Here is a 205211-nt window from a genome sequence, read left to right as displayed (position 1 = left end):
TAAAGCTCATTATATTATCTTTTAATGCCATCTAAATGAAACGAATCACAACTGTTTACCTACAATTAAAGGTGATGCGTTAACTGGTCTGCTTACGTCTGCGTTCTACTGGGGCAGTGGTGCAGTATTTAGAAAACAATGCAGACAGGACGTATAAGCTGGGAGGTGCTCTTCACCTCTCTGTGGGACCATTGTTTTGCAATCGGAGCTCCGTTGCAATTTTAATGATGCGTGCTTAGTCACCAGAGACACTCCTTTAAACTTTCCAGCTGAGAAAGCACCTCAATTATGAATTACGTGCAGTTTTTCTGAATTTAGCTGCATTGAGACAATTTTTACTTTCACACCTCGCTAACAAAACAACTATGTGGGACAAAACATTTCCATAGGAGTACACGCTGCAAACAGATACACTGAACCGACTCAAAACAGTACCTTGACGAGAGCGAGAGCGAGAGAGAGTATAAAGAGCGAGAGTTCTATCGAGTATAAACAAAGAGTATAAACAATGGAAAATATCCACTGAAAGCCTTGCCTGAAATAGCGCTGAGAGAAAATGGAAACACTCACAGTACTAACTCATGTAAACGTTGGATGCAGCTTAGTAGCACACAAGTGTTTATTTCATGCACGGCACATGATGACACAACCCGGAACTGAAAACAGGCTGCTGGATGTTTAACCTGATGCTAAAAACTGGATTGTATTTTGTGTAAAAACAGGATGTGCTGTGTTTTTTTTTTTTTTTTTACCCGTGTCTTTCTTCTGTTTCTGCTTCTTTAACTGGTCTCTTGCAGTCAGGTTCTCCTTCTGCTTGTTCCCGGCCCTATGAAGAAAAACTGGATTAGTGTAACCGCAGATTGAGTGTCATTATATCTGCGAGGAGCCACCCACAATTAGTGACTACAGAGGGAACTGAAAACCACAAAAGCATTGTTTATATGGTCAGGAAGCTTGAACGAATATGTCAACCAGATTCCTCTTGAGAAGTCCCAATTTATATGACTTCTGCAATGGCTGTGGAGTCGGAAATATGGCACCCACACAGAGCAACACAAGTAACAATACCTGCCAATCTACAAGCTACATAACTGATAAAATAAAAGTGACTTGTGCTTCAGAGACTGTGTGAAAATCATTTTTCCTGTCTGCTCACTAGACGATAAAGGGACTTTAAAGCACAGCGCTGATGAAGCTGTTGATTCATTCTTTGATAGCAGTGCTAGCTGCTGTTCATTTGAATAACTATGTTAATGTTTCTATTGTTACAGCTAGGTAAAGTGGGCATGTACTTCGGACAATATAGATAATCTAGAACTAGCCGTTAAATACCGTTAAATGCCGTTAACGATTAAATGCCAAGAGGCATTTAATCGTTGCCGTGGTGACGCGTTCTCTTAGTGGTTAGATTAATGTTTATGGAATGGAGTCTCAAGTTTCAGCATTGGAGGAAGTATGGAGTTATTTGAACTGTAGCATGAACTGTGTCACTGGTGAAGTGGTGGCTCAGTGGTTATGGTGTTGGGCTACAAATGATGATGTTGATGAAGGCTGGGCGTTCAAATCTTAGAACACAGAGCTGTCACTGCAAAGCCCATAACCTTCAACTATCCATCTGTATGGAAAAGATAATGGTAAGTCGCTCGGGAAAACGCAGCTGCCAAACGCTGTAAATGTGCCATTTTTGTCCAATGACGTAGGTGGGTTTAAATTATCAAACAATTACTAACGATAAGAGTGGTCAGAAAAGCCTGTTCAGAATTGGGCGATTTTGCAATCACAGAAACTGAAGCCAAATCGAGCTTGCAATTTTTAAAAATTACTGCAGATTTTCCTCGGATTTGACTCAAGACACGTCCTGTGATGTTATCACGTCCCACATTCAGCCTGAGTACAGCTATCAGAGGAAGTAATGTAATACAGTAATATGTCTCTTCACTGGTAGGAGTTTAAAAGACTTATTCTGTGAGGAAAAAAGTCGCCGTAAAATCAACTATTTTTGGCCAGAACAATCACAAAAAACTCGTTTCTGTTAAATAGACAACAGATTTGATTGAGCTACAACAGGAAAAGTACATCAGATTCTGAGAAGATAATTGTTTAAAAATGGCATAAATCCCAGACACTTTGAGATGGTCTGGAGGAACTAATCAGCCTAAAATCAGACCAATTATCCTTTAGTGATTATTTTGAGCCACTGTGCATGAACAAGATTACAAGAGGGAGGGAAAAAAGCTCTTATAATCTATTGATTTCAAGTCAATTCACAAATACTGAGTGTACTTTAGAGTAGCTAGTATTCAAGTTAACCTTTTTTGCCCAAAATCTGTCGCACACTGTGTTTATTAAAGCATATGTGATGTGCTGTAGTAGACACAGGGGGTATCACTTACTGTACGTACTGCAGAATGATCCTTGATAGTCTTAAAACTGAGTAAAAGCCAATGCCACTGTGTAACCGAATGAAATGTGACCAGTATAATGATGCCAGACTCATTGAACTGGGAGCTTAAATTTGAGCTTAAAAACTAGCTGCTCCAGATTGGGATAACTAGAGTTATTTTAGCAGAACAGTCACCTGTTAGTCAGTGGATTATGTAGTCCCATTCCAATAAAAACACAAATGTGGTTAACAAATCTGTCATACAGTGATTACTCAATAAGATTACAGATGCAATGTCTGCTAAGCATGTGCATTTCAAACAGGTTCATTCGGTTGCAGAATCACACGTGCTGACTGACTTGACTAGAACAGCCGGACGGAGCTGTCTGAGATAATTGCGGAGTGTTTGTATTGCCAGGAAAGGGCAGAGATATCAAGACTCAAAGAGATTACTGCGTCAATGGCTGGTTAATGAGAAAGGCAGGAGGAAGAACTTCAGAATTTGCACATTGTTACAAGAAGAGGAGGTGGTAGCTCAAGTTTTTACGGCTCTGGGTTGTTGATCAGAAGGTCAGGGTTCAAGCACCGCCAAACTTCAGGTAAATGTTCACATCGACCATCAGGAAGGGGAACAAATGTGATGTCAATGCTTTAACTGTGACATGAGTTTACCTCAGGATGGTGCAATAGAGGAATAAAAACATCCATTGAGCAACGGATCTGCAGACAGATATGCCGTGAGGATGAGAGAGATCAACAGAGAATGGCCAGACTGCATTGAGCTGACTGACTCTGTGTAAACTGTGATGAGCAGAATACACAACATGAAATAATGATGGCCTGATGATGATGCATGACACAATCATGTCTACATGGAGCAGAACCTCCAAGCAACATCTTGTGGAATCCATGCCACAAAGAATCGAAGATGTTTTGAAAACAAATCACCCCTACCCAGTATTAGTATAATATTCCTAATATTGTATAATATAATAAAAAGTGCTCAGTGTGTACATTAATATTTTATATACATATTAATATAACATTAGTTTATTAATTCTATTAATAATGCAACCCCAGATGCATGTAGAAAGCTATGCAGACTATCACAGACCACGAACCTACAATACAATCTCTCCCTGACTGTATTGTAAAGGAAGTAAACAATTTACTTCATGAGAAGACTATCCCACAAAATCTTGACCAGTTTTTACCGCTGCATCGTTGTGAACAGCCTTACAAACTCCATCATAGTGTGATATGGCAACTACACAACGTGTGAAAAAAAATCACTGCATAGGGTGGCAAAAACCACCAAGCGCATCATTGGCACCCAACTATTCACCTCAGTAGATGTCTGCACAGAGCACACAAAATCATTAATGACTTCTTCCACAGTAGTCACAAACTGTTCAACCTCCTTCCATCCAGGAAGAGACACAGTACCATCAGTACCAGAGCCAGCTGGGTCAAAACAGGTTTTACCCCAAGACCATAAACCTACTGAAGTCTACACTACACTACTAGAACCCTGAACCATAAACCTACTGAAATATACACTACACCACTAGAACCCTGAACCATAAACCTAATGAAATATAAACTACACCACTAGAACCCTGAACCATAACCCTACTGAAATATAAACTACACCACTAGAACCCTGAACCATAACCCTACTGAAATATAAACTACACCACTAGAACCCTGAACCATAACCCTACTGAAATATAAACTACACCACTAGAACCCTGAACCATAAACCTACTGAAATATAAACTACACCACTAGAACCCTGAACCATAAACCTACTGAAGTCTACACTACACCACTAGGACCCTGAACCATAAACCTACTGAAATCTACACTACACCACTAGAACCCTGATGTCTCACTAATACTTCACTGTCTGTAATCACCTTGCAATTCTGCTCCACACCGTACACTCTGTTACATCTTCTATACATAACTATAATTGTATATAACTGTAAATGTATTGCTTACCCTAGTTTACTTCCATATATGTATACTATCTATACATATATGTATATTTTGTACATAAAATACAGGCATACTATAGTTGTATATATCTTTTTTACACATATTATACTATATATATATACACAACTACAACATATTCTTATGCACATCTTACCTGCCATATCTTTATTTAGTTGTTGCACAAATAATTACATATTTATCCGCACTTGCTCCTTTGCACATTTTCTACTGTTTGCACTTCTGTTCGATTCTAAACAGCATTTTGTTTCCATTTACATTCTATGCAACGACGATAACGTTTTAATCTATAGATCTACTGTATGTTCAGTAGTTTGTTGTATTCTATTGTATACTCCATGTGGTAGCTACTTTCCCCTGAAAAGAGTTGGCAGCACTCATTTAAATCATTTTTCAATTAAATAAATCTGTTCCTGCAATTTATTGTGAATGTAATATAAAGTTTGAGAACTTGAGAGCTAGTTTAGCTGCGTGCTAACTAGCTAGCAAACTGACAAGCTAAACACAAGCGTCTCCTTTTACTTCTCCTTCCTCACAAAACACAAACAGCCTCCTTGTGAATTTCACCTAAAAACGTATGAGTAATTATACAATCTGTTTATTGGACTAATTAGCTAATAGCAAGCTAGTACCAATAACCGCGTTTGTTTGCTAGTTAGCTACTCAGCTAGCATTGAGTAAACTAAAGCACCTTACTGAACACAATAATAAAATTCGTTCGTGTGGAACTTTATAAATAGGGTTTGTTTGTTTGTTTGTTTGTTTTTCATGAACTCACTTGTAACTGTCGCTCTCTGAGGGCTTTTAACTTTTCTTTCCTTTTCAGAGCTTGAGCTTGTAAGGCGCTCACAGCCTGGTGCTCCATGGTGATAATTATTTCTATCTGACATCGACTACTTGTCCTACCACAGGCGTCGAGCAGAGAACAGAGATCATCGATTTTTCAGAGGATTTGTACCGTCAACGTGCATTGAGCAGCATGTAAACTTGGAAGACACTAATAAAGTATAACTGCAGCGTGAAAACTATAGACCTGTTACTTCTTGGATCACTGATCACATACATAACACAGCAGAAGCACGCTAAACTCTATTTACTGGTTTGTCCATATAACTTCTATAAAAGTTTTGCTTAATAAATAATAAATTCTATTAAGAGTAAAAATGCCAGCTAAAGTGGTGTTGAAGATTCACTCAGGGTCATAGATACAGAATGTAGGCCATTGTCATGGCAGTACAGCTGCCTCTAGGTCCATTTTCTTCTGATGAGGAAGCAGCAGTTTAAATAGAACATGAATCTGATTATTATCTGTTATTGAGACAATTATTATTAAAATTACTAACAGATATCATTGACAGTTTTGTTCTCTCTGACATTGGTAAGGGATCAGATGTGTTTGAACAGTAGAAATCTATTATCTACTATTATTATCCCTTAGCTGGTAAAATAAAGTATACAAGAGAATTGCTGTTTTATTTTGGTGAATTTCTGCAAGTGGCAAATAAACAGATCTGTGTATGTGTTAAACATGTCCAGGTCACATCAGTGATTTTTTTTGTCTGTCGATTTTTATTTGCATTTTGTTTGCATGGACCAAAAAAGATTTTGAAAGCTGAATGAAATTTGCATTCAAAATTTTCTGCAAGCATAAAAATGTTCAGTGCGAAATGTGGCCTATACATAATAATGCAGAAGCTTTTCAGAAGTGTGTTACTGTAAAATATGTCCCAGAGTGACAGCAGAGTAATAATAATATACACTTACTGTCCACTTTATTAGGTACACCTTACTAGTACCGGTGTGGTCTTCTGCTGCTGTAGCCCATCCGCCTCAAGGTTTGACGTATTGTGCGTTCAGAGATGCTCTTCTGCATACCTCGGTTGTAACGAGTGGTTATTTGAGTTACTGTTGCCTTTCTATCAGCTCGAACCAGTCTGGCCATTCTCCGCTGACCTCGGGCATCAACAAGGCATTTGCGCCCACAGAACTGCCGCTCACTGGATATTTTCTCTTTTTCGGACCGTTCTCTGTAAACCCTAGAGATGGTTGTGCGTGAAAATCCCAGTAGATCAGCAGTTTCTGAAATACTCAGACCAGCCCGTCTGACACCAACAACCATGCCACGTTCAAAGTCACTTGAATCACATTTCTTCCCCATTCTGACGCTCGGTTTGAACTGCAGCAGATCATCTTGACCATGTCTACATGCCTAAATGCATTGAGTTGCTGCCATGTGATTGGCTGATTAGAAATTTGCGTTAACGAGCAGTTGGACAGGTGTACCTATTAAAGTGGCCGGTGAGTGTAATATACACTCAAGGTTTAGTTGTTACAATGCCTTGTAATAACTATGTTATAATTTAATTTGAATTAATAACACCTACAGTAATCTCTCCTTAGAGGATATGTTCTTAGCAGATTTCTGAGGTACCACCGCTTCCTGAGAGTTGAGAGCATGAAAGTCCATGATAATTAGACTAGAACTTTCTGTGCTTGAAAACAAATCATTATATTTGAACAAGTCTTGAAAGCGATTCAGTCAGACAAAACCAGAAACAAATAATTCAGTGTCTCAAAACCGGGTCCTGTAGTGCACTTGGGGTGAACATGTACATGCTTTTACCTGCACTTCCACTTTCTCATTGACTCCTGGAGAGAATGAGTTTGGCAAAGGTTTTACAGCAAAAACATTTTTATATGAGTATATATACAGATCTAGCCCCTAAGTCTAAAGAAAAAATGTTTGTTACCTGCCTTGTTCCTCGAGCCCCAGGGATACACACCAGGTTTCGAATGGGTGGACGAATGGATGCATTTTATGTATATACTGTATGTTACATCCAGCCGTAAGAACAGTTCCCCCAAGCCATTCACCTTTTGAACAATATACACAAAAAAGTGTGTGTGTGTGTGTGTGTGTATGTATGTGTGTGTGTGTATACAGATATATATGATTATACTGTATATGTATAGAATGTGCTTTATTGTCAAGTATGCTCACATTTTTTCACAAACAATCCTCCAGCAAGGATTTTTTACAGTGCTGGAGAAAGACACAGACAAAGAAAGACACAGAACATTAATATAAATAATATACCATTTAATATAAACAGGAAATGAAAATAAATAAAAATAAATGGGCCTGTACATGTACAAGCCACGCAAACTTAACAAACAGGTATGAATTTTGTGTGTATTTTGTGTGTATATACAGTATACTATATATTGTTCTACAGGTGTTCTATTGTTCTTGGGGGAACCGATCCTGCGGCTGGATGTCCAGGTGCTTTTTGCTCTGTTGCCCCGGTCAGCAAATGGGTGGGCAGTGTGTGTGTGTGTGTGTGTGTGTATGTGTGTGGTCCAGAGTGATTCCACCTACAGTTGTGTGCATGGGGGGCACCAATAATCCTCTCAGCAGTTGTAGTTTGCTTGTTTCAGATACTGAATGCTTTGATAGAAGTACACAAGCCAGACTCAATGGCAGCTCTCAGAGTTCAGCTCTGTGTATGCATCTTCTGTGGCAGGTTGAACTTTCTCTACTGAGCCTTCCTCTATACACCTCAGGGATGTTTAAGAAGAGCTTTGGGGTTATTTTTTTTTTTTTTTGTAGCAGATGAATATGCACTATGTTATTAGTCTCGTCAATGCGGTTTTGCAGCATATACAGACTGGTATTAACACTTACGCAGGATAAGGTGTGGTGTACACTAATAAGTGTGTGCAAAAAGTGCTTTATGTCCTATTTATAACAATGGGTTTTATATAACCCAATAACGTAAAACAATATGAAATAGTCCATTTTTTTGGTTACTATAGGGAGCAGATTATTGAAAACAGTCAACGAGGCGAATTAAAAGAGCTCGATTCATATAAACCGATTCGTTTGAAAGAATCGAAGCACTGAAGTGAATCGTTAAGTCTATCACTAGCGCTCTCTGCTGTCACGGTTAAAATGGTTTAGATTCTGGAGGCGTGTGTGTGTGTATGTAGTGTGTGTGTAGTGTGTGTGTAGTGTGTGTTGGGCGGAAAGTCAACCTTGTCTTTTAGTTTAGTTTGTAAGGATTCCTCGGACAGAGATGGCTGTGCTCTTTTTCTCGTGTTGTTTGTTGACAGCTCGCGTTATGTGTGTGTTATTATTCTAACACCAAGTCATGCGGGATTTAAAGCAGTAAGTTTGGGACAGCTGGCCGAGCAGGTAGCCTCCTGCTGAGGAGTCGGGCGGGCATGCGATTCTTCACCGGGTGGATCAGCTGTACGACTCGCTTTGTAAAAACTTCAATGGTTTAATTTCGTCCTGAGAGCCGAAGCAGCAGGAGAATGGCTTCGCCTGAGCTCTGGATGTTGTATACCAAGGTGAGTTAGACTTGCAGAGCCACAACACGGCACCTGTTGTCGGCTTGGTGTTGGTTTGCCTTAAAAACAACCGCGATATTGAGCGTACAGCGCACTTACATATTCACAACAACTACAACAACAACAACAATTCTCCTTTAGTAGTATTATAGAAATGCTACCTAGCTGGAGTCTGAATTTCTTTTTTTTTTTCCCATAACCTTTCCTGTGCTTGTCACGGGCAAAACAACAGTACATTCAGGAAGTGTTCCGAACTCTGTTAAGTGTCAAAACGGACAGCATTGGAGTCTAAATATACAAAATAAGTAAACAAACATTACCATGATGGACGTTTAATAATGTCGTAAACAGCCATATTTGAGTATTTACAGCAGTTTTGAGCTATTAGCAGTAGCAGGACCTGCTGTTACCTGGGCGACAGGTGGGCTGTGGTCAGCAGATCTACTTCCTTATTTCATACTAACTTCATCTGTCAGGCTTTAAAGATCACTTTAAAGTAAAATAAAAGAAGAATAAATAGAAGTATGTCATAGGAAAATGATAAACTTTAATTTAATAACCAGATCAGTGCATTAGCGGTGTCTATAAGTTAGGTGCCTATTCATTTACAGCACGTATAAACTGTATTATTCTGATTAATTGACTCTATAACGTGTATAAACGTGTTCGCAGGGTTTTGCATTTACACACCATTTCTTTGATTTCTATTTTTTTATTTACTTTTTTTAATTACTGAGGTTAGTTGACAATTTGGTGCGATATGCTGTGTGAGAAAAAACCCTTTCGTTGACTGCTTTTAATATATATATATATATATATATATATATATATATATATATATATATATATATATATATATATATATATATATTTTAAATGACAGCTTGTTCATAGCTCTTGAGGAACCCAGCTGAAGGAATAAGGAGTCGATTCTAAATAAATAACGTGCTGATTGGCTGCTTCCTCTGTGACACGCCCTCTAGTGGTTCATGTGTACAGACTACAAAAGACCCGCGTTTTATTTCCCAAATGAAAAAAAAATAACGTTGTAGTATATGCTTTTGTAATAATGATTTAGTTAATCGAGTTATTTTAGATGTGTTTTTCTGTGGGTCTTGTGTGTTTCTGTGTGTTTCTGTGTGTGTGTGTGTGTGTGCGCGTTTCTGTGTGTGTGTGTGTGTGAGCAGTCAGTGTGAGTCACAGCGTTATGAATGGTTGCGATGGAAACGGTGAGAGCAGGTGCAGGATGCTAGCTAGCATTCACGCGCTAGCGTTATGTATAATAATTTATTAAAAATAATGTGTGTCATATTGATATATATGCCTATTTTAAACAATCTCGGTCAAATGCTTGTTTGACAGAAATGCACAGGAAAGGTTATGGGGGAAAAAAAAGAAATTCAGACTCCAGCTAGGTAGCATTTCTATAATACTACTAAAGGAGAATTGTTGTTGTTGTTGTTGTTGTTTGTTAATGCTAAGAAATGATGCTAATGATGCTAACGTCTCTCATGAGTAAGTGTAGATATGCACAGTGTCAGCACAACTCACCCGTTAGGAACATATTTCGTACACAGTCGTTTCCCCGGCCTAATCTTTTTCTGATAATCTGATTCAGATAAACTTTCAAACCTTGCTAAATTCTTATCATTCTTTTCATATCATTAACTAAGAAAAAGATTGTATCATTCTTGCTTTTTTTGAAAGATGGGCTTTTTCTTTAGCCTCGGAAGAGCACATAACCTTTTTCTCATTTATTTATTTTTCTTTCATCTTTCTATCATCCTTATCATGGCAAAGGTCTCGACACCATGGCAGGTTTTTAGCTAGCTTTTCCCCCTGACTTATTTTAAAGAGCAATTGATATGATTATGTCGCTTTGTAGAAGCCAACATTCTGTTTTCCTATTTAAGCTTAGACAAAAATTTATAAAGAGTAACTCCTCCTAGGGCTTTCGAGCCACATGTACCAAATTCGGATATGTTGTAGACGCTGGTCTGTAGTTTGTTGCTACAAATGTTGACTCCCATTATAAATTTTAGAGGTTTAAAACTCGGCAAGCTTTAGAACTATCTACACCAAACTCGGCCAGCTCCTTTATTGTGATACTCTGAACAAAGTTTTAAATTGGTGTATCGACTGGCCTTTCGGTTGTGCCGCAGCCCCGCCACAAAATATGCAAAATCAAAAAACTTTTTACAACATGGACATGTGACATATCAAAACACTCAGAACAATGAAGGGAACTTCCTCACGGGAATTCTGATGACGTCACGTGAAAATATATCAAAACACAGCCCAATGTGGGGAACTTCCTCAAGAGTATTCGGATGATGTGACATGTTCGTCTCCACTTGCCTCCAAATGTTTTGGCACCCTAGCTTTCTGTCTACTTGCCTCCAAACGTAACACTGATCCTTATGTCCACTCACCTCTAAAAAAACACCGGCCTTTGCGAATACTTGCTTTGTCAAAGCCAACATCAAAGTTTGTCGTGACAAACTTTACAAATCTAGTTGATATTACTCTGTATTTGTGGGTTTGGGGCAATACAGAGGTGTATTGCTACTTCAGAGCTCAGGAGCATTCCAAAGACAAGGCTATGCTACACTAAATTGCCTCAAGGCAGTTATCAGTGCATGCATAATGGTCTAGTGAATTCTCCTGCCTTCTTCTGGGTGTTCTCTGGATCCACCCTGACCAGGACAAAGCTATTACTGAAGATGAATGAATTAATGTGTGCGTATGTGTGTGTGTGTGTGTGTGTGTGTGTGTGTGAGACATAAAATATGTTAAAATTATGTGCTGTATTGGTTTAATAAAATTTTAGATAAGATAAGATCAAGCCTGGTAACAAATCTGATTTAATGCAATTTATTCACATCCTGTTTGAAAACGAAGTACAGCACAGTCGGCTGTATCATGCCAATAATGCATCAAACCATTCCACCTGTTTGTTGTTTTTTATTTCTCTGAATGCATGCTTGACTGTACAGTGCATGCCTAAGCCTTTGAATGTTAGAGCTCAACGCTCTCTTTGTTTATATCGGGTGGCTGGTATTTTGTGTTCGAAAATTCTTACTATATAAAGGTCATGGCTTTAAAAACCTGCCTGACAAACAAGTGTCCTTCTTCTGCATTACAACCGTAGTCTGTCAAACAAGCATTTGACCGAGATTGTTTAAAATAGGTATATATATCAATATGACACACATTATTTTTAATAAATTATTATACAGTGCTGGACCTTTAGTAACACTTATCTAGTATTACTGTATCACTCTCAGCTGAATGAGCCCTAAGGCAAAAACAAAGCTCTAAGGCACAAACAAAGCCCTAAGGCACAAACAGTGATGACATTAGCATTTTCAAACCCTTAATAACTACTATTTGTCTCACAGTCTGTGAGAAAGCACATGCCTAGCTTAGGGTGTTATTAAGAGCATTATTGTCATCTTAAGTTGAGTTCATTCAAACAACTAGACCACTATATATCAAACAGAAAAAAACTCTACAGTAAATAGTGTACTCCATAACTATCTAATTAGCATTAGTATGCAGTGTACAGGGTTAAGCACAGCAGGCATCATCAGAGGTGATACCACACATAGACTGAGCTTTTTCTGTGCCAGGCTTTCTTTAACATGTCACAGCAAGAGAGATGTCTCTATGTCAGACCACTTCCTTCTGCCTGTGCTGCACTGAGGATTTCAGTGATGTGATAAAAACCATTTCCTGTTATGACTGCTATCATCGGTAACCTGTTTCTGTGTGATCATCGAATGCATGACAGAAAATGTTTGTGAATTCAGGGCTGGCTCAATCTAGGGAGGGCCTTTTTACATGATAAAGCCTTTTTTGTGCAGATTGATGCTTGCTACTTGGGTAATCATTTCCGTCACTCAGGGACGTAGCTAGTACACATAGACGGCAGCTGATTTCATGACATTTTAGCATGTGCAAAACAGATTTGCTACTTAATGACGCCCAAACAAGTTTCTGTATTAGTAAATTTGTGCAGCATTGCTTACTTCGCCAAAATGATGTGGTAAAATTATGTACCTCTGTGACCTTTGTGATTACACTCAAGTTTTTCTCACAAGGCAGCTCAGTTAAAGATCTTTTGTCATGCACCAGAAGGTCAGGTTCTAATGTTTAGTGACACCTTTGAGCTCGGCACTTGATTATATCTGTCACTCCAAGTATACTAGGAATTCAGGTTATTCAGATTAAACCTGTGTGTTCATTATGTGTCATTAAGGTAGCTTTCTTTCATACTAGATATATTCATTAAGGACCAATCCTAAATGTATTGTAAGTGAAAACATTTTTGTGTAAACGTTTGTTTAGTCTCATATCTCCTATGGACATTTACAATGCATTATTATGATTTACACTGAGTATTTGCAAATCCGATCAGAAGGTGAACGTTCATTTTCCACAACAGCATCTCAGAGCATCTCATTTGTGATGTTATGACAGAATTGTAACGCTGCCTGCCACTGGTTAATTTCCGATTTCTTTCCCTTAGAGTAAAAATTAAAGTTCCATTCAGCAGAAATGTTTGTTGGTTTGTGGGTTGTTTAGCAGCTGGTTGCTCACTAGCATTCATTACTGGAGGTTTAGTCAGTGCATGAAATAAGCTGGAGATAAATGGAGTTGAGTGGAGATAAATGATGCACCAAGTCAGTGGAGTTCACAGCTGAATCCATTTGCAGTGTTTTATGTAACACTAAATCACAGAGCAAACAATCAAAGTCAATAGACAATAAACAAAGTTGTGAAAAATGTGAAATTTGGCACAGACGACCAGAAATGGCATAAAACCTATCCACGATTACCATCACCAAGGTATAACCCTGTGTGAACAAGGGTGTTGAGGAATCGTTTGAGAAGGCCCTCAGGCATGATAATGTGCGGTTTGGAATTTGGGGGATCACCGGGTTTGCTGGGGTGACGAACAGCACCAGCTCCTCATCATGAAAGGGACCGAATTGGAGGGTAAGTTGGGTCCTTTGGTGAGTGATGTAGCCGTTCCTTATGGGCTGTATTTCAACAGTCGTGATCTTTAAGGGGCAGTGCAGGGTACAGTGGGAGATGTAGTCCCTTGATGGTGCATTAAATTCAGGGCTCACTTACTGTATTTACAGTATTTGGCAGACACCTTTATCCAGAGCAACTTACATTTTAGCTAATTTTTACACAGGGGGTCAGGGGCCCAGCAGTGGCAGCTTGGTGGACTTGGGATGCGAGCTCTCAACCTTCTAATCAGTAGACCAACACCTTAACCACTAGGATACCACATGCCCCCATATCATTCCATCCACTTTGTGCAGCTAAGGTTCGGAACCTTGGCAACATATTCCATGGCTGAGTAGAGGTCTTGGCATAAATGCAGTAGTTGTACTGAGACATCCCTCCCTCCTGCCAGATGCTCAAACACATTGCGGAACAACTAGGAGAAGTAGGTGAACAAACTCCACACCTGAGGTGGGTTATTCCAGAGGGCCACGGCTCAATCCAGGGCTTTGCCAGTAAGAAGGGGCATAATGAAGGCACAGTTCATTGTCTTGCGTGAAGAAAATATCATACTGCCTTAGAAATTTAAAACATTTGTCTGCAGCTCCAAACATTCCAGGTAACGCCATGTGGAGTGGTTTGGTCCCAGGGCAGACTTGCACCATCTGAGCGAGTTGGGCGTTTGCGACCTGTAGGGCCGTGTTCTCGTTTTGGTAAGCTGCCAAAACCTCACCATGGTGAGCGACTATAGCCTGTAGCTGATAAACCTCCACAGTATTCAACAAATGAATTCATTTGCAGGGTTTTATTAAACACCAATACACACAGGAAACAATACAATTGACAGGAAATAAACAGAGAGGGAGGGTGAAGGCTTAAATGAGCTTAGCTTCCTCTGTGACACTTGAATCTGTCTAAGATATCTTTTTGAACTGCTGTTCATGTTACATCAAGGGTCAGCATAAGACACTCTGAGGATAGTGCTAACAGCATGAGCACACGTGAGCCAATATACTCTCCCCTGAGTGTGTCATTTCGTTAGTGCCTCCCTCAGGCAGCATGGCCAATTTTGTAACTGGAGCATCATTGGGTGGTAGGGCAGACACTTGGGTAGTGCAGTTTGTTTGTTTCCATTCATCCATCTATCCATTTTCTTTACTGCTGATGTTACACAGCCTCATGGGGAGCCTGGAGTTTATCCCAGAGCACTCATGGACCATCCTGGACAGGGTGCCAACCAATAACAAGGCACCATCACACACACACATACATACATACATACATACATACATACATACATACATATATTCACACACTCTGAACACAATGAAGAACCTTTCAAACATACTTTATTGTTGTTGTTGTTGTTGTTGTTTTAACAATCCCAACAGGAAATATTATTTTACAAAAGTGCCCTTAAGGCTCTGTTTCAACATGCAAATGACTTTTCCTATTGCCTCTTCCTTGTACATCTGTTCAAATTATAGTTTAAATATGCACCTCGGGGCCTTAAGGCCAAACATAGCTGTTTCTAAATCATGCACATCGTCTTCTTTTTGAATGAATCCATTTATAACAACACAGTCTGCAAATCGTCATGAGGAATACCGTGTTGAGGAATTTCAGCCGCTCTTGAGATTTTGCTTCTGGCTCATGTAATGCTTCTTTGATTAAAAGTTTTAGAGAAAGCATTCTAGCACATTCTGAAGCCTGAGAATTAAAGTGCTGGATGATTACTTGTAAAAGGCTCCTGGGTCTTGTTAATATGCTTTTATGTCTTTATGGGTAATCGTTTTTGACAAGCTGTGGTCCATCAACCACATTTGTGCTAATAATGACACACACACACCCACACACACAAACACACTTTTAAGTTGTCACATTTTTTAGACATCCTTTACTGCAGAACATGTGGCCATATAGTACCCCTATTACCCGGAGGGCACATGAGCTAGACTCCCATCTTCGTACCTTTTGATGCACCTGGATAACGTGAGCTCGACTTGTGTCTGAGTGCTTCTGGTTGTGCAAGATTTCCTCTTGGCTATTGGTTCACAGGTCTAGACCTGCTCGGGAAAGTGTTCAGTAACATAATATTTATCTTCTTGCAAATCATTCAGAAGCAGAAATCTACTTTATAGTAGCACTTATCTGTCTTCTGAGATATATTTAGAGAAGTGGCTCAAACGGTTAAGGCTGTGGGTTGTTGGTTGGGGATTTAAGCCACAGCACGTCCATGCTGCCACTGTTGGGAACCTTGAGCAATGCTTTTAACCCTCTTTGCTCCAAGGGTCCTATATCATGGCTCATCTTGTGCTCTGACCCCAACTTCCATCTGAATTTCACTGTGCTATATTCCGTCTAATATTGCAACAATATTTTATCGCCTGTGTTCATTGCACACAATAGCTCAAGGTGAAAGACTAAAGGGTATCTATTAAACGGCAGGGAATTCCACCTGGGACATTTCCACCAAGAACGACTGTTAAATGTCTCTCAGAGGGACAGGTTCAGGCCTGCTGCTGCAGATCAGCTCCAGTACTTTCCACCACCCTCTTGAGACTATGATTTAGCTATATTTAGCTCTCTTCAACTCATTTAGTATCACTGCTCTTTGCCTTCCTTAGCAAGGCTAAACCGGGGGTTTATAGTGCAGTGCTACAATCTGTGATCTCTGCTTCATCTGTGTTTCTCTAAGCGTGGGAGATTGATGAACTTTGATGCACTAAATACAAGACATATTTAGATCTCAAACCACAAAATGGATTTATTTTTTATATTCATCTAATTATGTCCTATTTTCCCCAAAGCCTACATTAATATCTGTGACCTAAATGAATAGAATCTTTTTCCCTCATAGCGGTAAACTACTGTTTATGTAGTTTTAGTTCATACATATCAAATTTCATCATTTACTGGTTTATCATTGCTGGTAAATTAGGGGTTTGTTTATTGTATTTATGGGACGTTATTTTAGCAAAAAGATCTAAGCTTTGGCAGTGGAGCCTGCAGCTGAGGAAGCTGCTTTAATTAGTCCAGACAATTAGCTGTGTGAAGGATAATCTAGTTAATGGCACAGCAACTCCCTGTTTTGAAAAGTCCTAAGAAGCAAATCGAAGCTGTATGGATGCACTATCCAATGCGCACACACACACACACACACACACACACACACACACACTTGAATTGCAGTACTTGTTTAGAAGCGATCACTAGCCCCATTCCTGGACATGTCCCGGCTAAGCCCTTGAGTTACTTGTTACTTGCTAAGTTACTTGACTTGAGCTTGACTTGAGCTAAGCCGTTCAAGCTGATGGATCATCCGGAGCAGATGTATTGGATTGGACTTGAAACTGATTCACGTTGGAACCTAGAATTCCTGTCACAGGGTTAGTGGTCATTTTTAAATAAAATGATTTGTTTACAGGAAGCATGTAGATCAGAGTATCATCCTCGGCATATGGGTTGAAAGATATCCGATACCTTTTGTACACGTTTCTGGCCATGAGCAACATAATCTGCAAGGTTGCACTCTGATTGGCTGTTTGCATGTTTCTGTTACAGCAGGAAGATTAACCATTCAATTCTGTGACACAGTAAACCCTTTGGAGAAAGATTTGTCACTGGACTGAACAAAACCTTCTCTTTAAATGTGGGTAAAGAATCTGAAGCAGTTGCTGGTGAGTGTTTAAGGACAGGCTACAGGAAAAGGTCTCTGTTTGGTCATAATGTAGGTGGTTTTTTAAGATGTGAACAAAAGGTTCTAGATGTTATAACGATGCTGGAAGTCCAGCTGGTGTGTATTAGTCAGTACCCTGGTTATAATTCAGTATATCCTGTACACAAGTTCAGCCATTTAGTAAGGTCTCTGGCTCACTACACATTGGGACACTAGGGCTGTCACTTTTAAATCGATATTCAAACATTCGTTCGAACTTGACCTGAAAAATTCATATTCAAACTGTAATTTGCCCATACGAAGATTAATGCTTAGAGTAAACGCTTTAAACTTTTTCATTTTGTTGTTTAGTCTCTGATCCAGCAGTGTGCAACATACAGGTTTTGAATGCCTTCTTGGCCCATCAGTAAATTAAGCTAATGATATTAAAATACAAGAGAACAGCAGGAAGTAGAGCTGATTTAAGCGGACAGTTATGACCCCAAATCATTTAAAAAGCAGGGTGTGGAAGGATGTTAAACGTTAGGACGTAGATGACAAAGTTATGGTTAAAGATAAGGCGGTTTAAACAACTGTCTTGGACCTCACAGCTGTCCTCACCTACTGAGGCACAGACGAGCGGAGCGGCACCAAGCATACAACTTCGTATGCCGCGCATGATCCCGATCAGGTTGGTTGATCGGTGGATCGCTATTCTTTTTGTAGTTCAGATGTAGGCTATTCTTCCTACTGTCTGTGAGTTCATATGTTTAATTCAAGCCATTTTTATCATCATCATCTTCTATCGCTTATCCGAACTACCTCGGGTCACGGGGAGAACATGCAAACTCCACACACACAAGGCGGAGGCGGGAATCGAACCCCGACCCTGGAGGTGTGAGGCAAATGTGCTAACCACTAAGCCACCGTGCCCCCACCCATTTTTATCATAGAGGTGGAAATAATCTAGCAGACATTGGGACTTTTACTGAATAAAATGTGAGCATTTCACAGCTTTTAAAACAACATTTAATTGTAAGCCTACACGTGTGATGTTGCAGTAGCCTTTTTTGGGCTGGGGATATTTGAAAATATCCAAACAAATTGCGTGACGTTGGAAATTCATTCAAACTTTTTTCCAAAAATTGAGAGCCCTGTGAGACACTGATGATTTTCTAACTTCCTAATTTCCTCATCAGTCACTGTAAAAACTCAAACGTATCAATTTTTTTAGTTTTTAACATGTTATGGGAATTTGTCAGCTTAATCACATGCATTTCTGTCATGAAAATTCACTACACCTGCAAGCTGCTTAAATTTCTAGACAAAACTGTCTGACTTTATCTGCCATTTTTTCAACTTGAAAGGCTTTCCGGTCAGTGAACATAGTGACCATCGATGCTCCCTGGTTTTTGCTGGGCATTGTGGGAGCGAACATTCCAGTGCACTAGAAGGATTTCACAAGTGATCAGTTAACTGACTAGTGAAGTAGGGAGCTGATTGAGATGCAGCCCACTTTAATTCCAAAGCTCACTCACTCACTCACTCACTCACTCACTCATTTTCTACCGCTTATCCGAACTACCTCGGGTAACGGGGAGCCTGTGGCTTCATCGGGCAGCAAGGCAGGATACACCCTGGACGGAGTGCCAACCCATCGCAGGGCACACACAGACTCTCATTCACTCACACACTATGGACAATTTTCCAGAGATGCCAATCAACCTACCATGCATGTCTTTGGACCGGGGGAGGAAACCGGAGTACCCGGAGGAAACCCCCGAGGCACAGGGAGAACATGCAAACTCCACACAATCAAACCCCCAACCCTGGAGGTGTGAGGCGAACGTGCTAACCACTAAGCCACCGTGCCCCCTAATTCCAAAGCTAATAAATATTTTTATACTAACTTGCCCTGACCTTTAGCTTTAAACTTTTGTCATACAAAATTGAACCATTCCAGGGAAAAAACATCTCACACTGAAAGTCAACAGTGTCCAGACTCATTATATGTCAGATTTGTGGTGATAAAATAATTCATTTGTTTATCCTGATTGAAAATGTCTGATAAGTTGATTTCCATTCCGGAAGTACTGGTAAAAAATTGTATTATTTAAAAATGCTTCATTCTATTGGAATCTACAAAGTTCCACAAATCCATGTGAAATACAACACACACACACACACACACACACACACACACACACACATACAAACACAATGTTTACGATAACCTTTAATCTCTCACATACATGTGCTGTTAATAAGGATTGAAATGACTCTTTCGTGTCTGCTCGTGCTGCCTGTTTGCTAATAGAAAACTGAGCGGTGAACCTCAAAGAAACTGAGGTCTTTGTGTCTGCTTAGCTGTTGCTGGAGTCAGAGTCGCTCAGAATGTCAAACACTAAGAGGACAGCTGCTTATTCAGCCATATTTCCACCCAGGCTGAATTCCCACTCTGCTTTTACACAGTGAAACATATCATAGCATTCGGAGCCGTTCGGATGGGAATTTTGAACTGTCGTGAGCTCGAGTCAGGCGTGCGCTTGTGAGTTCCCCTATCAGCAGGTGCCTGTAGACATATATTGACGCTGCCTTTAGAATGGAAGGTACCGTTATTTCTTCTGGGTTTCACTTCTGATATGTGAATATGACATTTTCATTTCCTAATTCGTTTGGAGAAAATTTGGAACATTTCATGTTGTTTATGGATTGATAAGGATTGTGTTGTGGAACTGACCTGTTCTGCTTTGCGAAAGGTTCAGACAATTGTAGTATTAAAATTAGTTAGGGCTACCCCTAGTGACCCAGATTACTTGCCATATCAGTGTGTGTGGTGTACTTTTGTCTAGATGGCAGCATTTAAACCAGCTGACTCGGCTGTATATAGTTGCTAAAGTGGAAAATTCATTAAGGTTCTCATTAGCGCCTTATAAGACCACGGACCTGCACGGTTGGCCTTCGTCCCCGATCCGGTGCCTCTTCCCTCATGGGGTTAATCCTAAAAAGCCACACATACATGTGTTCTCACTGAGCAGCTTTCCTCTTGTGGATGTAATTATGGTGTAGGAAGAGCTACTAGACACCAGTCACAGCATGTCCATTTACACTTCTTAGTTATTTCCACCTTTCACTTACAGAGCTCCGGGATCTGTCTCTTTCCCTTAAGACACTTATTGATACCTGTGGAAAGGAGAAGAGCCAGGAAAGCACATTTAACTGCTCCTGTGTCTGACTGGAAGGTCGGGCCTTTTGTAACAAGCCTTTCTGAAAATCAACCACCATACAGTCATAGCGTTTACCTTGTGATTCTGTAAATGAGCTGCGCTTCGTTGTGTTTCTTGCTGTTTACTGCCTTGCACAACTATATAATAATTAACTGAAGGAGAAACATGCAAGCTGCTGGAAGTCCACCAATGAGAATTAAGACAGTGACAGAAACGGAAGCAGTGATGAGAGGAAATGTGCTTCACTTAAAGTGACTTGGCATTTCCTGGTTGCTTAAATGAAGCAGAGAATCAAGGCTGAAAGTCAAAGAGAGAGAGAGAGAGAGAGAGAGAGAAGGAGAGACGGAGAGCGCTCCTGAGAGAGAGAGAGAGAGCGAGAGAGAGAGAAGGAGTGTGAGTTTGTACAAGGTAGAACAAAATTATGTGCCGGATGACATGAGTAAGAGTAAATGTTCCTTAGAGTCATAGCCGTGGTGCCTCTGAAGAGACCGGGGTTCCAGTGCCCCCCTTCAGCTTCCCTCGACTGCCATGCGACATGGACTGGCCCTCAACAGAACGCCAACTGGTAATCATCAGCCTTCTGTTTTTCCTAGGGATGCAAAATAGCTACACGCGAGTGTTTTTTAACATAGTGCATCGTAGGTCTTGTCTTGTTTTTTATTTTTCTTTCAAAAGAACTTGAGGCGCTTTGTGTATCTTGAGCGTATGACTCGTTTGTGCTGAGGTTGATTACGTGCCAACTTCCTCTGTACACTGAACAAGCTGTATTACTGTATCACAGCGTCTAGCGAGCATCTTTCTCATGGTGTTCTTGCTCTATGACTCAGTTCCATACCTCGGTGGAAGATGCCGTGTAGGCTGTTGACATCTGGCCCTCCAGACATGATGATGTCTTACCATCTTATTGTTCTAGAGAGGAATGATGCTGATGGCTTGTTGTTTAACAAAAGCAAGAATAAGTGACAGGATGGTGACATCTGTACTATAATCTGGAAAGCTGCAGGATGTCGTGAAATACCGCAATCAGTAATGAGTTTGATTACAGAGAGTATTTTAGAGTGAGATGATTAATTTTGTACTCCGTGTAATTCATCGTTTTTATGTTTCATTTCAATGCCGAAAGTGATGACATGGAAAAATGAGATGCTGGAGTTTTATGAGGTTTATATAGGAACAACATGTCAGCATTGTTAGATGGTCCAGTTAAGTTGTGGTGTTTAATGTTGCACTAATCTGACTTTAAAATTAGGCCTGAAATTGAGGAACTCACTGATCGCGCTCGTTTAGTTAATGGCAAAAAGAATAACGATGAACTCTATAATTCATCACTTCATATCTTCATCCCATCCAATGAAATGTTTAAACTTCCCTCTTTGGTGTTTTTGCACATGTTCGGGACTTGCGACGGTGTAAATTCTTGACGACCGTTGTTCTCAACCATTTAAGACAAATCAGTCAATCTAGGTTCTCACGTTGCACAGAACCAGTCGACATGTGGTTTGTGTCTTGCAATACTCTCCCAGTGACATCACACCAAAGCACCCACTGCAACATCCTGTTTCACCAGCAAGAGCTCTAGCAAACTTGGGAGATAACGTACAGTATAAAACACCACACACACTGTGGGTTCACAACGTACTACACAAACATCCATGAAGGACGGAGGACGTGTTTTTGAATCTTAATCCACATTTTTTTTTAGTTATTTTTCTTTTTATTACTAGAGTTGCCCAAAGTATTGAGTGTTTAGTTGCAGTTTTAACCCTGTACTTTCAGGGTTCCCCAGGGGTTATTTAGATTCCTCGCATCTAGAAAAAGATTTACTTGAAACCTCTCTGAAAAGACTTCTCTTTGTTGTAGCATTCTGAGCATATACAGAAAAAAAAAAAACTGTTTTCTTGTCTGTTTTCCTGTCTTTCTTTTTGTGAGTGTGTGTTTCAGTTTGGGCAGAAGCATGTGTGTTGTTCACTCCTGCAACCTTACGCTTGTGAAGCTCGGGTGGGGGTAGTGGGGGGAGGGTGTTGGTCTTTAGTGGGAGACCAAGAAACCGCAGGCCATAAATAATCGAGGGCAAGACATAGTACAGGTGGACACATTAAGCTAATCAACCAGTGAAACAAACCAAAAAAAAAAAAGGTATGACGCTTAAAAACAAATCGATGCAGCAGTGTTTCTTGTACTCGATACTGTCCCTCACTCTGACACTGACAATTTTTGGTTTTCTAGCAGCCTAATTTTACTTGATGTCTTACACATTAGTGTATAAAACATTAGTGTAGAGTTATACAAAGAACCCAGTAGGGAAAACTGCATTGCAAACAAATGACTGATATCATGACTGATGACATACAGATGAAGATGGTTTTCCCCCCATAACCTAATCTCATGCTTCTAGAAGCTATTCAAGTATAAACTCAGAAAGCAATATCATTCGACTGACGATGAAGTATTTTCTTGATCATTTTAGCTTGCATTGATCATTAGTCTCGATGATATTATATTGATTTGTGTCAATTATTCTTTCCTCTCTTTTGCAGAAAGATGTTAGCTACCTGCAGCAGTGTCTGGAAGCTTTTGTGGCATCCTTTGAGAAGATCATCGATGTCCAGTCTCTGGAGCCACGCCGGTGAGACTGTCACACACCGACTTACCACTAACTAACTACTGAAATCGGTTAAGCGCTGTCTGCTAAAGCATCAGGAAAATTTTCCCCTGAAATGTGTCACACTTATCAAAAGTTGTACAAAGACAACATTCATTTGAACTGAGTCTTTAATAACTCGGTAAATAAATTATAAGGTTTATCAAGAAACTTTGGAACCATGGAACTGGTATCAGTCATGAATCCTTGGTGTTTACATTAAAACGTCTTCCACCGACGGCTTTAAAAAATCAAGTAACTCCTGATGTTTTTTAAATGTTTGCTCAAAAACCTTAAAGGATTCTGTATAACTCAAATCACTGAATTACAGAATATCTTGCTATTGAACGGTGCAATAGAAAAACGGTTGTTCTTTCATCCAAAGATTACACAGTCATCTATATTCAGGAAGCCAAGAGATCAAAATTGCCCATGCACTGTTTCCTCTGTCGTTGTACTCTGTCGTTGTGCATTCGTTGTACTCCGTACCGTCCCTCACACGGAGAACGGGGAATTTGCCACAATTGCTTGTTTTCATGCAGATTGTTTTTCCTGATGTAGGAAATTTCGTGTTAATAAAGTGTTAAGAGATCAAATTTGCTCATGCTCTCTTCTCCTCTTTCATTCAAAGTGACACTAGCCAATCACTAGCATCAGAGAGATTATGTACAGTATGTAAAAGAGGGCAGGTAGCGCTTTCTTAACATGTATTCTCTGCCATGTAATGCAGCATGAGCAGCAGATTGAAAAGATGCTGGCTGGATGGATTCGTGCACACATTAACCTGCATTCTCGCCGAGGTGCTCACTGTCACATGATGCGTGCGGAGAGCTGTGAAGTGGTGGCTGTGAATTGGCAGATGATTGACCAGATTGAGCATATTATGGGGAGAAATGGGGAAAGAAACAATACCATTCCATATCATACTAGTTAGTGAGTCCAGTCTGTAAGAGCGTTACAGTATATAAGAGTAGATTACACCAACACCAACTTACTGCTATGGCTTCTAATTCTAATTCACTTAGAGTTACTGATTAACACCAGTGTCCTCAGGCCCAGTATTCTGTATCTCCATTTCTTCAAACCCTTCATCATGTCTTTAATGTTGTATTTTGGCACATACAGTAACTCCTGTTCATATACCTGCAGTCTGGAGGAGTGGAACGCCGAGGTGCCCGTGGTGCCGCGAGATTTTCTCGTGTTCCTCGGAACGCAGCTATGGCACAGCGTCCTGCACCTATCCGGTCAGGAGCAGAACAACAGCACACCTCACCCTCTGCTCCTCATCAAGTTCTTCATCATCATCTGCAGGCAAGGACTCACTAATTCTCAGTGTACCGCTTTATGTTTTTTCTGCTAGAGGTTTGTACATTGCTAGTGCACCTTTTCTGTATCTGCTCCTGAATAACACAGGAACTAGTTCGTGTTCGTGCAAATTCACATAAAATACTGATGCTTATGTTAGGCTGAGAAATGGAACAGGAGTCTGACACAATGCGGAATGGTGGTGAAGGTGAAATAAATCAACTTGCTTGTTAGATTATTGTTGTTAAAGTTTATTCTCTGGTGAGTTATCTTCTGCTTTGTTCCCTCGAACTGGTTCGACAGGCGCAGTGTCAACAATGGGTGGGAACAGTGTATTTGTGTTTGAACTAACTGAATGAACTTGCAGGAACATGGAGAATATTGATCCGGACAAGACCCCCGGCTTTGTGCTTGAAACCATCAAGCTGTTAAACTACTGTCTGAATCAGGTAGACTCATGATTTCCCAGCACTATGCTTCAACATATATATTAGATTGTAGTATTCAAGATTAAAGTATTAAAATTGATATATGCCTGTATGTCATCTGCGTTTAGCTTCGTCTGTTTGACTAAAGGAATCAGTATTCGCTTATTTTAATACATAAACATGGTCATATTTATTTATTTACTTACTTACTTACTTACTTACTGTTGTTACCAAGGTAGAAAAATGAGTTCAGCCTTCCACTGCACACTAAGGACACTCGAGCCATTTACAAAACTCATGTAAATCTGTGTTTAAAAGGCATGGAATGAGGGTGTGGTATGTTTGGGTGTGTTCCAGATAAAGAAGAAGCCTGAGGAGCAAAGCAATCTGCAGTCAGTGGTACAGCACTGCCTGCTGCTCTGTGAAAACCTCTTTGACCCTTATCAGACATGGAGGAGACGGCAGGCAGGGTGAGCGTGTGTGTGGTGTGTGTGTGTGTGTGTGTGTGAGAAAGGGGCGGGATATTAACCCACATCAAGAATGCCAATAATAAAAATACACAAAACACAAACCATGCACACACACATATACACAGACTATATGGACCATCGTCCATCTCGCAAAACTCTGTTTCTATGTTTTTGTCCAACTCAGCATACATGAACATAACATTGGTGTGTGGTTAAGTGTGTAAATAATGTACTTGTGTGTGTGTTTAGAGAGGAGGTCAGCATGCTGGAGAGGAGCAAATATAAATTCTCCCCTCTCAGCCTGCCAGAGGAGCTACCTGCATTCTTTCATGGTACACCACATGCTCAACATTTTCACACACACACACAAACAAAAATAATACTGTATATATATCATTTGATCTAATGATATCAATGTACACACCAGACGTAGATGTTTTCAGAATTTCTGTCATTCTTGATACTGAAAGACATCATTTTGGCACAAAAAAAATGTATATTTTATCGAGCTTCCCCCATTCATCCTTTTCGATGAACACATGTAGAACCTACGTACACGTATTATGTAAAGTAATTGTGTTTTCACTGGGAGGAATTTAAAAGAAGAATCCCGAATTCTTCCAATTCAAGTAGCTTTCTGCAAAATAATATCTCTACAGGTTTGAAAAAAGTTGCTGTAAACACTGTGTACAATATTGTGTACAAACAAACAAGCATACAAACATAGTCTACAAAGAAACTCCATGTAAGCCTGAAGGGACCGATATGAGCAAACATTACCTCCTACAGCCGCAGAAGCACTTTTGCATGTCTGACGTTTCTCTAGAAATTTTGTATACTCTGCTTTTACTTTTACTATCCTTGAATGTTGTATGCATATTCAGTCCTGGCTTTGCGTGCAGACTGCCTGCAGGAGAGCGAGCGAATTCCTGATCCTCTGCTGCTCAGACTGGTGCATTTACATGGCGCCATCACCAGCGGCTGCAAAGTAAGCCTCAGTATAAACACCTCCTGTACCAGACTGCTTGATGTTGCCCAACATTTCACTGACAACGTGTGTTTGTGTGTGTGTGTGTGTGTGTATAGAAGAATGGCCTGCTCTCCATCACACCCCATGCTGTGGAGGATCTCATGTCTGTGCTGCGCTCCTGGTGCCTCCGTCCTGCCCAAGATGAGCGTAAAGACCCACAAGTGTTGCGCCTGACGCTGCGCTGCCTGACCGCTATGATCCACCTGCTGCACTGCAGCAGCCCGGCTGAAAGGCAGGTGGAGATTAAGACCGTGCTCAGCAGCTATTTCCAGCTGCTCAACTGGAACAGACCACCAGTGAGTGAGCAGGAAGACGGCCTCGCCTGGGAGGAGAGCATCATCACCCTGCAAACACACATGCTCAGTAAGGCGAAGCCTCTCATGTCCGAGCTTATCGAGCGATGATGTATTACAGCAGCACTGCAGGGCTTTTTCAGTGTCTGATTACGGTATCGGACTAGTATTATGTTCATTTCACTGTAGTATCTGATTATCCAAAATCTTCAAACCATGACAAAAGAACACATATCTAGCGATACTTTAGACTTCTTTAGATTTCAAGACTGACTTGAGTTTATAATGACAATTCAGCTGTTTACTTTGTCTATTCAGGGCTGCTCCACCCTGCAGACTCACTTCCGTACTGCCCTGAAAAAAAAAAATCAGATAATAATTCACTGATCCCCGTTTCTTGTAATTTAGGGTCATTTTCTGTAGAGAATTGTAGAGAAATAGAGAAGTGAATTTAAACAGATGTTCCTTTGTCCGCCTTTCAATCTGATCACTTCTCCAATGACACTTCACACTGTTTCCTCTTTATTACTGTACGCTGTAGTGTGAACACAGATCATAGCAAAGATCTCTTGTAATTTCTAAAACCAGTGTTGAGTGCAAAATTCTCTGATGGTGATGGTGTTTGTGGTCCCTTTTTGTACATGTGAACCGTCTTACAGCATGATGCTGCCACCACCATGCTTCACCATTGGTATGGTGTTTTTGGGGGGATAAGTTTGTTAGAGGTTTTTATGAAGTATCGTTTACCACAATACATTTTGCCATGTGGTTTAGGGTGAATTTATGTGTGCTGGGATTTATTTATTTTTGTCACAATACCCCCTAAGCCCATCCATGTGAAGAATATGTGCATGAAATGAACAGCACAGAATCCAGATGTTCCTGCATTGTCTTTAATGTTACTGAATGTCTCTCTGCATCCTCGCTGATAAATTTTCTTTTAGTCTTTAAATCTTTTCTGTTTGTTTTTCAGTTGAATTCTGTTGGTCGCTATACCTCATTAATGGTGGGAAAAAAAAGACCGGACTTTTTAAATTCGCTGTAAAATGTAGACAACTAAAAATCAACACTGAAAGATTTCTGTCTCACCCTAGCATCAGGGCAGGATTTGTGTTTCAGAGATACGGCTTGGAAGCGAACCCTGAAGAGAAAGGCTGTATTTGGTTACAGTTTGAGTTTCAAAACAGAGCGCTTTAGCAAACGTGCACCAAAACTGTGCACTTGAGTTTTAATACTAGTTCATATTAGTGCATGGCTGTGAATGTTCTTTCTAACAGTGCCCTCTCGTGTAGACGCCATCCCGGAGATCCTGCAGTGTCCCGACCGACCCGTGCTGCAGGCCATTTTTCTGAACAATAACTGCTTCGAGCACATACTCCGGCTCATCCAGAACAGCAAGGTCAGTGTACGCACTACAACGCGCTCACGATGTGCTCGACAAAATATTGTGCTGTGGGCAAAACTCAGGGATCACATGTTCAGGGCCAGGCTAGAAATACACAACTGGGAAATATTAAATATTATGTCTTCACCAAGTTGCTAATACTTTAGGTAGCATTTTTACTGTCTGTCTCGCTGTCTGTCTGTCTGTCTGTCTACACTTGAGTGCCACTAAGACAAAAATACAGACAATTTTATACCAAGAGCTTTAGGTGAGATTTCATATAAGATCATGAAGAAAGAGTTAATAGGAAAGACAATTTAAAGGCTATGCCTCCCTCCCTCACTTTCTTAACATGTTATAAATATCCTCATTATAACCCTCGTGCTCACATTTGTATTTTATAACTAACGCCAAGCTCTTATATATCCTCTGAACTGATTTTTGGATCATCTCCACATTTGCATTGAGTCATATTTAACTGTCAGTCAACAAACACAGCATCAATTTAACTTGCACAATATATACAGATAGATTAAATGTATAATAGGGTTGCGCATTAGAAGAGAAACAGACAGGGAGAAAGGGATCAAGAGAGAAGGTTGCAATTTCTTTTAAGGATTTCGACAGTATCGTTTTGAAACTTGGATAGTCATGTGGTAATGTTCTAAACTCAGGATTAGGAAGAGTTTCTTTTTTTTTTTATCTGTTATGTGCATCTCTGTCGCTATTCGTGTGTTTTTTTTTGTTTTTTTTTTAAAAACAGTGGCTACTGCTGAACATGTTTCTGACGTCTGTGTTTATTATGTGTTTTTCATATTTGTGTGTGTGTCTGTGTTTGTCTCTGTGTGTGTGTGTGTGCTTGTGTGCGCACACTGCAGCTCTATCAAAGCAGCAGGGGTAATACAGAGTATGAGGCACAGTGTGACCTCACCATGCGTTTGCTCACAGAAGCTAAAGTGGAGCAGGTACTTTCCCCAGAGGGCCCGTCCACAGGAAACTCACCCTCCTTATTATACACACACACGCACACACACACCCAAGCATACAGTTGGCTCACACTTTTTTCCTTATCAACAAATATCTTTGTGCATGCGGTCCTGTTGCACACTCAAACCTGCAAACATGCACACAGGAAAAACAAGAAATGGAGTCTTGTTTTTTCGTCCTTTGTTTATCTATGAAGGGAGAGTTTACTGTTGACGATCGTTTGTGCTCGGGTGCATGGGTTTACTTTTGGTGTGAACGTGCTTGTGTACGTGTTAACTAGATATTTCGGTGTGTATATTTGCCTGCAAAGAGTTATGGGTTTGTTGCATGTGCTTTCTTTTGTAACTTAGTTTGTGTGTAGAGACGGGGTATGTGATGGCTGATTGGTGGTGGAAATACAGAAATGTTGACTCGTCGTTTGTGTGTGTGTGTGTGTGTGTGTGTGTGTGTGTGTGTGTGTGTGAGTGCTTGTTTGCATGTGTGGGGGTTGGCACATACATTTATCTGGGGCAGTGGTGGCTCAATGGTTAATGCTCTGGTTTGTGAATCAGGGTTCAAGCCCCAGCACTGCCATACTGCCACTGTTGGGCCCTTGAGCACGGCCCTTAACCCTCACTGTTCCAAGGTCAATGTATCATGTCTGACCCCAACCTTCAAGGTTGGAATATGTGAAGAAAGAATCTCACTGTGCTGTAATGTATATGTGACAAATGAAAGGCTGCTATTTAGCTCTAAATGGGGAACAATGTATGATGTTTTTGCCTCATTTATCAAACTGGATATTAAAAAGAGCATGTGAACAAGGGCTCTGGTTCATTACGAACATTTTTAGATCTCACGTGAACCTTAACTGATCGGCTTTGAATCATTAATGAAGGCCAGGCAGGTTTATTTATCTAACATGTTTTATAAACAGAGGCAAAGCAAAGTTTTTCACAAAGCTAAACACAGAACGAATGATAAGGAGGAAATAAAGTAACAAAATTAGTAACTAACGTTTTACTTACTCAGGATAAAAAGTCATTGAGATTAAATCTATTTTACAAGCTCGACCAACTGGACAAGACGAGGCCTTTATTTTGTCACATATATTACAATGAAAATCTTTTGGAAGTTGGGCTCAGACATAATGCAGCTCTCCTGGAGCAAAGAGGATTAAGGGCCTTGTTCAAGCAGCAGCATGGCAGTGCTTGGGCTCGAACCCCAATCCCCCAATCAACAACTCAGAGCGTTAATCGCGTGAGCCACCACTCTCACAGGAAGTGTGTAAATAAGACAAACAAGTCGTCTGTACAACAGGAGGAAGATTATCCCAACTGCTGCATTACTGGAGGCAGTCTTTTACCTTTCAGGAGTCATTTTATTGTTTTATTGTTTTCAGCTCTGTTTCTGCTTTGCATTTTTTGGTGTTTGTGGGCATCACTAAATGTAAAGCTAAGGCAAGCTATGAATGTATTTTAAGAAAATTGTGTTGAGTAAATTGACTGGAATTTTTAGTACTGATTGGCCTGCAAAAATTTTAATACTGCTAATAATCTGGGAAATTGGGCCCACAGTGAAAACTAGAATTTCTTTTAACCAAATAGCAGAAATCCCCTGTGTTTATATGTACACTAGATTTCCAAAAGATCAGATGCATATACACGCAGGTGTAGCTGTGTTCATTGGCCATTTTATGACGACGTTGTTCCTCTGTTGCTGTGCATTTCATACGAATATCGCATAAGTGTATCCGTCAGCGGAAAGATTACACCACAGGACCTTTTCTGAGTGGTGACATGACCTGGTAGTGATATGGTGAGGTGTATGAGTGTAACAGTCACATCAGACTTGCTGGGCTACAGTCAGTAATTCATTGTAATCAGGAAGGTGTATGTAATAAACTGGGAGCTCGGCTCATGTGTGTGTGCTTGTAGGTCTGGGAAAAAGGTTCTGACTGCATTACAGTGCATGCCATTGGAGTCCTTACTGCCATCATGAGCAACTCGCCATCTGCCAAGGTATGTGTGCTGTTAGTCTTCCCCATGCACACACACACACACACACACACACACACACACACACACACACACACACACACACACACACAAAGTGACTTTATCCATACATCAGTTCCACCTTTCTTTTCTGCCTTTGTAGTTTTGTAACTCTTGTAGTCATTTAGCTCTCTGACCTTTTTCATCATTATTAAAGTGCTGATATTTGAAAGGCTTTGAAAGCTCGGTAAACAAACAGAGGAGAAATAGCTGTAGATTATCTTACGCACATTGTTTAAATGAACGATATGAAACCAAAGTATGGCGCCAGGATTTTCTTAATGGTTTAATATGGTTTCATTTCTGTCAGCAGTTTTATGTTTATGCTTTTGTAAAACCACAGTGTTCTTGTATTTTGTGTTATGAAGTTCTAATTAGGTTACGAGAGTGTTTTTTTTTGTCTGCTTTCCTCTGCAGGAGGTCTTTAAGGAGCGCATAGGATATTCACAGCTCTTTGATGTTTTAAAAAGTCAAGGGCAGCCGACCAAACGGCTCCTCCAGGAGCTCATGAACATGGTACTTGAACTCATTCACTGTTCAGCTGAAATTTTGAATGTGACCTTGATATGATTATGAACTGAATATATCTCACATGTCTACTTTTGTTTCCACCTTTTAAATCTTTTTTCGTTTCTCTACTCATGCTGTCTCTTTCTCACTCTCTCTTTCCTTCTCACATGCCCTCTATCCTGTCATATCTCCCTGCACGTCTGCAGGCTGTAGAAGGCGAGCACTGCCAGGCTGTCCCGCTGGGAATCAGTAACGAGCAGCCCCTGCTCCTGCTTCTGCAGTGGCTTCCTGAGCTAGGCTCTCGCTCTCTGCAGCTGCTGGTGTGTGAATGGCTGTTGGCCGTGTGCCGCGGTTCTTTGGCGTGCCGCTCTGTGGCCGTGGAAGCCGGTTTGGTTGACGCCGTTCTGGATGTGCTGAAACAGGGGTCAGAGCGGCTTGAGCGCCAATGCGCAGACGCTCTACTGGGCCTGGTGCAGGAGCTTGGCTCACTCTCACTGCGCCCTCATCACCTGAAGAGCCTCTTGAGCCTCTTGTGCACAAAGTCAGGTTCAACACCTCATCCTTACTGCACTCGCACCATACGGGCACTTGCTGCAATGGCTGCCCACACCCACACGGGCAGCAGCGCTCTGCAATACTTTGACCTCACACCGCCCATGGCTGGTATCATGGTGCCCACTATAAACCGCTGGCCGGGTAACAGCTTTGCCTTTCACGCCTGGCTGTGCCTCAACAACAACTTCCCTCCTCCAGTGCAGCAACACCACTCTGAATCGCATGCCACCATCCCTGAAAATACGCTCCGCATGACCAAGGGCCCTCGCCGCAAACAGCTCTACAGGTGGATTTGTTTTTCTACCCAAATACATTACATGTGTTATTATAGCGCATTTCTTTATGCACAGTGAATTATAACATATCACAGTGAATTATAACATATCAATGTTCATGGTTACTAATCTAAATAAAAGACTATCTGTATCCTTGTTGAGTACCTATGGCACAGGAATTTATAAAGAAATGTCTTGTCTGTATATGTAATGTGAGTCATAAAACACTTAATGCAATGTTTAATTGATTCTCCTAGCTTCTTCACGGCAAGTGGAACAGGGTTCGAGGCTTTCTTCACCATGGAGGGAGTGCTGGTGGTGGCTGTGTGCACCAAGAAGGAGTACATGGCTGTTTCACTGCCAGAGATGCCCCTCAACGATGGTGCCTGGGTGAGTGAAGTCGACGCTACGTACCCCACACCCACACAAATATGCATGGCTAGTGCATGTAAGGTGTAAAATTTCTAAAATATTCTGTCTTTTTTTTTTCTGCAGCACTCTTTAGCGATAGTGCACATTTCAGGTCGAAGACCTTTCGGACAGAACCTTGTCACGATCTATGTGGACGGAAACTTGTGTAAGACAGCACAGCTGCGCTTCCCGACACTCAGTGAGGTAAGGAGGACAAAATAAGGTGCAGAATCCTAAAAACACACTGACTTGGGATGGCCTCAACCGTTTGTTTTAGACATGTAATTTACTAGGACTAACATACTCACACTATATATAAATAAAATGAACTGTCTTATGATGCAATATGTGAATCTAAATTACTATCTCCACATTCCAGCCTTTTACATCCTGTTGTATTGGTTCAGCGGGTCACCGCACCACCACTACTACCACCTCGCCGACTCTGACTCCCCCGGTACACTCATCTGAGCTGGCGTTCTCTATGTCTGCCGGTCCTCCGGCTCTCACCCGCTCTCAGTCTTTCCCAGCTTCGTTTGCTGCAGGAGGGGGAGGGCGCTGGGGTTCAGTAAGGGATGTCCCTGTCTACACCATTCCTGCAGGACTACAGGATACAGAGTGGGGCTCACCCTCATCACTGGATGGCCTGCTGGGCACCGCCTTCATATGTCACGAAGCTCTGCAGCCTGCACAGACACGCACACTCTATATGGCTGGTGAGAGTCTCACACACACACACACACAAACGTCCACATATGTGAACAATAGCAATATAATAAAGAGCATACAAGACTTGTAAAGAAATGACGTGACACACCCACATATGCACATGTTGACATTCTCACACACAAGCAACACTGTTTGCTAAACAAAATTAGGCAGAAAATGAAGAAATAATTGCACCACCACAGCATGTTATCAATTAAATTTAAACCGTACGAATGTCAAAATGGTGCATCGCTTGTGTATATGATACTTTAGTGAGCTCTGCTCTGATTTTCTGACTGCAGGTCCCAATAGTGTGCCCTTGTTTAAGGCGGATGGAGAAATCTCAGAGCTCTGCAGTAAACTCCTGCTGTACTATACACCTCAGGTAGGAACAGCCTCATCTCTTCGGTACTGACCTTGTTACTAACAAATTGAGATTGTGACACAGTGTATTCACGGTTTGTGCATGCATACAGCACCTGTTATTATTTTACATCTGAACATAATATGAAGTTCAACAACCATTCGCACTGTGACGTGGTCTATTTTCCTAGAACAGTGCATCTATGTTTTATTTCTCTTATTGCCAATTGGCCAATAATTGCACATTTCTTTTCATTTAAATATGCTGTTTAGAAACACATTGTTATATTTGATATATAAGACATGTTATACACCTAAGACATGTTTAAATTCTCTCACCAGGGTTGTTTTTGTTTCTCTTGAAGTCAATAAGACACAAAAGCACATCATGTCATGTTACTTAAAAGCAAGAACGTGCAAAGTCCTCTGTCCTAAGAACATACTGAATGTCACAAGGCTTTGACATCAGAGACGTCAACACGTCTTCAACGTCTTTTTAAAGAAGCCATTTGAATGATTAGTCAGGAAATGAGCTGTTTGTATAAAAACTGATAACATGTGCACTTTAAGTCTTGTGCTGCGTATAGAACGTTAATCATCATGTGACCAGTCAAATAAAAAATATTCTGCAGCACTCTGAAAAGTGAAGTATTTTAAAAGTGTGTTCTGTTTTGTGTTTTGTGTTTTGCAGGCCTTCAAAAACCAGATCTGTCTGGATCTTTCTCCCAACCATATGTATGATGGCAGACTAACCGGACACAGGGTCGTCAACTGGGACATCAAGGTTCAAACGCTTTACTGTTCACATGGCAGCATTTAGGAGTCTGCATAGTGATTTGTCAGCTTAAAGCAAAACACCGTACAAGAGAGCGTGCATCATGTATTTTAGTATTTTCTAACCCTGCCCCTGGTTGTGTTTGTGTAGGATGTGCTGAACTGCGTGGGTGGAATGGGCGCATTGTTGCCCCTGCTTGAGCAGGTCTGTGTGCTGGAGCAGGGTGAGGCTGCTGGGCAGGAGACCTCTGACTTACTGGGACCAGATCTGACCTCTTCCAGGGGTCCGGCAGGCATGCTGCTCCCTCTGGGAAAATCCTGTGGTTAGTAATAGTGCAGAATTAAAGTGGATCAAAAAAGAAATAAAATAAATTGGAATAGTTAAGACAGTGTTCAGCTTCTTCAAGAGTGCAATTGGCTAAGAGTTAGCGTCTTTAGAAACACTTAAATCGTTTCACGGACACACTGAAGAATCACTAAACAGTGTTCAGATCTCTAACAGTTCATTTACACAGTGAGCCACGATGACAAACAGACAAATAGACTATCTCTGCACATTCAGTAGTACTTTCTCAACGCATGGTATTCATCCATGTGATGTTTTTATGAGCTTTCAATGGAAATGATATACAGTTCCTGCTCTGATCTAACAATAGATTTTTTTTCTCTCTCCTTCACTCCTTCAGAGGGCCGTTTGGAAAGGAACAGCGTTGCCGCATTCCTCCTTATGGTTAGAAACATGCTGCGCAATCACCCAGTCAATCAAGAGGGTCTTCTCCAGTGCCATGGTCCACCTATTATAGGAGCCATGCTAAGCAAGGTAGCAAACGCTCCCACTACAATACCTCAGGAAATATTATCCCTGCACATATAGGCATTTTCTCCTTAGTGTATAACATGCATGGTTATTTATACTACAGCACTGTTGAATTCTCGATTCTGATCCCGAATAGTAAGTGTTCATTAATTTTCTGTAACAGCATGGCTTCAACAGCTGACAGTAGTGTTGTACAGAGATTCGTATAGCAGACGCTGCATATGTAATTTTAACCTAGTAATTGGCTGAAGTTTGTTCAAGGTGATAACAGGCAGTAACAAGCAAGGCATCTTAGACAGAGGACAAACACACATCTGTTTGACATTCGACATTTCGACATCATTTGGCAGATGCCCTTATCCAGAGCGACTTACATTATCTCATTTTTGTACAACTGAGCAATAGAGAGTTAAGGGCCTTGCTCAGGGGCTCAACAGTGGCAGCTCGGTGGGCCTGGGATCGAACTCCCAACATTCCGATTGGTAGCCCAACACCTTAACCACTAGGCTACCACATGCCCCATGTATGGAGAACAAGGTATTTCTAGGACTGCACACGTCACTACGTGTGCATTTGTATGCACACCCTGTGACAGATGTTGTAGATCAGGTGGTATTGAGAAGAGGTCTGTGGCTTTAAATACGACTCCTATACTGTATGTTCATTGATGTCTAAAAAGCTTGCTTCAGCCAACACGTCACTATGCCACAACAAACAGGTTTCATATTCTGCCAGACTCACACATTACTGTTCACTTTGTTTCTGTCTCACTTTCACTGTCTCTCTGTGTCAGGTACCCAGCACGATGATGGATATGAGTGTGTTGATGGCATGCCAGCTGCTGCTGGAGCAGGTCTCCAGTGAGGGCAACACCACTCTGCTGTCTCAGCTCTACCAGCATCTCCTGTTTGATTTCCGCATCTGGGGGCACAGTCACTTTGCAGTCTGCCTCGGTAAATGCAGATGTTACGGGCCAGTTCCACTAATGACTGTGTTCTGAGAAAATCTGATCATAACACAATACACAAAAAAGCTCCTAAATAGTCATATTGATATTTTTGTATTGTTTTATGTCAATTAGTTTCGATCTGCAGGTAAAACCTCAAAAGAGCTGATTTAGTTAAAGTGTTAAGCAGAAGGTCATGAGCTATAAAGTGTTGCTGTGTGTGCGTGTGTGTCTAGGTCACGTGCAGTATTTGTCCTCTATCTTGAAGGAGGGCAAACAGAGAACACGCAGGAAGTATGGGGTTCAGTACATCCTGGACTCCATTCGCTCACACTACAGGTAATATCAGCAAAATACAATAAAGCACTGCTATAAAAGATAGACTGTAAAAGAGGACTCACAGAGTGTGTGTGTGTGTAGTGTGGAGAAGGATGGCAGTGCTCTGTCAGATGAGAGGAAGACAGTACAGACATCACTTTTTGAGCTACTGAAAGATTTCCTGCTGAAGTCTTCCACTACGAAGGAATTGCACAGTATTCTGGCGTACACTGAAGTAGTGCAGGACCAGCAGCAGGTAACACACTCACTCTGACTCTGACTCTGACTCGGTCACTGTTTTCGCACTGTTCTCTTCTATTTTATTCACAATAAGTCTATTCTATATTGTGCTGTTTTACTGTGTTCTTTTCCATTTGATTTAATTCTTTCATTTTCTGTTGTCCTGACCTATTCAATTCTATGCTAAGAATATGGCATAGCTAATATATTCTATATAGAGCGAATATAACTGCACTCATTCATATACAGTACGATCACATTCAGTTATATTCTATTCTGCTCGACCGCATTGTATCCTCTTGTGTTCGGTTCTGTTCGAATCTACTGTATTCTGTTCTAATCTGTTATATTCTGTACATTTTACACATTTCTGTTTTTTTCCAGTCTAGTCTATTCTGTTCTGTTCGGTTCCATTATATTCACTTGGAATGTGTTTTGCTCTGTTCTGTTATGTGTTCTGTTCTGTTCCGTTTTATAAATTTCTATTAAATTTCTGTTTTGCTTTTTTCTGTTTTGTTTGGTTTTCTATTCTACTCCATTCTGTTCAATTCTATTCGGGTATGTTCTGTTCAGTTCTGTCTATCTTGTTTTTTTTGTGTTAACAGCCATGACACTCATGTCATGTCATATTTATTTATATATATATATATATATATATATATATATATATATATATATATATATATATATATATATATATATATATGACATGAGTCTATGCATCTATGGAAAATTAATATATATATATATATATATATATATATATATATATATATATATATATATATATATATATATATATTTATTAATTTTCCATAGATGCATAGATAGAGTTTATTTATTTATGACATTTATATCACACGTTTCTGTCTATCTCTCTCTTTCTCCCTCACAGTCTTAACCACTTCCGTTTTCGTTAGCCACAAAAAAAATGTTTGTTTAATTATAAAAGTGCTTGCTCTCTATCTCTCTCCCATTTCCTCTCTCTCTCTCTCTCTCTCTCTCTCTCTCTCTCTCTCTCTCTCTCTCTCTGGCTGTGTACAGGCGATCATGCTGTTGGATGTTTTGTATACTGTGCTAAGGAGCAGTCCTCAGGCTCTGTCTGTGCTGCCGGACTGGGGGGTGGAGCAGCTCTACTGTCTGCTGCTGAAGCCCAGCTTTAATGATGATGCACGTGAACGAGTGTTCAGGGTGAGCACATCCATCGCTTTTCCTTTTTGTTTATCCAGTGTGTGTATATTCAAAACTGCATACTGATTCTCCATGCTGCTCTGAAGATCATGTACAAAGTACTGAAGAGCGAGCGAGTCCCAGAGCGTAACAAACAGCGTGTCAAGCTGCGAGAACCCACATATCTGGGACTGATCTGCTTCCTGGAGGACGTCCCAGTCACGATGACAATCATCCGCTGCCTGTACGAGCAGGTGCTGGCTACAGGTAAACAGCTGGTGAGAAGTAGGACAACGAAAGGTACAACATGGTTATGAACTTCTGGTTCAAATGTAGGTCTGTGTGTGTGTGTGTATGTGCTGCAGATCCCTCACCCAGCTTCAGAGACCTTTTGGCAGTTGTGTACCTGTCTCATCGAGCTGATCTCTCTGTTCGACTGGATATATGTCGCAAGGTAAGTTGCTACAAAGAAGAAATAAGAAAGACATGAAACTTGCAGAGGTTTCAGTCCAAAGGGCAAAATTGGAATCTTATTTGTGGTTATGGATTACGAGAAATCACAAAATCATTGATTGGTTGTTTTATCTGAACATTTTAAAGGAATACTACATCATGTTGTCAACATTATCATCCCTTATCTGTAGTATCCGGGTAATTACCATGGATCCTGTAGTTTGGCATGTTTCTCTGTTCTGAAAAAAGAATGTTTAATCAAAACAAGCCCTGGTCAGGAAACTGAACATAGAGGTATCACTTCCCAGCGATGGTGTAACTCTCATAGCCACAAGCACTCCAGTCTGTTTTGTATTGAGATCATGTGATTTGCCTTTGTTTTGGTTCTAGCCCTCTCTCATCCCTAGTCCGGTCATTGGTATGTTTCCCAATTGTATCCAGGTATTCACTTTCAAGCTTGTAATCAGTTTGGCCTATTAGACCTAGTTGTTTCTATCTGATGTTCAAAGTATTATCATTCATTTCCCCATGAGCCTTGTAGTTGAAGTTCTGTGTTCCTGTTTGCCAGGTTTTCACCCTTGCTCATTTTCATTATTTATTTGCCAATGCATTTTCCGTGTTTAAGGTAGTCTGCTTGTTCTCTGAGAACAGAAGCGTTGTACAGAATCATGATAACTACAGTACGTGATTTTTTCATGAATGTTGAAAATTGAGATGAAATTGTGCCAAAGCATCAGAATTCATGTCCATGGTCATTTTTAAATACACAAATGCATTAACTAGAGATTTGTTTCTAAAGTGCTGTAGAATTCTTTAAAAAAAAATGAATGGTGTATGAATATAGTTTAGGTTTAGAGATATTGGTGATAACAGTATAACCTGATGTTTTTCCCTCCACCTGTAACCACTTGCAGCTTTTCTACTTGATCTACTCCAACGACGACTACGTTAAACAGCTGGCCCGTCAGCCTGGCTGGCAGGACGTTCTCACTAAACTCTATGTCAAAGAGTCCTATGAGTCTCGTACTACTAGTGTATCCAGTCCTCACCCCTCCCTGGAGCCTATACCCACCAGACCCCTTCTCCGAAGGGATGACAGCGTGGACGGCCCTCGCTCTGACATCTTCATCCCTTACAGCTCCCAGCGTGAGGAGGCAGAAGAAGACGAGGACGATGAAGAGGAAGAAGCATCTCGGGATATTACAGAGACTTTTATGGGATTGTCTCTATCTCCACCTGTTGGAGGTCAACTGAAAAGCTTCAGTGACTCGATGAACTTCAAGTCTTTTGACTCAGTGGAACAGGGAAGCCGCTCGTCATCGCTGTCCAACACAGTGGACGTGCCATCCACACAGCTGCTGGAGGAAGTGGATGAGGGGCTCTATCAGCCTATGTCACCCTTAGGTACCTCTCCTGATCTGGAGCTGGGAGGGCAAAGAGGACCTCAGACTCCAGACACTCCGTCTTCTATAGAATATAATAAGCCCTTTCTTGGGCTCAGAGCACGCAAGAGTTCCAGCTTGTCTAATGTGTTGGATGACACCATCTACTCCACTGAGCCTCCAACCGCTGACACCATCTCCAACAACTCCAACCCACAGGTACAGCACCGACAGCCATAAGTGATATAAACGTGTTTGTTTCGCTTATGTTATTAAGCTGCCACATTTTACCTTAATCATTTTTCAGACAACAGAAACATAGGACCGGGTAAACATACTGGAGTTTACTTTGTACTTAAACACTCAACACTTCTTTTCTCTTTTTTGGCTCTCTATCTCTCTTCAGCAGGCCCCAGAGGAGGAGTTGTGCAACTTGCTGACTAACATTGTGTTCCAAGTTCTGTGGACTGGCACAGATGGTACAGAGGATGCGGTGTGGCGAGAGAGAGGGCAGGTTTTCTCAGCCCTCACCAAACTGGGCTCTTCCTGGCAGCTTGTACGCCACCCGGATGATATCAAGCGCAAGTGAGAAACATGAATTTCACCTCTGTCGAATTACTGGCATACCACTGGGGTGTGTCCTATGTGTGATGTGTGAAATCCTATGAAATGTTTTGACATAACAATCACAGAGTAGCTCAAAACTCTGACTGATAAGAAACATCTGTTGCAACTAGTCATACACAACATGTTACAGCTGGAAGGTAGGATAAAGCAGTTAGGCTTCCAGGTCAAACATAATGAATGTCCAGGCTTTGTCCTGACACGTTGTAATGTTTATTTATATTAAAAATGTTTATTTTATATGTATATGTTTGTGTGTGTGTGTGTGTGTGTGTGTGTGTGTGTACACATCATTGGTCTGAATAAATGCATGTCGTTTTTGGCATAATTTATTTATTTTCACTTATAATGTGCACAATACTGTGCTTGCTTATAGGGTTAAGTTAGTCGATATGTTAACATAATGATACGAAAAAATCTACATGTTTATAATGTTGTGTATTCTTACATTATAGTAGATATAAAAATCATACTCTCTCTCTCTCTCTCTCTCTCTCTCTCTCTTTCTCTCTCTCTTTCTCTCTTTTGTTTTTTTCTTCTTGTGAATTTAATAATACAAAAATGCACGTCACGATGTTGAGAAACAAAGCACAAATTACATTCTCTTGACAGAAAACTTTATCTCTTTAAATCTGTTTATGCATTACATCTGCCGTAGAAGCCCACGTAAGATGTTACTATAGAAACGAGAGTGCTGTGGTTTAAAAAGAAAAAAAAAATGACATAAGACTGTGTTCTTTGCTTCCATGGATATCGATTCATTTAATTCTACTGTATATTGACTCTATGTTTGTGTTTCAGTCTTTTGGAGATGATGCTGGAGTCATCTCTTTCAGACCTGCGGGACTCAATGGGCTTGTCTTTGCCTCATATTCCCTCCTTGCTTCGCCTCCTCAGACTGCTACAGGATTTCCTGTTTGCAGAAGGCACTGACAATCAAACTCTGTGGAGTGAAAAGGTACAGGATACGAGTATAAGCGTCCCACTGTTTTCCGCCTGTCATACTTACATACATGATAAAACATTTTAATAGCAATCATAGAAATTTGTCTCTGTCAGAAAGTGAAATCTGTTTTTATGCCAATTTTGAAACTTCAACTAAATTGATCCGATCAGAAACATAATGTGAGTACAGTATATTATAGCTGCACTATTTTATCATGCACCTATACACACATCCTGTATATCCACACACCCATACATCGTTTGAGTAGTGTGTCTTCTCTGGTCTGTAAGCATTGTTGTGTGTGTGTGTGTGTGTGTGTGTGTGTGTGTGTGTGTGTGTGTGTGTGTGTGTGTGTGTGTGTGTGTGTGTGTGTGTGTGTGTGTGTGTGTGTGTGTGTGTGTGTGTGTGTGTGTGTGTGTGTGTGTGTGTGTTTTCAGATCTTTGAAGGAGTGGTGAATCTGCTCGACAGGCTGCAGGCATGGCACACCACTTCTTCAACAGCCGGCGCTACAGAGCTCAAACGGATGGCCCAGATTGGCTTGTGGATCATTACAGGATACATACAGCAGCAGAACACACAGGTACACGCACAGGTACTCAATTTATAAACTCAATTTGTAAAGTAAGAACTTATGTGAAGAACTATCATCAGGAAACAGCAGCTATTTCCTGTTATTATAAGCAATCTTTTATCAGTCTTACAGTTGCTTTAAATTCATGGCAGTATTATAGCTTATTTAATTTGTGGATGGTGATATTTAATTTACTATTTAGTATTCACATTATTTCTGTTCTATCTCTAAAAAACTGTCTTAAGGATTTAGTTCAATGAATTTGTTTCAGAGCAGTCTGTTTTTCTTCCGTCAAAATATTTGGAACAGGTCAAAAAAATAGGAACAACTATTTAAACAGAGAAAAAAATCCCAATCAGTAGGAAATATTTCCATTCACAAGAGCTAAGCAAATGCAACGTGAAGAAAAAAGAAGAAAGAAAGCTCAAAAATTAAAATAACAGCCACAGCTACACAGGTCTAGTAACATCACAGACCAAAGGAAAAGCATGCCAAAGGTGAAGGTGTTCAGTTTCAGGGGTTGAGGTCAGAACAGCATTCGAGTTCTTCTAACCTTTCCAGATCGCATCTTCTTTGACTTGGCCTTGTGCTGGAACAGGTTTGAGACCTTTTAGGTCCAGTAAAGAGGAATTGTAATGCTATACCATGTTGTACAGTTGTGTGATTCTACAACAGTTTGGGGAAGAAGTGCATACAGGAAGGACGGTCAGGTGTCCATCCTTAAGCATCTATATATATTAAATCCTTACACTACATTTGTACAGTCCTATCAGGACAAAAAGTATGTGTGGTCATGAAGTAGCATATTGCACATTAAGTACAAAAATTATGAACATAATATGGAATGTAATACACATACAGTACAAAGGATGTTCAGAGGCAGAGTCTGATATGATCAGTGAAAATGAGATGCATTGTACATAAGCGAGGGCAATTCATGAATGTTTATTCTGCATCTGCACTGGTTGTTTACACAGGTGTGTGAGATGGCGTGTGTGAAGCTACACAGTCTGCTACAGACGGTGTTGTGTCTCTCATGGGAGGAGGTGTGTTTCCTGTTGGGTCGTCTGGGAGCCACTCTGTGGCCTGCAGAAGGCATGTCTCTGACTCTTGGTACAGCAGGCATGGAGGCAGTGCTGAGGCCTCTGGTGCCTGTGGTCCGCACACTTCTGGACCAGCACGCTGACCCCACAAAGCTGCAGCAGCTTCTGCCCAGTCTTCCCCCTACCAATGGTAGTGCCACCTTCGCCCAGGACCTGCTGTCCTACTGCAACACAGTCGAGTGGCAGCTCTTCTACTGCAATCATGTGAGTAAAAAGACTGAAACGACCTTACAGTCTCAGTAATGCGTTAAAGCACAGCGTGACATCCAGAATGACAATTACATTCAGCAACGTATTACAGCGGGTAGAATCTAAAAATAATAAATGCTGTTTTTCTGGATAAAAAGCTATCCAACCAGGACAGAATAAAACATGACAGTGCATGCTGTTCAACATCGGGGTGGTGTTATGCCCTTACTACCTCAAAGTTGATTATTTTCCAGTATTGGCATGACTCAAAGTATTTCATTCCCTTTACGCCACAGCAATATGAATTTAATTGTAATACTTATTAATGAACTTATTAATGAGTTTATCGTTACATTTTTGGTATGAAGTGGAAGTGTACACAAGACACGCTAGTGCTGTATACAGATTTTCTCTCTTAAAGATGGATATATTGCAGCTGGCCGAGCACGTGTTACCGAGAAGCCGTCCGTCCTGAACAGTTTCCTGTGGAATTAATATTTCCTTAAAGAAAACTTCACAATATGAACTACTGTAAAAAAATTTTTTGCCCTGCCATGTGCTGTCAATAATACGTTACTATAAAAATGAGAATGTTTAAAATATGATTTGAAGTACATTCAGAAAAATGACTCAACTGTTAATTCATTCGATTCAGAGTTCAACACCACTATGGCATAATTATGTGTATATTATCAGGACTGTACTACAACTCTATGGATCAAATGGGCGATTTAACTGGGCAAATAATGCACACAGCAGCACTGCATTTCTTTTAAGACGAGGATTCTGATCCTGTCTGCGATATGAGTCCATATTTAGACCAGTTTGAGATGAAAGCAGTCTGCATTGCCAAAGCAAGGCAGATAGGAAGGTGTGATTTATTTGCGGCATCTCCCAGCTGCAAAATAAATCTTGGGTGTAGATTAAACAGATGTCTACCTCGCTGGCTCTGGAGAGACTTCATGGAGCAGAATATGACAAGACAGTCATTAATCTGCTCGGGTTGTATATACAAATCACAGACTACATTATCATTCCATGCCTGAATGTGTGTGTGTATGTGTGGCACAGATATATCTATGCATGTGCAGGTTATGTTCAGCTCTTTGTATCTGTGTATGTACACAATGTATGTCCATATTTCTAGACATTTCAATGAACTGTAAGCTAATCTGTGTTTTTTCTTCTTCTTTCCATTTCCAGGTCAGACCCACCATGCAGCAGTATGAGCTGGACACTTTTGGGAAAAGTCACGACTTACTGTCCAATTTTTGGAACTCCTGTTTTGATGATCTGATGAGCACCGCTGAAAAGAAGCACAGGGAAAAAGCAGATTGCAAGGCCAAGTTTCAGGTTTCTGTCTAGTCTTGATGATGTGCTTTGTGTTAATGAAGGAAACAGATTTGACTACCATTCTGTTTTAACTCCTGCTTATCACTGGTAATTGTGTGTGTGTGTGTGTGTGTGTGTGTGTGTGTGTGTGTGTGTGTGTGGGTTTTCAGGAGTTGATTGTAGATCCATACCTGAAGCGTGTACGCATTGAAAACAGTCGCTACATGAGCGGACAGAAGCTAAATAACAGCCAGCAGGAGGTGGTGTGGAAGCATTGGAAATCCCTGTGCAGGCTGCTCACCAGTGAAAGAAGAGCATGGGCAAACAGGTGTGTGTGCACGAGTAAATCCAGGGTCCTGCAAGAATTTTACATCAATTCTTACTGTTCCTGCTGTGTTTGTAGATTCATAGGATCATGAAGAGCTGATTCTGTATCACTAACAGATAAACATACAGTATAAAGACAGTACAGTAGAATTATAGAATAATAATTATAATGAAGCATAAATTGTAAATAAATCTAAATGCTATACTTTTGTACCAAATGCCTGGAATTCATTCCACTAAAAGGTAGCGTTTTTTTAATTGTTGTGTGTTTATATTTTAGGGGTCAACCAGAAGTGAAGTGGAAGCTGTCTAGTGCAGAGACGTACTCCAAGATGCGTTTAAAGCTTGTGCCCAACTACAACTTTGACTCTCACAGCGAGGCCAGTGCTCTCCGGGATAACATGGGTGTGTATCACAGTTTTTAATACACATGTATATGCACAACCACACGCAACATCCACTTCAATTACAGATGGCTTTAAATGACTGAATTTCAGTTGTATGAACTGGGATACAAACATTGTCACGGTACCAGAGAACGTAGTCAACCAGACTCGTACGCAGGATAAATGTGATCATTGGTTTATTACACAAAGTCATGAGAGAATACAAGGGTACTTAAACAAAACATATGACAAACCAAAACACTTGCACTTGGAAACTTAATAGCTAGAACAAAGACGTGATCATAATTACACATTACGTATAAACAAAACCCGAACCTGACATTACACAACGACAGGCATTGTGAGCACGTTATGAACAATGATTTTTTTTTTTTAGTTTTAGAGATAAACTCTGTTTGCTGACCTGATGTGGAACAGTTGTGATGTGACGTCTGAGTTATTTGTGTGCATTCTCTATTGTTTGTAGGAGCTGAGAGCCCTCGCAGTTCTGCCGAGCCCCTCCCACTGGCTGTAGCTAAGGAAGCTAAAGTGAGTGACATGGAAGACGACCAACTGGAGGAAGAGGACCTTGTCTTTATGGACAGCCAGTAAGCAGCTCCACTTACACACAACACCCACAACAACAAAATAATGCATATAAATAATAATAGTAATGGTAATAATAATAATGCTACATAAAGCCCAGGCATGTGCTTAGTGTCAGAGTGTTACACAGCAGCTCTGTGTGTGTGTGTGTGTGTGTGTGTGTGTGTGTGTGTGTGTGTGTGTGTGTGTGTGTGTGTGTGTGTGTGTGTGTGTGTGTGTGTGTGTGTGTGTGTGTGTGTGTGTGTGTGTGTGTGTGTGTGTGTGTGTGTGTGTGTGTGTGTGTCAGGGCGGAGGAAGTGGAAGAAGAGAGCCAAAAGGAGAAGCTTGTGCTTTCTGAGGACTGTGAGCTCATCACTATAGAGGCTGTGGTAATGGGTCGCCTCGAGGTTACAACACACCACATCTATTTCTACGATGCCAGCAGTGAGAAGGAGGAGACAGAGGAAGGTACGGACAAGACGGAAAAATCAGAATCACAATGTGGAATGTTTTTTGCTGGAAATAAAGTGTACACAGAACATTGCAGTGAGGTAAAGGTAAAAGACATACACAGGAAAAGTAGATGTGTGTGTGTGTGTGTATACACACACCCACACACAGAAGGCATATACATGTACATGTACATACATGTACAAGAGATTTTTACAGTATATTTAAACATGTAAATATAGATTTATTTCTATATAATTCTAATACATTTATATTATATTTAACTTTAACAGATGCCCAGCAATGTAACCTTTCTTACACTCGTTATTAAGGCTGTGTGTGTTGAGACAGCTATTAGCACACCGCTAGTTTGTTGTCAGAGCGAATATCATGCTAGCTAATGTTTAAGAAATTAGGTGAAACAACCTCTAATATACCATCAGTAACTAAAATTAGCATGTGATTTGAGAGAGACTTTTTTTTTTTCGTCCTTTATACCTAAATGAACTTTTCTACTAAGTCTTCTGCTGGAGTGAAGAACTTTTATTTGCGAAAACAAATTGTCTTCGAAACGTAGTGGAGACGTCAGGATAGGTTTTTCTTACTGAACAATTTGTATTGATGAGATATACAATCAGGATACATGGAATGGTTGAATGGATCAGATACAAGACACAAACGCTTCAATACACAGAATGTATATGTCAGAGTTTTAATGTTGGGTTAAATGTGTGTTGTTGCAGGGATAGGCTTCGATTTCAAGCGGACACTGAGTCAGCTGAGAGAGGTCCATCTGAGACGCTATAACCTGCGCCGCTCTGCCCTCGAGCTATTCTTTATCGACCAGGCTCACTACTTCATCAACTTCAAGAAGAAGGTGAGCTCAGTGTATGAGTCGTCGTTAGGTTGATGTTACACCTGCTGTACGACGGACACTCCTGAAGGATTTGTGTACGCTGTTCTAAGCATGTGTTTGTACGGATGCTTTTTTCTGACTACAGGTACGGAACAAAGTCTACTCCAGGATTCTCGGGCTCAGGCCACCTAATCTGTTTTACTTTGGGTCCCGCTCTCCTCAGGAACTCCTCAAAGCCTCCAATCTCACTCAGGTGTTATTCTATGCTTTATTTGACGCATTCTCTCTTCATCTGTTATAGAGTAATGACATACTCTGTTTTTAAGAATTTGAACAATTATTTTTCCTTCATTTTCTGATGCTTTTCTTGTCTCGATTTTGTACAGATATTTATATTGTTTGTGTGTCTGTCCTGCAGAAATGGGTGTGCAGAGAGATCTCAAACTTTGAGTATCTCATGCAGCTCAACACCATTGCTGGTCGCACCTACAACGATCTGTCGCAGTACCCTGTGGTAAAACTGCACTACTTTTACTTTCTCATACGGCTTTCACTGTCTAACTGCTCTTTCTATGAATTTGCTTTACTTTATGAGGACCTGCTGTGTGTGTGTGTATGTGTGCATGTATGTTTTGTGTGTGTGTGCGCATCTCTGTGTGTATCTGTGTATGTGTATTTGTGTTGTGTGGGTGTGTGTCTTTGTGTGTTGTGTGTCTTTTGTGTGTGTGTGTGCATCTGTGTGTATTTGTGTGTGTGTGTGTGCGATTCTCTCTGTGTGTATGTATGCGTCTGTGTGTGTTTGTGTATGTCCATTTTTGTGTGCGTGTGCTGTCTGGGTGTATATCTGCGTATTTGAGTGTGTGTTTGTGTGCATATCTGTGTGTGTGTGTGTGTGTGCGCGTGTCTGTGTGTGTGTATTTGTGTGTCTGTTTCTGTATGTATGTGTGTTTGTTTGTCTGCATCTGTGTGTGTTGTGTATGTATGTGTGTGTTTGTGTATGTGCATATTTGTGTGTGTGTGTTGTGTATGCATGTGTCCGTGTGTGTTGTGTATGTATGTGTTTGTGTGTGTTTGTGTATGTGCATATTTGTGTGTGTGTGTTGTGTATGTATGTGTCCGTGTGTGTTCATGTGTATGTGCATATTTGTGTGTGTTGTGTATGTATGTGTCCTTGTGTGTTTGTGTATGTGCATATTTGTGTGTGTGTTGTGTTGTGTACTGTATGTATGTGTCCGTGTATGTTTGTGTATGTGCATATTTGTGTGTGTTGTGTTGTGTACTGTATGTATGTGTCCGTGTATGTTTGTGTATGTGCATATTTGTGTGTGTTGTGTATGTATGTGTCCGTGTGTGTTTGTGTATGTGCATATTTGTGTGTGTGTTGTGTATGTATGTGTCCGTGTGTGTTTGTGTATGTGCATATTTGTGTGTGTGTTGTGTATGTATGTGTCCGTGTGTGTTTGTGTATGTGCATATTTGTGTGTGTGTTGTGTATGTATGTGTCCGTGTGTGTTTGTGTATGTGCATATTTGTGTGTGTGTTGTGTATGTATGTGTCCATGTGTGTTCATGTGTATGTGCATATTTGAGTGTATATGTGTTTGTGTGTGCGCGTAGCTGTGTTTGTGTTTGTGCATATTTGTGTGTGTGTTTGTTCATATGTGTGTGTCTGTTTCAGTTCCCCTGGGTGCTGTGTGACTACACATCCAGTGTACTGGATCTAGAAGACCCGGCTGTGTTCAGAGATTTGTCTAAGCCCATCGGAGTGGTGAACCCTCGCCATGCTCAGGATGTCAGAGAGAAGTGAGCTACTTTATCCTTAGTGTATATCATCTACACCTGACCTTCAAATCCAGGCCACTCGAGTCACAGTGACATTTGGCTCGGCTCGAGTACAAAATCAAACAAAAATGTATACTGATTTGTTCAGCAAGGAGTAACCTTTAAAGTTCAGTAACACTAAAGCCGTGTTATTCTTAAACTACTGTACTATGTCTTATTCTGTATTTATAGTGACACCAACAGAAGGGAGTTCATCCGAATGTAATGTTTAATGTGTGTGTGTGTGTGTGTGTGTGTGTGTGTGTGTGTGTGTGTGTGTGTGTGTGTGTGTGTGTGTGTGTGTGTGTGTGTGTGTGTGTGTGTGTGTGTGTGTGTGTGTGTGCAGGTACGAGAGCTTTGAAGACCCTACAGGCACTGTTGATAAGTTCCACTACGGCACACACTACTCCAACGCGGCGGGCGTCATGCACTACATGATCCGCATGGAGCCTTTCACCAGACTGCACATCCAGCTGCAGAGCGGCAAGTAGGGTCACACTTCACACCGATCACACACTTAACACACGACCGAGACAGATAGTGTCGATGATGGTGTCATTATTATTATTTATTTTTATTTGTTTTCCTAATATGATCTACAGTATTTTATTGTTCTTGTTTGTTCTGGTCATTGAAGCGATCTTTGCAGCATTAGTGTATTAAAGTCCTTAATGATGTTGCATCATCAGCTCCACAGATATAAAGATTTTATACGTGGCACGATGAAAGGTGTGTAAACAAATTGCTGGTCAAATTCAATTTTAGTTTGGAAGCTGTGATTAAAGAGCAGAGAGAGTGTGTCACTGTGCTTGAGCAGTAGATGGCAGTATTACACATGAAGCAAGCTGTGAAGCTGTGTTCTCTCCTACATTATCCAAGGCTGAGTATATTTCATTTTGCTAAATTAGCAGTTTTGTGTGTGTGTGTGTGTGTGTGTGTGCAGGTTTGACTGCGCAGACAGACAGTTCCACTCAGTAGCAGCAGCATGGCAGGCTCGTATGGAGAGCCCCGCTGATGTAAAAGAGCTCATCCCTGAGTTCTTCTACTTTCCAGAATTTCTGCAGAACATGAACGGTAGATATCCGACAGATCATCTCTCTTTATTCTATAATGTATTTTGTATGGACAGCTCACCCCTTGTACATATCTCCTTATATCATATGGCATTTTTTTTATATATATTTATTATCATGTGGTTTGGCCACAAATCTGCATCAGGTTGCTTTTTCATATGGTATTGTTCCTAATGCTCATGCAGAACCCGTTGTGTTGAGGTCATCTTATCCTGTGTGTCTTTCTCATGGCATAATTACACACAGGACATTAGAAAGGATTCTCTTTATGTGGTTCTTCTTGGTTTTACACCAACCAATAACATGCCAGTAGGTGGAGTGGCTTTGCTGAGTTGCCTTAGGATCCACCGTGTTCCTGGTCAGAATAAAGTACTTACTGAAGATAGAAATTGCGTAAATAACACCAGAAATGTGTCAGCCAGGGTCCTTATTAAGCCTGAGACACAATGAGTTTCTTTAAACAACAGAGAGCAGCCCAAATTGTCAGTGCTTTAATGTTTAATGTTTATTTATTTATTATTAAGTCAAGTAGTGTATAAATGAGTATAAGGAATGAACACACTGGATAGAATGTCATTTGGATTTTTGGTTTTCCTTGCTATAGAGCACTTTGAGCTGCTCTAGGATTGTTTTAACCCATATTTTATTTTACAGGGTTCAATCTGGGCTGTTTACAGGTAAATCAGGAGTCTGTGAATAATGTAGTACTGCCACGCTGGGCCTCTTCCAGAGAAGATTTCATCAGAAAACATCGCCAGGCGCTGGTAATTTGCACGTGCAGACATATATATTTATATATATATACACACACACACACATGCACATACACACACATGCACCTGCACAGGCAGTTCATCAGCATGGGCGCACACATATCGTCGCTGTCGGGCGGAATCCTCGTATCTCCAAAACCGTTATTTTTCAGGAAATTAAAAAAACGCCGTATCTGCAGTGCACAGGGTTTAGTCCGCGTTGCAGTGGATTGTCTTGCGCTAAATTCCTGTCCTCAGACGAGCACCAGAACTAGCGGGGGTCAAGATTTTTTTTCTTTGAGCCCAGTGTTTTGAAGACATTTACCTCAGAAGACGTGTTGATTCGTTGCGACTCTTCTTGAGAATAAATATGCCGCAAATCTCTCCCGCGGAGTGAGGAAGAGGTGGACAGTTGAAGTGTCCAATGGAATTATGAGATTTGCGCTCAAGCTATTTTCAAGACTTTAGATTGGTTAATAACTTGTAAAAATAACAGACCCACGTGGGGACTGACCAATAGCATCGATATATGGAAAAATATGAAATTGACCAAATTTGGACATATGAGGTTTCCGCCCGACAGCGACGATATACAAATAGAAAACACAGATTTTTGGTCTTAAGTAGCATTCACACATGTTTAATGCATATTTGCACACACACACACACACACACACACACACACACACACACACACACAAACATATACAGATACATCGTTCATTGTGGTTGTGTTTACAGGAGAGTGAATATGTTTCTGCTCACCTGCATGAGTGGATTGATCTGATATTTGGCTATAAACAGCGAGGGCCAGAAGCTGTGGAGGCACTCAATGTCTTCTACTACTGCACATATGAAGGTAAGACGCTTATGGCAGATTTTGGATTTCCACATCAGCCAGAACAAAAACAAAAATGAAGCTGTTTGACATTATACAAATGAGAAAATGAGGTAGGTGACAATGAGCTACAGGGTGCAGCTAGGTAAAAGGTCATGCCCTGGCAATAATAAGCAAGTTACACAAGACGCAAGCTGAAGACAACCTGAGAAACAAGCCAAACCTGCTACACCAATATATACATGCTGTTTATGGGACAGACACAGAAATACAGTAAAGATGGTTGTTATTGTTTATTGCTTTTCAGGTGCTGTGGATCTGGATGCCATTGCCAATGAGACAGAACGCAAGGCTCTGGAGGGAATCATCAGTAACTTTGGGCAAACACCTTGTCAGCTACTCAAGGTCAATCCTCATAACATATCAACCACTGTATCAGCTCTTGTGCAGCTCTATGAAACATGCATAGAAAATAGAGATGTGTTTTGAGACTTCAGTCGCTATGTTTCAAAATACAGTAGATTACAGAATATCATTTAACTGCTGTGAATGGTTGTGCTTCAGGAACCCCATCCTCCCCGCATGTTAGCACAGAGCGCGTCCAGACGGCAGGCACGTATCAACTCTCTGCCTCCCAACCTCTTCGAGCACCTTGACAAACTGAGACCATTCCTCGAGGTCAGACTCGCTTTTAGTGGAGACACTGGAAACACTGGTTTTTCTTATTAGAGAAATTCAAACAAGTTTGTGTGTCAATATCTTTGTGTGTGTGTGTGTGTGTGTGTGTGTGTGTGTGTGTGTGCAGGTGGTGAATGATGGTGTGCCTCTAGTGCAGGCTATTGTGCCCAGAAATCAGACTCGTTCCTTTATCATCCCGGGGTCTGACGTGCTGGTAAGACATGAGCATTTTCTTACACATATGTGCACACACACATATACACACACACACACACACACACACACACACAGACACACACACAGATACACAGATCCATGTCTGGATCCTTTTTAGACTAAGCCTAGATCTCATTACCAGTAGTTAATTGTATAATAATAATAAACACAATGAAAATGTGTTTTATAAGAACCAATGTTTTAGTTTTATTTAGACCTGTCAATCACATCTTTGCTTTGTATATAATTGCCATGTTTATGTTTTCTGTCCTGTTTCTTTGGTAAACCAGGTGACTGTGAGTGCTAAAGGACAGATAGGAACACACAGCTGGCTGCCCTATGACAAGAGCATCGCCAATTATTTCACCTTTACTAAAGACCTCACTATGAGCAATCCGAAGTAAGCACACACATGCACACATGAACATGACACATGAACATGATCCAGTGATCTAATAATTAATATACTGTACTATACTATCCAGACTAAAACACACATGAAACTTTCTTCATTAGTGCACTGGTTTCAAAATTATTGGCACCCCACTAATCCTCACTCGAAAAGAGAAATGCACAGAGTCTCCTTCTGAAATATATCTAAAGCCAAACATATGTGGATACCTGACATCCCATTCCAGATTGAATCCTCCTTAGCTCTTATAATAAGCTCTACTCTTATGGAAAAGCTTTCCATAGATTTTTGGAACATGGTTGTGGAGATTTACCAATACAGCCACTAGAGCATAGTGAGGTCAGACAGTGATGTTGGGTGAGGAGGCAGGGTCGGTTTTCCAACTCATCCCTGAGGTGTTTAGTGAGGTTGAGGTCAAGGCTCTGTGCGGTGAGGCAGAGGTCATGGCTCTGTAAAGTTCTTACACTTGTTGCTGTGTGGACAGGGGTCTATGTATAACTCTTAGTTCCACACTGTATAACTCTTAGTTCCATACTGTTGTCTGTAAAGTGTTTCTTGTATGAACAGAGGATGACGATTTTCATTTTAATTCAAGTTTAATATGAACACAGTTTTTTTCCCCTCTGGAACTGTTTGTCATTCTGTTATAGCTAGTTATTGATAACATTGTCTTGAAGGGTGCCAATACTTATGGAATTGTTTCAGTAATGTGCCAGAAGCATTTTTAAGTTTCCGGCAAGTTTTTAAGTTTTAAGTTTTAAACTTAATGTGTGTGTGTGTGTGTGTGTACATTTAGAACACAGCGGTTCCTGAGTGGCCCCTTCTCCCCAGGAGTGGACATGGGGTCCCAGGTGCTGGTGGTGTCCAGTGACGCTCGCCTGCTGTTCAGCGGGGGACACTGGGACTGCAGCCTCCGTGTCACTACACTGGCCAAGGGCAAACTGGTGGGCAGGATCTGCTGTCACATAGGTGAGACGTGAAAACAAAACCAGACATTCAGAGACACACAATCAGTCATAAACACCCAGACATCCAGAGGGAAGAAGCGCCATGTTATGATGTGATGCGTGATGCAAAATAGTCTTATAGCTGAATGGCAAAGTGAATGACTCGCTGAACAAACGTGATAAAAAATAACAAGATTTGTACTTTAAATAATTCCCTTTCAGAAACTATATGCTAATTATTATTTATACAACTAAATTGAATCCCAAATACAAATTGTCATTTGTTAAAACTGGTCTTGGTTACAGTGTAACCGTATAATAATAATAATAATAATAATAATAATAATAATAATAATAATAATAATAATAATAATGCATGATCTCTAAATCTCAAGCACTTATTCTCTTGATGTGACTTTTAGATGTGGTGACATGTCTGGCTTTAGACCTGTGTGGTATCTACCTCATCTCAGGCTCTCGTGACACCACCTGCATGGTGTGGCAGGTTCTCCAGCAGGTCTGATCAACATTTAAAAATAAATTACTTCATTCATGTTAGCAATCTGAATTGTAGAATGTAGAACTTTTAGGACTGCAGCAGGTTTTCCCAAGAAGATCAAGACATGTCTGAGCTAATATTCTGTAGTTATTTCTCACAATTATAGTAATGAACAAGCAAAGTCCAGCTCAAATTAATTAAATTAGCATTAGTGTAGAGAATTTTTCATCCCTCTCTCTCTCTCTCTCTTGTGTAGGGTGGTTTCTCCAGTGGTCTGTCTCCACGACCAGTCCAGGTGCTGTGTGGTCATGATGCAGAGGTCACATGTGTCTCCATTAGCACAGAGCTAGACATGGCTATCTCAGGATCAAAAGTTAGTCAGACTTAAAGCTAGTCAAGATATTGCCTTCTCCACACTGACACAAAGTACAGATTTTGTTTTACTTTCTGCTTCTCTCTCTCAGGATGGGACGGTGATCATGCACAGCGTTCGGAGAGGTCAGTATCTACGCACACTGCGTCCTCCCTGTGAGAGCTGCCTTTCTGTCCGGGTGAACCAGCTGCAGGTGGGAATGGAGGGACATGTAGTGGTACAGACCATGCTGGAGGGCTGCTCCGCTGGGAAGGCAAGTCATATATGTCATATATATATATACAGGGAGTGCAGAATTATTAGGGAAGTTGTATTTTTGAGGATTAATTTTATTATTGAACAACAACCATGTTCTCAATGAACCCAAAAAACTCATTAATAGCAAAGCTGAATATTTTTGGAAGTAGTTTTTAGTTTGTTTGTAGTTTTAGCTATTTTAGGAGGATATCTGTGTGTGCAGGTGACTATTACTGTGCATAATTATTAGGCAACTTAACAAAAAACAAATATATACCCATTTCAATTATTTATTTTCACCAGTGAAACCAATATTACATCTCAACATTCACTAATATACATTTCTGACATTCAAAAACAAAACAAAAACAAATCAGTGACCAATATAGCCACCTTTCTTTGCAAGGACACTCAAAAGCCTGCCATCCATGGATTCTGTCAGTGTTTTGATCTGTTCACCGTCAACATTGCGTGCAGCAGCAACCACAGCCTCCCAGACACTCTTCAGAGAGGTGTACTGTTTTCCCTCCTTGTAAATCTCACATTTGATGATGGACCACAGGTTCTCTATGGGGTTCAGATCAGGTGAACAAGGAGGCCATGTCATTAGTTTTTCTTCTTTTAGACCCTTTCTTGCCAGCCACGCTGTGGAGTACTTGGACGCGTGTGATGGAGCATTGTCCTGCATGAAAATCATGTTTTTCTTGAAGGATGCAGACTTCTTCCTGTACCACTGCTTGAAGAAGGTGTCTTCCAGAAACTGGCAGTAGGACTGGGAGTTGAGCTTGACCCCATCCTCAACCCGAAAAGGCCCCACAAGCTCATCTTTGATGATACCAGCCCAAACCAGTACTCCACCTCCACCTTGCTGGCGTCTCAGTCGGACTGGAGCTCTCTGCCCTTTACCGATCCAGCCACGAGCCCATCCATCTGGCCCATCAAGACTCACTCTCATTTCATCAGTCCATAAAACCTTAGAAAAATCAGTCTTCAGATATTTCTTGGCCCAGTCTTGACGTTTCAGCTTGTGTGTCTTGTTCAGTGGTGGTCGTTTTCAGCCTTTCTTACCTTGGCCATGTCTCTGAGTATTGCACACCTTGTGCTTTTGGGCACTCCAGTGATGTTGCAGCTCTGAAATATGGCAAAACTGGTGGCAAGTGGCATCTTGGCAGCTGCACGCTTGACTTTTCTCAGTTCATGGGCAGTTATTTTGCGCCTTGGTTTTTCCACACGCTTCTTGCGACCCTGTTGACTATTTTGAATGAAACGCTTGATTGTTCGATGATCACGCTTCAGAAGCTTGGCAATTTTAAGAGTGCTGCATCCCTCTGCAAGATATCTCACTATTTTTGACTTTTCGGAGCCTGTCAAGTCCTTCTTTTGACCCATTTTGCCAAAGGAAAGGAAGTTGCCTAATAATTATGCACACCTGATATAGGGTGTAGATGTCATTAGACCACACCCCTTCTCATTACAGAGATGCACATCACCTAATATGCTTAATTGGTTGTAGGCTTTCGAGCCTATACAGCTTGGAGTAAGACAACATGCATAAAGAGGATGATGTGGTCAAAATACTCATTTGCCTAATAATTCTGCACTCCCTGTATATATATATATATATTTCTAAACGGCTTCATTGTTTATACGAACCCGATGTACGAGTTTGTATATTTATTTATGTACTTGTGTAATATAATTGTGTTGAAGGAGAAGTATGCGCTGCATGTGTACTCCGTGAACGGCACGCTGTTGGCGTCCGCCGTGTTGGAGGAGGCCGTGTCAGCGCTCTATTTGGTTTCTGACTACCTCATACTGGGCACACTACAGGGCAACCTGCACATTAAAGAACTGTTCAGGTAATCATCATCCATTAGTCTCTGCCTCTATCCTGGTTTTACTAGAAGCTTTGTGTGATCGTTCAATTGGGTGTGTACTGTTAGAAAAAAAAGATTCCATCATCCTTATCTGGTCTTCAGTTTGTCCCTCTGGGGAAACCTTTATTGGAGTCCATAAAAAAGTCTTGAGGACACTAGGCAAAATGCTTTGGTTTGGTTTGGCATTCTTGTTCAATTTAACACATCATTTCATTACAAATGATATCCTCAGCAATAACTTGAGTGGAAAAATAGAATCTTTCCAAGAATTTTGGAGTTTCTTGGTATTTAGTATGTAATGTGCACTCGAGCTGACTTAGACTCCACATGTTTGTGCCAAACATTATGATCTGTTTTAGATCAAATACATCAGCATGTCACTTCAGTGGAAGAGTCTTACTTTTGTAAAAATCTGTATCCGTATTCATGAAAATTCTTAGTGCAAAGACTTGCTCCTATAGTGACATAATTCTAAGAAAATCTTTAGAAATGTGGGCGTTTCACCTTAAAATTAAAGAGAAGATCCTAGTAAAGATAAAACCATTAAAAGAGCTCTTAAGGTCAAAAAGTCTTGAGGAGTCGTGAGGAGGAGTTTTAAGATTATCTTTAGTAGAGGTGAAGAGGGAGAAGAAATGTATTGCATAAAATATTTATACAATATTTATAGTGAGTTAATAAAATGCTACAGATGAGATCGTGTAAGGATTATTTTTGTGACCAATCATATTAGAGATAACATCTCCCATTCTGCCACTATGGCATTTAGAGATACGCTAACATCTCCGAATCAGAGCCAAAATGCCAAAAGTGTCAGAAATTATAGAATTTGGTGCTATAACGTTTCTGTGCTGTGTCACAATTAAATGGAATACATTTCCATTTATTACATTTTTAACATACAGATGTTAGCGCATCTCTAATATGATCAGTCACATACGTAATCCTTACACGATGTAGCTTCAAATATCTTAACATAGTGACAAAGTCAAGGCTTATAATAGACCAGATTTTAAAAGCACTTCAATTTATTTATTTTTTAACTGGACAACCAATCACAGTCTTTAAAGGAATGTGTCGTACCTAGTAACAGGTTAAGCCCCGCCTCCTGTACACGATAAAAGTTGTTGCTCTGAGATCGGTCCTGAATCACTCGTAAGATAAGATTCCTAGTTAGGAATGAGATCATTCATAGAATCTTTATAAATACGGGTTCAGAGTTTTCTGTAAAAATGAATTAACATGGTCATTATTACAGATTGCACAACATCTTGATTTATGAATATAGTTTCTTGTTTCTATGCATGATTTTTTTTTTTTTTTTTTACTTTTTTTTTTTAATTTCCAGTTGAAAATCTTAGATTCCATCTCATTGTACTTTTGTACCCCACTATATGTATAACTATATGTATTATTAATGAATATTCTGTGTGTATATGTTGCAGCTTAGCGGAGGCTGCTAAGCCCTTGGCACTGATGCTTCCCATTCGCAGTATATCAGTCACCAAGGAGAGCAGTCACATTCTGGTGGGACTGGAGGACGGCAAACTCATCGTTGTGGGAGCTGGAAAACCAGAGGAGGTAACAGAGTGCACTTTAGGGTTGAAGATGGTGTAATATGTAAAATTGATAGAATTGTAAGAATAATTCATAAACACTTTTAACAAAGGCATCATCCACTAAATGTACACTCACTGAGCACTGTATTAGGAACACCTACACACCTACACGTTCACACCGTTATCTAATCAGCCAATCATGCCTCAGCAGTGCACTGCATAAAATCACGCAGATACGGACCAACAGCTACAGATAATATTCATCTCCACCATATCAGAATGAGGAAAACGTGTGAATCTCAGTGACTTTGAATGCGCTATGATTGCTGGGGACAGACAAGCTTGTTTGGGTTTTTCTGTAACTGTTGTTCTATTGGGAAACATCAGGTGAACAACAGTTCTGCAGATGGAAACATTTTGTTGATGAGAGAGATTAATGGAGAATGGCAAGACTGCTTTGAGCTGACAGAAAGACTTGAGGTTGATGAGCTACAACAGCAGAAGATCATGTCAGGTTCCACTTCTGTCAGCCAAGAACAGAAAGCTGAAGACTCAACGAAACAAACTGACAGTTATAGCCTGGTCTGATGAATTTTGGTTTCTGCTGTGGCACATAGATGGTAGGGTCAGAAATCGGCATCAACACCGTAACTCCATGGACCCAATCTGCCTTGTGTCAACAGTCCAGGCTGGTGGAGGTGGTGTAATGGTGTGGGGAATGTTTCTTGGCACAATATGGGCTGTTAATACCAATCAATTGTCTATTATTCAATAGACTATTTGAGTATTGTAACTGATTATGTACATCACTTCACAAATCTACAATTTACCATCTTCTAACAGCTATTTCCAGCATGATAATGGACCATGTCACAAAGCAAAAGTCTCTAAAATTGCTTTTATGAACATGACAATGAGTTCAGTGACCTTCAGTCACCTTCCCAGTCACCAGATCGGAATCCAGTAGGTCACTTTTGGGATCCGGCAGAACTAGAGATACACAGCATCTGAAAATCTGCAGGAATTGCGTGATGTGGTCATAGCAACACCGCACAAAATCTCAAAATAATCTTTCCAACATCTTGTGGAAAACAAACCAGTTCAAATCAAATTTGTTTGTATAGCACTTTTAACAATGGACATTATTGTCTCAAAGCAGCTTTACAGAACATAAGAAACATAATACAAAACCTTTAACATTATACAAAGAATATTATACAAAAATCCAAGATTAATATTAGATAGATTTAAATGCGTTTGTATTTATCATTAATGAACAAGCCTGAAGTGACTGAGGTGACCGTGGTGAGAAAATGAAGAAACCTTGAGAGGAACCAGACTCAAAAGGGAACCTCATCCTCATTTGGGTGACACTGGAGGGTGTGATTATAAATATACAGTCTGACAATTGTGTTTTGATGAGGAGGTTGTTGTCCTCAAACACCACGTGTAGTTGTTATTTCCTCTTGTCCGGATACTTCATGAAGCAGAGTCCAACTGGAGCCGGTACACCTTTAGATGGAAATAGCATAATTTCATGAAGGCTTGTTTTGAGAGCAAAGTAAACCCTACACAGTATTAGTATAGTGTTCCTAATAAAGTGCTCAGTGAGTGTAAGCTCATACTTAATAATTAATATGTTAATACATTTTTAATAAACAATCATTTGTGTGTATATGTATGTTTGTGATTTGTAGAAATAAAATTGACATTGCGTTTGTGTTCCTCCAGTTGCGCTCAGGTCCCTTGACTCGACGGCTTTGGGGATTAACACGCAGAATCTCTCAGGTGTCTGCAGGAGAGACTGAGTACAACCCTACAGAGCATGCTGGGAAATGATCATCATACACACTCCATATGCCTTCAATAGGCCTATTCAAACACACACCTCTGAGATGCTGAGTCTGAACACAGGTTGACTTACTTGGGGCTGCTGCTCTGGTTTTATGGAATAAAGCAGAGTCGTCCAAAGCTGCACTTTTTTTTTAAAGGGAAAGGAACATTTCTATTTCTTTGTTTTGGATTGTATTTTAAGTAGAAATCATTCCAAAGATTGCGAGTCGGAGAGAAGCTTACGCTCACACGAACTGGGATCTCAGAGCCAGGAGGAATTCTGAAATAACACACACCATCTACTTTGAGCATGAAGCTGATGGCACACAGACCTCTTTCGTGCTGCTGGACAAGGCTGGAGTGTGTCAGCGGTAACGTTCACTCCGGGTCTGCAGTGCTGTGGCTGTGTAAAACTTTACAAACTACCCACACACTTACATAACAACAAAGATCTTGTAACTGTGTGTGTGTGTGTTCGGGCTTGAGAGAGAAGAAGAGAAAGCGAGAGCTTTCTTTTGTGTGTGTGTGTGTATCCTGTGCTTATAAGCTGTTGCTTAAAGCAGTAATCAGTGCACAGGTTCTGTTTAGTCTTTTTCACATTTGTTTGATATTCTTAATGTACTATCGAGTTTTAAAAACGTGTGCCTTAAAAATTCTGTTTGGTGTTTATATTGTACAACACTGTTACACAATTCTATATTTGTAATCACACTGTTCATGTTCCAGTCATGATGCTTGTGCACTGGTTCCAGTTTGTTTTTTGTTTTGTTTTTTTTTAATTTTCATTTATCTTAGAAGAAGTGCCTTTCTGATTCCTGTGTTAAAAGCTTGCTGTGGAAGTGTATATGTTCTTTACTTCTCATCAGTCAGATATTCTAGCCCTTTTTCTCCTCTCTGCATTCTTGCCCCGATCTTTCTTAAGCTGTGAAGTGCCTCAGTGACTCAAATCATTAGAAGCAAACAAGTCTTAGCAAAACACATCTCTGCTTTTACACTGGTCATGGATGTAAGTCTTGGTGTTGCGCAGTATGCCAGCCTTTTTGAGTCCACACTGGTATGTTTTTCTCTTCTTTTTTTTTTTTTTTTTTGGTATAACACTGAATCCTTTGAAGAGTGTTGGGTGTCTGTGGAACACATGGGAATGCAGCCACGCTGAGCTCGAGCTGCAGGATCGCCCAGCACACGTCCTCTTTACCAGCCAGCTTTCTCTGCTTGCTTCTTCTACTGCCGCACACGTCAAACACTGGCAAGCGATAAACTTTTAATTGAATTTAAGCACTCGCAAACGCTGTTTTGTTCGATTGTACCGCACCTTAGCGCTCCAACACACGTGCACACACTTTTTTTCTCCTACTACAATTTGCTCGTCAGACTGAAGTCATGTCGTCTAGTCTTATGTGTAGTGAATGATGCTGTGCAGAGTGAATGAGTCTTTTCATGTCCGCACCACTGCCTGTTCATGCCTTGCACGTTGAGTAAACACATTGGGAATAAACGTCACAAGGAGATGCCCTGCGGTGGGCTCTGGCACGCACACTGCTGGGAGATTTGTCTTTACAATAATCATATAGCTGTGCACATGGCTGGCTGGTGACTTTGCAGTCTGTTTCTCTAAATTTGTTTCTGATCTTTTTCCAGCGTGAAATTGAAATACATTGTGTTTATCTCAATTGTCCTTTTGCCTCATTTGGAATATCAGGTATTCTAGGAGGATGAGGAAGATCACAGTGATGAATAAAACCACCAGTGATATATCATTTTTTTAATTTTTAAGACAATGATAAACAGTAAAAGAAGGAATAACTCCTGGGATTAGGGTTAGTGATTATTACATGGTTTCTACTCCTTCTGGACTTTTCCATACCCTCACTTTCAGAACCTTTGTTTCAGATTATGAATGATCAGTTCAGTCCTTCTTTTATAGTTATGATAAATAGTTTAACGTACAGCGCAATAACAGTTAAAGAAGTTTTGCTTGTTTGTGTATCAGACTAAGCTGCCTGGTACAAGAGCACTGCATATAGACATCGTACGTGACTTTATACATGACTATTTTTATTGCATTTGGGAGACACTTTAATCCAGAGCGACTTACAGTCATGCTTTTGAAGCATTGATACTACTGGTTCAATAGGAATAAGGGTTAGGATGTAATATAGCAAGACGTGCACAGATTTTTTTCTAAAAGTATTGTAGGAAGATGTTCACAACAAGCGGAAAATCTACAATTGGTATTGCGTTAATAACCGACTGATCACAATAAGCTCCAGACTAACCCTAAGCCCAGGAGTTACTGCAATACAGTCACAACATCTGTATAATACAAAATAATTCAGTTAACAAGTCCACCTAAGCAGCTTTCTTACATTCTTACCTTATTGTTGTTCTGTTTTCACTTAACAAGCGTTTAGTATAAATGTGTGGCTTATTTAATGGCAAGTAAATCAAAAATTCAGCTTGCACTATTCTCTCTAATGACTGCGTTTAATTATATCAGCTCTATTTGACCAACTCTAGTGTGCACGGTAGTTAACGTAGAGTCAGAAGATGGTAAGTATCAATAGGCTTGCGCTCTATTGTGCTAAAAAAAAAAAAGCACACAAACTGTATTTTAGAATTATTTTTAAGGAGACGTTCCAGAATGTCAAAAAATTTTGTTTAATCAATTATTTGATTGATTTGAATTGTAATTCAAGACTGTGATCAGACCCAGGATATCTCCAGATAAAGCAATTACTTAAGATGAAGATAAATAAATAAGCCACATAGCCTGTCATCATTAAGGAGAAATGATTATATCATTATATCTTATTTATAATAAGATCACAATATTGCATTAAAATGCCAAATCATTAGCAACATGAAATGACAGACATACACATTTACACACATAGTAAATAAAAAGTTTGAAAAATTTACAGCAATAAAAGAAAAAAAATGTGTCTCTCTCTTTAAAATGCCTCACTCCGCACCTCCCTCCTCTTGTCCTAACGTGTCAACCCAATCAGGGTTGAAAAGGTCACAGTTACCCTACATTTATCTGGCCGAGGAATCCTTTGATGCGTTCGTGGGCCGAACATCCTGTAGCTCTATCCATAAACACCCTAAGGGGGACAATAGAGCTGGGGGGGTTGGAGGGAGACAGCCTGTGGCCTTGCCAGCCAGAGCACGCTAAAAGAGAGAGAGACCGAATGAGAGAGGTACGAGTGGAGGGGGAAGTGGGGAGGAGGGGATGTTGGTTATGGTCGCTATTCTGTCTCTGATCTACCAGGCTGACAATGGGAGGAGGGCTCGACACCTCGCTCTCCATAAAAGCAGGTATCTCCTTCCCAGTCCTGAGGCAGGGGGAAGGAGGAAGAGAAATGGAAAGCCCCTGACAATTACTTGTTGTCTGAGTGCTTACTGTTAGAACCACAAGCACTTGTGAACAACCGCAAATCCTCTCCTCCACTCCCAGATTCACTGCTGACCACCTATTCGTTACCCGCTGGAAAGCGACAGGATGAGCTGCTGCTCTTTTTTTAAATTACAGCTTTCTTTTCAGGGTCTTGTAACTTCTCACCCCGTGTGACAAGGATTATGGGATTGGACTTGCAAAGTAAATGCCATCAAGTGCTGAATTCACTGACGGTATAATACATCAGATCTGTTTATGTGATGCTTTGAAATGTGGACATCTGGATATTTAAAATAGGGACATTTCTGCCTACATAAGCACAACGGAAATAAGAAATATTTTTCTTATTCCCCTTTTTATTGGGGACCTGTTTTGTTGTGTCCACGCACAGAGTGGTGTTTAATGACAAATCTTCAAAGTAAATGGTGATATCAACCCCATTTCTGTTCTCTGATATAAGAATCTAAAATATCTTTATCTTCAACTTCTGAAGTTCTGTGTACGAGGTAAAAAACATCTCACACTGAAACCCAACACTCATAAAAAGGGTTAAAGTTATTGAAAAGGATACAGTATGTACATGCTTTACTCAATCAGCTACATTTAATATGTTTATCAGATCAAATCTACCTGCCGATATCTACTACTACTAATCTACTGCCCTAACGTGATGAATTGTAAAACTGTATTGTCAGCATGTCCACTGAGTCTACATATATTTCCTCATAGACAAAATTACAATCAGTTTAACCTTTCAATTCATACACTTAAAATTATTCTAGAATATATCAGGAAGCCTTTCTGTCTTTCAAATTTTTTTTGTTACCACATCACACAAGAAAGCTTTGTACTGCTCGTCATTTTCAGTTGGTTGAAAGATAATGAGGTGGACAACACGAAGCAAACAGCAAGACCACTGTGAGAAAGCAAACACACACCAACAGCTGCGTTTAAACTGAAAAGCAGACAATTCCACTAAAATGAGTGTCAATACAACAATGTGCAAGCCAGTTGTTCTTGTGGCCCTGATGAAGAAGCAGACTAGGTTTTTTTGTTGAAATAAAGCAGCGCAGATTTCATTTGATTTGATTTGCTGACATGGAAAATATATGGTAAAGCTCAAGACAAATAATTGCTGGAAAAAAAATGATTTCAACACACACATAACAGGTTTATGCTGATTTTAAGAAATAAAAACGTCTTGAAAAATTACAAACTGAACAGTTTAAAAATAATAATATATCATACACAATAAAGATATTTAAAGAGTAAAACTCAATAAAATTTTTCAAATCATAATTTGCCTTTTTATTTAAAGCTGTATATTTTTTCTTTTCTCAGTTTGCTAAGGAATTGGATGTTATTTTGTTCCAGGCTCAAAACTTGATTATCTCTGCAGATAGACACCCAGACATCCTTGATAAAGTCTTTTAACACATTACCTCTTATGGATCGTTACATCAAATACAAAAATGATTTGGCATTCTTATAATGTATGCATAAAATAGTTATTTTTGTATGTATTCCCATTTATTTCAGTGCTTGAAGTATAGCATATTTGTCGACGGATATTTTTTGTGAACACATATTTACATGTACACACTGTGAAGACATTTCTGAAAAAGTTCTATTTGAGTTAGAAAGCCATTTATATTTTGTGGATGTGTAAATCCCCATGTATCAGACTGGTGCTGAGGTTTATGCTGCACAGCCTGATGTATCAGCTGTGTTTTACTAAACTGAGGCTTTAAACAGCTAGTGGATGCTGAGACACATATCTGTTTTATTCTCTTTCCTTTTTCTCAGTAGTCACATACTTCTCTTTTTGTGTCTCTTTGAAGCTCTCATCTCATTGTATTTTGGGGCTGTATCCATTTGTTGCCCTCTGAAGTATCCAGACTTCATGTGGTGCATCCCTGTGGATTTACGACCGCTGCCACTGACCGCTTGTTTATCTAAAAGACCTTCGATCCTTCTGATTGAAAAAAAAAAAGACAGGACTATCTGTCTCAAGTGAAGAAGAGCACAGGTAGAGACAGTACAGGTCCATACACTACCTCGAATAGGATAATGTGGATTAGAATAGGCAGAAACCTTGTGATGAAATGGCAACTCATCCAGGGTGTATTCCTATCTCATTCCCATGAACAGTGTTTCTAAGGATACGCTCTTGATCCACTAAAGCGTCCTATATGGAAAAGAAAAATCACAAATGTCTTCATGATTGACACGTGATCATAATGTTCATGTGATCGTGTGAATAATATATGAAAATCATGTGAAAGTAAATTTCTACATGTTATGTACCGAACTCAAGTAAACACATGCGACATCATGTGAACAATATGGGACAATTTGTGAATAATAAATTAATTATTCTTTGAAGAGAATCTGAAACATTCACCAGAAAACACTTATAGTATGTGCGCTTATATAAAAAGCTATATGATAATGAATGAAGAACTAAAAAGATCATGTGTGAAAAGTCCACTATATGTGAAAGGTGTGCAAAACATCTGAGGTCTAAAATCCATGTGTAAATTTGACACTTGAATCAGATGATTCACATCATCATCATCATCATCATCAGAAGAAGAAGAAAAAAGCATATATTCTCATATATACATTACAGCAAAAAATCTATAGAGGTAAAATTGTTTTATTTACTTTTATTCTCAATTATCAAGCCAAAGGCAACGGTGGCAAGGAAAAACTTTAGAGGAACCAGACTCCAAAAAGGAATCCATTCTCCTCTGGTGACACCGAAGAAGAAGAAGAAGAAGAAGAAGAAGAAGAAGAAGAAGAAGAAGAAGAAGAAGAAGAAGAAGAACTACAACAACAGCAAGTTCAATGGTGTCATTTCCCACTCCAAGGGCTGATGACAGAATGACACACTAACAACAATCCATCCATCCATCCATCCATCCATCCATCCATCCATCCCGGGATGCCTCTCTCTCTAACCCTGTGTCACCTTCATCGGTCTGTCTCCCCGTCTACCGTCTGTCCAATCAGGAGAGGGGAGAGAAGTGACGTCACGGCGCCGTTCAGAATCGGCTCATAAGCGGCTCGCGCGCAGATTTCAGTGTTGTGATGGAAGTGCGCGTGGAGCGGAGTTTGTCCGAATCTAAACTTCAACAGGAAACTGGAAGCTGGAATTATTCCTTATTTATGCGGCCATGTTTATAGGGGACAGTTTATAACAACAAAAACAAACAGCCTAGATAGTTTGCCTTGTGTTTGTAGCTCGGTAGTTTAACGCGCGCGCGGAGAGCTGACTGAATACACACACACACACACACACACACCGGCAGCAGTGAGAGATGAAGCTTGTGGTTGTGGTTCTCGCTCTTTGTCTCCACATCACAGCCCTGAAGGTGAGATACAGCAGCATTGTGAGCTTTAATAACTCATCACAAGGAACAACGGCTTTAATTCTGCTTATAACCATGTGTTCTGTTATAAACTAACTAATGTCTGTCAACTGTCACACTCAGGGATCTCTAAAGGTAAAACTCTACGGGTTCTTTATACGAAAAGGGGGTTTAAATGCGTAAAGAACAGTAATGAGCTCTTTATCCTGTTGTATTACCATATTATTATTGTGTAAATCATGACTAGAATTGTGTAACTAATAATAATAATAATAATAATAATAATAATAATGATGATGATGCTTACACTGGCAAGTAGGGGTGTGAGTGTGTGTCTGTGTGTGAATGTGTCTGTGTGTGAATGTGTCTGTGTGTGTGTGTGTCTGTGTGTGTGTGTGAGTGCATCTGTGTGTGTGTGTCTGTGTGTGAATGTGTCTATGAGTGTGTGTGAGTGTGTCTGTGAGTGTGTGTGTGTGTGTGTGTGTGTGAGTGCATCTGTGAGAGTGTGTGTGTCTGTGTGTGTGTGTTTAGATTGTAGTCTGTACACATACATCTGTAACATTATAATACATTATTGTAAAATATATTAAATGTTGTTAAATTTGAATTTAATCAAATCATTTGTATGTCACGTAAAACAAGATGAGCAAATGACAGGCTACAGATTCAACACTTTCTTTTTAAAACTATGTAAATGAAAAGAATACATGCCCAGAAATACTACATTAGGGTGTAGAACTAATGCCTTTTCTTTGTCCTGAGTTCAAAATGTGCTATTTAACTTTTTTCTTTGTTCTATTTTCACATCTAATCTCTCCTAAAACTCTGATATCCGTTACAGATTGTGCCATAATAACAGTTCATAAGAATTCCTAATGCAGGCTCTTTCTGGCTTTAAGTTTTCCTTGGACAAGCCAGATGTCCCGGCGCTTGTCTTAAACTAATCGTTCTTTATTCTTTGTTTCAAAACATGGCATCCTGCAGACCTTTAGAAAAAGAAAAAAAAAAGAAAAACTATGATCTAATCAGGTTGTTATGCTGTCTGTCTTCAAATGAGGACTCTGTTCTTGTCCTCGTGCTAGCTTTTGCTTTGGGTATAAATTCAGTGCATGGAAAGAGTGTGCAGAGATGAGGACAGTGCCACATCTGTCCCTCAAGTCAGCTCTTAGTGAAAAGGCAACCACAGCTTAAGTATTGCTGAGGCTGTGTGTATGCAGAGTGTAGTAATTATCCTCATTTTCTCCTGGTCTGTGGATGGTGAGGGGGGAGATTGCAGTTCAGTAATTTGACTTTCCGTTTTGCTGCATGGCTTTGGTATGTGTGTGTGTGTGTGTGTGTGTTTGGGAGACACCCCATCCCCCTTCCCCTCTTAATAACTAAAAACCCCCCTTTCTCAAACAGGTTCCTTTGATACGAATGCTCCAGGTTTCTAGGTCTGTAAATTAGCTTGAAGTTTTATAGGAGAGAGAGAGAGAGAGAGAGAGAGAGAGAGAGAGAGAGAGAACGAAAGAGAGAGAGAGAGAGAAAGAAAGAGAGAGAGCGAGAGAGAAAGAAAGAGAGAGAGAAAGAAAGAGAGAGAGAGAAAGAAAGAAAGAAAGAGAGAGCGAGAGAAAGAGAGAGCGAGAGAGCGAAAGAGCTTGATTAATATGTAATGTTTAATGTCTCCCTATTAAATGGATGAAACGGGAAATGTGTCTTTCCAGCTTCATCTTTGCAGCAAATTCCAGAAGTACATTTGGAAAAGTTCAGGTTAGACTTGTCTGAAATTCTGTAAATCTTTATTTGATTTTTTTTATTGCTTTATTTTATATGAACAACAAGAAAGGATTTTGTATAAAATGATATACAGCTAAAATAGTTGATTGTTTGATATGCCAATATCATTGTATTTGTTATTGAAGCTCTTGCGGTTTTTGTTACATTTCTTTGTTACGTGATTTGTTAGTTGTAAAAATGGCAGACTTCCCCACCCACTTCCTGCTGCCGATCTGCAGTCCGGCTGCAGTCGATGGTTTGTGACAGACACCTGTGTGTAAAGCTGTGACTATGAAGTCATTTTTCTGTGTGTGTGTTTTTCATATGTTCAACTTTCAAGTCTATTGTTAATCCTTTACACACTTCAAATGCGCCCATACATCAAGTCCAGTCAGCAGCGTGTGTGTGTGAGTGTGTGTGTGAGTGAGTGAGTGACCAGGACAGCCGTGAAGCAGAGCTCTCTTTGAAGGTCTTTGGTGGTCCTTGGCTGGCAAACTGGTGGAAACAGAAACCTCTTAATCTAGTGCTGAACAACTGTGCCTTCTCTAGGGGACATATCCGCAGTCCCTCAGAGCAAAAGGATAAAATCTTTGCTGATAGACCTCAGGATCAAAGGCACAAGCCTGTTTCATGCTAACGGCCTTCTTTTGTATGCGTCGTCTCCACCTCGCGAGTCCACTCACAGAGCCTGTGGTTATTCCACTGCTGTTTGATTTAAGTTGCAGTGTTTAGAGACTGCTAGCGCCAGCATAGTTTATAGAGTAGGCAACATTTAATACCATATTAGGAAATTAAAAGGGGAAATGTCTTTAATTCCCTAATATGGCATTTCAGTGAGACCTAAGACAGCTTATGGTGCTTTATTTAATGTTATGTTCATGTTAAGGAGTATTTGGCAGGTGAGAAGTAGGAAGATATAAGAGTTTTACTTTTTAACTCACAAACACAGCTATGGGATTTATTCTGAAGTCTAAAGTCTATATTCTGAAATCTAAATCCTTTTATTATAGCTCTCATTCCCTCAATGAAGTTTAATCAGCTCTGCATCTTTTCTAACCGTAATGCCGGATTATTAAAGCCTACCATGATGACTATGGAATGTGGAGACAAAGCTGCAGACTGGAACAAGTTTTAGCCTGTGGCTATAGCTTTGTGTGTGTGTGTGCATGTGTGTGTGTCTCTGTGTGTGCGTGAGTGTGTGTGTGCGCTCCTGTGTGTGTGTGTGTGCATGTGTGTGTGTGCGCTCCTGTGTGTGTGTGCATGTGCGCGCCTATGTGTGTGTGTGTATGTGTGTGTGTGTGTGTTTGTTCACATTCGACAGGTCAGCACACGCTGCCCAGAGATCAGAGAGAGAGAGAGAGAGACATCAGAGAGGTTGTTGAGGTTTTGCTTTACCCCCGCTTTGCAGGAGGTTAGTTGTTAGACATCTGTTTGCTCTTGTCAGCTCCCTGGAGGGGAAAAGGCCAGTCTGCCTTAAACCTAGCACACGTTTCAAAAAGCACAGTGTTGACCTTTACTCACACATCTGCAGAGCTGAAACGTGGACACACCAAAGGTCTATACACACATTTGCATGCTAGACCTGCCTTTTCTGTCCACACGCTGTCCTCGGGACTGCAACTGTCTCTCCTTCTCTCAGAGCACATGTGAGGACAGCTGCAGTGTTTCTGCTTCATACCCAGGGACTCATCCTCCTCGCCTTGCTTTTTCCTGTGATTGTGAGTGGGTGGATCTCTTGGGGTCTCTTTTGTCCCATTTGCATTCACACCCATGTGTGTAATGTTCCAGAGTTTCAGCACAGCCTTACCCTCCTCCCTCCCTTCCTTCCTTCCTCTCTCTCTCGCTCTCTCTGGTGTTTTAATGTCTTCTTTCCATTGTGTGTGACTGGGTTTGATTAAAGCCAGTCACAGCTGTTAGACAGTAAGACACGCTGCAGACTTACCAAGGGTTTCAGGACCACTCACGCCGGTCACTACAGCCAGATCCTACACTTAGGCAGGATCAGATACAGAACATTTATATTTACAGCTCTTCACTTGGCACACGCTTTTTAACCAAAGCAGTTTATAAGCCAAAAAGGTGAGCACTTGAAGGCTGGAGGCTTTTTAATTGCCTGAGTACTAACACAGCTCTCACCTTTGTTCAATACCACATACACTTTATCCTGATGTCCTGAAAATGTAGCGTATCATTTCTATAGATGCATCATTTCTAGTGTAACAGATGAGTGTGAAGTCCACAGAAAGAGTTTCTGGTGTAAATGAAAAGCCTCACACCAAAAGGTTATCTGATCCCCGGTGTTGTTCTCATCTGTATTCAGGAGAGGTTATTGATCCTCTCATTTGCATTGCAAACAACTGATTGTTCTCAAACACAACCCCCTTAACTCACTGCACTGCTTGATGCGCCTGTGCCAGAGAACAACCGAATAACATTTAGATTAGACGCTTTCCAAAAGGGCTGTGGATTTGTTTCTATGTCATAAAAATGAATTTTGTTTTACAGTAGTGCTGTTATTAGTGCCGGTCTCCACTGATATCTCCTGTAGTACCAGAAACCTCTAATTTGTCATTCAGCAGTGTGTGTCTGTGCTTCTGTTTGTGCAGGTGGAGGCAGGCGAGGTGTGTCCTAGCGGGAAGTTTACATCCTCGGGTGAGTGCTGTAGTATGTGTCCTGCAGGCACAGGCGTGGCGTCCAGTTGTGCACAAGAAGACACCAAATGCCAGCCATGCCAAGAGGGTGAGTGTTCATACAGCTCTGAAATCGTGTGTGTGCATGTGTGGGGGCTAAAGCCTAGATATCCATTGACATTTAAATAGAAGTGTTCGCTCTCTGATGTATTTGTGTGATTTTTATCATATAATCCACTATAGTGAGCTTTAACAACACTCATTTTTATGGAGTTATTTATTTTGACATTTAGTTGGATTTTCAAATGTTTGCCAGTCCATCCATCCATCCATCCATCCATTTTTTTCCTTGATACATATAAATTGAAAGTTTTCTGACATGCCTACTACATCTAAACACTACATGCTGTGTGAATATGTAAGCATTTGTTTGGAACCGTCTCAGCATATTAGTCTCGCATGTGTGACGTTCTCGTTCTTGAAACCTCATCGATTCTCCCATATCACAGGTGTGACGTTCTCCGGCTCCGAGGGACTGTCCAGGTGCCAGCCATGTTCGCAGTGCCCTTTAGGTGTCCCCCAGCTGGAACGCTGCACCCTCACCCAAGACACCCGCTGTGACTGCGGCCCGGGCTTCTTCCTGTTGAAGAAGAGGAACGAAACCAACTCTCTCTGTGCCGCATGTGCCATGTGTCGTCCAGGAGAGGGCATGTTGAGGGTGTGTGGCCCTTCAGAAAACACTGTGTGTCAGCCTTGTGGTCCAGGCACCTTCTCAGAGGATAAAAGCTACAACAAATCCTGCATGCCATGCTCCTGGTGCAAAGAGAGTGAGGTGGAGATCAGGCCGTGCCATCCCAAATCAGACACGCTCTGCATGGGTGGGTACATGATCCTAAATTTTTAGCTTTAACTTTAATGTTTGCATTGTTTTAATATAATAGTGCAATAATGCATACAGAGAAAGCTGTGTTTGGATTGTAGTTTGAGTAACACCAAGTACACAACAGACCGTCACTGGAATTCAAAATGTGAAACGAAATGACAAAGAAAAACGCAGCAAATCCTAAAGAACAATCTGACATTACTGTCAGAGACATTACTGAGAGTACTGTCAAGTAATGAGAGGCTGAGAGGATGGAAATACAGGGAAGAAGAAGAAGGAGGATGAGAAGGAGAAGAAGAAGGAGGAGGAGGAGAACTCGTCTTTATAGCACAGTTATAATGAGGAAATAAACAAACCTAAAACCTCAGGTGAAGTCCAGACAGGCAGAGGCCAGTAGATTATCAATTAAAAGTCTTGGTATCATCAGGACAGAAGTGTGAATGAGTGTATAATTCATGATGAGCTGGATGAAAGAAAGTCCTTATAAACTATGGCTGTGAGTGCAGTGTGACCAGGAACAGGTGTGTGTGGTCAACAGGACTATTAAATAGGAAGTGTGTGTGTGTTTGTTCTGTTTAGTGAAGTCTGGTGCAGGCAGTGGTGCATGTTAGGTATTAGAGTTCACTGAAACTGTACCGCTTAGAAACCTGATTAAACACGAACGGTTTTGCACTAAAATCTCAATCAATAAACAGTTAATAACTTCAACAAACTAGGTTTGATGTTAAAACGAGAATGACTTTCCTGGTGGCATAACCCTTTTGACCATGTAGTACAGGGTTCTTCTCAAGGTTTCTTCCTCATAGCATCTCAGGAAGGTTTTCCTCAAAACCATCACATTCTGAATTGATATATTTCTGTAACGCTGTAATGCCCGGTGTAAAAAGCTCTATACAAATGAAACCAGATATTATTTGAAGAAAATCTGGATAGTTAACCAACCCAGAAGAGAGTTAACATCTGTGTGGTCCAGCTGTGTGCGCTTAGCTTTACAGAATAACCACTTCTTCCATTTGTTGTAAGGTCTTCTTTAATTCGGCTCACAACAGAGCCGTGTTTATTTTCTTTGACCCCGTTGGTTGCTTTTGGTCGACTAAACAAAATTCCCATTTGCATATGGAGTCGGTTATAGAGGCCGAGCCAAGTTGCAAATGACGGTTACAACTCACACGCTACTAAATATAAAGCAACAAACACAGAGCAGTTCATAGTTTAATGGTTTTGACCAGAAGCGAACTTTTCTACCTGAATACACTACGATTGCAGATTTATTTGTGTCTGTTCCGATTGCTCTTGTGTTAATGTTCCGTACTGTGTGTGTATTAGCTGTGTAACGAACATGTGGCTAACATTAGCACCTCTGAGAGAGAAACATTTACCATTCGAGCAGAGCATCGCGAACCATTTTGCATGTTCCCTTTACATCAGCATTGAAAGCTGTAGTAAGGTACTAAAGCATGGAGTGGATCAGAAACAACCTTTCTACTAGGGTTAAGAAAAGTACCTTCATCATTATGTTTACCTACGTGAAGGTTCTGAAAATAGCTTGAAATTGTGAATCAGTGAATCAAACTGAATCAAAAGTGTGAAATCTTTCCTTCTTCTCTTTCTCTCTCGCGGCATAACATGAGATAACTCACCTAATCAGGGAAGGGCAACAGTGTTTTATCAGTGTGTGTGTGTAATATTCATTTAGATGGAGGGGATTTCCGCTATGGCAGATCTGTGAAGGCTTGCTGAGTGAGATTTGTTTTGCTCTGTATATTCCTTACGCTTCGTCTTACAACCTGGTACTCCAGTCTCGCCTGGCACGCAGGCGGTCTCTAGCCATGTGTTGCAAAAGATTCCTGTCTTGTGTGTGTGTGTGTAACAAGTGTGTCAGCTTTCTCCTCTTAATGTGGCTGTTGGAATTCTTTATAGCTTCCCTCTCTGTCTGAGACCAGATGTTGTTCCCGTCACTATTAATAAACATGTTATTAAGCTTTTAAAGCAGAGGAATACAGTGATGATTTTTTGTGGGAAGAGGGAAAGAGGGAAAAGCAACACGTCACGTCATTCTCACAAATCTATAAACAAGCCCTGAACACATTTATTTGCTATGATTTGGATCCGATTAGAAGAATGGACAGTGTACAGATGTCAAATACCCTGTGTGGAAACTGGAAATATCTTCTGAAATTTTGTGCCAGCAGATCGAAAACTGCACATCTTTTCGAACAACGGCTCTGAGGGGCCGTGGGAGTTCCCACGTCGATTCGACGAGGAGAAGAAGAATAGAGAGGTGACAGGATCTGAAGCTCCAGACCTTAGCTCTGAGCACCATCAGGGAGGAAACAACATCTTGATCTACATGTCTGTGCTGGCAGCCGTGGTGCTGGGACTCCTGATTTACGTCGCCTACAAGTGGTGAGCAGCCTGATGATGAGCTTTTACCATAATGCACAAACAATACCAAAGTATTAACCTGAAAGACGTGGGTCATTGCGGGCATGATCGGATATGTATAGTGCCTCTCAGTGGCTGTTCATTTATTCCGTTTGGTCTGAACCCAAATGGCTGATCACTTAAGTGTGTAATAAGCTAATAAAGGTGTCTGTGTGTATTAGCTGGAAATCGTTCCAGCAGAAGGCAGCACTAGGGAAAGCACGAGCTGCAGAGCTGAACAACGTGGTTGAGGGAGAGAAGCTACACAGCGACAGCGGCGTGTTCCTCGACTCTCACAGCCTGCAGGAGAGCCAACTGAACAAAGGTAAGCACCGCAGATTCACATCACTCCCTCACTTCCGTGTACACTACACTGTTACCTTTGACACGTCCAGGCAGGATGGCCAAATGTTTTGACCAATTTTATCTTATTCGTAGGCATTAAGCAAGAGAGCAAGCAGGACTCGCGCTACATTAACCTGCCCCCTCACAGGCAGGAGGAGGTGGAGAAGCTCCTGGCTGAGGGTGGAAGTCGGAACTGGAGGCAACTGGCCACCGTGCTGGGTTACGAGCAGGAGCGTGTGGACGTGTTTGGCCGTGGCGAGGATCCCATCCACACGCTGCTCACTGACTGGGCACAACAGGACAGCGCAACACTCGAGCTGCTGTCCACCGCGCTGAGCAACATCGAGCGCCATGATGTAGCCAAAGCACTCAGCTCCCCTGATCAGGGTATTACCATGGTCTGAATTCAGTTCATTTTATTGGCCTGAAGGACAATGAACCCTAATGAGGAAAAGAGCACAGCACTCGTTTCTGCATTACAGGGAAACTTTACACTCCAAAACATAAAGGCAAAGAGGCGTATCCTGCTTGTTTTGTATTGATATAAGTGCCCTTTTGCTCGATTTTGCAGCGCTTTCCACCAAGAACGGACACTCTGCTCGTCTTCCTTTCAAGACTGTTTCGGTATTTATGTGAAGAGGACAGACTTCCTTTTTCGGAGTGTTGACAAACCAGAACGAAACATAATACTGGCTTTGTAATAAGAAAAAAACCCCTAGCCCTTTGTTCTTCATACCACATTCTAGTAAATGTTGTCATTCTGAGTGGTGCACATGGCTTTGGTTACTGCCTGCTGGTTGCATTAAAATGCAGTGTTTCTGTGCAGTTTTCCACACTCACTCCTGCTGGAGGAAGAACGTTTTCTTTTCAAATGCGTTCTCATTCCTCCAGAAAAAAAAAGGTAGTCTTACTAATGCAAACATTCACTGACTCATTGAACCTGAGCACAGCCTTCCAACATGTGACTCACATGCTGTAAATGAAAAAGGAAGACATGAGTGATTTATGGGCAAACTACATGTTGTATTCTTAACAAATAATCATAAAGCACTGTTTCCTTCTGTGTGTACACCATTGAGCAAATAATACAACTAGAAACGTAGCAGCGATAGGAAGCAGCACCATGTGTCTTTTGTTTGTCCCGTCAATCATGACATTTCTTTTTTCTGTCTCTTTTAATAAAAATGAATAATAACCTGTGTGAGCAAAGAATGGGAGCATTTTAATGATATAACCTTTGTAATGACTCAGTTAAAGTCTTATTAACTGTTCAAGCATGAAGAATCAAGCATGATGGGGCTTGCTATGGAAGGAAAATAATATACGACGAGGCAGGGTGACGAGGCAGGGTGACGTGGCCTGAAACAAAGCAGAGTAGCTGTTTCAGTCCTGAAGGGTTTTACTTTCCTCAAACGGCACCTCCAGGGTTATTGGTTCGATTCCTGCATCTGCTCACTGTGTGTGGTTTGCACGAGTACTGCAGGTACTCCAGTTTCCTCCCCAGTATAAATACGCGTGTTGAAGGCTGACGGCAAGCTGTAAATTGTCTGTACTGTGTGCATGTCTTGACACCCTGTCCAGTGTGTCTCCTGTGTCCATTGGGATGGACACCAGAGTCCCCACAACCCTGTATAGTATAAATAAGTACAGAAAATGCCTGGATGGACAGAAACAGCACGAGTGGTATGCAAAAAACAAAACACGACTTACCGACAGTTATAATATTTCATTTATTACCAAACAACTTTGCATTTTAAAACTACTTCTGTTTACATAGTAGTACTGATTGTCAGCAAGACAAGATCCTGGTATAATTTATGTTCCAGCAGCTATAAACAGTTGTTCCCCATAAAGCTACCAAGACCAAAAAAAAAAAAAAAACACAAAAAACACTTGGCCTTTAAAAATAGCTCCTTCATTAATGTTCAATCCATGTGTTTGTACAGAAGACACTGAAATGAATATTTAATATTACATCATCTCTAATCCCAGTGGATCTGAAATTTGTTTGCATTCTTTTCCTAAATAACTAAAGATTTCACTATGACATATGACGTGCTGATCTACACTGGATACAAAAGGTCTGCACGCTCCTGCTGGTTTGTGCGATAGAAAAATAACCTGAAAACAAAACATTTTAGGGCAAAAGAAACAAAATGTTGTTTTTTTTTAAATAATTAATTAATTATAAATAATTATCTAGTTAGCTAGTATAATTAGCTAGTTACACAAGCTGATCAATGATGTTGAGGTTCTCTTTGGGTGTGACAAGATTGGACAGGATTAGGAACGAGTACATCAGAGGGACAGCCCATGTTGGACGTTTGGGGGACAAAGTTAGGGAGGCGAGATTAAGATGGTTTGGACATGTTCAGAGGAGGGAGAGTGAGTATATTGGTAGGAGAATGTTGGACATGGAGCTGCCAGGCAGGAGGCAAAGAGGAAGGCCAAAGAGGAGGTATATGGATGTAATTAATGAGGATTCGAAGCTAGTGGGTGCAAGTGTTGAGGATGCAGAAGATAGGGTTAGGTGGAGAGAGATGATTCGCTGTGGCGACCCCTGAAGGGAAAAGCCGAAAGAAGAAGAAGACACAGGCTGATCAATCCAATCGCATTCAAACTCATGGCCATAAATTATTATACATCTTTAAATAAATCAAATAAATAAACCATAAATAAAAAATGTCAGATGTTTATGTAGGAAACTGAAACCATGGTCCTCAGTGAGCTTCCAAAGCATGTAAAGGATCTCACTGTGGAACCACCAAAATGTCAGAAGTGACATAACACAGCGAAGACCATCATGAAGAAGTGGAGAAAATGGGGTCCCAGGCTGACATTACCAAAAGAACAGGACATCTTCAAAACAGATAATAGAAAAATGTATTCATCAGGGAAACTGCCAAGAGACATACAGCAACATTAAAGAAGCTTCCAGAATATCCAGCAAGTATTTGTTGCTCTCTGCATGTGACAGTCATTTATAGTCTAAGCCAGGGGTCGTCAACCCGCGGCTCCGGAGCCGCAAGTGGCTCTTTCGTCCCTCTGCTGCGGCTCCCTGTAGATTTGGAAAATAAATATTTAATTTAAATTTATTTTATTTTAGTCAGTTAGTTTTTAAATTAAAATGTAATTCTAAATTCTAAGATTATGATGCTCTTGTAACATTAAAATAAACTGGGTTTAATTTTTTTGTCGCTCAAAATATGCGTCATAACTGCCGACTTGCGAAATCAGACACATTTTTGGTTTGGTGCAGCAAGTTAAAATTTTGATGTCATGAATAAGAAGAGGACTCATTTAGACATTGAACATTTTATTTGAAAGTAACCTTCAACCCAGCGTCTTTTTTGTTAAGGTTAGTTCAAACTGTTCAAAATATTTTTGTTTGACGGCAGAAATAATATTTCGTTTACTCGGTAGCAGTTCATTGATTTCATAAACGCAACACACTACAGTTTTTTCTATACTTTCCATAAAGGTAAAAAACGATATATGCAGTGTTATCTTCATGTTAGATGTCAAAGGGGTTTTGTGGCTCCCTGTGTTTTTTTTTTCTGTGGGAAACGGGTCCAAATGGCTCTGAGTGTTTAAGGTTGCCGACCCCTGGTCTAAGCTAAGGGGAGAAGGAAGACCTCTCGTGAAAAAATAAAGTCACCCCAAACCATGTAGCAAAATGTCTTATAGTCTAACGAGTCTAAGATAGAAATTCATCTTATCTCACCATTCCCACTGTGAAGCATGGTGGTGGCAGCAGCATGATACAAGTCGGCTTCTCTCCAGCGGACAGCGAGGCTCTAGTCAAGATCCAAAGCACCAGTTAACAATGGTTCAGAAGCTTTTCACAGCTTCAGAAGAAGAAGATAAAAGTTTTAGAACAGTCCAGTCAGAGACCTGATCTAAATCCTATCGAAAACCTGTGGAATGAATTGACGGCTGTTCAGCGGAGATCCCCTGCTTTTAATTTTTTGCAAGGAAGAGTGGAGTTAAAATCAATTTGCCCAAATAAAGACGTGCTAAGAAGGCAGAGTCAAACACACAGAGTTCTGTATTAAAAGCAATATGTGCTTTAGTATTAAGTATTAGCTAAGGAGGTGCACATACTTATGCAACCGGGTTTAGATTTTTATTTTCTTTTTACATACAAATAGATCACAATAAACGGTTACTTACCAATGCTTCAATTCACATAATACAAAAAAAAAAGCTTTTCTTGTTGTGAATCAGTGATCCGTTAGCTCTGGGCAAACTCACCACCTACGCAACAAAATGAGTCATAAATAATTACAGCAGCAGTCACGCATGCATGCAAAGGAATTATTCTCTAGTCCAAAGAGCGCTATATGATTTCTGTTATTGTTTTTCTATGCATATGCTACACCAGTGTTGACCAGGTTCGGTACACACAACCATGTGTGAGCAGAAGATGAAAACCTGCCGTCTAAAGATTAGAAGAGCGTGAGTGCTGTAGGCCCAGCTGGTGCTTAGGAGCTGGTACTTTTATGCAGCATTTTAGCTCCTAGCACCTTTTCTCCTTAAATCTGTTAATGATTTCTTAGGCTGCTCTGTTAAGCAGGATGTGAGAATCGCCTAAGCTCTGGGCGCCTTTGCATGCCTCCGCATTCTCCAGATGGAGCTGCTTAACTGCGGTCTGGAGCAGAGCTGCTGGAATTCCTGGCACTGGAGGAGAAGAAGAAATGAAGAGGGAAATAGAGAGAAAGAGAGAGAGAGAGAGAGAGAGAGAGAGAGAGAGAGAGAGAGGGAGGGGGGGTTTGCTCGCTGCTAAGAAGGCACAGAAGTCTGAGCTATATTCATCCCAGTCTTATAGAGTCTCTAATGAAAACAGTGAATCACTTTGATTCTGCCGAAACTGGAGCCAGACATCTGCTGTGTTCCTGCACAGTGATGTCGCTTGCTCCATGGTGCTGCTTTAGGAAGCAAGAAAACAGCAAAGGCTTCAAAAGTGCTCAGATGTTTTTCGCCACGATGGTACGGCTCTAAACGTTCGTATTAAACCTAAACATCATGCAGCTATGACGTGACACACGAAGCATGTTCACAGCAACTGTAGGAACAACAGCAAGAGACCCAAGACAAGAACGCGTGACTTATTTTTACAAAACAGTTTATTTTAAAATGTTCTTTACACTCAGTATGACAATGTGCTTGCACAGTACTTACAGTGGAGTGGGACTCCATTTTATACATAAAAAATGTCTTTCAGTAAAGAAAGAAAGAAATAAAAAGGGAGAGGGGAAAATAAAAGACAAAAACAACAAAAAACACACACCACCCACACACCCCTTTAAACCCAACACAGAGCTGTGGGAAAGAATCCTGGTTGCTATGGGAACACTAGAGCTTCTAGCTGCTGGCTGGACTGAGGACTGACCTTATTTGTTAGTTTTTTATTCACATATTTACACAATAATCCACAATCTCCACAGTCCGTTACAACGTCTCTGCTTATTTAAAAGGATTTCAAAAAACTATTTTTCAATATATTCACATATAAACCAATATAATACATGATTTCAGAGTGGGGAGGAGAGATTAATGCGACTTAATGCAAAGACAGGAGATTTCATGGTGCAGTAAAAGAGTCCGGATGATCTTGATTGCGAGAGAGAAAGTTACTACACGCCTGGAAGGCTTCACATTTACCTGTCTGAAGCTTAGTAAAAGAGCAAAAGTTAATGAGAATTTATGTAAAACAGCAAGAAACTGGTTGATAAAAAAAAAAAAAAAAAATGCTACATGCCACAGCTTTTTACTCACTGAGAAGAGTAAAAGTGGCCAAGAGTGACAGAGAGAATGGATGCATTAACAAACGTCCTTCACACTTCAATTCTTTAAAAGTTATTAAAAATGCAGCTGAACGGAATGTCCCAAGATCCTCAGGTGTGCTGCAGGAACCGGGCAGTAGAGCCAGGCTTTTACGCTCTGAGTGAAGATGAGTGCAAAATCTGATAGCACGAGACCGCACTTGATACCCGAAAAAACGAAACAAAGAATTCACAAACTCCAGCAGTCCGTCGCACCCTGACCTACTCGTCTTTCTTGTCATTTGGTAGTCTCGAATTAACAGCTGGTAAAAGAAAAGCCTGTCTCCTTCAATAAGGACTGCCAGTAGAAGCCACCACTGACTGAGACAATTCTAATACGAACTAGGGCAACTGGCAAGACATGCAAGCAGATAACAAGGGAAATGGAACAAACTCCCATGTTCTCATTAGCCATGAGCTGCTGAGGGTCCTGTGAACGGACATGAAGCAAATAACATAGTGCAGAGAGGTCATTGCTGAAAAGGCTAAAAGCATGTGATGACTTGGGTTGAAGGGAAGGGGGAAAGTCTGTAGCACCCTATTTGTGCGTTTTCTGCACGTTTCTCTGCTTGCTGGCTACGAGAATTTCCGGATGATTATCCTTATTTCCGTGCAAGCGCAGGACTTCCAGAGCAGCAGTAAGGACATGGTCAGAGAGTCTATATAAAAACAGATAGACTAAGAGGCCCCAGAGATTCGCTGGGTGATTTGCTGCTCGATACCTACGACACTGAGAGGAAGGAAGCTACTCCAACTCAGTGTCCTCTTTGGGCCGGTAAACAGGTCCGAACTTCTGCATGTATTTCTTAATGTATTCCTTGGTCTTGTGTTTAACGTTCTCGTTACACTCCAGGTCCTCTGGGTTTTTGCAGGATTTGAGCTCCTTGTTCATCACTCCATGAGTCAACTTGGGGGGAAGGAAGAGCAAAGAAAAAATCAATCAATCAAAACACACACACACACACAAGCTTAAGTTGGTATCAACAGATGGCCATAACCTAACGTTCATCAGGCACCGCCAGACAATAGTGGCACTTCACTCTGTAATGTTTATCGTGTAACCCTCCTTTATAAATAGCAGAAACTGCTTTCAAATTCAAATGATATTAATAAACTATTCATTTTACTCTTCATTACACTGATACTCTATTACAGAGTTAAGAATGCTAAAATTGTTAAGAACAGCTACCATTTCTATTATTTCATAGAAAAAAACCCCCAAAAAATAGTCCTTACCTTCCTGGCAAGATGTTTGAAATCTTCGGTGTTACTAATGCGCCCCAGTTTGCAGTCAGGCTTTCGGTACGGATTAAGGCATTGGACAATAAATTGTGACATCTGGGTATAACAAGGAAAGAAGCAAGCAGCAAGGTAAGAAAAACAGCAGCTAGCATCGCACTAGTGTAAGCTCGAGTGAGTAGTATACCTCTTTGCGGAAGACCTCTTTGCTTTTCTTTGCAAGCTCGCTGGAGGTGTCTGCCTCGGCTGTCTTGGTGGAGAACTGTAAACAAATCGAGGTGTTATATTTTATGATGCGTCAGATTTTTTTTTTCCATGGCAAAGACTAGAAACCAGATGGGATTTGTTTGTGTTTAAAAAAAAAAAGTTTCAAACAGCTAAAACAAAGATTTTCTGGGCAGCAGATCCAAAACAATAAGCAAAGCCAGAAGGAACAAACAACTTTAATTTTCACTGCACAGCATTCTGTAAAGGACAGGAATATGGTAGATGTGGCAGTAGAAGCCCCCCTGTGGCCTTCAGATGCAATTCCTAAAGGATTATAAATGCTAACAAAGATGTACAGTGCAAAGTAAAACCAGTTTTTTAAGCTTGAGGCAATGTAGAGCAGTTAAAACACATATGTACTTTGGCTTAATAAAAAGGGGGCTGTCTCTCTCGGGACAAGTCCCAGATGCTGCCCATTACAGTGTGCAACATCTTCAATTTACCAGAGGACCCATGCAAACCTCAAACCCCAAAGAGAACGGCAGAACGGTTTATAGTCCTGTTTTGGACCTTCACAAATTCTAAAGTACTTTCCTGAAGATTCTAAGAGTAGATAAGTGGTGAAAAAGAACACTATCTGCTTATTACCTTTGAGGGGTTTTCATCGTATGTTGGTGTCCCCAGGTCCATCTCAGCCTCATGCTCCACAGTGGCCTCTTCCCCGACACCATCCCAGCTCGGGGGATCCCACTGGGTTTGCCTAAATCCCACAGTCACATACATTAAACATCACACAGATGATGTGAGTCATGAATATGCAAAGTCAGTGAACACAAAGGTTATTTCAGCAAGCTATTCAAAAGATCAGGATTACTGTGTGGATCGCTGGAAATCTCTCAGCACCTCACAATTCAAGCTGATTTAGATTCAGGATGCACATAATGCTCAATGTAATCAGAATAAGGTGAATTTTTTAAAATGTCGAAAAATAAAAAAAATCACACAACACAAGATGTCTTGTCCATTAGAGTGTTGAATACAATCATGATATTATTTTCCCTCATCCAGCATCACCTGGAGCACCACTGCTACATAAACGATGCTAAGACAGCTTGGTGCATAAAGTGTCCACCATTCCGCATTTCTATATTCTTGATTTCATTTATTAGAGTTTTGTTTGGAGCAGTTCAGTACACTCCATTTTGTACAGAACTGTGATTTAACTGTGAAGCATAACTGTGATTTAAGACACGTTTTGTCTTGTTTTTAGTCAATAACCTCAGTAACGCAAACGAAACTCATTAATTCACTTGCAACTGCTCCAAACAAAACTCTAATAAATGAAATCAAGAATATTCAAGAAAATATTATGTGAACTTTTCTTCCTGTCTCTGTGCAGAGATTTAAATGAGCAAAATCTTAAGAACTAGTGGTTGAATGTTTATAGACGTTATAAAAATGATCATTGTAACCTGCAAATAAACAGAAAAGATTTTTGGAAGTCTAAATAGCTTTTTCTTCTTTAGTTAGTTAGTCCTACGTTTTTCTTGAATAGTTTTTTTTTTTTAGTACAAGGAATAAACTCAGAGGTGAAGGACCTGTTCTACTTACAGTTCATTTAAATTTACAGCATTTGGCAGACACCCATATCCAGGGTCGACTTACGTTATTTAATTTTTATACAACTGAGCAATTGCGGGTTAAGGGCCTTGCTCAGGGGCCCCAACAGTGGCAGCTTAGTGGACCTGGGATCGACTGACAACCTTCTGGCCTTCTAAACACTAGGCTTCTAAACCTTCTAAACACTAGGCTACCACATGCCACACAAGTGCTTTTACATAAAATACATAAATAACCTAAATCACCTTTAGGGTTTATAATGTTTCATTCTAAATGGGCAACTCTAAAATACTCATTTGAATTCATGAATTCATTTCAGATGCATATATGAGGCACTGGGCATACAAGTGTACTACTCATAACTCATGAAAACTGTGCAACAGTGTTCCTGTGCAAAGTCAGGTTAAATATGTGGAACATTTTATTTAATGTAGAAACATTACTCTCAATACAAAACACAAATAAAATACAAGACTCAGACTCAGCAAAGGAATTTTATAACCTGGTGACTATATGGTAGTAGTAGATTTTCCCCTCAGGATCCCGTGCAACCTTCCAGCTGGGAGGGAGGACAATGGTTTTAGGTTTGGGAGGTGAAGGAGGAGGCAGGTCCATGATGTTGTTGGATACAATCATTTCCTGCAGATAAGGGATTTAGAAGGGGTGTTTGACGATTAGACTGATCAACTGAAACAATGAATTTTAAATCCCTCTTAACAATGACCTAGTAGTATCATTTAGACCTAACGTATTCCTAAAACAAAGCTAGCAACAAAAAAAAATTATGTGATTTCTAGCTAGAATTCTCTAAAAGCAGCGTAATGTTCTAGATGCTAGTAACTTTTGTTTCTGTGTGCCTCCACAAATATGCAGCCAGAGGACCAACAGCCCCCTCTTGTGGTGTCCTGATTGACCTTCATTACCTACCGGCTGTACAGGTTGAGAGGTGACTATGGTGGTAACTGTGCCACCTTGCTGGACAACCACTCCCTGCTGGTGACCAGCATAGACCTGCTGCCCATGCAAGTAGCCAGTGGCTGGCTCAGTATATGCCTGCATTAGCACACAGAGACAAGACAATAGGCATTTTACTTGAGCACTGCAGTACAAGAAGGGGCCAGAAGCCTTAATTTTGCTAGGGCAATTTCTAGTTTGAATTAATACGGTGTGTATTAGTTGTTTCAAGCCTCTTACCTGAATGACAGGAGTGCTGGTCTGTGAGTAACCTGCAGGAATGCTGTAAATTGTCTGGCATGGCTGGCCTTGGTAATAAATCGCAGTCTGTGGCTGGGCTGGGTTCGAGTACTGCTGAGTAGGCTGCACAGTCACTGCCTGTTGTGTAGTGGGATCCCAAAGTGTTGCATATCCTTGTTGGCCCTGCACTTGGGTGCCGGCTGTCTGTGTAGGAACTGACAGGACAGTGATGCCGGGGTCCTGAGCTGGCGTGGGTGGCTGGACAAACTGCTGTGGCTGGGCAGAAGATGCCAGCTCCAGTGTAGCAGGCACGTGTGTCAGACCTGTAGCTGAGCTGGCCTGTGTGGTGTTGGGGGACTGAGCTGCCAGAGTCAGGTCAGTAATGAGCGACTGAGTAGTCTGATCAAAAGCTGTAGTCACACACATAGGGTCAATTGGCGGTGTAGGTAATAGCACCTTGCCCGCATTGGGATTAGTTGGGTCCACATATGTCTGAATAGGGTAACCAGGTGGATAATTCATGAAACTTGGGCTTGAGGGATACACAAGAGTACTGAATGCTAATCTCTGTAGCTGTTGCTGCTGCTGTTGCTGCTGCTGTTTCTGGGCTTCTCGCTGAGCCACCTCCTGTTCAAAGAGCTTCCGTCGTTCCTCTGTGGAAAGCTTGGTACGAGCCTCCTTGGTTCGAGATTTCTTACTACTGCTAGCTGAATCATAGCTAAAGAAAAAGCCACAAAAAAGTCAGATGGTAAAATTAAAGAAAAAGATAGTGTAAAGACTTATGCCCCTTTTCCACCAAAAAGAACCGGGTGCTGGTTCGGAGCTAGTGCTGGTGCAAAGTTGGTTCCACTGGCGAACCTTCTAAGAACCGGTTGCCTTTCCACCGGCGGTCACGTTTCCCAGCAACTTTAGCGCGGCAGCGGCAAACACAAATAAATCAACAATGGCGGATGTTGCTTTACTGTTAATGCTCATGGCTTTGCGGACCTACATTGGCATCCAAACGCGGCGAATCCAACGTGTACGTGCAGCTCCATGTAATTTGTATAAATGGAGGTTGCACTCGAGAAACTAAATAACATTATTTTATCATTAACAGAAAAAAGTTAGCCTTAGCATGTAGCTTCCTACTATCATGTGTGCTGATAATTGAGCATATTGCGGTAAAGTAAATATCGTCGCTGTCGGGCGGAAACCTCGTATGTCCAAATTTGGTCAATTTCATATTTTTTCACATATCGATGCTATTGGTCAGTCCCCACGTGTGTCTGTTATTTTTACAAGTTATTAACCAATCTAAAGTCTTGAAAATAGCTTGAGCGCAAATCTCATAATTCCATTGGACACTTCAACTGTCCACCTCTTCCTCACTCCGCGGGAGAGCTTCGCGGCATATTTCTCCTCAAGAAGAATCGCAACGAATCAACACGTCTTCTGAGGTAAATGTCTTCAAAACACTGGGCTCAAAGAAAAACAATCTTGACCCCCGCTAGTTCTGGTGCTCGTCTGAGGACAGGAATTTAGCGCAAGACAATCCACTGCAACGCGGACTAAACCCTGTGCACTGCAGATAAAGTACGGCTTTTTTTTAATGTTCTGAAAAATAACGGTTTTGGAGATATGAGGATTCCGCCTGACAGCGACGATATGTATTAAACATTAGTATACTTAAGGTACATTATCAAATATGCTAACAGTAGCCCCACCCACAGCCCCTGACGTAAGCGGTTCTTAAGTCCAGACCAGAAACTTTTTGGTGCTACTTAAGAACCACTTTTCCTGGTTCAGAGCCGGTGCTTTGGGTGTCGAAAAAGAAAGAACTGATTTTAAATTAGGCTCTGGCTCTGAACCAGCACTCAAGCTGCCTCAGTGGAAAACGTGCATTAGTGTCGCAGTGTATTGCATGTCTCACCGGTCTTCATTTCTGCGGCTGCTCCTTTCGTAGGGGGATTGGTATGGTGGAGAGGCAGAACCTCGTCTACGCCGCCTTTCTGCACTACGTAGCAAATACCGGTCAGAGTCTTTTTCTCTGTCCCAGTCCCGCTCTCGGTCCCAGTCCCGCTCTCTTTCCCTCTCCCGCTCTCTCTCACGACTGCTTGACGGGGTGCGGGTTGTCAACAGCGCGTCTCTGTCCCGACTACGGTCTGTTTTTACAAAATTAAGAGCAATTTGCATGTTACATTACAAACACCTGTAACAATGATTTTAAACAGAGATACAACAAAGTTCAGTACATAACGACTATATAATAAGGTCAGATAAGCAGACATACCACTTGATTCTTTCTCTACCTGACTCTTCTTTGGGATCCTGTACACCTCCTGATTGACAAAATTACATAAAAAAACCATGCATCTGTTTACAATTCTCTTCTTAACACCCTAAAATACTAAGAATAACCTAGATAGCAATTTAGAATGTAACTGCTGGTTTTTTTCAATCTTGCCTTCAGGTCTTTCCAGCTGTCAAGTAGGCGGGCAGCCATCTCACTGATGTCAGCAGCTCCAATCTGAGGCTCTTGGCTTCGCTCACTTTCCACATCTGACACAGCCTCCTCCTCATCCTGGGAAGGTGTGCCCACTGCTGTGCCCTCTGTTGCCACTATTCCCGGCGGCAGCACCTCTGCTGTGCAAACAGCTGAAACTGAAGGACTGGTATCTACAGTAACTTCCGCTGTCGTTTTCTCAGCAGCACTGGCACCAGAACTAGGTGCAATGTTGTCCAAGTTGAGGGGTGAGGCTTCTGGGTTAACTGTAGACTCAGAAAGGGTGGTTTCCATACTATCTGAAGGTATGCTGACATCAAGGGATTCTGTAGGTACACTGCTGATGGTGGAAGGAGCCAAATTGTTTGTGACTGAAAGCTCAGCACTCTCGTTCTCTGAAGACGACTCAGAGCTGGGAGTGCTCTCATCTGGGGGGTGCAAGGAGGGGCTAGCATCTACTTCATCGTGGACACTGGAAGCACTGGGATCATGAGGTAGATCTATGACTGGTGCCTGCACTTGACTTTCTGCAGGATCAGATTCACAGTTCTCCTCCATGTGAACAGGAAGGTTCTCATCTGTCTTGCTGGTTGTTTCCTCCTCAATTTCCTGCACTTCTGTTTTAACCTCCTCAGCAACCTCTTCCTTTATCTCTAGTTTTGCCTGGCTACTCTCCACAGCATCTGAAGCTTCCAGTTTCACTAACAGCTCTGGGGTCACAGCCATTTCCTCACCGGTCTCACTTTTTTCTGCCTTGTCCGATGTGACCTCTAATGAGGGCTCTTCCTCCACCTCCTCCTCTTCTTCGTCTTCTTCCTCTTTACCATCGGAGACCTTGCTGCCATCTGAGAGAGCGCTATCGAGGCTGTTCTCACTTATGATTTTCAATCTGCGGTATACAGCACGTTTTGGTGTGTCTCCATCAAGCTCTGGTGCCAGTTTAACAGGGGGGCCATCGGGGGTGTTGAGAGGTGTGTGGGCTCGGGAGGTGCTCTCACTGGAGTAACCATCCTGTTCTGTAGGCTGGCCAAGTGGATGGCTTTGGGCCCAGCGCTGGATGTATTGTAGAACACGGCTCTCTTCCAGCATGTTCTTAGTAGAAATGGGCAGCACTACCAATGCCTTCATTATCTGTGCAGATCATGACGATACAATAGGAAGGTTTCAGGCATTTTCAAGAGGGGGAAAAAAGGTAAACGCTTGTGCTGCTATACTGTATACCAGATAACAAAATGTAATAGTATATTTTATTTTGCTTTATTATTAAAATTATGAGACAAACCCGTGCATAAAATCTGCATATATTGTTTATTACAACAAATAAATATCAAAATCAGACACCCCCAATATAATTGGTGAACCTTTTTTGCTGTCAAGGATTGGTTTATTACTTGTGCTATTCCCAGGATGTTCTCCAGAGACATTATGAGTGTTTACAAAACAGCAAATTACAGAAAAATGTAGGAAATGCCCACCTCTTCTGCTGCTTAGCCATATTAGGTGACAATAAAGCTGAAGAGGAATGATACTAGCATAATCTAGGTGGTAAAGTGTATCGTCTTCTACATTGCTGTATTACTCCTGTTCAACTAAGACTAACAAAAATACCACCCCTTACAAAGTACTTCAATATTCTGTGAAGACCAAAACCATCAAGAATATCCATTTGGAGCTTAGTGGCTAAATGTTTTGTGTGTGTGTGTGTGTGTGTCATGCACATTTACCTCCATTTGCAGTTTGAGGTTATTACCAGAGTTGCTTTTGGCTTCTGAGAGATCGACCATGAATATCCACAACAATGAGAGACCGTGATGATCCAAAAACTGCTTGAGGCATGAAGAATTTGTAGTATTCTACACATATAAAACACAGCAAGTGAGAAAAATAAAATGAAGCAACATCATTGTCCTGAAGATAAAATAACAAATGTATTACTAGTTCATGTTTTAATGTGGCACCTACCTGGATCAGTTTAACACAAGTGAGTCTCTGCTCCATAGTTTCCACACGCACCATGAGTCTGCAGAGAGAAACTACTTGTTTCTCATCACTTAGACCTTCCCCATTCTCTAGCAGAGCCTCCAGCTCCTCGTCCACCTGTAATATGGAGATAAAAACATACAACATGAGTACTAAGGGCCAACACAATAACAAAGCTAATGTAAGCAGTTGTTACTGATATTGAAGCTGCTTTTATGGCAATGACGTCCTTGCTGGACCATACAACTAAAAGGTTTATCATAAATATAATGTCTCATATCATTTGATATTGATAATTATTGATCAATGATATTAACCTTTTTAAACAGCGACAAGTAACAAAAGTTTCAATTTAACCACTGTAATTTAAAAACATAATAAATAAAAATAAATAAAATAAATAATTTTAGCTTAACAGTCAAAAACATCAAAAAAATTAAACAAATATCTCATTTTAAATGAAGATTTAATAAATCGTCTCTGTTTGGGCGGAAACCTCGTATGTCCAAATTTTGTCAATTTCATATTTTTTCACATATCGATGCTATTGGTCAGTCCCCACGTGGGTCTGTTATTTTTACAAGTTATTAACCAATCTAAAGTCTTGAAAATAGCTTGAGCGCAAATCTCATAACTCCATTGGACACTTCAACTGTGCACCTCTTCCTCACTCCGCGGGAGAGATTCGCGGCATATTTATTCTCAAGAAGAGTCGCAACGAATCAACACGTCTTCTGAGGTAAATGTCTTCAAAACACTGGGCTCAAAGAAAAAAAATCTTGACCCCCGCTAGTTCTGGTGCTCGTCTGAGGACAGGAATTTAGTGCAAGACAATCCACTGTAACGCGGACTAAACCCTGTGCACTGCAGATAAGGTACGGCGTTTTTTTAATTTCCTGAAAAATAACGGTTTTGGAGATACGAGGATTCCGCCCGACAGCGACGATATGGAAAATAAACTTATACTTAATACTTAACAAATAAAATGTTACAAAATCTGTGCACTTTAATGTAGAACAATCAACACTTGCTTGTTTTCATTCAGACCCTAGGACATCAGTGCATAAGTCAAGTTTCAAGCATAAAGTCCTCTGTATGGTCCTCAGTAAAATATGCTGTTTCCAAGCATTTACTCTTCAGTTTCCATTCGCTGCCAGTGAAATGCACACATCTGTACGGCTCACACGTGCGACTTTACCAGATGTCTGTGCTTGTTGCGAAATACGAGACGGTGGGCAGCTTTGTTTCCACTGCTTTTCAACACTCTGAATAAAGTTCGGTAATTGCGGTCTTGGTAATTAAAAAAAAAAAAAAGAAAAAAAACAACAAAAAATAATTTGGACCAATATTTATGGACAGAAAGAGCCACTTGAAATCTCAGAACAATTAACAAGTTCCAGGTACACATCTGAACCAAATCAGCCTGTCTTCCTCTTAATAACACCATCTTTAATAGATCAGTGTGGCAATTATCCAGAGAAAGGAGCATGTCTGATTTGATTGCGTGTTATACAATAATGGTCAATAGGCTTGCAGCCATGATGATCCGTTTAACCTTTGTTGCTTCCATTAAATAGGCTGTACATCGTCAGGGCCAAAGCCACTTACTGTAGTCAGTGCACTGACAGCTTCTTTCTTCCGAGATCGTTCCCTTTGCTTCTTTCCAACTGCAGCCCGTACACTGACACGGTTCTCTCCACCCAGGAAGCCACGACAACTCGGTGCTCCACAGTAGCACTTCTGTGCCTCTTTCCTGGAAGATAAAACATTTCGATTTTTTTTAAAAAGATAAAATGTTATGCCTATTTTCCTTCAGAGATAAAAGCAACAAACTGAAACCTGAACTGAATGTATAGCTTTACATTGCAGTTGCACGACGAAAATAAATGCAGCAAACTTACCCATATCTTTGGAACTGGTAATCAAAAGTGAGCTCTGTCCCAGCCTTTACAGTTTTGGTGGTAAAGAAGCCAACTCTGAGCTGACCGTTCACAGTCCACTGTAGGAGAAAACAATATGATTTAAAAAATACAAAATGTTCTTGTTTGAATAATAAGAACTTAAAAAGACCATGAAAATTCACCCTAATGGCACATGTACAAATAAAAACCCACTAAGAATGAATTATTAATTAATTACATTTTTAAACCATTTTAAGCCTGCTGGTCAGCATGCTAGCACAGCACTAACCTTCTGAGTTTCGCAGTTGGGCTCACAGCTGTGGTTCATAAACCTTGAGCAGTTGCCTTTCAGCGTGGCATCAATGATCTGTAAATGACATGAACGATAAAATGCTTTCAAATTGAAAGTAACCCAATTTTAAAAAAATGCATGCGTTTATGATAGCACATGTCTGTTTTATAGCACATGTCTGTTTGAACAAAGGGCACAAATTCACCTCGTTATTCTTCAAAGCCATGAAGTAGTAGTGGATGTTCTTGCTGCGAGCATACTCTTTTACACGTGATTTGAACTCTCTGTGATCCAGAACCTCACCGCAATACTCCAACACGAACGTGTTCCTGGATTAAATCAGCATAAAAGTTTTTTTTTATTGAGACACGGCGTATCCTTTATGATGTATTGGTCTCATTTGTGCTTGGTACGTACGGCGGTAAGTCTTTGGCAGCTCTCAAACCCCAACCTTTGCTTTCAGTGAGAATTACTTCAAAATCGGCATGCTGCTTCATCTGAAATCGCCGATTTGAGCAATATACGCCGTTTAAGCACCGTGACGAGCTTATGAGAAAGAGAAACAATACCTGTCGATGAACCTTTTTTTTTTTAAACAATTATTACTTTTAGTAATAAACTCTCAAAGCTAAACCAACATGTATAATGCTTAAGCAAAACTTTACAAAGTGTGACCTCATACCATTCAATCATCAGCAGGCGATTCAAACAATCTTCTCCACAAGCCATAACACCTCGTGCTCGCTCCTCTCTTGAAAGGACAGCACACTCGCACTGCATTCGCTTGATATCTCGATGAGACTTGTTCTTCTTGCTGTTTTTTTTTTTTAAATAGATTGGATTGTTGTCAGTTACTTAGAATTTTTCAGTGGAATCATTTTCAGAAGACATTCGTTATTTTACAGATATTTATAAAAAAAATACCTATTAACCTAGTAACAATTAAACAAATAAATATTCTAGGCAATATTCCAAGCTAGCTACATAAGTATGTATGTATAAAAGATCCTTGGTTTCTACTGAACTTGGATGCATTTAACAAACAATGTAAATCATAATAATGCCCACAGATGCCACGATCTGAAATTTTCTCTAATGCAATACACATGATTTTAGATTTACATAAAACCTTTCATAATTCTAGATTCATTTCATATTAGTTTCTGATATTTCACTGCATATGCAAATGCATTAAACATTGCTGTACTTAATATTCTATACTAAATATTATACACTAGCCTTCAGGACACAAAAGAAAAAAAAAATAAAGTTGAGATTTATTCCAGAAGAGATACTGACCGTTCTGTCAGGTAGAGATTTTCCTCAATAAGATCAAAATAAGGAGGCATCTTTTTTTGCTTTGATTTTTCCTTCCAGACAACAGGATCCATAAATTCTTTCAGACTAAGCAGTGGTCTTTGTATTTCTTCTTGCTGTGAGGATACCTTGGTTTCTTTTGTGACCTTGCAGCTCTCGCGCTCCTCTAAACATTCTCGCTTACAGGCGAGACCTGCCTCTGCCTCGTTGTCTGATTCTGACTCAAGTTCTGGCCGTCTTTTCTTGGGTGGGCCCCGGCCTCTGTGAGGCTTTAGGTTGCCTTCCCTTGGAGGCCTGGAGATGATCTGACTCTCCGCAATGGCCGTTACAAAGCCGCAATTGCTGGTTATCTCATTTGTTTGGACAAATGCAGAAGATGCTGGAGGTTTTCTAGATTGTAAAACAACACTACCAAGTCCAAATGATTTTCCTTCATAAAACTCCTCAAGGTCATTAGTTAAAGAGTCAGGGTGAATCTGGCACACTGACTCATGACAAAGAGAAGGCACAAGCATATTGACTGGCATGTTTTTATCAGAGATATTTGCCTGGGTCCAGTAACCACTATCTTGCCTGGTAAATGCACTTCCTAGCTGGCAGTGCTGTTGAGTAGTGTGACTGCTGTCTGGCTGCTGAAATGTGCTGCTGGGCTGCTCTGTTTGGTTGATGTCACAATCCAGGTTCAAACCATTCTGGGGCCGGAGACTGTCCGTGCAACTAAAGTCTCCAAATTGTTCTCTTTCTCCCTTTCTACCATGCCAGCTGTCTGGATTATCAAGACACTGGTGACAACCTGATTCAGCCTCTCTCGGAGTATAGGTAGGTACTAGATCAGTTGGGACACAAGTCTTTGGTCTTTCTTTGACAGTGCAGGTCCGGTCTATGTGAGCCAGTGTAGTGGTTGCCTCAGATTGGCTAGTGCTGTCAACCAAGTTGCTCTGGGACTGGTAGGGTGTTTGAAAAGAAGGCATGCCTTTATTCTCAGTGACTGAAAAGACGTTGTGTTTGAGTCCGTCACCTGAACATTCTACAGATTTTATTAGAGTGTTGAGACTATTAGGAATTTCACTGTTAATGCTTATATTAAACTCATTTGCCTGATAGGTTAGCTGTCCGGAGAGAGCTGATAGGCTAGCTGGTGGTGTTGGGTGGTCAGTTGTCTCAAGGGTAATAGTAGAATTCTTTGGCACAACCACCACAGAGTGCAGCCGCTTCAGCGAGACCTGTCCGTCATCTGAATCAGAGTCAGATTCGTCAGTTTCACTTTCCTCACTGTGGCTTTTATCATCACAGTTGAACGACACAGACTCTTGTGTCAAAGGCTTATATGGGTCATTGTTGTACGCTTTGTCAGAATTGGCGTATTTCTGAACAAAATGAATAACATCTGCACTGCAATTAGCTTTCAGAGGAACTTGATTTGCCAGAGACCTGCCCGCTATTTGATCAAAAACTTCAATGGTTTGTTGTATATCAGCAACAAAAGGTTGATCAGGATCATGCTTAATTCCTTTCTCCAAATCTGTTGTGGCCTTGCCTGTCTGTTCATCTAGCTCAGATTTTAGTGACCGCATCATAAATTCCTCTTTCTTTGAGCACATTTCTTCATGGCTAGTATGATTGTTATATTCTATTTTTTTAACTGAAATGACCTTTTTCACAGAGGAGGTCTCATTGTTTACCATCTTTTGGGGGGTCTGAGCTTCTGAAGTGTCTTCACCAACAATATCCCACCGTGACTTTTTAACATGGGCAGACTTGTGTTTAATTTCCGCAGCATTTGTCGGTTCAGGCTTGATGTATAACTGCTCGATAACTTTTGGAGAGGTTTCGGCACTCATGGTAAGTCTATTGTCTTCCTTACTGAGAAACATCTGGGAAACAAATTTAGTGTTAGGTTTCAAGCATTCTCCAGGTGGTAATTCTTTCACAGAAAGAGTGTCTGCCAATGAACCTATTAAATCCTGACTAGGGGTGTAGCCTGGATAAAGTGGCTCATTCAAGCTAGAAGAATCATTAGTTTTGTAAAAGGTACCAACATTTGCCACTTTAGTCTGTGCCTCTTTCAAAGATTGGACTTCTTTTTGGATGTCTGTCGGTCTTCCAAGTTGATCATCCGCTAAAGAAATGTCCTCAAGAGTAAGGTGACGTTTACTAATATTTATTTCACTGACAGCTGGACACTTTTCTGTACCATCGGAATCTTTGATTACACCTTGAAATTCGACATGACTTTGTAAATTGTCCATTAGGGTAATATGCTGCGTTTGTTCGGGAGAACTGTTTGTTAATTTAGACCGACTGATTTCTTCATATTGGGAACACAAATGCACATTGTTGAATTCTCCCTGAGACATGGTTTTGTCAGAATCCAAGTGTGGAAGTTCAGCATTAATATTTACTTTTGCTACTAATTGTCCATCTGTTCCAATACTACTTGACTTTGACTCTGAATTATTTGTTTTTTTAACAGATGACCTAGTAGAGTGGTCTGAGCCATGAAATTGACTTTTGGTTTTGTGCTCATCATCAGAGTCCGAGCTCCCACTGGTTTTTTGGACCTTTTTTTCCGACCGTGACATGTCATTTGAGTTAGATGTTTTACCATGGACCTCCGATTTTGAATGGGAACTGGACTTTTTATGACTGGCTTCAGTCTCAGGAGAACTTCTTTTACTAGGTTCAGAGCCACTAGTTCTCCCAGATCTTTCTGTTCTTGAATATTGTGTTCTTTTGTCCAGTTCTGACAAATGAGAAGATTTTGGGTCAGATTTTGAGTCCCTGTAGGACTTTGAATGACAGGATGTCTTCAAATCTCTTTGTGAGCTAGAGTATGTGGAGGATCGACTTGAATCGCTTCCTCGAGTCCTGGGCTTCCTGAGATCATCTTCGGAGTCAGAGCTGTCCCGGGATCTGCCCTCACCTCGGGAGCGAGACCTCCTTCGTTCACGAGAACTTCTGTGGGATCTCCTTTCAGAATCATGGTAATGTGACCTATCTGACCTCGACGGTCTTTCATTTCTTGATCTCTCAGACCTGGAATAGGAAGAACTTGTTCGAGAACTCCGGGATCTAGATCGTGACCGACTCTTGGTTCTCCTTCGGTCAGAGCGTGAAGTTCTTGAGGATGTGTGTCTGGAATCTCTTTCTGATTTGCATCGACTAGACCCTTTTTCATCCTTCTCATCTCTCTTATCAGATCTGGATTTGTCTGAGACTTCACTTTTGGAGGTTGAGAACTTCTTAACAACAGTACTTTGACTATCACACTTAGCCACACTCTTGGAGTCAGTAGACTTTTGGCTAGACGATGTCCGAACAGACCCACCATCAAAGTCACTACTTGGCAAAATATTGTCTGACTGATGGACATTTTTGCTATGTTCAGGCTCAGAATTACTATCCTTACACTCTGTCCCAATATGGGAGGAATCAGTTGGTCCCTTAAGGTGAGTGTCTAATTCCTCCTTAGTGCTTTCCTCTCTGATATCGTTTTCAGAACAGTCAGTGACAGAGTTGATTTGAAACAGAGCAACAGAGGGTTCACCTTCAATCCTTGCTGAAGATCTAACTAAAACTTCGTTCTCCAAGGTGGTATCGTTTAAAACAGCACTGACAATGGGATGATCTTCAACAACAGACACGCTTAGAAACTGTTTCTTGAAATGCACTATGTCATGTTTCAATTTGGAGGGGAGGGGTAAAAGGGGCTGTGCTGCCTGGCATTCGGCCACGACTGTGGCTACAACAGAGGGATCAGTTTGCTCATTCTTGCTTTCAGCACTCTGTCCTGTCAGGTCTGCAGAGGGTAAATTTGTAGACTGCACTACAGGTGAAATCTCAGTTGCCGCTTTCTCTGGACTTGGTGGGACAAGGAACACTTTCTGACGTGGTTTCTTAGTCTGGGTGAAGCTGAAGGAGACCTTCTGTCGACCCTGTTCCTCAAGGTTCACTTTAGTCTTTGTTCCTTTAGGCAGGAGATGGTTTGTTAAAACAACTCTAGGGGCAAGGCCTTTAAATATGACTTGCTTTGAGGTGTTTTCAACCTTAATCTGGGGATGAACAAAAAAGGGCACAATATATATTCCGCAATTAGTACAACATTTGAACTTCATATTTACCAACCAAATGGTAAGAGAAAGGTTTACAATAGAATGAACAGTAATCAGAATGATTTTGAAGTAAGGAAACTTGCATACCGAACCATCAAGTGTCTTTTCCCTGAAGTTCAGCAGCAGCAACAAGCAAAGGAAAGAGGAAAATTTGTATTAATATTTTGGAATGAAGAAAATAAGACTAAAACTGGTTTGACATTATGTAAAATGGTTTACACTTAACACTAGTAGAACAATGATCAGTGTTTCCACACACAGGTTATACATGATACATGTATATTCAGAGTGAAAATATAAGATTAAATTAGGGCTGGGCGATAAAACGATAACAATATGTATCGCGAAAGACACGTGATCGATATCAATAAAAAATGTGTTCGATATTTTTTATCCTTTGTCGGAAGAAAACAGATGTTGCGACGCAACTTTGGTTGCATTAACAAAGGCACTCACTCTCTGGTAACCTAGCAACGTAGGGAGTGACACGCTAACCATGTATCAGTATCAAGTTTGGTTGCGACATATCGTTGTCCCGTGCTGGTCTGCTGGATTCCTCTTCAGTAACCGGACTGATAAGCAGAAAATGAGCCGCAGCGAGCGAGGAAATTGTAAATAGAAGAGGAAATGTCACCTTTTTAGACTTACGTTTACATTTGAATTATTTGAGTTTTCCATTGTTGTTGTCAACATTGTTGACATTTCTGTCTTGATAACTGAGGGGATTATGATCAGAGGAAGGTGAAGTTTAAAATAAAAATGTTTAAATGTAATATTTTTCTCCTGGTCCTTATAAAATATCAGTAATTATCGATATCGACCAATATGAAACACTGACATCGTGATACAGTTTTCAGCCATATCGCCCAGCCCTAGATTAAAGATCTTATTAATCCATTTATTGAAATAAACAACTTGTTTTCAATATGGCAGATTAATTGCTTGTTGTAATTAGTTCTTGTTGTAAAGAAACCGTGAAGCATTCATAGTCAGCTCTTACTTTCCACACACTTTGGCGGTAGCAGAGCAGACCATGATGTTTAGCCATTATCAAAACAATCAAGAATCTCTCGAAATAATGTTGCATATCAAACAGAAAACTGTTATGTTATACTGAACTAGCTACAAAACATAAGCATAGCAGCTGCTGCTGATTTTCTCCTGCTAGTTTATTGAGAACACACATCCTGTTCCATCATGCAATCACTTGGAATAGTTCGCTTTATTGCAGTCTTAAGGTTCATTTTCAAACAGAAGAATATTGTAGATAGATGAAAGTCAGTGTAATTAAGATCAGGTTGTGTTTGTGATGATACATGGCAACACCTGGCAGGTTTTTAAGCTGCACTTTACTAAGCTGCCAAGCACGATTCATTTCTCTTGTTAATTTCTCTTGCTAAATTACAGACAACAGAATTTATTTATTTTTCTTACAAATGCACAACATGCATGGATACACAGGGATATGAAACAGTACAGTCCAACTCTTCTAACAGCATGTCAGGTGATAAAAAGAGATCTATCCAAGACCATTTGGAACATTTGTAGGAGACTGTGGCGATGCAGAACCATCTCCTACCCAGGGATTTGCAGATTCACTCATTTCATTAGTTGACATTAATGCACCTAACTAGCTTATCATATTTAAATTATTAGTTGGTTGCTAGGCAGCCAAAATATCAGACACAGCGGGGCTTTCATTTGCCCCATAGGCTAGCTAATTTATTCTTTCCCCCCACCTGTAAACATATATATTTTTAAAATATAATAAGAACTGAACCATTCCCTACGAACCCTGTATCCCATGTGGGAAACGCTGATACATTTCCTTGTACAGTGGTTTGGTTAATACACACAAATGTAACTTTCAACCTGAAAACAAGAATATCGTTTCTCATTAGGAACTAAATAAGGATCTGATCCAAAAACTAGGTTACGTGATCCTCAGAGAATAATTTCTTTCTGTGACCTTCATAATACAATTCACAATGACAGACGCAAACAGTATGTGAGAGCGAGTTTTCAGTGCATCCTTTATAATCAATCACTTATAAGCTGTTTATGCTTAATAAATGCTTAAACAACTGTCTTTGTACTGCAATCATCTCAAAAATATTTTGTAAAGTCAGTTGTGTTAGTGATTTTACTTTATAAAAAATACACAATTTAATCATCCAAAATTTGTAGCGTATAAAAGAGAGGAATTATATATATATATATATATATATAAAAATCCTTTAACAGGTGGTCTAATTTCCACATGACTGACATTATGATGCTGCTCTCACCTCAAAAAAAAAAACCCACCAACAACAAAAAACCCAAACAAGCAAGAGAAAGAATTCTCTCTTTTTTTGTAGGTCTTCTTAATACTTTTGGAACCAACAAAAAAAAGCCCCATCTTGAAATCACATTTTCACATCATCCAAAAACAAAGTTCTGTTTTGGTCATGCTATAATAAATATAGTAAACTAACATTAAATATATAGAATGCGAGGGCACTATGTGAGCCAGGAGCTTGTAAGATTTTGCTAAGTGTGCTTCCAGTAAGTGTCTCTTAAGAGTGGAGTGCTCAGAACACCTACACAATTCATTCCAGATATACATGTCAATTGGCTCATCTCCCATTGTATTTGGAAGAAAAAGAACGCTTTTCTGGAGTATTTTTGAGTGAGACATAAAATGCTAAATGGTTGGCAGGGCTGGAAAATTTGAAATAATCTGCAATAAACATCACTGGATTTTATGACCATGAAATATGACCTGTGTGCTAACACAAGCCTAGCACAGACTAATGTTGGTAAGAAAGACAAATCAGTTGGCATAAAAGTAGTATCCAGAAATACATGATGTGAAGTCAATTTTGATCACACTGAATTCTCAAAAGTGTGGGCCAAATGCAATTGGATGCAATCTGAACTCTTATTTAAAATCACCTTTGAGGGCTAGTTTTACAAATGAAATCCTTGTTGTAAGCTTTTTGTGCACGTGCATGTGTAAGCATATAAGCATATATGCATATAAACACACACCTGAAAAAAAATAAGCACACTTGCATTCAGATAAAAAAATTGTTTTCATTTGTAAGTGTAACCAGCTGATGTTCACAGCTCCAAAACACCACTGATGAATTACTGTGATGGTTGTGCAGGAAGGTACAGAAAGTAGCACTGACACTAGGATTGCAGCATGACCCAAACTAGAACCGGAGCTAAACTGAATCGGAGCAGAGAAATGATTAACAGAAAATATATAATATTATATGCACATGCACAGTTCAGATAAATTCTTTATCGTCACCCTTTGTTGTCATCTTCAAAACAATAAATCAAGAATGAATTCTTTGAGGGAGACAACGAAAGCAGTCTGCCTTTGAAGGTGCGCATAGAGGAAAATAAATCAAAGGTGATGCGAGAAGGGTAACGCTGCCACATGCAAGTCTTTTAAGCTTTGAAATTTCTTTGATTATGAAAACAGCTGACAACTCAAAACAAAGCGAGCCAAGAGTAGTAAATAATTTAGCTCTGCATTATTTAATTGTCCAGGCCTCTAAAATACATCACTGATAAAGGACTAGTTCATGTATGGACCTGGATTATAATTTCACTCCAGCCTGGCTAGACACACTAACTTTAGACAAAACAGTGATCATGATATCCTGGTCATCGCTGTCCTATTATTATGAGCTAAAATGGGGAAACGTACTAGGAGTGTTTCCGCATAACAATATATATTCAAATATATAACAAAATGGAAACGTTAAATCCAGTCAGAAGCAACATGTAACTCTAACCTTCCTCATAGTTGCTTAGTGACAGGTGCAAAGCTTACCTGAGTTCAGGATTCAGCAGTGCATCCATTTTGAGGCAGGCCGAGCGAGGAGCACCTTGATGGAAGCTCCCTCACTTGGATAAGAGCAGCTCAGAGAAGCACGCTCTCTGATGTAATGCAACACCTAAAGATGAGCAACAACACAGACGTGAATCATTACTTCCGCACACCTTTTCAATCCTGCTCTTTTGTACCATTTCTCGCTTCATTTTCTAACTTGATGCTGATTTGTTTGGATTGAACCTCAATGTTTACAAAATCTTACTTTTGCACAGGGAACGATACCTGTTAATGCAAACACACTGTGTTGGTGTAATTAGGCTATGGCAAGAGCAAACTTGTTTGTGTGGTGTGTTATATACCCAGATCAAGAAAAGAACTTTGATACTTAATGGGAAAAAAAAAAGAGCTGTTAGTGTTAATGTGAAGATGTACAACAGTTGATGCCAAAGGAAAAGCTCACACTGCATAAACATGCAAATATCCTGTAAGACTTTGGAAAAACAACAACCCAGAAGTAAACAGGTCTCAGGAGAATGGTACAGGGTCTGAGCTACACTTGATAAAACGTACAGAAAATACATTTTTTGAGAAATCTTTCTGAATGAAGTGTAAACAAGTGTAAACATGAGGTTATTATACCTGTCCTTGGTCACAGAAGATACCTTTTGTTTCAGAGAGGAAAAAGCCTTAAAATGTGCAGAAAACGATAGCAGAGCTTCAATATTGTGCTTGCTCGATCGATGCTATAATTAAATAAAATAAACAAACACAAAACAAAACCCAGGTCGTATAGTGAATGGATACTGAAACTGATGCACAGCAACATATCCATGTTTTAATCTCTACTGAGTATAAAGACATCCAACGCATAAACATAATCCCAAGTGGACAAATAATAATGTAGATTTAGCTCACGTTAACCTTTTATCTATTCTCGGTTGTTGGAAACAGGACAATCGTGTACAAGGGCGTAAAAATGTGCTGGGGTTTAAAACAAGGCAGTATACGAGAATTACCCCAATAAACGAAAAAACACAGGAAGGAGATGTGGGGGTTGTAAAATATACACCGCGGATCTGAGGCCTAACATCTAGGCCTTTCTATCCGTCCGTGTTAGCGACAAATAGATTGTAATGTCTGATATGATTTTGACGTTTTGTCTCTCCGTTTTTCTGTGTGTTTGAAGTGATTTGAACGAGGTTTAGCTCACGTACTTTATTTAGTTTAGTTAAGCAAATATGGTGCCATTAACCAGTTATGTATGAGGTTAACGAATGCTAAAAAACAAAAAAAAAAAACAAAGTCGGCTAGTTCAACAATACTGATGGCTAAATGTATGTTTTATTTACGTGTATCTAGTCATTATTTAGTCCCCTTTATGTAGAGAACAGTGTCGTGTCCATAGCATGTCGGATTATTGTGATTTCTGCTCTTAGTAAGATAGCAGGCGTGGTAAACCAGTCGGATAACGAGAACTAGTTAGCTCGCTGGCTGACTAGCATTGTAGCTAGCAAGGGAACATTCTGTAGATGTTTGTGTTCAGACTATAAGTTAATTCAATTGTTAGAAGGGAATGTAAACACCGAGAAAATACTCACTTTGGACTCTGGCCTAGTTCAGGTAAATCCCCCATCGTCGACACCAAGAGTGGTAATCTCTTTCGGGTGTTTAATAAACATCCACCATCAAACGTCAAATCCACACGGGATAGCCGACTAGCCTTCACCGAGCGCTCGCCAGCTAGCTGCTAACTGCTAACTGTCCTCAAAAGCAAGTCGTCCTACGTATAAAGTGGACGCGTTTAGGGTCAAGTCAGTTTTGAATTAATAGCAGACGCGAGTTAATCCGATAGAGTCCATGAATAAAGACGGGGTTTGCCTTTGGTGCACTTTCTTAGCACGACAGAGCATGTCGTGAAAAGCAACCTCCTTTTTGCTTCATGGTCTAGTGAAGACGGCCAGAGCAAAGCTCACACTATCCTGATTCGATACAATGCGCCGGTTACGACTCCACCTCTTCAGCTGCATTCAGCGCGAAGACGACACCGATAAGCACACTTCAGTGGAGCTCCTTATTAAGACCGCTTATAACCGGCCACAGCAGGCCAGGCAGATACTACTACATGATAGTGTTTGAATCGTGGACTGTTCGTGCGTTTGTTACACGGGATAAAAAAAGAAACTCAGACTCTGTTAGCTCCCAGAGCTAACATCGCTTAAATTAGCCTTGGGACTCTATTATTATTATTCTCATCATTGTTATTATATCACTGTTGTTGTTGTTTTGTTATAAGTATAAAGCATGTCTGCTGTAGTGCTGCAAGTTGGGCAATGTGGAAATCAGCTCGGTCTAGACTGGTGGAAGCTTATAAATAAAAAGTCAAACCATCACAAGAAAAGGTAACCAACTTACTTTTAACCCAAACAAACATCATGCAAATTCACGTCCTGTTATTATTCATTTAAGACAATTTGTTTACTTTTGTTTTTTTTTTAGATGTCCATTCAGCTCCAGAAATGGTGAACTAGCAGCAGTGTGTGTTGACACTGAGCCCAAAGTCCTCAGAAAAGCTTATGAGTTTGTCAAAAATAGGTAAGTCTTATTCCCAAAGTCTGAAATATTTTCTTTTTTTGTTATGAGAGAAATGTTAAGTTTAGTTCTGTCATCCAGGCAAATCCTTCCATCTAACATTATTGAAGGGAAAGGAGGACGTGGAGGAAATTGGGCATATGGTCAGTCCAGAGTTATTCTCAATGCACTTTGTATATCTCATGGTACAATTATTTATTTTTTTAATATACATTATATAGGCACAAATTATACTTACGTTTTGCATAGAAACGATGCTTCGTGGTGTTCCAAAGAAATAAAACACGCAGATATTTAAAAGCGTGCCGGTTATTTGAAGTTACACTTGAAGTTTTCACGTCAATAGTTTAACAGTCCAAAAACTCCTATTTCAGTATTTATGGGTGATAAAGATAATAAAAGCTTCACTTTTACAAATCCATATTTTTGAGGATGATAACTATAAACTAGTATAGCAAATGTATTAGATTAGTCAAATGCCCATGTTAATAAGAGGCATATGTATTTTCATTACTGCATGGGGAATTATGTTATAGCATTTTTTGCTGTGTTTCTGAAAAACCAAGTAACCCGAGCTGTTATTTTGAATCCATAAAACAGGTTACCATGGAGGCAGATTTGAGGGTGACAACGGCTTACTGAAGCAAACAATGGAGGCATTGCGTCAAGAGGCAGAAAGACAAGATTACTATGGTGGAACTGTTCTCCTGCACAGTCTGACTGGAGGCACAGGGTCTGGTGAGAAGTATGGCCCAGCAGACAATATTTAATTTCTTCATCAAAAACAGTGAACTCACTCTTTGGTATGAAAATGACATTTATTAAAAAAGAGAAGACAAATAAAATCCTGTATATCTTTATTTCCACCCTTATGGGCGAGCAGGTCTCGGTTCACGGCTGTGTGAGGAAATTCGTGAGGAGTTTCCTGTGCGTCACATCTTGACTGTGTCTGTGGTCCCTCATCACAGTGGGGAGAGCCCGCTCCAGCACTACAACACTTTACTGAGTCTAGCAGCATTACACAGGTTCAAATGTTCATTTTTTAGAGCAGCTTTTATATAAAAGAAAAAATAATACAGTTTTTTCTTTGACTACATTCTCCCCAACTCACAGGTCGGCTGACGGCATACTTCTTTTTCATAACGATCATGTACTAAGTCGTGCCAGATTTCAACAGAAATCACATGCAGGGTTTGGAACTGTCTCCTGTGGTTTTCCACAAAGCACACTCTCAGTAATGAATACACACATAATCTCATGCATGGCTGGACTCCTGATGCCAGTGAAAACTCTTACTACATGCAGGTAAATTTGATTCTGTTCAAAATTTGCCTGTTGAGCATGACTTGAGTATCAAATTTATTATAAAATTACATTTTAATCATGCCTTATGTAGGCCAAAGAGCTGATGAGTCAATTGTTTTAATTCAGTATGTTTTCTTAAGACCTCATATGGTCACAAGTATGTCACATCACACCCATGTGAAGGCCGTCCCCACATTTTGAAGCTCACAATTCTATAGAATGTCTCTGTTTGCTGTAGCATTACAATTTCTCTACCCTGGAACTAAGAGGTCCAATTTTGAAGCTCACAATTCTATAGAATGTCTCTGTTTGCTGTAGCATTACAATTTCTCTACCCTGGAACTAAGAGGCACTTTGTGCACATTGTCCTTGTGCACAAAGTGAGCTCCATGAAGACTTTGTGAGCTTTGCCAAGTTTGGACCTTTATAGGCCTGCACAGAACCCTGACCTCTGCCCCTCTGAACGCCTTTGGGATGGCCTGGAACAGACATCCTCAGCTAACATCACTGGCTGACCTCACTAAAGCCTTTAGTAAATAAATGAGCACAAATCACCACAGCTCGGACATTTAGTGGAAAACCTTCCCAAATGAGTGGAGATTATTGTAACAAAGGTGGTTTTCAATCTGGGATGGGATGTTCAACAGGCACATGTGGGTGTGATGGTAATATGTCCACAAACTGTTGGTCATATAATGAAATTATTGATTTCCATAAAGTGGCCAGAGTTTGGGAATAGAGCCATGGGAACTGGTGAGGTCTGTATGCCCTATTCCTACAGCGAAGCTACTCTACACCACTCAGGCTTCTGCTAGGTAAGTTGTGTCTATCTTGATTATTTTGATTTTTGTTTATGTATTAAGATGTTTTAATAATGTGTATTGGCAAGTTTGTACATTGCTAATAACTTCTTATAATTCTCTCTAGTGAGATGTCACAATGGGACACTTTAGCGAGTGAAACAGTTCAGAATCTACCTCAGCTTTCACCTGATGGAAAACTTGTATCCTTAAATACGCATTCTGCAAGCAGGGATAATTTATGTTTGTTGATGTTTGGTTAAAGAGTTTAGATTCAAGTAATGTGAGATAATGCTAAAACAGGCATTTAAAGCCTTCACGACAATCTGATGGTCTTTAAATATTGCATACAGACCATAAAAATTTGATAGTCCAAATTATTTTATGCTGTGACCCATCCTAACTTAATCTTTTTGCAATTTGCAAATGAAGCAATAATGCAAGGTTTGTAACAGAAATCGAAAAAAAATATATTCCTTCCATATATTTAAAGCTTCAGGATGTAGATTTAGGAATATTATCCTCTTGTAATCACTGAAAACTACTTTGCAGAAGAGTGCCAATATTTTAGATAGAATTCAAGGCTGTGTCCCAAACTGCACAGTAAAGATTATACCTAAATAGTATAATAGTGACAGACTTTTTAGTATCCATGGTATGCAGTTTGGGATGTGGCCAAAGTGTGTTTCTACAGGAGTGTTATGAGAATAAATTAATTTTATAGTCACATCAGGACACAACAACTCAACACAAGCTTGTCATGAAGCTGTATTTATTCAGTTCTTTATGTAAATGCCTGAGCTGACAGCAGTGACTAGCATCAACAATATTGTGATATAAATGCTAACGTTGCTGTTGAAAGAAATGAAATGTTTTTATGTTTGTGTGTTCGATATTCCTTATTGCTGAGTACAGTATTCTAGTCGTGCTGTGCTGGCAGTTGCACGTGGAAACCACGACAACTCGTTTATTGTTTCAAAAGCCCTGCAGAAGTTGAGACAAGCTCATAGGTGTGTCCCATGGAATCCTTTTCCTGTTGACCACTGGACTGGTGAGCTTTGTTTCCCCACATCATTTGTTCAGTTTTGCATGAAGGACCCGCATCACTGATTTGCTGATGCTGTTGTGTTCATGCAAGTATATGAAAGGGTACATAGCCATATACTTTTTTTCAACTTCTTTTGACTCTTTTCCAGATCCCCGAAATGAGGCTAATGTCTGCTTGTCTGCCCGCATGCTCACTGTATGTTCCAACCACAGCAGTGTCACAAGATTATTAGGCCATGTAGCTCAACGTGCAACAGAGATGTTGAAAGCAAGGGCCTATCTACACTGGTACGAACGTTATGGCATAGAGACAGAAGAATTTCAGAGGGCATTAAATACACTTTCCGATCTCACTGAGAATTATGAGACTCAGTGAGGCTTAATGCACTAATGGAATTTGTCATGGATGTTGGTTAAATGCTAGGTTTGTGCTTAGGTGTTAAGAGTGTCTTTGAGTGTCCTCTTTGGTGTTAAGAGGTCTTTGAAGAGAAAGCAAGCAAGTTTACAGGTTTAAAAATATAATTAGCCGTGTCTGCTGGTGAAAACATTTATATAATATATCTTAAATATTTTGTTATTCAAGGTCAGATTTTTTTTATTGTTGAAACTATATACAACACTTAAAAATGATGTTTTCTCTCATTTCCTTTTCTTTCATCATGAGCTTTAGGTATACAGTCAAAACAGATCTGTTCCATTACACCCATTACATAAGTCAGACAACCTGAGTTCATTGAAACACTTTATCGTTTACAAGCCTTGTAGCACTCTGAATAGAAAAAAACTCTGTTGACGAGTACCAGAATGTCTCTAGGATTTTTTTTAAAAAGAGACTAAGGATGGAAAAACAAACATAGCAGGTCTTATGCAGAGTGTCGCCAACCACCACCCTACACACACACATCACCACTGCCCCAACTTCCCAGACAGTGCATTAGCTTGGTATAACGACACAGAATGTTGTTATTCCATTTACACCACAAAGATTTGCCAACGATTGCAATGTTTGGTTCATTACAGAAGGACACACTGCACATTTTAATGTTTTATAGTTGTGAAACAGCTGAGCTCAGTACCTTCATTGCAATTTACTCGTAACAGTGGCCATAAACAATGACCCAAAATCCACACTCTCGATTTGTCATAAAATTTAAACAAAAATTATTTGTCATAACAGTAAAACTTCCTATTTCATAAATTGAGGCTATAAATTGTTTAGAGTCTAAACTTTAGACATATGTTGGTATATTAAACCTTGTCAAAATTTATAATTCCTTAGTTTGCATTTTTGAATTTAGCTATGTTTTATGCTTAATTTTCGGTATTGTTCTTTTGACAACAAACACAGTTTATGATTTTTGGATGTTTTTCACATGTAGAATTGTGTTTTTGTGTTTAGTGTTTTTAGCATGATCTTTTCCCAAACTCCATTTTTAGTGATGCAGCATGTAATGGACAATATACATTTCGGTACAGGTTCCTTATTGCATGAATGCTGAGCTACATTGGTTTCTTTGCTTTCACAGTTTTAAAACAAAGGTTTTTGTAACTGATTTTATTGTTTTGTTCATGATATGTTTTTTTTAATCCCATAGGGGATACAAATCTTGACAAAGACTTGAGTGATCAAGTCAAGTCAAGAAGCTTTTATTGTCATTTCAGCCATATAACTGTTGCAGTACACAGTGAAATGAGACAACGTTTCTCCAGGATCATGATGCTACATAAAACAAAGCCAGAGCTAAGGACTTAGTTAGTCCTAGCCACATAAAGTGCATCTGTGCAACCTGGTGCAAACAGTGTGAGACAAGACAGCGTAAGACAGACAAGACAGTGCAGGACAAAAGAGAGTGCAAACAAAAAATTACAAGACAATACACAAAAGAACAGAAACAGTGCTGGGTGCTGATGGCAGGTGAGGAGGCCTTGGGTGTAGTCAGAGTTCCAGTTCATCCCACAGGTGTTCAGTAGGGATGCCATCAGGACTCTGTGTGGCCAACGCCACCACTTCTTCTACACCAACCTTGTAAAACTAGGTCTTAACGGTTCTCACTTTGTGCACGGAGCATTGCCATGCCCAGACATGCTTGGGACCCTTGAAGGGAAATTGTATGTGTATGGGTATGATGGATACTTTTGGCCATATAGTGTATAACAGAACAGTGAGATAAATATGTACAGATCCAGCGACGAATATGGACATTATTATATTACTGACATTTGTCTCATCAAAGACCGGTGTAATGTTAGGTCCGAAATCGAGTTTAAGAGTATTTAAGATCTACAGCACTACAGTTAAGATGGAAAGTCAGCCGACTCTAAAAAAAAAAACAAAACTCTTGAAATAATAAAAATGAAATAAACTTATAAATAAAATAAATGTAGACTAAAATAAACAACAGTACAGTAAACAATACGGTAAACACAAATGTAGTATCTGTTTATAGACATTTAATAGTGGTAGAACATGCATATTAGTATCTCCATAGACTTAAATCATTTCTGCAGGTAATCTGGGTCTCTGTTTTTAATTCATTATTGTATTTTAAATCCCCTAAGCCAGGGGTCGTCAACCCGCGGCTCCGGAGCCGCAAGTGGCTCTTTCGTCCCTCTGCTGCGGCTCCCTGTAGATTTGGAAAATAAAAATGTAATTTAAATTTATTTTATATTAGTCAGTTTAAAAAAAAATTTAATTCTAAGATTATGACGCTCTTGTAACATTAAAATAAACCGTGTTTAATTTTTTTGTCGCTCAAAATATGCGTCATAACTGCCGACTTGCGAAATCCGACACAGAAGCAGACCCATTTTTGGTTTGGTGCAGCGGGCAAGTTAAAATTTTGATGTCATGAATAAGAAGAGGACTCATTTAGACATTGAACATTTTATTTGAAAGTAACCTTCAACCCAGCGTCTTTTTTGTTAAGGTTAGTTCAAACTGTTCAAAATATTTTTGTTTGACGGCAGAAATAATATTTCGTTTACTCGGTAGCAGTTCATTGATTTCATAAACGCAACACACTACAGTTTTTTTCTATACTTTCCATAAAGGTAAAAAACGATATATGCAGTGTTATCTTCATGTTAGATGTCAAAGGGGTTTTGTGGCTCCCTGTGTTTTTTTTTTCTGTGGGAAACGGGTCCAAATGGCTCTGAGTGTTTAAGGTTGCCGACCCCTGGTCTAAAGCTTTGTTTAATTTCCCACAGCCTGTGTTGTTCCCCTCAGTGCTGTAGATGGCGCTGTGTGGAACAGTTCCTTCTCTTGTAACTAGCGTAGAGCAAGAAGACTCTCCTTCGGCTAGCTCGCTATTAGCAAGATACGCTGCTAATAACGTTGTCTTGTTAAGAAGAAAGCATATTGCCGTCCTGCTTATACAAGCACTACAGCGATTTATAAGCTAAATCAGGTGCCGGTTCGTGGCAGCTTGTGTAAGTGATTCGGTAAAGAGCGTCCGATTTGCGTCTTGCTTTGTATGTGCGTCATTATGGCAGCCATACTTAGCATTGTTCTTATAGCAACCGTTACCATGCTAACTACGACTTAGACGTTAAAATAAGATACTGGACAATTCTGTCAGTCTGTTTTGTGGTTTTCCTGTTGCGTTGTCATATATGTTTGGGTTGTAAATAAGTTTAAGTAATCCACCGTGTCCTGTAACGGTACTGTGTTAGCTGTTGTTTGGCTAAATGGCTAGTTTGGTAGTAGTGTTTTCTTTGTCAGCTGAAATAATATGGCTGATGCTTCATATGTGTTTTTATCGATGTTTTTTTAATGTTGTTTGTGTGAGAACCAACAGTACATTTTGGAAGCTGGTTTAGTTGCGTTGGTTTTTGTTGTAATGTTTTCCTTCCCAGTTGGTCAAGTAACCTGAGGTGACTTTTTTAATATATGTGGAGGTTGTTGGGCTTGACTTAGGCTTTCAAGACAGTATTTTGAATATTTCACTTCTATATGTCTCATTTCTCAAGGTCCCTAACAGCTTGGGAGTTTGTATGGGTTTCCTTTGGGTTCTCTGGTTTCCTCCTACCACCTGAAAACATGCTAGTACGTGGAATGGCTATAGTAATTTGCCTCTGTGTGTGTGTGTGTGTGTGTGTGTGTGTGTGTGTACGTACGTACATGGTTCCTTGGAAAAATCCCATCTAGGGTGTATTCCTGCCTCGTAGCCAATATTCCTGGGATAGGCCCTGGATTCACCTGAACCCTGACCAGGATAAAGTGGTCACTGAAGATAGATGAGTCTTTCTTTCATTTACTGAAAAACTGGTTGACGTGTGCCAATCCCTGTGTGTACCTCATAAGGACATGTCCGATTTGAGTTCTTGGATGTTAAGGAATGTTTGCACCAGATAATATCTCAGGCCTTGGGATAACATGCTTATTTGAAATGGTTTGTGAAAATTGGAATTAAGTTGTTTTGAACTCAAAGGTAAGTGATGTGTTAAATGGCGCAGGGAAAAAAATTGGTATCAAGATGGTATTCTTCAAAGGGGAATTGAATGAAGAAGTACTTTGAAGAAAAGTATGTGATCTTGGAAGACATGTCGGACATGGAACTGAATTTGTTTTTGTTGTAGCGGTAGACACTATTGTTGAGTGATATGTCATTCGAGTGGACGATACAAAAGGATCTGATTAGTGTGGTTGTAATTTATCAAATCTGAGTTTTTTTTGGGTTTTTTCCGCATTGAGAGAGCTGGGGAAATTGTGAGGAATGAATGTTGAATTGCTCAGGATGCACGTTTAAGTTTTTCTTCTTGAGAACCGGAGTGGCGTTATGGTGGCGGATAAGACAAGGGATTAAGTAAGCTTGTTACCCAAAGCAAGAAATAAGTTGTTAAGTAACATGCAGTTGGAGTCATAATTTATTCTGTGTGCACATATGATAATCGCTCTTTGGTCCACAATTAAGCATTGGTTTTTGGAATTATGGAAGACCTTGAATACTGTGTCATGGTGGACCATGGCCAAGATGGAGATAACAGTATCATGTGTACTTTTGTCTGCAGGTGCTGTTGTGTGTGCCATCATGGCGGTGGTCATCCGCTTACGGGGACTTAGAATCACAGCTGGTTCTGACGACATTCGCAATTTCTTCACTGGCCTTAGAATACCCAATGGTGGGGTTCATATAATTGGCGGAGAACTTGAGGAAGCGTTCATAATTTTTGCATCCGACGAAGATGCGAGACGAGCGATGACTCGCTCAGGAGGATGCATTAAGGGCTCTCCAGTCACCTTGCTTTTGAGTAGCAGGTCAGAGATGCAGAAGGTTCTTGAGGATAGCACGAGGCAATCCGAAGCAGATAATAGAAGGAATTACAAGGAGGTTGTCAAAAGACCAGCTGAAGGAAGATCAACGTCATTGCATGAAGATGTGAACGTAGATATGCGAAGAGGAGATAATCAAAACATGGGAAACAGACCACCTCTAGCTTCTCCTAATGACACTCGAACTCTGAAGAGAGATGGAGACAGCCTCTATTTGTACTTGTCTGGAATGCCATTCTCAGCAACGAAGGAGGATGTCCGGGTCTTTTTTGAAGGTATACAAATCGATGACCTAATTTTTATGCGAAACAGGTATGGAATGTTTAATGGATGTGGTTTGGTCAAATTTAGAACCAGAGAGGATGCCAGTGAAGGTCTGAAAAGGGATCGAAAATACATTGGGCCACGTTACATCAGAGTAATGCCAGCCTCAGAACATCAGTGGATCAGATCTGGGGGCTCGGTTGTATCTGTTGGTGCAAGTCGGAGATCTCGAACAAGATCTCGCTCTCCAGTTCGCCATCGTTCTCATTCTCCTTCCAACGAAGAGTTTGGGGTGTTGTATGAAAACCTCCCATATTCAGTTGGAAAACGGGATATAAAAGCCTTACTCCATCCTCTGTCGTTGACCGATGACCAGATCAGTATTTTTGTTGATAGAAATAATAATAGGAGCAAATTGGCTATTGTGGTGTTCCAGAATCTAAAGGACTATTGTTCTGGCCTGGCTCACCACAAGGAAACCTTTCTGCACAGTGTTGTTTATGTGTCTCCCATCTCTAAAGAAAAGATTGCCACCATGCGAGAATCTACTGATAACCCAAGAGAAGAACAGCGCAGATCCAGCAGATCATCTGAACCAACACAGAGCGTTTATGACTCGGAGAAAAGGTGCATATATGTTCGCAACTTGCCTTTCGATGTCCGGAAAGTAGAGATCATGGACTTCTTTCATGGATTTCAGCTTTCAGACGACAGGCTTATCCTGCTCCATGATGACAGAGGAACTGGGCTTGGTGAGGCTTTAATCATTTTTCAAACAGAAAAGGAGGCAGTTATGGCACAGTCTTTAAATGGGCAACGATTTCTTGGATCAGAGGTCATGCTAAAGTGCATCACCTGGGCTCAGATGCAAGAATTTGGTATTGACAGCAGCCGCATGCCTGAGAGGAACTTTCAAAGAGAGACGCCAAGATACGACAGTGAGCCAAATTTCCTTAATGACCGAATTCATCAAGAAAATTGTGACATTATGCCTGATCCTAACTACGGTCTTGGAAAGAGTAGTGTTCCATTGGAGCATTTTGAAAACCCGGCCGCTTATGGAGGGGAGGCATGTGGTCCAGACAATCATCAGTATGGACCACCAAAACAACAATTTAATCAGCCGACATGCGTCAGGTTGCTCAACCTACCCTCTAAGATAAGGGTTGATGAAATTTATGACTTCTGCTATGGGTACAGAGTAATTCCAGGGTCGGTCTTGTTGCAGTATAATAGGAGTGGAGCACCTACAGGCACTGCAACTGTTGTGTTTGAAAACCACAGTGAGGCTCTCACTGCTGTCCAGGAATTAAACGGAAGACCCATTGGTACAAGGAAAATTAACATTATGCTAGTGTAGAATGAGACATTGGGCATTTCTTAAGTAAGCTGTTTATAATGATTTGTCCTTTTTTTTTCTTTCTTCCCTTTTTTGTTTATAATATTGCTAAATATTAAACTTTTTCTTGCCTTTAGGTAGTAATACAACAAAGATTACATGGAATTAAATGACCTTTTATTCTTTAACTTAAGTTATGCTAGTATATTGTATTAGCATTTTACAGTTAGGTGTGATTTATTAACCTTTTCTTTCCAGAATCGTTTGTTCATTTGTTCATAAATGAATGTTTATTTGTGTTGATTTATGAACCACTCTATTTTTCATTTAAGGTGGATGCCTACTTTTTATGACATGCACCTAACACGTGTATACTGTATAGTTATTTAAAATCATATAACAGCATTTCCTGGTGTGAGAGGTTGTGTTCATTATGTACAAAATGGTCCCAGACATCAGTGTGAGAAATACAGTCAAAAAAAAATGGATAAATATTATGCAAAGTTCAATGAAAAACAAAATGGAAACATTACAATGTTCTTATCAATGTTGGTTGAAATTTGTTGATGCTACTGATCAAGGCGTAAACTGTGTCTATGCCCATAAAAAGAGGACCAGCTTGCTATTCTGCTCAAAAAGGGGTAATCTGGATTGTCCACAACTATATCTCAAATTTACTCTCATTAGCCCCTACAATTGGAACACTTGTAACCCTGCTCATTCATGATCAATACAGGTTCTCAGTTTAAAGTGATTGGTTAGTGTAGAGCAGTGGCGTCCAATCTTGTGCACAAAGGGCCGGTGTGGGTGCAGGTTTTCATTCCAACCAAGCAGAAGTGGTGTGGCTTCTTCTTGGTTGGAATGAAAGCCTGCACCCACACCAGCCCTTTACGGATAAGATTGGACACCGCTGGTGTAGAGGGACAGATTATTATACGTTAGCTTTATTTAGCATTTCTATTCATTCTCACACAGGAGTAAAGGATATTTATGATTTCCAGTCTGGATGAGGTTAAAGCAGACCCACAGCTGCCTTCTCCTGATCTTATCCCTAGGGTACATGGAGATGCCGTGACCCTTTGCCTGTACATGACCAGCAACTTCATCTCTCATGTCCACAGAAAAGACAGCCACTTTTTTAAAATCTTTTTTTTTTTTTTTTGGTTAATATTTTGGTTAATATGTATTAATGTGAGCCAAAAAATTAAGCATTGAACATATACTGTACATGTGGTGCACTGAATCTTTTTTATTTTTTTTTTTTTATAGGCTTTGTTTGTTATGGTTAATACAAACCCACTCGTGTTTCTTTTTACTGAAATAAAAAAGTACAGTGGAATTAATTTCATATTACTGCAACTCAGTATTAAAACGCATCAAGTGTTATAATAAAGCAAATAAATTGTCTGGATAAAATTGTGAGTTCTGGTGTTCTGGTCTGGATATGTTACGTCTTAATACGTTTCCAGACATTGTTCCATATCTAGTGCTTGTTGTTTTGATGAATTAAAAGTTAAACATCATTTAGAGTTTCTGTTGTTTACAAATGAATGGGTGACTAGTAAGATGGGTAACAAATGGAGATGTGAAGGAAACAAATGTGATAACAAGGATACCTTTCTCGCTCTTTTTTTAATAGCCTGGTTTCTTTTATTTCTCTCTTTAAACCCCAGCTGTAATGTGTTCTGTATAAGACCATGCCAGGTAAATAGGCTGGCTATCTGACTAGGATATTCACCAAAATGGCGGCTCATTCACTGGAGGCAGGTACTTATTTCAGTACAGCGTAACAGATATTGCGTCATCAGGTAGGCGTGGCCTATTTGATAATCTAACCCTAACCATAGATGGAAACACGCCCACTTTACGGCATTCACTAAATTCCGGGTTTCGTTACCACGACGTAAAGTGGGCGTTTCTGGAGGTCTTGGAAAAACGCCCTCTTTCAAAAAAAAAAGAGGTCACCGATCATGCGCAGAATGATGGATAACGAAAGAGAAATAAAAGCAAAGCTACGATGGATAATGGAGGACAAAACAGTCATACAGGTAGATTTTATATTTTGTATCTATTATGCTTTATCATCTTACAGTTAAGCTATTTTAGGCAGTTAAGCGAAAACAAATAAACTTTTTTTTTTTTTTGTATAGCCTATGCATCTTTCCACAGTTAAGTTATACTGAATGAATATAAATAAAAAGATCATGGAGACCAAAGTAATGAACCTTTTTATACTTTTAACACTTTATTAATATATTTTGTTTCTATCAGGCTGGCTCCCAACAAATTTCAAAATATGTTCATCTTCGGAAGAGTACATCACAGGAATAGTTTCTTCAGAAGAAGAACTGAAACATCTACTGGAAAGTCACAAGCGTGCATCAGGCACTTCTTACACAATTTGGTAATTTAAACTGCATGTTTTTCCCCTTTATGAGAAATATTTTTGTAACGTTACTCGTTTCTGTATTATGGAAATACCTTATGAACATTATTTGCCATGATCAGTGTTGTGCTAGTTACTAAGAAAAAGTAACTAGTTACAGTTACTAGTTACTTCCTTCAAAAAGTAACTCAATTACTTTGTTGATTACTTACACCAAAAAGTAACCTTTTTTTTAAAGAACCGTTCTTTAATGTTCCCATAAATGGACAGGACCTTCGAACCAGAAAGACACAGCTTACATTTGACTAAAAGGTTTTTGTCTTTCTGCTCAACTAAAGTGAAATAATGAGCATATTTTCACTTTGTGAAACTCGTCTTGTTCTCGCTTTGACTCGCCATTACTGCCGCACATACCTGAATAAACAGAAACACGCCCACAGTGCGGCGTCTTCGTGTTTACAGGTTGGCATCCACCAATCCTACAATGCGTCGCTGCTGTAAACAGGTTAGGCTGTAGGCTACACTTCAGCTAAAATAATTAATTAAAAAAAAGTAACGGACAAACACACCATATGGTAACGGTAACAGAGTTAATTTATTTAAAAAGTAATGCGTTAGAGTATTAGTTACTGTCAAAAGTAACTGCGTTACAGTAACGTGTTACTAGTAACGAGTTCCAACACTGGCCATGATATAAGGAGTCATGGGCGTAAATCCCGGGGGGGACGGAGGGGATTTGGAATATATGTATGTTTACCTAAATAATTGTGTAAGTAGAAAAAAAAAACAAACGCAAAAAATGCATTTAGAAACAGTTGAGTTCCCCCTCCCCTTCCTCACAGTAGTTTGACCCCCCCTCCCCTTCCTCACAGTGGTTTGACCCCCCCTCCCCTTCCTCACAGTGGTTTGACCCCCCCCTCCCCTTCCTCACAGTGGTTTGACCCCCCCCTCCCCTTCCTCACAGTGGTTTGACCCCCCCTCCCCTTCCTCACAGTGGTTTGACCCACTGCCTGCTTTCCCAGTTCATCTCACCTCTCAGACAGGTGTGTGGCTGCGGCTCAATTAATGTTGAACTCCATTAAGTAGGGTATTTTATTCACTTTAAATAAAGCGATTCTCTTTAATGTAGTTGATGCGATTAAAATATGACTTATCTAGTTAACGTTAGCTTGTTTACAATAGCTTGTTGCATAATGCACTGCAACTAACACGCCAAAGCCGTTTCCCATGCATTGTTTTATTTGGGACGACTTGGTATAATGTTAACTTAACATTAACGGCCACAATTAGCATATTGTTTAGCTGTGCATTTAGTAAATGAGCACTGTGCTACATCCGAACTGACCCCACTGTACTTTTTTGTATAATCAATTTCTATTCTGTTATTAAGTGTCTTAATTAATTTTAAATAAAATTTTAAACCTTTTTGTAATTCCTTGTTTTTATTGTTGTGATTATTTTTTTATGATAGTTTTTACCATTGACTGTATTATTTGTGTCCCCTTCAAAAATTGCTCATGAGAATTTTTATATTTATTGTCCCCCCTACTGTTAAATGAAATTTACGCCCATGTAAGGAATGTATCTTGTTTCAGATATATTCACTACGGAAAACACATTACAACAAATATAGTATAATTCTGTGTATAGAGAAATATGTAGTGTAATAGGTAGCAGACTTTACAATAAGGTCTCATTTAATAACAGTTAAAGCATTAACATGGCCTGTTAAAGCCTGTGCCATAATGTTCTGTTTTTCTTTCATTTTTAATTTTAATTGTATTTTTCCTTGTAACAGGTCTGATGACAGTCACAAAAAACAGAAAGTGACACCACGATGTCTATGGAAAGTAGAAGACTATTCAGAACATGTACCACTCTCTGTGAAAAGAAGGGTGATCTATGCTTGTCAACACGGAAAGAACTACAAGAAGACAACCACAACAGATGATTTGGTATGTATCTCTACACATTTTGTTCACCACACTAGTTATGAATTCCATGTGGAGGGTGATTAAATGACAGAAATCTCATTTTTGGGTGAACTACTGTAACCCTTTAATGCCAAAAATGTTTAAAGGTACACTATGTAATTTTTGCCACTCTGTTGGGTTAGTGGAAGAACATTGCAGCTGGAGCTACTCCACAGCAATTGGTGTCTCACTTGGTCCTAAATAGTATAATATGAATAAGTAAACACTTAAAAGGTTACAGGTGTACGCGACTGATTCCTGACAAAAACACACAAAAAAAAGACAAAAACATGGTTTGGAAGATGTGTTTATGGTGTACTCAACCAGATATACAGTGTGCCTTTAAAATGTAAGAAATTCATATATTTGCACAGTTTATATTTGTGTTACATAAACATATACATACAGTTATATTACATAACTAATTTGTACCATTTTGAGCATAAAACATTCAATCTTTTTGTTTAATGCAAGGAAGCAGGGTTTCTGCAGTTTCAACAAATTTATATACAGTGCCCTTCAAGTATTGGAACGGTAAAGACAAAATTGTTGTCACCTATGGTGTCAAGACATATATTAATATAAGAAGTACAGAATGTCACATTTTATTATTGACTGTTTCAACACAAAATGCTTTACCAACTAAGTAGTGAAGCACTTTTCATCAGAATTTCATCCCTCTGCCTAATGTGAGCATAAGTATTGGGACGGTTTAAGTAAATGTAAAAGCTAATATTTAATTGTAAATCCCTTGCAAGCAATCACATGAGCGAGTCTGTGACCTGTAGACATCACCAGACTCTTGGTTTCACAATTTTCCAGGCCTTTAATACAGCCATTTTTAACAGTTGCTTGTTTTGGGTGATTTTACTGACAGTCATTATTTTAGTGGGGGTTTTTTTCATTTATCTGTCATCAAGTGCTGTTGATCTTCTCAGCTGACCTGTTGTTGGTTGCTGAAGCTTGCCAGTGGTTTCTATCTTTTTCAGGACATTCTAAGTCAATCTCCAGATTTAAATCCTATTGAACAATCATTTCACCAGTTGACGAGGAGACTTAACACAGAAACTCCCCAAACAAGCGGAGTTGAAAATGGCTGTATTAAAGGCCTGGCAAAGCATTACAAAGTGTGAAACCAAGAGTCTGGTGATGCCTATGGGACACAGACTCACTCCTGTAATTGATTGCAAGGGATTCACAATTAAATATTAGCTTTTACACTTACTTTGTTAAACTGTTCCAATACTTATGCTCACATTAGGCAGGGGTTGACACATTGCTGTTCTTAGTTGGTAAAGCATTTTGTGTCGAAACAGTCAATAATAAAATTTAGCATAAATATTTTAATCATATTTATAAATGTCTTGACACCACAGCTAACAGCACGTTTGCCTTTATTGTTCCAATACTTATGGAGGGCTGTGTATGCTATATGAAATTGTTTGTTCACTCAAAAATAAATGTTAGTGTCTGGCCCAAAAAATATTTAATTTAAGTTTTCTTTTCTTTTTTTTTTTTGTAGCATACAGAACATGAATACACAAGAAGAAAAAGGCTCCATATTCAAAACAGCAAGAAAGTGGATTGCCCAGCAAAACTTTATGTCCGATATGTAGAAAGGTAAGTATTTCATTAGCATGGCTTTATATACAGTTTACATAATATGTAGACAGTAATACATTTTTAAAAGTGATTGATATACAAAAAAAGTTTGAAATAATAAGCAATTTATCTTTTTTACATATTTACTTAATATTTACTAATCTTTTGAATACAAATAGCTGCACAACTTAATGTAGCTTTAAAACAGTGGGAACAGTGGGTCTCATTCACTAATAATTGTGTAACTTACATCTTAACTTACATAGGAACAGTTTCTTCCCTCAGGCAATCCATCTGATGAACACTTGACATACACAGAACAAACTCTATCCTTACATTATTTACACATACTTATTTATATTTCAATTTGCACATTTATATTTCAATTTGCACATTTTTGCACATTTCCACTGTACATACAACTGTCTTTATTATATATGTGTTCATTTCTTATCATTGCCAATCTGTTTACACTGTGGAGCTCCTGTACTAGAACAAATTCAAACAAACAAAAAACATACTTGGCAATAAAGACCATTCTGATTCTTAACATGTTTATAAGGCCATCAAGAGTATTCAATTAATTTGTATTACTTCCTACATTTTCCAGTAAATTTAGAATACATTTTAGAATCAAAGTTATTGATGAAACATGATTTTTTCATGAAAATGTTTATACACAGATTTCATGCACAAATTTGTGCGTTGCTTAGTGAATGAAACCCAATGGTTCTTAACTGTTTTTGCTTAGTGCCCCAGTTTGACATCAAGTGCTGAATAATCAACTAAGCTACAGATTTGTACAGTGTTTCATGTTTTTCATGACCCTATATAAACAGACTCAATTGAGAACCACTGATTTAAAGTTTATATGATTTGTTTCTTTTTGTGTAAAATCAATTTAATTAGTAAAGAATTGCTTATTTCTTGTGTTGTCTTATAAAAGGGTGGTTCAACATATTGAAAAATTATTGAATGGGTATCATTAAACAATGTTGTTTTTCACAGATATGATCAGTTTGCTGTGGCTAAAAGAAGTTCTAGAACTGAAAAACAAGTGGCAATTAAGGGTGTTCTGGAGTCATTAAAAGAAAACACCTCTGTCACTTCAGAAATTATCCATGTCAAAATACCTTTGGCAGGAGCACACAAAAACCACAAAACTTCACAAAACTGTCATTTCTCAAATAACATCCATTACAATGTCGCTTTAACACAAGATTCCCAGCGTAATGAAATCGGCAATCAAGAAGACCTCTGCTTTGATGGTTTTGATAGTCCTGTACCATCCACAGGGAAGCAGAAACACAGTAGTGTGTCACGGTCACCAGGTGTCGCAGTCGATCAGTGGCATTTACGTGAACAGCTCAAGACTTTGCATGACATTTCATATATTTGCACTGATAAAGAAGCTATCAAGAATGCATCCAGAGTTATTCATGGCCTTTGTGAGACCCTGAAATCCAGTTTACACGAGGAAGATGGCCTGGTTCTCCAGCAGCAAGAGCCTCCAAGAAAAACCTTAGAGCTTTACCAAGTCACTTGAAGAAAGTCAAACACAAAACATCCAGGAAACATAAAACAGTGGCAATTGAAAATAAAGGTATGTTTGACTTTTTTGATCATATACAATGTTTGTTAAAGAGTTATTTTTAAGGAATACAGTATCAAACTAAAAATGTCATTTGTTACATAATACATATTTAATGTGTATGTGTTGATCAGTGTTTATGTGAATAAAAATCTAACAGCTGAATGGCAATGACTGGTGTTTTTGTCTGTAAATATGCAGTCTTCCTTTCTCAAGGAAAGCCACTCACATTCAGACAGGTACAAGGGCGCTCCTGTTCACACATTTAATCCTCAAACATTTTATTATGCTCCTGATTCATCTCTCTTTCTCTGTAGTGCGACCTTCCACTCTTCAGAAAAGTGATGGTTTGGGAGATCAGAAGATCCTGTAAGCCCTGAAGCAACAACTCCTTCAAACATCATCAAACGTTCTTTTTGTGTAAATAAAAAAATTACTATGAAATTATTAATAATTACAAGGGTTTTCTTTACAAGCAGTGGGCTGTGGAAAAGTACGGAGATGAATGAAATCTGAGGTTAAACTGTAGATTTGTCTTGTGTGATAGAACCCTTGATAGAATTGATGTGAAGTCAGTAAGCTTACTGAAGTGAAATGAGCATAACATAACTGAATAGTATATTGTGAACATGGAACAATCAGGACAGGTATCTGAAATTTTAACAGTGTTAATGTAATTTGACACGAAACACCTGAGATCAGGACAGGTATCTGAAGTTATGACAGAATTAATTCAGGCTAATTTTAATATTAATGTAATTTGACATGAAACACCTGAGATCAGGTATTTTAGGTTATAAGTATGAATGTCACGAAACACTCGCGATTGACGAAAGGTTATCTTAAGTTGTAACAGTATGAATATAATTTAAAAAACACACACTATCTCGGACAAGCAACTTATTCCAATTTGCGCATGATCGTTGACCTCTGCAGATTATCAATATCTGAGAATATCTGTTACACTGTTCTGAAATCCCTGGAAATAAAGTGCATCCCTTCACAGGACACTGCCTCGTGACGTCACACAGTGATGGGGAATCATTTGGAATCACTTTGGGGAGTCATTTGGAATCAACTGATTAGACCCTCCTCCCCCCTGAGGCTATACCCTACATAGCACAATTGTACCTATGTAGTGTGTTTAGATAACAGCAGGAACACCAGGAACACCCTTCATAGTGCAATGTAAAGTCGAATACAGAGAGGTATCGGCTGATCCCAGATGCTGAGTCAGGAACAGCGCACTACTGCAATAAATAGGGTGACAAAAGTGCTGTCCCTCATTGTGTCGCCCTATGTGAAGATACTATGTAGTAGGGTAGTGTGTAGTAGGGTAGTGTGTAGTAGTATGTACTATACAGTAGTATGTAGTAGGGTAGTATGTACTATGTAGCAGTATGTAGTATGTAGCAGTATGTAGTAGGGTAGTACGGTAGTGTGTAGTATATACTATGTAGTAGGGTAGTATGTAGTATGTAGCAGTATGTAGTGGGTAGTGTGTAGTATGTACTATGTAGTAGGGTAGTATGTAGTATGTAGTAGAGACCGTTTAACAGAGAACACTGATTCTGGCGTTGGAGAAATACATCACGTAAGACAGCAATGACAGGTTAATTATTGTAACTTTTTAAAGTGGTCCTTTGCACTACAGGTGAAATCACGGTAAGGTTTCAGTGTTATCTGTTGTAAAGCTTTATAAACACTGAAGCTTCAGCGCTAGCATGTCGGCTTTATGATCACGACACCGGCTGCTAACACAGTTTGATCTGTTGAGCGGTTTAAAGTTGGCCACAAATTCATTTCGTCTGTTTGCTGTGTTGTAACTTATATGGCAAAATACCAGGAGTGATGTTTATTCCTTCCATGAGTTAAATAGTATAAGAATAGCATTGATTTGTGTGTTTATTTCTGAAATGGCCATTGTGAGGGGAAAGAGGTCAACTTTAGCTAACATATAGATGTTAAAACGATTTAAATACTTTCTGTGATAAATATAGATATGTTTAAATATATTTAATCCAGTCCAAGTTCACTAATCTGTCCTATCTTATGAGTTTAACAGGTGGTCAGACCACTAAATCGTGGTTATTTGATTAAACATATTATAATAACTATAAAAGACAGCAGATTTGTGCACATTTTATCTATCCTTCACTATAGCAAAGATTCGCACCATAGTTTTATTCTGAGCAGGTTATCAAGTCTCAAATTTTAAACCCAACTGCATCTAAAAAATGGCACAAAAGACCTGAAACTAGCCCTAGGGATTTTTCTTCCTTTTCTCTTAGGAAACATGATCAGATTTGTGTGTAAAGCTTTTTGATTTACAGTAATCAACATTATGGCTTTCGTCGTCTGGTACAGCCATCACCTGCTGCACAATAACCCTTTATCCTTTCCAGTGGTGGCTTAAGTGGCTTGTTGATCAGAAGGTTGGGGTTCAAGCCCCAGCACTGCCAAGCTGCCACTGTTGGGCAATTAAGCAAGGCCATTAACCCTCCCTGCTCCAGGGGCTGTTGTATCATAGCTGCCCCTGCGCTCTGACCCCAACCTTTTCAGTCGGATTATCTGCAGAAAAGAATTTCACTGTGCTGTAATGTATGTAGTGATGAAAAGGCTTTGTGATTCATTCATTCATTCATTCAAATCTCAGAACTACAACAGAACTGGTTCAGTACATTATACACTACAAGGCTTAAAGCATGAGGACACCTTGATCATCACACTCATGTGCTTGTTGTCCCAACAGCTGTTATAATAACCTTCAATCTTCAATTGTGTTTCAGTTTTTCATGTACACAATTTGGGGCACTGGTAAGGACCCTGGCTAATTACACATTACACATTGTGTACATGATAAAAGGCCAGCTACTGGCATCGATCACCAACAAGGCAGGACTGATATTGTAGACATTATTTTTTATGCCGTACATTTTCAAAAATCATTTTTTGTCTTGTCAGGGTAATCTTACTGATAACTTTGATTACACTGGAGAACCAGTAGTAGGAACACTACAATTTTTTATTACTTATGACAATGAAGGAAACTTTTATCATTTCAGACTAATGGCATGCAAACCTTTGCATTATGCTGGACTTGTGCATGCTTTACATCAAAAGGGGTTATTTCTTCAATACACCAGCAATAAAATATGTGTGTATACTTCTGTTTTATGTTAATGTGTTAATAAAGTTAATAGTATTGATTAATGACTACACTCAAAGTGGTTTATTTAGTCAGGAAGTTTCTAAATCTTCACTATGACTTGTATGAAGAGAATATTTTATTTCATCAGAATAATGGAGGTTTCCACAAGGAGGATGCGTAATTTGGAGCCAGCAAGGCCACTGCGCAGACTAAATAGTCATCAAGGTAAAAACAGTCTGTCTGGATCAAACTAATGCTTTTTAAATACTTGATTCGCTGCCTAATCTAAGCAGATCTGTTGCAGTAAACACCTCTGTATGCCTTTATTGTAATTGATGCGCCCTTTATGTGTGTAGTGGTTACACAAGTAGTGGCTGAGCCTCTGGAGAACCCAAGAGAAAGACCAGTAAGTTTTTTTTTTGTTGTTGTTGTTAATGCTCATGAAGTTATAGGGTGTCACTTACATTGTCACCATCTTTTAATTTTTATCTCATACCACTGGTACCCTTTTTCTAACACCACAGTACCTGTTGTTCATGTTAAAGGTAAACACGATAAGAGTGGAGCATTTTAATGAAACTCTCAAGCTGAACAGCCAAAGAAAAGCACCTGAGAAACCAGGTAGGAATCATTCAGGTATTCAGTCATTGATACGTTATTAAAATAAACACAACAGGGTGTGACCCAAAGTGTTTAAATCCTCTTATACCACAATGGCCACAGTTTTTTATCGTTACATTGTCTCACTTGTTCTCGATAGAGAGAATATCATACAACAGAAACCTCTTGATCAAGTTGGCAAATGCACCAATGGCAAAGAAAAAGCCGGACTTTCTGCCAGATCACCCAGTAGTTTTGGACAAGGCGGTAGGTCGCTCTTTATATTAATGGTGGAATGAATTGTCATTATTTGGTTGTGTAATTGTGTGTTTGTTTTGTATGGATTGTAACTACTTTTGTGTAAATATAAGTATTGTGTAAATTCTTTTTTACTCATTCGTAGAGGGAACCAGACACATACCTGCAATTTGGAAACAACTGCGCTAAGGTGGTTATTATACATTAGCTTTAGTTCGCATTTCTGTTCATTCTCACACAGGAGTAAAGGATATTTATGATTTCCAGTCTGGATGATATTAAAGCAGACCCACAGCTGCCTTCTCCTGATCTTATCCCTAGAGTACATGGAGATGCCGTGACCCTTTGCCTGTACATGACCAGCAACTTCATCTCTCATGTCCACAGAAAAGATATAATTAATTAGTTAATATGTATTAATGTGAGCCAAAAGAATAAGTATTGGACATATACTGTACATGTGTTGCACTGAATTACTCTTGTTTTTTGTTGTTTTTTCTTGTTTTTTGTTTTTTATAGGCTTTGTTTGTTATGGTTAATACAAACCCACTTGTGTTTCTTTTTACTGAAATAAAAAAGTACAATGGAATTCATTTCATATTATTGCAACTCAGTATTAAAACGCATCAAGTGTTAAAATAAAGCAAATAAATTGTCTGGATAAAATTGTGAGTTCTGGTGTTCTGGTCTGGATATGTTATGTCTTAATACGTTTCCAGACATTGTTCCATATCTAGTGCTTGTTGTTTTGATGAATTAAAAGTTAAACATCATTTAGAGTTTCTGTTGTTTACAAATGAGTAGTAAGATGGGTAACTGGAGATGTGAAGGAAACAAATGTGATAACAAGGGTACCTTTCTCGCTCTTTTTTAATAGCCTGGTTTCTTTTATTTCTCTCTTTAAACCCCAGCTGTAATGTGTTTTGTATAAGACCATGCCAGGTAAATAGGCTGGCTATCTGACTAGGATATTCACCAAAATGGTGGCTCATTCACAGGACACTGCCTCGTGACGTCACACAGTGATGGGGAATCATTTGGAATCACTATGGGGAGTCATTTGGAATCAACTGATACCCCCCTCCCCCCGAGGCTATACCCTAAATAGCACAATTACAATAACAGTAAAAAGCTTGAGTTGATACTTCAACTTGTACAGAAGTATTTTTAAACCATAGTATCTATACTTCTACCTGAGTAATGAATGTGAATACTTTTGACACCACTGTTTGCATGGACACAACACACTGAAATTGTGTCCTCAGAACACAAATCTCTGTTTATGTACTGAGCCTGTACTAAGGTCCTTGTTTTGCTGTTCCAGTACAAAACTTGAATTAGTTCTTGAATATTCCACAGAGGAATATGCAAACAGAATTGAATGAGCACCAGCGAAATACATATCGTAACATTAGGACTGGAGAACACGAGAATTTACCCTGAGCAACACACACACATGCCTGTTCCTAATAATTTGGCCTGTTCCTAATAATTTGGCCTGTTCCTAATATTCTGGCCTGTTCCTAATAAATTGGCCTGTTCCTAATATTCTGGCCTGTTCTTAATAATTTGGCCTGTTCCTAATAATTTGGCCTGTTCCTAATATTCTGGCCTGTTCTTAATAATTTGGCCTGTTCCTAATATTCTGGCCTGTTCCTAATAATTTGGCCTGTTCCTAATAATTTGGCCTGTTCCTAATATTCTGGCCTGTTCCTAATAATTTGGCCTGGCCAGAATATTAGGAACAGGCCAAAATATTAGGAACAGGCCAATTTAGAGATTTTTGGTAATTTATAACTGAAGCAAGTAATAAAACACAAACATTTAATGAAAAGCTGCAACTGCTTCTCATGCATCACCTTTAACAGTGAAATGAACTGAACAAAAGACAATAACACTTAATATCACATATGACAGATGTTAATTTTCAAGATTAACATTTTTTATTCAAAATCACTCCCACCCAATAGGAATAACACAGGCATGTATATCAGTGGTTCAAACCTCCTTCAAAAAAATCTGTCATCAACCCGGTGCCTAAGAACAATAAACTCTCTTGTCTGAATGACTATCGTCCAGTTGCCCTCACATCAATAGTCATGAAGGTCTTCGAGGGACTGGTTAAAAACGTCATCTGCTCCTCCATCCCGGATACTTTGGACCCTCTTCAGTTTGCCTATCGCCCCAACAGATCCACTGATGATGCCATCTCTCACATCCTGCACTCTTCTCTCACACACATTGACAGCAATAATAGGAACTATGTAAGGCTGCTGTTTATCGACTATAGTTCAGCTTTCAATACTATAGTCCCCATCAGGCTGGCTTCTAACTCATGGACCTCGGCCTGAATTCTTCACTCTGCAACTGGATTCTTGATTTCCTCACCGGCAGACCTCAAGTGGTGAAAGTAGGCCAGTATACCTCCAACTCCATCACCCTGAATGTAGGAGCCCCACAAGGCTGTGTCCTGAGTCCCCTGCTCTACTCTCTCTACACACATGACTGCGTATCTTCCCATTGCTCCACATCTATTATCAAATTTGCTGATGATACTGTGGTTCTGAGCCTCATTCACAACAATAATGAGATCACATACTAGGAAGAGGTAGAGAAACTAACATCATAGTGCCAGGACAATTGTCTCTCTCTGAATGTGAGCAAAACTAAAGAGCTGATTGTTGACCTTTGGAAGAGACAGCAGCAGCCCTATATTATACTCCTCTTATGATCCGTGGACCCCTGTGGAGAGGGTGAGCAGCTTCAAGTACCTCGGTGTAAACATCTCTGAGGACCTGACTTGGACTACCCACATTCAAACACAGGTTAATAAAGCCAGGCAAAGACTGTACCATCTGCGACAGCTGAGAAAATTCAGGGTCTCACCTGCAATCCTAAAAACTTTCTATTCAGGGGCCATAGAAAGTGTATTGACTCAGTGTATCTCAGTGTGGTATGGGAACAGCTCCAGTCAAGACTGCAAAGCCCTGCAGAGAGGTGTGCACTTAGCTGAGCGCATCACAGGGTCTGCTCTCCCTTCTCTGCAGGACACCTACCTCAAACGCTGCAAAAACAGAGCTGTTAAAATCATCAAGGACTCAATCCTCCCCAGTAACCATCTTTTCACTTTGCTGCCATCAGGTAAGCACTTCCGTAGCCTGATGGCAAAAACTGGGAGACTTAGGAGGAGTTTCTTCCCCAGGCCATCAGGCTCCTAAACTCAAAACCAGCCTCTTAACATCTTCATGTCTCCACTTAATATTCACTTATCAGTAAGATATATTCATCATTCACTACCTCACATTGACATACTGTAAGTGTCAACCTGTTTGCACGTTTGCCTTTTGTACATCCCTGTGTATCTTAATATTTAAGACTACAGTATAATACACATATGCACATTGCCTTTTGTGCATCCCTGTGTATCTCAATATTTATGACTACAGTTTACTTTCATGCACACTATTTTTCATTCTATATTTAATTACACAGTATACATCTTTTATATTTTATTCTTATATTTTTATTGTTTACTTTTATTTCACTCTGTGTTGTATTTTTTTAATCTGTGTTGTATTTTTTTTTAATAATTGCACTGTCCATGGAGCGGACTTGATTCACATTTCACTGCTAGTTATATACGCTCTATATAATTGTGTATGTGACAAATACAAATCTTGAATCTTGAATCTAACATAGTAATATCACTTTCAAAGATTAGGATGAAGGGGTCTTACAGTAAAGGGAATAGTATTCAGGCACATTTGTTTTTGTCATTCAGTATACACCCATTCCATATCATCATTTCAGGTTTACACACAGAATCTTTTAAGTCTTTTAAAATTACATAAATATCTATTCACAATGCCATGTTTAGCAAAATTAAATTAACAGGAAATAATTCATACACAGGGGCATGGTGGCTTAGTGGTTAGCACGTTCGCCTCACACCTCCAGGGTTGGGGGTTTGATTTCCGCCTCTGCCTTGTGTGTGTGGAGTTTGCATGTTCTCTCCGTGCCTCGGGGGTTTCCTCCGTGTACTCCGGTTTCCTCCCCCGGTCCAAAGACATGCATGGTAGGTTGATTGGCATCTCTAGAAAATTGTCCGTAGTGTGTGATTGCGTGAGTGAATGAGAGTGTGTGTGTGTGCCCTGTGATGGGTTGGCACTCCGTCCAGGGTGTATCCTGCTTTGATGCCCGATGACGCCTGAGATAGGCACAGGCTCCCCGTGACCCGAGGTAGTTCGGATAAGCAGTAGAAAATGAGTGAGTGAGTGAGTGAGTTATTCATACACAGTCATATACAGATATAAAACATGTTCCTGTGCATGTTGTCACTGGTGTAATTATAATAGACATTTACACTGGTTGGGAAGAATTCATGTAATAATTAGTATGATGGTCAGGCCTTCTGCCTGAGATGCGAATGGATTGGGCATGTAGCTCGACATTGTAGGGCACGGCATGATTCAAAATTCCACCCTTATTGGACGTCAAGTCCTGCAGCACAGGGTAATACGGAGCCCTATAATTGTATCAGTGTAACACAGGTCAGAATTGAGCTGATGAAGAAAAAAACAGGGCTCTCAAGTTTTGAAGAAAGGCAAGAGTGACATTTCCACCCCCCCAGCAACCACACCGACAAAAACACAAAACAAAACTGTTTCACCAGGATCACTGACCACATTTTAACCAAATACAAAGTATTTGTTCAATTTCCATTTATTAAAGGTAGGGTCTCCGATATTTGAGAAATGCTTCAGAAAACTGCGTTGGGCCACCAAACAAAACAAAAATCAAAACAAACGTGTAGCCAAAGAGCAGTAAGAGGCGGGTCTTGTCAATATGAGCGGAGAGAGTGTTCAGTGCGCATGTGTGACATTAGCAGAAAGCGGTCTATTAACTTTACTAACACAGTAACATAAAATATGTGTGTATACTTCTGTTTAATGTTACTGTGTTAATAAAGTTTATAGTATTGATTAATGACCACACTCAAAGTGGTTTATTTAGTTTATAAATCTTCACAACTGTTATGAAGAGAATATTTTATTTATGTTCCATATCTAGTGCTTGTTGTTTTGATGAATTAAAAGTTAAACATCATTTAGAGTTTCTGTTGTTTACAAATGAATGAGTGACTAGTAAGATGGGCAACTGGAGATGTGAAGGAAACAAATGTGATAAAATTTTCTTTCTTTGTCTCTTTTTTAATAGCCTGGTTTCTTTTATTTCTCTCTTTAAACCCCAGCTGTAATGTGTTTTGTATAAGACCATTCCAGGTAAATAGGCTGTCTATCTGACTACATGGGCGTAAATTTCATTTAACAGTAGGGGGGACAATAAATATAAAATTTCTCATGAGCAATTTTTGAAGGGGACACAAATAATACAGTCAAATTGTACTATTATATTATCATATTGTAGTATTACTGTAGCACATTTCATACACAATAGTAATTCAAAGTGATAGAAAGAAAGTAAAACTATCATAAAAAAAAATCACAACAATAAAAACTAGGAATTAAAAAAAGGTTAAAAAATTTATTTAAAATTAATTAAGACACTTAATAACAGAATAGAAATTGATTATACAAAAAAGTACAGTGGGGTCAGTTCGGATGTAGCACAGTGCTCATTTACTAAATGCACAGCTAAACAATATGCTAATTGTGGCCGTTAATGTTAAGTTAACATTATACCAAGTCGTCCCAAATAAAACAATGCATGGGAAACGGCTTTGGCGTGTTAGTTGCAGTGCATTATGCAACAAGCTATTGTAAACAAGCTAACGTTAACTAGATAAGTCATATTTTAATCGCATCAACTACATTAAAGAGAATCGCTTTATTTAAAGTGAATAAAATACCCTACTTAATGGAGTTCAACATTAATTGAGCCGCAGCCACACACCTGTCTGAGAGGTGAGATGAACTGGGAAAGCAGGCAGTGGGTCAAACCACTGTGAGGAAGGGGAGGGGGGGGTCAAACCACTGTGAGGAAGGGGAGGGGGGGTCAAACCACTGTGAGGAAGGGGAGGGGGGGTCAAACCACTGTGAGGAAGGGGAGGGGGGGTCAAACCACTGTGAGGAAGGGGAGGGGGGGTCAAACCACTGTGAGGAAGGGGAGGGGGGGTCAAACCACTGTGAGGAAGGGGAGGGGGGGTCAAACCACTGTGAGGAAGGGGAGGGGGGGTCAAACCACTGTGAGGAAGGGGAGGGGGGGTCAAACCACTGTGAGGAAGGGGAGGGGGAACTCAACTGTTTCTAAATGCATTTTTTGCGTTTGTTTTTATTTTCTACTTACACAATTATTTAGGTAAACATACGTATATTGTTCACAATAGAGAGTGCGATATTTTTTAAATAAATTTTTTTTGGGGGGGGGCAATCCTCGGATGGGGGGGACAACCCTCGGATGTCCCCTCCGTCCCCCCCCGGGATTTACGCCCATGTCTGACTAGGATACTCACCAAAATGGCGGCTCATTCAAAGGACACTGCCTCGTGACGCCACACAGTGATGGGGAATCATTTGGAATAACTATGGGGAGTCATTTGGAATCAACTGCCCCACCCCACCCCACCCCACCCCCGCTGAGTCAGGAACAGCGCACTACTGCAATAAATAGGGTGACAAAAGTGCTGCCCCTCATTGTGTCGCCCTATGTAGAGATCCTAGGTAGTAAGTAGTAGGGTCGTATGTAGCAGTATGTAGTATGTACTATGTAGTACCCTGTACTATGTAGTAGGGTAGTACGGTAGTATGTACTACGTAGTAGGGTAGTCTATACTATGTAGTAGGTTAGTATGTAGTATGTAGTAGTATGTAGTAGGGTAGTGTGTAGTATGTACTATGTAGTAGGGTAGTATGTAGTATGCAGTAGAGACCGTTTAACAGAGAACACTGATTCTGGCGTTGGAGAAATACATCACGTAAGACAGCAATGACAGGTTAATTATTGTAACTTTTTAAAGTGGTCCTTTGCACTACAGGTGAAATCACGGTAAGGTTTCAGTGTTATCTGTTGTAAAGCTTTATAAACACTGAAGCTTCAGCGCTAGCATGTCGGCTTTATGATCACGACACCGGCTGCTAACACAGTTTGATCTGTTGAGCGGTTTAAAGTTGGCCACAAATTCATTTCGTCTGTTTGCTGTGTTGTAACTTATATGGCAAAATACCAGGAGTGATGTTTATTCCTTCCATGAGTTAAATAGTATAAGAATAGCATTGATTTGTGTGTTTATTTCTGAAATGGCCATTGTGAGGGGAAAGAGGTCAACTTTAGCTAACATATAGATGTTAAAACGATTTAAATACTTTCTGTGATAAATATAGATATGTTTAAATATATTTAATCCAGTCCAAGTTCACTAATCTGTCCTATCTTATGAGTTTAACAGGTGGTCAGACCACTAAATCGTGGTTATTTGATTAAACATATTATAATAACTATAAACGACAGCAGATTTGTGCACATTTTATCTATCCTTCACTATAGCAAAGATTCGCACCATAGTTTTATTCTGAGCAGGTTATCAAGTCTCAAATTTTAAACCCAACCTTCAATCTTCAATTGTGTATCAGTTTATCATGTACACAATTTGGGGCACTGGTAAGGACCCTGGCTAATTACACATTACACATTGTGTACATGATAAAAGGCCAGCTACTGGCATCGATCACCAACAAGGCAGGACTGATATTGTAGACATTATTTTTTATGCCGTACATTTTCAAAAATCATTTTTTGTCTTGTCAGGGTAATCTTACTGATAACTTTGATTACACTGGAGAACCAGTAGTGAACCACTGGAGAAACTTTTGCAAAAAATTCCTGGTAGCTTTTATAATTTCAGACTAATGGCATGCAAACATTTGCATTATGCTGGACCTGTGCATGCTTTACATCAAAAGGGGTTATTTCTTCAATACACCAGCAATAAAATGTGTGTATACTTCTGTTTAATGTTAATGTGTTAATAAAGTTAGTAGTATTGATTAATGACTACACTCAAAGTGGTTTATTTAGTCAGGAAGTTTCTAAATCTTCGCTATGACTTGTATGAAGAGAATATTTTATTTCATCAGAATAATGGAGGTTTCCACAAGGAGGATGCGTAATTTGGAGCCAGCAAGGCCACTGCGCAGACTAAATAGTCATCAAGGTAAAAACAGTCTGTCTGGATCAAACTAATGCTTTTTAAATACTTGATTCGCTGCCTAATCTAAGCAGATCTGTTGCAGTAAACACCTCTGTATGCCTTTATTGTAATTGATGCGCCCTTTATGTGTGTAGTGGTTACACAAGTAGTGGCTGAGCCTCTGGAGAACCCAAGAGAAAGACCAGTAAGTTTTTTTTGTTGTTGTTGTTGTTAATGCTCATGAAGTTATAGGGTGTCAGTTACATTGTCACCATCTTTTAATTTTTATCTCATACCACTGGTACCCCTTTTTCTAACACCACAGTACCTGTTGTTCATGTTAAAGGTAAACACGATAAGAGTGGAGCATTTTAATGAAACTCTCAAGCTGAACAGCCAAAGAAATGCACCTGAGAAACCAGGTAGGAATCATTCAGGTATTCAGTCATTGTTACGTTATTAAAATAAACACAACAGGGTGTGACCCAAAGTGTTTAAATCCTCTTATACCACAATGGCCACAGTTTTTTATCGTTACATTGTCTCACTTGTTCTCGATAGAGAGAATATCATACAGCAGAAACTTCTTGATCAAGCTGGCAAATGCACCAATGGCAAAGAAAAAGCCGGACTTTCTGCCAGATCACCCAGTAGTTTTGGACAAGGTGGTAGGTCGCTCTTTATATTAATGGTGGAATGTAATGTCAAATTGTGTGGTTGTTTTGTATGGATTGTAACTACTTTTGTGTATGTCATTTTACTCATTCGTAGAGGGAACCAGACACACACCAGCTAGTTGGAAACAACTGCGCTAAGGTGGACATGTACTGTAAGTATGTTAATGTGAATGCACTGGGAGCATCAATCCCAAATATCTCTGTGGTCTCTGGTTCAATTCTCAGCTCAGGTTACTTTCTATATGGATTTTCACATTCCTCTGGGTTCTCTGGTTTTCCCCAACCTCCAAAAAAAAACATGTATGTATGTATGTACGGTATATGTGCATGGAGCCCTGTGGTGGACTGGTCTCCCATTTAGGCTGTATGTATGCCTTGTGCCTGGTGTCTACCATGACTCTGATGAGGATAAAATGTTTATTGAATGTTAATGAATGAATCACAGTCACAAATATCACAATGACATGTATGCACAGTATAATTAATGCAGTGAGCCACGTACTCTGTACCCATGCACGTGTGTCTGTGAAGTCTGTAAGGCCACAAAAATGTTAGGCTATAAACTTAGTATCATATGTTAAAGGAGCATCAGAAAATTGGCAAATGGTATATAAATTTGAAATTAGGTAAAACAGACATGTCTAAATTAGCTTTTGAAAAAAAAAGTTTTTTTTTTTTTTTTTTTTAAACTTTACCATTTTGCCAAAATCTTTATCAATAATTGCATTGCTGATCCTGGTTCACTAGGTCATGGTGTAAGAACACCATCACTCTAAAAACTTGGAAAGAGAATATAGCAAGATGTACACCAGAAGTATCAGAATGTGCGATTTTAAGTACTTCATTAAGATGTAGGTCTTTAATCATGGTTTCAAGACTGACAGTGACTCCGATTTTCAGACGTCTAGGGGAAATTCATTTAATAAAGTGAGTTCGACCTTTAACCTTCACCACAGATCTGAGGCCCTGACAGCCACCTTTAGTCTACAGGTGGAACTCTGGAACCTCTAGCAGACCTGGACTAGATGTGCGGGGGGATCTAGCATGTAACACTTTAGCAGTTATTAAACAAATTCTAAAGGTAGCAGTGTAAGGATGCTAAGATTGGATGTGTGCTTCATTGGCTTCAGAAGCTTGACTTTTGCTTGACAAGCCTCTGTCAGAAAAAGATGGTCCTGATCTAGTTTTTGAGAATTTTCTGAGTTGGAAAAAAACAAGACTGAACCTGAACTTCTTCACAAGCTGTGAACAACTCCGACCCGAATTCAAACCTGCTCCTAGGTTACTAGAGCCAGGTCTAACATTTGATATGTGACCTCTAAGGTAAGCATATGGGAAGTTTGAGAATTTTTTGCCAACCTGTTAACAGTTCTGGAGTAACAAAGAAGTCTGGTCTGAAGCTGCTGGCCTGTATCCTGTCTGCATGGTTTTATCCTCAGCAGCAGATAATGCAAACTCCAAACAGAACTTGATCACACAGATCCTGAGAGCAGAAGGGGTCATCTCATTAGTAGCATGTGTAGTGCGACAGAGAGAGGGAGAAGGAACACAGAGAGAGAGAATTATATAAAACAAATTATAAGGTATGCTCTTGTCATGTCATAGGACTGGAGCACTGTAGTAAACTTATCTTTGCAGTGTGAGTGTTCGAGTACTTGTAAAAAACGCCCAAGTTCAGCTCCTCGTTTGCAGTCATTCCATGCATCATAAACAAGTGTCCCTCTTCACCACTCAAATATTGGTACCGAAAGCAAATAATAATGAACAACAGATGAGCATAGTACTCAATATTTTTTAAACCTGACTGCACAAACGTGAAGTGTGTAGTTAAGAGTTTACAGCAGACTTCTTTATTTACGTGGTGCTCTAGACAGCTGACCTGCATGCATTTGACAGCTGATGTCAAGTGACATTTGAGAGTGACCAGGATGGATAAGATGGTTTACAGCAATGTCTCTCTCTCTCTCTCTCTCACAACCCAGATTTATTCTTGAATTGAATGTTGCCTCTGGCTTTATTTACCTAAATCTGTGTCTGTCTGTGTGTCTGTGTGTCTGTGTGTCTGTGTGTGTGTGTGTGTGTGTACATAATTCTAATGCTTTTGTGCTAAAGCAACTTTGTGACAATACCTGAACTCGAGATTTGTACAAATAGAATCCATCCATCCATTCTCTACAACCTCTTATCCTACTGGGCCACAGGGAACCCGGAGCCTATCCCAGGAGACTCCAGGCACAAGGCAGGGTGTGAGGCATACGTGTTTGTACCCCAAGCTTAGTCCTCAACGGCTATGTCAATGTAAAATTCAGGAATAAAAAGTTTATTCATTCATTCATTCATCTTCTACCGCTTATCCGAACTACCTCGGGTCACGGGGAGCCTGTGCCTATCTCAGGCGTCATCGGGCATCAAGGCAGGATACACCCTGGACAGAGTGCCAACCCATCGCAGGGCACACACACACTCTCATTCACTCACGCAATCACACACTAGGGACAATTTTCCAGAGATGCCAATCAACCTACCATGCATGTCTTTTGACCGGGGGAGGAAACCGGAGTACCCGGAGGAAACCCCTGAGGCACGGGGAGAACATGCAAACTCCACACACACAAGGTGGAGGCGGGAATCGAACCCCGACCCTGGAGGTGTGAGGCGAACGTGTTAAGCACTAAGCCACCGTGCCCCCCTAAAAAGGTTATTATTGTATATATCAGATAGTTGGATTGCATTTATAAATTTAATTTTACAGTTAAATAGATTCCTGGTTTCAGAAGGTTTGACTCCCTGGTATATATGGATGATATTTATTTATGATTTTTTTTCTCCTCTGTCTTCTGCTGGAATTATCACTAGACTGTTTGTAAAACTAGAGAAAGTAAGCTGATGTTTATGTGTCTTTTCTCTAGGTCACCTGAATAATGATTCCTTTCGGTGTTGGAGTTTCAACTGATTCTTCTCTACTGTTCCATCTTTAACGTGTAATAATGACAAATTAAGAAGCGATGACAATGTCTGTAGAAGGTTACCGTACTGTATGTCATTGTCTTTGTGGAAATGGTTCAGGTTCATAGCCTTCACAGGGCTTTTGGATAAGTTTCCATTTTGGCCTCTGACGTTATTTATTTTGTCATTTAGACCACATCCTGCAGTTTCTTATTTTAGTGTGTGCTTTGTAATTCTTACTAACATTCAGATGACCTTGTGTGACGTGTGTGTGTGTGTGTGTTTTAACTGGAACACTAACAGAGCATTGAGGAATGTAGTATAGAGTTGTACTGAGGAGACTGTATGCCTGAGGTCCTTTAATATGCAAAGTTTACACGATTCCATAAATCCAGATTAAATTAAACATCCTGCACATAATTATTTGCCCAAATAGACCATGCTGCTTGTTTGTGTGCCTAACTGTAAATAAGGGAAATAATGGGTTTGAGTTTTGTACTAGCATTTTGCACTGTTGTTTTGAATATGGTACTTTTCAGTTACCAAACTCAATGCATGCAGTTTTTTTTTTTTTTTTTTACTTTTTGTTTAAAATTGATCTAAAAGGAATATTTGTACATATTTGTATTTTTATTTTGTAAGTGTCTGTCTTTTTGGTGAAAGTTTGAAGTTCATAACTACTGTAGTCTTGACAAATACAAATCTTATGCTTACACAAATCGTATTGTTGTAAAATTATTCCATTTTGATCTGCTAGGAAGAGTAATATGGATGAAATGTCAGTTTTAAGTCCATGATTGTATTGTGTCTGATTAAATTAAGAACAAGAGCATTATTCCAGATCAGGGAACCTTTTCACACTGAATCAGCTGTCTATCATGGTTATAACCTATGTATTGCTTGTGTGGTGTGTTTTTTTTTTTTTGGTATGGCTAATATGACTTTTCTAATGATGCTTATTTTCTTTTCTAAATGCTTTTAGGGGAAGAAAATCTAGGACGTTTTTCTGGTTAATACACTGTATGGCCAAACTTTTGTCGAAACCTGATCATCATATCCATACTGTATGTGTTTGTTCCTCAAGATGTTGTCACAATGTTTGAAATTCACAGTTTTCTACAATGTCTTATGGTTTAATATTAGTATTAAGATTTCTTTTCACTGGAACTAAGAGGCCCAAACTTGTTCCACAAAGAAAGCTGGAAGAAAAGTTGAATTCCGTTCCATTTTATTTTTATAGTCATGGTCAGAAAAGTCTGTTGAGGTCTAACTGGAGGGCACTCATGTTTAAAATGAATTCAAGAAAATATTCATGCAATTAGCTCCTCCGTGTTCTTGCCTTTGTGTGTCTCGAGGCTTAAAACAGCCCAGAAAGATAAACATCAAATTACATTAACATAAGTAACATAAAGTTAACAAATCAAAAATAAAAGTTTTTTTTTCGCTTGCACTTAAATGAGCACAAATTCTCACATCCACACTCCAAATTGAAGCCTTTCCAGAAGGGTGGATGTTATTATAACAGCATATTGTGACTAAATCTGGATTGAGATGTTCATCTGATGCACGTGAGTGTGATGGTCAGGTGTCTACAAACCTTTAGTCGAATACTGTACTGTATATATGGATAACTAACATTTTTAAATGCTTTTATTTACAGTCTGATGGATATATTTATTTTTATTTATGTTATTGTTTGGGTTTTATGAAGTTCTTATTATAGAAGTATTTTATGTATGAGTATTTTATAAGTGTGTGCATATATAAGTATTGGATGAGTGTGTGTGCATATATAAGTATTGTATGAGGGTGTGTGTGTGTCTGTGTGTGTGTGTGTGTGTGTGTGTGTGTATATATATATATAATATCTATACACACACACACACACACGTACACGTATGTGTATATATATGTATGTATGTATATATGTGTGTATGTGTATATATATATATATATATATATATATATATATATATATATATATATATATATATATATATATATATAAAGTATTGTATGAGGGTGTGTGCGTGTATATGAGTATTATATAAGCATGTTCATTTGTTCATGTGCGTATGTGTTGTATGTAGCTGTAATGTCACCAGTTAGCCGGTGTTTGTTCCAGTGGCGCAAAGCGCACAGCACTTCGTCACTGCCCCGATGTCACGTACTGCACTGCTAGAGCCGAATGTTCTAGAGATCAATTCTAATCTATTCTAATCGATTCTATACTAATCTCAATCTGTTCTCGATCCGAATCATGACCGTGTTCCATATACAACACGTCTGCGTAAAATATAAACCACTTGCTCTCTGCGTCTTATTGTACTACAATAACAGTGAGTGGGGAGTTGTTTAGAATCCAGTCACAATATATAGCTGCAATATCGGATAAAACCGAAAGAAAGCCCGTACTGTGTCCTTTATTTGACCTGTTTCGAAACAGGACATATATTACAGAGGAAAAGAGCATCATTTGGAGGAGAAATCACGTCCTGTCTGAGTCAAGGAATCCAGTCATCAGTTTCAGAAAAGGTAAAAAAAAGAAAGAAAAGTGCTTTAATTATGTGTGAGATGATATTTATTCCTCTATTCATTTGTGTTCAATACCATGTATTTCAGTAAAGACAAAGAAAAGGGAGAATATAGAGGGTGGGATATAAAGTTCAATGCTCAATGCTCGTGACCTCAGTGTTGATTGTGTTGAGATCTTGTGTTTCTGCTCCACATCTCTGTCTCCTGATGTTTTAGAGGAACGAGAAGAAAATGCTTTCAGGTTACAGCGAGGAGAGAAAAGGAGAGCAGTGTGAAAGGTAGGCAATGTCGTCAAGTATCTATCTGTTATTTAATGATTAAAAAAGATCCTTAAGTCAAAGTTACCATTTGGAAATGTAAAGCTGTTTAAGTTGGAATTCTTAATAAAGATTTTTATTAATAATAAAATAAAAATTTGATTAAAAAAACAAAACAAAAAAACAACAATGATGTAGTGAAATTAGAAAATTTTTAAATAATAATAATAAATAAATAAATAATTAAAAATTAGACAATCATGTATAATAATCATTTTTATTTATTAAAGATCATAGGAATGATTTAGTGAAATTCATATTCGTGTTCAGATGATTTCAGGAGATGATCACAAACTCACCCAAAAGGCTATAAATGCTATGATAGCTTTAGGGTTGCAATTTGACAAAACAAGTATTTAGAAAGAAATTATTTAGAATTACATTATCTGGTGTTACCCAGGAAAGGATGGATTTCCTTTTGAATCTGGTTCCTCTTCAGAGTTTTCCTCATTAATTGCTTCATTTTTACGTATTAAAGAGAGCAATGCAGAAGCTATCTAGTCCTTTAGTCTGTATGGCTCTCTCACCTCCTCATCTGCACACAGAACAGGTTCCATCTTTCACGCTAATACGGCTGTTAACACCGCTGCCCTCATCATCTACTAAATCGCTATCAAGCCCAATCTGTCTCTGCAATATCTGGAAGAATTAACTATGAGTGCATTTGCAGTCTCCACTAGTCTTATTCTCACTTATATGACATTGAACAGTACTGGAAAGTGGTGACTGAGTAATTAAGCCCTTGCAATGAATGAAACCTGATCATCACCATTTTTTCACATTAACAAGCCGGAAATTCATCGCAGAATCATGAAGGAAACAGATATTTCAATATAAACATATTTCTCGTGTTTCAGGATTGATTTTTCCTTTAAGGCATCGTTACATTTATGTATTCTTTAATAGGTCCATATGTGTGAACAATCCTTATTTGGATTCTATGAAAGAAGACATACTGTACCATCTCAACCTGGATACAGCCAATCATGACCTTCCAAAGCAGTTTGGGGATGTTAAAGTAAGTTAATAAATGATCATATTGTATTGCACTGTGCTATATTATTGCTTAATTGTCCAGGATGTGCTGTTTTTTTTTTTTTGTTTCCTGTAACTGAAATGACGGTGGATTCTTGCATCACAGACAAATTGCATTTTCTGTTCTTGTAGTTTGTATGTGTCGGGGGAAGTCCGTGTAGGATGAAGTCCTTCATCGAGTACGTTGCTAAAGAGCTGGGTCTAGAAGATCCAAAAGGAGAGTACCCAAACATCTGTGAGGGAACAGATCGCTATGCAATGTATAAAGTTGGACCAGTGCTGTCTGTTAGTGTAAGTCTTTAAATGTCAAAGAAGAAAGACCCAAGAGATCTGATTGCTACTCGCAGAGTTGTTTTAACACCATAGTGTGTTTTAATATCAACATAATCTGAATTGTTCTGCATTGTAAAGATAAATATCTCTGTGTTGTAGCATGGCATGGGCATTCCCTCGATGTCCATAATGTTACACGAGCTTATCAAACTCCTCTATCATGCCCACTGCACTGATGTCACTATCATACGCATCGGGACCTCGGGTGGAATAGGTACACTTTTATAACACACTATCTCTCTTAATAAACAGACAGCAGACTTTCTAACAACAGACTGATTATTACCAGCATCTGTTATACTGTGATGCTGTATGTTGCATTTAGAATTACATTACTATTAGATTTATGCATGAACATTAGTATCAGTAGAGCTGATGTACCGTATTTTATATAGTTAAAGGAAGAAGCAGAGCTTTACAACAAGGATGAGTGAAGGAATACATTTAGAATCTGTCCTTCTTGATTTATTTGTCTGCAGGTCTGCAGCCAGGCACAGTTGTGATCACCAAACAGGCAGTGGATGCCAGGTTCATGCCCCGCTTCGAGCAGGTGGTCCTGGGGAAGACAGTGGTGAGGAGCACGGAGCTGGACTTTGAGCTTGCAATGGAGCTGCTGGAGTGTGGGAAAGAGCTGGGAGAGTTTGAGACTGTCATTGGGGATACCATGTGCACTCTGGACTTCTATGAAGGTATTGTTGTGAGTCTTAAATAGGGTTGTGAGTGATTAAATAGGGCTTTTTGAACTGCACCCACCTGCAGTTATTGCTCTAAACCCTGCTCTCAATCAGGCACTTTTACAGTGTTAACTCACACTGTGGTGCAAAACAATGTGGTGTTTGAATGTTACGACTAGATACTTAGCAACTGACATCCAATCAGAAATTGAACAGCTTGTGCCTATCGCCTACTTTATACAGTCACAGAAACTCCCTGTTAAATAAATAATAGCTGCAGTGTGTGTGAGAGAAAAAGAAAAAAATCATTGTCAAATGGTGACAGAAGAAATGTCAGTTCGAACAAGTTTTATTTTTATAGTCATGGTCAGAAAAAGTCTGTTGAGGACTAACTTGAGTGCAAAATCAGTAATATGTGATTCTCTTCATGTTTAAACAGAATTCAAGAAAATATACATGTTTAGCTTCTCTGTTTTCTTGCTTTTGTGTGTCTCAGGAGGCTTAAAACAGCCCAGAAGGATTAACATCAAATTACATTAACATAAGTTACATAAAGTGAACAAAAATTTTAACAAATCAAAAATAAGAGTCAATCCAGTAAATGAGTTAACCCAGCGTTTATGAATGTACAGTGTGAAACGTCACATGAATATGAATATATGAATACTCAGGATTAATTGTTAACCCTGAGTGAAGTATTATCAGTTTTCCATTAACCTGGAGTTTATCAGAATCAGAATCAGAATGAGCTTTATTGCCAAGCATGCTTACGCATACAAGGAATTAGTTTTAGTGTCATAAGCTTCCAGTACACAGAGACGACGACAACACACAGACAATAAAAACAAGACGAGAATAAAAATAAATAAAAAAAATACACATATGTAAATACAAATAGACAAAAAAAAACATGAAATAAATAAATAAATTGTATGTACAGTTGTGCTATAGATGATAGAATGGAACAGAATAGAATGAGATACAGGGATGTACTAAGATGGAGGTGGTAACAAATAAATGTAAGATTATTGTACATTGTTATTACATAATGGGGGACATTTAACTGTTCACGAGGTAGAATACCTGGGGGAAGAATCTGTTCTTGTGAATGGTTGTGCTGGTATTTGGGGCTCTGTAGCAACAGCCAGATGGTAAACGTTCAAAAAGAGGATGATTTGTTTATGATCGACCCAGAGTGATTTTCTGAGCCATTTTCCTTATTCTGGATATGTGCAGTTCTTGAAGGGTGGGTAGGGGAACACCAATAATCCTTTCAGCGGTCTGAACCGTTCTCTGTAGTCTTCTGATGTCTGATTTTGTAGCTGAGCCAAACCAGACAGACAGACTGACCCAAGCTTGACTATTTAAAGTTTGAAAATCTCTGTTATGTTCATTTAAACAGTTGTGGTTTGTCTGTCTTTCTCACTGAATTGCTGGTGTTGATCCAGGTCAAGCTCGTTTGGACGGCGCTTTCTGTTCATACTCTGAAGAGGATAAACAGCACTACCTTTCCGAGGCGTACGCAGCAGGAGTCTGCAACATCGAGATGGAATCTTCTGTTTTTGCTGCCATGTGCAAACTCAGTGGTATACAAGGTAGAACAAATTTACTTTAAATCCCATCAAATGAAAACAGTCATATGTGGCATATTTTTGCAATTCAGTATGAAGGTACTGTAGAGGGAATCACTTAGATTTAGATAATAGAGATTTTAAATTTTGATTAAAAAAAGTGGGAAAAGAGAAATGAGAAAACATTGAAGTATAAAGAAATGAATGTAAAATCATTTCAATTCAGGGACAGTAAACATTTTCTGAGGTTCCAGATGCAGCTTTTTAAACAATAAAAAGCTTTTGCCTTCAACACGCTCACACGTTTTATCAGAGGTTTAAAATGTGGGTTACAGGACATTAGGAAAGTCTGTTTGACTGTTCATTTGAACTGAATGGGTTTAATTCAAAACCTAGAAATTATATTATGAGTTTGTCACTGGAAAGTCAGACCTGAATCTTAATATATAAGATTTCAACATTGCATATGTGTAAACATTTCTCTTTCTGACTCGTTTCCCAGCGGCTGTGGTGTGTGTGACCCTTTTGGACCGGCAGAAAGGAGACCAGCTGACCAGCTCTCATGACGTCCTGCTCGATTACCAACAAAGACCCCAGACCCTTGTTGTCCATCACATCAAAAAGAAGCTTAATATCCTCAATAGAAGTTAACTTTTCTCCCTCTCTCTTTTTTTAATATACATTCATATCATTAGAATGTAAAAAAAAAAAGACAAAGACAAAGTTTTTGGGGATATCTTACTCTGGCTATATCTATAGTATTTTATATACTTTATTATATACAGACTTGCTTTTGCTAGTAGTTATACCCGAACATTATATAAGAGAACACTTATATTTAAAGATTTTATGACACTTTCTATGTGCTTGATGTTGTTATTTGAAATAACTCATAGAATAAAACCCAAAGCTAATATATAAAGATTAAAGCAAATTGTTTGTGTCCCAGTTTGAAGATTCCACAGCACTTACATCACTCCACATACCGCGAACACATTCCGCATGCCTGGCCCCACACGTCCATACCAACCCTCTTTATTTCTTTTCAGTGTGCTGAATCCAGCTATTGTGATTGTAAAGTGCACATGGCTGCATATTTTCTCTCATGTATGATGCTTGGGTTTGTTGTAGGGCTGCAACAAATGATTATTTTGATAATTGATTAATCTAACGATTATTGGAACGATTAATCGACTAATCGTCGATTATTGTTAATGTCATTGACGACTAATCAGTAAGTTTTGAACGATTATTCAGCTTTTTCAATTAGTTAAAACATTGAGTTATACATATTCTAACTATAGTATAAAAAAAGAAAATCACTTCAGCTTTTGAAATGGTTGTTTTAATGAACTTTGATACTTCGGGTATCTTTTAATTAAAAGATTTTTTTTTTACACAAATGAATCAGCTGCATTACAGACAATATATATATATATATATGTCTGAATGTAAACATCTCTTGGCAGCAGTATTAAGAGCTTCATTTGTAAAACAAGTGTTCAGTTTAATGAAAAGCAGTATGTAACAGTGTCCTTTCTGTACTGGCCTTTTTTGGATTTTCAAATAAGTGAATTAAAATGATCTCTGGAAAAAAATTGTCCCTAGTGTGTGATTGCGTGAGTGAATGAGAGTGTGTGTGTGTGTGTGTGTGTGTGTGTGTGTGCCCTGCGATGGGTTGGCACTCCGTCCAGGGTGTATCCTGCCTTGATGCCCGATGACGCCTGAGATAGGCACAGGCTCCCCGTGACCCGAGGTAGTTCGGATAAGCTGTAGAAGATGAATGATGAGAGTGAATTAAAATGAAGAAAGCTCAGCGTATCAACATGTTCACGTGACAAGCTTGCTCTTTTTTGTGAGCAAATGTTTCCCGCAGCAGAGAAGATCCGTTCTGATGGAGTGGATGTGGCAGGAATGCAAAGAAAAGATCCCACACCTTGCTTTGTTCGCATTCACTTGCACTCCGTCATAATTTGCGCTTCTTTTAAAAGTTCTCTTCTACCGCATTTGTTAGGGCTGCATTGCACTCTAGCGCTACAGCGCCGTAGCGGTCAAATCGCGATATTGCAGGCCCTTACATTAGGAGAGAACAAACGTACACGTGAGAACAAACGACTACTCGACAACAAAGATATTTGTCGACAATTTTTTATTGTCGACGTTGTCGACAATGTCGACTAATCGTTTCAGCCCTAGTTTGTCTTGGTCACTACATTACGAGTGGCACATGCTGAGATTTTTACTAGGTCTACTGGCGGCCCCTGGTGGATCTGATTGAAAGCTAGAGAAGAAAACAACTCTGTGTCATACTGAAAACAGATCACACTCTGAGCTGCTCTGAAATTATTCTCGTCACTGATTCACAGCCTCAGGTGTCAATAGACGGAATCTTTCATGATCGTGATCAAGTTCTGTATTATTAGTTCAGATGAAGGGCATCTCTGGTTACTGTGTGTGTGTGTGTGTGTGTGATGCCAACACATCAATAGGTTTTTCAGTTTCATCCTACTGTCCTATTAAGTAGGAATGAGTGTGTGTGCACATGGTGTGCAGAAAAAGGACTGGCATCCCAACCTGAGGTGTGGTCTCTCGGCTTGTCCCCGGTGTTCCGAGGTTACATTTACTTACATTTACAGCATTTAGTCCCAACCTTTTGATCAGCAGTCCAACACCTTAAGCATGAAGATAGAGCCACTTTTACCCTAAGCAACATAAAGCCATAGCAGAAAATGAATGGAATATCTACACAGGTTCTCAATCTTGGTCCTGGAGCGCTCTTGTGTCTTCCCTGCTCCCAACACACCTGATTAAATTGATACAACTGATCATATAACAACTCCTTCCTGAAGTAGAGATGTTCGAGCTAGAAAAACACTAAAATGTCCAGAACAGTGGACAAACAGACAAAAAGGAAAACATCTTTTTTCTTTGTGATGAACACAAACTTTTAATAATACATCAAAACTTCATATGATACACAAAAAATCCTGCAGTCTTCAGGATCCTTGCCTTATTGAAGGACCTCGGTGCCTCAAACATTTCTTTATCTCTGTTATGAGAGTGTTTTTTTTTTTAACCTAAATCTGAAGACACATTCAAATACACTCCATATTTTAGAGAATCCCTGCTTGGACACACCCAGAGATGGTGTTAGCTTTGATAATTAACTGATTCTGTCAGTGGTGTGTTTGAGGAGAGGGAAAAATATGACCAAAAACTTCAAATTAAGTTCTGAATTGTGAAGACCGAAGTGCAGAATTTGCATTTAACAATTCTTTGTGTCTCTAGAATGTTTCACTCTTTTTTCTGTTATTCATATCCCCTTGAGCAGCTCCATTTGCTTCCTCTTGTCCTTTGCCCTGTTGATAGCCATCCTGAACAGACGGCAGTACAGCTCCACTGCAGCCGGAGTGTCATCGTTGCCTGGCACTGGATATGTGATAAGGCTTGGGTCACAGTCTGAGTCGATGATACCCACTGTAGGAATGTTGACCTTGGCGGCATCGCGTACACCAGTGTGTGTCTGAAAGACGCTGTTTTGTGTACAGAGGAATATGATAAGGTCGGGAAGACGCACTCCGGTGGCATTGGTAAGCACACCTCCCTGCCAGTAGCGTGCGTGAGCGTATTCGCCACATCGTTGCGCTGTAGATTCGGTCAGGTGTGTGAACTGGCGCCGGCGGCTTATGAAGAGCACAATGCCGCCACGGTAAGCCACGTGTGCCGTGAAGTTCAGAGCCTGCTGTAGGTGCGATGCCGTCTGCTCCAAGTCAATGATGTCCATGTCCAAGCGAGTACCAAACAGATAGGGCTCCATCAATCTTTAGACAGAGACAAAAGAGCAATTCAATTCAATACAGGACACAGAGAGATAGAAAGAGTATGGAAGGGGCTGTCTGAGTGTAAAGAACAAATATGTACAGAATCTTAATTGGACTGATAAATGACCACTAATAATAATCAAAATAATTTTGCTCTACCTGTGCCTGCAGCCTTTCTTGTGGCCAAGGTGGACTCGGGCCTCAAACAGGTCCTTTATAGTAAAAAGCTCAGACACGCTAAAGAAATCCGGCTGGGTCAGAGGAAAGTTCATGATCTTATCGTTCGCATCTGGGAGAAAAGACCATAAATAAGGGTAAGTATATAAATTAGTCCCTACAAGATTCCATGGATTTTTTTGTGACTTGAGACCAAATCTGCTTGATTTTACTGCCGCTGATTGTTTCAATATTTCCAAATGCAACTTGCACAAAGAGCTTTTGGTGCTTTTTTTTTTTTTTTGAAAAGTGCAAGTAAAGGTTTTACACAAATTTGAATTTTGTATACTATATTTATATCAGAGCTCTAAGTATCAGTTGATACTAAATATTTACTTGATAATAATAATATCTTCTCTGTGCCACTGTGCCACAAGCCAGTGTGATTTAAGACAGTGGGATTAAGTTTGTCCATGGCAACATTTGTGTCATGGCATTCAAAATTTCACACATTCACAGAATAGACAAGAACTGTTGATCACATCAGAATAAATTCAAAAACAGATTCTGATCCCATATCTCAGGTCGACACATGCTTCATACTGAATCGACTCAGGAGTGTTCAAAGTTTGCTCCCAAACCCAAAATGTGTCATTATGACCTTATTACAAATAATGACTTTCACAGAAATCATTGCATGAAATTTAATTAATAATGAAATGTAACTAATTTATTAATGAATTAACCAAGCATGCCTAATTAACCACAGAGACATTTCTGCCTTTTCTGATTAACTTGTTATAAAAGCAGCAGATTTTTAAATGCATTTATGCTACACAGGTTACTGACAAGGGCCTGTATGACTCTAAAAGGGTAATAAAGAAGATTTTAATAAGCGATGTTACTGAACACGGATGTATAATGCAGACCCATATTAATGTGTCCAACTCTAGGTGAAGCATATAACTGCAATAATGTAAATGACAGTAGAAAGTAACTTGTCTCGTAGCTAAACGGTTAAGAAGCACAGCCTGTTTATTTATTAATAAAGAAAACTGTTGCCAAATTTCTGTGGTACAATTGGGATAAAACACTTTAGGACATGCAGTTTGAGGTAATAATGTGTCACTCCACCACAATGCTGAATCACCACACACTGTATTCCTCACTGCTCACATTTCATAGTCACTGTATTGATCAGAAATGATGTAAATACACGTGCAAATGTTTTGGCTTGAGCTCCATACCAGTGTCCTCGTTGTGAGAAGCAGGTGTGGGTCTGGCAGCAGTGGTGAATGTGTGGCTGTTGGAGGAAAACAAGGCTCCCACCAGCCGAGCACTCCTTACACCATGGATTACTAATGACACAAAACCAACAAGGAAGCAAAAGAAGATAAGTAACAGTTACAGAAATAAATCAAACAAGCTAAAATACATTGTGAGCAACAGCAGAATCCGTCAATTAAAATACCGGAAGTTATTACTTATAATACCGGGAGTTATAATTAATGATAAATAATGTCAGTATTACAGACACATTATATGCAAATTATATACAAAAATGAAATAAAATAAAAATAAACAGTGCTTCTTATGAATAACATATTTAAAAATTTCCATATTTCCTTATTTATTCTTGTGTAGGTCTGCTGAGCCTTATTGATTATCTTTTTTCTTTTTTGCTCTTTGCACACACTGTCTAATCATTTCCGTCGTTTTGCACATACTATACAATATTTCAGTCGTTTTTCACATACTGTACAATATTTCCGTCGTTTTGCACATACTATACAATATTTCAGTCGTTTTTCACATACTGTACAATATTTCCGTCGTTTTGCACATACTATACAATATTTCAGTCGTTTTGCACATACTATACAATATTTCAGTCGTTTTGCACATACTATACAATATTTCAGTCGTTTTGCACATACTATACAATATTTCAGTCGTTTGCTGTTTTTGCACAAATCCTATACATTATCTCAGGGACCTGCTTCTAAGAAACTGTGTTCATTCTAGTATTACTGCACGCAATATTGTCTGAACATACAGTATTTACACTGGTCGGCGCTGTTTCTGTTTATTGTCTTTTTTGTATTGTCTTGTAACTTTTCGTCTGCACTGTCTTGTCCTGCACTGACTTGTCTGTCTTGTCCTGCACTGACTTGTCTGTCTTGTCCTGCACTGTCTTGTCCTGCACTGTTTGCACCAGGTTGCACAGATGCACTTTATGTATCTAGGACTAATTTACTAAGTCCTTAGCCTGGTCTTTATTCTATGTAGCATCATGATCCTGGAGAAACGTTGTCTCATATCACTGTGTACTGTAACAGCTATATATGGTTGAAATTGCCATAAAAGCTTCTTGACTTGACTTATAAGCACTTAGCACACCTTAGCATTTAGCACACTTTAGCATTTAGCACACTTTAGCATTTAGCACACTTTAGCCGCTAGCCGGTCATTAGCTAGGAGACTTTACTCTATATGAATAGAACAAAACAAAGTGTTTTTTACATTCTAAAACAAATATCCATACATGTACTTATAACACTCGATCACTGGCTCGTATTTCTTTTAAGAAACATATTTCATTTAACAGTTCACCTTTGGTTAGTATCCCAGCGGCCATGTTTACGAGTTCCTTCTGTAGCTCCTCCCACTGAAGGTCAGACGAAATGGTTTCTGGGTAATGAAGTCATAATTAAAAAAAGGACTACAACATACACTGTTATAGGCTAAATCTGATTGATGAGATTGCTTTCAACATGTTATACTAATTAAAAGTCTCCATAGAGAAATATTTACCCGAGTCAGAAAGGCTAAATGTACACTAATCATATATGCTATATTATTTTTGTCCTTTTAATCGTTTTATTATTAGGTTTAGTTTATGTGGAGTGACATCTATGCCATCCCATGTGAATGAGTTGTTACTGTAAAAACAGTAGTATAGGAAAGGAGTGTTTAAAACTCAACTGTTGTGAAGTATTATTTTATCCTGGTCTTTTTCCTGGCACAAGGTTGGACAAGTTCATCCTGGATGGGACGTCAGACCATCACTCAGGACCATGCATACAGACATGCACACACTCACACCTAGGCATAAATTAGCACAACCTGTTTACTGACTGTTATGTTATTGGACAGTGAAAACCCAGACAGACCCTTGAAAACACAGCATGATTTTCCCTGAACCCACCACACTGCCTTGGTACCTAAGGATTAATAATATTTGTACACATATTTAGAATGTAAACAGACAACTCTAATGCAAAATAAAAGATAGATAAAAAAAAAATACACATAGAACATATTAGAAATAATATAGAATAGAACAGATAGAAGATTAAGCTAAAACGGAATAAAATAACTCAAAATAGAACAGGATTAAATCTAAACAAAAGAGAATAGGACAACAAAAAATAGCAGAAAATAGAAATAGAGCAGAATAGAACTATTCAATATAATAGAGAAAAAATAAAGCAAAACCGTATAAAATAAACAGAAGAGAATAAAACAGAAAAACAACAGACTAGAACAGACCACAATTTGAATAGAACCTAATAGATTAGAATGAAGCAGAAAAGAATACAACATAAAACAGAAAAAGAGATGTGACTAGAATAAAATAGTAGAATTGATTAGAATAAAATAGAATACGGGGGTACGGTGGCTTAGTGGTTAGCACGTTCGCCTCACACCTCCAGGGTTGGGGGTTCGATTCCCGCCTCTGCCTTGTGTGTGTGGAGTTTGCATGTTCTCCCTGTGCCTCGGGGGTTTCCTCCGGGTACTCCGGTTTCCTCCCCCGGCCCAAAGACATGCATGGTAGGTTGATTGGCATCTCTGGAAAAATTGTCCCTAGTGTGTGATTGCGTGAGTTAATGAGTGCCCTGCGATGGGTTGGCACTCTGTCCAGAGTGTATCCTGCCTTTATGCCCAATGACGCCTGAGATAGGGACAGGCTCCCCGTGACCCGAGGTAGTTCGGATAAGCGGTAGAAGATGAATGAATGAATGAATGAATGAAAATAGAATACAGCGAAAAAGAATGGAACAGAACAGAATAGAATAAAACGATGGAGAGAGATTAGAATTGACCATTAGAATAATAAAAAAATAAGTCCAGAATTGAATGGAAATAGAATTAAAATAAATCGATTAAAATAGATTAAAATAAAACTGAATGGATCCGAGTAGAATAGAGCAGAATAAAAATCTAAATAAAACAGATAGAATCAAGTAGATCAGAAGATAGTGGAATAAAATAGAACATCATGGAACATCACATAACCTAACAGTACAAAATTTCTGTTATGCTATTTCTGCAGTATTTGGTGGAGTGTGTGAATTTCACAATTTGTCTGCAGTGCATTGTGCAGACTGTAGAAATAGTGTGAGAGAGCAGTGCATACAGGTTGTGCTGTTGAAGGCAGCTGTAGCTCTGATCATGCAATCCTTTACTGTTGCATGCTTCACAATATCCATGACACAGCAGTATAGAGCCTCTATTCCTGAAGTTATTATGATCATCTCTGCTATAATTCCAGTGGCACGTGGTTACTGGTTACTGGCAAACTGAAGATGCTGATCATGATATATGGATGACTCATACGGATGTGAGCAGCCACATTAAACATTTTGTAATTTCGTCCATCTAATGCAGGTGTTGCATTTAAGTCTTTAGTAAAAAAATAAAAAAGAAAAGGCCCAAATGTTTTGGTGCATGTCATGTATGAGATGTGTTTTTTTTTATGTCTGTGAAACTCTTTTTAGAAAATATGCATTGGAGTGTGTGTCAGGAATAATCTTCTATCTAATTCTGTTGTATTTTCAAGAATATAAAATACCTGATAGGTAGCACAGTGTAGGAATGGAATGACATCCAAATTTATGGTGTATTTCCACATCAATCCCAGAGTTTTTGGGATTGGCTCCAGATCCACCCCATCCCTAACCAGCATAAGCAGGTAGTGAAAGTGAGTTAGAGTAAATAAGGGTAGCTGTGGATGTAGATGCACAGTAAGTACACAACTCCAGTGGTCCCTGGCCAGGGTCCTGATTGACACTTTGTAGAGTTTCACCTATTCTGATAGCATTTCTGTGGGTTTACATTCTCTGGTTTCCTCTCACCGTATTAATAATAACAGCATGAATCTGTCAATCATATCTGAAAGGGCTGTCCGATTAAACCAGTAGAATAATTTATGAACTCCTGCTTGGTTGGAATGAAAACCCTTTAAGGCTGAACTAGATGAACCCCATGAACTAGACTATATAGTCCTGAGTGTGTGAATGTGTGTATGTGTAGTGGTTTGTTGATAGACTGGCGTCCTATTCAGGGCGTGACATCCCCCCCAAAACCCCCACCTTCCTACCCCAACACACACATATTGTGTCTTTTGGCTAGATTTTAGATCCACTGCGACCACAGACCAAGATAATACCGTTATACTAAAGATGTGAATGAATGAATAATTGAAAGAATTATTTAATGAATGACCGAAGAAGGTGTTTATCATTGTTAGAAGCAAACTGATCTAAAATCCCCTCTTATTCAATATTATTATAGCTTATAATAATATAGCTATAAATAATATAGCTATTATTAAAACAAAAACAAACGAGTGTTCCTAAAAGTTGTAATCCGTGCTGATTTACATTCATCGTTGGCAACAGCAGGAAAGAAACATCTGTAAGATCATTTCTGTGAGCTGTGTGCGCTATTCTCTTAAACGCCTGCCCTTTTTTACGTAAAGTGGCGATGGCCAATCTGCTCTCGTGTGGAGATGCTGATCACTGAACCGCTCCCAGTGCTTATTAGTGCTCCCTGTCTGCCGGATCGCATTGTGCTCTGCTGAATCAGTGCCTTAAGCATCGCTCCTTAACGCCACCGGCACAAACCGCAACCGCCTGAACACTTCACCCGACAATGGACAAACTCGCTGTCGGTAAGTCTTGCTTTTTCTACATGACATCTTCATTATACTTCTGTTTTTATGCTGATTGATAGTAGGGATGTCTGATCCCAGCAGACGGACTGGCTATTCACAGAAACCCTGAAAAATTAATACCAAACTAGCCTAAAATATATACAACAACATGGATTTAGATTTAGAACATATTTAATACAGCCTTGTTCATTCTGTTGTCTAAGCCAGGGTACCTTGATTTAAGAGCCTAGCTGTTTTCTATTCGCAAACAACGCTAAGCTAGAAAAATGAATTGGAAATAGGATTATATATAAGCTTAAATAAACGTATTAAGTGTAAAACGAACAGATATTAGTATATACGTTTATATATATATACATGCATTTTATGCGTTTCTTTGGGTAGAATGGCGCACCTGCTTCAGCTCAGTCTCCTCTCCAGCATAATGCAGAAAGACCCCACCCAAGGCACCAGGCATCATCTCCTATATAACTGCTCCTACAAAATCCTGCACAAAATACAGCTTTACATCAAACATCCACACACGATTTGGAAATCATTTTTCACACTCTAACAGCTGGTCCTGCATTTTATATTCCAAATGCGTTCTGACAGATTGAGTGCGTCTGTGGTATCCGCCTGGTATTGTGTGCGCTCCATGGCCTTAGATAGCTTTACGTGTTAAACATTTGGCAAAGGATCTTAATCAGTGTATACGCTCTGTTAATATATTAGGTGCAGAGAATTATATAGAGGAATTCTTGATTTTATAAGAAAACAGATGTCAAACATTTATTGAAATGCAGTAGTCGGCAATGAGCTTTATGTTTTTGTGGTGCCATTTGTTATAGTATCATTTAAAGGCTGTTTGTGATTAACAACACAATCAACATCTATAATTCTTTAAATCGACAACAGATTATGAAGCCGGGGGTTAATAGATGGAAATGTCATTCTTTTTTAGAAGGAAGCTCAGCCATCAATTGGGCGAGCATCAGGTTTTACTGAAAGCTTGGAAGCTAAATGGGTGTGACTGTTTTACGACCCACAGAGGAGGAGCTCAGGCCCAAACATCAAGATGTGCTGTCTTATCATTATATTTAATATAAACACAGGTCCGATTCATTACACACACACACACACACTATATATATATGTGTGTGTGTATATGTATATATATACATATACACACATATATATATATATATATATATGTACATGTATATATATATATATACGTATATATATATATATATATATATATATATATATATATATATATATATATATATATATATATATATACGTATATATATATACGTATATATATATATATATATATACGTATATATATATATGTATATATATATATATATATATATATATATATATATATATATATATATATATATATATATATATACGTATATATATATATATATATAGACAAAAATAACTGAGGAATAGCAGCAGGCCAAGTGGACCACAGATTGGGAGGCTGGCCAGCCCTGCAGCAATGGAACACTGCACATGGTGGTCTTTGCTGCTCCATGCCCATGCAAATCATTATCTATCTCTGTGGACACTAGTGGACATCCGTGCACAGGGGACCATGTGACTGCTCCTTTGTCTTGTTGAAAAAGACAAAGACAGAAACCACAGACCATCTCCACCTATCTTTAGTGTCTCACTTCTGTGTATAGTGTTTTAGCTTTGTTCTGTGCCCCTAGATAATGGAGTTTAAAGGATGTGCCTGCAATCTGTAAAACTCTACAGATGACAGGAAATGACCAGCATCATTAGTCTCTCGTGCATATTTCATGAGTGCGCTACAGCCTCAAAATGTTCATAATCCGTTTTTAGCTGAGGCACCTGTGCCTTAAGCCTGGAAAAGACTTATATATGCACTTGGTAAAGGAATATGCACTTTGCACTTGGTAAAAGCTTCATATTTCATTTTGAATTAAACTGAATTAACTGGACTATCTGGAATGTATCAGGTGGTATATGGGAACATTGCTGAAATACTGCAGTACTGTACTTATACTATACTGTAATCAAGCTTACACATACAAAAACACACACACATACACACATCAGTGAAACATTAGTCTGATTCAGTATTTTGTGTCACATTGCACTCACTGATGCTTATTTAATTGCTTTTTTCTTACAGCATACAAAGAAAAGATGAAGGAGATGTCTATGTTTTCACTCATATGCTCCTGTTTTAACCCAAGGCTACAAAAAAACCTGGACACCAAGACAGAAAGTAAGATATAATTTAGTTATATATTGGTCCACATGCTTAGATTTAAATTAATTTAATATTATATATTTACACATTACAGCACTTCAATTTAATGACATAATTCATATTTAATTACACTTAATTGGACCTTAATTGGATACCTTAGTAAGAGGAAATCAGTTTAGCTTTTATTATTATTATTATTATTATTATTATTATTATTATTATTATTATTATTATTATTATTATTAAAACTTTAAACCCCAGATAGATATTTTCAGTCATTTCGCATATGATTTTCATGCAGTTATGGAGGTGAAGCCCATAAACAAACGGGCCTCGGGTCAGGCCTTCGAGGTGATCCTTAAGCCACCCTCTCCTTTGTCAGATGTGGCACACAGTATCGCATCCCCTCCCAAGAAGAGGGACATCTCATTGGAAGACATTCAGAAGAAACTGGAGGCTGCTGAAAATCGCAGGAGAGTGAGTGTTTGCAATTCGGGATTAATACTGACATGTTAGCATTTGTTGACATGAATATTGATAGAGAGATTAAGATATGCTGTGCGGTCTGGTGCGGAATCAGAACCCAAATTGCTTTGTCACTGTGTGCAAATACATAAAGTGTATGCTGTGATTAAAATGGTTAAACCTTATGTTAGTTATTAATTTAATGTACTCACTAGCTTATCATTTGTTTGCATTGCTTATGGCATGTTTGCTTATAGTTGGCTTCTCTCCCCAGTCTCAAGAGGCCCAGGTGCTGAAATCTCTGGCTGAGAAACGGGAGCATGAGCGAGACGTGCTGTTCAAAGCCATGGAGGAGAACAACAACTTCAGCAGGATGGCTGAGGAAAAGCTCATTTTGAAAATGGAGCAAAACTCAGAGAACCGCAAGGCTCACCTGGCGGCCATGATGGAGCGTCTGCATGAGAAGGTAGAACATCACACTGATACCATGTGACCTGTTAGCCAGGTTTTTCTTATATATATAATTCTTAGAGTTCCAAATAGTTAAACAAGTTGGCTCAATGCTGCAGTATTTCTTAGAATGTACACAGTTCTATTTTTATGTCTCTGATTGACATGCGTCTCTAAATTGCTCTAAGGTGAAAGAGAGTGTGAAGGTAAAAAGCTATTAGTTGTCTGTGGGACTCATCTTTGGGAATGTCAGTGAGATAAAAAAAAAGTTTGTAGTCTTGTGATCATATGCATACCGATACATTATTTGGAATGACCAGATAATGAACAGACATAAATTATAGGTAGGTACACATAGAAAGTAATAATCAAACAAGCAGTCCTGTGATTTTTTTTGCTGTCATTACGTGACTGTTGTTCTTGTGTTTCTGTCAGGAGCAACATGCTGCTGTGGTCCGCAGAAACAAGGAGCTGAGAGAAGAGCTCACAGCGTGAAGACATCTTTTCCTGACTTCTCCTCACTCTGCTCATCAGCTCACTTATCCTCCTCACACACACACACACACACACACACACACACACACACACACACACACACACACACACACAGAGTCAGTACTATCTAGCAAGTAACATTCTCCTACACCGTTTAAATGGTCTTGCTTGATTTCATAGATTATGACGCAGATTATTTTGTAAATATATCATAGGAATTTTAGACTAAACAAGAACACACATCAAAATGTATCAAACTTATCAAAGACACGGTGTCAGCGTTTATTTATCAACTTATTTTGGATTAGAGATCATTTAGTTATTTAGTTGTTTGGAATATTCTGGAATTCTGGAATAAATGATGGTTAGTCTCATTGTGACGAATGCAAACAGAGACATACTGGGACACTTCCGGCATCCACACACACCCACACACCCACACACTCGCACACACGCACGCGCACACTCAAACACACACACACACACACACACACACACACACACACACACACACACACACACACACACACACACACACACACAGACAAATATATGACAAACCATACGGTGTATTTATGCTTATATACAATATAATCATAACATTGCACTTACTTCATCTACTGAATGAAACAACCTTGTTCAAGCTTAACACATTCTTCATCTGCAGCAGCACATTGACACTCTCTTACTCCTGAGCCAACACCTGGACTTAAAATTAAATGCAAAATGTTTAGTATCTTTACATGCTCTATTCCTTACAAGAGCATGTTTTTCTCAGCTTGACTTCTCCAGCTACCTAGCACTGGCTATCATTTTCTGAACATAAACACACTCGAATAAGCTTTTTTTTTCCATCAGGACCAAATCATCTCAAATGCTGTCATTATTCCACCACATATTCTTCTATTAACTAATATAAAAACCTTTCATGGTCAAATTTCATCCTCTGAACCTTCAGCCATTGAAGAGGGGTGACGAATTGTTTGATTTTTTTGTGTGAATTTGAATGAGTGTTTGTGTGTGTGTGTAGAGTGTGTGTGTGTGTGTGTCCATGTTACGGTGGCTAAGCTTCAGTGACCGTTCTCTTTGGAAGCAACATGTGAGATGGAAACAGAATATGCATTGAATGTTTTTAAAAAAAAGAAATTATTTGTTTTTTTTCCATGGTTTCCTCCCAAAATATGCTTGCCTGCATCTTCAGCTGCGTAAACTGTGTTTCCCCTCATTTCTCTGTGTGCAAAATTTGATGAATAAAGATTTGGGGTTCTGTGAACAGGCTGTGGTGTGGCATTTCTGTGGGGAGGATTTTGGCAGGCAGTAAACACAATCTAGTTGAAAAATACACAGCAATTTTCTGGATTTCAATATACTGGAGTTAGACATACACTTGGTTAAGAGTTAGCGTTTGTGAGTTTATTCTAATAATTAATTATTAATAAGTTAATTTTATTTTATTTTATTCTTGGGAGTATTTTCTAACTTAGACTGCAGACTTGGGTACTCAAAGGGGGTGTTATATTTTGGTGCTCATGCACTGAGTGTTAAGGAGCCTGATTCAGCTCCTCCTTGAGTTTGGTCTACATCGTTCCTGCACCCAGCTGCATTATCTTGGACTTCATTGAGAGAACAGTAAAACTCAGTAGTAGTAGCTCAATAGTTAAGGTACTGGAATTCTAATCAGAAAGCTGTGAGTTTGAATCCCAGTTCTACCAAGTCGTCATTTTCTGGGCCCCTGAACAAGACCCTTAACCCTGTATTAGGCAGTTGTGTAAATGTAAGTGACTCCGGATGAGGGTGTCTGTCGAATTCTCTAAATGTATTTGTGTGTTGTTTTTTTTTTCACCTGAAACCATTTGAGTGTTTTAGATTTTTTAAAACTGTGAAAGGATAATTATTTAAATAAACTCTAGTTATGAGTTAAATTTAACTCTATATGTTAGTAGAATTTTTAAAAGCAAAAAAAAATAAAAAATCAAACTCCTGAAGAGAGCTGAAAGGTCAAATCCCAGAAAAGAATTAATTTAACTTTGTACTAGAATAAATTTGATGGTCATGCATGTACACTCAAATGTAATTGGAATAAAATTACAGAAATTTATTCTAAAGGCCAGAATTTGCCAGAATATTTTATTCATTTCGAGACTGGACTACTATAACTGGTAGGTCTACCTATGAACGTTATTGGTCCTCTGCAAATGATCCAAAATACAGCTGCACAACTTGTTTTCAACCTGCCTGAGTTCTCCCACACCACGCCACCTCTGCACTCTGTCTAATGGCTTCTGGTAGCTGCACACATCAGATTCACAACTCTGATACTTGCTTACAAATGTAAAAACTGACCAGCTCCCTCAAAGCTCTTGTCACTCCTCGCACTGCACCTCGCTCCCTCAGATCTACCGTCACTGCTCGACTGTCCTGTTCTCTTCTGTCCCCGAGGTGGTGGAATGAACTTCCCCTAGAGGTCTAAACAGCTGAGTCACTGACTGTCTTCAAGCAATGGGTGAAGACCTACATCTTCCTAAAACACTTAAACTAGCGCTTATATTCCCTGTTTGTTTGGTCTTGGAACATGTTCTAAAAATATTCAACCCCTTAAATTTCCAGAGCCTTTTGGAAATTCCAGGCTTACAATCTTCACTCTCATAACCACTTCACTATTAGCATCAGTCTAAGTACTGAAGAATTCATTAAAGTAAGAGAAATTCATTCATTCATTCATTCATTCATTCATTTTCTACAGCTTATCCTAACTATTCTCGGGTCACGGGGAGCCTGTGCTCAGGCGTCATTGGGCATCAAGGCAGGATACACCCTGGATGGAGTAGTAAGAGAAAATAATAAGCTTTAATGATTTAAAGTTAAGATGTACTTCCGTTATCGAACAACAGATTACAACAAGAACTGTAAGCTGCTAAAACCACTTACACCAACCATTGTTCAGCACTCATTCAGTTCAGTTCTGGATTCTGATTGGCCAGAAGGTGTTGATTAATTTGCTAGAATAGCACAATTCTGACAATAGTGGAGACCCAGAGGTTTATATGCTCTTCATCTAATATGTTCCAGAAATTGTACCAGCTCCGATTGTCTTCCGTACCATGAAGACTTTGGACCTTCACTGAGACGAGGCAGACTCAGACTTGTTCACTGGGGATAAATACTAACACATTTAAATATATCTAATATTAATCTTGAATTTTTATATTATATTAATCTTTATATGAATCTTTTGTTTTATGTTTATGTTCTGTGAAGCTGCTTTGAGACCATGTGAGTTGTTTATTTGCTATACAAATAAAATTTAAACACAGAAAAAATTTGTTAAATTGTTAATAATTTACATTTACAGCATTTAACAGACACTCTCATCCAGAGCAACTTACATTATCTTAATTTTATACAACTGAGGGTTAAGGGCCTTGGGTTAGGGTTAGGGTCCCAACAGTGGCAGTTTAGTGGACCTGGGATCAAACTCACAACCTTCCGATAGGTAGCTCAACACCACTAAACCACTATACTACCACATGCATAATACCACATGTTTTACGAGTCCCCACTGTCAGTGCATTGTAACGATCTGTTAGTTATATAAGTTATAGTCTTTTTTATGTAAAAATTTGAACTTCATGATAAGCCTTATATTTTTTTATCATGAGAGAGAGAAGTTTACAGCTGCTATGATATAAGTGATGTCAGGTCCACCAAGCTGCCACTGCTGGGCCCCTGAGCAAGGCCCTTAACCCTTAGTTGCTCAGTTGTAAGTCACTCTGGATAAGGGTGTCTGCTAAATGCCGTTAATGTAAATGACAGAAACTAATTTTTTATTTTCATGGATGTTCCACAATATTGTATTATTTTATAATCATAAATCAAATAATATGGAAAGATGCTCTTTAATTAATGATTTAATCAATTAATAATTAATTAACAATTTCATAATTATTGGCAAATATGTTGGTATGACATGATTGTATCAGAGTGTAAAAACATTTTGGGACAACATTAACTGCTGATATAAAAACCCCACCAAGGTGCATAAATACTAGTGGCAGCATTCCTTAATGAAATAATTCATTCATTCATTCATTCATCTTCTACCGCTTATCCGAGCTACCTCGGGTCACGGGGAGCCTGTGCCTATCTCAGGCGTCATCGGGCATCAAGGCAGGATACACCCTGGACAGAGTGCCAACCCATCACAGGGCACACACACACTCTCATTCACTCACGCAATCACACACTAGGGACAATTTTCCAGAGATGCCAATCAACCTACCATGCATGTCTTTGGACCGGGGGAGGAAACCGGAGTACCCGGAGGAAACCCCCGAGGCACGGGGAGAACATGCAAACTCCACACACACAAGGTGGAGGCGGGAATCGAACCCCGACCCTGGAGGTGTGAGGCGAACGTGCTAACCACTAAGCCACCGTGCCCCCCTAATGAAATAATAAAGTTAATTATTTTGGATTGTTTTTAAAATTTGCAGTATTCATTGAGAAAAAATGAACCCTAACTTATTCTTGATGAACACAGTTAGAGAAAAAGTTCAATTTTCTTTACACGAAGAATCAAAATGCTGCTTATTTCACCTGTAATCATATGTAACAGATATAATAATATGCTTGTGTATTATTCAAATACTATATTTTATATTCAATTATCTGTATTTAAGCATTAAACATTCTATTCATGAAAATCACTGTTTCTTATGTTTATATTTTACCCTTAGCTTACAAAATGTACATATTTATACGTAATGTATATGTAATTTCAGGTCAACATGCTAGCTAGGTAGCTAATCTTTAATATCTTGAGTTTTCTAATATTATTGCTGACATTAATGTTAACTGAACTGTCTGTATAGAAGAACATTTTCTGAATAATATGCTGTTTAACAGCTTACTGGAGACTTTAAATATATAATCACAGAAGCACAAACAGTTTTTGAAATATAATGTAATGAAATCTTTCATTAGATGGAAACTCATTTCTTAGGCAGCCTTTTTGACTTCATGCAAAAATATATCTAAGCTAGTGGGGTAGATATTTTTCATGTGATGCTACGTTCACACATACACTGATTTTATCTCTGCAAGTCACTAGTGGGTGTTCCTGCTACTGGTTGCCATAGTAACATAGTAACATCTAGTAGAGACATATGAGAAATTTTAAACCGGCCTTAAACATAATTTAAAGCACAATGAGCACATTTGGTGTGACCTGAATGAAGAAAAACACTTAACACATTTAAACAAAAGCATCTCATTATAAAGCATTATAGAGCATTGCTATGTCATGGTACTATTTACATTCACATCATAGGAACAGAGCTTTGTTTGTTCTTCGTATCAACAAATGTTGTGGAGCTGCACCTCTGATAATTTATTAATTAACTCACACATGTTCCTAGTTACACCTAGTATGTTAGGTTTGGTTTATAAGTTAAACCCAGTACCAGGTTTCTTATTAATGTAACTGAAAATACTCTTGTATCAGAAGTTTGCATATTTTGGCATACCTCTTTTGGCATAGGTACAGTATTTCTGAGATCATACTGTCTCTGCTCTGTGCGACTATCATGTGATGATGGCATCAGGCATCAGCTGTAAGCCAATGCTACCAGATGACTGGCTCATTATTCATCATAGACGATATGATGCATATCGTGGCATGAAGTTTGGACTTATGTGCATGGCATGAAGTTTGGACTTATGTGAGTGGAGGTCTCTCCAAATCCTCCTCAGCCTTGCAGAAGTGCATAGAAAATCTTGAGGATTGTAATGAATTGACAAAGGGTTCAAAAGGTCCATTGGCTTTGTGCAACTCTAGACAGACCTACGTTCATAGGGTCCCTAGCTGGTGCGGGAGAAACCCTTGTATAAGACATTTCATATCAAAAACATCACTCATTTGACAGCCCTCATTTCATCTACAGACAAGTGAGTCGAGGTGGCAGAGTTGCAGGGCCCGTTAAAATATCATTTTGTGCATCAGTCTTTGCAATGAGAGAGTGAGACTGAAGAGCCTTAATTGATTTGTGTACACCCTATGGCCTTGTTCAGATCGGATGGTGAGCTGTTCATTTCAGCTGTTCACTTCAGACCAAATGTTCATCTACCATGAGTAAAGGCACTGGGGCTTCCTTGTCTTAACAGATCCTACTCCACTGGGTGTTAGACTTCATCACCATAGCCTAAACATGACTGGCACCTAGTCCATACTGTAACATTATGTTCTATGAGGTGCATCTCCTCCGCATGGGACTTATTTAGAGTCTGGCCTGTTGGTTTCTGGGTGTCCACATTGCACTTTTTCCATGTTCTCTATGAAGGTTTACTTTTTGACTCCCAGTGCTGCAACATCAACCCTAAGCACACTAATGTCCAAAATGTCCTGTTCCAAATGAAAAATTTGGCCAACATTATTCAGGAGCTTCCTAGCAGGAGGGTTGAGAGAGGACACTAGCAACATTGGTTCTTTGAATTCTGGATAGCTGCCATGGTTTCTTGTCACTTGGAACCAGCGCCTACTCAATGAGATGGTTCCAGGAACAGATGGCTGCATGATGATGGTGTTTATTCCCGAATATTGCGTCATGCAACACATGACTTTGTTGTAAGACCTCGACAGGCATTTTTTCTATTCTTGTATAGAAAAGTCACCATGTCATACTGTGTGTGTGAGTGTGTGTGTGTGTGAGACGCAACAATAAAATATCTGATCGGTTTATGATATTATCTGAGGCTAAGAACTGCATGCTTTGATCTCTCTTATGCTCATATCCAGTGAATGCTTCTCAGCATACGTGTACAACTGTGTAATAGAATTCGCTCTTGGTTACTGCACAGTATTAATTGTCTGAAAGTGTGTATGTAAGGATGTGTGTATGGGGTAAGGTTTTGTGGTGACGTGTCTGCAGGTGTGTTGAGCAGATAATGGTTCATTTCTGATCCTCTTGCACAAAGCAGTTATTCTCCGTTGGCCAGAGTGAGATTGCAGGCGCTTGTTAACAGAAGCAGGGAAACAGGTGAATACAATCTACAGTTTACACTTCTGCAGATGTCTCAGAGAGCCTTGTATGAGCTGCTGATTTATGCCTCACAAATATTTGGGCAGTATATCGGTTCCACTAATGTGAAAGCCAGAAGCTGAATGCGCAGTTGTCAGACTGAGACACACTAATTTTACGTGTGTTTGCGTTATTAAAAAAAATAATAAAAAATGTTAGTCATGTTATAACACAAGCCAACAGAACCAAATGAGAGGCAAAGGAGCGATCCAAAAAGACTATTCTTGTCCTTACAAAGCGTGAACCCAGAAGAGGGATCATCGACAATCAAGCTACATATTCTTTATAGACATGGCATCCCGTCACATTACATTAACAGTGAAAACAGTGGTGAGGTGAGGGTTGTGGGATTACATGGTACTAAAATAATCCAGAATTCACAAATTAATTTTCTGTGATACCTACAAATCTATTTTATTTTTTCATTCTAATATATCAATAGCAGACATCAACAGATACAGGGGCAGATCAATACATTTGATTGTCATGTAAAAGCTCATTTATTTCAGTAATTCAACTCAAATAGTAAAACTTGTGTATTATGTAAATTCAGTACACACAGATTGAAGTAGTTTAAGTCTTTGGTACTTTTAATTGTGATGATTTTATCTCACATTTAACAAAACAATACTTCATAAGACCAATTAAAAAACATTTTTAGTGAATTGTTGACCTTTTGGAAAGTTTTTTTATTTACTTTATATATACTCAATACTTGGTTGGGGCTCCTTTTGCTTTAATTACAGCCGCAGTTCGGCGTGGCATGGAGGTGATCAGTCTGTGGCGGTATGGAAGCCCAGGTTTTTTTTGACAGTGGCCTTTAGCTCATCTGGATTTTTTGGTCTCTTGTTTCTCATTTTCCTCTTGACAATCCTCTATAGATTGTCTATGGGGTTCAGGTCTGGTGAGTTTGCTGGCCAGTCAAGCACACCAACACCATGGTCATTTAACCAACCTTTGGTGCTTTTGGCAGTGTGGGCAGGTGCCAAATCCTGCTGGAAAATGAAATCAGCATCTTTTAAAAGCTGGTCAGCAGAAGGAATCATAAAGTGCTCTAATATTTCTTGGTAAACGGGTGCAGTAACTTTGGTTTCCAAAAAACACAGTGGACCAACACCAGCAGATGACATTGCACCCCAAATCATCACAGACTGTGGAAACTTAACACTGGACTTCAAGCAACTTGTGCTATGAGCTTCTCCACCCTTCCTCCAGACTCTAGGAACTTGGTTTCCAAATGAAATGAAAGACGTGCTCTCATCTGAAAAGAGGACTTTAGACCACTGGGCAACAGTACAGTTATTCTTCTCCTTAGCCCAGCTAAGGTTCCTCTGGCGTTGTCTGTGGTTCAGGAGTTGCTTAACAAGAGGGATACTGTAGCCAAATTCCTGGACACATCTGGGGTGTCTCTTGATGCCTTGAGCCCAGCCTCAGTCCATTCCTTGTGATGTTAACCCAAATTCTTGAATGGATTTTGCTTGACAAGCCTCTCAATGCTGAGGTTCTCTCGATTGGTTGTGCATCTTTTTCTTCCACATTTTTTCCTTCCACTCAACTCTCTGTTAACATTCTTGGATACAGCACTATGTACAGCCAGCTTCTTTGGCAATGAATGTTTGTTTCTTTCCCTCCTTGTTAAGGGTGTCAATGATTGTCTTCTGGACAACTGTCAGATCAACAGTCTTCCCCATGATTGTGTAGCCTAGTGAACCAAATTGAGAGAACATTTTGATGGCTCAGGAAACCTTTGCTGGTGTTTTGAGTTGATTAGCTGATTGTCATGTCACCATATTCTCATTTTATAGATAGTGAATTGGTGTGTTTTTGTTAAATGGGAGCCAAAATCATCACAATTAAAAGTACCAAAGACTTAAACTACTTCAGTCTGTGTGTACTGAATCTATATAATACACGAGTTTCACTATTTGAGTTGAATTACTGAAATAAATGAACTTTTACACAACATTCTAATTTATTGAGATGCACCAGTATATCTTGTAGGCTAAATTTTTAAGTGCAACCAATGGTGCCAATGTCTTAATCAGAGTGAAAACAGACCATTTATAGTGCGACAAACATTTCCAAGATGATCTTAAAAACCACAAGGAGTCACAAATTCTCTTTGACAGAATCTGACGTAGTTTTATGTCAGAGGTTCTATGTACTGTGTATGGATACTATGTTATATAGCATATATATAGTCAATGATTTTCTATGTGAATGATAAAACAGGCCACTGAACTGGCTTGATGAATGAAAACATAACCCAGAAATATACAATATTTTGCACATATAAATACAATATAAAAATGTAAATATCAATACACAGTATTAGGAAAAATATTACCATCCTGTAGCTGTTCCAGAACAGAAAGATTTATCTGAAATCTCTAATACTGGTTAATAACTTCTTTTTATCCGTTCCATGTTTTCCATCCTAACTTATGATTCACATTTCTCCCCTATCTCTACATTTCATTACACTGTTGCATGATTATCGCTTCAAAGCCTTTTGGCACAAAACCCACCATCTGCACATGCACCAGTCTCATATACTGCACATTATCATACCCCCCTCATGTGTACAGTTAATACCTAACTTAAATTATAGTGCATTATAACATATTGTCTACCCTTTTGTTTATCATAAAATATTCAGCATTATTGCTACTCAGATACTGAGGTTTGATTGCGTAGCTTCACCATTATACTTTGCATTATTAATTAGATTGAATTGTTTGAGCAATCCACTTCATCAGTCCACTTAATATTGTAATGTCTGCATTCTGTTTGGCAGCCTGATGGTGCTGAGCTCAAACATTCTTTAGTTTAGATTCATATGTATAATACTCATTGATATGGTGTGAACAAAAAGCTGCCTTTATTATAAAGTGGCTTGAAATGACTGGGTGTGTAGTACGATTATAACTTTATGGAGAGAGAGAGAGAGAGAGAGAGAGAGAGAGAGAGAGAGAGAGAGAGAGAGAGAGAAACTTTCCACTGTAGGTTATTTTAGCAGGTTTCTGCTCTCTGGAAGGACTCTGGGGTGTGCAGTTATTAAAAAATAATCAACTCCATGGTAATAATGTCCAAATCACACCACACCATGTTGAATACTTCCCTATAACTGCACACTGGAGGGCTTTATTCTAAATCTGCTTTATTCCTTTACGATTTGATGGCCATAATTCATATTGTAACAGTCACCAAAGATTGTGTAAGAGATTCCTGTAAGAGCAATGACACACTGTAGGACCGCTGTAGATTATTTTAATACCTCCAACCATCCAGTACTCATAAACTGTATATAAATCACCTTTATAACTTCCTGTGTGCTTCAGCATATGGATCAGTAAGTGTAGGTAATGTAAATTGTCCTGATGATGTTGGGTTCAGAGTATTCATTCATTCATTCATTTTCTACCACTTATCCGAAGTACCTCGGGTCACGGGGAGCCTGTGCCTATCTCAGGCGTCATAGGGCATCAAGGCAGGATACACCCTGGACGGAGTGCCAACCCATTGCAGGGCACACACACACTCTCATTCACTCATGACAATTTTCCAGAGATGCCAATCAACCTACCATGCATGTCTTTGGATCGGGGGAGGAAACCGGAGTACCTGGAGGAAACCCCCGAGGCACGGGGAGAACATGCAAACTCCACACACACAAGGCGGAGGCGGGAATCGAACCCCCAACCCTGGAGGTGTGAGGCGAACGTGCTAACCACTAAGCCACCGTGCCCCCCGGGTTCAGAGTATTCTTACACAAAAAGAATTAAACACTAAAGCATACATGTTATCAGGTTGTAAAATTCATAATGCAGTGGACTATTAGTTATTTTATTTAATTAACTAATATGCAAGTTTTACATCCCTGAATTGTCAGCAGTTTGGCTTGCAGTCTGCACTCATCTTGGAACAGTGCCACCTGTTGGATGAACAGTAGTTTCACAACCAACCGAAAATCACAAATAATCTATGAATATTGAATGAATCTATATAAAATGTGCCTGTTTTAATTGTTTGTTATAACTAATAGTAATATTCAGATGATCCTGGATGTATCAAACACACTAATTTGTCCATTTGACTCATGGAGATATTATCATGGAGATAAGTACTCTTAACCCAGTAAGTCAAACTGTAGCCTAAACCAAATGATGTGCTAAAAGTCAGCAAATAGCAAGGAATTAGTGTATATGAGTGGCAGGGTGGTGCACAGTCACATTAAAACTTCACAGTTTTAGGATCCATGATTTAATCATGAGCTACAGTGCCTGTGTGGGTTTCTTCTGCATCCTGTGGTTTGCTACTAAAGTCCAAAATCATGCAGGTGTGTGGACTAACTACTGTATGTCACCACTAGGTGTGAATCATTATATGTATGATGTCCTGCTACAGTCTCATTTTGGATGAGTTCTCCTTCCTCGGGCACAATGTTCCAGAGTATCTGGAGCCACCAAATCCCACCGTATCAGACTAAAGGACTTAATGAAGATGAATGAATGAGCAAATGAATGTGATTAATGTTTTGTTAATAATAAGGACAATACCTTTCAGTACAAATGTTTGATATAATCATATTTGAGCAGGGAAAACAAAATAGCTAGCACAGTGTTGTATCAGTTCCAAACAACGCAAAGACAATAACGTAACAGCTCTTGCGTCCAGTTGGCATAGAAGTGTGTGTTCTGTAGGTGTTTGTCATAAAGTGGGCAGTCTAGCTACTTAACACACCTGTGTGCTATATTGGTACACCGGTTAACCTCTAAAGCTTAATTTGGAAATACATGTATATTTCTTGTACCAAGTAATGCTGCTAATTTCCATCTATATGTAGAGCCTGTATTCTTTTATTAAAGTTATTAACATTGTGAGAAAGCGCAACCCAGCCAGAAATGCTAATCCTGCATAATTCTAAACTTCCTATAATCAGGATTAGAGCTGGTTTCATTCTCACAGCATGACAGCTAAACTCTGTTGGAGCAACACAGAGTGTTAGTACTGCTTCAGCTCTAACATGACCACTGTGTGTCATAAATCAAACCAAAACTTTAAGATTGTATTAAATGTATTAAAGCACAGTACTATTTGTGCATAAAAACTGAATCAAATCTCTGATTCTTGATGGTTGAGTCATTGGTTCTGAACAATGTATTTCTCAATAACTTCCACCTTCCAAAAACATGTAGATAGACAGACTGGCAAAGATGAGTGTGTGTGTGTGTGTGTGTGTGTGTGTGTGTGTGTGTGTGTGTGTGTGCATACGTCTGTATGTAATTCAATTTCTTCTTGAGGGAGTATAGTAAGAGAGAGTGTATAATATATTTGAGGTACTTTCAAAATGTAGATTCATAATATGACGAGACTAGTGATTCTTTTTATAGAGCTTAATTTTCATTTGTAAAAAAAAAAGCAGAAACAGAGCATTACAACAGTCATTTGTATTTTAGGAAAAAAAAAGGAACAAGAAAACAGCCTTTAGGTGAGACTGAAAAAACCTGCAAGTCAAATTGCTGATCATTAATTTAGCATCACCCCAGCTAACAAAAACCATCTGTTTTATGAAAACTCTGTTCTCTGAACGTTCTGTAAATGTTTTCTGGAGGTTTATAAAGGCTTTTTTTATGTTTTAATAAGCCTTTTTTGGTTATGCTAACATTAAAAATGTTAAGGGAACATTTCATTTTATCTGTATGCAAATGTCCACTGAAGGTTGGCAGAGGAACATTGCAAAAGATAAATAACTTTGCAGAAAACTTTTACATCTCCAAGACATCTACATCTACAAAACATTTTAAGATATACAAATGATATATGCCTTCTAGGAATATATCATTTGTATATCTTAAAATGTTTTGTAGATCTCCTTCAGATATTTTGCACCTCTGACATTTTGATATCAGATTTTCAGCATGTGACTTTTTCTTGAGAATATTAAATTGGACTTGCTTTGGCTTGGTTTCCATAACATAATCTCTACTCTAAAGGCTCATATGTACAGACAAGATCTCTTTACCACTTGTGTTGCAAAATTACTTGGGCAAATGGTTTAAACTTATTTTTTACTGTTCTGAAGATTGCAGAAGTAATACTTCTTGGGGAGGATGTAATGACGAGTCACACACACGCACACACACACACACACCTACACACACACACACACACACACACACCCCACCCTTCTTAAAAACTTAGGGCCAATGAAATTTATCCACCCCTGTGTATATATTCATGTGCTCACACTGCACATGCCTCTCTCTTTAAATCCTCTAATCTAGGCTCCCTAGTGTTTAGAGTTTCAGAGTACACCAGACAGTATTGTTTCACTCAAATTTATAAAGCGTTGTGATAATGGAACAGTTCATGGGCACATGGAAATTAACTGCAAGTGAGAATTTTGATGAATACATGAAAGCTGTAGGTAAGTTAGATACTTTTATTTATCTGCCACATACTAAATTACATGTAGATCAAATGTCAGCTTGTTTTCACCTTGAATCACATATCAAAGCAAGTGTGTACTTGTTTGCATTGCTCAGGTTTCTTTTTATGATTTTTTCATTAAGGTCTGTCCTTGCACCCGGACCCTCCTATAATAATTCTTTAATATAATCTTTATATTTGCAGGTATTGGTTTTGCATCCAGGCAAATCGCGAATTTAGCCAAGCCAAGTCTGTTGTTCAGCGTCGATGATCAGGGATTCGTATCAATGAAATCCTCGACCACCTTCAAGACAGTAGAAATAAAATTTCGTCTGAATGAAGAATTTGATGAGATCACAGCAGATGACAGGCAGGCGAAGGTATAGATTTGACAAATTTGGGAAGGCTTTTAGAAGAAGCAGGTTTTACTGTATGTTTTTTTATGCATCTTGTTTCAGACTGTTATGAAACTGGTGGATGGTAAACTTGTTCAAACACAGTCCTGGGAAGGAAAGAGCACAACGATTGAAAGAGAAGTTCAGGGTGGGAAACTGATAGTGGTGAGTAGGACAGATTGCCTAATTTGTGGTTGATGCTTCCTTTTGAATCACATGCCATCGTAACTCAACAGAGATGTGGTATCTGTGTATATATATATATATATATGTGTGTGTGTGTGTGTGTGTGTGTGTGTGTGTGTGTCTTTTTTCTTTTCCTTAGAAATGCATCATGGATGATGTGGTGTCAATGAGGACATATGAAAGAGACCAGTAACCCACTTCTACAGGTCTAAACAGAAAAAACAATAACTGGATCCCAAATGGTGACATCATTCAAATGAATGTAAATATAAATCATCATATAACGACTTCTACACCCCATACAATATCCAGGAGGGAGCCAAGTGGATTAAATTGAAACAGCCAGCTACACTTTTAATAGCTTGTTTTTGTTTTTTTTGTTTGCTTTTTAAAACATTGATCTCAGTGTTATAAAACCAAGCAAAATGTCAATAAAAAAATTTCATAACATTTGCATGATGATTGATTTTATTGAAGTAAGTCATACGCAGTAATGCACATAGAATCTAAAGCCATCCATCAGTTCTTGGTGGGAAAAAAATCAAAGTTCATATAAGTTCAGATGAAACTACAGTGTTACCACTATTAGTTTATTACACATTAGAACCCATGATGTAAATGATATATCATATTATTTATCTCAGCACTGCGACCTATAATAGGAGTATAAGGAGAGGAAAAGCATCTGTTAATTAATATTATTGTCTGCTGATCTGAAAACCAGGATACCAGGAGAGAATGAAGACCCAGGTTTTCACATGGAGCCTGAGAGATTAAATGTAGGAGACCAGCGATTTATTCGTGAGAAGAACAGAAAAGAATTAAAGCAAGCAGGCTTTTAATGAAATGGTGAATGTCATCATACCTGGCAAATAGTAACACTATAAAAGTAATGACTGAAAAAGTGACTAAAATACAGTGTAGAATACAGTGTTCTTTTTAAGCCTTTATATTTATTGTTAAATAATGTTGTGGAACATCTGCAAGACAAGTTTGTTCCTGTTATTGTCATGTTTAGTCATGTTTCTGAGAAAACAGGATATGCAAAGACCTTCCTGACCCATAAAGAGCTTCACCACATCAACGATTATAGGTTTTTCTTCATTAAACAACATATTAAACATATTGCATATTACATAACATATTCATTTACTTCATCTTCTTCTTATGCTTACATTTCTCTGAGCTCCACCCAAATTAGTACCGGTGAATGAGTTGTTACCATAGAAATGATGACATATTCTGTAAGAACATTGTCAAGTCAAGTCAAGTCAAGTCAAATCAAGTCAAGAAGCTTTTATTGTCATTTCAACTATATATAGCTGTTGCAATACACAGTGAAATGAGACAACGTTTCTCCAGGATCTTGGTGCTACATAAAACAAAGTCAGAGCTATGGACTTAATTTAGTATGGAAGTAAGTTAGTCCTAGATACATACAGTAAAGTGCATCTGTGCAACCTGGTGTAAACAGTGCAGGACAAGACAAGAAGACAGAAAGACAGTGCAGGACAAAAGACAGTGAAAACAAAAAAGACAATACACAAAAGACAATACACAAAAACAGTGCTGACCAGTGTAAATACTGTATGTTTAATCAAGCAATCAGCATGTAAACAGTTTGATATGATGGTGCTGTAGACATGGATGTAAATTGGAAGAGTGTGTATTTGGTGTAGGTCAGTGCAGTCCATACAGTTAATTGTGCATGTGTGTTTGCATGTGTGTGTGTGTGCGTGTGTGTGTGTGTGCGTGTGTGTGTGTGTGTGTGTGTATTGTGCGTGGTACAGTTCAGTTCAGTGCATTAATGTAAACCTGGGATTTGATGGAGAAACACTGTCAGAGTTGCTGTTTTAAAAAATGAATCAAATGAATATTTGGATCAATCAGGTTTGAGAATCCAGCAGTTCTCTAGTATAAATAGTTAAAAATAAAATGTGAATGATTATTATTAAAATATTTGTGCATATTACCCATAGAATCACATAGTTATTTATTAAATCATTTCCTATATTCTAATTGTTGGCAATGTATTTAGGAAAACTATAATCCATCGCCTTCATTTTGAGGTCGGAACAATTCAGTGGCAAGATTTTTGCAGTCCAATCAACACAAAAGAATATCATCTGACCACTAAGTACTCCAACCCAGCTGAGCATGTGATGTCTTAATCTTCAGCGGTCTTTCTCAGAGCGGCCCATCGAATTAAATATCCTTAATTCCCATGGATTAACTTTGATTTAAACCAGTTGAGGATTGGTAACTAGGAATGCTTTGTAAACTGAACACCTCAAGGAAGCATATTTCATCGCCCATGCAGTTATAGTCTTCATTTCATCATCACTTTAGAATATCTTCTAATGAGCTTTCTGCTGTTTCATAAATATTTGGCTCCTGCATGTGTGTGTGGTGTAATGTAAATCATAGTGTGGTGTAGCCGTGATAATAATCATTCATGATGATACAGTATAGATTCGGCATAGATTCGGCATTTGGCAGACATCCTTGTGGCAGCTTGGTGGCCCTGGGATTCAAATTCACAACAAACCTTCGCAGTTTTCTGCACTCGTTTCTTCCACTATGACTCTTTAACTCTTTAACTCTGGACTGTCACCTTAACTCTTAACCTTGACTTTGTACACCTTATACACACCATACTGCACATGAACACTTTAAGGACAATAATTAAAATCATATGCATTTATGTATATGTATATACATTATTTTTCACTTATATTTTCTAATTTTCATATTTTATATAGTTTTTTTATATAGTTTATACTTTTTTATTTATCTACCTCCTTTTGGTTATTTTTTTTTTTTTATCCCTAATTGCATTCCTTATGCTTGAATACCGGACAGATGCAAAAAGCATTCCACTGCATGTCATAATCTGTATGTATGTGTATGTGACAAATAAAATTTGATTTGATTTGATTTGATTAGTCCAACATCTTAACCACTGTGCAACCACATCCCACGCAGCACTGAAAAGTCTGGCATCCCAGTTGTAGTTTAATATTCAACAATTCAAATGCTTGTTTTAATGTTATTTCTATGATCTGAATATAACATCCAGAAATAAAAGAACTCACCCTAAGTAAGGATTTGGGGTCTTTCATAACCGTTATACGAACTATTCTGATGAGTCAGCAAACATTGATTAACATAAACTACTGAAAAGCTGATCAGAGCTTTTTAAATTTGTCTTGTCTTTGTCTGTTTCAACCAGGAATACAATCACCCAGAATTCTCCTCAACTAAACACAAGAACTACAAATGCTGTCACATGACCATTACCAGACTTCTAAACAGCTGTTTACAATTTCTATTTAAACTGCCCACAAACTATTTGTCTATTGTTAATTAGCGGTTTCATTATTTAGTCTTTGAATTTTTGATCTTATAACCTATTTATTTATTTGATTATTATTTATTTGTTGACTTGATTTATGTCTTTGTCACCTGTTGACACTGTTTCTGCCTATTTGGCCTTGTCTGACTCTAATAAACCTGCATTTGTATCTATGTGATACTACTCAGTACAAAGCAGGCCGTTTATAGTTTTGGGTTTCAAATGTATTGTCATGTGCACAAAGAGTGGTTTAAGAACCTGCATGAAATGAAATTCTTGTGCTCCAGTTTTACACTCCTAGCCAGACACAGTGTAATAAAAAGTAGCTCCGACATTATACAAAAAAGTAAGCAAGTTAAATATGTAGATTTTAGATTGCGGTTATGTGGCACTTGGATGAATAATTGATAGTTATGTTGGTTGGAGTCACGGGTAGGTGGATAGATGGGTGCAAATGAATGTAGAATATTTATATTTCTCAATATCTAGGAAACTGACAAGTTAAGAAACAGAACAACTTAATGCAAAATATTCTGTAGTCTATATAATAATTTCATACAGTAAGATGCATTTGACCCATCCACAATTTAAATAAGAATATTCATTCGTCACTAATCACTTTGTCCTCGACAGGGTCGCAGTATGTCTGGAGTCTATATTTGGAACACAGGGAGATGAGGTGGGAAGAGATCATTCTCACACACTCACATACAGTACTCACTCACACCTAGGGCCAGTTTAACTTAAGCACTCCACCTACTAGTATGTTTAGGATATTGGAGACAACAGAAGAACACAAGGAGATCATGTCCCATAGGTCAGCATCGAATAGATCCAAGAATCCCTAGAGATGTGTGCATGCAGCACTACCTGCGATACCACATTAAATAGGTGTATAGACCATAAACTATTCAAACCTCATTGTCAGGTTTCAGTAACACTCACTCATTTTCTACCGCTTATCCGAACTACCTCGGGTCACGGGGAGCCTGTGCCTATCTCAGGCGTCATCGGGCATCAAGGCAGGATACACCCTGGACGGAGTGCCAACCCACCGCAGGGCACACACACACTCTCATTCACTCACGCAATCACATACTACGGACAATTTTCCAGAGATGCCAATCAACCTACCATGCATGTCTTTGGATTGGGGGAGGAAACTGGAGTACCCGGAGGAAACCCCCGAGGCACGGGGAGAACATGCAAACTCCAAACACACACACACACATACATACATACAAGGTGGAGGCGGGAATTATTTATTAATTACTTCAATTATTAATTAATTACTTCAATTATTTTTTTTCTTTCTTTTTTTTTCTAAGAAATAAACATGTGCTTGTTTAAGTATTTCAGGAAGAAATTCAGGAAGAGACCTCTGGTATTGATGGGAAGTTCATTCTACCTCCTTGGTGCCAGAACAGAGAAGAGTCGTGATGCCTACATGCCTTGTATTCTGAGAGATGGTGGGACCCACTGGGACCAGTAAGGCTTGCTGACTTTATTGTGGCAATTATTATGAAAAAGTATTACCTAAACTGCTAGCTGCTAGTTGTGAGTTCACATATAAAATGTTCACCTTTCCTGTTTGTATAATATCTGTACATATGCCTAACATTCAGTCGACTGCTGTTTTGCACAATACATTACAATACCTCATATACTGTAACTGCTTCTATAATACTAAGGTGTTCATTCCTGTATTTCTGCACATGTACTATAGAACATACAGTATTTACACTGGTCAGCGCTGCTTTTGTGTATTGTCTTTTGTGTAATGTCTTGTATTTTTTGTTTGCACTGTCTTTTGTCCTGCACTGTCTTTTTGTCTTTTGTCCTGCACCACCAGGTTGCACAGATGCACTTTATGTATCTAGGACTAACTTACTTAAGTCCTTAGCTCTGTCTTTGTTTTATGTAGCACCATGTTCCTGGAGAAACGTCTCATTTCACTGTGTACTGCAACAGCTATATATGGTTGAACTGACGATAAAAGTTTGACTTGACTTGACTTGACATGTCTGATATTACTGTTTCATCAACGCAACAAATAGGAGAAAAGGTGAACAAGAGCCAATGCCTTATGTTGTAACAGACATTCCTCAGACTTTACTCCTATAAACTATCTTTTCTTTTTTCTTTTTTTTTTTTTGGAGGTGTTCAGTGAAATTAAGCTGAATTTAGGATTGCTTTTAAACATGATTACAGTACTGCCCCCTTGTGTTCACATTACACATATACACACTGTTCATACTGCTGAGTTTTACAATCATTGAAACGTTTTGCTGAATAAAATGAAAACTTGCTTGCTGGGTTCTGCCAATCTGTAATTTGTGGATCAGCCAAATCCAATTTTAGTAGACATTTAAAAATATATGAAAGAGTGTTTTAATCTATGGCCTCTTTATTGTTCTAGGTAAAAATGGCTTCTACAGTTTCAAAAAGAGCTGAGCAATGGGATGCTATTTGGGAAAAATTAGTCTTGAAATCCAGTGACGTGTTAAACACAGAGTCAAACAGTGGCCATTTTGGTGTGGCAGGACAACATTAACGACAAAACAGAGAGTAATTGTAAGTAATCCCATACTAGGCATTCGTCCCATACTAAGCATTCAACAGTCTAGCAGCTCATTTTGAGCAGTACCTTTCTTCAGCTATGTTGTCAGTTATAGGATTGCGAAAAAAGCATTTAACCTGGGTTGGAAGGTTTCAGCCAAATTTCCAGTCTTAAAACATTCCTGAGCAATTTTTGCAGTGTGACAAGTTACATTATCCTGGTGAAAGAGGCCATTGTTGTTTGGGAATACTGTTGCTATGAAGGAGTGAGCTTGGTTTGCAACAATATTTAGGTAGGTGGTACATGCCAAAGTAACATCCACATGAATGCCAGGTCCCAATGTTTACCAGGACATCACACTGTCTCTACTGGCTTGCAATCCTCCTATAGTACTTCCTGGTGCCATTTCCTTTCCAGGAAAGTAGCACAAATGAACACATCTCTCCACATGTTGTAAAAATAAATGTGATTAATCAGTCCAACAACCTTCTTCCATTACTCCATCATCCACTTCTGATGCTATCCTGCCCAATGTATGTATTTTGGGTGGTAGACAGGGGTCAGCATGGGTACTCTGAGCAGTCTGTGGCTATGCAGCCCCATATGCAGCAAGTTAAGACGCACTGTGTTTTTGGACTCTGCTCTATCATAGCCAGCGTTAACTGTTTCAGCCATTAGTATTACAGTAGCTCTATTTTTTGGGATCTGATCAGAAAGCCTAGACTTCGCCTTAGGTGTCCATGATCCTGTGCTGGTTCACTGGTTGTTCACTTGTGGTAGGTACTAACTACTGTATAAAACACAATAAACATTACAAATACTTTTGTAGAGGCTCTAACCCAATTGTTAAGCCATCACAATATGGGGCTTGACAAAGTGGCTCAGATCCTTACACTTGCCTATTTTTCCTGCTTCCAACACATTAATTTTGAGAACTGACTGTTCAATGCTGCTTAATATATCCCAAATTTTGACATGCACTGTTGTACATAGAACATGCACTGTGTTCTTGACTAACAGGAGTGAAAACTAATGTAATCTTCTGCTGTTGTGGCCCACACAGCTCTATGTTCTATGTTTTGTGTATTCTGAGATGCTTTTCTGTTCACCACAGTACAGAGCAGTTATCTGAGTTTCTGTTGCATTTTTATCAACCTGTCTGGCCATTCACTCCTCTCATCAAGAAGGCATGACCATCTGCAGAACTGCCACTCGGTGGATTCTTTGATGCACCATTCTGAGTAAACTCCAGTCCATCTGGCAGTAGGTAGTTTTCCAGGTCACATTTTTTTACCGCATTCTGATTGTTGATATGATCATTAAATGAAGCTGTTGGCTTGCATCTGCATGATTGTACACATTGCACTGCTGCCACACTATTGACTGATTAGATAATAGAATGAAAGTGTGTACATGTGTTAGTAATTAAGTATTCGGCATTTAGAATACTTTTTTATGGAGAAACTTTTATTCTCACCACACATACATTACAGCACAGAGGAATTATTTTCTTCACACATCCCAGTTGACAAAGTTGGAGTCAGAGACCAGTGATAGCTATGATACAACACCCCTAGAGCTGAGAAAATTAATCAGAATCAGAATCAGAATCAGAATCCGGTTTATTGGCCAAGTGTGTTGACACACACAAGGAATATGGTTCTAGCTGTTTGTGACTCTCAAAGGTACAGACATAAATAACACTATACTATACAAGATAATACAGACTATACAAGACAATGCAGACGTGATACAATAGACATTATGAGTATTAAATACGAATACAGAATATATGACTGATCAGTTATGTACATAAAGTGTGGGAAGTGCATGGTACAAATAACACTGCAATATTATGCTTTTTGTACAATATATAGCAGCAGTAGTGTGTGTAACATACACGGATGATGTGATGACTGACAGTTCTGATAATGCAGTACTTATAGATATGAAGCATGGAAAATAATTATGGTGAGTTGTTAATCAGGGTGATTGCCTGGGGAAAGAAAAGTCTTAGTAAGCAAAGTGGCGGTGGCAGTGGCAGTGCTGGGGATTGAACCTTTCTGTGTTTTAACTCTCTTGAACTCTATGTGTGGAGTTTCCTCTGGCTTGAACCCAACGTTCCACTTAATAACCCAGAGCCTTAACCACTTGAGCCATATAAGACAGCTCATGCAACCCTTGATTGATCCTGAGCTATATTTATGGAAGAGTTCCCTCTAAAAAACATGCAGCCAAGCAGACTGGCAAGTTAAGATCCCACTGGTATGAATATGAGTGTATGTGTGTGTTGTGCTCCACCCGGACTGTATTCCCACATTGTGCCCAATGGATCCAGAATAGAATCTGAAGAATAAAGCAGTTACTGAAGATGGTATTTGAACAAATATTAACCAAACTTGTATTGTGCTGAATGTGCAAAGCAAAGAGTCATGCTCTCTCTCTCTCTCTCTCTCTCTCTCACACACACACACACACACACACACAGATAGCGTTACAGGGACTTGTATTTTGGTGGAAGGTTAAACAGAGAGGAAGGCTGGCTGCTTGTTTACTGCTTCACGCTCATTTGAGCTCGTTTACAACAAAGAGCAGAGAAGGAAGGCGATTTTTGGAGTGAAAGTAACTCAGATCGGACTGATGACTGAAACAGTATCAGAGTTTTTCCAGTTGAGCAGAACGAGCCAACTCGCACCTATTGTTCCTGATAATCGGGTAAACACATTTAAAATTCTCCTCTATCATGTTACCAGCTTTCCATTACGTTAGACGCGTGTTTCTCCGTCTTAAGGTGATCGGTTTCATACGTTATCAGTGTTTATTTCCGAGACAACAACAAAGTTAGCTTATAAGACAACACAAACGGGCGCTACTGGCTAATGTTAGTAAACAAGGCGCCTAGCTAGCTAACACCGTGGTATGCTAGCAAAGCCAGGTTTAATATCCAAGCTGGTTGTTATTGGTGTTTTAGCTTATCTGATTATTTTATTGTCTGTTTTGTTTGGATAGCTAGGACATTGCTGAAAAGTATGAGTAGTAGCTGGGCTGTTTGATACGTGTCTGAGTGTTATATAAAGCAGTGAAAATGTCTGGAGCAAGTTAGTGTTTATGTTCACGCCGAGTGTGTTTTGCTTAGTAACGCTAGCTAGCTGCTGTACAGACGGGCCGGTGTCAGGACACATTAACCAGCTGTCTTTTCTAACACGACTAGTTAGCATTGGCTCTCGGTAAGTTAGACAGCCAGTTAACCGTGAATGGATGCAGCTCGCGATTTAAACGCTTCTTTAAGCAAACTGAAAATGGCTAAATACGAATGACACGACAAGGCGTTGATACGGATAAAGAAATAGTCTGGAAAGTATATGACGCTTCTGTTTGTTTATTTTTCTCATTTCTGATATGAAAACTGACACGTTTTTAGTTTTGTGCTCGGGACTTTAAGGTTTCTTTTGTCCGTAGTGAAGCTTGGTACAGTGCTGTCTTTGGGAATAAGGTGTGGTTGCTTAACAAGGTATTCTTCTTCCCTGGCATTGTCTGTGTTAGAAAACAGAATATATATATATATATATATATATATATATATATATATATATATATATATATATAAATAAAACAACTCACACACACACACACACACAGAGCCCAGAGTCTTCTAGGAAATGTAGCCAGTTTATCTCTAAACAACATTGAGGCAGCTGGAGGACACCATACGGCCTCCATATTCAACACAGACACCTCAAATGCCAAGATTTACTTTAGCTTTGTAGCTGTGAACCTTTTTATTTGTTATCTACAGAAAACCCTGTTTAAAAATCCAGCTATCATGAGCAGCCAAACCCCAGGCCCAGCTGGTCAAACTGGTAGACCATGTAGCCAGCTGGCAGATAGAAACAGTTTCTGACCTACTGCAAAATGCATCATGAGGGACAAGATTTTTTTTTTTTTTTTTTGGTAGGGGACGTTTTAACATTTATTGATCTATTTAGTTCTATCAGCTTGACCAGCTCACTGTGTGATTTGGCTGAAGATAGCTGTTCAGACCAAGGAGGGATTTTCAGCAGGAGAGTTGATTTGAAATGCTCACTCTATGTAACCTAGATTAAACATACAATAATACACACAAAAGCTGTTCTTTTTGTTTAGAGAGACATTTCTGAGAACAATTTCTTCCAAACGATCCTTGTGCTGTCAGTATGTATACGGATGTTTTTATAAGATCAAAGAGAGAGTGGCTATGGATGAAAGAGAGTGCACTGAACCCACCAGAAATTAGAATAGCAACATTTCATGTAAAAAAATATATACATTAAACTGAAACCTTCTGAATCTAGGAACAAATCTGCCTTGACCTTTAATGGAAAACACCAGGATCAGGTTTATTGGCCAAGTGTGTTGACGCACACAAGGAATTTGGTTCCAGCTATTTGTGACTCTCAAAAGTACAGATGTAAATAACACTATACTATACAAGACAAGATAATACAGACATAAATAACACTATACTATACAAGACAAGATAATACAGACATAAATAACACTATACTATACAAGACAAGATAATACAGACTATACAAGACAATGCAGATGTGATACAATAGACAGTATGAGTATTAAATATAAATACAGAATATATGACTGATCAGTTATGTACATAAAGTGTGGTAAGTGCATAGTAGTTCATCACAGTCACTGTTGGCTAGATGTAATCTTGGGTTTTGACCATTTTTCTGCACTGCAGTGACCCAGTCAGTAGTCTGATCATGTGTGTTTCTAAACAGAAGTGAAAGATGTAAAAGTTTTAAATGCCCAAAAGTCTTAAATGTCCACTAAGTTGTGCTCTGTTGGTCCCAATCTGGCATTGATGAAAGATAAAACACTACAGTCTAATGATTCAGCCACCATGTTTAAATACCACCTCAACGCTCCTGAAACTTAAGCGCTTGGATCATGTCCGTGTTACTGCGTCTACCATTCAGATAAAATCTGCTCAGCGGCTCTTCCTTTCCTGACAAACTGTACTGCAGACGTTTTAATAAAGTATTAGGGGCAGCGGTGGCACAAACGATTAATTCTCTAGGTTGTTAATTGGTGGATTGGGGTTCAAGCCCCAGTACCGCCCATTCTGCCACTGTTGGGCCCTTGTGCAAGGCCCTTAACACCTCTCTGCTCCATGGGTAAGACCACAACCTCCAAAAGTTGGGATATGTGAAGAATGAATTTCACTGTGCTGTATTGTATGTGATAAAGGCTTCTAATTACTTTGAAACACCACAACCAACGATATTACTTGTGTTTCAATCAGTACATTTCTCTCTGCATCCCTGCAGATGTGTGCAATGTGTTAAATTGATAAGATAAAAAATAATGGCAACTTATTGAAAAAAATACGGATAAAGGGAAAATTACAATAATTAATGAGAATTAGAATATTTGAAAAAATAAAAAAAATCTACACGTATAAATGACTTGATTTATGTTTGTGTAGATAAAGTGGATTGTATTGATGCTAGATGTTAAGACAAAGACTTTATAGTTGTTGTTTAATGGTTTAAAACCTTTCACGGTACGTTTATTTGAAACAAATGTCCATTTTCTGTATAAACCGATTTCAATCCCAGTCACAACTATAAGGATTTTTATTCTTTTAATTTGAAGTGAAATCCAAATGCTTTTTTTAAAGGTAAAGACAAGCCTCTTTTGAAGCTGTGTGTGTTAATATTTCTTATTTCAAATCTAAACTTTCCATAGTTTTATTTATTTTTTTTGTAAGTATGTTCTCTACTCTAAAAGATTAATTTCTTTTCATGGCCATAATGGAATTTAATTTGCTGCAATCTCTGCTAAGTGAAAACACGTGTTTTTTTGTGTGTCCATGTTCTCGTGAGGTTCTCTGAAAATTACAAGCAAAACGATTTGCTAAATGCTTAATCAGTGCAATTTGTAAGCTATTTAGTTCCACTTTATGAGTGCAAATGTCAGCCATAAATCTGGAATTTCCTTTTTGAAAGCAGACTGTACGCTTTACATTTATCCAGAATAATGGACTTGTGAATTATAACCTCTCAGGCTAAAAGCAGACTTGAGAATCAGCTGTTTGGTCACTTCGGGTGCCTGTGTGGACAGATGGTACGAGTAGGGGTATAACTGTAGCCGCTGAATCCTGCCCCTCTAACAGAACCTGCTCCCAGTAGGTTGAGGGCAGTTGGCAGAGGGAGCCGGAAGCCCCTGGTGCTCCTGAAGGAAAAGTGTGTCTCGTCTCCCTGGCTCCTGTGGTGCATGAGTCACTGTGTGAGTGGAGGTTTGCACGTGGACTTAAATCGTAATCCTAGGTCTTTTGTTGGCTTCAGCTAAATGTACATTATACGACTTTCACAATCTCTGAGTCGCTCACACTACATGAATTGGGATCAGTTGTTTGGTGGATGTTGTTGTACATACCGCACAACGTGTGCCTGAATCCTGCATTCCTGCAACAAATAAACACACAAGCTTTAGAGAAATGTGAGACCAGAAAGATTAATTGGTAAAACACATTGAAGATTGGAAGTGCAAAAGTGTCGCTGTTTTCATACTGCCAACATTTGGCCATGGCAAACCAAATACTTTCGTAATAAAGCGTTTTAATTTTTATTGTGCCCTCATGTTGCCTTAAACCACCCACACGAGTGGATGAACAGATACAACTGGATTAAGGACTCTGCTGCGCAGGACAGTTGATGAATCAGGGTTTCTTCTGAGCTCTCATTGGTTGTTTTTCAGGTCTGTTCTTGCTACTTGTTGCTGAGGGCTTAAAACTATTGGTGCAAAAAAAAAAGAGAGATTCATGAACTTCACACTACATGAGCGGTTATTATAAGAAAGTGCGGAGTGTAATCACAAAACGAGTTAGTTGGATGTCGAGATAAAGTCATCGGGTCTAGACTTCCACCGCAGCTACTGTAGGTTCTATGTAGGTGAACTTCAATTTCCAAATGTACTGCATTGCATTAGAAAAGAAAGGCCTTGCTGGTTTGTAAAGACAAAAACGTGTGTTATGTCTAATCCTCTTAAGCCATGTTTATCCATCAGTTTTTTATTCTTTTCAAGTGGGTGCCTCCCTAATTGTTACATACAGTTAACGGCAGGACACAGCAGGGAAAACCGGTTATTTTACTGACTCATGTCCATATGCTCTGTACTTTGTTCCTTTGGCATCCTGCTCTGTCAGTGGGGTGCTAGCATGCTATCATTCCAGTCAATTATTATTTTGTGAACACGACAGAACTGTTGGTAGCAAATCGTAAGACAGCGCTTTGTACTCGGTGGACCTGTAGTCTCCCGGCACCGAAGGCATTCAGCTTTAATAAGAATTTAATGATCCGAAAGTGCAGCTCAATATTTCATGGGTCGGTTTTTGTGCCGTGTCACAAATATTTAATTAGCGTAACCAGTTAACGTATCTTGCAGCGCTTAACAGCAGAATTTGTGTAAAATGACTGTTTAAGGCACTTCTGTCATGTATGTAGAGAAAAATGCATCAAGTAGGACATGCACAGCATCTGCTCCTGTCAGGCCCCTCATGTGGCTGAGCATGTGACTTTGTTTTTGTGAATACTGCTGGGCCTCGGTGGGGAGAACTAACTCTTCATTCTCTAGCAGAGAATAGAGACAATGTCTGCGTGGACACATTAGGCCTTGTTTGCTTTGTTAGTTCGCCAGGCTACACTTTTTTTTACGAGGAACTTATTAAAGAAAAAGCTCGAGTCGGGTTTGACTCCTCCTTCTCTGGTAAGCGTTTGGCAAATAACGATCCGGCTCGTCAGCATTCGAGAATGTAGGCTTGTAAAAAGCGGATACTGGACTGTACTTCTGTTTCCATTCTCAACATGTACGTGTGTATGTGTAACAGGATCATTTTTGTCTTTCTGATGTTACCAGGAGACACGCGATGCCGGATCCACGGCCTAAGTAGTGCTGAGTGGAGCTGAGAGCTGGGAGCTGAACGATGGGGAATATAGCGACCAAGTTTCGAAAAGCGCTTATTAATGGAGATGAGGTGCTCGCTTACCAGCTCTACGAGGGCAACCCACAGTTTAAAGAGTCACTGGACCCCAACACCTCATACGGGGAACCTTATCAACACAACACCCCTCTCCACTACGCTGCTAGGCATGCAATGACACGGATACTCAGGTAACACACAACAGTGCTTCATGCCCAGATTAGATTTTACCAAGTGTAACTTTACTGGTGTTCGTGCTAATGGGCAGGATGTATTGCACTGTACTGGAGAATAGGGCCGGTCGTTATGACCATACATATAGCATCATACTTGAAGCTGTTTCTAGTGTAGATGACTTTTATAATACCTTATAAATGTGTTCATGAAGTGGCAGAGTTTTAAAACATATACTTTATTCTTCTATTCTGTTTAAGTTATAATCAGTGACTTGAAAAGTTTTTCTTTTTGTCATTGTTGTGAATACAATGCTTGTGTTTTTGTGCTTTTTTTTTTTTTGTGGTATAAATGTAATTACTTTTTCTGATAACTGTACTCCTGATGATGTCACAGGGTGAATCTCGGCCCAATTCTAAGCTAATTTAGAAAAACTGCAAGTTCTTCCACCTATCGCAGAGCTCGCATTGTCGTGTAGAGACTGTCTAAAAATGTTAACCAAAGATCTCACGGTGGCTTTGATACTGCAAGAACGTGTACTGGGGCATCACTGATATTATATCCTCATATTTCCTGACACCAGAGAAATGTGTCGTAAAATGACACCAACCGTTTTTGAACATTTTTTTCTTAATTGTTCTAAATCTTTTGAACTACGTGACTTATACAGAAGTCTCGATTGTAAACCCGATTTGTTTATTATTAGATTATCCACAGTTTACAACATAAAACATTAATCTGTTTGCTTTAACGACAGAATGTGTTATGACCAGATATTAAAAATGACGTAGTATTGAAACAGTATAATTTTCCTGATCCTAGATATGCTAGTTGTCCTTACACGAGACATTTATTCCCCAATTAGGATTAACGTATTTAAACCAGATTACCATCCAGCAGGTGTCTGTAGCTTTACGTGCTTGTAGTGCCAGTACAGGTGTAACAGGATAAGCCACAATTATAGTATTCGCTTTCGCTCTTGAGACAGGTGTTGATGTCTCATCTATAAAGTGGGAGTGAACGAGCTGTTCATGTTCCCAATATCTCATCTCCATTCATCTACATTGCTTGTACAGCTCGGGCTTATTTCTCACCGGTCAGAACAATGCCAACAAATGAAATTAAAAAGAAATGACTGCTTTTTCCCAGTCAAATTCCTCACAGCATTTTTGGATATGACCTCATCACCCCAGGGGAATAAGTGGAGAGCTGTTGATGGACCATCTGCTTCAGCCAACCAAAGTAGCAGGATGTAATGGCTGCACGTAGTACAAGCCTGAATTGCCATCAGCAGGGGGATACACGGAGGTCTGTGTGTCACAGGATGTTTTTACAATGTCAGTTATGCGCCTCGGTCAGTTTAACAGCCTGTCCAAATGCTTTCACCTAAAATGGTCATGAAGGACACATTCTGCAGACGGCCATGTCTTTGATTCTGTATATTTAGAGCTGTATTTTAATCTTGATGATTCAGATGATCGTATCTGAAGTATCTCGAATCTCGTATCTCGAAAGCAACCAGTTTTCACAGTCCTGGTGCAACTGAGATGTACTGATGCTGCTGCTAGTGTTCAAGCCCAGATTTTTTTGTTACAGTAGTTGAGATGGAAAGTAATCCGGCTAAAGATACATTAGAAATGTCGTCTGATTTTAGAGGGTTGGGTTATTCTGAGCTGCTTCTCCTCCGAACTGGGACGTTTCACTCAGAAAGCTATAAATAAACTCCATACATCAAATTCCCACAGGATGTGCCGTGTAAGCAAAGCGTCTGCTTGGTTTAAACGACCTCCTGTCCGGTCCACACTAACGTGCCTTTGTTTTATTTTGTCGTTAGTCCCACAAGGAATGAGACGAGAAGTCCAGCTAGCTGTAAGTTACGATAGATTAATAAACAAATTTCTGTGTTAATCCACTCGGTATTTATACGTAGCAGTGCTGTAAAGAATCTTTGCTTTGTAGCTCCAGGCTGCACAGCCATAACATTTGAAGACTGTGATTTAATGGTGCGCCAGGAGTGGGCGTGTGATTTGATGGTCTCATGGCGTTTAGATTGCACATAATGTGTGCAAATGAAAAATATTTATACAGCAGGATGAAAGGGTTTTGAACTCCTTCTCGAGTATGGCATCTTTTCTGGATTTAGATGTTGGTTGAGAATGAATCTGGATAACAAAGTGTCAGAAAAATGTTTTTTGGGATTTTCTTTTGTCTTTTTCCTATTTTAATTTTTTTATACAAAGATTATTTGTGTTTTTTTTTTTTTTTTGCCTCATATCCAAATATGTAAAAAACAAAACAAAAAACATGTATGGAGTAAATTAGTCTATAACAAGTCATGTGGATGCACGTGTATGACATAAATTAAACAGATTATTTACAGATTATTACTGTTTCATCCCGGGGTGAAAAAACCCCAATATATCAGTTCTCTTAGAAAGCCTAATGTAATGTGTTCACCAGTCACCAAATTAGTGCACTTTAGTGACCAGCAAGTTTTATCAGTGTCAGAAATGGTTTGATTGCAGAATGTGACTGAAGTGAGCACTTATTATTTTATAAGAAGCCATGCGAGTACTGTATGTACAGTCAGGAGACAGCTACAGAACACAGAATGACAACGGGGAAAAGCTAAACAAAGCTCACTTTAAAATCAGTCTGATCGATTCTCTAAGCTTAACATTTTGTTTAATCACAGGTCTATCTTTAAATGCTCTTTAGCACATGAGCTGACACAGAGTTCTTGCACATTGTGTTAGAACTGGGCCCAGATTTATTAGGATCATACAGACTGCTGTTATTACACAGTGTAAAACAAGCTTTAGCTAAAAGAGCTTGAATTAATCTACTTATAATGTAACTGCAATCATAAATTATACAGCTGTTCTCATTAGTTGAGGAAATGACCTTAAGAAGTAGGTTATTCTTTTTTTTTTTTCTTCACCCATTTACCCTGACCCCCTTCTCTTCATTTTACTTCTCAGGTCCTTCCTCTTCAGCAAGGATGGCAACCCCAACAAGCGCAACGTGCACAACGAGACCGCGCTGCACGTGCTGTGCATGGGTCCACACATCTTGCTGGCCGAGGGGACGCTGCAGCCGCGCCTGGCACGGCCCTATGAGGATGAGCGGCGTCGTGCCGATTGCCTCCAGATGATCCTCAAGTGGACCGGTGCCAAGCTGGACCGCGGCGAGTACGAGAATGCCGACGTCAACGCCAGTGACAACAAGAAAAACACGCCACTGCACTATGCTGCTGCCTCAGGGACGAAGACGTGCGTGGAGGTGGGCATGTTCTTCAAACGCCTTCTAGATCTTCTGTCATTTTAGTGAAATGTTATGAATATGGCCATGCGTAATGGCATCAATAAAAAGTTTTCTTGCTTTCCTTTGCTCACAGTTGCTTGTAAAGCGTAATGCAGATCTGTTTGCTGAGAATGAAAATAAGGAGACACCATGTGACTGTGCAGAGAAACAGCATCATAAGGAGTTGGCACTAAGTCTGGAGTCTCAGATGGTCTTCTCGACAGACCCCAATGCTGAGGACATCGAGGCAGAGTACGCTGCCCTGGACCGCAAGGAGGTGAGCAGCGTAATAACCATGGTGGAGGTGATTTTAGGATGTAGAAGATTGGGCTGAATGATGAATGTGTCTCTGATTTGTCTCAGTTGTACGAGGGTTTGCGGGTCCAGGACCTGAGGAGGCTGAAGGACATGTTGATAGTGGAGACAGCAGACATGCTGCAGGCTCCTCTCTTCACTGCAGAGGCTCTCCTCAGGGCACATGGTATGCATGTCATAGTCACACTAAGATATCTGTTAGGATCCCGATATGCCCTGAAAATGTGAAGTGCATGTAGTTCTGCTCCATCTCTGGCATTTGCTTTTGTATGTTTTATTAAATAGAATTAAAAGCTAGAAGTTAAAGGCTCTCTGGTGCAGGTCACACAGTAGGATCTGTGCTTTCTTTAATTATCTCCACTTATGTGAACAGGCCATTGCAAGGCCTCGTTCTAGATGAGTTGTTCCCACAGGGACAAGTTCTTCTCCATCATGCTTGCTATTATTACAATTATGTCCTCTTTGGAATTTGCTGGCATAGGGTAAAATCTGGGGTTTCTCCTCCTTAGAATGTGTGTATATTTAAAAAAAGTGAATGTGCAGGGTAGGCGATGTGTATCATTACAGATAATACATAAACGGCCTTCCACAAAAACTCGGCTGAAATCTGTTACTGGCATATAATATTGATTGTTTGTTGAACTACCAACATGTATGTATGTATGTATGTATGTATGTATGTATGTATGTATGTATGTATGTATGTATGTATGTATGTATGTATGTATGTATGTATGTATGTATGTATGTATGTATGTATGTATGTATGTATGTATGTATGTATGTATGTATGTATGTATGTATGTATGTATGTATGTATGTATGTATCTCGATCTATTGTTATCTATCTATCGTTTTCTGTCGTGTCCTTTTATAATAATTTACGTATTACCATGTTCCAGATTTTTCCACTTTCCCAAGGAATTTATTTATTTATTTATTTATTTATTTTTAACAGTATATATTCTTTTCAAAACCAAACTGATTTATTATAGTAGACAGAATTATAGTACAATAGAAACAGAATTAACCAGAATTTCATTTGATTCTAACTCATTTCTGAACTTTATTGGAGCATGAGAATGGAAAATACTGTTAAATCTGTTCCTATTGTTTTGTTATTCTCTCTAATATAATATAAAGCAGTTTGGTTTGGAAAACCTGCTCACTGAAAAAAACAAATGACCTCAGAGGAACTGTGGAAATGTAAAATGTAGTTTTTAAATAGTTGCAAAATGTAATAAAATAAAATTTTCTTTCTCTCTCTCTCTCTCTCTCTCTCTCTCTCTCTCTCTCTCTCTCTCTCTCTCTCTCTCTCTCTCTCTCTCTCATTCTTTTTCTGAGCTCTGGTCAGCAGCGGTTTCTCCCTGTTATTTTATTTGTGATTCGGTTTCTTATGTATTACTAACTTTGTAGTATATTAATAACCTGAAAGATACAATGAAAAGAGAAAATTGAATCCTTTCTAACTTTTCTCTTCTCTCTTTTTTTAAATTTTAATACTGGGTCTTGATCCTTTTTGTGGTGATGTTGACAGCGGTCTGTTGATTTTAGGCTGGATTGTGACTCTATTGGATTTACTTAACACTTCATTAAAACTTCTCGGCTCTTCTAGTGTCTCAGCTTACAGACTGCACTTTGGATGAGAAGTTTCAGTGTGCTTTATGCTGGCGCTGGGGATTCTCCCATGGGGATATAGTGCAGGAGGTCACGCTTTAAATCAGTTTTGACATGGAGCTCTGACTTGAGCACTACATCACAGTGCTGTGTTAGTTGTTAAGCTTGAACAGGATGACCGAGCATGTTTTTACATAACAGCACACATAAATTATATGACTGGACTTTGTGCTTCCCTAGTTAAAACTTCTCACAGGTGACAGTGCTTTAGGGCCTTTTGAGGTCCTCTAAAATGCTTTTTTCTTTTTCTTTTTTTTTTTTTTTTAATATCCTGTATAATATTTGTATTCGGCTAGGCTGTATTTAGGGTTTCCAAGGATATTATTCTTTTCACATAAAATTAGAAGATTTAAGTACACACACACACACACTGAATTGAGTGAAGGATTATATTATTATTTTGAAACAGTATGATCTATCTGGCATTTCTGCAGTATGGTACACCTATTATACACCATATCTGTGTTACACAGACTGGGACAGAGAGAAGCTTCTAGAGGCATGGATGTCCAACGCTGAGGACTGCTGCCAGCGGTCTGGAGTTCAGATGCCCACTCCTCCACCAAAAGGCTACAATGCCTGGGATACACTACCCTCACCTCGAACGCCACGCACCACTCGCTCCTCCATCACGTCACCTGACGAAATCAGCCTCTCACCTGCCGATGATAATCACTCCCTGGTGAGAACCCTAATTCGTGTGGAAGCTCTACACATCTACATTATTCGCTCTGTTTCAGTGAGTCATGTTGTAGGAGGGAGGTGTCAGTGTCATTTTTACGGTTTAGGACTGTTTATGTTCACTAGTTCCCAATTTGATCCCTTTGCAGGTTGTTTTGTGAGAAATTAGGCTGTGTGATGGAAAAAGTACCCTGGTAGAATGTTGCTTGAGCACGGTCAGTCTGTGTATGTATCAATACAGATAGTGTAGTCAAACAATGGCTGTTTCACAGTGGCTACTTTTAGACTCAATAGTAAAACCACAGTCCTCAGAATAAAGGAGCTTTTTAGGAGATGACTGAATGGACATGATGATGCTTAACATTACAGATACACTGTTTCATCCAAGTGTTAAGTCACGCAAAGTCAAGTGCAGACTAAATGACTATGAAAATTGCTGAACATGATTTTAGTCAGTCTTTTCTTCACTGTAATGGTGTTCAAGCTCTCGTACAGCACAAAATTTGCTTTTGGAGAAGTACACCAAAGAAACAACTATTTCTATACTGTTTACTGTCTGGAAATGCTGCTGTTCCAAACATCCATTTGGGTATGACGTGCCATATGCAAGTACAACATTATTGCGCTTACATTTTGCTGTCGTACGCCCAAATAGACGGACGACTGTCACTGATGCTCAAACTACACACATCACTGTCAAAAATATCAGCATGTGTGACAACTTGCAGACTGAGAAACTCACATCGCTGAACCGCTCACACCACATGAGCCTGTGCCATGAGTTTTCCCCAGATTCCAATCTGTGGGCTGGTGACTGTAAAATTGAGTCCAAACTCATTTAATGTGCCCTTGTTTTAAGCTAACAATTAAGACAGAAGTATCGTGTATATATTGTTATCTCCTGTGCTATGTTTTCCTCAGTCTGCCCTGATCCAGATATGGATGTGTATTACCATGAACCTGCAGAGAAAGAATCTCACTCTTGATATTTTTTGCTTTGTGTTTATTCTCCCAGTGTGGAATATGTATGTGTGTTGCCTCCATGTTCGAAGAGCCTGTTGATATCCCGTGTGGGCACGAGTTCTGCAGAACATGCTGGGAAAGGTGAGTTTTTTTTTTTTTCTTTTTAAACCCTTGTTTGTTCCACAGGCCATTCAGCATCTTTAACTATATTGGGTTTTTAAACGGCTCAGATGCAAGATGTGTGCCATATGCTGCCTTGTGACAGCTGTTCTATTTTCACCTAGAATTTTTCCACCCAAGACTAAACTCATTTGTTTAGTAAACTGTCTTCTCTGGCAGCTTTTTGAATATGAAGATCCAGGAGGGAGAGGCTCATAACATCTTCTGCCCAGCTTATGACTGCTTCCAGTTGGTTCCTGTGGAGGTTATAGAGAGTGTCGTGTCCAGGGAGATGGACAAGCGCTACCTGCAGTTTGATATTAAGGTATAACTATCATGAATGATGCTGCATTTACAGTCGTATGCAAAAGTTTAGGAACCCCTGACAATTTCCATGATTTTCATTTATAAATATTTGGGTGTTTGGATCAGCAATTTCATTTTGATCTATCAAATAACTGAAGGACACAGTAATATTTCAATAGTGAAATGAGGTTTATTGGATTAACAGAAAATGCACAATATGCATCAAAACAAAATTAGACAGGTGCATAAATTTGGGCACCCCAACAGAAAAAGCACATCAATATTTAGTAGAGCCTCCTTTAGCAGAAATAACAGCCTCTAGATGCTTCCTATAGCCTGTAATGAGTGTCTGTATTCTGGATGAATGTATTTTTGACCATTCCTCCTTACAAAACATCTCCAGTTCAGTTAGGTTTGATGGTTGCCGAGCATGGACAACCCGCTTCAAATCACCCCACAGATGCTCAATTATATTCAGGTCTGGGGACTAGGGTTGGGTATCAAAAGAAATTTTCCGGTTCCAGTTCTGCCTTACGATTCCCGGTTCTGATTCCGATTCCATAATAAAAGAAATGTGAAAAATAATGCACAATACTTAAACAATTCTATTTGTGTTTATTAATCACTCTTTAAATATTTTAAACAGAGCATTTCAATTCATATCATTTTAAATTTAAATAAATCCAACATCAAATTTAACATTCAGAATTACAACTTAGCAAAACAGTTAGCAATTTTTCTGAAGAAAAATTAACGTCTGCTTTCTCTGGGAGAAGACGAGACCTTTCCTGGCTTATTGTATCTCCAGCTGTGGAGAAAACCCTCTCAGAGGGGGTAGATTTGCTTCATTGTTGTAGCTTTGGAAATGAATCCAAACTTCAGACTTTTTTTTTTAGACATGTTTAACACAAAGCGTACCTCAGCACAGCAGCGCGAGTGACTGATTTTCTGTGTTAAGCTGCGTTAATTTGGTTGCGTGACTGTAAAACAATTAATATTCATGAGGTAAGACATGGCTATTTAAAGTGACCGCTCCCAGCGCTTTGCCCGTCATCGCATCGGAACCGCGTTTGTAACTGAAACTTAAAAATTAAGCACGGTTCCGGTTCCTGTTAAAAAACAGAACCGGTTCTGAATAAGAACCGGTCGTTTGGGTCGTTGTCTTGTTGAAATTTCCAGCATTGGCGTAACTCCAACTTTGTGACTGATTCCTCAACATTGCATGGAGTGGAATTCATGCGAGCCTCAACTTTAACCAGATTCCTAGTACCGGCACTGGCCACACAGCCCCACCGCAACCTCCACCAAATTTTGCTGTGGGTAGCAAGTGTTTTTCTTGGAATGCTGTGTTCTTTTGCTGCCATGCATAACGCCCCTTGTTATGACCAAATAACTCAATCTTTGTTTCAACACTCCACAGCACCTTATTCCAAAATTAAGCTGGCTTGTCCAAATGTGCATTTGCATACCTCAAGCGACTCCGTTTGTGGCGTGTGTGCAGAAAAGGCTTCTTTCGCATCACTCTCCCGTACAGCTTCACCTTGTGCAAAGTGCGCTGAATTGTTGAACGATGCACAGTGTCACCATCTGCAGCAAGTTGATGTAGGTCTTTAGAGGTGGTCTGTGGGCTGTTTTTGACCGTTCTCACCATCCTTCACCTTTGCCTCTCCAATATTTTACGTGGCCTGCCACTTCTGGCCTTAACAAGAACTGTGCCTGTGGTCTTCCATTTCCTCACTATGTTCCTCACAGTGGACTCTGACCGCTTATATCTCTGTACTAACTTTTTGTAGCCTTCCCCTTAACCATAATGTTGAACAAGCTTTGTTTTCAGGTTATTTGAGAGTTGTTTTGAGGCCTCCATGTTGCCTCTCTTCAGAGGAGAGTCAAAGAGAACAACAACTTGCAATTGGCCACCTTAAATACCTTTTCTCATGATTGGCTGCACCTGTCTATGAAGTTCAAGGCTTAATGAGCCACCAAACCAATTGTGTGTTCCAGTTAATCAGTGCTACGTAGTTACAGGTATTCATATCATCAAAATGGCAAGGGTGCCCAAATTTATGCACCTGTCTAATTTGGTTTTGATTCATATTGCACGTTAATAAACCAATAATCCGATAAACCTCATTTCACTACTGAACTATTACTGTGTCCTTCAGTTATTTGATAGATCAAAATGATCATTGCTGATCCAAACACCCAAATATTTATCAATGAAAATCATGGAAATTGTCAGGGGTTCCTAAACTTTTGCGTACGACTGTATACAACCTCGTGTTAGGATTTATTATTTTTTTCAGTTTTGCACTAGGTGTTTCATTTTAATCAACTTTAACTTTGTACTCAAGATACTGATTTTATTGACTCACAGAATGCTTCATCTTTTGCTCCAGCTAGCTGTTAATTTGTCGCTTCTTATTGACATTCCAGTCACATTTTCCTGAAGGAACTTTGATGGCTAATGCGACCTCTGACTAAGACGGCTAACGTTAACTTAGTGTGAGCTATAGGGGGAAACAACAGTAATGATCCGCTGCCCCTTCAATCTGAACATGCCTTGGAATGACGTGTCTCATGCTGTGTGCCCAATAACTATTCATTATGTTGCCATAACAACTCTGAATCTTTTGCTGGAATGCTTTAGTTGTGTTGTAATTCTGGTCAGGGTAGAGGTTACTAACGGACATGATGGCTGTCTTGATCTGCTAGTGAAAAAAAAAAAAAACATAATCCCAATTCTTTTCATCATAATGCAGTTGTGCTTGAAATTAAAGACTCTCATTAGTGATCATTTGCTTTGTGCCGCACAACGTTTTCCAATCTATATTTTTGTTCTGATTGTGTGACATATTACTACACAAAGTACAACACCGTTGCTATGTTCACGTAAAATAAGGATGCTTTAGTTTTTTTTAATGTCCGTTTTGATAATGTGCTGGGTTTACTGGTTCCATCTGTCTGCTTTATTTGGCTGTACTCTTGCTACCTTTCTCTTGGTCTTCTCTGCCAGGCCTTTGTGGAGAACAACCCTGCCATCCGGTGGTGTCCGCGGGCAGGCTGTGAGAGAGCGGTGCGCTTAGCGAGGCAGGGGCCCGGTGCCAGCGCCTCCGACCCACTCAGCTTTCCTCTGCTCCAGGCCCCGGCTGTGGACTGCGGCAAAGGCCATCTTTTCTGCTGGTCAGTGTTGGTTTCCACCACAGCACTATAATTACGATCCTAAAACCACAACACTGGCAACTTCTCTGTATAAAAGAAGATTATTTTTATGGCAAGAAAATCATTGGCTTAAACATTACAGATGTTTGAAAACTATTGATATGCATTTGTGTTCTCTGATTTGTGCTAGATGTATGGTACAGCAAATTGCTGAGCATCTCTTCCCTGCAGCTCTGTCCCTTCTGTTCAAACTGCACACATGCACAGACTTCAGTTATGTGTCTAGTACTGATTGTGCCAGGCCTCATTACACTTACCTCAGTGCACTTTTGTCTCCGTTCCTCCATATGCCGTGTGGACATTTGCTCATAGCTCTATCTAAGCACGGATGGCAGGAACATAGTTGTGCTGTCTATCTGATATAACACGGTTTTCTTAAGTCACTCTCATTAGCAATAAATGACCACAATTCACGTAAGTGTCCAGCTTTTAGCATTGATACACGCTTTAGAATCACTAGTCTGCCAATTCAGCATGATCACTTGTTCCCCTGCTAGCTTGCCTAACTCCGATGCCTGTGTGTATGGTGTTTTCTTTTCTTTTTTTCTTGACAGGCTGTGATAAGTGAAGTAATGATCAATGCCTTCCTTCTTTAGCTTTTCAGTTATATTGGAGTTCTCACTGGTCAGAATATAATCCTGAAACAAAGCAGGATACGTTTGCAGGATACATGTTCAGGTGCAAGTGCCACTAATGCACATCCTTCAGCCTGTGCTACCGTGACCATGTTCTTGTGTGTGACTCTGCAGGGAGTGCCAGGGGGAGGCTCATGAACCATGTGACTGCCAGACATGGAAAATGTGGCTGCAGAAAGTCACTGACATGAAGCCAGAAGAATGTGAGTATGGTTTTGCTACACACCTGAACAACAAATTCATAACCCGTACTAAGCAGTGTTAGTGTTTTAATGTATTACTGCTCCATGATTTAAAAAAAAAAAGAAAAAAGACACATTTGCCTTCCTTCCTTTGCCGTTCTGTCTTGTAGAAGAGACGTCTGAGCTGCACTACATATAACATAACATATAGGGGTATTGTCATCGATTGGATTAATAACTGGATTTTTTTTTTCAATGGGATGAAATATAATAGTGTTTGGGCAAAGTGTCATGCCTATGAGGATTTCTGTGATATTTGCATATGAAGGGTTTTGGTTTAAGCTACTCCTGAAGCCAATGGGAGCTGCATTGAAAACATAGGACTTTTATTTTTGTTTCTGAGCATGTTTTTTGCATTAACCATACGATAATGTGCCTTGTCTGTGCTTGAAACAAGACTACAATCTATTTTTGTCCTTTTCTCCTGCAGTGGCAGGTGTGAGTGAGGCGTATGAGGATGCTGCCAACTGTCTGTGGCTACTCACCAACTCCAAACCCTGCGCCAACTGCAAGTCTCCCATTCAGAAGAATGAAGGTTGCAACCACATGCAGTGTGCCAAGGTGCTCTTTTAGTTTCTGCTCCAAGGTGCAGGGCATAAATAATTCACTTTTGTCAAAAGTGCTTGTTTAGGTGCTGCAGGATAGACCAATATTAACTTTAAGCTGAAGCTATAAATATCCTGTCTTTATAATGCCTTTATAAATCAGATTACTAGCACAGTGTAACCTACTGTTTAATAAGCATTGTCATGGTCAGTGAGGTCTTGTGTGATCGTATGCTTCTCGTGGGTCTCTACAGTGTAAGTATGATTTTTGCTGGATCTGTCTGGAGGAGTGGAAGAAGCACAGCTCTTCTACAGGAGGATATTACCGCTGCACTCGCTACGAGGTCATCCAGCAGGTGGAAGAGCAGTCAAAAGAAATGACCGTGGAGGTACAGCATGTTTATTCAATAAATTTTTAATGGTATCTGTATCTGTGCCTTATGAACAGTTTTAATAAAGCAAACAAACAAAATAGTTGATTTGAAGTTATTGGCACTGATTAATGTAAAAGTTCAATTCCGTTTTGTATTTAAACATGCAGGCTGAGAAGAAGCACAAGAGCTTCCAGGAACTCGATCGCTTTATGCACTACTACACACGCTTCAAAAATCATGAGCACAGCTACCAGGTAATAGATTGCTTTTCCATTACCAGTTTTTCCCATTGCAGTAAGATCATACTCAGTCCTAATGCTCCCTCTTACTGTTTAATGTAGCTGGAAGAACGTCTCCTTAAAACGGCCAAAGACAAGATGGAGCAGCTGAGCAAAGTCCTGAGTGGAAGTAAGGCTCTGTATTTCTGCTCTCCTCTTACACAAATGCCTCTTGTCAGAGCAGCAGGTCTCCACTATTAGGTACAGAATGAAGACTGATTGCTTTGCTTTGCTATTGCAGGGGAAGGAGGTGCTCCAGACACTACTTTTATTGAAGATGCAGTCCATGAACTACTTAAGACTCGCCGTATCCTCAAGTGCTCTTACCCTTACGGTTTCTTTCTGGAGCCCAAAAGCACCAAGAAAGAAATCTTTGAACTTATGCAGGTAATTCTACATCCATTTCTACTTGTCTATAGCTTATAGCTACCAAATCGGTAAAAAGAAACATTTGCCCCAGCAAAGTTTTTAACCAGTAAGTCATCACTGAAGTGTGGTCATGTTCACTTCTTCAGACTGATCTCGAGATGGTGACGGAGGATCTCGCCCAGAAAGTTAATAGGCCCTACCTCCGTACCCCTCGCCATAAGATCATCCGTGCTGCCTGTCTGGTGCAGCAGAAAAGGCAGGAGTTCCTGGCTTCTGTGGCTCGAGGCGTGGCACCCAATGACTCACCAGAAGCCCCACGACGCAGGTTTTTTACCACTTCACTTTTTTTTTTTTTAATCTGCACTATAAACACATGTATGTTGGCCAACTTTCTGCCATGACGAAGAGACAGCAATTTTTGGTCAGCAGTTTTATCAGAAAGCTTAAAGAAGAGTAATAAGGATCTCGTTTACTGTGTTTTGTTTTTCACATCAGTATCATACAATGTTCCTGTCCATCCAGTTAGATAGAACAACAGAGACCGGTATACTGCACAGGGATTTTTTTTTTCGTATAAAGTGCGTCTCCAATTCTAACGGAGAGACATTTAACACTTTTACTTTCATTCTGAAGAAACAGGCTTTTGTTGTACATAATTTAGAGCTTGGTGACACTGGGAGGCTTATATTTTCTATATCTGACACATCTGCTTATACAGATTGTAATATTGAGGTGTCGATGTTCACAGTTTTGCTGGGGGCACATGGGACTGGGAGTACCTGGGCTTTGCATCTCCAGAGGTAATTGTTATATATATATATGTATATATATACATTTTTGTTTTGCTGTAGACTACATGTTAAGTACATGCCATTTGCACGTTGGCCTAGTGAAAATAATACACCTAAAGGGAAAATTTTCATCTCAGCTATATGAACTATAGGAATACCCTTAGCGTCTATTTCATTTGGCGTTCCCTAATTCACATAATAATGACCCACAGACTATTACAGTAGCATTCTAAATAAGTTCACAGCAAACTAAATTAGTTTTGGTTTATTTCCTCATCTTGATGCACCAATAAAGGACCGTTTACTCCATCAGCAGGGAGTTTTCTGATTGGATTTAATTGGACCTCTTTAGTGGCTGAAAACCATCACTGATTCAGCAGGCAGTGCCATCGGAGAGAAAAATCCTTCTAGTGAATATGAGTATTTTATTATGTAGCAATATTCACAGCACAAAGTGTTGAAGTACAAAAAATGTTTAATGCCATAACACATTTTATACACGTGTAGAATTTCGTCTTGTCAGTTTTGTATTGTTTTCCCTTCTTTCTTTTCTCTCTTAGTAATTTTATCGAATGCCTTAATTCGAGTTATATTTAACACCTTGTTGTAGTGAATTCGGTAAAACTATAAGCTTCGAAAAAAATATTCTCTACTAAGAAACATTTTATATATCGGCAGAATTTGGGAGCGAGTGCTAAACACGTCTACCCCAGAGCATTAAGGTTAACTCTTCCCTTTTTATGTATTATTTGTGTAGAACCTGCTTTTGATTGTGGATAACTGAGTTAAGCCACATTCTACAATTTAGGCACCAACTAGGAAATGAACTAACAGCTATGTCAGAATGAATTCATTTATTTGGATAAAAATGAACTGGTACGTTACAGTCTATAGATGAAAAGACGCATGCTGAGATTTGAGGTGCAACACTATTGGATGTCTGAGTATGTTCATGTGTAGCTGAACGGTATTCCACTGCTATTCTGTTCTAATCTAAAGATCCAGGGGAGTCAGGCAATTCTCGGGGGAATTGATCCGAGAGTCCACATTCAAAATGCAGGAGGCCAGCGGCAGGTATTACTGAACCCCACCCAACCCACCACCCACCCTTCTTATCCTCCCTCCCCCAAATATTCTTCCATTTTAGGGATGGCAGCATCAGCAACAGAATGGCACCCGTCATCTGCACTCCATCACTCTTTTCATTGTTCGCTCTTTTATTTGGCAGCATGCTTCTCTTTTTGGTTTTGTACTCTGCAGTTGACTTAACAAAAAAAAAGATCTCATGCCTGAGAGAATATTACCTTTGTTTTGTTTGTTTGGTACTGTTGAAAATCTGCACCATTCCTTTGCAAAGCATGTACATGAAGCAGCCATGTACATACTGTTTTTCTGAATCGGAGCTCCGTCAATATGACATGGTGAGATTTAAACTGAGGTGAACTGGTTTAGGTGCTTCACCCTTTGTTTGTTTTGTTGGCCTAAAACATTATGACTTCAGAATCATAAAGCCGATGTGAGGAAAGGACTACTACTTATTCATGATGTACACTGATTACTGAAGCAGTGTGACATGTTTTGAGCCTTTTTTTTGCATGCAGCTTTGAGTGCAGTCTAGTTTCTTATAGTAAATCTTATGATGTTTACAGAACAAATATCTGTGTCTACTTTTTTGGCTTGTATTTTCCTTTATAAATTGCCTGGCATACTGATATAATTGAAACAGCAGCTTTTTTTCTGTTTGCTTAGTCTATACCATTGTTCATGATGGTTTCACAAAACAAGTAGTTACCACATACTGTATACCATCTACAAGTCCAGTCCTGGACGGCCACTGTAGTTGTTTTATTATTATTTTTATGCTAGCCTGTCAGATGTGCTGTGGTCATACAGGTCTGGATTTGTGTAGCAGTTTTTGTGGAGGTTGTTTTGAGATTTCCCGCTGAATCTGTTTAACAGGCTCTTCTTCAGCAGGGTAGGGGTTGAGTCTTCTGTGCATGGGCTCAACAGCTTCTCTGAAGTGGTTGAGTGCGCTCTGTTTTGTGTTACGCTTTAGGAGTATGCAGAGTTCCAGTACAGACGCAGACACAGACAGCGCAGGCGTGGAGACATGACTAGTCTGCGCAGCAACACCCCGGACTCTGACGAGCCCAACCCCAACAATTTAGGTAACTTCCAGAAATGTAAAATCTGCAGTGTGTTTTTAATGCCTTGCTTCTTCAGGCTTGTAGAAAACTTAAAAAAATCTACCTTTAGTAGGATAAAGTGCTTTACTGTTACTCGTGCTACTTTACACACTCTTTCTGGAATTGTGGATAAGTGCTGAAAATTAATAGGAGTTAATCTTTTAGGAAAATATTTTCATTTCACATGTCATAGAAGTTTATTGCGAGTTGATTTCCATCTCTCTCATTTCTCTTTTCTTTTTTTCTTGCCAGATTCCGATCAAGTTGGTTGTAGTCAGAGGCAAGGATTACCAATGGTAATTTTTTTTTTTTTTTTTTTTTTTCTTTTTTCTTTTTCCTTCTTTGTGTGTGAATTCTATTCTGAGAATTTACAATGAGAAATTCTTTTCTTCTGTCCTGCAGCCCCACAGCTCCTTGGATGAAGATGATCCTAACATCCTGCTGGCCATCCAGCTCTCTCTGCAGGAGACTGGAATGGCTATGGGGGATGGAGGTGCTGTAGATACCCAGGAGCTTCTGGCTCACGAGGCATCTCTGGGGGCCATCGGCACTTCTCTGCCCTCCAGACTGGACCCGTTGCTCCATGGCGTGGATGTTCCTCGTGCTGCACTGAGCAGTTCTGAGCTTCTGGAGCTCGGAGACAGTCTAAAGAAGCTTGGAAACATAAGCGGTCAGAATGTTCCTCAACGCTTTAACATTGTGGGTAATCCCAGCCGCGAGCCCACCGGAGGCCCTTTTCCGTCTCCGACAGGACATGCGGACTCTGCCGAGTTTGACTCTGCTGACAATGCTAATCTTTTGGGCAACATCATGGCCTGGTTCCATGACATGAACCCTCAGAACATCAGTCTGGTTCCTTCAGCCACTTCTTTAGATCCAGAGTTTGGCACTCAGCTCGAGTCCGATCAGACATCAGAAAAGCCCTTCCAGCAGTGGACAGCAGAGGGCAAGCAAGAGGAATGTGAGTACAGCAGTATGCAGGAAAGGGAACCCATCAGACCCACTCAGCTGGACCTGGTGAGTGTAGATGTGCCAGCTGCAACCGCTCTTGTGCCCCAGATGAGTGAAACCCTTGGCGCCTCTCAGCCAAGCCACCACGGCGACGCCCTAAAAGGCGATTCGGAACCTGAACAGCCAAGCAGCAGCTCTTCTGAGTGGGAGGGTCAAGTGCACCTTGTATGAAATCAAGCCTCCTCTTCCTCCACCTATGTAACCACTTTTGATGTGAATAACCTGACGAAGGCATCAATCGTGAGAAGGGATTCATTCGTATACTGACATAATTAGAAATCGGCTGAAACCCTATTTTCAGAACACTGAAATTGTCTTGAAACTTGTCTGGTGTCTCTTGCTGCAGGCCTGTGTTTTTGTGCTTTGAGGACATGATGTGTAATTTTCTAATTAGAAGCCGACTCTGTTTCACAGTCTTGAAGAAGTGAACGAGTATGAAACGAAAGCAGTTGAACCAGAAACCTCCAACTGAACAAAATATGTCTGCCTGTAGTCTGTGGCAGGGAATAATTAGGGTAGTGATCTTCATTATAGAACTGCCAGATCTCCTTTACAGGAAAAGGTCTACAGTGTGGAACAGGACTGTTCAGTTTGACAGACTGGTTCGTGTGAATGTCCAGTGCAACTTGAGCAGGTTTTTTTCAGCTTCTTCTATTTTTTTTTTTTTTTTTTTTTTTTTTTTTTTTTTTTTTTTTTTTTTGTGAAAGACCTGCCATATTAGTGATAGATGTTACTGTAGGTGCCATAAACACTGGTCAGCACATGCAGAGATCATGCACACAGTGGACAGTGTGTTGACTGTGCCTGCTGCTGAGGGCTAAATAGCCTTCTTGTAAACACAACCCTTCCTTTAAGACCAGTGTATAGTTTTGCTGATATTAACTCTAGCGGCTTCCTTTGGAGAGCTGGGCTATTCTGAGGGTGTTGATCATGGCGAAGCAAAGTGCGGTTGTTCCAGTCGCAAACTCTTCATTTCTTTGGTCAAACCTGATCACTGTAATATGCTACTGGTATTTAAAAATGAAAAGTAATGTCGAATTCGTCCTGTGCAGGAACACTGCAATGGTTACACTACGCAACTTATTACAGTGCCTTGTCCCTGAAACTTCCATCTTATTTATTGCCACATCCCTCGAGTGCTCAATGAATGATGCGTGCTACCTTAAACTACGCTGCGCTGTAGTTTTCACTGGCAATGGAAGTAACCGTCTCCAGATTTAGCATTTGTATTAACATTTTTCTATATTCTCGACCACCCTTTATTTAGTCTCTGGGCTCCATCTCCAGAGCTTTTTATAAAACGGTTATTAACACAGGCTTGTGTGGGATCACTGCTGATTACCCCCCCCCCCCCAAATCTTTTCTCCAAACCAGTTTTAGTGGTGATAAAATATGACTTGAGTGTTCGAGATGATGTGTGTACAGTACGTGATGCCATTGTGCTTCATCTATAATGTAAAGCGCCAGACCTAATATATTGTGAAATTGATTTTCTATTTATTTGAATTGAATTTGAATGTGTTTTCATATAAAAAAAAAAAAACAACTGAAATAATGGATAATGTCTAAAAAATGAATGAAAGCCAATTTTTTTGTCCATGTGTCAAAAAAACCCCCAGTCCTTTTACTGTGCCACTTTAAAAAAAAAAAAAAAAAAAAAAAAAAAAAAGCGCTATAAACTAATTAATTGTTACTACTGAGGTGATATTCTTTTGTTAATAGCCTTTTAATGAAACAAACAGCAAGCTTTTTGGTATGGACATATATTTCTATACACCTCACCCGGCCAAAAGCTCAGTCTAAACTGCCATTTTATTAATCCTGAACGGCATCGGTAACATTCTGGATGCGGTAAATTCACAATCCCAAATTGTAAAGGTATATATTAATGCAGGTTTGCGTCGCTCAAGAAAATTTGCTGTATTGCTAGATCATCAATCAAAATCCAACTCCATAGATAGTAGTGATAGAATAACAAACACTGTACTTTTACATGTGACATTGTCTCATGTAGTTTGTATCCTCATGTAGTACAAAATGCTTTGAAGGGATTTTCTTTTTCTTTTAATACCTACATAGAATTGACTAAGTAACCTGCAGTATTTCTTCAGTAAGCAGTAATGTATGTTGCCAAAGTGATGGATCTAACATAGTGAAGCATTCAGTAGGTTCTTTTCATCTGTTTAGATGTGAAGTGACACGTCATTTATGTGACAGTATGCTGTGCATTAAATCAAAATACACAAGTTCTATTTTCTTGGAGGAAAAAAAATGCAATTTGGGTTTCAATGCAGGCAATTGGAGGGAAAAAAGGCAAGCACATTTTGTAACCCATTTTAAAAATTTATATTGTTAAGTGACTAATCCTTAAAATGTTATTTGCACTTTCATAGTCTATACTTGATACATTCCCAGTTTATATGGAAAAATATATATAAATGGTTGATGTTTGGCCAATAAATTTGACTGAACTGAGTATGAAACTCAATAAAGTTATTAAGCCCCCCACATAAACTGGATTTTCTTGAAATTACTGGACCATGTACAAGTGTAA

The 205211-nt window shown here is 39.4% G+C and overlaps 13 protein-coding genes across 39 annotated transcripts in view; 10 read left to right on the top strand and 3 right to left on the bottom strand.

Moving 5' to 3' along the window:
• ccdc12 (coiled-coil domain containing 12) overlaps nt 1-5325 on the bottom strand; it is a 10093-nt gene extending 4768 nt beyond the window's left edge. The window contains exons 1-2 of the mRNA XM_060870436.1: nt 5181-5325; nt 753-826 (exon numbers count right to left, since the gene is read on the bottom strand). Coding sequence (XP_060726419.1) covers nt 753-826; nt 5181-5267 — 161 coding nt within the window. The 5' untranslated portion in view covers nt 5268-5325. The remainder of the gene's footprint in view (nt 1-752; nt 827-5180) is intronic.
• A 3050-nt stretch (nt 5326-8375) lies between these two features.
• Nucleotides 8376-62306, top strand: nbeal2 (neurobeachin-like 2). Of its 13 annotated transcripts, none has more exons than XM_060870448.1 (55): nt 8376-8755; nt 23197-23285; nt 24450-24605; nt 24967-25054; nt 25391-25503; nt 25753-25835; nt 26406-26491; nt 26590-26896; nt 28119-28225; nt 29089-29175; nt 31114-31197; nt 31651-31749; nt 31950-32584; nt 32831-32963; nt 33069-33188; nt 33364-33700; nt 33995-34077; nt 34747-34839; nt 34981-35152; nt 35516-35649; nt 36440-36599; nt 36829-36931; nt 37013-37166; nt 38195-38341; nt 38428-38587; nt 38686-38774; nt 39688-40374; nt 40565-40740; nt 41581-41737; nt 42163-42306; nt 43275-43604; nt 44793-44942; nt 45092-45249; nt 45529-45653; nt 46122-46242; nt 46527-46687; nt 47413-47546; nt 47671-47778; nt 47944-48039; nt 49203-49327; nt 49692-49832; nt 50289-50419; nt 51073-51182; nt 51912-52029; nt 52316-52413; nt 52573-52686; nt 52814-52900; nt 53193-53302; nt 54111-54283; nt 54684-54778; nt 55017-55133; nt 55225-55386; nt 57081-57229; nt 58690-58825; nt 60535-62306. In XM_060870448.1, the coding sequence occupies exons 1-55, from the start codon at nt 8720-8722 to the stop codon at nt 60640-60642; spliced, it is 8376 nt and encodes a 2791-aa protein (XP_060726431.1). In that variant the 5' UTR covers nt 8376-8719; the 3' UTR covers nt 60643-62306. The 13 variants fall into 13 exon arrangements, 12 of the variants coding, with proteins under 12 accessions (XP_060726431.1, XP_060726430.1, XP_060726426.1 ...); XM_060870447.1 differs by having other exon boundaries at nt 40562-40740; XM_060870443.1 differs by having other exon boundaries at nt 40562-40740; nt 42163-42318.
• A 4803-nt stretch (nt 62307-67109) lies between these two features.
• nradd (neurotrophin receptor associated death domain) lies at nt 67110-76656 on the top strand. Of its 2 annotated transcripts, none has more exons than XM_060870455.1 (6): nt 67110-67410; nt 71769-71901; nt 72302-72670; nt 74868-75081; nt 75282-75424; nt 75538-76656. In XM_060870455.1, exons 1-6 carry the CDS (start codon nt 67357-67359, stop codon nt 75846-75848), a joined length of 1224 nt encoding a protein of 407 aa, XP_060726438.1. In that variant the 5' UTR covers nt 67110-67356; the 3' UTR covers nt 75849-76656. The 2 variants fall into 2 exon arrangements, with proteins under 2 accessions (XP_060726438.1, XP_060726437.1); XM_060870454.1 differs by lacking the exon at nt 67110-67410 and adding an exon at nt 69362-70573.
• Nucleotides 76657-80552: 3896 nt separating this feature from the next.
• setd2 (SET domain containing 2, histone lysine methyltransferase) lies at nt 80553-103186 on the bottom strand. Of its 3 annotated transcripts, none has more exons than XM_060870452.1 (23): nt 103050-103180; nt 102091-102137; nt 101449-101572; nt 97704-97725; nt 93487-97556; nt 92870-93001; nt 92605-92733; nt 92393-92516; nt 92185-92262; nt 91896-91993; nt 91603-91747; nt 89977-90111; nt 89739-89867; nt 87976-89145; nt 87802-87850; nt 87442-87673; nt 85530-86247; nt 85263-85388; nt 84838-84974; nt 83364-83475; nt 82696-82770; nt 82506-82607; nt 80553-82176 (listed from the first exon to the last, which is right to left on the bottom strand). In XM_060870452.1, exons 3-23 carry the CDS (start codon nt 101475-101477, stop codon nt 82015-82017), a joined length of 7974 nt encoding a protein of 2657 aa, XP_060726435.1. In that variant the 5' UTR covers nt 101478-101572; nt 102091-102137; nt 103050-103180; the 3' UTR covers nt 80553-82014. The 3 variants fall into 3 exon arrangements, with proteins under 3 accessions (XP_060726435.1, XP_060726434.1, XP_060726433.1); XM_060870451.1 differs by having other exon boundaries at nt 102091-102194; nt 103050-103173; XM_060870450.1 differs by lacking the exon at nt 102091-102137 and having other exon boundaries at nt 103050-103186.
• A 370-nt stretch (nt 103187-103556) lies between these two features.
• On the top strand, nt 103557-108404 carry LOC132845985 (uncharacterized). Its single transcript, XM_060870456.1, has 10 exons — nt 103557-103850; nt 103948-104043; nt 104122-104183; nt 104641-104778; nt 104924-105065; nt 105154-105345; nt 106065-106160; nt 106273-106348; nt 107061-107196; nt 107342-108404. Exons 1-10 carry the CDS (start codon nt 103753-103755, stop codon nt 107566-107568), a joined length of 1263 nt encoding a protein of 420 aa, XP_060726439.1. The 5' UTR covers nt 103557-103752; the 3' UTR covers nt 107569-108404.
• A 1693-nt stretch (nt 108405-110097) lies between these two features.
• Nucleotides 110098-115645, top strand: rbm12bb (RNA binding motif protein 12Bb). Of its 3 annotated transcripts, none has more exons than XM_060870432.1 (2): nt 110098-110119; nt 112203-115645. In XM_060870432.1, exon 2 carries the CDS (start codon nt 112223-112225, stop codon nt 114086-114088), a length of 1866 nt encoding a protein of 621 aa, XP_060726415.1. In that variant the 5' UTR covers nt 110098-110119; nt 112203-112222; the 3' UTR covers nt 114089-115645. The 3 variants fall into 3 exon arrangements, with proteins under 3 accessions (XP_060726415.1, XP_060726413.1, XP_060726414.1); XM_060870430.1 differs by lacking the exon at nt 110098-110119 and adding an exon at nt 110441-110621; XM_060870431.1 differs by lacking the exon at nt 110098-110119 and adding an exon at nt 110441-111622.
• A 355-nt stretch (nt 115646-116000) lies between these two features.
• Nucleotides 116001-122147, top strand: si:dkey-31c13.1 (uncharacterized protein LOC100002197 homolog). The gene is made up of 6 exons (XM_060870433.1): nt 116001-116115; nt 116339-116471; nt 118252-118408; nt 119949-120046; nt 121037-121631; nt 121937-122147. The coding sequence occupies exons 1-5, from the start codon at nt 116085-116087 to the stop codon at nt 121572-121574; spliced, it is 957 nt and encodes a 318-aa protein (XP_060726416.1). The 5' UTR covers nt 116001-116084; the 3' UTR covers nt 121575-121631; nt 121937-122147.
• Nucleotides 122148-122929: 782 nt separating this feature from the next.
• Nucleotides 122930-137887, top strand: gra (granulito). 9 transcript variants are annotated; one of them, XM_060869284.1, is made up of 7 exons: nt 122930-123231; nt 124919-124995; nt 125127-125176; nt 125316-125391; nt 134336-134442; nt 134546-134603; nt 137361-137887. In XM_060869284.1, exons 2-7 carry the CDS (start codon nt 124923-124925, stop codon nt 137402-137404), a joined length of 408 nt encoding a protein of 135 aa, XP_060725267.1. In that variant the 5' UTR covers nt 122930-123231; nt 124919-124922; the 3' UTR covers nt 137405-137887. The 9 variants fall into 9 exon arrangements, with proteins under 9 accessions (XP_060725267.1, XP_060725266.1, XP_060725271.1 ...); XM_060869283.1 differs by having other exon boundaries at nt 122932-123284; XM_060869288.1 differs by having other exon boundaries at nt 122938-123213; nt 134336-134439.
• A 1702-nt stretch (nt 137888-139589) lies between these two features.
• upp1 (uridine phosphorylase 1) lies at nt 139590-145460 on the top strand. The gene is made up of 8 exons (XM_060869279.1): nt 139590-139932; nt 140149-140210; nt 141156-141267; nt 141417-141575; nt 141717-141831; nt 142097-142306; nt 143740-143886; nt 144365-145460. The coding sequence occupies exons 2-8, from the start codon at nt 140164-140166 to the stop codon at nt 144511-144513; spliced, it is 939 nt and encodes a 312-aa protein (XP_060725262.1). The 5' UTR covers nt 139590-139932; nt 140149-140163; the 3' UTR covers nt 144514-145460.
• A 1320-nt stretch (nt 145461-146780) lies between these two features.
• Nucleotides 146781-150528, bottom strand: mrps2 (mitochondrial ribosomal protein S2). Its single transcript, XM_060870428.1, has 4 exons — nt 150453-150528; nt 149087-149197; nt 147843-147972; nt 146781-147683 (listed from the first exon to the last, which is right to left on the bottom strand). The coding sequence occupies exons 1-4, from the start codon at nt 150475-150477 to the stop codon at nt 147176-147178; spliced, it is 774 nt and encodes a 257-aa protein (XP_060726411.1). The 5' UTR covers nt 150478-150528; the 3' UTR covers nt 146781-147175.
• Nucleotides 150529-153658: 3130 nt separating this feature from the next.
• Nucleotides 153659-158717, top strand: stmn2a (stathmin 2a). The gene is made up of 5 exons (XM_060870429.1): nt 153659-153795; nt 155954-156049; nt 156336-156511; nt 156774-156965; nt 157385-158717. Exons 1-5 carry the CDS (start codon nt 153777-153779, stop codon nt 157442-157444), a joined length of 543 nt encoding a protein of 180 aa, XP_060726412.1. The 5' UTR covers nt 153659-153776; the 3' UTR covers nt 157445-158717.
• Nucleotides 158718-170779: 12062 nt separating this feature from the next.
• On the top strand, nt 170780-171983 carry fabp4b (fatty acid binding protein 4b). Its single transcript, XM_060869278.1, has 4 exons — nt 170780-170950; nt 171157-171332; nt 171411-171512; nt 171673-171983. The coding sequence occupies exons 1-4, from the start codon at nt 170881-170883 to the stop codon at nt 171724-171726; spliced, it is 402 nt and encodes a 133-aa protein (XP_060725261.1). The 5' UTR covers nt 170780-170880; the 3' UTR covers nt 171727-171983.
• A 7959-nt stretch (nt 171984-179942) lies between these two features.
• Nucleotides 179943-205171, top strand: ankib1b (ankyrin repeat and IBR domain containing 1b). 2 transcript variants are annotated; one of them, XM_060870426.1, is made up of 21 exons: nt 179943-180163; nt 185366-185620; nt 188585-188885; nt 189001-189183; nt 189270-189387; nt 191372-191580; nt 192595-192683; nt 192882-193026; nt 196021-196187; nt 196976-197064; nt 197534-197664; nt 197903-198037; nt 198190-198276; nt 198364-198430; nt 198542-198687; nt 198816-198994; nt 199418-199469; nt 200460-200534; nt 201517-201628; nt 201899-201942; nt 202049-205171. In XM_060870426.1, the coding sequence occupies exons 2-21, from the start codon at nt 185433-185435 to the stop codon at nt 202826-202828; spliced, it is 3297 nt and encodes a 1098-aa protein (XP_060726409.1). In that variant the 5' UTR covers nt 179943-180163; nt 185366-185432; the 3' UTR covers nt 202829-205171. The 2 variants fall into 2 exon arrangements, with proteins under 2 accessions (XP_060726409.1, XP_060726410.1); XM_060870427.1 differs by lacking the exon at nt 200460-200534 and having other exon boundaries at nt 179944-180163.
• The last annotated feature ends 40 nt before the right edge of the window (nt 205172-205211 follow it).

The sequence above is a fragment of the Tachysurus vachellii genome, chromosome 5, assembly GCF_030014155.1.
Source record: "Tachysurus vachellii isolate PV-2020 chromosome 5, HZAU_Pvac_v1, whole genome shotgun sequence".
Classification (NCBI taxonomy): Eukaryota; Metazoa; Chordata; class Actinopteri; order Siluriformes; family Bagridae; genus Tachysurus; species Tachysurus vachellii.
The sequence above is the reverse complement of the archived record's forward strand: the minus strand, read 5'-3'. Positions and strand labels throughout refer to the sequence as shown.

Excerpts from the sequence above, each read along its gene's own strand:
- nbeal2 (XM_060870437.1), top strand. The coding sequence starts at position 8,720 with ATGGCTTCGCCTGAGCTCTGGATGTTGTATACCAAG. Across the intron at positions 32,964-33,068 it reads CCCTCAACGATGGTGCCTGG|CACTCTTTAGCGATAGTGCA; the intron begins GTGAGTGAAGTC and ends TTTTTTCTGCAG. Across the intron at positions 49,833-50,288 it reads ATCCAGCTGCAGAGCGGCAA|GTTTGACTGCGCAGACAGAC; the intron begins GTAGGGTCACAC and ends GTGTGTGTGCAG.
- nradd (XM_060870454.1), top strand. The coding sequence starts at position 70,391 with ATGTGTGTGTGTGCGCTCCTGTGTGTGTGTGCATGTGCGCGCCTATGT. Across the intron at positions 70,574-71,768 it reads TTACCCCCGCTTTGCAGGAG|GTGGAGGCAGGCGAGGTGTG; the intron begins GTTAGTTGTTAG and ends CTGTTTGTGCAG. Across the intron at positions 75,082-75,281 it reads ATTTACGTCGCCTACAAGTG|CTGGAAATCGTTCCAGCAGA; the intron begins GTGAGCAGCCTG and ends TGTGTGTATTAG.
- setd2 (XM_060870450.1), bottom strand. The coding sequence starts at position 101,477 with ATGGATGCACTGCTGAATCCTGAACTCAG. Across the intron at positions 91,994-92,184 it reads CCAACTGCGAAACTCAGAAG|TGGACTGTGAACGGTCAGCT; the intron begins GTTAGTGCTGTG and ends TTTCTCCTACAG. Across the intron at positions 89,868-89,976 it reads CTTGTGTTAAACTGATCCAG|AATACTACAAATTCTTCATG; the intron begins GTAGGTGCCACA and ends TTATATGTGTAG.
- LOC132845985 (XM_060870456.1), top strand. The coding sequence starts at position 103,753 with ATGTCTGCTGTAGTGCTGCAAGTTGGGCAATGTGGAAATCAGCTCGGT. Across the intron at positions 104,184-104,640 it reads TGGAGGAAATTGGGCATATG|GTTACCATGGAGGCAGATTT; the intron begins GTCAGTCCAGAG and ends TCCATAAAACAG. Across the intron at positions 105,066-105,153 it reads AGTCTAGCAGCATTACACAG|GTCGGCTGACGGCATACTTC; the intron begins GTTCAAATGTTC and ends CCCAACTCACAG.
- rbm12bb (XM_060870432.1), top strand. The coding sequence starts at position 112,223 with ATGGCGGTGGTCATCCGCTTACGGGGACTTAGAATCACAGCTGGTTCT.
- si:dkey-31c13.1 (XM_060870433.1), top strand. The coding sequence starts at position 116,085 with ATGGATAATGGAGGACAAAACAGTCATACAG. Across the intron at positions 116,472-118,251 it reads GGCACTTCTTACACAATTTG|GTCTGATGACAGTCACAAAA; the intron begins GTAATTTAAACT and ends TCCTTGTAACAG. Across the intron at positions 118,409-119,948 it reads CAACCACAACAGATGATTTG|CATACAGAACATGAATACAC; the intron begins GTATGTATCTCT and ends TTTTTTTTGTAG.
- gra (XM_060869284.1), top strand. The coding sequence starts at position 124,923 with ATGGAGGTTTCCACAAGGAGGATGCGTAATTTGGAGCCAGCAAGGCCA. Across the intron at positions 125,177-125,315 it reads AGAACCCAAGAGAAAGACCA|GTAAACACGATAAGAGTGGA; the intron begins GTAAGTTTTTTT and ends TTCATGTTAAAG. Across the intron at positions 134,604-137,360 it reads CGCTAAGGTGGACATGTACT|GTCACCTGAATAATGATTCC; the intron begins GTAAGTATGTTA and ends TCTTTTCTCTAG.
- upp1 (XM_060869279.1), top strand. The coding sequence starts at position 140,164 with ATGCTTTCAGGTTACAGCGAGGAGAGAAAAGGAGAGCAGTGTGAAAG. Across the intron at positions 141,832-142,096 it reads CGGGACCTCGGGTGGAATAG|GTCTGCAGCCAGGCACAGTT; the intron begins GTACACTTTTAT and ends ATTTGTCTGCAG. Across the intron at positions 143,887-144,364 it reads CAAACTCAGTGGTATACAAG|CGGCTGTGGTGTGTGTGACC; the intron begins GTAGAACAAATT and ends CTCGTTTCCCAG.
- mrps2 (XM_060870428.1), bottom strand. The coding sequence starts at position 150,477 with ATGGCCGCTGGGATACTAACCAAAG. Across the intron at positions 147,973-149,086 it reads TTCTCACAACGAGGACACTG|ATGCGAACGATAAGATCATG; the intron begins GTATGGAGCTCA and ends CTTTTCTCCCAG. Across the intron at positions 147,684-147,842 it reads AAGAAAGGCTGCAGGCACAG|ATTGATGGAGCCCTATCTGT; the intron begins GTAGAGCAAAAT and ends CTCTGTCTAAAG.
- stmn2a (XM_060870429.1), top strand. Across the intron at positions 156,050-156,335 it reads CCTGGACACCAAGACAGAAA|TTATGGAGGTGAAGCCCATA; the intron begins GTAAGATATAAT and ends ATTTTCATGCAG. Across the intron at positions 156,966-157,384 it reads TGGAGCGTCTGCATGAGAAG|GAGCAACATGCTGCTGTGGT; the intron begins GTAGAACATCAC and ends TGTTTCTGTCAG.
- fabp4b (XM_060869278.1), top strand. The coding sequence starts at position 170,881 with ATGGAACAGTTCATGGGCACATGGAAATTAACTGCAAGTGAGAATTTT. Across the intron at positions 171,333-171,410 it reads CAGATGACAGGCAGGCGAAG|ACTGTTATGAAACTGGTGGA; the intron begins GTATAGATTTGA and ends ATCTTGTTTCAG. Across the intron at positions 171,513-171,672 it reads AGGGTGGGAAACTGATAGTG|AAATGCATCATGGATGATGT; the intron begins GTGAGTAGGACA and ends TCTTTTCCTTAG.
- ankib1b (XM_060870426.1), top strand. The coding sequence starts at position 185,433 with ATGGGGAATATAGCGACCAAGTTTCGAAAAGCGCTTATTAATGGAGAT. Across the intron at positions 198,277-198,363 it reads ATCATGAGCACAGCTACCAG|CTGGAAGAACGTCTCCTTAA; the intron begins GTAATAGATTGC and ends TGTTTAATGTAG. Across the intron at positions 199,470-200,459 it reads TGGGCTTTGCATCTCCAGAG|ATCCAGGGGAGTCAGGCAAT; the intron begins GTAATTGTTATA and ends TCTAATCTAAAG.